Raw genomic sequence first — 233,695 nt, forward strand, 5'->3', positions numbered from 1 at the left:
TCTTCATAGTGGAGTTCCGAGTAAAACAACAATAATGTCTCCAATTTCCCAGGCAGAACTCACAGAACTCATATTATTTAGAGCAGCATGATCAAATAAGGAACCGGTTGCCTTCCCAGGGACATGAATAGAAGTGCATAATCACTTCCACGGATAGAGCAATGCCAAAGCAACTTCTGAAAATGCCTAGTCTTTCTGTGAGAGCAGTGGCATTGACAAACAGTTGCGTTTGCCTCCTTTAACATCCTTACGCACTGTTAGCCACATTATAAAATCACGGCTATTTGCATAATAGATACATGCTTACTGTAAGTGCGATGTTATTCATGTGTCGTGTCTACTGTATGTCAGGATCAGGTTTTACAGGCTTGTGTGTTATGGTTCGGTGCTATCATAACACTAATGATGTACTGCTCTATTAACAAATTAAAGTGTGGGCACTTTCCTTGCATCCCTTCAAGGACTGTTTTCCTACTTTTCATCATATTTAATTAAAAAGTGTTGCAGAAATCGCCAGAGTGCCGCGGTTGGGACGAGGTTAAGTGTTGAGGGCAATTCTTACACTTATACTTGCATGGCAATCATAAACACTTCAAGCCAATGCAAAGGGAAACGTATGTAAACTGTATGAGATAATCAATGTCTGTCAAAAAGACGCATGGTTTAAGCCCTTTGAAGATATACTGCACATTGCAATCGTCAATCGATGTATCAAGATGATTTCCCATGTGCTGGATATAAAGCCTTTTGACTTTTTGAACAGATGTGATCCTTGCTAGTCAATACCGATACTGTATTAACCACCTTATGCAAAAAGCGTGACTTACATTCAGTCTTGCATAGTACTTTGCTAGCAACACTGCTACACAACAATCTAGAGCTTGGAGTTATAAGGTTCTTTCTGGGAGGAGTGCAGCTGTGAGATACTGAGCATCAAAGATTTGACTGCTGGCAAAACTGTTTCGCACTTTCTATCTTTCTAAATATTTAACTCCAAAAGGTTCTTAAAACAAAACACCACACAAGCATAAAGTAACATTCAAAGATCATGATTATGTGTATAACTCAATTTTCATTTAAAAAACAAAAATCAGATAAAACCTCATAATTCCAAGTTCACAATATAATAAAAGAAAGATATAGAAGATAGAAGATGTTCGCTCAAATAGATCACAGTTTTTGTATCAAATTCAATATTGAGAAAAGACATTATTCTTGTCCAGTGACAGTATTTTTTGTCTTTTAAAACAGCAGCAACATAAACAACAGCAACGGTAACACTGTACTTGCATTCACTTTCACATTGAGGGAGAAAGTCTGTGTCTGACCCCAGTGGGACAACAAAGTTTCTTAAAAGAATCTCTGTATCATCTCAGATTTGAAGGGGGAGATGATCTGTCACTCATATATATGGATCTCTCATTCACTTGGCATTTAGCAATAAATCAAAGATTTAGCGCCTCCATTTTGCCAAAAGTATATTGCTGACATACCCATCAACTGTGAGGCAGGGCTTTGAGTCATCCTTATTTTTTGGCACACAGAAGACTGTACACTTTATCACTTGTCAAAGAATTTGGTGAATGAAAACTTTCTCAATGTTTGTAAACCATGCCACTCTTATCAAATGGCTCTGAAACACCAAAATGTGATTTTGCTTCATTGTTTTATTCAACTGAAAAATCCATTTAAAATGTTTTTGGAGACTCTGCGTTATCTCACGTGCAGCTGAAATATATTTTTCTTTCTATTTATTAAAATTGTTTAATTACAGCTCATAATTACGTTGATAAATGAGGTGAAATATATGGTGTGCTGAGACACTGTGCTCCTCCACAGTTAGAAGGGCGTCTTTAAACACCAGACTGTGCTCTCAAACTAAAACCAATAGACCCAAGTGGTGCAAGGACAGAGGATCAAGATGTGACTTATGAAAGTGAAATTTACTTTCATGATATTTTACTTTTTTTTTTTCTTCACAGCCTAAAGGTCCATGCTCAAAGATATTAGGTCAAGGTCTGTCTCATATGCTGTTAAAAAGCCTAAGATGTAACTATGCGCCAGACCCAGCTGCGCCTTGGTAGTAATCAGGGAAATCTTAAAGTCAGTTATAAAATAGTCAACCAATGTAAAGATGCTTTATTGGGGTGGCATGATCTCATCTTTTAACAGCTGCATTTCTTTTAACCCTTGCGGCTGCATTTCATCAGGCTGAACAGCTAAAAGCACTGATGACCTAGAACAAGACTGAAATACTTGAATATGACATTGGTATCAAAGATGAGTCCATTTCTGGCAACTGGCTTTATATTAGGAAGTGAGTGTGGATCATTGTGAATCAAAGTGATGGAGCTAAGAGGGCAAAATACGCATCCAGTACCTGTCTATCAGTAAGGCATGATTTGTAGGTGGCTAACCTATTTGGATCACTGGTAAATCTAACTGGGTGTTGCCTGGTTAGTTGACACAGACATTTTCTTTATGAATACTCCTGCCAAGAATGGAGCATAAAGACGATGAGCCCTAAAACCAGTCCTGGCTGCTGCAGCAGTGAGGATGATGTCTTTAGTTAATCATTGTAAAACAACTTTAAATACATAGTTCATTAAGCAGTCACACACACACACAGTCTTCAGTATTTTAGCAAGGCTTATAAAGCTTCAATATAGGGTTTAAAGTTAATGGCATTTTGATGGTGTCTTACTTCTATAATTTGACATATTTCCAGGTGAAACAGGATGTTGTTGCAGGACATAATTTGGGGACGGACCTTTCAAAAGTGGGGTGTTGGACCATAACACACATGCAAAGAATAAGGCAGTGAGGCCCATTGCGAACTCGGTGTAGCTGGTGAAGCAATCCACTGTGAAATGCTTTGCCTATAATCTTGAGCTGTCACAAATTCCTGATTCCACAAAATGAAATGAATACAGACCCCAGAGGCAAGCATGGTGTCTTAGGAAAAGGATGGAAGATCAGAGACATTCTTTGTTTGTTTGGACTTGACTAAAAGAGCGCAGACATTCTCACGTACCTATTTAGTCTTAGGAAAAGGAAACAGGGTTTTTTGGGGAATGAGCACCCAAAACTGCAAGGCCGTACCACGTCACCACTCGTGTCACTTGTGAAGTTGCAGGTTTTATATGATGGGAGGGGCAGAGGCTGAGAGAGAGATTGTTCAAAACTCTGTGATGGTATTATTGGTTGGAATTTTTATGTACACCTACTGATTTGACATTAAATAACCACTAAAGATGCTATTTTCCAGGAGGTAAAAGTAACAGGATTTTCATATAAAAACCCTAATAACTGTAATTTTTTTTTTCATTTTCTGTATTGTTAATAGGTGTATGTTATAATACAGATAATTAGTTAACATGGTGGATAAACGTATTTTTCATTTGATTGCGACTTTAAAAGAGCAAACTTTAATGCCACCAATGGCCATAATCTCAAACAGCCACGAAAAATCCATCAAGCATCAACACGATATTGTATAATCCTTCTGAGCTGCTTTCTATCAGCATATTTCATTACTTTCCCTCCCAGGTGCTTTTGATGTTCAACGCACCAGTCTGCTGTCTATTCAAAGGCATTCTCTTTTCAGAATTCTCTTTTGAGAGAAATGAGGCTGAAAGCTCCCAAACCGGACCAAATCTCAACAGCCGCAAAAAAAAGTTTTTCGTTCACCATATGGCTTAGTAATTATTAATACATTCATTACATGTGTAATAAACTAGGTGGAAATTAAATTGGATGGTTCTTAAGAAGGTAAATAAGTGAGTAGAAAGCAAATCCTGGGAAAGCCCATTTCTGTGTTTGTAGTGGAGAGGCTTGTTGGACAGGACACAGCCTCATAGGTGATGGGACCAGAGCATCCCAGATAATTTCTTGCCCAACAATCATCCCGCCGCAGCTTTACCAGGCACCAGGCAGCTAGAATCTATCATTGAGGAAAATATGTGTAGGGCCTGTCATGCATGTGTGACCTAAACTATGCTTCAGAACCAGTCCGGTGCATATACCGCTCTGCTTTACATTCCACTCACACTGCTATTTGCCTCTTCCATGGCTGGGTTTATAACTGAATTTTAAATCAAGGTATTTCTTCCCCAGCAGTGTTCCTGTTTTTTTTTTTTCAGAGACAATGCTCCTACACTGCATGAATCCTCAGGGCCTTTATTCATTTCCTTTGAATGTGGTTCCAACCACCAGGCCTTAGACTCCCACAAACCCCCTTCTCTGGCTATGTAAATATTCCATGAGCAGCTGCCCCCACACTGTGGATTGACAAGTATTCCAACTTACTTGAAAACTTCGTCTTTAATAGAGGTTTCCATGAAAGAGAGGCTTAAACCTACAGTAACTGTGTTTTCCTCTAGAAATTGACACCGTTTTTTTCTTTTTCAACAATGTCACTCAATCTTTGTAGTAATACTTGTTCAGTTAATGCGAGGCAACATGACTCACCTTGTTATAGGCCTATGTGAAAACACTGAGTAAATTAAGAAAAGAAATCACTATAATTTCCCAAGTTTTTCCGCTATAGAGAGCAAAATACGGGTGAATGATAGTACATCTGTGTAAAAAGGCACAGAAATCATGCTGACAAAGGGGTCTGAAAATTGCCCTGCAGCACTCAGGATAAAGAACTGTGTCCTTGTTAATCAAGAAGATCATAGGTCACCTTGGCAATTATCAATTCTGAATGCACACAATAACAAACTATCTTTCCGACAAATCACCTGCCACATTTTCATTTTCCTGTCTATAATTTATTTTCCCCTGCAATGAAGAAGTGAGTGGGTGGGATTGGAAAACCTGACAATCTTGAAGATGCCTGGAAAAGAACTGCTAAGCAATTAATAATAGAGAAGAGGATGAGTTAAGCCCATCATATTATCATTGGCATTAGCATACTGGTAACTCCATTGTCTTTTGTATGGCTACGGTCTCACTAATCAATCATGACTCACTAATCAATCTCTGTCACTCTCACATTTAACCGCTGACATTTGGTTTGCTCCTGTGAAAATGCAAACTTAAGATCTCAAGCATTTTGCAGCCTGATGCAAAGAAGGCATGAATTTGATGATCTGACAGTGTTTATACAAACCTTTCTGCACATTTATCTTTTCAATGATTTTATGTAGAAATCCCATTCTGGTGAATCTCTTACAGTTTGTACATCACAAACAGAGTCATCCAACTACATCCTGCCTTCTGAGACAGGTTCTACAATAATACACCCCCCTAAGCTGTATTGCACGCCATGCAGAATGTCACACAATGAGACTTCTACAATTTTTTAATTCTCATAAGAACCATTTCCTGATTTATACCGTATAGCCTGTATTTTCTTTGTACTGTCCTATGTGAAGCATAGTTCTTCTTCTGAAAAGACTCATACACTATTTGCTCTATCTATCATAGCTTTTGTAGCTCTGTGGACTGCTCTAACTCTGAGATACAGCTAATTAAAATTTCTATGATAAAATAATTAGCCTCCGCTGCAGACAATGGAGAATGAAATTCTTTCGTAATCACTCAAATGAACTGATAAGAAACTTTTCAAGCATCTCACAATTTGCTGTCTGTGGGAAAACCAGAACTCAGTTATTAATTTTCATTGTCAGATATGCTGTTTTCAAAGCAATGGCCAAGAATAGGTTCCTTCCCTGGAATCGCACGCACGCCATATAGAGTGGGTAGGGGAGCGGGGCAAGGTATGGGGTTGCACTGATATTTTATGAATGCATGTCATTGTGTTCAACAGACCTTTAAAAAAAGACTGCATTACCGTCTATCAGTTATATAAAGACATAATGCCAAGACTTCACCTTTGCAAAACACTTTAGGAATAAAACAAGCTGGTGAGATGGTGCACTCTCTTGCAATTACAATTATACAGCACATGTCTGTAAAACGGTTAAAATTGTGAAAAACAAAAATAAGAAATTCATGGACATGGACATGGACAGTGAAGAAGTAGAGGAAGCTGGTTGAATTAACATATGTTCTTTATTTCTTTAGCAATTTCTCCAGCATTTCCTTCTTCTTGCAGATGTGTTTTGGAGAAATTAATCCCAGTGTGTACTCTCTCAGTGGTCAGTATTGGATAAACACTGCTGCTCAGCACACATAAGATGAGTGTCCAATCAGTAAATTGACCAGTGATCTGTCTGCACTCACAGCAGGTTTGGAGACAACTGCTTCTCTTTGGCAGTTTGCATTCCCCGAACACAGCAGATGAAAAGAACAGCCTCGAAATGTTTAATAACCACATTCATGCAAGAAGTCATAAGTGAAAAGCAAACATCTTTCAAATGAATCCCTTAGTGTCTTTTGGATGTGATATGAAATATGTATCCAGTAGGTTTTACTCTGGAAAATAAGCATGCCTCAATCAATACTCAGTATTTCAGTTACATTTTGATTGGGGGCACACACTTTGATTTATTAATCTGTGTAAAATGCTTTTTTTTTTCCCATACTGTGACCTTGAGTATATGGTTGGTGATTTGAATTCAGCAGTAGCTCTAGTGAATAATAATGATTAATGCTCAGAGATTATGCTCTTTTCATGCTGAGTGAAACACATGAGACCATACTAAAATGTAGACAGACCATGCATAGGCTGTAATTGATTCTGATGCTTTTATGTCAAGTAGTACACAAACATTAAACAACATAATGTTATAATGAGGTGAGGTGAGGTGAATGAGCAAATTAGAGACAATCTGTTTCCTTCACAACACTAATTGTGATCACAATAGTGGTGTACACAATTGGACTAAATTGTACATACCGGTATGTTGATTCTTCAAACTGCTGATTAATGTGTGTAATAATTCCTACAGAGTTTTAAAGATGGGGAAGGATTTTAACAAGTGTGTGGGTGCATCATACAGTATACCTCCTAACACAGCATCAGCCTAAAACAGCTACAGAAATACAGCCACACCATGCGGCTCCTAAATCAGCTCATCCTTTCCTCTTCTGCTCAGATACAAACGTCTCAGTCAGAGCCGTTTCTTGCTATACGCGGACTACGCAGCTGCGTAGGGCCCTCGCGACCGCTAGGGCCCCGTTGCGCCACCGTATTTTTGTCCTCCTCGAATATAAATGGCCACTTTTGGTAACCAACCGTCCTCATGTGTTGTTCAAAAACACATACATTAAAAGCACATGATGGCGAAAATAAAATGTATTTATTGTATGCTAGATAGATCAAAAAACAGCTATTCTTTCGAGAGCTCTTTGCCTTACAAGCAAACCAATTTCAAAGTCAATATCAGATTCTCACGTATTGACGTAAATTACTACGTTGTTGATGGCCTACGGACAGGCGTCCAAAAGGACGTATCCTTCGGGAAATGAAAAAAGAAAACGGAAGAAAGCAGAGGAAAAACAACGCTTGCAGAGCAGAGGTAAGACATATTAATTAAACGTATAACCTGTTTTTATGGGCAATGTCTTTCTACCAGTCAGCGATCGGTGTAAAGTTACCTGAACCACTGGATAGCTAATGTTAGCTATGTAGGTTTACTACCTATAATACGAGCCAGCTATCTAGACCTAGCTAGCTTGCTAACCCTAGTAACACGCATTTTGTTTTCAGAGCTGGCTAGGCTAGCTAACGTGATCTATGGTATCATGGTATTATTGAACCGCATCTGGCCACATACTAGCTTTATGGTCAGAATTATCGGCACGGCTACCGCCTCTGCGCACCGTGAGGGGAGAACGGTAGGCGAAGGTCCGTTCAAACATCTGGCAATTTGTTTCTGCATTACTTATCGGCAAAAAACACACATGAAAATATGACGTGAGACTTTTTTATTAACTGATAGGGTGTTCTGGTAAATTCGGCATGTATATAATCATCCAAACAGCTCGCATTTAATAAGTGTTTCCCACAGGTTGACAAGTTAACGTTATGGCGGTGGTTGTTAATGGGAGGGGGGATTAAGGACCCTCATGCGGGATTATCATTACAAACACACGTTTCACAGTCTACTCAAGATCCCAAGGTTTCCAAATATACCAAATATGTCATGCCGAATTACAGGGAAATACGTATAAAATGATGCACAAGACATCTGGATCTTTCCATTTGATGTAATGACGCAGCCATAAAAAAAATTGCGTTTTATATTTCACTCACTTCAATGATGCGTTGGAACGAGCAGATACAGAATATGTAGGCCTGTATAACATTGTCCTACAGTATGGAAAAGGTATTTTTAAAGCTACTTAAGGGGAAATTTTTAAACTACAGTAACTATGGCAGGCCGTTGTAACATTTAATCCTTAAAATGCACTAGTCACTAAAATTAGGCACTAGTGCTTATTTTCTAATGACTAGTCACTATTCTTCCAGTTACTAGTCACTAATGTAATTTTACCAACGAACAGGTTTTGGATTTCAGCAGTATTACAATATGAGTAATAATTATGATAAAATATGTTAATTCACCTAGAAACTTTATGTGTCTGCAGGAGCACTTCTGAAATACTTTGGAGGACCAGCCTCAGCACAGCCAGACCTCTCTGCTTGTCAGGGGACTCCAGGTCCATCATCATCTTCCTCAGCAGACCCAACAAACATCAGATGCAAGTAGCTCTTGTCTGATTTGTGAAATTATTTTGCATAATATAGGCTATATATTATTGGATTGTTATTTGTCATTTGCACTTTTATCCTGATGCTAGTGTCATTTTATAGTACTTAATTTTATGTGTATTCTTGTTATAAGTTTATAATTTATTCAAAGCATTCTGTTTTTGAAAAAAATCATTTTATTTGTTCAGTATTTACAATTTGCATGTTTGTTTTGATTTTGATGTCTTAACAATGCAACTAAGTTCCTGAAATTAAAAGAAGTTTTTTATGTGAAAAATACAGCATTCGGTCTGATTTATATGCATATGGAATTTGTGTCGATGCAGATTTGATGTGTATTCATGAGTGCTTGAAATAGCGGGGGGGGGGGGGGGGGGGGGGGGGGGGGGGGGGGCAAACAAGATTTTGCATAGGCCCCCCAACAAGCTAGAAACGGCTCTGGTCTCAATGTTCGGATTCATTTTTACAATAAGGGATCTGTATCATAATCGCCATCCTACTGCATCGCACAATTAGTGCTTTGGAGTCAACCTTGTCTGAGGAGCAATTACCTGGATCAACCTGTCCACTGTAATGAGGCTGGCTGAAAACTGCCTGCACCATTGGTTTCCTGCAGCTCAGCTGTCCCTTGTGATATCCATCTCCTGGGTCTGGTCTAGCCTGTCAATCTGGGGCTGGAGGGAGACACTGCCTCTGCTGATCACATCTGCACACAGAGGTGCTTTCAACAGCATGAATGGTCATGGTAAACTGTGCCTCTGTCATCACAACCAGACAGCCCATTTAAATCCACCACACAACATCTCCAGGGACTTCCTATACCATCAATTTACGTTTCATTACAACTAGTTCAACACGCACATACATTAGAGTGAATGGGTGCATTTTGCCAGAATTATTGTTCAGAAATTCATTTGATTTCTGTGTATTAAACTGTCTATTCAAATGTGTGATTTGAATTGTAATAATGAAACCCTCAACATTTTCTCATTTTTGTGTTCTAACCTCACCCTATTCAAATTATGTTGTTTGTGCAATAGCTTAGTTTATTAAATCTGTAATAATATCTGGCACAATTCACTCACCTCACAATATTGAGTGGGACCTGCCAGGCCCTGTCCATCCCAGGAGAAGGACACAACAGAGACAGCTGAGCTGAGAAAATACAAAAGTATTTTCCTTTAAACTGAAAATCCACTCTGAAACATGGTTTATATGTGTTACCTCTATAAAGTTGGACAGTTAAGTCTAGGTTAGTGTCTATGAACACATTTCTTCCAAATAGATGAAAGAGAGCCAAGACTTCAATTTGTTATCAAAGTAAAACTGTCCAGAGCTGCCCCATTAACGCTGAATATAGGAAACAGTATCCATGGTGATTCTCTGCAGACAGGGACACATTCTGTAGTTCAGCATTACTATGAAATTAGGCTCATTTATGTGTAAAAGCTCCGGCAAGCATTCTCTGGGTCCAAAAAGTCAACCTCGCATTTATTGTTAATGGAGCAGCTCGCGTCTCCTGATGGTATCACATGTTAAGTGTTAAATGTTATTTGGTTCTGAGCTTTGCAATTCAGTTCTTCATGTTCACAAATACGTTCACAAGTTAATGTTCTCAAATATATATTGAAAAGTCCAAGATCACAGGAATAAGGTAAGAATTTGGGGTTGGATTTTACCTTTACAAATGATGAGCTGGCAACCGCCATCCATTTATCAACTGATAAGGCATTCGGAATACAAGGATTGAATCGGAGATGAAAACTGTTGTTATAAGCCCAAAAATAAATCAGCGGCACAATAATTCAAAATTGCACTCCAAAATGGGAAAAGTGATTTGATGGATTAGAGGGAGAGTAAAAGCTGCAGGCGTGAACCCAGCCGACAAATCCCACCAAACACTCTCCTCTCACACGGCAATTCAGCTGATGAGCCCTGAAAAACAATCAGGGTACCTCCCTGTGCGAGGGTAGGCCACCTGTGGTATCCTACAGATGTGCATTGGAGGGGAGCTGCCCCATCCCCCCCAGTGAATAGTGGGATATATTAATGGGGTAATCTCTGGTGTACATCTCCGAGGGAGCTGGTGAGGAACACCACTAAGAAGTCCTATGCTTTCCTCCTGGGGCCTGTGCAGGTGTGCTAATACAGTACCTGAGCTGTCTGAAGCACTTATACTGCACAGCGATGACTAGTGAGATGAATTAGAAGGGTCCCTCCTCCCTCTTTAATGACAAGCCCTCCTCTCCATTTCTCAGCCCTCCAATCACGCTGACAACGTCGCAAGGGCCTTACTCCAGCCAGGTCCGCAGCGTGAGGATGACCCATCCGCCTGCTCTGCGTTACACGCGCCAATCTGCTGGGATGATGAATGATAACCAGGAGCTCGGCGCCGCTCGCCCCGTCAGAGGAGATTTTGAAACGGGAAGGTTGATGAGGTTGCCACACCGTAGCGTGGTGTGGACTCACAGCGGGCACAGAGCGGAGGATCCAGTGCCACCAATTAATGTTTGTCTTAGTTCACCTTGGATAACCAGAGCACACTACGCCACGCTGGCAAGCTCTGCCCCAACAAATAACAGCCGAGCAAATATGCGCATACTCCTGGGAGCACAAGAAAAGCTGCGAGGTATTAGGTGAATAAGAAACAACCAACAACAACAATTAGTCTGGTGTCCCGCTGGGAATCATCACCTGGGAACAAAAAACACATTGAACACACTACAGAAACATATTTTTCTCTTCATAAAGAATGGTTTATGTGTAGAGGAACTTAAGGATTTCTGCACGGTATAATGGATGAACGTTAAATTAATCAAATATTAATCAAGATGAGACAATTTAATATACCTTTTCCACTTAAAATATTGAAAAAAAGAAACATATGAAAGGACCCTAATGAGAGGAAATAATTAGAGCAAGATTATGTCCTGAAATCTCACAGAGGCACTGTGTTTTTTTCTTCTTGCTTCCTCTCAGGCTGCCCTGCTTTCTTCCTGCCCTCTGTCATGTCCTGCATCACTACAGCAGAGTTCAGCAAGGGAAATAGTTGCCATCTGGAAATCACATTTAACAGCAGAGGGTGCCAAAGCTTTTCTGTTTCAGATTTTCCAGGCACAATGCATCTCCCTGCATTTAAACCTTCCCATTTTGGGACACAATTTTGTTTCTATTTGCACATTTTAAAGACATATTTGCTCAATCAAATAATGTGAACTAACTGGATAAGATAGCTCAGTTATTTCAGATAATACGAACCCTATTGGGTTTTTCTGAACACATCATTGTCAAATGAACCATCGACACAACACTGCACAATCCCTGTGAGCTGCTCTCTATCAGCATATTTCATTAGTTTCCCTCCCAGGTGATTTGATGCACAACTTACCATTCTACTGACTACTGGAAGGGATTTTTCCTTTTTCTGAGGCTGAGATCTCCCAACCTGGACCAAATTAAATAGATCATTGGGATTATTGCCACTGGCACCAGTCTCATTTAATCTATTTCTCTTTCTTTTTTGTTTTGTTTTTGCTATCGTTGTGTCATCACAACTAATTTCACAGCAACATTTTAATGAGAAAAGCTGAGGACTACACATAGCACCTTTAATGCAGCTATGTTCACAAAGCATATATTTCTGATAATTAGAGCTCACTTAGAAAGCAACACTCTGTTAACACAAGCGTGTCAAGTACTGTAATGATTACGGACTATCCCATTAAGCAAACTTTTCTTCTTCAAATTGAGCCATTGTAAAAACCACTCCTCCATTACATTGTAGTGTATAGTGCATCAAATTACGATATGCCTGCCATGCATCTGACCCAGGAGTGAATCCTTCTCCAGATCCTTCTCTTTTATGGAATAAATGGCTGATCTCTTAGAGAGAGAGAGAGAGAGAGACAATATATTCTGAAGGAAAAAATATAAGAAAATATGTTTTGAGGGTGTCCATGTGAATGTTTGACCTCTTCAATACACACTATTGATGAGACCATGCAGAGATACAAAAGATCTGCATATTGCTTCTCTAAGACGGTTGCATAAGTTGTTTGTGGGCCATTACGTCTCAAATAAGTGAATAAGGCTGTTGTTTGCTGTTGTCACATTATATAGCAGGTTCATGACACACACGGCCATGTTTACTCATATGAAAATTACAGCATGCTGATTGTTTGTTTTGAGGTCATCACAATGCCACAATGCTCCTGCGGCTGTTCACATTTTATTTGTTTTCATGAGGCTGCTATTCAGGTGAGTAACATTACCTCCTGATTGTGCATTCTATCATTTTGCCCTCCGCCTGCTGAGCTGACTGTAAGTTAATTCTGTCAGTTGGAATGAGCATCCTCGTGACATTTAAACCACAGGGAGGCCCTGATATGTTGGCAGGAAGAAGAGAGAGCATGCAGCATGAAAGTATAGAGTAAGATATATAGCGGCATAATCTGGAGATTGTCTTAGAAACCCTTAGCTGCAAGTGCCAGGAGGAGCTCGCAAAGCAGAAGGCTGGCCGGCACTGCGAGTGGCAGATGTCTGATATGTTTGGCATGGATTAGCTAAAAGATTATTTCTGCACCTTCTCCGTCAGTGGAGCTCTTAACTCCTCAGACGATTCACCAGTCTCCAAATGATGCGCACTCTGTGAGGCGTCCAGCGAATAGAAATGGAGGTTGTCCAACCTATGTATCTAATCTTAAAAGCAGAATCATCTGATTACATTTCAAGGTCAAAGAGGGAGAATGAAACTTCTTTTAATCTTGAAATGTGGGTAAACTCTGCTTTTAACAATTAAACGAGTCAAAGAATTTGCTAATCCTAAACAGTCACTGTCAGTTAATGAAAGAATTATCATTTTATGATACGCATGTCTTAATGTGAAAAAGCCTCTACATGTTATCATAGACCCATGGCATCCATCTTTATCTGGTCTTCCTACATGTCAATAATATCGACGAGTGCCGGATTATTAATTTGATCAGTAAAATGGCCCTGTGGTAGGATATAAAGCCATAAATATAAGCATTTGACCAATTTATTTTTTCACAGCAAAGTCAAAAGTGGACTGATAAATCCCTTTCCACTAATGCAGAGTAAAAAGCTCTATCCACCTCACATAATGTTCCATCCAGCATCGCCCACAGTGATGGCCAGTCAAATTGGATTAAGCTGAGGTGGCTTGGGGCTTCTCTGCAGCTGCTGCTGTTTGATATGGGGTTTAGGTGTGCTGCAAGTGTTAACTTGGCTAGACTTAAAAGACTTGCAGAGACACATTAATATTTTATATGAAACTACAGACTATGATGCCAATGAGTCATTGGCCTTACAAAAAAGAGAACATCATAATGCATGGTGATCATGTAGGCCTACATCTTCAGTCTCTCCACTCAATAAAGGATGAAATTAGAATTTCAACTCAATTTGTTTTTCTGACTCTGAAATCAGTAGAGTTGTCAACACTCATGCTTTCTCTTTAAGGGTAAAACCAAACAAAACAAACAAAACACAACCAAATATAATGCATTTTTCCCCCCAAAACACTTAAATGTTGCTACCTAAAATTGATCAGTCAATATTCCAAAAATGGAGATGATTCTATTCTTAAAAATGTTATTAAGTTATATTATGTTATAAGAAAACATATTGAGATAATTCATAGCTGTACTAGGAACCCATAATGTGCTTTATTTTCATACCAGAAATCATTTTGTAAGATTAGGTGTTGTTTTTGTTTTTTATAAATGGTAGATATCTCAGTTTGGAATGAAACTCTTCAATTGCTTGCCCATGAATCTCATTAAGTATTGTTGTCTTTTTTCATTGACCAAAACGTTTTTATCTTGCCATTACTATATGAAAACTGTTGTTGACAAATGTTTTTCATCATTATTTTCATTGCCAATTGCAGCTGCCCTTTTTTCAGGGGTTGCCAAAGTGGCCCAGGTCCGTGGCTTTATCGGTCTCTAGTTCACACTATATTAAATCTAGAGCTGCAGCCAGACACCACATGAAAGTAGAGATTCCAATGCCATGCTAGCCCATCATAATAGCATGGCTTTGGTAGCAACTGAATGAGGTAAAAAAAAAAAAAAATGGGATAAAAATATCGTTGAGTGGAACATAATTTTTGTTTTGTGAATTAATAAAGGTAAGTTCCCCTCAATATATAAATCATCCTTATTTGAAACATGAGTTTCATTGTTGAAATATGGATTGAACATGGACCAAATTGTATAAAGTGTGAAACTATAAAAAATATGTGAAAGATATGTGAAAATACTGTATGTAGGGAGCACTTTGGTGTTTTAGTGCATAACTGCAAACAAAACATAAAGTCTGTGTAATACATGATCCAAAATATTAAATAATTGTTAATCAGTGATGCAGTTTAGCTCGCATAACTATCTAGAACTTTGTTTTCACTTCATTAGAGAAGTGTACTTCAATCTCTGATGAAAATCCCATATAATTACATTCATCTTCAAAAATTCTAGGTTCCACAAACTTTTGCATGTTTGTTTAGTATTATAACCAATGACTAATAAATATTATTCTATTATGTACACACTATTACAAGAAGCTAAGAAAATGAACATATTATAAATATCTCTGAATGACAATCTGAGGTGTAAAAATCTCTCTAATCCTTTCAATTAATTGCGGAATGAATCTCAAAATGTTTGCATAATAACATAACTATATTCAGTAGGACTCTACTCACTTTGAATGAATATTTGGTGTGAGAAAATGCTTTAATTACCTCAATGAATTGCTGAATAAACCTATAATAATAGTTTGACCATGGCTGTGTTCATTATGACTACTTTTGTGTGTTAAATAAAGGTGGAACAGTTGTCCCCTTCTTGTGTTAAAAAGTTAGAGTGTATTTTTCATCACGCCTTTTGAGTAGCAGAACATTTCCCAGGAGAGGATTGTGAGGACATTCTTCCATTTCTACCTATTTTTCTAAAAAAAGGCTGTTGGCTGTCTTTGATATAGTAGCCTGAAAATAAATAAATACAGTATAGGTGAGCACAAGTTTTTTCAGGCCTGTGAAACCATGCGATATGTCTTTTCATGCTCTCTGTGTTGAACATTTGAATTGTCAAGGCCTTTAAAGTAGATGTCCTGTAGGGTTACAAAACAAAACAATAAATACAATTGTCCGAGCCGCACAGTTCTCACTGTAACTGCCACAATATCCTTAATCCACCCAAGTCAGATTGGAAGGGCAATGGTAGCTTTGGGAATTCAGATTTCAATCTACTGTAGGTGCATTTACACCACTGTAACTGGATTGGGATTTTCATAACCTGCAAAAATGGCCTCCTTCTCTATGAACTATGATGTCATTGGAAAGTTGTAAGCAAAGAAAAGGCTACAAAAGTTAAAAAATATAAAAAAAATGTTCTAACAAGTAAAAGTGACAGGAGGATTCTTTTAATTTTTTTTTACCATTATTTGGCCTTGTATTTGAAAAAGGAATTGTTTCCTTAATTCAAACTAACTGGCACATGTACATATGAATAGAGAGGGCAGCTATTGCTAATATGTGACCTTTGATACAAATCTAGTAGCACACCTTCTAAAAATGAAAAACGCATTAAATTGTGCCTCTCTTGTGCTACATTCATTATGTGTTATGAATCGTGCCATATGAGCCTTTTATGAATGTACCATACAAACTTGTTTTCAAAGGGGCATTATGTTACATTATGTTATCATTATTATTACATTATAAAATAAGATTTTTAATGATTGTTGTGACCTTTCTCTGTATCTTTTGAGGGACCTTTGGGTTTCTGAAATCGTAATGAAATGCTCGGGCTAATCGATGGTAATACAGGGATTCTTGCCCTGGCAGGGAACAAGAGATTGAAAGAGAATGAGGAAGGGACCTAAAAACAGGCATATGTAAAGAGAAAATGAGAGTTGACATTGCCATGGGAACAGCTGCATCTTGTGCATCCAGAGAGTGAGCCCTGAACCAACTCTGCATGTAAAGGAGCGTTAGGGATCAGCATATCAAATAGCAAATCATTATCATTACACAATTGCAGCCTCTCATATCTTTGTTGTCTCTGTTTTCAACTGTCTATTGCTCTAAAGCAACCGATAACCTTTAAATACAATTTAAAATCATAGTTCATCATAAGCAGCAAGGTCAACAACTTTAATTTAAAGTTAATAAAGAATAATTTGAGTGCTTAGTATTGGCAATATTCAGTAATAACAAATAAGAACTGACATGTTTGCTAGGTTATAGTAGCTTGCATGTCTATAACAAGAGCAGTAATGCATGATTGGAGTGAGTGAAGCTCTTTTGACTTTAAAAACTTCACCTGTTAACACCAAAGTGCTGTGGTAGCACAGCGTTGTTGGAACTAAGGGAACCACTGAACGAAATATTTTATTAATGCGTTAACTTTGGAAAATCACTGAGCTACTTCCTGGTATGTGAATGTACTGCGCACCAACATAGAGCTGGCTCGTGCTTGTGTGACTTCTTCTGTGCTGCCTGGTGTATGAGCGCACGCTGGATTTCCTTTATGCAGAGCTCTGGGGTTCTGTGCGGCCTAAAGACTGCATACTGTAATTCCCCTAAACACTATGCATTGCAAAAAGCACACAAACAAACAAACAAACAAACACACAGAGTCTGGCTCTTATTGAGGTGCTTCTCCAGAGCTCTTAAAAAGAGCAAGATGTCTGTGCACCAAGTTCTTCTATAGTTTACATTCTTGAGTTACAAAGAGCTAGTGGTTGAACCTGGACTGCATGCACAAGTCCACTGAAGACAATGAAAAGAGTGAGTGCTGCATTTAACAAAAAGCATACAGTGTGTGAGTGACAGCTTTTGCATAAAAAACATATTGCACAAAAGAACACAAAATAATTTTGGAAAAAATTTATTTTTAAGTAATTTTTAATAACAAAATGCGCAAAAACTCAAAGGGGCGAGTACTTTTTGAGTGTTGCACTTGTATCAAAACACTTCAATTTATATCAATCTTTCAATCATACAGTTATCTTGTCATTCCATGCTGCTGCTTTAGAGAAAAAAATGCATATTGCAATATCTTTTCAGGCATTCATATGCATGAAACTTTATTGGAGACTGAGCATCACAGAAAATCCCTGTATGTCACTGATAAGACCCTGCTGTGATATGGATCAGAAGGGCATTTGAGTCTGTTGGATCAATAACTTCGGATGTTCTGCCTGCACAGAGCCACCAATCTTTAGGACTGGGGGTTATTATGCCACCATTGACAAATTAGGTCTGTGGGGCCTAATGACCAAACGATAAGAGGATAAAAGAAGACAGACACTTTAATCTAGAATTATACTAGAACCTATAAGTCACTGTAAAAAAAAAAAAAAAAAACCTCAAGCTTAAAGGAAAAATCCACCCTAAAACACTATGACACTGTTAAAAAAGAGCCATTGTCAAAGTACTTTGCATTTCTGGGCCCATTTTGTTGTTTAGTGGTGTATTTTAAATATTCCCATGGATAACAGACCAAGTGACACCTTGACATTACACTGAGATATTTCCAGTGCATCTACAATAGAATTTAATAGCAAAAAAAATGTCAGCTTATCTAAAACATCAACGGTAAACATCAGCTTTTGGTGTCAGTCCCCCAGAATCAAAGAGCAAGAGCTTCTTTCTAGACTCATCATTTTGCACTGACATTCAACAATCATACAGGGAGAAATCCATCATGAAGAGGCAGAGATACCAATATCTCCACCAACAGCAGCCTCAATAGACCATAATGCAGTGCAGCCACAAGACATGTTGGCCCGTATTTACAAAATTCAGCGGTAGCAGCGCTGGTCAGGTTATTGTCAGCGGCGGCCTAGGTGAAAGCCAATGAAAATCAATATGTAAATGACGTGTGGCATATCAAACACCCCCCTGATTATCCAGACCCATGTGCAAGCACAAATGATCCCAAACTAGATATGAAAGGCAAAGCCGTTCTCTGTATATTAAGAGAAGAGTTTGTGTCACACAATACAAAATTGTTTGGAAAATTTGTTTCCAACAACACTGAAACACAATGACAAAACATAGTGGTAAAACTGAGGTGGTAAACCCGTTTATGAATAGGGAAAATATCTGCCGCCACGGTCTTACCCACTACCGCGTTGTTAAGCCTGCCGCTGAGTTTTACGAATAACCCCCGTTGTGTTTTGAGTAAAGGGTACGACTCTCCCTTTTTCACAATTGGAAAAACTCTTGCTCTTACTATTGCTATTGCTGTCGCCCTCTCCACCCATGCTCCACCCACAGCTGAGTTCATGACCCTTCTCTGGGGATTGTCAAGAGGCATTCTGGGAAATGTAGGAAATCAATAACTAGAGTAAATTAAAACACTTTATCACAAAATAACTCCTAGAATGCATTGAACAAAAGGAGATCACTGATTTATAACAGTGTGAAAGTGTCCATGGGTAACATTTATAGCCCCTGTGTGTAGGATTTGAAAAATGTTGATTTTGGCGACTCCTAGTGGTAGTGCCAAAAAAAGACACTGTCGCAAACGTCTTTGCAATCTCTTAGCGGCGTTTGTGCTACCCCGCTTCATACAGCCACAATATATAATATGTATAAAGTAGTTTGCTATTGTGAGGATTTGAGTTAACAGATGTTTGGGTTGCTGTCGTTGTGAACAGCCTATCCAACATTTACTATTCTGATGCTACGAGCTGCAGCTAATGGAAAATGCTACCGCTAACAAACTAGACTTAACACAAACCAAGTATCGTAATCGGAGTATGAAGTTGTATTAAATGTGGCGATTCCGGCCGATCAAGCTGGCAGAAGGCAGGACACATGAACCGGACACAGGACGTCGGAACCAGACGGCAAATGCGGACTAAACGACGCGATTACAACGCACACACTGGACATGAGGAACACCATGGTCTGCTGACAAATGTAAATTAAGTGGCTATGATAGTTTCTTTCCCTTCTGTAGCTCCACTCTCTTTCGGCAGCCGGCTATGTACCGACAAGTGAAGCTAATTTGCTAGGCTAGGTTACATAGTAGCTTAGTAGCTGTACAGGTAGCTGACTACACAAATAAACTAACGTTATGCCATTACACACAACCGCAGATATAAACTAACGTTACATGGGTCCTAAAAAAAAAAATTTCGGTAACACAAATTGAGACCCTTGTTGGTATGTCACTTACATGTGTAGGAGAAAGAAAGCCAGCTCTGTGTCGGTTTAAACCCCTTCAGCTCCCGTCTAGCTCTCCGGGCGAGTGAACGCCCAGCCGCGGTTAACTCTGGTCGGTCTGACGCCGTGCTTTGTCACGCTCCTTCGTAGCTCTTTTTGCCTCTTATAGAGCTAGTGCTGGCCGCCGATGGGTCCGTCGGGTTCCCGGGGTTTGGTGACCGGAGTCTCCGGTCTGCCGTGTTGGGGCGGGAACTTCAAGCCGATCGATCCGCGGGGCTACCGGGAGCTCCCGGTCTCGCGCTGGCCCCCCTCTCCCTGTTAGCTGTTTTAGCCTCTTGTGTTATAAGCTTCTTGCTTTGTTTTGTTGCAGAGGGTCCAGCAGTTACAGTCCTGTCTTCCATGTTACCACTACCTGCCATATTGAGTAGCTTCACACTGTTCAATCTAAACTTCGTGCCAGTTCGTATAGAACCTCCTTGGTTCGTACCCCCGGACACAGATAATGAACAGACTGAAAGCAACACATAGACTAAACCAATTTTCGCCGCGATGGTCTCATTTTTCTATTGACAAACTATTATGGTACCAAAATTAATTGGAGGATGATATATTCAGATACAAATTCTACACGTAGGTTAGGTTAGGCTATTGTTTGTCTTGCTAAAATCTGCTCTTGCCTACCTTGTGTTTTTCGCTATGCTTGTCCTATATAATTTTGTTCACCATTGATTGTGTTTAGTTAGATCTAGCTAGACACTTTCTCTGTAAAGTCCTCTGAGACATGCTTGTGATAAAGGGCTATATAAATAAACAAACTTGAACTTGAACGTGGGGGCTTTAATCTGTGCAATCAGTTTATTCACTGTGCCACATTAAAGGTAATTTCTGGTATGTGTTTTTTTTAACCTTTTTAGTTGGTTTCCTCCCTATGGCTTGTGATTGCTTTGCAGGTGATTTGGACACGGTCCCTTAAAGTCCTATCATCACAACACTGTAAGAAGCAATGTGTCAAAAAGGGACAGAAGTGCAGGCAAACTATGTTTCTTCTTTACACTACTTCAAGTGTAATAATTTACAAATATAAATACCAACACAAGTGTTATTATTCCTGCTGTGTGCTTTGATTCAAATTCTCTGTGTCCTGGTATTGGCTGCCAGTTAGCAAAGTTATTACATGAAAGGATCAAAAACCTATTTCTCTACACAACACACTGAGTGCATAATGTATTATTATGGCTTTGAACAGACAAGAATGTCTCTTAACAGGATTTTTCATAGAGTAAAATGAATGGCATGTATTGAGCAACGGAAGGCAGTGTAACTTTGAATTATATATCTCATGAGGCTACATGTGTAAAACACAGGTCCTAGTACAAAAACTCTGAAGTATTCAGTTCATGTTCAAAAGCTGCATGTTGCTGTAATGTGGTAAGAGATATGGCATGAATACAGAAGATTCATGCTAGTGCTCATGTGCATACATACACATACAAACCCCCGTTATAGCAACCATCAACTATCGTGCCACTGTACAACTCCATAAGACTTCTCTTCACCAAGGTTGGTCCATACCAAGATATGCAACTAAGAGCATGGAAAGCCTTTAGGAACGAACAAGGACATGTGGAGTAGGCGGACAGGAGACTAATAAACCCCACATTGTGAGCCAAATATAAGTAATATACTGTATACCATTATAAACAGAGAACATTTATGTGACCAAAATAGAAGACTTTGTATCTCTAGAGAGTCAGCTTTTCAGGGATTAAGAAAAGCCTTGTTTACAGATTGACATCTGTAAGCCCAATCAAGGTCATGGAACTTCTTCCTTCCAATAAGGACAGTGTAAACCTTCTTTTTATGCAACAGCAGCAATTTGCAAGTACCCCCGATAGTTGGGTTTGATAGAGCAATTATTCATATTTAAAAAGGACAGAAACCCACAGTACAGTTAACAATATCATCAGGATTGTATTTTTATCTTTTAATTTGTACTGTATGTAGGGAGATTGATATTATATGTTTATAAAGTAGTATGGTTTCACAGGATTCAACCTTGTAGCACTATTTCCTTGCAGGAATTATATCCTTGTATTGTTTTATGTATTATTTTCCTGCCTCGTCTATCCTTGTGGTTCCCTTTCTTTACTCTTTATGTAATGTGAAACTGTGACTCTGAAATTTGAATAATGAAACCTGATTATATTTTTAATAAAACATTAAAATATCAATCAATCAAGCTCAAAATAATTTTAACAATGATATATGAAAGTCATATACTGTATGTACCAACTTAAATGTTAAGATTTAATTTCTTACACAAATTCTTAGTGTATAATTCAACCAGATTTTCACTAACAGATCTCTAGGGGACATAATGATTATGCTAACCCCTTTTCATAACCTTTAGTTACTCTGGCCATTATTTTGAGCATTTTATGCTTAGGCAGTAAAAGCAGTTATAGTCAACTAAAATGATCAAAAATTAATATATCCAATCAATTTATCAATATCCACAAAGAAAAAAAAAAAATAGATATATCTATCTATAGATAGATATATCTATCTATAGATATATAGATATATGTACGTATATATATCTATATATCTATAGATATATAGATATATATACGTACATATGAGCTACTAAATGGTACTCTAACATTCATAAATTGAATACAGAAGGATCCAAGCTCAGTGCCAAATGCCAAGCCCCAAGAGACATCTTCACTGCATTTTGGGAATTTGTTAAAAGGATGTTTTGACATTTTGAATTTTAGTTGGTTATTTTTCTTCACCGACCTTTGTTAAATTAGAGTGGAAAGTTGGTCCTTCACTTTCCCTAAAACAGTTTGGTAGCATTTTTAGCATTCCTCATTTAAAGTCCTTGCCAAATTTGAATCCACAAAACATTCACATAATTGGAAAATTAACTTTTGAATATCTGTAGCAACAGAGTTGCAAACTTGGAGCACGTTTGTCAGCATGTGTCAACTGCTTACATGCTTGAGTGTATGTGGGCATCTGTATTATGTAGTGTGCTCTATCCATCTTTTTCCTTCATTTGAGACTGCAAACAACTATAAATATGTCCTTTATCACCACCTTTGCACTGAAGGTCAAGCAGGGCTTCATTTCAAACTTTATGTCCATCATAAAGACTAATGCTGCCTAAATCACTGGATGTTTAAAAGAACATCATCTCACAAACTCCAAATTTGTTTGCTGCTCTGCATCGTGCAGAGCCACAAGAAAAATCACAACTCAAGAACAGAAAAAAGCATTGACAGTTGCATATCTTAATAGAAAAAAGCACTTGGCCAGTCAGGAGTGCCTATGAAAACGACTGATCACAAGAACAATGACAAACCATGTTATAATCAGAATATTAATTAGATCAGAGTCCATAAATTACATAAATGAGTATGTTGAGTAATAGCATATAACAGTGGCCATGTTAAAAGGCAGAGCAAATACACATGTGGGAGACCACCCATCTGTAAGCCTCCTCTCAGTAGTAACCTTGCTGCCCACCAGCTACTGTAGATTTAAAATGCAAAACATCTACACAAGAGAACAGAAATGTGTTAAGAAGTTGTCTGGTGCAAGCTGACCTTGAACAGTGAATGCAACATTTCACAAATACAACAGGCTACAAACAGGAGGTTTCTAAAAATGATTCCTTGGTAGAACAAATTCTTAAGCATTTTGTTTTTCTCCAAGCATAATCTTATCTAATTACATAAAATTTGCATCAATCTCTAGAGCATGGAAATAACATTGTGTGGGACTACAGGTCTGTAATAGGTCAGAGGGGTCATCCAAGATGTTTTTTTATATATATATTTTCTACTGAAACAAATTGAAGTGAGGTAATGCCGCAGTTTAACAGAGTTGTTTTTGCGAAGGCTAAAGAAGTTTTTGCCACAAACCACAAGGTGCTTAAGTACCAACTAGCACCCATCTTGCCCGCAGCTATGCCATCGATCACATAAAAGAATTACTCAAACACTTGATCTGATCTGAAGGCAATAGGGTGATTTTCTGCAATAGATACACACAAGGAGGCAAAACAAAAAACTCACCAGCATAGTACACACACTCACCCCCTGCTCAAAGATCCAAACCAAATCTAAACATCAAAAAGTCTTTAAAAGCTTGGCTAGTTCAAAAGAACATTTTGAAAACATACTCCTGCTGTGGCCTTCATCAAGGAGCAGCACACCAAAGTGTATGAAGAACCATGAGCAATAAAGCCTTTTTAGTTGTTGCTTGAAGAGTGCCTTGGAACTTCTGTAACTTTTTTTTTTCTACTATTCATCTTTATTTAGGGAATGTTACGGTGTTTATCTTCCACACATCACAAAGTTCAGAGACAAATCTCTTGCTGTGGACAGAAAGGAATACTCAGCATTTCAGCATTCAGGTAGTATTTCATGGAATACTTCCACAACTGAAATCCAAGGCACTAAATAACAACAGCGATTTGACTCCCAATAAAATGTTTTAATCTTTTCTTTAGTATAGTATGTCCTGGTGATAAGTTTATATTATCACAACACACACATCTGCTGTGATATCTTTTGCTACTGTAACACAAGGCACTGATTCCATTTCCCTCTTAAGTTCTTCCTATTTATTATTCCACTTGCTTATAATATTTCCAGTCAGCCTAGGGTCAAATTTTATTTACCAAATTTGTCCAGTTAAGAGCTGCATCTTGTATCCTAATCCATTGTTTGTTCCAAAGTTTTGTTTCTATGGGAGCTGTAATAGGTTCTTTAACAATGTTCTTCATTTTCATTCTTATTTGTTTTTTCTTGGAAAACATACACATAAAAAATATTTAATTGGGAATGTTCTATGTTAACCCATCGTTCTCCTTATCCTCCTGATTGTTTTATTATATGATGGAAATAGTAACTTTGTGCCGCCAACTATATATTATTATAACTCCATATTTAGTAAATCAAGACTTCTGACCTAGGCAAATGAAGGAGCTGTCTTTTTAGTCTATGGATTTTGTTGACCCAAATAAAATGTGTTATAACTAATTTAACTTTCTTCTAGTAGGTTTTTGGAGGAATAATTGGTATTGATGAAAAAACAAAGGAATTTAGAGACCCACATCATTCTAAAAAAGATTAATTCTTCCAATCATGCTAGGTGGAAGATTTATCCATTTATATCAGATTTCATGTTTTCCAGCAATGGTAAGAAGTTTGCCTTGAATAGCTAATGTTTATTAGAGCTAATATAACATTCTAGGTATTATATTTTTTGGGGTGCTTTTTTTATGGTTTTCTTTTTTGATTTTTGAAATAAATAAGACCTCAGTTTTTTTTGTTAGGTATTATTTATTAGTTTCAATCTTGATTTTATAGCGCGATATATGTGAATAATTATTGACAAAAGAGGGGTAATGGATTTATCTATATTGGTTACATATAACAGTAAATCATCAGCAAATACGTTTAGCTTATATTTTTGCTTTATTACTTGAATGACTTTGCTGGCCTTCTCCTAATTGTCTCTGCTAGTGGTTCAATAGCCAAATCAAAGTAAAGGTGACAGAGGGCAACTCTGTCTTATGCCCCTTTACATTGAAAAAGGAAAAAAATGGAAAATATTATTGGAGTAGACACAAGCTCATTGTTAATAGTTTTGCCCCAAGGACAAAACTATTAATACATCTTTTATTTCTGTAAAGATTGTGAAGCTAGCCTCTGCCAAGCTACCGTAGCTCTGTGTGCTTAGTATGATGTCTTTCTACTTATTGTACAGATAATCATACCGTAGCTTTGCATCTTCATACTGTAATATCAAGGGTTTAGGGCAAAAGGGGTGTAAGTGCCATTTTGGTCAAAAAATTTTATTATCACTGGAAAGCTCTTGTTGAGAATGAGCTCTATCTGATAGTCAAAAGATGTGTAATCCTAACACAGACTTTATGAAGCATAAGTAAAAAAGCATCATAACCATGTGCACCCCTTTCACTCTAAACCCTTGATATAAAATATAAGAGTGTCATAGTTTCTTGGTAATGGCAAATTTATTGCTCTGGTAATCCTTGCCAGGCTGTCATTTCATGTGGAGAAGACCAAGCTAAATCCCCACTGTTGTAAGAATGATATTTTCTTGAGATTTTTTCTAATTATTTCTAATGTATAGCTGTACTAACCAAATATTGAGGATTGAGTAACTGCAGTAGTGTAGCATGAATGACAGAGATTCTGCTTTTCAACAAAAAACAGCCATAAATTAGCTTCTGTGATGCTTCATAGGTTGACATTCAAGAAATGCTGTGCAGTACATTTTGTCTGATGCTTGTCCATAAAATCTATAAAACCACAAGAGTTTTGAGCCAGTCTTGGGCCTATACATTAAGTAATGATGCTCTAAGCTTTTTTACATTTTGTCTGAATTGATTTTCAAAAAAGTAATGGAGATGATGAGTGCGTGTTCAGTAAAAAAAAAAAAATGCTTTTTAATTTTGTAGTTTTCTCCCCATGAAAATTGGTCTGTACACAGATCCGATTGAGCACTTCACACTTGTTGTTCCTATCAATATTTTATTTTCCTTTATTTATCCAGGGACAGTTTGCTGTTTTTTTCCAGCATCACCCTTCTTCATATTCATCCAGCTATATCTATATATTCACATGGGATCTGGCTAGTATAACCATAGTCTGACTGCTGGTCACTGAGCACCTTCGCTGCAGCAGCTGGGGGTTAAGTGCCGTGCTCAAGGCCACCTGGACGACAATTCTATATTCCTAGTTCTCACCAATGTTCCACTTACTGGCTATTAAAATGCTCAAAAAGGTGGTTTTGAAAGGCAAAACCCTCTAACTTAGCCATCTGGCATGCACAACAGCAAAGGAAACTGTGACCCATATGAAAGATTTTGCTGGAGAACTGCTGAGTAGCATCTGCTCGCTGTGAAAATGCCTTGGGTCCTTCACATGACATGACAAATTACATTGGGCAGTTTACATTTAATTATCCACTTCAATGCTCACCTCCATGAGGAATTATGAACTCCATACTCTGGGAAATGGGAAGAAATCTTTTACTTTATCTTAAACCATTAGTTTTACATGCTTTTTTCTATATTGACTATTTCAAAATTGATTGAAAGCAAGTATTATGTGTCATTAATGTCTTGTAACCTATTTTAAACCTATATTGAATTTATTCTGTTGAGCGGGTTGATAAACATTAACACTAATGGATATCACACATAGTGGGCAGTTTGGTACAATGTATGTACACTAGTTTGGTGGTGATAAATTGTCAGCATATTCTGGTGTGGTTAGTTGTTTGCCAGATGGGAGAATGTGTTTCCTTGGAGTCACAGCTGGCAGTGTTTGCGGAGAAGAGCAGACACATGCAACAGTTGTTGGCCACCATGACAGACAGCAAAGTAATGATGTTCCTAGGATAACTGAGGGAGTTGTAACGAGGAATGCATCATTTTTTTTATAGTGTAAATACTTCTTTTCCAGTGTTTCATGAAATGATCCCGACCTCTGAAACACAGATTACGTGTTGTGGACACAAATGATGTGAAGACTGTGTTCCTCCACCACAACTGGATTGGATTATGTGACAACAGCACGAATTGGACACACATTTTCAGCTGTTCATCATGTGAAAAAGTTAGTTAACAGCAAAGTTTAGGCAAGTAAAACAATTTCGTTTAAGGTTAGGGTTAGGTTTAGAAAAACTTAAGGTTAGGAAACTAAAACAATTTAGTTGAGGTTATGGTCAGGTTTTGGTCATGGATAAATGAGAAACTAGCTAAAAATTTTAACTTCACTCACAGTAGAAAACTTATTGGCATGAGTTGGGGAAATTAGTTGGTTTTCAGAGTGAAGGCAAATGTATAAACCCATCCACAACCTTGACTGCCGTGCTTTTACTTTTACTTACTTATTAATTTCAATGTCAAACTGCTGTCTGTGCCTAGCCATATCTCCTTCACAAATCATGTTCATAGATATCGTTGAGGCAGAAAAGGTAGAAAACAGAAAGAATAAGGAGTTGATTCACTTTGATTATTGAGTGGCCCATTTAACATTGGAGACTGGATTTTTTGGTATGCTTTAATTAATATATTTGAATTTTCTGGCCACTAATCCACTTCATAAAAAAGAAAGAAAGAAAGAAAATAAATCTGTGGAAAGACACACCAACAGTAACAGATATATATACAAAAAACATGTTATTACATAGGCTACGTTTCATACACATAATTGCTTTGGAAGTGCAGCCACAGGTAATTTAGCCTACAATGAAAAGGCCAGTAAGGCACTTTCACTGTTAAGGGTTCCAGTAGACAGAGCATCTTAAAGGAAATTATACTAATCTACTGTAGATGGGTCAGATTTGAAGCAGTTATGTTGAATGTAAGTACAATTAACCCCAAAATACACTTGTGTATAAAATCTATTTAATCTATTTCCACCTATTGAAAATAAACTCTTAGCATAAAATATATAGCTCATTATTTTGTTTACTGTATGTCATAATTTTCTGTCTCTCTAAGGGATGTAATGAGACAAAAATTATTCATTAGCATCACATGCATACCGCCATCATTAGGCCTGATCTAAATATAGCAAATTTAGCACAGATCGTTGTACCTTGTATTAATTTCAGTCACAACTGACTTTTCTGAAGATAAAACGGAATTCCAGACCTCCACAAATGTCATGACTTTGGACTACATAGCTGCTGTACATGAAAGGGTTCAGACAGCGTACAGTATAGCTGGCTATTAGACCAAAAGACAGAAGGTGAGTCACAGCAGGCGCTACGACTGTTGCCCAGGATTTAGGTCAGCCGGATAACTCCAGGTGGCAGGGTCCTTCCCCCGAGGACACAGCGTAGCCTGTATCTGGACCAAGGTTAGCAACAATGGCCCTGGGGGCATAAAGGGACATTAATTCTTAATGTAAACTAACTCATCTATAGATGTGGGCAAGAGGTGATGAGTGGTGTACTTGACTCTACAGCCAGTACTGTAAATGTTCTGGTGTAGCTGGTCCTTTGATGTGCCTTGTTTATAATTCACTCCTAGAGTTCCGGCGGTGGTGAGGAGACAAACAAATTTAGCTTTTATCCAACTAAAACTGAACCTTGTTGAACAGCGCAGAGGCTGCAGAGTGCTAAAGCAACAGTATTTACTGGCTCCCAGCCAGGTGTGAGAACCGTAAATAGATAATAATACCTGTTGAAACAGGATATAAAGAATAAAGTCAGAATGGAGGCACTGTTGTGGTTCATAGGCTTTCTGTGTTTTTTTTTTTTACCGGGGAGCATAGCAAATATTCTTTAATACTTAAATAATTCCAATGTGTGTTTGTATTATAAATCATGTTCTTCGTATTCACATTCATAGGTTTAATACACATAAAAGCATGTACGTATAAATAAGGATGCTTTACTGACATACCAATTGAATATGGAGCTTTATTTCTCAGACGAACAAAAGCGCTTTCAGAAAAAAAAGTGATAAACAACATTTAATATACTGTAGCTTCCCATTTACATCCAATTCAAAGTTTTAAGCAACTGCAGTGCCTTTCAGACTGTCATTTTTTCCCCTTTGCATTGCTAATATTTTGAATTCTTGCTGAGGTGTTTCCATGGGCCGTGTTTACCTGCTCAAAGCTAGCAACTTTCCTGTGTTGTATGCCGAGCTAAATGTGAAAGCCCATGCCCACTCACCTGTGATTTGTCAGAAAACAATTTGAATTTCAAGAGAAGCCGTCTCCTCCCCTTTGGCTGAAAGCACACAGCGGTGACAGAGACTGATTACTGTTTCTCTTTGAAGTAAGTTAATAGTGCTAGCTGCATTATGCTAGCAAATTTAAAAGGCATGTACCTAACTCTCTCTCTCTCTCTCTCTCTCTCTCTCTCTCTCTCTCTCTCTCCATACATACAGTATATGTATACCTATACAGTATATAGGATCTCACAGTATGGGATTTTGAAACCTTACTATGCTGATTACATGGGATACAATACATGGGATACTTCCTTCTCTCTGCCTGTCAACACCACAGCAGTTAAGGTAACAAATACCTAACATATATGAACATATATAAATGGTAACAGAAAACATTGAGAGAATCCTTTTTATATAAATGAAATCACTATTATTGCCCCACAATAATATAAATGCACAAAAATGAAGTTCCGACCAAACACCTTCATGCTGTTACATTAGTGAAGAGTATTGTTACTATGAAAGGAATACACCAACTTTCTGCCAAATACTGTAAGCTGTTTGAGCAACCATCATGCAACAAAAAGACTGTAAGAAAGAAATGAATGTGATGTCCAGTGGTTAGTGGTTAGTCTATTGTCCACTAAACAGACACAGTGTGCCTAAGTATTCAGATGCACCGTATAGCAAACTCACCTATTTAAATACTGGACACACAAAGGTGAAACTGCTACCTATCTCCTCAGTACGATCTCATATCAAATCAGTAGTTATAGTAATGAAAAGCGACGCAGCCTCCTTTCATACGATGTTCTACGAATCGAGCGAAACAGGCAGTTGTTTGATGTTGAAATACTGCAGTGGAAAGTAAGGGTGTGGAGGTCAGAGCGGTGGATGGGTTTATACATTTGCCTTCAACTCCGACTATCTGGATTCAATTCATGCAAGTAAGTTTTCTGCTGTGAGCCAAGTTTTCATTTTCAGCAAAAGTTTTCTCATTTAAGCAAATTGTCTTAGTTGCCTTCCCTTAACCACAGTTGTTTTAGCACAGTGATTGGTTTTGGGCTGGCCAATGCGTAGGTATAGTACTAATCTATGATGCATAACTTTTCATAAGATACCACATGAACGGTTGCATGAGAACACATTGATCTCCTAGTCACATAAGTTGGTCAAAGTGATTATTTGCCAAAAATGTGTGTAGGCAGGGGGAAAACGGCCAAAAAAAGCTGTGTATTCCTAAAATTCTAAATGAAAAAAAAAGAAGTAATTTACTTACTACTCTTTTTCAGTTATCCATATCATATTTCCATAGTCATCTTCTGTGGTTCTCCTGTGGAAGTGCTATGACCAAGCTAGTGCTCATGAGATGTTCGGATTCTAGACAGCGTTGTTCATAAACTTAGATAACATTAATGACATTTGACCAGTTAAACTGACCCATATGGAAAATACCAATCTATATTAATGTGTTCTACTCCATTTCCAATATATATTAATGTAGGGTATAATTTTTTTTAGGTATGTGGGTAGACATTCCATCAACATTCTTCTGGCATGAAATGGAGCTCTTGTTAATTATTCATCATCCGTTCAGTAATTGAAATGCAACGAGAAATGCTGACTCAGAAATGTAAAGCCCAAAATTGATAAATAAGGAAAATCTTTTGTTTTTTCCTTCATCTATTTATTCGGTAGGTAAAAACAAAAAAGTAGGTAATTACAAATATGCATAAGAAGTCATTGCAAATTACAAAAACAACCTCTATGCAAGAGTTAGCCTGAATGTTATCTTTTAGGCCTGTTTTTGCTGTACAGTATTCTCATTTCATCACATGGTACATTAGTGACTGTAGGCTCCAGCTATGGCAGAGCAGCACAGTGTAAAGTGTCATGATTATTCAGCTGCTCAGAGTAAACATGTCAGTTCCAGTGTGGGCTGGAGGTATGATAGCTCGTGTCTTGCATGGTGAAGGCATGATCAGTTCATCTTCCCTCAGCCTCCGTCACACTGAATGTGCATTGCAGCAGTGAATTTTGTGGCTTATCTTGCTCTAACATGAAAATGGCCATTGTACTGTATGTTTTACTCCTAGTGGGATTCACCCCATCAACCTGTTATTATTCATAACCATAAATAGTGTATAAGTGAGAAGTTTACCTCAGCCAAACGCTAGAAAAAACAGGAAATTCAAATAACCCCCCTGAAGCCAACCTTTGTCTCTTCAGCTCTGTGCCAAGGATTTCCATTGATCATGCTTTTAAATCTGCCCGTCACAGTCTCAAATCAATTGTGTTTTGTTACACTTAACACAATACTCACTGCTAGGCAGATTGTTTCCAACCCTCTCTCTTAGAGTCTAAATTGGCATGAGTCAGGCTAATCTTTAATGCAATGATTAGGTGAGGCAGTTTTGATTACAATCAGGTATTCACCCAGGCCAAGGAATCAGAAATGTTAAATTGCTGTTACAGAAACTGATATCATTTACTTAATTATTAGACAATAGCTTTTCAGTCTCACGTCCTCCGAGATCATTTTAGCCAACATTGATGACAATTAAATGACAGATAAACTTGTTACTACTAGTTAAACTTGTTATCTTTTGTTTGTGAGATCCTATGTGAGATTGCAGTGGAATAATGTGAAATGAGAGAGAGAGAGAGATCCATGGAGTTCTGGGAAACAGGGCCTCAGATTTTAATTTGCTCTATCTCACTTTACTTTACTTTCTTCTTTAAGTTTTTGTGCCCTCATTCTCTTAGAGAAATCTGCAAGTGATGCTTCATCTGGAATGAACTTAGAATAGAACCTTTATAATATTTGCATTTCAACAAATCCACACTCTTGTGGCACAGTAATGAGTAAAGGAAAGCAAGTGCACAAAATTGTTATTATTATTAATAATACTTTGCTGTTACATCCAGTTTCTGGAAAAAGTAAGATCAACCAATACAACAGAATGTAGGTTAATTATGTATTTAAAATTCATGTATTCATTCATATTGAGAGGAATTTTTAGGATGAATAGTTCGTTTCAGTTCCTTTTTCAATGTCCTGAATGCTTGTTGAGATAGTGTGGTAGGTCGTGTCTAAAAGAGCACTTGAACTTCTTGTTAAGTGTAACCAATACTCGCTGTGCTTCTCAAGCGGTGGCTCAACAGAGACTGGGAGATGTCTAAGTGTAGGATGTGTGCCTCCTGCCATGGATTATACGACAAGCTCATTTCCGCACACACTCCAGCAGCACAGTTTGCCCGGCAGTGAGGAAACTGAGCCAGACTGGGGCTGCACATTACAGCACTCGCTGCATAACTGCAGCCTACAAAGATGGAAATCAATTGGGACTCTGGCCAAACCTTTTCACCTGCCTCCACTCAAACCCAAAACAGATTTCAGTTGGCCAAGGTGCATATTAGATAATAGCAACTCCCATTTTAGATTATTTTGATCACGGACACGTAAGATCTTTACAGTGTCACATTAGTCAAGGCGTTCAGATCAATAATCCGGAAGGGCAAGTAGAACTGCCTCTGGCTTCTTTTTTTTATTTGAATAAAATAAAGAAAGAAATTGCCAAAAATGTGTCATTCTCCACTGAAGCAAAACCCGCTATTCAACCTTTCAAATATCAAGTAAATGACAAATCTGTGCTATTATGTTTTTTTAAATACTTGTTAGTATTTTAGTTCTTTTTGAGTTTCCAATTTTCTTATTTGATCAAAAAATGAATCAGAATCTGTGGGCCAACCGAATACATTTAGAGTTTACATTACAGTCTTTAAAAAAAAGCATGCTTCTTAGCCTAGAGACCCCAAACTTTTTTTTTCATAATTCTAATTTACATTATTTTTGCATTATACACCTCAGCCATTGTCTTCTATCATGTTCATAACCCAGTGGATCTTTACATTACAGGCCTGATTTAAATATTGTTTTCAGCTGTCTTCTGTTTACAGCTCATGTAATATCTCAGATCAGAACAGATTACAGTTCATTCCAAATTTTTAATGACCAAGATATCAAGCTCGAAGCTCGTTAAGTTTTCACCTTGCTAATATTTCTATTTTGTAGAATGATAAGCAATGTAATAATCAGCAACTAATCAACTAGGCTATTGTCAAATATGTTACAACTCAATTTGAAACTATCTTTGAAATGCTTTCCAATCAATGTCACCTCTTAACCTTCAGCAGGAGCACGGAAAGAGCACACACACTGTACAACTACAGTAAGCCCACACACACATTTTGTATTTATGCACTTACTTGAATATTTGTTTGTTTGTTTACATTTAGAGTGTAAACAAACAAATATCATAACATGTGCCAAACAACACCAGCAAGCTGCATGAGCAAAGAGTTGAAATTCCCAAACACTTAACAGGATAACTGCTAAATACCACAAAACTACACTCATGAAAATTACCACAGAATTGAATCAACACCCCTGTGACACAGTCTCAACGAAAACGGTACGTCTTTAACTTCACAAAGCCAGTATTAATGACAAGACTTCCATCTGGAAAGTGCTGGTATCCAAGGCCAATGCACAAAGACACATCACCTGGTGTAAGCAGCACAAAATCCTGCGGGCAATGGAAAAAAATGTTAAGGTCTGATGAGTCCTTTTTCACCATTTTTCCTACATCCAGATGGGTTTATGTTTAGAGAAAGCCAAACAATGCCTTCAACCCACAATGCCTGTTGTCAGCTGTTAAACATGGTGGATCTGTAATGGTATGGGCAGCAATCTTGTGAGAGTTATTAGGTCACATTGCAGTGCAGTGCAGTGTAACAGCTAAAGAATATGAGTCTATTTTACAGGACCAGGAGCACCATGTGGTGCAAACACTGTTCCCTCATGATGATCCCTTATTCCAAGATGATATGCCCCCATACACACTGCTAAACAGATTCAAGAGTGGCTTCATGAACACCAGGATGAAGACAAAAGCCTTTCATGGCCTCCCCAGTCACCAGATCTAAACATCATTAAACCTTTATGGGAAGTTCTGAAGTTCAGAGTGCAGCAGATTTCCACTTCCTTCATCCCTCAGAGAACCAGTGGTTTTCCTTCCTGAAGAAAGGTTCAATATCCACGACACACAGTTCACGACTTGTAGGACTGAAGCTGTTCTAAAGGCAAAGGGTGGCCCTACTCCGTATTAGGTACTTGATATTCAGATATAGTTAGGTTTTTCTGTTAGTTTGTCCACCCTGTGTATCTATCAACACTGTCGTGGGTTGCTCCATCAGTTGAATTTTCTTCCCAGGCCATACAGAACCTGGCAAAGAAATGTCAGATAGAGTGGATTGTGAATTATAACTTAGTTGTGAGGCTATGTGCAATTGAAAGTTTCTGATCTGAATCAGAATCATTGATCAGTGAAAGCATTATATGATACTTTAAATACCAATTAAACATCATATCCCTCCTCCTGGACCATATATCTTTAGTTAAGTACCACAAGTGATGTCATGTTAGAAATCAATACAGAGAAAGAATTTTTCTCAATCCTTTTTATATAAATAGATAACTTTTCAACCGTATTGTTTCAGAGTTCAGTATGCATTAGGATGCTGATAGGGCCCTGCAGTTCCTGCAGAAAAATCAATTTGAGATTTCCAAACTAAATCCTTGTTTTTGTTAAGTCATCCATCAATTAAACTTCAACTTGTTCCTTTTTCCTTGTTCCTTACTTGTATGCGCTGTGGTTTCACCCTAACATAATAAGAAGAGAAGAGCTTAAGTCACAAGAAATGAATGTGATTACCTGTATATTAATAATATATGAAAAATCTTATTAAAATATTTACCACAGTTCCTGGGAGTTAGCAAAACTCCCAGAAAGTGGGGAGAGGACTGAATCTGCTCTACTGCAAACCAAAAACCTCTTTCAATAAGTATAGAGAAAATGCTAGCTTTCGCTTGATCCTCCCATTACACGGCATCCAATAATGACGGTTGGTAACAAGTGAAAAAATGCTGTGGAAAAACAATTCCATCAAAACCTCAGTACAGCTCAATGAAGCCGAATGATCCCTCTCAAGCTCGACTGGATAAAGTCAAACGTCTTGGTCGCAGACATCAATCCTGTTTATCGCTGTTAGGCTGGAGGATGTTTTCCTGCTCTGCTGTTCAACACAGCCCCTCACAGCGCAGGCTTAGAAAAGGACGACGCAAGAGCAGTTATTCTCTAGCTCGGGGCAATACAGCTGTCTACCGCACTCACACACTCATTTATGATTGATGTACACATTCCATCCAAGTTGGCACCGCTTAATGTATAAAATAGTTAAATATCAGCAAAATGATGATTACATATTTGTGTCTTTCAAAATAATAGCAAAACATTTACATAAGCAACAACAGTTAGTATATATGTGAGATGGCAAACATTCATATCTTAGGATGTGTTTGCAGACATTTTTCTTTTATTCAAAAAGAAATTCTCATGCCGGGACACAGTGTAACAGGGGTCCTCACAACGACTGACACAGATGACGATATTGTCCATTTGCTGCTTGGACAACCAAAGAAAATGATGCATGATCCTGCCGGTAAGCTGTTCCGACATGGGTCAGCTGGAACATGGCCGCGTGGCCTAAATAGAACCGCTCTCCAGAGGTGCGGGGTGGATTATTCCAGATGTGTCGGGCGAGAGCTCATTTCACCACAGAGATTCGCCAACGCAGTATCTCATTGGGTAAGCCAATGCAGCAAGCTCCATCAAACTGAATAAGCTAGCATCCTATTCCATGATCTGCACCCAGAGAATAAAGCCTAAGGTTGTACTCCTTGTTGGTAACGGCACTAACAAGCTGTTGGAATGTGGGAGTGGTGTGGGCAGAGGGAGCAGCGCACACTGCACGGCTTGTGAATGTATCGTAAGAACTGTCAGTGTGTTGTGATTAGCGATTTGAGGTTTCGATTGACCAGAATTTTTACATTATGTAGTCGGATCTCACAGTTCAGCTCCAGGCCGTGTAGAGTGAAATACAATCAAGCGAGGGATATAGGCTGGTGAAAACTTTTTAACTCCCCAAAATCAACTGCTTTTCACCAGTGTGCTGCCAGCATGGCTTGAAATTAACTTCTTGGCTCAGTGGGCACTGTAGCTAGTGAATTTGAAGTTAACCATCACTCACATTTTTTCCTACCAAACATTTTTTTATATAGGTAAATAACTGAATATAGCATACTCCTATAACTCCTGAGACTTATTAAGACACCTGAGACCATATTAAATCTGCATAGATAAAATGAATGGATTATAGGTTAATCAATTGAGATGCAAACAAAGAAAATAGACAAATGATTAGGTGTGGCTTCATGACACATTTTTGTACTACCTATATAACACATGTAGGGGACTTTCAAATGTTTATTTGAAGAAAGTGTTTGGCTGAGATACACAGTGTGGCACTGTGTAAAAGACCTGAAAAGAAGGCTTGTAAATTCAGGTGAATTTCACCAGTTCATGGCCCCATCCTCAGAAATGGACAATTCTTGTTTTGGGTGCACATGGATAAACACACATTTCTGACGGCTGGGACTCGCAGATGGAAAACAATTTTTTTGTCACTTTTAAGATCCCACTGCTGGTCAAAAGGAGGGCATTCCAGGATGCACAGTCACACAGATAACTGAATCTTCTGAACAAATGGCAAAGCACCATTTTTTTGTGCCTAAATGCAATTCCAAATACTTTAACTAAAGCCTATAGCAGAGTGGGGCTGTAAGATATTGATCCGAAGCTCTACACTTAAAGTCAACCTAAATCTGCCAGTGTTTATGAAACAAAAGTTTTTGCTACATCTTGCTTGAGTCAGTTTAGGTAATTGTAGGTTGTTTACTCAAAGGAAAAAAAAGTGCTTAAATTCGATTACTCTTATAAAAGCTGTTAGAATAAGCCATTGTTGATCTTCTATATGTTTGCCTTTATACACACCCAACACCAGAGCACACTCTGGCACTGAACTAGATGGCTCAAAAATTTATAGTGCTATCAGAATCGGAGTTATTTATTCAGAGTATTACCCTGCCAGCGCATTCAAAGCACAATATGAGCGCAGGAGAGTGTTTGAATGTTTACAGCAAGAAATCAAGATGAAATCAACACGATACTGAGCCGATCGTCTGCACTTTCTCGCAGCTAGCTGCCACTTCATACATGAAAATAAGTCTTCCTCAGACCATAACTTGCCACAATCTCTGTTTACATCATAGCTATGAAGCTTTTATTAGCTTAAATGTGTACCTGAGGATTTTACTGACACTTTTCCATCATTTCTTTGCCATATCTGTTATCTTAGCTATATTCATAAATCTCAGATACTCTGCTCTCTGCTCCAGTGTTACCACAGCGCTTTCTTCAATGAGGAAATGAACATATTTTCTTTTCAAGGTTCCATTTCCTGCCAAGATTCTGGTGACATAGAGTAAATTACACCAAAACCCTTAAATAGTTGGATAATATTGAAGTTCCAATATCCAATAAGTCTTATCGTATAAACAGCTCCTTATCTGGGGTAGAACAAAGTAGGATGATCAAACCACTGCAGTCTTGAATGACCCTATATTTTATCTGGGCCATGGAATACCCAAAACCAACTTAACATCTAACACGCAATTACCAGTTAACTTAAACTCCGCCCTGAGGTTATAATAGCATTTTCATAAGATGATTACCATGGGTTTTCGGTGTGTTATTTTCCAGCAAAATATTTACAATGACAATGGTGAGGTAGCACAACATGGCTATTAAATAATATTTAGTAGCCATTTTTTTAATATTATATCATTATTAAAGTTAGTTCAATCATAGAAAAACTCCAAACAATAAAACAACATGAAATGAGGTATATGGAACAGGGACAGTAAGACCTGTTAATGTTCATGATGGTTCCTCCCGAAAGAAAGGCCCCGCTGATGTGGATGATTGGTCTTATGACAATGATAGATGGTGTTTCCTGGGGCCTTGCAGGACCCTGCTGTGCTGCCAGTGACACTTGGGAGTCCCACTAAATGCCTATGCCCATGTCACAGACCTACGATGAAAGCCTGAGGGGAATGTAGGCTAGATAATCCAGTGACATACATCCCATCAAAACTTTTACAGCAGTGGGCAGTGAATAGTGACAGCAGCTAGTGAGGGACAGTATGTTTCCAGAGGCCGTGTCCTACAATTTGTTTTCGGCAGAAGAATATCGAAGGACAACATCAGTGCTTTGACATATGGGTCTCATCTTTCTTGCCTTTATAAGAGTTATTACTATAGATCTTCTATTAATGAGATACTTGAGAGCCATTATGTACTCATACCCAATTAGAACTGGCTTTGAGTTTATCTTTCTTATGTCTAACATTGTTTCACGGTATAAACTCAGTTAAATGAATTTGAAAAATCTTAAGCCACTAATACTGCAATAGCAATGTTTTCCTTAAGCTGCTGTTTTTAGGAAGAGTTCCCCTTATTCTAAGTTGATCATGTTCAGTGGGCAAAACAATCATCTTCTTGTCAGTCATCTATATAAAGTCAAGAGTCTAGAATGAATAGTCTAAGACCAACACCCATTTTAATCTGTGAATATCATAATCAAAAACCTAATTGGTACTTATGATACAGATTTGGTACATAATGGATTTTAATCAAAGTGTCCCATCCTTGTCTAAACCTGTAAAGGGCACAATTAAAGAAGAGGATGTGCTGAAGGGGGATGTTCTAAATTCATTTAGGTTTCAAATAGACCTTCAGCAATGGCAGACACAATAGTGTGCTGAGTAATATGAGCCTACAGAAGAAAGATGGATCTCCCAAGAAGTGAAATTTTACAATAATTGGAGTAGATATCTCTGCTCTCCATTTCAACCAGGGGCCACTCTTTGGGTGGCATTTCATTATGCCGACAGGAATTGTCACCATAATGAATTCATCAATGTTGGTAAGATAAATGGCTCAACAAGAAATAGATAGGGCCATCTTCCTGATCTGATGTGGGAAATTGTCTTTTTTATATATCATCTTATTAGAAAAAGGGACAGCTATTTGGACACTAGGACCATATGAACATCTTTTTCAATTTAGCATGTTTGAAATATTAATGGCAACATGATTTGACCTATTCTGGAAGCATATCCCATGCAATGACAGAGTTGGCTCATTTAGCTGGATAAGACCTTTGGCCTTGCTCTGGTTGCCCATATGGCGCATGATGAGCAATAAAAAGAAAAAAGCACATGCATTTTAAAGCCATATTCACACCGATACACACTAGTCGACACTCTTACTAGAAAATATAAAGACTCAAAGAATAGTTAATATTTTAGAAACTGCACTTTTTGTTTTAGTATTCCCACCTGCTATGAATTCACATATTAATCGAATTTGAGTCACTGGATATAATTTCTTTTATCAAGAAGAGGGGTATTATGAGACATATTGTTAGATAACTGTTGTAGGTGTATTGTTATATGAAATCTGACTGAACCTACATGGCAGAGACACAAGACAACATTTGATACATGCCAGGAAAGGAAAGATTTTACAGCCTTTACCAAAGGAAACAACAAACAATTTCATGCTTCCTCTGAATTTCACAGAGAAATATTGCTACAAATGTATTTATATTGTATGTATGTTAACAATTAGAAACAATGAATCGCAGGGTCCCAAGCAGTATTAACAAGAAGTAGTTAATTAAAAAGAGTCAATTAGTATCCCATAGTGTTATACAATATATATTAGCACCAGCATTGTATTGTACCTGCACAAATCCAAGTTCTATCTACAATGGGTGAAGTTTTGGCATATTCAGATTTCAGTTTTCATTAAGTCCCAGTGAGTTAGTGGGTTTACAGCAGCAGGAAGAGGATGCACAGAACAAAATTCTATTTTTGTGTCTGTGCGGGGGGGGGGGGGGGGGGACTTGCATTCAAGTAGAACTATATGAAAGTGAAGGACAGAGTTATGAATTATGTAGGAGTGAAAAAAATCCTGCTGACAACAAAAAACAGACTCCTCAAGCATAGCTACAGTATACTGCAGCAGCATTGCTACACTGGTTTCACACGTTCTTCAGGAGCAAACATCCTCTTTATAAGTATACAAAAGTTCTGTAGAAATTAACCATATATTCACGGCTTATAAAGGTTGCACACTTCCAAACCGTCAATATTCGAAATAGAAATATGTCGATGTAGAGCATCTACATGCAAAACTGTAATCTAGAATGTATTGTATTGTATGGTATTATACTCTCTTTCTCTGTAACCTGTCTTACCATCCAGTCTGTTGTCAAATGTTATAGATCTTGATGACAGAGGTAGGTCCTGTTTAGATAAATTACCTGTTCTTCATGATGGAACGACAGTGTTGTTGCACAAACAAGGCATTGATTGTGAGGGGTTTCTATGTACTGCTGTGTGCTGCAGGTTCTCCTACAAAGGCATGACAACTCTTATTTGGGGCCTGGGCTTGTTTGTTGTCAGCGGCGCACAGAGCTAAACCGGGCTCCCAGTATGCTGCAGTCATTTCAGTAATTACATTGCCATTTCCTGCGCGTATAGCACTCTGGTTAACCTGCACAATACACTGTATGTTTGATCCAATTTAAGTCAATGGCTTGTAATAAGCGCAGTGAGCAAGGTGTAACGTCTAAAGTTATGGTGCTTTCCCACAGACAGCAATTGCTAAGTTAAGTGTTGGAAATGCAGCTCTGAATGAATCATCTACTGTCCTGCTCCATCATAATGCTGTTTGGGTACAAAGATATTTGCTTGTTATCTTTAATTGTTCTCCCCATGGTGTTCAGTGCAGCCAATTATATTGTATGCTGAGAGACATTTGTATTTGCAAAAGGTCACATTGTTCCAATTCTTGCTCATATTTATCAACTAGTCATTACAGTCCTCATGTGAATTAGTCAGAAGGTGAAGCAGTATCTCAAATCACTGAATGTTGGACACAGCAGTTGACGAATCATTTTAAATATTATAGTTGTATTGTATAGTCGTATTGTCATATTAAGAACAAATGGTCTGCTGCAATGGCTGCTTTGGTGTTGTTGTCAGCATAGGCAAGATGCAAAGACTCCCCTCGAAGATCTAATACAAAACAATTTGAAAGAGCATCTGAACTGATATAAAGAGGATGTTGCTTCTATCTGTATACTGTACATCATTACATGCCAAGATATCATAAGTGCATGTTAATAACAGCAGAAATCTATTTTGGCCTAGTTTACCTAACCATATAACACACACTAAGCAGAGGCAAAACTCGCTGATCTTGTCTATTAACATGAAATAATAAAAGCATTTAATTTTTCCTTAAACTTTAATGCTGAAGAGCACTAACAGTATTTCCGAACGCTGTAATTTACATTAGACTATACCACTATGTACTGGAAACTGACAAACAAATATTACAGTCAACAAAGGGAATTTTCCTACAAACCCTCCCAGAGCTACTGTATGTCACATCAGGCCTTCACTTTTAACATGCAGCCTAGTCCTTAGTTTTATGGAAAATTCAGTTATTGTTACATTTTAAAATACTGTCAGTGAAAACTGAGGTTATTTATAGCTTCTGGGGCTATAAGGTTTCTTGAGAGAAATTTCAGCCATGAGGGGCAGATAGGCAACCTGATGTAACTAATCAGTAAACACATCTTGATTTTACAGTTCAAAATTTTTATTAGATAATAAAATGGCTGTGTCTTGCACTCTTCATGCCCCCTGCTCCCTCTAAACAGAAAACATTATTATGTGTTTGCGCAAACCAGACATTTTTTTTTATGTTGTGTGACCTAACTGTGTGGTGTCACTTTGACGCTGTGAACAGCTATATGTGTGCTGAAGGACACCAAGGGTTGAATCTCTTACTGCAGTATGGTGTATACCAACAGTCAGCCCTCCTTTGCGTCCTCCCATTGAGCACTCCTTTGGACACAGGGAGGCCACGAAAGGTGCCGGTGCTGCAGGGGCACCTGGGGGAAGGTCACATGGAGCAAACAAACAAACCTACAAACAAACAAACAAACAAAATGTGTTCTATGTTGCTCTTGGCCAGCTAGTGCCTGAGGCTGCTGCCTATATTGCGTTTGCCATTGGCTGTTACTGGTTCCTATTTATCATCATTGTGAAAAACTTTGACCAAGTAGGCGCATATGTGCATATTGTCCCAAACATAGAAATTGGTTGTTTGTTTGTTTGTTTGTTCCACAGAACACACACAGTGTGGTCTGTGCCAAGAGCTGAATCATTAAACTGTCAAAGATCCTCGTGCTGCAAGTCTCTCTGCAGCAATGCCCCTGAAACAATAGACTTACTGTATTTCTACTTCAGTACATGCATGTCCAGTAAAGTACATATGAACTGTGCATGTGGTTGCTTTTATGTATTTTGTAATTTGTATTTGGAAGTTCTGAAAAACATTGTAATGTAATTTTAATCAAGCTACATCTGAAGACACACCATCCACATTTCATGCACCATTTTTGGAACAGCAACTCATCATTTTAAAACCCCCAGTTCAATTAAATTCTATTCTATTCTATTCTATTCTATTGTCTATAATCTTATGGGGCAATGGATTTAAGGACAAACACAGTGCTTCATATGACAATCAGACAACAGCCATACAACCACAAAGAAAAGAGAATTCGGCATCAGTCAGAAGTCAGAAGTAAATTTTACTCAACCGCCATATGTGACGACGCCAAAAGTTTTCACAGGCAGACTAAACTGTTATACGTTAGATCCAGGATTTTCTTTTGTTGTCCTGTTTACTAGCTGTATAGCCCCAGGCACAAAGGAGGCTCTATGCCTATTTGTTGTCCACTTGGTACGGCAAACACAGCAACCCAAGGGGAGCAGTTCAAACTGGCAGTGTGGGGCATGAGATATTTTCTCCAGAACACAGAGTCTGAGAGCGAGTGAGTGGGAGTGTGCTGTCTGCATATTTCACAAGATGGTGGTTGTGCCTGAGTGCTCATTCAGTCATTAGTATAGAGGGTTAAAAGCTTTCAAAACACACCCTTGTGGTGAATCTATGCAATCCGAGTGCTTTGAAGCAGCTATTAGAACTCTACCCAATAAAACTGGAGACACTTTTCCTTTTAACCGTAAGTATATGGTGCAGCGTGCTGCATTTTGTACAAGAAGCAACATTCATTATAGCTAATGTGAACAAAAGTTGAATTACAATCAATCATTTTAATCATTGCACCAATTTCCTACCCAACACCCTTTATGTGCCACTCTGATTGGCCTTTAGAAGCTTCACAAATATGGGAGGCAGGCTGATGGGTGCTGCCACCTGCATCGCTCTCTTTTACACAGCTGGGTTTCTTGTGACACTCTGTGAGCTATGAGCAATTTCTATGCGCTATTATCATTATTATCTAATGAGGATGACCCTCTTGCCCTGTCTGCTTTGCAAACATCAAAATTCATATTAACATGTAATTCAGCGAATATTTGTCCTCCCCGCAATTTACTCATATTAACCTTTGAACTTGGACCAGAAAACAGGGTCAGCCCTCAACAGCGCTATTATTACTGTGCTACTGCTATTGCTGCTACCACTGCCAGAAATACAACAGCTGAAAATGTGGTGGTTCAAGGAGGCCTTTTTCAAGTTTCATGGACAGTATATCAATTACTTACATGAGTATTGTATATTTCATCTGAAGCTTGGCTCGCCTGACAGAACTTCCCACCCCTTCACTCCCTCTGCCTGGGTCCAGTGAAGGCAGACACTACACCGCTCTAAACTGTGTAGTCTCTGCAGCGTATCACAAACCCAATTCAGGGTGTTGGCATTGTTGCTGCATCCATACTTGGCAAGCCAGCTTCCTGTCTGTTTGAAAGTCTTTATTCAGTCCCCTGTTGGAGAAGTGCCAGTACACTGCCTCCTATTCTTGTACTCCCTCAATTGCTCATGCTCCAAATATACATAAAGTAAAGTAATGGCCAATTGATCTGCAATTCTTTTGAATACATCTGTTCTGCACAGGGATAAATAAGGTGGATGTGCAATTGCTGGCATCACAGCAGCTTTTGAGGCCTTGAAATGTTTTCAAGAACACTGTTCAAATCAAAGGGTGAAAAAAAAAACCCACAATGTCCATTCAGTGTAAGCTGAATCTGCACCTGTGTGTCTTTAATACTTAGCAACTGATTTGACTCTCCACTGAGAGGTAGCATTAGCCGAAAAGCCACACCCACCACACAGAGGAGACGGCGGCAGCTTGATACCAGCAGTAGTGTTTATCCTCCCACTTTCCCTGACCAACAATTTTGACTGTGATTGTTAAACTGTATCACCATTTCATTTGATTGGATGTGATATATAATCCTAACTTGCATTCTTATTATGTCACGATTTGAAAGGCCAAGCAGCGTGCAGACTTTCATGAAAAAAGTGAAGCTAGCCTTGACGTATTTATTCCCTTTAGTTATTTGTTATCATTCTGTGATTTGTTTGTGTTGGAGAGACATCTTGTTTTAGTGTGCTAGAGAGTTAACATTCAGCCTCTGAGTTATAAGGTTGTTAAGAAAAAGCTACCAGTAGCTTGTGGATTGTTGTATAAAATCATTACAGGATTGGTCAGCAATTGACTGGAGATTAAAATGGCTAAACTGGTACATTTTATTTTTCACCTACCCGTCTCCCGCTTTCCAGGGTTTTGGTCAACTATCAGTGATTTGGGAGGGCTTCATCCCCTGCCCTATTTCAGGCTTCATAAAGTAAAAGTAATTGTCATCCATGTAAACTAAATGCAGATATACTGTGTGTAATGCATATATAGACTAAATATGTGCTGCTAGGAAACAGAAACTGTTTTGTTTGTCCACTTGAGAAAGAAGTTCATGAAATGTGTGAGAATATGTGAATAAAATGCCTGAATAAAACTGTGGATGTGGGTTTGGGATTATGTATAACACAGCAAAATGAAGAGATCATGTTTACATTCGTTTAGTACTGTATTTATCATAAGATTCACATTGTCTTGAAGCGAAAGAAAACAATAACTGCTCTGCTTATATTGTGTGATTCAAATTGAAACTGCCCTCAATTGTCATCAGTTCCAATCAGTTCCAATCCAATCCATTTATACTAAATGATGTGGGCTAATAATCATAATCCCTCTGTATCAGTCAAAAGAGGATGTGTAGCAGGTCTGCATCAAATGGAACAAAAGGAGATATTTTTTTGTTTAGCCACTGTCAACATCCCAAAGGAACAACCTCTAAGTTGCAATAGTAATGCAAACTGCATATTTTACACATTGAAAAAATAAAATTTTTATTTTACTGCAGGATGGAAGGCACATTCCGCGATAAACATTTTTTTTTAGTAGTAAATGAAAACACGAACACATCCAGAAACAGCCAATTTGAGGAAGTAACCTTCGGTGCAGGCAGCAAGGAGAAAAAGACGCTGAGAAATATTACGCTTTTTCTCTACAAATAATAAATATCCTCCCTATTTGCATGCAGCGCACACCGTCCCGATGTAACAATGCCAGGTCTTCGTACATCAAAGCAAAAAGTCCTTGGAAAACAATACATGAGGATGGAGTGTCGGCGGGCCTTGTTGGTGAGGCATGTCAGGTTGTTTGCTAAGTATAGCAAGCAAAGAAATGATTATGCAATGAGCAGGCTAAATCTCTTCCTCCAAGCAGAGATGCAGAGAATGTTGCTGTCTGTGCAAACTAAGTCTGATGGGTAAATGGGTCAAAATGATTGCATTCCAAAACATTACAAGAATATTATTTTTTTATATCCCCACAGGTCTGAAATGATTGATTGGGGTAAAATATCGACATTGTAATTCATGAGACTTGACGGACTGTATTAAGTCTCAAGGCCATGTAAACTAGTTTAAACCATGTTATTGGTTTAAGATGGCATGTTGCATGTGGCAATAATGAAATGCATTAAATCACTTCTATTTCCATGTTTCAGTTGCAAGGTTGGTTCATGGCTTTGATGGTACGTGTCTTTGATGAATTATGCTCCCCTAGTGTTTGCACAAAATAGAGCTCAATGTAGAGAAAAATCACATTATAGAGAGCAAGGTAATGAAAGAATCTTTTTCAAATGAACTTACCTTGAATTACAATCAAGTGTACTTAATGGGAAGTAGATTTAATGGGATGCCAATTTTCTGTTTCTGTCTCAGAAACATACTTTCAATATGCATACGTATACATATACCTACCCAATATACTTTCACAAACCATTTTTACAAAAGCTCATTGGGAATTCAAAGACTGAAATACCCCAAGCTCAATGTTATGGAAAAGAGCCACAGCACCCCCTAGCCTAGTGCTGTAAGAAGTAAAGACCATCAGATGACAAGGGAAACTTTGTACAGATTAAGTTATTCAAAGAAATATCCATGCAGCATTATATTGACTAGACCATTAGCTTCAAATAATCAGAGCTTCATACAATATTTTGCAATACCGTGGCACTCAAAATCAACAAACAGTGATTTTACTGTACAGATACAACTTCATCAAAACTACATATTGTATGAAGCACCAAGGGAAATATAACAAATAACCTGCAGCACACAGTATAGAAACAGGATATTACATCTAAGGAACCAGTCTGCTGACTAAGGAAACCTCGAAGGCGGACAGCCTCTCATGCCTCACAAAGGCACAATTGATCCAGCACAAGCACCTGGTTGCTAACCAAAGGCCAGAAATGTACACCTGAGAAAAAAATGCAACTCAGATTTGAAGCCTCTTTGTTAACAGAAGAGTATTCATTCTTAAATTCCTCTTACTCTGATATTTGTATATTCCGTATTCAAAAGCATGCTCTTATATAAACTCAACGAATGATTTTTGTTGGTATCTAGAGTACATGCTCGTTTAACACAGTGCCAGACTGTCAAAGAAATGCATGAGATCGTCTGCTTGCTCAGCGATGCCATTGTGTAATGAAGGCCAACCACTGTGACTCGATTACCACAAGAAGAGGAGCACATACTGTATAACCCTCACAGCACGCAGTCTGTGGAATCAGGTGCAATACAACCACAACAACCACCTTAAATCACAATCATTTAGTGTACTTTGTGACACCTTTGTTCTGTTCTCTTACTCAGTATCATTTTGAACACATTGCAGCTGTATTTTCCTAGCCACAAGTCGTATGAGAATGCAGCACAGGAAATCAAAATAACTGTCACATAGCATCACGGTAAAATTTTAGTGGTCTTGTTACCCATCAAAAAGGAAACCTGCCTATGGAGTCCAAGAGCAATGACCTCTTAGGTGTCATTGGGAACAAAGATATGCCCTGTCCAAGTTGATTCATGTGCTGGCCACTGTGAGTCATGGCTAGTCCCCATCCAATTACTATTCTATAATATATCAAGGGAATCACAGGTACACTGAGCAAAGTCAGAAGTGACTTGAAGACACCTGTGGGTAATGGACAGTAGTGGCAGTTGGTTGAGATCACACCACAGATGTAATGATTCAGTTGAGAAGGCAGAGGGAGGCCAGGTCGACTGATAACTAGGTCACACAGAAGCTGAGCTTGATCCTTCCCCAGCTTCTATGGCTACAACTTGGCTTCAATTAATTTTTTCCTTTCAACAGGAAGGCGGGAAAGGAAATCTTTCAAGTGTGTTCATCAAATCAGGAAAATCGAAAACCAGTCTCTCTGCTAATGGAGCTAAATCAAAAGTGAAGAATATTCATAAGAAAATCTAAATTGATATCCTGGATGTGCAGGTCAGGATTAACATGTCTGTGAAAATTGCATATGTAGGGTTTTATATATATATAATAAATATATCATATTAAAGGTCTACTTCATTATTTTTTATAGAAGTATGGAGGGGTGTTATGGACAACCTCTGATGGATAGTACAGAAAGGTCTGCATGAGGTTGCCAGGTGGCTAGGCTTCAGTTAACAAACTTGAAATGAAGTCTAAGGTTATTTAAGTTCAGGTCTATTTTGACCAGATCTCAGGGTGAGAAGGGACAGATGTAAATGTCATCTAGAGTCTACAGGAAGTAAAGGTCTCATCATCTCTATGAAGCATCGGGATTAATTATCATTTTCTTTTCTCAACTTGATATCAAAGTGGCAGACTCAGAAGTCTCAAGAAATGTTTCCAAAAATCATTATAGTTATGAGTATAACCAAACTTAATTTAGAGCATGTTAAAGTGAATAAATGGTTCAAAACTAAACTTTTAATTGGAGCCAATGTTTAAAATGAGCATAGACTAAATATTTTTTGCTGCAGTATGAATGGCGCGCTCTGCATGAAGCCTGTCACCTCTATGTAATTATCATAAGAACTGCATATGCCAACAGAGACCCACTGTGGTCCTGCATATTCTCTGTTTCTCAGTGGTGGGCTTTAGTGAGCTCCCAGAACTGCCTGCCAGACGCTGCACTGCGATGTAGCCTGGTGAACACAGGAAACTACAAGCTTCTCCTCCTGGTTTCAGATCTCCCGCCCAAAGCCCGTCTCAAGGGACGGCGAACTACGGGCAGGTTGTGCAATTGGTCCATCTGAAACACTCCACGGCTGAATAAATGATGTCTACAGAGCTTCACTCATTACAAAATACTGCTCAGTAAAAATAAATAAATAAACTATATTGACACAGCCAACAGCAACAGAATTGCGTCCCATGGTAGCCGTGTGGAAAAATGTTACGGATGGCTACATATTTTATAATATTTTGGCAGTCAAAACTCCAATCCTACTGGTATGAGCTTGAGTGCACTGCAGAGGAAATGTGGCAAAGTAAGGGCACAAGGCAGATAGCCCCTACAGCCACACAGGATAGAGCAACCAATGAGAATTCAGCCCCGGAGCCGGCTTGGGCTTACGGACTGTTGGCATGCTTCTTATGTTGCAATGAATTCCATTAAAGACGGTATTTTTTGTTGGATGCTGTAGCTGATGCCAGCAAAAAAAAAAAAAAAAAAGGAGTTTTGCAAGAGTGGTGCATTGGGTTGTGAAGCCAGACATGTGTAGGTAGCTAACAAGCTATCATGAGGAATGTTTTTCTTGATTATTGTGTCTCATTAAAACTCAGTGAAAAGGACCAACAGCCTGTAAAAAATTAATTCAAAAGTAAAGTGAGCAGCTATGTCTAATGGTTGTATATATCTAGAGAACAGTTGCTACCCACAGAAGGGAGTGAAGCAATAATGTCTTCTCCCTCCCACATTCGTAATAGGCCAGGCACTGTGCTGCCATTACTGCCTTATCTTGTTACCATGATTTAAAGATTTGTTCTTAGTTTTATTGTTTCTGACTACATGTAGACAATATCACCTCGCTGTATACCCTCTCTTCCTGGCTGGGTCTTACAAGATGAGAGACTGGAAACGAGAGTATCTTCCCTGTGTGTGTCATAAAGCTCAGATCCAAATGTTGCGGTAGATGAAGCCATGGAGAGACTTTCAGTGTGAAGCCAGAAAGCATACCAATATAAACAAGTAGTGACATTTTTTCTTCAGTGCCTTTCCCAGCATGGACAGAGACTTTCATGTCAGTGCAAGGCTCAGCAACCGATATGTCTAGTGCTTCTATGATGATTTATGCTTTACCTACTTTGAAGATTTCACTTAAGATTTCTCTTAATACACTACAAAGTTTGATACTTGTGTAATATGACACCTTTGACTCTGCAGCTTTACTTAAACTATCATGAAATCCATCAGCCAGCCAGCTGAATAAAGTTTTCAAAAACAAGCTTTTGCTGAAGTGTAATATACTATAATATACTATATTATAGTATATTACACATCTTAGTCCATTTATGGTTACATAGGTCACGTATCCTACTGTATATCCACTATCCTACTGTAGACTTCCCTGTAACTAAATTCAGCTAACCCAGTTTAGCTAATAGCTTTAGTCTTGCTTCAGTCTGAAACTAGCTTTAGACTTAAATTTCTGGCCTCAAACACAAATTTGTTTGTAACAGATCAACAGCTCTACAGTGATTTTCTGTAAGGTGAACTAACTGTGAATTTGAGTACATCGACATGTTTGTAACAGCACACTACATGAAAATATTTTCCATATAAAATTTGAATGAATTGAGTAAACCCTGGTGTGTCACGACAAGCTCCTTTGATATGCAATACGATGGCTGCCGTAGAATTTTGATAATGTTGTCATGGAAACTGGCAATTGAACTTGAACACATAGTATGAGCTTTTCCTGGTCAAAATGTACTGGCATGCAATTTTCACTAGCAATTTTTGCTCGCTCTAAGTAGATTGACCTCTGAGCATTGATTTTATTGTTACAATCTCAAGCTATGTGGCAGAGCTGTGGCGTGTTGGAAACCCAGGCCTCCGTGTTTCACACAGAGGCCTGGGTCTTAATGGAGCTTAATGGATTTATCATGCCATATCTGCTTAGAAATTTTCAAAATAATTTGATGAAAACCTTCTTTTCAGCTACGCTACCCTAGTGGTGGATTGTTTGTTTGAAAATGTGCGAGTATCTAGGCTAGAACTCAGACCACACACACACATATCTGCACTCACACACACACACACACACGCTGTGTGCTGTTGTATAAAAGCTATAACATATGCACTCAGGGTTGTGCTATATTGTGGCTGTGTTATTGCTTAAATAAAATGCTTCATCAACTAAATGGAGGAAGTACGACTTGAATGACTGTCCGCTTTTTTAGAGTGACTTCAAACAATACTCTAGTAGTAGACTCGTATTCAGATAAAATAGAATTATATCTCTCATATCAAACGTTATGGGCATTTGAATACTGCAGCCCATTTAGAAAGGGCTCTCTGCCAACTTTGTTTGTTTGTTTGTTTTGTGTTTTTTGTTCTGGTATGACCTTCAAAATTGCCTTTTGGTATAAAGCTCCTGCTGCACCAGACCGGTAAAATAAGTTCAGTCAGTAAAGAACATGGTTTCAAACGTTGTTCAAAAGGGCATAATGATATAATCTAAAAGTGATTTACAATAAGGACGATACAAAAAAGCAAGGACTTAGAGAGGCATTTTACCCAAAAAACAACTGGACACTAATTTGTCCCACATAATTGATTGTCCCAAAGATATTTTAAGATAAGAACAGTCTTCAATTCACACAAAGGACAAATTGTTGTTTTGACAAACATTGTGTGAGACTGTTTACAGTTCTGCATATGTGAGATGATGCACATAATGTGTAGGTTTGCTTTTTGGTGACATACTCCTTTAATCTCATTATAGTATTAATCCAAACATATTTCATGTAAACTCCTTCATATACTGTGATTAAGAAGATATTCACCCACTAACTGTTTTGGTGCTCAACACACATATTTTTCAGGAACCTGAAATCACAGTAATATGTGACACAGCAGGTATTTGATGGCACTGTAAAAACAGAATATCATTGCTTAAGGCAAGGTGACAGGGATAATAATCTGCCATCCTTTATGTTTAATATTTAAATCCCAGAGGTAAAGAGAGGAGGATGGTGGTGTCCTTGTTTCAAGCGCCCTTCCTACTCTATCAACCCAGTCCAGAGCAATCAGTCAATAGCAAAGAGCAATTGGCAATCACACCTCAAGTTTTCCAATACATGACTGATGGCTTTTAAAGCCGTATGGAAATTTTTTTAAAGGCTATGATTACACAGATTACACATTTTGAAGCAATTGAATGAATAGCCAGCAGTTCTGGTCGTACTTGTGTTTCTTAGATACATTATACACCTTTTGTCCTATTTACCAACCCCCATCGATGCTTACGGCTACGTTACCTGACTCCATGACCTCAAAATACATGTATCATCTCTTCATTTTCATTCATTCTCTGCTGTATGCCTGCTTGATAAACAATATATATTAGGATTTTCTTAACAGCTGCATGAACACAATGGGTTTTTTTTCCCTTTGTGTGAAGCAGTCACTCATTCTGTATGTATATTCTTCTTTTCAAACCGATGAGAATGCATGCTTTGAAATTCTGTGGCAGGACATTTGGGGAATTGCAGGATAATATATGCATTTGTATTAAATAGGCACACTCTACATACGGCAGTTTACCCTAGAGCTCTGCAGTATGCAGTTAAGAAGAGTGCAAAAGGTCACATAACTCAGAGGCAGAATAAGTGCTGGTACCTGTAAATGTTGATTAATCTCTAAAACTCTCAACAAATTTATGAAGTATAATATTTTAAGTTTATTACCTTAAAGATTTTGTCCAGCATTTATGTTTCCAGCCAATTTCAGGAAAGATGGCATTTGGCTTCTGAATCAGTAATTAATTTATGTAATGTTTTTCCATGACATTTTCGTAATCTCTGTCTGTATTGATTGAAATAACTTTTCTGGTCTAATTTTCGTCTTTGACATTCTGGGCTGCAAGTTGTTAGAATGTCGATTAGTTGGGTTTGTTTTTACATTCCCAACGCTTGTTAGAGTTGACAGTTCACAGTATTACCCATCATAAATATTATTTGATACATGCTCTTTAACTAAATAATTAGGAATCTCATATTCTAAGGCTTGAAATATGAGATTCCTAATTATTTAGTTGCTTAAAATTGAAGCAATGGACATGACGAGCAGGTCACGATGTGTATATAAATGTGCTAAACTCTCATTGTCAAACTTCAGCATTAACCTACTCCATATAATGTTGTAGACCACATGGCATCACTCAGTACAGTCTGTTTAGTGAACACACACTATGTGCCTCAGCTCATAATTCAGCCGGCGAGATCTTGTGCAACAATCTAATTATATCTATATTCAAGAGGGATCCGAGTATTTCTCAGTGGGCTCCATGCAGCTGACTGTGTGTGCATAACTGTAGGCTTGATTAACAAGTTGTTGAGTCAGCACATAGTAAAGTGCTTCAAGCCCACAGATTTTCTAACCTACAGCAAGGTACTAAAAAGTACCAGAAACTTGATGAATTATCATCGACTTTGTAAGATTTTCTGGTTAAACTTCATGAAAAAAAAAGTATTAAAGTAAAGAAACGTACTTGGTATACCAACAGTTTAAGTCAAAGCAAATACATTTGTTTGTAATCCTTCAATCTTAAACCACTGTCTATTGAGAGGACAAACTTTCTGGGTTATATATGCGAGATGACAAGTAAAACTTTGCTGTCGTTAAAGTATTATCAATCTTATAGTGTCACTAAAATGTCCTTGAGCTTCCTTGAGTTCCCTTGAAAAGTTACAGTCTCTCTCGACACGCTTTGAAATAATGAATCCTGCTTGGATCAAGTAGTATATGAGCTGATCTCTGTTTGAGCTGTTTTGTCATTATATTAAATACTTAATGACAAAACAAAGTCTCATACCGTCACTGAACAATAACATTTCAGTGCAAAGCAGTGAAGAGTTTTGATTATTCTTCTGTTTCCCTTTTATATGTATGGTTTAATGGGAGAAGAGCACCCTGATAATGAGATTTTAAGATAAGGTAATAATACACAGTGGCTGCTGCAGTTAAAAAAAAAGCCTACATTGCGAATTTTTAATTGTTTGAATTGCACTACATTTAATATATATTCATTTTGGGACTATTATTCTAAGGTGACCCAATTTAGAGAGTAAGAGTTAGAAGTGAAACATATGTTTTACATAAAAAACTCAACACAAATACTAACAACAGCAGACTTGGCACAGTAGAGTAAGGTAGGGAAAGATAGGGAATGATGAGAATAGTTTGCAGAGTCATATAGATAAATGCTTGCTTTACTCTGTTATATATTTTCATAAAAACCACTGAAGGTCAATATTTCTATATCTAATGAAGATTTCTAAAGCTACAGGAAATATGGCCAATGCTACAAGCAAAAGGGCAGCTCGTTAATCTAGTCATAGTGGGGGAGCAAACCAAATTCGGGAACTTAAGTGTCTTTCACCGGGATAGGCATAGGCAATAGAATATGTCATATCATAAGGTCAGGCAGGTGCTTCATACTGATGTATTTTGATTAGAGCGGTCGTCTAAAAATTGATCCTAAAATTACTTGAAACTGACTACTGACAAGACTGTTATTTCTAGAGTTTGTACCAGGGGGCAAAATGAGTACAGAGCATTGAGAATTAATCTTTTTCTTCTGAAAAATGATATGTTTTGTGAATCCTACTGTGAACAAAGAATCAAGAAAAGTAAGGTGTAAGACAAGCCAGTGACCTTTCATGACAGCATCTGTCATCTTGCTGTGTTTCTCAACTGGTGGGGCCTAAAAGTGGGTCACAGAACCATGTCAGGGTCTGTGGCCATACAGATCTGTGCTCGACTTCTATTGAGGTGACAGCATGGACACATTTCAACCACGATTTTAGGATCCTTATGAACCTCCAATTTGTCTATTCAATCAATCAGTCAATCAGCCAGTCTTTATAAAGCATATTTCGACCACAAATAAAATGCAATGCATTTCAAATTTAAAATAAAGTTAAATTTTTTTTATAAAATACAGTCAAAATGCAGATAAAATAATAAAATACAGATAAAAATAAATGTGCAAGCAATAAAATTAAATGTGAGAGAGACTTAGAGTAAAGGAAGAAATAAGATCAAATGAAATAAAAGGTCAAATAACAGTTCCTATATGAAAAAGCAAGGCTAAACAGGTACAGTATGTCTTAAGCTTACATTTAAAAATCTCGACTGTTTCAGCCGTCCTCAGTTCCGGAGCCTGGGGGCTGGGGCAAGAGGAACTGAAGCAGCCTCCCTATAAGTCTTTGTCCTGCCTATAGGTAGAGCTAAGAGAGAGGCATCAGAGGATGTGAGGGTCCTGTCAGGATATTTAGTGAGCAGATCCTTAACATAATCAGCGGTGAGTCCATGAATGGATTTAAAAATCAATACAAGAATCTTAAAATCGATTCTAAAATTAACTGGTAACCAGGGACTTTAAGACAGCTCTCTTCCTGGTTAGTTAAGACTCTGGCAGCAGCATTTTGCACAATTTGTAGCTGTCCTATAGTGTTTTTGGGACGTCCAGCGAGAAGGGCATTACAGTAGTCAAGCCTGCTAGTGAAAAAAAACATGCATTAATTTCTTTGTATCGTCATGGATTCGAAAAGGTCTGACCGTGGTAATATTTTTCAGATGATAAAAGGCATCATATAAAGGACATACTTTAATTTGGAACTATTTCTTTTTCAATCAAATTAATGCAAAGCTCTTGTTGTTGACCCTGTCTGCACCTGTGTCTGTATCCACCTTGCTGTTTTTTTACCTAATGTTTAAAGGTAATAATGAAATTCAGGACTAAAATACATGAGTGCAACACCCCTACATATTATACAACTGTGTCCCATTTGTCAGAAATAAGAAAGAAGAGTTTGTCCCACTCCCTCATGTATGATGTCATGCCAAAGCGCAGTGCCAAGGGTATATTTCCTGGTCCAGAATGGCACGGGGTAGTGGAGCCTAACAGTCAAGAAACAGGCTTGTGAATGGAAGGTGACAGTCTGAATCCTTGGACTGGCTGGGAAAGTCTGGGCAGAGGCAGTGGATGACGAACAGACTCTCCCCTCCCTCAGCAGCTACCAGCGAGTTGCCCTGGAGCAAGGCACTTAACCCCTTACAGTACTTACACTGTTGCTCAGCAACCACCAGCACAAGACTGATTGCACTGCAGCTCCCTGGTGTGAATGTGTCTAACTGTACAGTAAGTGGGATGTAGGCCGTTGCTAAACACATCATACAGGAGCTGCCAAAACATTCCCTGGGTTATATGTGATAGAAATACAATACCACTATGGAATCAATATCTCTCACTCTCTCACTCTCTCGGTCTCTCTGTGTGTGTGTGTGTGTGTGTGTGTGTGTGTGTGTGTGTGTGTGTGTAAAAAGAGAAAACAAGAGAAGGAGGGAGTGTTACCAGGGGAAAATCTACAGCAGTTTGGGTCATCAAGTAGGTCTGCAGTATTAAAAAAAAATCCTACTATAATTAAGATTCCTGCTGTGACTTGAAGTCAAATAGCAAGTTTTTGAGTGGCTGCATTTGTGATGGTTGGTGTAATCTTTATCTAATTATCAGCCCAAGTGATTGAGATAACTCATGCATGGCAAGATATTACAGTGATGTGTGTTTATTTACAAGTTGATACTACATGAAAAAACGCCATCCATCCATCCACCCATCCATCCAATAACCAGGTGAAATGGCTCTTGGGTACGTGTGTTTAAATGTGTATCCTAGTCCAGCGTTGCTATGGTCCAATTATAGTTATTACACAGTCTGGTCATTTTTGTTTGTTTTTTTTCCATCCCGCAGGTATGGTATAAAATTATTTCCACTCACTGTGAGAGTTTAAGTTGTTTATATAAGATGATTACGCCGCGTGCCTAATGAATATTTAGTGCAGGCTAATTAAATAATCAATCAGCCGGCTGCGTCCCCGCCCCGCCCCGCTCTGGAGGGCCTTTCCTCTGAAGGTAGGCACGCCTCGAGCCCGCTCGAGCCCCTAAGCGTCTGATCAGATTTCCTTAGCAACATGTTTCCTCCTGTGTGCGACCACACGGCCGTGCTGTCATATTCCCAAAGGAGAAAACACACTTAAGCAAAGGTGTTGAATAAGAAACTCTTTATCTGTATGATGTTACAACTCGCCGACCCGAGACTGAACACCTTTTCAACTTTTGGTGAGCATTCATCCTACCCGCACACGCAATGTAACGTAAACTGTCAGCCAGCCTTGTACCGTTATGTATAACAGCAGCAGATGGCCGTGTGTGTCCTGCTAGTCAGATTACCGCATACAGACTAAATCCTGGGCCTAGCGTTTGCAGAAATGGGGGCAGAGACGCGTCGACTGAGTTAAATGCTAAGCCGTTGTTTAATGCAGACATTGGCGATGGGCCTGCATCAGCTTTGCTTTAACTGTGTGAGAAGCAGTCGACTGGCCAGTCTCTGTCAAATTAACCGCTCACTCTTCCAGGCAGGCTGCAGTAGGACAATGTACATTACTGTGCCCCACTTGCACGAGCCTCAGGCTGTCGTTTGGTGACCATTCATAGAAAACCCCTCAAAATAGTAGGTTAAAAATCCTATAGGCTGAGATGTCCATTATAGAGACCTCACATTTATCCACCCAGACCAGAATAACTACAGTATCTTATCACAGATTTTAGAAGGATACTGTACAAATATGACAGCAGAACCTCAGAGCCTTATAGGAATAGCAGGCCTATAGTGATGCTATAGGAGAAACAAATAGGCTACCATAAAGTAGATAAGGTCACTGTAAACTCACTATTGAATAGGCTACCACAGAAACATTCTCAGAGAGAGAGAGAGACTTATTAGAAACATGAAAAGAGAGAAGGTTACCATTTTTCTTCTACAAGTAGTATAGGAAGGCAGTTGTATTCATGTGATTTGTGGCAGTTGTATTTTGAAAATCAAGATGAAAATTAGGGTGAAATCATCCTAGGTTTCAGGGCTCCCAGACACCTCCCTAACTTGTGGCCCAGGGGTAAAATTGAGATTTGTGAGGTAGAGGAGCCCTGATGTGCAAATGTTGGATTGCCCATGCTTGTGTGTGGGGGAGGCGGTGGTGGCTGGACTGAATTTTATGCTGATGAATAATGCAACAAGCGTTAAATGATCTCTATACCCTTGGAAGCTGTTAAACACTGTCATAGGTTAAGAAAATGCAGAAATTATACAGTAAATCCTATTAACTTAGGTGTGTTCTCATTTTGTAAAGATATCATATTTGTAATATCTCACTGGCACATGAAAGAATAACGAGTGCAGCAGAAGAGGGACTGATATAGTCTCTCTTTTTGAGAGAGTGCGCTAGTGCTTTCTAGGTGTTTGTGTGGAGGGGGGATATGAATGATTGGAGTGAGTGAAACTCTGTTGACTTTAAAAACTCCACCTGTTAACACCAAAGTGCCATGGTAGCACAGTGTTGTTGGAACTAAGAGAATCGCTGAACAAAATATTTAATCCATGCGTTGACTTACTCACGACAGTTAGAAAATCACAGAGCTGCTTCCTGGTATGTGAATGTACTGCGCACCAACATAGAGCTGCACACTGTACTTACCTAAAGAGTGCATACCATAACTCCCCTAAGCGCTGCACATTGCAAAAAGTGTTAAGCATGAACATATGAAGGAACACACAGAGCACGGCTCGTATTGAGCTGCTCCTCCTGAGCACCTAATAAAGGAGAAACACCACAGACTATAGACAGTGGCTGGCGACTGATGATGTATTGCCTCAAACAAAAATGAGCAATTCATGTGGCTGAATCCAGGCTGGAGGAGCTGCGCTCCTGTTGGCTCTGGCCTAATTTAACCTATGGTTATACCTGCTTTGAGGTATTAGGGTCCTGGAAATAGCCCACAGTTAAAATTCATTCCTTGGGGTCGTAGAGAACCCAGAAAGAAATTTAGGTTAAATTTGGGTAGGTGAAAATAGACAAGGTAACAGGTAATGTGTGCTAGTAACCATTGTGTCTACTTGACAAAGATGCAGCCTACCAGAGTTCAAAGGAAAGATATGCTTTATTTTTCATCATTACCAAGTAATTGCATGTTTGGCGTAAGGGTCCTGAAATTGGAGTTAAAATTGGTTTAGCCATTGACCTCTATTACTACACTTAGAGCAGAGAAATTGATGTGGGGGCTGGTTTCAAGGCGTGCGGGACCCGGACGCTCATCAGTGTTATAACTGATTAGTGATGATCCAGATAGCTACCCAGAGAGAACCAAGTGATTGGTCCACCAGTGGCTGTGGGCAGCAGCCTGCTGGTGTTTTGCTAATCAGTTCTCCAGTGGCCCACCAGTGACATCAATGGCTCAGTGGCAGTGCTTTTCAATGGTGTCCTGCTGGTGATACAATGTTGGAAAACAAACAGATTTTGTGGTAACTTTAACTGCAGGACATTTAAAGAAATGTCTCACATGATAAAATAATGATAGAATAATGTTTTGTGTCCATCAAGTTCTGCACAAATTCTAAATTTTGAGATCAAATTTTCTTCATTTGTAATGGTGTGCAGTAATGCCTCTGTACACCACCACATACTTCTTCAACTGTTTTTTAATTTGATTTCTGAAAATACTAAAAATGAAAGCTTGGAGGCCATACTTTATAACCTCCTAACCTTTTTTTCTTGTCGCATTCTAAAGTAATAAACACAGCAAGATTCAACCTTACCATTTAAAAAAAAAAAAAAAAAAACAAAAAAAACAACTGGGCCCAAAGCAATTTGCACCGGGGAAAAAGTAATTCTGTAAGTTTGTTCTGCTATTAAAAAAGGTAAAAAATTAATTAACTATCTATTTGGATTTCGAATGATTGCTCCTCCTCAAGAGAGATTCAATATCTCTGTTCTGTGACCTCCTGTGTAAGGTCAAGTCCCATATCTAAACCCATGGGTCAATGCAGTGATTGATTGTTTTCTGAGCACATGATGAGCATGCTGGATATGGGCCATGATACATGTGGGCAGGGTTAAACTGATGACCAGAATTATAAAGTAGCTGGATTTTTCCAGTCCTGGTCATACAGACTTTCCATACGAGACAGACAGAGCCTAGGAAAATCCAGACTTCCCGGAAAAAATCAGTCATTAATCAGAATTCATACAGTATTTAAATTTCTTTATAATTTGGGGAATTCTCTACATGAATTAGGCATTGAACATGTAGGAGGAGGAAAGGGACAGACCGCGAAATACAGAGAGGCCACTGGATTTTCCAGCAAGATACATTAAATTATAGATATATTTTGCAGGCAGTTTTCCAGCAGTAGCCACCTAATGATACAAGACGCTAAGTTATAAAGGACAAGACACTGCACAGGACAGGCCACAAAATGATCTAACTAATATGCATTTGATGTTAGTTTGAGCACAGGGTGAGGTGTCAAATGTAATTTAACTGTCACTTGATAATTTGACCCTAGAATGAGTTTAAATCATCATTCACATATTCATAATTTATTATGTGGCTTGTTACTGTCCCCAGGCCATTGGACTAACCTTATAGCTGGACCATGGTACTATACAGAGCCAAAACATCAGTCTGTCACTATTTACATGTTAATGGACCTTATAGTATTAGCATGAAAAATCACAAGTCAAATACTAATAATAGCATCACTTATCTAGTTTGAGATTGTGCATCCACACAAACCTTAAAAATGAATAAATCAGTCAGCTTGATTAGTAACTTTATATTGACAGACTAGGTTACAAATAAATTGTGTCAAGGTGGACTGACAGAACTAAATTTCATTTTTACGAAAGCAGTGATTCTCTTCGAAGGATCCAGTCCTGCCCCTCATTATTCTGGCAGCCTGTTCATGTGACAATTCAATCTTTCTTGTAGACAATAGCAAATGTTTGGACAGCTGCTTGTTAGATTATGTTCATGTTCATGTTCATCTGTAGGACTGGAAGACAATACAAAGCAAAAGCTAAATTTTGGTCTAGCATGATGTGCTGAATGTGACCTGCAGGCCCGCCAGTTTGATGTGATAAATTGGTGTGTCCTCCTGGTGTCTCTTTCAGTCATCAGTGTGGCAAGGGGGGATTTGCACGCCTCTATTGATCCATTGCCCTCAACACACACATGCGTGATTGTCACCCCATTATATGAGTTGAACTGAGCTACCACAATGCAGGCAGTTGTGAGAGACCATTAGTTGCCCTACGGTGGATACACTGCCTCCCTCCGAGCCTTGTGTCTGACCCCTTGGCCCTTATTACTTGGACCTACGTGGCCCTCAGTTTAATCCTGATGTTCTGAGTGATCATTACCTTGAAGGCACCTCAGTGTTTCAAGAAAACCTGTTTGGTCTGTTGAGTTAAATGGAGGCCAACAGCATGGGCTATTGTAATGTTGAGACTTAATATTACTGATATAATATTGATGAAATTAATTTGCAGCACTGCACAAATAATAATGGTGAATGTTGTTTAGGGTTATCCTCGATCTCTATCACTTTAGAATGTAGTAGTAAATAGTGATTAGAAATTAGTAATGTAGCAGTAATTATTGAGAAAAAATGTAAGCCCCATCAGAGATGATAAGTAAAGTAATCTACAGTTTTGTTTCTTTTTTAGGACTGAAAAATAAATCAGCCTTCGACCCCCAGGTTAACCAAACAGACAACATCAATGGTTTTTGGACAGGCTATAGACCCATAATACCAGTATTTTATGTGTGTAAAATTATTTGTCTAAAATATTAGTTACTGGGCTTTATCTGCTTGTTGTCATCTTGCTCCATTGCTGTGAGGAAAACAGAAAACACAATGGCATTCCTCCTTCCTGCATTTTTTTGTTTCCTCTGGCATCAATCAAATTTTCTCATGCCGCTTGGTGACGTTGCCACTTGCTGCCAAATGCCTGGTGAAATAAGAGGCTTTCTTTCTATTCAGTCTCTTTGCTCCGCCTGTTGATTACAGATCTGGGTTTGAGAGGGTCCTCTCTCTGTCCCACGTTATGGATGGGGGATGAGGTGTAAACAGATCTATATCATTCCAGTACTCTGGAGCTTGGTGAACTGATGTAGCTACCATAAAACTCACAGTAAAGACCGGGCCTTTATTTACCTCAACAACAGTGAGCACCAGATCTTTATTAGAGACAGCCCATTATTTCTTTTGACAGGTCCACAGTACCAGGTATGCCTAAAAGTGATTTTATCAGTATTCTGTAAAGAAATGTCTTGCTCAAATTTATACAATTGCCATTTTAGGCCGATAGCCCAAAAATATTACAGGTATAGGAAACTAATATCAGGTAATAGGCCTACAACCACTACTAATATCCTATTTATCCTGCATCAGTGCTGCAGTATGTAGGCAATTATTTCTTAAATGCTACACAGTCAAAACTAAATTAGTATACTATAACAGAAAGATCGCTTCTCTCAAAAAAGTAATTCCATGTGCCATCTGGCTGAAAAAACTACCAAAACTGAATTCCTCTAGCAATTTCAGGTTGGAGCAACAGTTCAAGTGCAGCAAGCGTGGAGGTTCAGGGTATCTGTAGGTTTCAGAAATGTAACACTTTTTAAGACCTTTTTATTGCTACCTGTAATTGAATTTAAAGCCAGTTTAAAGTCAAAATCGGAAACAGCCAAAAAAGTCTGTTTCCGATTGAACAGAGCTAATAAAAGAGTTATAAAACTATAAAGAAGCAGAATATGGACACCAGGAAATTAAATGTTAGGGCACATGAAGTCCAACTGTGTTTAGAAAAGCAGATGGGACGCAGATTGCACTATTAACCCTGTTCTGTAAGACTTTTTAATACTTTAAGGTTTCATAGCGCAGCATCCTCCGGGCTCAGACGCCGAGGTCAGGATAACTGTAGAAAAGGTATTGGTTATGTTTTAGGGCCAATTTGAATGTTAATTTTAAAAATGTATTATATGATCGGGTTTAGGTAATTGTCTGTGTGTGTGTGATTGTAGGAAATGATACTGAAGGTTGAATATACGAGTGAAGGTGTAGTAGGCTATTAGGTGCAGTATAGGTCTAAAGGGAAATTTATATTTTTGATACTGAAATTTATTTTTCATATCTGAGTTGGACTGGAACTTAAAGATGATTGTTGAAAGAAAGTTGAATTTAGAGAAAGTGTCAGAATAAACTTTGTGCTTGAGCTGTTCACACTCATCACTTCAGTGTGTGTTTCCTATTCCAGACTGTGTTGCATCTTGCTGCTGGCCCAGGTTCCCATCGGCCTGAGGCCACTGACATCAACAGATAAGAAAATTGGGACATTTCAAATGAATGCCATCTACATGTATATACATATCTGGCAAATTTCAGTATATTTTCAGTATCTTGAAAGTAGGTTGAAACGCACACCAGTGTAAGTAGTCTGTCGACTTCGTCAGGGTATGATCATCATACCCTGAAGTATACTTTGAGTATATTTTCAGTAACATTTCTCCAAATATATTCTGAAATATACAGTATGCAAAATATATTTTTTGCAGCATGGGCTAGCTCTGATGTAATTGAATTGTGTCTGATCCCAGTGAGCATGAGCAAACCTGTGAACTGCATCTTGACTTGATTTCTTATCAGTATGAAAGATGTATTTTTCTCAGACAGGCTGCAGGCAAAACTGACTGGAAACAAATCACTTAAATTCCAAACTACAATGTTGGTATTCCCTGGGGTAATAATTGATGCCCTGTATTTGAAATGCTGAGTAAATATTTTCTCCAGTCAGACTTTTCTGTAACCTGAGAATTCATAAATCATTTCAATTAACTGTGCGAAGGACTGTATATAACAAGTGCTGAGATGAACATCCGTAACACTTCAATGATCTGCATTTTTTTAAGCATCTTGCATTTTTTTTTGTCAAAAATCAGGCAACAACTCTGCTTCATCCTGTGAAATAGAATAGCCGTCTTCATCTCGCGTTAATTAAGTCTTCTGGGTTCCCACCAAGCCCTCATCACAATGCCTGCAATCTCATTCACTTTATCACTCCCCCTTGTGTTGATATCGGTGTTCCATGTTCAGCGCTTTATTACTTTATCGCCATGCAGTTATTCATATCAGTCCTTGTGAGCTGATCAAGGAGTGGAAATTTGCACTTGCAGGGAGTGATTCTCTACTTTGTTGTTTTATCTGGTGTACGGGTAAGAAAAGGGCCTAAGGGAAAAAGACAATGCTGTCTGCTTTAACTCATCTCAATGCCTGACACTGAGGTATCAGGCACCGGCAGGGGATAGAGAATATTTTATCTGACATTGTCACTCTCTGTATAAACCTAAGGGAGGCCGAGGCTGCTGTGACACACTTGGTGGTCAGCAGCACTGCATATGATTATGACAGCTTGAGTAGACTAGCTGGAGACAGCAGCCTCAGCGATACAGCCAGGAGTCCATGTGATACAATGAAACAAAATGCTCTTAGCAACAGTGTTGTCTCTCTCTCCATTTCTGTCTTCCCTCTCTGTCTCCCTTTTATGAACATTTTTAAGCTGTCACATTTATAAAATAGTGTCCAGCAGACACCTAGGGTTGTTATACTTGTAGAAACTGCTATTTGCTGTTTGCAAAGCACTAATTTAGCTTTTCTTTTTCCTCAGGTTGTTATTGACCATGGCATTCATCATTTGGACTTCTTGGACCCAGAAAAGTATCTCATGACTTGGAAGTTCGATATTAACCCTTTACCTCGGCCATTCTTCAGATGACTCAAGCCAGGCTTAAAAGTCCCAGATTGATTTTGGATTAATCAGGAAGGGAGAAGAATCATGGAGAGATTATTATTTCGCTTGATTACTGTTCTTACTGTCTATGTGAGCTACATTGCCCACATAACCCATTGCCAATCAATTTGCAACAGGCAAGCTTCACTTGAATGGCACGTTCAACAACAGACAGTTCAGCTGAAATGGACACTCATGGAAAACATCTGCGTGAACGTTGCCCAGTGTTGGTATTCTCAGGAGGGAGACGGGTCGAGCAGGCAACCTTTCAACTTCCCACAGATATGCCCCCTTCAGTTACAACATGGAGACAAACTGTTGGTATCTGCTGATGAAACACTTCAGTCGTACGGTATCAAACTCGTCAACGTGTCAAAAGAGAGCTTTGAAAGCTGTTCCGCAAACGGACAGTTAAAAGATCAGTTTCTTTTCCCGCACGATATAACCGAGAGGGAGCAAGTTGGACCGAAGTGGCTCGTCCCGGGTCATCATTACTTTATTGCTCTGCATGAGGGAGATACGCAGCTATGTAAGCTCGGTCTGAGGCTCAATGTGTCGGTGAGAACCCAACTTTGCCAGAGTTCTCCACTACTCCGACTTTGTTCGGGGAATGGTATTTGTCAAACAGGCCTCTGGGAAGATGCATACCACTGTCAGTGCCACCACCACTACTCCGGCAGGTTCTGTGAAAAGTTTGATGCTTGTTTGGATAACCCCTGTGAAAACAAAGGTGTTTGTTTGAGCAATGGATCCACAGATCCAAGCCACAGAACATATAAATGTTTGTGTCCTCCACATTTTACAGGTAAGGACAAAAACCCCTCGTTCCAAATGTTGTGCTCTCTGAATAACTGCTATTCTTTGAATTACAGCTATATCATAAGACACATCTACAAATTTTGCTGCACTCCATTGATTTTTTTTGCCTCTGTTGTACCCTGCAATCGCTATAAATCAGACACTATTTGGTTGTTTGGAGTTATGCTTGCAAGAGCGAAATCCTCTGCTTGGAGAGACCCACCATAGTATTTATAGATATTTAAAACATTCATAGTTGTAACTATCTACACATTTACATCTACTGTAATCATCTGTTTTCATCTACTGTCCATTAATAATAATTTATTAAGTAATAATCTGCAACATTTTCATATGAGTAAATGCCTGTTTTGCTACCCTCTATCTCTGGCCACAGGAAGTGATGCGTTTTATGTTTCCAATAATAAATAGAAATGGTAATGCATAATTTGTTGCAGTTAACATGTCTGCATTAAAATAACTTCTAAGAAACATCTCATGCGTGTGCTTAGCACCATGCCCCAAGGATAAACATTTAATTTACTACGCTGACAAATTTTGTCACGGAATTGCATGAGATTGACTCGTCATTCAACTTGTGTATAGGCGGCAAAGAAAAGGCCAAACAAGTTTTTTCCAAACAGATTAAATCGACAGCATAAACAAGCCTTACTATATTTGTTTAACCTTTGGCAAATATCTATGTTATAGCGAGCAAGATATCAAATTCTGAGATTAGATTAGTAAGAATTGAAACAGAGACTAACAAATGACAATAAAATTATATTGTCCCATTGTATTCAATGACAAAGTTGAATTTGTTGAATTTGCCACTGCTAACCAGTATTAAAGTTCCTTAATTATTAGTTTATATTCAATAGATAACTATGAAAAGTAGAAAAGTCCACAGTAAAAATAGTAAAAATGTTTGTAAAGCACAAGAATCGTTAATTATAACTACTGAGGAATCACCATTTTTAATAGGGTACAAAATAAATATCCAAGACTGACTTTTAACAATTACATTAGTTATGTTTAAGATTAGTATGTTAAAACTTTTAATTGCTACTTTTAACTGACTTCCACAAAATTGCTGAAAAACATGGGAATAGCAGCACGTCAAAATAATGTAAGGCTTTCTGATCATATATTTATTGATGATCACATCAAGTTAATGCGTTTCGGCATAAGCCTTCATCAGATCATCGCTCACAAGTGAGGCCTACAGAACTAATATTAAAAGAGCTTGCTATAATGCATTCTAAATTACTTGTTTCTTAATCAATTTACTTCCCGCATGTACTTCTGCCACAGCATATATCTACAATTGATTACAAGTTTTTCTTTTGTTTTTCAGTTTGAAATTAAAAGTAGCAGTACTCTGTGCATTTACCATGGTTTTATGATTCACCATTTGTTTTAGGGGTTAACTGCTCTGATGTCATTGGGAAAGAAAACTGCGATAGAGTTTGTCCGAATGGGACATGTGTTCAAGTGTCGCCTGCCTCCTTCAGATGCGTCTGTGACACAGGATACTCTGGTAAGCAACTCTGTTATTTGGCTGGTTGCACAGTAGGTGTAATAGAGATGGATAGTCCCTATCACTACGAAACCTGCTGTGAGAGCGAAAACCGAATCTTTGAAGCTTCCCATACAGGCTTGACCCCTGATAGTCAAATCACATCACACAGCTACTCACTTTTTCATGAGATACTATATACTATAGGCACTGTAAAATATTATGCAGCATCCCAGCTCCATATGCAGTGTGATGTCAGTTGCCCTGAGGGGGCTGCTATCTTTAAAGGTCAAAGTTGGCAGCTTCAAAAACCATTTATCTTTAAAAGACCACCATTTCTTTATGTGCTTGAAATCTGGTCCCACTCTTTGTTGTTATATTTGTCATTATAATTTGTGGAATGCTCTCTTGGTTTGAAACCTGGTGTTATGTTCAATCACATACAGTCGTAAAAGCCTAGGGAGTGCTGGCTAACTGACCGTGTCTCAGCTGTGTAAAATAAAGGTTTACAGCAAACAATTACACTGTGAACTACAGTATATTTTTTTCTGCCATGCGCATTAAATCAGAAGTTGCTTATTAGGGAACTTTCTCAAAGTTTTTGCCTGCAAGAAAAAAGGAAGTCATTGCTAAAGCACAAGAACATATGGGTATTTCTAATATTTTCACTCTGTCTGAGAAGAAGGAGCAGTTCTAAAAATCCCAGAATAAAGAAATCTGGTCAAAAATCTGTCTGAGAGTGTGGCTGCCATGATTAATTCTGTTAAAAAACCACAATACCGCAAAAATAAACTGTTAGATGTCACATAAATTAATTTTCTTCACATGTTCAGTGTGCAAACTCCTCTCTCCATGAATGATTTCAAAGAGGGAATCAGTCAGCATAACCACAACCGACATTATCAAGCCAGTTATGCGTTTCACAATTTTCCTAGGCAGCCAAACTGTATGTTTCCTTCACTGTGATTGAGATTGGGGCAGAAGGCTCTTGTAAGGGCACCGGAGAGTCCTTGTGAGCTAGTAAGTTTGTTTATGAGACATTACTGCCTCACCCTTTAGTTAGGTAATGAGTCTCATTTCCTCCAGTAACGTACAGTTAGGTTAATGGGTATCACCCACAAATGGGTTACAGGACCTGCGTTCTCTCTCGGTTGCCCTGGATAACACTGTCGGCTGTACAAACAAGCCTGCAATGAACTTTCTTGAGTAAAAACTCCAGGTGGCTTTCCACATTGATTCATTGTTTTGTTTTGAGCACAATTTGTCCTGGCAACATTCTTGAAGTGTCATAGCTTTGCCTGTAGAGTCCAACCCAGGCTTTCAGCTTATTATTTGGGTGATGTACTCTCAAGGTTCCAGCACTCGCTGGCATTCCTTTTGGCTCAGTAAGCCAATTAGAAAAAGGAAAATGTCTGAGATGGTTATTATCATTATTATTACTGATAAAACACAATACACTGCTTGACAAAATGCCGTTTTGGAAAAATGCATGGAATTCTGAACCCAAGCCCTCATAGACCATCTAACCCTCAGCTTGGAAAATGAATATGCTGAGTCTTTTTCTTACCCAGTAAATAACTGGACCACTCACAGGTTGAACAATTGGTAAAATAAAAAAATGGAGCCATTGTAAAACTGTTTGAAATGGCTAATTAATATAATTCATAGCAGAAAAAAGTCTGACAGTTGCATGCGCCCTGTTATACTGTAGCGATTATCTGTTTAGCTTTAATTGTTTCTCCTGATTCAGGTAAGCAGACTCCATCGGATGCTTTCGCATAGTCATGGTGTCCTGCTGTCCCATCAGCTTCTTGGGAGTTCTGTGGAGCTTGTGCTTCCTCTACCTCCCCTCTGCAGTTGCCTCATTAATCAACTGGAAGTTAGTGGCTGCTCCAGCGCTGGCTGCCCTCATAGGCCAAAGTCTATGCGCACAGAATAATGAGCCAAACTCATGGGACGTTTCAAATGAGATTTTCTTTTGATTTGACTCTCCTGCGCAGTACCTCTAGGGTATTTGTTGCAAGGTATTACCGTCTTTATAGGCCCATTTCCATTTGGTGTAAGGTGTTAATTGTTTCTATAATGTAGTTGATAGCAATATCAAATTTTGAAAGCGTAATTTGGACACTATATGTAATCATCACTCCTGTTAAACAACAGAATTAGATACAGACACAATGTTATTTCTTTATTAATTACCACAGTTCATAATCACAGTTTTTGAGATGAATAGATCTGTGATAAACATAAAATTCTTGCACAAATATGAACCCTTTGCACTCTTAACAAAATAAATAGCTATATTACTATATACCCCATTCTAATCCAGACTTTTCACAGATGTAGAGATTCATCAGTCTCTCGTAGAGTACAATCATCATCATTGATTCTGTGCCTATATGAGAAAGACAGAAATGTTTCTACAGATAATTTGTATCGCTGTAACTTTTAGTGGACAAGTTATGAAACCTCAATTTCTAGTGGAAAATGAGGCAAAAGCAAGCCCTGAAGGTGTACACAGTAAGACTGATGCCCACAGAGGAGGCTATGAGGAGCCTCTGGGACATGAGCACTTGTATCAGCAGGGGGATTAAGGAAAATATGCAAAGAAAGAGTCACTGGAAAGATAAATGTGTAGGCACCTTCTGAAGAACACAAAAATGAAAACCCTCACCAGGGAATAACATCAAATTTTATTCACCTTGAACCTGCAGTGAATTCATTCTAATTTTATCCTTTGCATACAATGTCACCATGGCATTACCCTGTCTGGGATAAGTTGGTGGTGGTGCTGCTGGTGGGTGTGGTGGGGAGGGGGGTGGATTGAGTTGGAGAAAACTACTGGCCAAAGAATTATTTTATCTTGAAAGTGCTTATGAAAGAGGCGCAAAAAACTGGATTTTTCAAAGTACAGCAGTCCTGAGTGATCATTTACTTTAGAGTTTAGAGAAAATCCTCTGTGAAGATCAACTATGCCTCTGTGATGGTTTCCCTTAGTTACTGCTATTACTATATTTAATACAGAGTTATTGACATCTTTTTATTTAGTGTACACACAGCTAAATGTGACTCTGTACATGATTAAAATATCATACAGATGGGAGAAGAAAACCCTTATTCATGTATTATCTGTCTGTACAGTTAATATGTTAACAGTTAAATGATTTATCATTTCAGGGATAAGGTACTTATCAAACAGCATACTATATTAATTGACATGATCAACAAATGCTCTTAATTGTTGAGAACTACAGTATGTTTCAAAAGTAAGTGTATAACTGTTAATAATAACTGTAAAAAAAAAACAAAGCTCTGTAACTTTAGTCATTTTTAACTTACTTAGTCATTTTAACGAAGCAATTTAACATACAATTATAGTCCATGAATAATAGGTGTACCTGGAAACAGGACAATATGAAATAATACTGTGAGTAGTATGTAAAAAATGTGTACTTACTTTTGAAACAGCCGGCATGCTGCACACAGATGTTGAAATAGTATATGGTGCGATATCCTTGCTGAAGCCTCATACAGATGCATGTGGAGAGTTAGGACTAAGCAGGAAAAACACAAGCAGTGTACACACTCACTCCCTGCTGGTAGGTTCCAATCAAAACTATGTATTTTAGGTTGTGGGAGAACCAAACCTAACTAAGTGCAGTATTATGTATTCTTGTCAGCCTTTCATAACATTTGCCGTGTTAACCATTGCACATTTGGCCTTCAAAAGTGAAGAGAGTTAAGAATTCCAATGTTTTTTTAATACAAATGGCCAATAAACTAAACTAACTAAGAATTATTAATGTTGAATTAATAATGCTAACAGGCATTAAAAGGGAATGGTAGCAAGGCTGCCTTGACAGTTAGCTGTGCCTTACAAGTAATTGGGTGTCCAGTGTGAATCTATTTAGATGCTACACACTCGTGAATTAAATGTGGATTTTCTTTTTTTAGTACAGTGCCAAGAAGAAAAGTATCTATAATCTCCACAATATTTAGCTGTCTTTTTCATGCCATATATACATACATATAAGTGTATATGTCATATGCATGCCATATACCCCCCATACCAAAATTTCCATATTCTGGATGAAATCTTTGGTCTTAAATGGTTTTCAGCTGGCTTGACTCGTTCAGTGTGACAGCGTCTGAAATGGGCAATTAAGTTCTACTACATACCATCAATCAGACCAAGATAAAATTCTGACTACAATGACAGTATGTACACAGTAATGTAATTCTTGCCTTTCATTTGATTGTGAGAATAATATTTACTTAAGCCTTTTACAGGCATAGCAACAAACAATGTTCCTGTATATAGCCCCATTCTGTGCAATCTTGCGTACGCAGATTATTGATTAAATACATCAATCACCCCTTCCTCTATGGGCTATAAGTCATGTCAGTTATTTCTTTCTTGGCATAAACTGTGGTCATATTGCCCTGATGCTATTTCACACTGCGCACACGCTACTTTTCCACACGTTAGCCACTGCTGCAACATGAAGAAGTGTTTAAGTAAAGACAGTCGGTGTAAACACTAACAGCTTTACACATTGTGTCGGGCAGGTGTCACAAATCATGAAAACCCCAGTCGACAGGCTGTTACAGATTCTAGTTTATACATGTGCAAACAACATTCCAATAATCTGACTAAAATTGCAGTAATGTTTTAAATATGTATTTTCTAGGCCCACCGTGTGAGAAGAGGAAAGCCCCTTGCGATCCAAATCCATGCAGAAACGGTGGCACATGTGAAGAGGGCACCAGTGGATTTGTTTGTCATTGTCCAGAAGGATTCAGGGGCTTCAACTGTGACTCGAGGTTCGATGTCAACTGCATGTCATACGCATGTCAGGAGGAACAGATGTGTTCTGCAGGGGAACATGTGAGCACTTCATTTCATCTTATTTGTTATTTTGCCTCGGAGGGGAACTAAACAAGATGTGGCACGTGAAAATTAACATCTTTAAACAAGATCAAATAGTGTCATTTTGAAGGCTGCAACAGCAATTAATATTTCCTCCTGAAGAAGAGCTGGGGGGAGAGGGGGTGTTTGCTTCCTCCAGCGTTTTGATTGAATGACCCACTGCATATTTAAGTGCCAGTTTGAAATGGCTCTCATAAAAAGCTTTTTCTAATTTGATGCCCGCCGCAATTTTCACCTTTCACTGAAAATGTTATTGTGGTCATACATTTTTTAAAGCCAATAGTGTTTTTAATGTGCTAGAGGATACACAAGAGGAAATAAAATTATGGGCTAATTGTCTTTTCTGACCTTCATTTTCTTCATTACAGCGTTTGCCATGTGGGCTAAGCATTTGCACAATCCACCTAAGAATACCAGTAAATGGAACATATATCAAAATCATCTGCATGACATTGATATTTTTCTTTGAGCTCACTATGAAAATTAAAATTAATTTTACTTTGTATCACAGCAACTCAAGTATTCTCAGCATTTATTATTACCCTCTCACAGTAGACATAAAATTTTATTTTTAGATATATAATTGTCGAGATCAGTAATGAATCCAAGCTATGGCCATTTTCGGTCATTTACATTGCTCTGTGTCACTGTGCTACAGTATGCGGTTCTTTATATCGTGGGCTTTTATTGATTATGTTCGTACAGTTAGCGATCTCATATAGCTTTGTGTAATCTAGCCTTGTTTTCTCAAGCTGACAGCTGACCTGGTTTGTTTTGCCTCTGTGTGCAGGCCTCTGAGTGTGCCTGTGCAGATGGTAATATGGTCCCAGCATGCAGGAGGCAGCAGAGCCTGTGCAGCCCATCACCATGTCTCAACAATGCCAGCTGTGTATCCAAGGGAGATGATTATGCCTGCAGGTGAAACACATATAGGGATCTAATAGAGGCCACTCTCCCGATCCCCTTTCAAAAGATGATTGGGATGTCATGTGAAAATCTCCCCCCTTAAGATTTAATGAAAATGGAACGTTTTTTTTCTCCACTTTTAATGTGATCAGGATTTACATTGTACTTAAAACAATATCACTGGTTGATTTCAGTCAGCAAATAACATTTGGTTGTTTGTTATTCGACCTGCACACACTCATGCCACAATGGAATTCACAGCGCTAAAATAGTATGATCAGCAGTAAAACTGTGGCAAAAATAGCAAACATATTCCAAACTTTTTAGTTTTGCTGGCTAAAATATCTGTCTTACGATAGTTTATTTCCATATGTTTGCCTATATTTTATTTGCAATATCATGGTGTTGTGCAACTGGATATGAGACATGACATTAAATGATAATTTACTGTTTCTCAACATCAAGGATGAGCAGTTTGCTGAAACTGCAGGCAATATCAAAACATGGTGTCATATTTAATGATGCATTTTCAGAAATGTTACCATTGCCACTTACAGTATATACAACAGTTATGCATCACAACATAACCTGTGTCCAAATAATTCAAATGATTTGTTTTAACCAGCTTGGAGTAACAAATCAACTCAACTGCCTTAACTTATCAAAGTCAATGAACAGTTGCTCTTCATCGGTTTGGATGATTGTTCCTGATAACTGGTTCTGTGCATACCTGTCCATTGTTGTTAATGTATGGCACAGGCTCCACTCCAAACCAGCGTCTTGCTACATTTCAGTCTGCCTTTGATGCTCTCCAGATATCTCTCATCGTTCTTAAGCTTGTTTTTAACTCAAAGCACAATATGTTATTCACTAGGTCTGTCACTACAAACACCGCTAATCTTTGTATCCATACTCAAAATAACCAGATTGAACTTGTACAATCGTACAAATACGTTGGAATATTGCTAGATGATAAATTATCAGCCAACACCCATGAGGAACACCTTGCTAAAACACTGAGGATAAAAATGGATTTTGCACTCACCATTGGGATTTATATGAAAAGTTGACTGGTCTACTCTAACAATGCAAACGGAAAGCATTGCATTATGTTTATATATGACTCTACTTTTGAGGCTAACCTCTACCTCATAACTCTACTGTCTTTCTAATCCAGTTATTATGTTTATGTTATATTAGTTTTAAATACTCTACACATAACTTGGTAGGGTTCTGCTACTTTGCTCCTTATGATTGAAATTCCCCAATTTAAAGTATATCTCAATCATATCTCACATTTTCTATCATGTTTGCAATTGCTTTTCATAATGTATGTTCCTATGTTATTTTCTCATTTTTGAATGTTTTTTTTATTATTATTATTTTCAGGTCTCTCTTGAAAAACAGATTTAGATCTCTATGAGACTACCTGATTAAATAAAGGATAAGTGAAAAATAAATGAAAAAAATTGGTGCGTTTTACCATAGTAGACAGTACAATGAGGGGCAGAAGAGTTAAATAATTGCAGGAAAGTATTTAAACGGCAATTTAACCTTCTTTTCTGTGACTGATAACTTGACACTATGTAGGTAATCCAACCTGGTCAAAACAAATGCACACACTGTTTGACCCAGGTCTGTATCACACACAGTTAGTGTAGAATACAAAATTATAACTGTATCTTATAAAAGAAAAAACAAGTATGGCTTATTAGTGCTCAAGGCTCAAGGTGAATTGATTTTGATGACACTAACCCCCTCTCAACAGATGTCTGAGAGGGTTTTCCGGGAAGAATTGTGAAGAAATAATTGACTACTGCAGGCTGCTCAATATCAACTGCCTAAATGAGGGATTGTGCTTGAGTGTAATTGGCGGATATACGGTAAGTAATCCAATATTTCAGGCTTAATGAAATACTCGGAAACAAAAAAAAAAAAAGACTCATGCAGTACCTTACTGGATCGTATGAGCAGAAAGTGACACCAAAGCAGACCGCTGCTAGGTACAGTTTATCAAATCATCTTTTGTTTCAACACTGAGCATGTTTTGAATCTTTGAATCTCTTCACTTTTTGTTGCAATGGTTTCATTTTTATTGTAGTCGACTGATAAAAATGATTGTCACTGGTTAAGATAAAAACATAATAAGATTTGTAACTTGATTATTAGGATTTGATAGCTGCTTTAACCAGTGCACCAACAAGAACAAGATATGTGTATGACATAGTGCATAATAATGATATGTGATGAAACAGCAGCAAGCCTCATCACTTTATTGATTACATATCGTAACTATATTTAAATTTCAGCATATCTATTCTCTCCATGATTTATGCATGTCGTTTTTTGTTGTACCTTTCAATATCCAGCTGTCAAGCACTTTGTCATGTGAGCTCTTTGAATGATGTGTTGATTAGTAAATTGTATTGGCTTGTTTACTGACAAATACTTCACATTGGCAGTAATTGAATGATGATTTTGATTTGTCTTTGAATCCAATATTGAACATATAATAGAGAAAAGATTATTAATGCCAGTAGATATTATGGTAGATACAGAATACTTGTGGTGTTTTTAACATAAATGCTGCGTGGTACAGCATAAAAGCTCTTTAATGTACACATGCGTCAGACAAGTAGTCAGTAATTGGGGGGGGGACAACAAAATAAAAGAATAAAAAAAAACCCATCATTGGTAGAATATGTCTTCAGACAGCAATAATCCAATTCCAGCCCATTAATCATTGTGAGGATGTGGACGCGTTGCTCAGACAGACAGGTTCTGGTCTAATTTGCCTCTCTATTGCTCCATCCCTTCAAACCTCTGTGTTCTTACACAACACCTGAGACTGCTCTCTAATGCCCCATATTCTCCATCAGTCTTGTTCCATTAGACCACTGAGAGTGTGCTTGCTCTAAAATCCACTTTTAGTTGCTTTGTGTGGGTGTGTTTCCAACCAGTGTCAGGCATAATCAAAATATTGTTTCTCACTGCAAATGGACTGCATTTCCTTGTGATTTTTTGATCTGGTTCTCCTCAGGAAATGAGGAACGGTTGGCAGGTTGTTCATTTAATGCCCTCTGTCAGAATAGAACTAGAGTTAAAAAACAGCAGATACTGTAGGTAGATATGATAAATTAAGTTGGTAGTAGCTGGTTATTTAATGTATACTGTACTGCTGATTAGATGAATATGGTACATGTTCCTTGCAGTGTGTCTGTGCCCCTGGATGGATTGGAGAATTCTGTCAATATGTAGGCGATGCCTGCTTGATGCACCCAAACCGCTGTTTGAATGGAGCCACATGCATTACAACAAGTCAGCCATCATCTCCTCCACAGTACGTCTGCATCTGCCCACTCGGCTTCACAGGTGAGACAACTTTTATTTTTTGTACTAAAGTGCACTATGCAATTTAGGTGTGAAGCACAGCATACAACACAGGTAGTGGTGATGGCAGCAATTTTTTGAATCTTTACAAGACTTTCGACAGCTTTCATGTTGAGGGGAAGCCATAATGAATATGGCTGTTCATGGCCATTCCATTTTTGTCACACATATTTGACATTTCTCTCTTATGACAAATTACACATTTATCTATTTTGTCCTCTTTAGGTTTCAAGGCAGATGGCATAAACTGTATTACTAAGTCATGAGAAAAAAGCCACTCTTCTCTGTGGTACATTCAGTCAAAATTGCATAATTTGCATACTGCAAGGATAAGAACTATTCACATTATAAGTCACACAACTACGAGAGATTATATCTGGGTCCAGCCAAACGCCTTTTGAAATATACTGAGTAATTTGCTCACGGGGTCAGCAGGGTGGCAGGGTGGTGACAAGGGAGACTGCTGTTCAACCGGCAGACTTGGGTTCAAGCCCCCGTGTCAGCAAGCTTCGGCTCTGCTGAAGTGAATCCCTACCAGCTCCAGGGCTGCTGCTCTGTAACTGACCCTGACCTCTGACCTCCCTGTGGAGGGGGCAAGCAGAAACAGAATTTCTCTACAGGGGTCAATAACATATCACTTTATTATCATCATTATTATTATTATCACTGTATTTCTGCATGTGCAAGCTCAAGAAAGAGTGAAACTGATGCAGCCTGTTGTCAAAACACGTTTGCTCCAGTGTTCTTCTTGTTGCTGTAAAGATTAAAGGTGTGAACCTACTGGAATGTGCCTGAAGCTTTTCAGTGCGGTAGAAGACTTTTCTCTTTGTATGTTTTTTGATTATTACTGTTTTCATCAGCACCTGAAAAGAACACCGCGTTACTCCGGGCACCAACAACAAAGGACAGGAGAATTGAAAACTGACTTTTTCAGGCCAAAAATGTAGTCCTAACTCAGCCACAGGTTTTAAGCAAAGGACAAGTATCTTGATGAAGTGATTTTTAACCTTCATGCATATTTACCAGCAGCATTGCCTGGCTGACGTTTCATAGGCCTACTGCAGCGTGCATTCGACCCAACTACTGCCAAACCGCTTCCTAATTAGCTGCCAGCTTCGAACATGGGTAAAACTTGTTTAGCTATCAATGACAACTGTTCTAAAAATATGGGAACAAGGGAGAAACACAAAAACAAAACGGGGGTATTACAAAAGGAATTTAAAAAAGAGAAAGAAAAGTGTCTTATACTGGGACAAATTCAGCTGGCTGACACGACATACCACACTTATCAGCTCTCTAATCAAATACAAAGGCACACATTCATTATTAACACTGATAACATATTAAAGAAGGCTGAACAGGTTTCATAGAAGTCAAAGTCAGGAGTATTTTCTATAAGTGGCACCCCTGCACCATTTCTTTCCTGCCTGCCTGGCTAGAGTCTGCAATAGAAGCCAATGAGAAATTCACCAAAACCATTAAATCTATGCTTGGCCAGCCAAGCTGCTTGGTAGGAGCTAACAGGGAGTGTGATATGGTAAATTCTACCACCGCTGTGATTAAGTTACAAGCATGAATCCTAGGCGAGTGCTGTAGCTTATCACAACTGTGCCATTTTTCTCTATAATGTAAGACCATTAGTGCTACATTGCCTTTCAGAACAGTTAATTCTACACAGGCATTATGATGAACCAAGAGGAATTACACATGTCATGTTAGTATCACATCACAGGCACCTCATCACTTTGCAACTTTAATATCACAGGCACCTCATCAATATAATACACTAATCTAATGACTAAATTCACTATTTAGACATTAGTTGACAGAAAAGGCAGCATGACACAAAGACAGATTATTGCTGAAAGTTGTATTGGCTGTATAATAGCTGTGATGGTACCATAGCACAGTCCCTCTCTCCGTTCTATTGCTTAAACAACCAGTGAATGTGAAAGTGTTTTTCCTCAGTGTGGTCAGCTTTCGGCCTAGCGCATTTTCCCCATCTAGTCTTAAGTCCTGACACACTCACCTGTCAGTCAGATAAGCCCTTACATAGCACTACATGAACAAGGATTTTTTTTCCTTCTGTTCAAAGCTGAAATCTGTTGCCACTTCAGTAATGGAAAATTGTCTCTTATACCATGGCAGGTCTTAGTGACTGATAGAATTCATCATTTTCTGGCATCTTGGGATTTTTGCTTTGGAATTTCGAGCCATGCGGCCTAGAAAGGCCAATTTAATTTAAAGCCTTGCCTGGAAACCCCACAGAACTATATCATAGATCATAACTCAGGATGCATTACTCAAGCCATGGCATTCGAGTTTCATTTTGGAAGGCTTTATTTTTCAGGGAACAACAACTGTTGCCATGCATTTCACTGGTCTCATTCATATAGACATTATTTCTCTTAATTGAGAAGGTAAGAACTAGTGCTGAAATGATTAGTCGATCAATCGATAAGTCGATCAACGGAAAATGTACCCAACATCATTTTGATAATAGATTAATTGTTTTAGTCATTTAATAAGTAAAAATACCAAACATTTGCTGGTTACAGCTTCACAACTACTAAATACTCTCCATTTCATATCATTATAAAATGAATACTTTGGGGTTTTTTTGGCTGCTGGTCAGACTAAGTAACCAATTTTAAGGCATCACTTTGGGCTCTGGTAACATCTGGTGACATTTTATAGACGAAATGATTGATAATAATTACAGTAATTGTTAGTTGCAGCCCTAGTAACAACCAAAGACTTGGAGAAAAAAAGTTAATTCTTAAGTCATTTTTTATCATTTGTCATGATAAGGCCTTTGCATTTGAATCTTTATCTGGCTTAGTTCTCTCAGAAAAACAAGTGAAATGCATATGAAGCAAAACAAAGCTTGTTGATTTTAAAGAACCTGTAAAATGAATAATGAATGTGCAGAAGAGCAAGAGCATTTTACCAAAATTCAACACTAACAGAGGCGCCTGTGAAGAACCTTCAGTTGATATTGACCATAATAAGGCCATTCATTACCATTGTTGCAGTATTTGAATATTTCTAGATTCCTGCTTTAAGGAAGTGTGCAATAATAACATTTTGCAATATAAATCACTCATCCATATCATTAAAGATTCTTTTTTTTTTTTTATCCCATGCTAGCAATGCTACATGATGTAAGTTCTTCCTCCATAATTGATTTTTTTCACAGCCATAATTGAGGATAGGCGTTTCTCTGTTTTTAGTAGGACAAATTTGTATAATTTGCTGTAGCACAGCATGGCATATTTTGTATATAATGGCCTGTAGAAACTACTGTGCAGATGATATCAATCATAGTGTTTGTGCTGTAGCGTGAGGTTGCCACTGTCAAGAAGGAACTTTCACTACATGTCGTTGCAGCTCTGTTATTGATGACAGCACATTTTAAATTAATAACCTCCACTGGAATACCCCCACCCCCCACCCCAGTGGAAGAACCAGCAGCTGCTGAGGCAGCTGAGCACCGAACAAGTCCAACAAACAACCTGCGTCACCTACCTCATCTGCTCTCTTCAGCCGGCGCAGTATCACTATTAAGTGTCCATTTTCTTAACAAGAAAGTGAGCCTGTTTAACCGATAATACATTTTTTACATTTGTCATTGCCTTTCCATATGCTCACCATCTCAAACGTCACAGCATTCTATCTTCTTCTACACTAAATAGGAAACCCCACAACAGAAATAGATCGACTCTGGAGCATCTTGGAATGCTTGTAGCCTCAATTTGTGACATTTTCAGGAGAAAAGGGACTCAAAGAGTTGCAGGCAACACTCAACAAATATGGTAAAATAATTAATTTGCCAACGAGCCTCCAATTCATACAGCCACTTTTTACAGTAGGAGGGGGCCTTGCACAGCTGTATTTTAGTAATACAATGGACAATTAAGGACAGGTACCCACTAGTTAGATTATATTTCATATTTTAAACCTCATAATACAAATATCACTAATTGCAACATTTTTCACCCCTGTTCTCAGGAACCCACTGCCAGACTGAAATCAACGAGTGTGACTCCAACCCCTGTCAGCACAATGGCACATGCTCCGACTTGGCTGGATACTACAAATGCCAGTGTCCCACAGGTACGTTGGGCTGTGGCCAAAAACTAGAGTTATGTAATAACATTTAAGTGATAACTTTTAATGCACGGCTAGGTCTGGCACCAATGTTGCAGACCTTTTAACCTTGTGTGCAGTGAGAGTGGCCTAAGATCCTTGGCCAGGGCCCTTCTGACTATTTCACAGTGTAGACTCAATACAAAAGGTGATTAGCTTTTGCCATTGGGGTCCCCAGACTGTGGAACAACCTGCCTGAGGAACTTCGGCCAGAGAAGTCAGTATCATTTAATGCAGTTCATAAAACACATTTCTACATACTTTTATGTACTGTATGTCATGAAATGTATTGAATTTTCTTTGTTTCTATTCATTTTTTTTGTTCTTTAAATAATTGTTTTAATTTTATTTAAATTTACAGTATGTTTTTTCTATTTTGCTTTGTTGTTTATGTATGGCGTAAAACATTTTGTTGATGCACTTTTTCTATAATGTGCATGCTGGATTCCACAGCATTTATCGTATGCTAACCATACTACATCAATGCCAGTCACTCCACTGTTGGCTGCTGAGATTTCAAGCTTTCTAAACAACCAGTCCAGTCTGTATTCTCTGTTTTGGTGGAAGTGCTTCACACCCCCGGGTATTTGAATATATGCCCAAGCTCCGCCCCCTGAACCCCACCCCCCTGCGTTCTGAACTTCTTTCAGTTTCATTTGCGCAACCAAGAAACCTCTGCAAAGGAGACTAAAAAGCCTAGGCTAATTCTTAAGCCAAAAAGGCCAATGACAAAGTCCACTTCAACCCAACACAGAGTGAACATTGCTGCAGCAAAGGTGGAGGTAGCTTAGGACTCTGAAAAACTTCCAAGACCGATGCGGAGTTGCATTGTTGGGCAGGTAAGCAACCTATGATGTAGGTAAAGTTAGCCACACAAGCTCGCTAGCTAACGTTTCGTGTTGATGCAACATAGCAAGCGTTAGCTCGCCACAGCTTCACTGCGCATAAATTAATATCTGCCAAGCAAAATGCTCACAGACAATCTGTTGCTAGTAAGCGGCTAAATGGTTTTAGGTAAAGTTGGTTCGCGTTAGCTACAGCTTGAGCTGCTAGACTTCTATGTTAGCCGATAGCGTATCTTCACTAACTATTGATTCCATCTTTTACTTGACTTGCTGTATAATTGTTCTGTAACTCTGTGGGATGTTCTAAACATTTATAACAGTTTGCAGTAGGATATGTTACCGCTTCACTTGACATTTCTGAACTGTAACGCTACTTGGCCTACTTCGCTAGGTGGTGTCTGTTGTGAAAACACCAGTTCATACTTTATGTCAATTTCAGCCAACGTAGCTCACAGTGATGGGAGGGGTGAGAGCGGTTGGGGCGGAGCTGGGGGCTTTGGCTGAGAGTTGTGGAGAAGGACACGTTTGCTGTTGTTGTAGTTCCTATGGCTGCCGTAAGATGTTACTAACTGATTGTTCCGGCTTCAATATCTTAGAAATGCCTTATAAAGCATTTAATGGTAAATGCTCATAAGCACATCTATAAATTTTATACTTAGACCCTCCAAAACCTGCAATTAGTCAGTTATGATTAACTCAGTAGGTTATTAAAGCATCTCTCTCTCTCTCTCTCTCTCTCTCTCTCTCTCTCTCTCTCTCTCTCTCTCTCTCTCTCTCTCTCTCTCTCTGTGTCTCTCCCTCTCCCTCCATGATTAATTCCATGATTGGTTAATAGCTCCATCATTCACTGTTGCACAGCATCATGGGTGACAGTCTTATTATATGACTTACTGGATAGCAATATCCTAATGTCTACTTGTGGAATCTGCAAACATGGAAAATAGTGTATTATCCTGTCATTTCAAGTGTACAGATGTTGGAGAAATATTTGCCTACTAAATCATTAGAAAATTTGTAATACTGAAAAAGTCTGCTGATCAGCACACTACTGATCAGCATATACTGCACAATGTAGCAGCTCACATTATCCACAGTGCCTCTTCACAACCCTGGCCTGTGATTGACAGCTGAGAAAAATCACCAAGCTCATTGCCAGAGCTCAGTAGTGCAACCAAATTGTGTCAGTGTTACATTATGAAACCTCCATTAATATAATTTTCCAGTAATTGTTTATTTTGCTTCACCGGCTGAGTCCGAATTTACACTCATTGATGCAAACTGATGGACCACTCCCAGGAGCGGCATGCTGTTGGCAGGGCAGAGTTTGCCTCCTTGGCAGCTGCTCTTACTTGCTTTCATTGAAAGTATTACTGCCCATACAAATCAAGACATTGTAGGCAGCTCATCTTGGTGACCAGGGAATGTCAGTTTTTCTCACAAGAACTTGCCTCAGGGAAGCTGTTATTTTTAGCAGATGTTTCTTGCTCTTTGGGGAAATGTAACATTGATGATAATGAAACATTGTGTTCGCATACTCTTTTTCAATACAACATTAAAGGACAATACCAGTGTTAATGACAAATGGGTCAAAGAGCCTCCTCTTTAACCTTATCAGGTGCTGAATGAAGGCACAATGTAGCCACTATCTGAAGTGACACTTGGAGGTTAGCATGGTATTTTCATCATCTGATGATTTGTGTGGGACTTCATATGAACTTCATATGAACTCGAGGACTCGTGGTAATGATAAAGTCAGCACAAAATTTCTACCAAATATGTCAGTATTTTGAAAGGTTCTGAATGGCCTGAGGTATTAGCAATTAGCAATACAATAATGACATATAACCTACATGTCAAAAACACTGGTAATGAAAAAGCTCAGTTTAAAGCCTCTCAATTAAATAAAAGTTTTTAACCTCAATTCTGCCTTGGTTCAAGAGCTATTTATTAAGTATGGAGAAACACTTTACAAAAAAGAGGGCTCCAAGAGGGCTTTTGATAAAGGCTTTCAGGAAACCTTTTTCATTCATTTTTACTCAAATGATTTTGTGAGGAAATTAGTGAATGTATCAGAGTAGTGACAAAAATGATAAAAACTGGAACCCTCAATAATTAGTCGGTCCGTGCAAATGTTCATGGATCTAGAACATTAGGATACATTTTAATGTACATCTTTTTTTCTCTGGGCATAAAGGGTTCTGCATTTTGTAATACACAGGATCTGAAGTAACTCTCCTTTGTGCTATGTGGGTGAGCATCTATGTGGAAACCTGGCTTAAATGTTAGAGGAAACGGGGTGGGCTGAGGGCTGTGTCATTGGTGTTATCAAGTGGGAACCTCCCATCACAGATGTCTAGTTGAATTAGGCCCATGACACCTCCAGAAGGCTCAACAGTAGGTTATCGTGTCCCCCCCCCCACCCCCGACCCCTTATACTCGCTCTCAACACTGATCTGAACTGTACTCTACCCTGTTTCTATACTTAGGCATGTAGGCTACATTTTTCACAGAATAACCTACAATTACTGTATTTCCCTCTCGTTGTTGATATCAGCAATAAGTCTAATGGGACAAATGATGCTGCTTGTTGACACAGCCTGATTAACAGTTCAGAAACCGAACTGTACTAACAATCCTAGGCTAAAGGGACAGCTGGCCCTCCTGGCTTGAAATGACCCTCCCAGTAGTTCTGAAACTGAATTGTATCAGCAAACAGTATGCTTAATCATGCAAGACAATTATACTTAGAGCTGAGAATGATGTATGACTGTTGACTTCTGTTATAGCTATGCCATCATATAACATTTATCTCCTGTCTTAGCCATGAGATAGATTTCCATACTTTGGACACCAGCTGGCGTCTTTTCTTCTCAGCCAGAGCCACTGGCTGCTCTTTTCAGCTGCTTCAGAAGCTGCCTTTGTGGCCTGCCGTAATCCCTGATCATGAATCCCCAACTCCCTGAGTAAACTAGTACTGGATGTGGCCACAAATCCATGGCAACTAACTTCCACAGGGCGTACCCTGGCTTTCCAGCCTGGCTATTAAGCCCCGGCTGCTAGCTCTGTGTACATCTAAGCTTCTTCCTTTCATATGCCTCATCTACTGCATCTTCGCATGGTAATGTGAGTTCTTCAAAGTAAACAAGACCACATTACTAAGTCAGGTCTTAAGCGAGTGCCGACTATCTCTGGTGGAACTGTAAGTTGGTGGTCTATGTCTTCTTGCTTTTTCCAATGCCTGACTGTACTATCTTAGTACCTACTCAATATTTTTTTCCTGACTGGCTCAACTTTATGTATGAAGCCAATTTGATGCATAGGGCTCACTCTCCTAACTAATCAATTTATGTTAGTTTACTGTCAATTAGGTTGCTAGGGACTTCAGCACTAAAACACTTGGGAATATCAAGGTGGAGTCATACATGTAAGACTTCTGAAAAAAGGGCTCTACATCAGAAACGGCTTCTACATTACATCAATAAGTCTTTTCCTACAGGGACAAGCCAGAAAATCTGTTATGTTGCTAAGTGGCACTTTTTTTGTGTAGTAGAGCTGGTCTGGTACAGTTGATCTCATTATGACGTGATTTAGAAATGGAGAAACAACACGGATTGCAGATTACACTCCTCTCTCTGCTGGTCATGTATTGCATCAATTCTATTATCTATATTTCATCTTTTCCTGCAGGTTTTCTGGGAGAGGATTGTGAGGTGGATATAGATGCTTGTGCTCTGCCCAACAACACTTGTCCACCAAAGACCCAGTGTTTGGATCTTCCTGATGGTTTTAAGTATACCTGCCGTGTACCCTGCCCTCAGAACATTCAAGTGGGTACAAACATCTTAATGGACAATATTGACGTCACACATTTTTGTCCTCATCCACTGGTCTCTCTTCTCATGTTAACCATTGCTGTTTACCATTTCAGCTTATTTACAAGTCACTATTTCACTAGAAGATCCGATACAGTTTCAAAGTGCATTAAAATACCGCCCAGTCTTCAGTTTATGTCTCCAGGTATTCCATTATTGCAACCACTTTTTTGTTATTAATTGTGCCTTTCATGAGGACGAGGTGAGGTGACCAGCTGTTAAGGATACCTTGGAATCATTTTCTACTTGGATGCATTTTAATGACAGTGACCCCATATCAGCATTTCGGGGCATTTGCACACGTCAGAATTCATTTTCTGGAAACAATTTCCATGTATTCTGTACAATAGAAACAGCAATATTATCGCAACAACAGGTAACCATAATCAATAAATCTTTTGAGAGAGATTTATGGCGTTTTCACACCTAGTTCCTTTAAAGCAGTTATTTCGAAGCCAGGCGTAGTTTCCCCCTTAGTTTGTCATATAAGAGCACAACAGTCACACTCGGCTGCAGACCAAAACATTCAGACTGATACCTTGTTGGGAGGGTGGTCTCAGTACATTTCCCAAAAGGCCGTAGCGCACTTTGTTTGGAATGAGAACCTGATCTGACCATGATCGGGCCCAACTACAGGAAGCACGATGCATTATGGGTTAAACACGAGAGTCTTAATATCTCAGAAACATATTAAATAGGAAAGTTGAAAATTTTCACAGTTGTTTAACCTGCAGGAGTGTCAGCAGAATCCAGTGTTTGTAAGTGAAAAGGTATCAATTATTTATCCCGAATCTCATCTATAAACAGTGGGATAATCCTTTGTTATACATGAGGACGACAATAAGCACAATTCCCAGAGGAAGATTGACAGCAAATGCGATGATCCATAAACGCAGCTGATGCTGATGCTTTTTTCTGGTTTTCCCTGGAAGGAAGTCCTAGCAAATTCCTGACAAATGAAGGAAATGATGCTCCCAGGTGACTTTTGTAGGTAAATTATGGTTTCCTTGAAATCTTGCTGTCTGAAACATAGTGGAACCAATGCATAAATGCAGCAAAGTAACAGATTCAGACCAAAGCATATGGACTGTAGGTTTGAAAACACCCTTAGTTTTATTCTTTGGGAGCTATACCTATAAAGTATGTAAGGGTGGTGATTGTTAGTCACTGAAGGTGAGAAAAAACTTATGTTTGTGTGCCAACCAGGTACTGTATGTATATAAGCTACACATTCGAATCAGTGAGGCACATTTCTCTTTCTCCCTTTCGAATGTGGTTGGTTGTGTTGAGAAATGCATCTTGCAGATTTATAAGCAGTCATGGGACTTGGAAGAAGACAAAGGTGGAATCGTGTGATTGTTTGTCAGGCTTGTGCTTATGGCATGCACAAAGGGAGCGCATTTCCGGGGTTGAGAAGGCCTCTACCACCTGACACGGATGACTGCTACTGAAGATTTGCAATGTCTGTATTTTTTGTTTACTTGAGTTTCTTTTTGTATGGATGAATCATCCTTCTGCATAAAAAAATAAAATAAACCCGAACAGAGGAGTTTCTACAGATGACAGATGGAGCTGATCACTCACTGTGGAGCAAGGCTTGTGTTGGCCCCTTTACAGAAATGCCATGATGTCTGCATTATACATCTTCCCACCAGCCAGCTCTTCCTCTGTCCCTTTGTTTCTCACTACTATATATACACATGTACCAGCTAGCACTCATTTCTTTTGTTAGAGAGAGCTTTTGTGAGGTTTAGCCCTCGACGGCCATTGATCTTTTCTTGCAGCACATGACATAGGTATTACATGGAATACTGAATGAAATCTAGCATAGAGCATGAATCAGTATTCATGAGTGTGCCATGTGGCTGTAATGAAGCTCGTTTTCAGACAGCCAGGGGCAAGAAATGATTAGGAGTTGCATTGTAAAGTGACGGTTATATTGTTGTCCAGATTGGGCTCAGTGCAGCCTGAGATATTACCATAAAAGGTGAAGTGATTTCATTTTTGCACACAAAGCAGTTTCATATTTCATGGCATATGTATGTGATGACTCTATTTTCTATCAACAGCCATGTGCCAATGGAGGACGTTGTCTGCTGAATAGTGCCAGGAGCTACAGCTGTGTCTGCACACCTGGTTGGTCTGGTCGGAACTGCCAGATAAATGTCAATGATTGTGTTCAACACTGGTGTCAGAATGGAGCCACTTGTGTGGATGAGATTGATGGATACAGGTGAGTTTTGAAATTTTGATTGTCTTCAGGCTTTTCAGGCACCAGAATGTCAATTATTGTGAAAGCCGTTGACATTTACTATTCTCTTTCCTTGAGGGATGTTAAGAATTACTGTACATACACAGTATCAAGAAATTCTCTTTAATGTGTTGCTAGCTGCCTTTGTCCCAGAGGATACACAGGAGTCTACTGTGAAGTGGACATTGATTACTGTGCTGGGCATCACTGCTCTGAACATGGTGTTTGCCTGGACCAGCAATATAACTTCACGTGCCGCTGCATGCTTGGATTTGAGGGGTCGCTCTGTGAACTGGAAACAGATGAGTGCAACAGCTTCCCCTGCGCAAGTGGTGCCACCTGTGTGGACCTAATCAGCGATTATCAGTGCCACTGTCCCCCTGGGTTTGAGGGTATGATACTAAATTTCTGATTTGAACGTGAGCTTATTTCCTGCTCTCAACATGGCCAGATATATCAGACATGATGCAGCATTCAAACAGAAAAATCACCAAAGCTTGCTTAAGATCATTGAACATACAGTATCTCTTCATGTTGAATTGTGATGCAACGTTAAGAAAAAAGTGATTTCTGAGAATTATGTTGCATAAAAAATCCAAGTCCAGACACTTGTGTGGATTTGAATAATAAAAAGCCTTTATTAGACAGGCTAAAAGATTAAAAACACCACCTACAGCAATCAGCAATCTGGCTTTATCAGAATGCATTTTAGAGGTTTGAGCAGATGTGCAGGCTAAGATATTTTTTGCCCTGGTCCCACTGATTTACTGTTGCCAGATATCGGATGGAAATTATTACAATGAGTATTGATTTAAGTTCATAGGTACAATATATCCCTAGTGTGAGTAAAAAAACATGAAACATTTCTTGTGTGTTGGTTGGGTAGGTGATTTCTGTGTTTGCACATCATTATGCATTTGAATTGGCGTTAGTGTCTTTAAAAGATTTCCATGTTTCATGTCATAATGAACAACATTGTAGGAATGTAATTCAGTCAAATTACTGAACAACTATTTAGAACTTGTTTTTTTTTTACCACACAAAATAAAAGCTCCACACACTCATCAATACTGATACAAAAGTCAGTTCAGCTTTCATAACATTTATGTAACACCTAGGCCGTGTTTGACAAAAGTTTTTAAGGCAAGTCTGTCAAAATAGAAGTTCCCCATGTCAGCTGAATATAATTGAGATTAAAACATGCAGATTCAATACTGTAAAAAAGTCAATACTGTGGTGTCCCCTGAAATTACTAATTATGCCTGCAAAGATCAGAAATATGCAAATATAGATAAATCTGTTAACTGGTTAGCTATTGGAAATTTAAAGTAGTTTGGCTATTTCATTGACTTTAGGAATAAAGTGGATAGCTAGCATTACCAAAGGGCATTGCATAATTAAATGTAGTCATGGGAGATCTTAATGGCTAAGTTAATCGCCGTAGTGCAATGATGTGTAGCCAGCTAAATTATTTAAGATTGGCTAGTATGAGGAGCTGGGCTCAGAAACATATGATCTATGTGAGTTATTTGACGCCATTTCGTGTCACCATGGTGACCACTAGTCTACTTGGGGTCCATTAAGCTGTTAGTCAGCGGTATCTTAATCTAGCCATTGATGTGAGTAGCCTACATGATTAACAAGGTGCTAGCCAGTGTAGAGGGCAGAAGTGCAATCACCTTTTAGTCTTGAGTTTAGACTAGAGGACTGTTCGAAGGGCCTTGCCTAAGGATCTCAGGCTGCACTCTGGCTCAGACAACCAAGAGGTCTGAAATATAGCCAGGGACAAAACATTTCAGTAAAATATTAATTCAATTTTATATCTAACTGGTATCCTGTGGAGAGATGCTAAAATTGGGATGCACCATTTACAATCCAAGCTGCAGCATTTTGAACACACAATCATGTATGCAGAAATTCAGGAGATGCTACAGATAGGTATTTTGGCACAGAGCCAAATGAATCGGCGATAATCAGCTGCTTTATGAAATAAATGTCTGTCTGCAATAAGCCAGGTGCTCTTCATTGTTGAGCCAATAAACTCCAGGGCCATTAATAGAAATTCTGTTGCAAATGTTATGAATGTTTATATGGTTTGAATTAATATTCATGCATTAGAGCTTAACAACATTTAAATGAAGTAATATCTAGATTGCCACAGTGACAGCTGAGTTTGTAAGTTGTTATAGTTGCTGGAGACAAATTTCCACAGCTATACCCCCAGTGACATTAGACAGAGCTTGAATATCTTCATGCCACTCTCTTCATCCTACAGGAAGGACCTGCTCACAGGATGTAAATGATTGCTGGTCACAGCCTTGTCTAAATGGAGGCTCATGTATGGATCTGATTAATGACTACATTTGTCATTGTCCTTTTGGTAAGTAGCAACTACTTGTGTATTATTATGCTGATCATGTTTAAAATATACCTTGCCATGAATAGCCTATTGTGTGTGCCTTGGGAATGTGAGTATAAAGTTTATTTCTCGTACATTTGCTCAGTTTGTTCACTTTGATCTCTGTTTGTGGGTGGCAATAGCCTTAAAGTGATATTTCATTTTTGTATAACATTTGTTATTTTTGTCTCACATATCACCTCATATCATGAGGGTTCATAAAATTACACCGTTATGTGACACCCTAAGCCAAGGTCAGGGCCAGTGTCCTATAAATTCAGTTTTGATGCTGATGGTCATTTTTCATGTTTTGTACAAAATGCAATCACAAAGATATGAATCAGCTAGTCTTATTGCACTTTGAACACTGTTGTGTTAACATGCTGAAATAAGCATCCAAAAAAGGCTCAACAATACAATGACAAAGAACAGACAAATAAAGGAAACTATCATAGAGTTAGCTCTTGTACTTACCAGTTCAATGCGGAGTCGGCTCGGGTAGTAAATATTCCAACCATGTTGTGCCATGTTAAGATTTGAAACAAACATACTTCATGATAAAAATGAAAGGGTTCATAACTGTATGTTTATAGAAGTTTAAAAACCATATTGGTAGACCATTAAAGAAAACAAAGGACTGTTCACCTCAAATGTCTAAGAATGCTAAGAATTTTAAGCTAAGCATTTCAATAAAAAATTTTAACTTTTTGTATAATAATGCAATTCTGGTCTCACCTTAGTTCCCCCACTTAAATCAGTTATCAGTTACATAAATCAGATATCTGTTATGGCTCTGATTAGCCATAACAAAGGTTTGTTGAGTTTATATATGATTTTGGGCTGTTTAGATGCATCTGCTTTAGGCTTTGGAAGCCTGTACAATAGCAGTGCTAAGTGATTCAAACAAGATTTGTTTCATAATCTTCTCATATTTGGCAAAGGTGTTATTTTCCCCTGTGACCCATTTACACTCCGCTGTGCTTTGCACTGTGCACACCACTGTGTACTACACCAAACAGTGATAAGCCTACATCGACTCATCCATATATGCTACAGTATTTAATTGGGTGAAGCTATCATTTCAATTTTCACAAATCGACAGCGCTACAGGATAGTGACTGCAGGGGATCAAGTCATATCCATTTCTTTGTTGGCTGGGCCGAACCCACAACTGGCAACTAGCCCGAGCAGTGGGTTCGTCCTCTGTTAAAGGACTACACCGACTTTTTGGCAGTTTGGCCCATTGGTCATCTCACCCAATATGTGACAAAAGGATTAGCATCATAATCATCTCTGTGCGTCCTAGATAGTTATGTCCGGTGCACATGCAAGGACGCACTTAAGCATACAGTATGTTAAATAATCATAGGCAACTATCATTATCCTATAAGTGAGAAAATGAGAACTTGCAGCAGCTCCAAGGATTGTTAGTTAATTTTAATGGCATGCATCTAAGCCTGCCAGGCTTGTTAGGAGATTGATAAAATAGACATAAAATCTGCCATAAAATACACTCTTGGAACTACTTTCAATGGCAAAAGATCTCTCTTCCACGCGACTTCAAATGTAACTTGTTTTGTTTACATAGGAAGTGAGCGAGACTGCTAAAGTTTTTTGTGCTGTTGATTTGTGGACTTCACTAATGATGAAAATTTAGGTTTTGTTTTCAGAAGTTAAGAATCTACAGGCCATACAATAAAAGCCAATACCAACCTTGGATCACTAAAAAGTCTATGTTCATACTTTGGATAACGCTAATCGCCTACGATTACTTAACATACTGTATGCTAAAGTGTCAGCATGCACACCAGACAGAACTATGTACTGGAGACACAGATGATTTTGGTGCCACTTGTCAATCATCACATATTGGTTAAGGTGATCCCTAGGCCAAAGTCCCAAGAACATCAGTGTAGTCCTTTAAGCAAGCGACCTGTTAAGCAAGTTTGTATATGTGAGACATTTTGAAATGCACATGTCCAGCCCATGATCCATTCATCACAGGCGTGAGGTCTTACACTTTTGAGTATGCTGCTGATGTTGCTACCAGCACTCCTGCTGGTAATAGTATACTTAATCACTACTTGAGTGTGCAAACCATAATGGCTCAGCCACCACTTAGCAAACCTATTGTTTATTGTGTCTGTGGTCTCATCATATTTTGGTAGTGGCATTCCACCTCCACATCCGATATCAAACAGCCACAATCCCCAAAACAGGATTTACAGGACAAACATTTAAAAAAGTCCACAAAACATAGGTGTTAATAGGGCACAGAGTACACTTGAGGCACTATTTTTTTGTAAACATGTTCCCAAAAGGCATAGGTGCTGCATATAGGTTAACTCAGATATTATATGCCTACTGTACATTTGCATTCGTTTGAAAATGCACCTGTAAAGTGTTTTAACAAGTTGTTTGAATTAGATATACAGAAACAATACCCACCCTCCATTTTTTATCTTTGTGCAGTATGTTCTAGTTTCACTGTCCCCCAGTCCCTTAGCTAAATATGTGTCTATTTCACTGTGCGATAAATCAACAAAAATGCTGTGGGAGTCATTAAAACATTCACGGCCACAAAACATGTAATGCACCTGTTACGTCACTCTCATATTATGGAGAGAGCAAATGCATCAGTGTAAATTTTTTGCTCATAATACTTCTCTGCCATTTGCTTGAATTTGATTTGGGCGAAAACAGAACACCAATGTGTCATTAAAGCCTCCATTATTGTTTTGGTTTCAGTGACAGATTTATAGACAGGTGTGTTTGACTTTTCAGAAATTGAATTAGATAAGTGGTCTGTCATGTATGCTTGGTTCTCCCTGCCAGATCACATGAAAAAAAATATGACACTATCACAATTTTGCACTGTTTTCAATCCCATTCCCTATTTTCAGACCCACTTAAGCCCCCTGCTCCCTTTAGGCAGTTATATGTCTATGTTGTCCATTTCCATCTATACTGTAAAGCTATACTTTGCACTTTATACTGTAAAAAACATACATAATATTCTAAATATTGAAACATGAATTTTCATTATTAGTAGTAGTATTAATAGTAGTATTTTTATTGTATTATTTTGTAATTATTATTATTTGGTTGGGATTTAGGTGGGACAATTGTAACAGAAATAGACTGCACAAGGTCAATCCTGGTTTCTAACCATACATCACAATCTCATTTAATTTATTATATTGACTTAACTGAATTTGGTGATTTCTCGCCAAGAACATGATTTTCAGTTCAGTGATGCATCAAGAGCAGTGCAGAGGAGAGCTAATTAAATATGCTGATGAAGAGCAGTTCACAGAGCCAAGTAACATAGTTATGGCCCATGGTTATTATCATCAAGCATTCAATAAAGATATAGACAATGTTGTGCATGGGCTGCCTTTAACATATATAAGAAAACATTTGCTTACAATATAGTGTATCATTTTACCATGCATTTTACGATTAACTGATAACCACAATGTGTTTCACTTGCTTTACTTGCCTTTCACTCTGCCTTAGAGTTCAACTAAGCTACTAGTAGCTGTCAGATAGAATAGGAAGTCCCATTTGGAGATGGTGACGCTGTAAATGTGACATTCCTTCATGCAACATTAACCTCAGAGTGAATTGCATGCACAATTGGTTATTAAACACTTCTGAAACACTTTGTTGGAGGCAATAGCTGTCCATTAACTAGTCAAGGCAATACATAATATGATGGGAAAAGGGTAGTTGGAAGGTCATCAGACATGTAGATGAATCTGGTAATGTAAAGTACACTGCTCTGAATACAGGTTACAAAGTAAAGAAAATGGAGATTACTTACAGTTAAAGGAACTACATAATGGTAATGGAAATGAATGGTTTCCTATCTGTATATTCAGGTCTTGATAAAACAGATCTCCACTTTGAAATATTTCACTACTTTGCCTGTGAATGAGACCCACTTTACAGACACTGACCGCACGCAGGATGATTTTATGGAGCTATGGGCACATTGTTCTGGTTTAGAGGTTTCTGGTTTAAAGAGTTTTCTGGTTAACACTACTATGAAATTCAGTTCATTGTGGTGTAAAAGCTCAAATATTCTAGGACTCCGCAAAGTCACTCTCCCACTTTTTGTGAATGTACTGAAGCAGCTCTGTAACTTCAGCTCTGTATCTTTAAGATTTCACATATTGGAGTCTTTGTTATTTCGTTTCTAGCTTTTGGGGATGGGAAGTGTTTACCAAAACTGGTTGAACAGTCCAATCATAGAAGAAACATATTAGTTCTGTTTTAGGATTTTCACTTAAAGTCATCTTCATTTGTACATAAACACATAATGAGTACAGCATCTATCTGCGCATTATTTAAAACCATAGTTATTGACATGGGTATCTATCAATGACATGCAGACATGTATCTGGTTCAGCAGACAAGTGTGATGTACATCAGCTTGGTAGGATCGGTCTTTGTCAATGATTCACTCAATTAGCATACTGCATAGCAGGTTGACTGCCAGAGGAAGAATCAATGCCCCCATAAATCTGCTGAATAAAAGGTGTCTTTACCTAATAAAACATAAAACAGCCATAAATGTGTTTTGCATCCTGAAATATGTGTTTTACTCTCATTTTGTGAATTCAATCTTTATGGCTTAATACCCGAGGTTTTGGAGAATTTTCCTAGTGCATTCACCCATATCATTTGAGAGCACTGTGCCATGTCCTTTATTCAGTTTGTAATGCTAACTGCCCTTTTTTGCATTTTTTTACAGTGCATACGTTTAGGAACTGCCTGGTTGACCATATTTTTGTTTCAGGATTCAAGGGAAAAGACTGCTCTGTGGATATTGACCTTTGCTCATTTGGATTGTGCAGTGAACATACATTTATATGCACCGAGACCAAGGATGGACAGAATGTCACTTGCACATGTGAGAAAGGTGAGCCAGACCTTTACCTGGGGATACACATATAAAAACGGACACACGGTGAGACTGAGATTCACACACTGTGTGCATTCTCTCATGCATACGCCAAGTCCACTGTACTGCAGGAGTATGGTGCTGTTCAGTGAAAACTCGTTTTAACAGTACTGCAGCTTCAGGGAGTGTTCAGCTGTCTATACTTGGACAGCTGAATGCTTTCTATGGAATCTAGGAAACAGGAACCTTTCTAAAGTGTCAATTGCTGCCTGACGATATCCTCTCTTTAGGTCTGGGTATCATTAAAAAAATGTCAGTACCAATATTGGTACTTAATTGGTACATTATTATCTTTTTAATGCTTTGTGTGCATGAACTCTTTGCATCTACAGTGACCTGTCTGACAAATCAGACTGCTCTTAAGGTGACTCACGCAGATGAGACCAAATTTATGTCAGTCAAAATTAGATAAGTGCTAGTTTTCCTCCATTATGGTGGCAGCGTCATCACAGCATTAGCTGCCAGTGGTGAAAGGGATAACACTGGAGAGAGGCGAAGAGGCTAGATGGGTACAAGAGGCTGGAGTATCCAGGCTCTCAGTGCCACCATACTTTCTCAGGTCATGGCTGTATGTAAATAGCACTATACACGAGTACTGATGTGATCTATGAGGCAAATAAAGCAATTTATTCCTGGATGCAATTAACTAAGGGACTTGAAATAAAGACATTTTTCCTGCCAAACCAATCATTATTCTATCAGCAGTCCAAACTACTACACACCAGCTCTGGCATCTTTTTTCATTTGAATGGCTATTACATAGTAGTTCATGTAACCCAATCAATAACCGTAACTTCATTACTCCTGTTGCACTTATGCTTGACATATGTCAAAGTGAAGGATTGTGAGCGATTTCTTATGTAAATGAAAGCAACCTGCAGTGAGCTGCTTTCTGCAGATCACTTCTCAAGGGCAAACCGTGAGATGCAGTCCTGTCTAGATGTTTCAGGTTGGCAGTCTTGGCATCGTTATCATTGGCAATGTTATCTATTGCCGTAGTACCTTGCCTGCCAAGTTAACCTAATGGGAAGATGTGTAATATGTTGGAAACATGGATGTCAAACATGTATCATACATGTATCTCATACTCTCCTAAGTATCTTCACTATGGATCCTACACTCAATGACCTTTGTGACTTAGTACTTACTAAATAATACCATTAAACTGAGAATATTTGGTGGATTTGACATTTCATGGAAGAAGGAGAGTGGTTCAACACAATTATGAATTGTGGAAAAAGTCAGGAAATTCTGGCTCATTATGAAAGTTGTTGGGAAATTGTCTCTAAAGATTTTTAAATCATTTAACTTTCTCTCTTGAAGAACAGATTTTGCAGGAGAATAATTGTTTGTTGTAACAGCTTTTTGCAACCCAAAAGATGTTTTTGACAGCAGCATCTTTTTGTTTTTCATTAGTTCTTCTTTCAGAGGAACAACTGTCTTTGCAGTGCAACACTTATTTTTGCCATAAAATTACTTGTGGTTCAAAAGCTTTTTTTGCATCAAAACCTGTTTTTGCCATGAGACAGTTGTTATTGTCATCCAACAGGTTTTTGCAGCGTGGCAGTTGGTTTGTTTTTTTGCACCAATACAGCTTTTGTGACAGCTCTTTTTGTATTCATGTTTCCTTTTTGGTAATTGTGATTAGCATCTAGGACCACTGTGCTTTGTTCAGTCCTTGGCTGACTATATGAAACACTCACACGTGTGCACACACAACAAATGAGATTACTCTAAGATTCTAACTAGAAATGTTAGGTTATATCCACATGTAGTGTGTATAGTAAGAAAATAATGTACCTTAGATTTGCTTTTTCTCCTTTCCTTTTACTTTATGGCCTGTGTGTGTGTGTGTGTGTGTGTGTGTGTGTGTGAGAGAGAGAGAGAGAGAGAGAGAGAGAGAGAGAGTGAGAGAGAGCTTGTGCATGTATTTGTTTCATGTGGTTCCTTTTGTGTGTATAGATTGGCTTTGATCTTAAAAATCACTGGATTTGGCTTGTTTAATGTGATAAATCAGCGGGGCAATGACTGGCGCTTATTAAACATGATTAAATGATCCAGTGGGCTGCGTCTGCATGTGCACAGCAAGCTCTTTGAATCAATACTAGCTTTGAAAAGCAGCTTTTGTTTGTCAAAACAAAGTCATACTGATCCTAATTGGCTGAGGAATGAAACCAACCAAAAGGATTCCAATAACGATGCTTTTTTTTTTTTTTTTTTTGTCTTTACGAGCGCTGCAGGCTTTGGAGGGCCATTTTGTGATGTAAATCTCAATGAGTGTGAATCCAAGCCATGCCAGAATGGTGGTGTTTGTGTGGATGGTATTGACCTGTATCAGTGCTTCTGCTCAGAGGGTAAGTTCCAATGCCTTCAGATCCCCCAACAGCCTTGATGATACTGGTCATTATGGACCCCATTCAGACTTTGGGTATGTCCGTTTTTAAGTGTGCGCCCCACTTTGCCGATCACAGCTCTGGAGTTATGCACAGGGATATGCAGCCTCCTGCAGGGTGTGCATTTGATTGGGATGGGACGATATGCTTTTCTCACGATACGATTCGATACGCGATATGGGGTTCACAATTCAATACAGTCACAGTCAAGTGACTGTATTGAATGACAAAGTATGACTGTGCAGAATTATGTTTATTTCTGAGCCACAAATCTTGCTAGCAATGGCATTGGCTTGCCAGAATGTAAACAACAATGTAAAAAAATCATTACAAAGTACAAATAATATAATTTGGACGGACAGCTTGTGAAATTGTGATGGGCAAGCCGTCTCATTTGTGATTACTACAGCAGAATAAAATGTAGCTAATATTGAGATTCTTTTTTCTCCCCCATGATACGTACACTAGTAAATTACAACGCATGAATTCAATTAAAAATAAACATTAAAGATGCATTCAGTGATATATTGCAGTATCACGGCCTAAATCATTTTAGATTGTGTTAAGTATATTTTATGTTTTTCCCAATTAATGTCCCATGGGCAAATTTCCAATTCAATCACCACCATCCTAAACCAAAGTGAACTAAACACGTACAAAATGTAAGGGCAAGTCCATGGCCCAATTTTCCATCATACTGATGGGAAGGACAAACAATCCAAGGTTTTTAAATAAACCAATGCACAAGCGATGGCACATCCAAAACCCTCATTGCACACATCGAATAGTGTGATTCTGAATAGGAATAGCTTGATTTAAGTGTCTTAACTGTACGTGGTCTTACTCGGGCCCCATGATCTTAACTGCTAAAATTAGGGATTGTTCTCCCACAAATCCAAATATTTCAGTTAAGTAATTTGTTTGACAAAATTACTGTGTTTTTGAGATATGGGTCAGGCCTAGATAGGACTTAATACTTCAGACTATCATCATTATTTGACATCCTTTTCATGCTATCGAGATGAGAGCATTTTTTATGAGTTGTTGTTGCCGCAGGCATGTAGCATATCTGAAAATGTACCTTAAATGCTTTGATATCTAATGAAAAGCAACATACAGTATTTGACAAAAATGCTATGCCAACTGATGTCAGGTTCATCAGAAGCTGTATTATAGCTGTTGTTTGGAGCGAATATATTTTAAAACATGTTTTTTTATTCTTTTATTTTTCAATGTTGTTGCAGTCCATAAAAAAATGCTCCATCATACTGCATACAATTATTCCACTACTTCAGTTTTATGTCTGTGTGTCATGAAATGTTTAAATGCTGATGATGCTGTTTGCTACTCATCTATGATGATTTTCAGTTACATCTTTCCTTAATTTCCCTGGGTTGTTGTCCAATACCCTTCATGTTTACAAATATTTACTATATATTACTCTGATCGCACAAAATCATCCCCACACTTAAATGCCTAATTCGTGTCAGAAATTGGTCAGAGTCACTTGTATCATTAGAGTAAGAGGGAATAAATCTCTGCTATTTTCCCAATAATTTCTTGGTTCAGTTGACATCCTACCTGTGAGACATACCTCTGATTAAACCTTGATTGCGGGTGAAGACTGTTATGCATTATTAATGAAGTCAGGATAATTGTCAAATTTTATGACATGGGGAGAGGTGGAAATTGGTTCCATGGTCAGTTTGAGAAATGATGAGAATTTGACCTGCACCGATGGTGCTGATAGCCAAGCATTAGTCATGGGGCTCCTGTAGCCGCAGCGTGTGACAGTGCTAATGATAGTCATTTTGTGGCGTGACCATGCGGTGGAATACATTTATGGGAGAATAAAATGTCAGAAATTGGAATACCGCACTCTCTTTTACTTCATGACATTAACCTTTTATTTTTTTTAAACATCAAATGTGCTGATATAACTTAGAATTAATGGCCTGAAAATAATCAGTAATCAGGTACACTCTTAAACAAATATAGAATTTTATTTCCTCAAATGCAGATTGTGGAGCAGTGCACTGTCAATAGTATGCACTTGTTTATTTGTGTTGCCCTTGCAATAAAAATTCATATAAAGTTTCACAACAGCAATAAATTGCTTTTGAGTGTAATTTGATACTAAGCAGTGTTGTGTCTGTGTCCTCTCAAATCTAATGTTTACTGTTTAGACATTCACATGCCATCTCTGATGAGATTTATTCTCTTCATATAGGGTTTGGGGGGGTGAACTGTGAAATCCACTATGATGAATGTGTCCATGGATACTGCACCAATAATTCCACATGTATTGACCTGGTGCCAGGCTATGAATGCATCTGTCCTTTGGGCTTTTCTGGTAAGTTATTCATATTGTCATTTTCATAGTTTACATGTCTTGAATGGATATAATGTACCATGATCACTCTTGAACAATGATCACCATCAAAATGGGCCCATCCTCTAATTTAAGGACTTGAGCACAAAGGTCAGAAATTCTGGAAATGGATACTGGACTAAATAATACTGGAATATTAAAGATGTCTTGGTTTCTCCTCTTATGGACAGTGTCTCTAATCAGATGCTAATATTAGTAATTATTTTTAAATAACACATCTATACTTTTTTAATTGTTTATACCTCTGGTTTTGGCTAATACAGGGCTGCGTTTACCAAAAGAATCGTAAGCCCAAGATGTACATACTTAAGATACATATTGTAACAAGTATCATAAGGTTACCGAGCGATTGTTAATGGGAAACGCAGGAACATATAATACAAATTTGGGTCAATATGCAATGCTGTACATTACTGCTGTACGTTTTACAGTAACACTAGGATTTTCATATTGTCTTAGATTTTGTACTTTGTGTGGTATGAATGGAAGTCTAAATGAATGCTTACTCTGCAAACTTTGAAAGCATCTTACTGTTCAGTATATATGAGTTAACCTTGACAAAAGTCTGTTGTCACTCACATTCCCATGCTGAGCAATAGCAACAACGATAGCTATATTCTATATTCAAGCAAAATTGAATATAGCTTTCTTTGCACTTAACATGTAATACTGCAGACGGGCTGAAGACTTAGAACAAGGTTAGTGATGACTAAATAAATTGTGTGTGCTTTTGGCCGTGGGAAGAAACTGTGCAATAGACACAGTGGAAGCACAGAGATATGGGACCCCCATCGCGTTACTTCAGTCATCTGGCTCCCGAGACGGCAATTATACTGTAGTATCACCTCTATCAGCACCATTACTGCACATACACATTCCTCACATCGCACTAGTGCATCATGTTAATGTTCATTACTCTCTGTAGTCAAACGCATTTGTATGACTGCGTATTACACTGAGATGTGTCATTATGTTGGTGATGTGGTCTTCATTCTTAGTTTGTGTTCATCTTTATAGTGCTCATTTAACCATTCATATTTACTTGCCTTTCAGATAAGAATTGCTCAACATCTGTCACTGCATGTGCATCAGATGTTAAACTGTGCAAAAATGGAGGGACCTGTTACCACAACTTAACTGGGGAAGTTCACTGCATTTGCCCTGCAGGTATTTTCCATTCTATTGAAGCAAACAGAGAGAGACATCTTTTGTTGATCAAATGCATTTAGAAATCAGTAATTTTGTTCTAAGTTGTTTTCATTTGGTACATGAATCAAGCTTTGTAGTTCTATGTAATCATTAACAATTCCATCACATTCTTCCCTGTGATGTATTGATACTCAGAAGAAATGCAGAGATGAAATAGTGTGTTCCAGTATTTTATAAAAAATAATACTAAGCTTTTTTATCATTATACCCACAGTGAGTCATGTGCTCTTATGCCGTTTATTCTACGTTAATCCCTCTTGTAAATTCAGCTGTTAAAGCATATGAAAACATATTAGTGTTATTGATTACTGTGGTATCACCAAAACAGCTTTTACCTCAATTTGAATAACATTAGAGAGCACATCTACAAATCCACGAATTAGTGTATAATTACAATTTGTAAAAACAAACAAAAAAAACACACACCCCTCAGTTTCTCTCTAGGTTGTATACTGTTGCTCAAATCCCCCATGGTTTTAGTGCTTTAGGCTCTGGCTGGATAAAATATGTAAATCATCAGAAGGGAAAACATTGGCAATGACAGCATTTCGAGAAATGACAATCCATGCTGTCTGCCAGAAGTGGGAAGGCAGAAGGATACAGATACTGTACACAACACACAGCACATCAATCAGTTCTTTGATCCCACCTCTTACAGGATACTATGGCAATGACTGCTCCTCACCGGTGAACGAATGTGTGTCAAATCCTTGCGACCCTGAGGGGACCCTCCTCTGTGAAGAGCTGGCAAATACTTATAAATGTGTGTGTCAACATGGGTACACGGGGCAGCACTGCAAAACTCCTATAAGCCACTGTGTTGACGGCCTGTGTCATCATGGTTCAAAGTGTGTGGATCTATCCAGAGGGTTCAAGTGCGATTGTTTGCCAGGTAGGTTCACCCATAGAGATCTCCATGGGTTCACCATCCAGCAGAGACTTGTTTTAAGTGGGAGCAATGCCTCAAATGAATGAATCATGTACATATAGTAGACACCCTCCTGGTTTGATGTTTTCACTTGCTCAACTTCCTTCTCAGTGGGCACCTAATCTCTTTGGCCTTAAGCAACGACACGTAACAACCTTATGAAATGTAAGTCAGAGCTCAGTTCATCAGGTTGTGAACTGAATTCAAACCATGTGACTTTGCTCGCTGAGGATCCAGGGTGCTCCTGCTGCTCTACAACATTGTGTTCCATTAAAGGAATAGTTCACCACAAAATGAAAATTCTGGCATTATCTACTCATCCCCCATGTCAGTTGAAACTCATTTGAATTTTTAACTACGACCAAATACGCAAGTTTGCTACAGCAGTTCCATCTCAGCCTTCTCCCAAACAATTGAAGTGAACAGGGTCTGCCCATAATTTCCAAACAACTTGTGCAACATTTTTCAAGTGTTTGGTAGCCGCACAATAGCCTTTATGCACATAAAACTGAAAAAAAAAAGTCATAATTTGAACAATAGTTCATTTGAATAGAATTGCAGAATAAAGAACATTTCATACACAGCTAGGCACTGTAAACATCAGTTGTAATTTTGTAAGGGCCCAGATAATGTTATTTATTTATTTTTTTACAAACAACTTATTAACCATGTAACCACTGTAAACATCACCTCATGATGCTTAATTATATTATAATGTATGAATACTTACATTTATTTAAAAGTGTTTAAGCTGAATAATAACAAAAGACTAACAAATTGTTAACTTGAATTTCTTCAATTAATTATTTAACTATTAAGTAATGATGTATATTAAATAATGATTAATTCATCATATATTTGTGATCGTTATTAGAATGTGTTACCAAAAGTTGTACAGGTTTACCTTTATATTTTTGCCAACTGAAATTGGAAATTGAAAAACTGCAACTTCTCCTTTCTCTACAGGTTTAACAGGTCAGTTTTGCGAGGTAAACATAGATGACTGTGAAGAAAAACCATGTGGAGTCCTGAGTATTTGTAGAGACGCCCTCAGTGGCTACAACTGCTTCTGTGCACCTGGATTTATAGGTAGGTTATTGAATGAAATGCTAAAGGCAAATCTTCTGCTAATTTCGCCGCTAACTTTTCGGAACCTAAAGGAAAAAAAGTGTACTTCATATATCAATTGAGCACATGATAGAATTTTAACTTCAATGTTTGCATAACCCATGTCTCTAACAATATCAGTCTTTATCAATTTTAACTTCATGCAAATAAGATCAAATGGTAGGATCAAAGCTAGAAGCCCTGGGTTGGAAAGTTAGACATTGTAAGTTATTCTGTATAAATATACCAATCTAAGCATTAAAGGCAACGGGCACCATGTTTACTTCATATTAAGCAAAGCTAATTATTCTACATCAGACCTTGTGTTAAATTATTTATCTTTATGTTTTTGACATCATTTGTGATATTCAAATTATTTCATTAGGTGTAGAAACTCATTTCTATCTGGTCTGACAAATGTTTCTGACACTGATTTTTATAAGCAGTTTCAGTGCCATATAAATAAGAAACATAAAGATATGTAATGCTTGTAAACACAAAAACACAACACAAAACAAAAAAAACCCATTTGTTTTTTGTGTTTAGGAACGTTTTAAGAATCAAACAAGATCGATATATCATCTCAATACCTGAATGTGCAGTAGTTTCCATGATAATTGAGATTCTATACATACATGGTCATAACGTGTTTGACATCATCCAATGCTTTTTGCAATACCCAGGAAAACGTTTTTTCTCCTACCCATGTCTTAAAGTTATTGTCTGTGAATTAAGGTGGTTTGTTATTCACAGAACTAACGTGTCCACATCTTGCAGATGGTTAATAAAGTCAACCTCTCACACCTTTTTAGGCAATAACTGTGAGATTGAAGTCAATGAATGTCTGAGCCAGCCTTGCCAAAATGGAGGCTTCTGCACTGATGAGCTCAACTCATTCAGCTGCCAGTGCCCTCTTGGGATCACAGGTACACACATTTTACATGTTTCTAACAATGACTGTGTTTATTTGCACATCAATACTCAAAATTTAGTGTGACTGTGGCTGTGTGACTGTGATTAGTTACACGCTCTGTTCACCCCAGGGTGCTATAAGTGACAGATCTTGTCACGCAAAAATCTGATTTTGTTCACATTGCTATTGGATATTCAAAATCATACGGATGTGGTCAGGTCCACCGTGTAATCAGAATTCTACATAGTCTCGATGCAATCCACCCACATTGAGCATACAAGCAATGTAAAGAAATGTAGAATGGGAAAATTAATGCAGCTATGGATCTAGATAAATACAGCTGCAGGGAATGCATAGCAAACATTTTCATGCAAAGTATGGACATACAGCAATGTGATCTCATAAAGGCAAGACTCAAAATTCATCCAAATGACCAGTGTAACTGTAGCCTTGTAAATGCCTTAACCCTCAGTCGAGCAACATTTGCATTTATGAATGACCAACAGGGGTCAGACAAGACCACGAAAGTCCACAAGTGTGACAGAAACCCCAATATTTTCAAAAATAGATCCACTCTACTATATTGGTATGCTCCAGTAGGTTAGCTTTCTTTCAGTATCATAGTAGCCTGCTAGCCAAAATGTTTCGTTAGCATTGCCCAAACTTAACAAATTCTGCATCTGTTACGCAAAAAACTGCTTTACTAGCTCAATTTAGTTGTAACTGAAATATTTATCAGCAAAAATATTTTTGGACTGCATAGATTAGCCACCGCAGTGATTTGAGCACTGGGCGATCGAGCATCAGTTAATAGAGGTGAAAGACCACCATTTTGTTAACATTGGGCAAACTTAAAGGAATAGTTTACCCAAAAATGACTCAAAACTCAAAACACCAGTGAAGTTTGTATGTCAGCATAACACAGTGAGTTAGCAAGTGCTGCTTCTTGCCAGCCTTTTCAAAACAACAGAAGTGTCCGGGGCAAAAAATTACGAGAAAATTACTCCAAACACCTCATGCAGCATAATCCAAGTGTTCTGAAGCCATACAATTGCACCGATTGCTTATTTGCCATCATATATTCAAACTATTCAAACAAGATCTAATTTAACATTTATGAATGCACTTTTAATTAGGTTTAATGATATTCCTGCTGAGTGTTTACATGTTTTATCATGGTATCTCCCTGTACTCTACAGGGATTTGCTGCACACAATCTAAACCAAGTTGTGCTCAGCGCATACTGGCTTTTGACAGGCACTTTTTCCTACAGTCTTCTGGGCCATGTGTTGATCACCTTGTAACTGCATGCCAGTCAAATGTATTCCATAAAATAAACATCAAGTGGCATGACAAACAGTAGGCTGCATCCTGAATGCTATATTCACTATCACTATCCCTCATGCTGAAACTGTATAAAAACATTGTAATTATAACACAGTGGACCCTGGAAAGACCACGTTTCTAACTTTAATGCCCATATTTATAACTTAAACCTTTAAAATATAGTCATTGATATATTCGTTAAGCACATACATGTATATTAGATTAGATTATTTTAATTTTGAACATGACTGGCCATGACCAATTTTCAAGCAAATCAGAAGAGCATTTGTAGAGCTCTTTGTCCACAGCTGAACTGTGTGCCCCTTAAAAAATCACACATACACACAAGCTCTCTGCCCCCCTTAGTTGGTGTGTATCACTTGATATCTTGTCTCTACAGTTGTTTTTGATTGGTGTCATATATGACCGCCTAAAATTATGTCATCACCTAAAGTTCAAATTAAGGCAGAAACCACAAAATATGTTATGTATTTATTGGGGACCATGTGTATGCATTTTGAAAGGATCGAATAAATTACCTTAAAGTGATAATAACTTGTCTTGCCTGTGGTCTGAGCTGACCTCTGTTGGTCGCTTGAGGGTTAATATGATATTAGTACTACGTTACGGTCATAATCGGAGTACTCGCACTGCTCAAACCAAATGCAGTGCTGCAAAAGTATTGGAGGGTTTTTTAGAGTAAGCCTGTCAGTCCAAGTTTTCATGATTTGTGGCAACAAACATCATTTCTGATTACATCCCATCTAGCCTTCATGCTTCTCAACAATGGAAACCTTGGGGGAAAGTTACATGGGAGCAACAGAAATCCCGTAGGGGCAATACTGCAGTTTATGAGAAGAGGGAAATGACTGACACTGCTCGTAGTGTGTGGCAATTGATGTGCTCAATTAATCATTAGAATATGTGAGATTAAACATAAATGGGGGAAAAGAAATGGAGTTGTTTTTTTGTTGGTGCATCTAAATAGTAAAGAGTAAACTAGACAATTACAAAGGCCAAAAATACAGATTGCGTAGAGGAAGGGCACCTCTGGTATACTCAAAATGTTCTTAGATTAGGTGATGCAGTTGTTTTGATTGCATACATGTTTTTTGTCCCCAGTCCCTAGCTTCTATGGAATATATACTGTATGTTTGTATACATACTTGTGAATATGCAATTCTCCGCCATGTTAAGTTTTCTGACTTCACCTCAAGCATATTCAGCAATAGTGATTTTTTTTTTGCATATTTTTCAGCTTTTTTCAATCACTTGCTAAATTCTAAGGATAATTGCATGTTGAAATCTTTTCTGCTGCTCATCCTTTAAAGGTCCTATATCGTGTAAAACAGGATTTCCCTTACCTCTTTGTTATAAAGGAGTTGGATGCGCTATCTAAACATCGTGAAAGTATCAAAACGCACAGTAGCCAACTAAATCCACACAATCCATATTAGGAAAGCGAGCCTCTAAACGAGCCGTTTGGACTTCCGTAACTTTGTGGCGTCACAAAGGTTCGCTCATTATCATTTTTGTAAGAAATAATAGGCTAACAAAGTGTTTTTTTCAAAGCGGTTGAGCGGTTGTCATTGTTTATTTACCGGAGAGTTTTCCCTACCTGTAGCTGCCGGGCTGTGGTGTCTCGCGTTTAACTCTTGAAACGGTTAGCCAATCAGAACAGATGGTCATTAATATTAATGAGCCTTAAAGACACAGCAACAGCAACTTGGTAAGGCTCACAGAGATGCTGGAAAATGAACGTGTAAAAATGGATTAAGAGTGTTTTTGGTACATGACACCACACAAACAGCTTTTAATGGACCTCAATACATAAAATAAAACACTGCAAAGTGGAGAATATGGGACCTTTAATAAAATATTCTGATAATAAATTAGTACAGATAGCCAGATTGTGTACATACCAGTTCTAAGTTGTCTCTTGTTGGACATTTCTGGTTTCGGGTGCCATAGAATGAGAGTTAAAATGATGAAAACCGATAGAGAGAGAGATTGAGAGGGAGAGGCAGAGAGAGAGAGATGAAAATACATAATGATATGCACACAGAGAGCCTGCGAACATGACATAAACATCTCTGAAACTGCTCCACTTACAGCAGGAATTAGAATAATCCTTGAATGTCCCCAGAATGATCCAGAAAAATCTAAACATTTTTTTGTCACCCTATCAGTATTTACAAAATGTGTAAGCCTAAAGTCTCCTCAGAATATTAACAGTTAAGTTCAGGAGAGGCTAACCTACAGCTTTGCCCTAAGCAAGCAGGCAAAGGAAAATATGATTATTAGTACACATCCTGGCCACCTTGGAGGAGGTTAGGTCATAAAACAAACTATATCCCTCGTAGTGTTACATGAGCAGCACAAGCTATATACAGTAATGATATGGAATTTTGTTGGAATTCAAAGATGGGCCTTTTCTCACTTGTGCATTTTGCTTTGTGGTATTTCACAAAATGTAATAACAGCCTCTTCCATAACTAATAGAAACTGCAGATGTGAGAAATGGTGATAGTGGAAAAAGTATTATCTTGTGACTGAGTTTATATACAGATAACTACACAACTCCTATTTTCAGAGAAAACAAGTTAGGAGGGAAAAAAATAATAAATTCCTTGCGTGAATAAAGGTTTCATTCTGTGCACAGTAACATACTGCACCGCATGAATGATGCAGTGCCTGGTGGGGGTTAGTTACTAACAATTCTTACCTCACGTTATTTGGGAGACTTGGTGCTAGAAAATATAATGGAAAGCGTTTATAGGGCTTTATGAGAAACTTGTTTCTCGTGATGAATTGTTTATATAAGCAATAAGGTAGGAGACAGGAGTGGGGATGCCTGCATGACTGTGACGTGTCTCAGTGTTTGATGCACAGTTCTGCCAAACACAACAGCAGCGTGGCATCAGCTGCAGCACCATTTGTAATAGCATTTGGTTACAAAAACTGTAAAACCTGAAAAAGCTGAGCTCTCGTGTTTTTTCCTGGTGCAGGGCAGTAGAATTCAAGTCGAGTTTGTGTGTATAGTCCTTCATCACAATGATGTCTCAAAGACTTTACAGACAATGAGCCTACCTAGGTCTAACTAATCAACAATCAATCACAGAACAAAATGATGCAATACATTATACAACAAAATAAAACAAAGGAAGGTGGGGCAGCAGTTGAAACTATTTTTCAATACCAGTTCATGCATAACAGTGTGCTTATAATTGGATACATGTCATCATCACTGATTGTTCCACTGCATATTTCTTTACAGGCAACTACTGTGAAATCAACATAGATGAGTGCATATCATCCCCCTGCCTCCACAATGCCACATGTGTTGACCTTGCACATGGGTATGAATGTGTCTGTATGCCTGGCTTTGCAGGTTAGTCGGTACATTGAATATCCATTATGTATTCAGGTGAACATAGTTTTGTAATCAACATGTGTTATAAAACTGGATTGAAATTAAATCCTATAGCAAATGGTGAGTATAGCACACCAAGTGCCATGATATCGTACATGCATATCTTAGCATGTACCAATGTACATAGCTTACTTTGCACATTTGCACATCTTGATGATAGCTTACAATGCATAGTTGAAATTCTGGACTTATTCAATACATGTTTTGTTAAATCTGTATACCTGACCATGTGAACAGCTAGCAGTGTACACTTGTGCATCCGCTCTGCAAATCTAATAATGTAAAGAGCCAACGATGCTCATTTTGCGAACCTTGCACATGTGCTGTCAAAACGTAGATCTGTAAATCCAAGATCTTTTAACTTAATCTGGCAATGAAAATGCTGTATCTATATTTATTTATTTGTTGTATGAATCTCAATATGTTCTTTTATCATAATTACTTGTTTTATTATCTTCCACTACGCTTATCTATAGCACATCATATTCTGTGGTTCTGAAATGACCCATTTTCCCCATGGGGATTATTAAATTTTTATCTAATCTAATTTAATTTAATGTATCACCATTATTACAGTTTAACACTATGATGCCTTTTTTACCTGGGACAAAATGCAATGTGAAATCCTACTTCTCTTTGTTTACTGAACTTACATCAATTTAGCAGCCTAAACATGTAAAAAATGCATAAAATGTATACATATGCAAAACTTTTGAAGTAGTTCATCTAGAATTTGATCCATGTTTGCTCAATAGTAAGTCACAAAGGCTACAAGCAGGCCAAGGTGAAAATACATTTGAAACTGGTTACTCAAGGTATTTAAAACACGCACAGGATCCAATGTAAAATATAATAGGGTCGTCAGCCATTACAATTGACTAGTTGTTCTTGAAAAATTTTTTGTTGATCCAAAATGTCTCATCAAATTATAGAATACAATTAAGTAACTACACAATATTCAAGCAAGTGTACTCCTGTGGCTTAATGTCAGATGATAGAAGCAACAATGCAGACTGGAAAATCACGTTGCACTGACTGCCTTCGTCACTACCTACGCAGCCTGCCAAGTTGCATTTGCTGTGTGTGGCACTGACTTGGGAGAAAGGCACACAGATAGACTGACAGACAGATAGACTGGCTTACATTTGAAAAATGTTTGCTTTATTCGCTTTGTATTTGTAATCTGTGAGAGTTATCGTCTTTCTATAAGGAGCGAATCAGCACTAAATCACGTTTTTTTTGAGCTGTAAACAGATATATGGCTTTTTATATAGTAGTAGTACTAGTAGTATAGTAAACATACATGGTGACATGGTGCATTTGTGACATTAGTGGAACAGTACACCAGATTTTTAAATGAAAATTTCAAAATAAAAGTCATTTTGGCAACCACCATTTTTATCTGAAGAACGGGCCTTAGTTAGACATGAATTTGTGTGTTATGAAGCTGTTTTTCAGACATTGTTTGCTCTTTGTTATATGCACCACCCCCTTTTTTACCCAACTTTACATGTGCTTGTAATCCCTTCCTTTCGATATCTGTTTTTGATTGCTGATAATTCCCATAGAGCACAGCTAGCTATGCAAATTGGCTGAAATGCTGACTCGAAATACCTGAAAGGATGTTCTTTACTGTGAGGGTGTTCTGTGCTGTGTCTTGTACCTTGCTGCATCACCATAAAGACACCCTCTTGGGTATTATGGCTATACTCAACACGATGCACTATCATCAGCATTATTGTCACCAATATATTTGGTGTTAAGATCAACATCATCCAAAACAAATCATCACAGGTTAAAGTGGTAGCATCATTTGCAAGAAAGGATAAATCAAGTGCTGTTAATATTTGTTCAAATATATGCAAGTCATGTTTTACACATGTAGATAGACAGCCCCCCTGCACCAAAGAGATTGTGACTGTGTGATGTTAACAAGCCTATAGTATGGACACCAGTACATGTTGTCCTCTATGCGGTTCATTAGGACTGAGTAAGCCAGCTCCCTCTTTGGCTCAAATTACACAGTGATGTGTTTTATGATTTGAACATTGATTAGTTATTAACTGCCAAACATTTGTGTTAGTGACCCTTCTATATTATTTATTTATTTATCAATCTATGTTCTTTTCTGTCAAAGGTACCAAGTGTGAGCTTGACATTGATGAGTGTGCTTCATCTCCCTGCAAGAATGGAGCCACTTGCATTGACCAGCCGGGTAATTACTTCTGCCAATGTGTGGCTCCATTTAAAGGTAATGAGCACTGAGGGAATAGGGACAAAAAGCAAAGTTAATTAACTTCACATACTATTACTTTCACCTGTCTGAACTCGCTTCACATGTCTCAACAAAATGAGCACATCTTCATGTGCTACCTGTATTTAAAGAAAGAAAACATGACTAATTAGCAAGATGGTAGTTATGGTAGGTGGTTTGCCCACATAGGTGACAAGTTCCATCTATTTAGTCAGAAGACAGTAGTTCAGTCACAGTAGGGCATTATCATTGCATATACCATTGCATTTGGTTGTTTTAGAGTTTCAACTGATTGTGTGTGTGTGTGTGTGTGTGTGCGCGCCAAAGTGAGAGCGAAATGGGCCAGCTTTGCCGTTACAGATTAGTATATTATAATCAATATAGCTACAAAAAAAAGAGTTGTGTGTGACATGCATACAGTGCAGCTTGTGAAAGATTTGGTTGCTTTAATAATATAATATAATATAATATATATTTTGTAACACTTTATAATGGCCATCACTAGTAATGATAATCATAATAATCATCATTTTTATATTTATTAATTATCATTTGATGGTTGTCTTACAACTAATTGATCATTAGTTAATTTACTACATTGTTTATATATAATAATGGTAAATTATATTGTGTGCATTATTTAATCATTAGTTGATAACATTTTAATAAATCAATGAAACATATTATATCATAACTGTTAAGAAATTTAATTTATGATTTTAGTTAACAATATGATAGTAATTGGTTATTATCCAAGTTAAACATTTTTATACCTAATTACAATGCCTTCACAAAGTGTTCAACATCCTTGAACTTTTTCCACATTTTATGGTGTTACAGTCTCAATTGAAAATTTATTGAATTAGGGGTTTTTTGTCGCTGATCTACACACAATAATCCAAAAAGTGGACGAGTGTATTTACAAATTTTAGCAAAATAATTAAAAATGAGAATCTTTTTATTAAATAAGTATTAGTTGTCAATTGTTTTAGTCAAACTAAAACACGTTACGTTTGCAGTGTATCCACATGCTTTGAATGTCCTTGAGATGTCTGTACAACTTGATCTGGAGTCCACCTGTGGCAAAATCAATTGATTGGACATGATTTAGAACAAAACACATATGTCAATATCACGGTTCACTGCATGTCAGACCAGAAACTCCACCATGAAGTCCAAGATGCTGTCTGTAGAGAAAAAATCTGAAGTGTTGGGATTTCACAAGAGCACAGTTTGGTCCATTATTAATATATGGGAAAAATATGGATCTAGCCAAACAAACTGAGACACTGGGCAAGAAGGACCTTGGTCAGGGAGGAAACCAAAAACCCAAGGACCACTCCGACAGAACTACAGAGTTCCTTTGCTGCGATCTTCCTGGAAGGACAACAGTCAGTGCAGAACTTCACAAATCTGGGCTGTCTGGCAGAGTGGCCAGAAGGAAGACACTCCTGAAAAAAGCACATGACAGCATGCCTGGAATTTGCTAAAAGACATGTCAAACACACTGAAAGCGTAAAGCAAAAATATTCTGTGCTCTGATGAAACGAAAATTGTCTTTGGCTCTAATTCAAACTCATCACCCATGTAACACCATCCCTACTGTAAAGCATGGTGGTGGCAGCATCATGCTGTGGGGGGGCTTTTCAGACAGGACTTAAGGATATAGGGAACAATGAAAGGAGCCAAATACAGGCAAACTTTTGAAGAGAACCTGCTTCAGAGTGCGAAAGACCTTAGATTGGGGTGAAAATTAATGTTTTAATAGGAAAATGATCTAGGCCTACAGCTAAAGCAACTCTGGAATGGCTTCAGAACAAGAATGTGAAAGTCCTTGAGTGGCCCATCCAAAGCCCAGACTTTACTCCCACTGGAAAGTACATTTCTATTTTCGGTTAAATTCGGGTGATGTGATGCATTAAGATGGCAATATTATTAGGTGCTACTATAACACACAAACAAAAAAACAATAAAACATGCGCATATCATATTGAGCTTTTCCGATAGAGAGAAGCCCGCATTAATTTAGCTATGATTCCCTTTCACCTGTTGCCAATGCAATCACATTTTAGACATTAAAGGAATAGTTCGGTGTTCTGGCTTTTTAGCTATTTTTCTACTTACCCAGAGTCAGACAAGCTCGTGGATGCCATTGTCTATGTCTCTGTGTGCAGTTTGATGGAACGGTTAGCTTATATTAATTTCTAGAAGTTTACAGGATCAAGTAGCAGTAGGGAGTAGTAGTAGTAGTAGGGATAATTTGGTGTACATTTACATTTTTTGTCCAGTGACCAGTTGATTCAGCCATTCTTTACATCTGCTTTGCTGTCTTACATGTTGTGTGTTCCACCCAACCGTGTGTGTGTGTCCCACCATGATCTATGGTGTGTGTTCCACCATAGATCATATACTGTATTACCACCAGTGACACAGGCAGTTAAATATAATTATAATATATAATATTTTCAGTTACCTTAATCAATATCTTACTCAATACTATGTTAAAGGACAATTCCAGTGTGATTTGAGTTTTTGCTCAAGTTTTTCCAGCCCTTTAATGTTAATTGTGACAGTTGCATATACATATATGTGCCACGATTAAAGATATTTATAAATTGGTTCTGCCATACTTCTTGGGCTCATTCACTCCTGTTCAGTTCCAAACAGAAAATAAAGCTTGATTTTACCCAATTACAGCTTTAAATTGCCGCCCTCTTCTTTACTGAGATTATCTCATAATAAATCAAAACTATACAAACAGAACAAACAACCAAACTTCTGTTTATGCTAAGCTAACATAAAATGTGGGTAATGTGTCAGCCTGAACCCTCCCTGTTTCAGGCAGCAAGCAAGAGACAAAGCAACAGCTCATGCTGCTGCTGGACAAACTGGCTGGCATATGCACGTTTCAATTTGCTTAATTTTTGTTACCTCTGCCAATGGAGTTGGAAGGGGTTATGTTTTCGCCCCATTCCGTCTGTAGTCTGTTTGTCTGTCTGTCTGTTTGTTTGTTTGTTTGTCTGTCTGTTAGTAGGATATCTCAAAAAGTTGTCAATGGATTTGCACAAAACCTTGTGGAAAGGTTGGTCATGGGGCAAGGAAGAACTGATCAATTTGTCATACCAATTGGCCGAAGGGGGGCGTGGTGCGTGGCTTCTCACAAAAAGCATATCATGTAAGAACGGTTTCACATACCACATCAAACTTTGTGTGCCTATCAGCAGACATAAGAGGAGGCAAACCCTCCATTATTGGTCAATCAAACAACATGGAGGCACTGGAGAGCTCATTTCCAGTTTAGACATAAACCGCCCTGCTAATCTTTCCAAAACTTGGTCCAGTGGTGGAAGGGCAGCTCTAATGACCACTGAACAGACACAGAGCTGATTGGCCATGTGGTGTTGTGATAATGCTTTAAAGTGGCAAGAATTTGAAGCGGCTGATCTCATGTCCCATTTCAGGTCCAGTCGTGAAAATGTGTGCATCTCTTAATGTGAAACATGTTGGTAATGCGGCATGGGAGAAATGATTAACTTTTGATGAAAATCCGACATGTGAAACTGGCATATCTTGACAATTGCATAGTGTTGGCGGAGGTATGCGCTCTGCTGAGTGCCATCTAGTTAACTTTGTTGTCAGACTCTCCCAACTTCTTGTCAAACTCTCCCAATTTGTCAAACTCTCCCAACTGACCTATTGGGCTAGTAACCAGCTGTGGCTACTGCCAGCCAAAAATGTGGATAATGTGTCAAATATGCTTGTTTATAGAGTTTGATTGCAGAACTCTTGAACCTAATAACAGCAATATTCTACTGTATACTCTAATGTAAATTTCCTTTGCTCATCATTTTTACAATTTCTTTGAGGTTTTCCTATCCTTAATGTTGTTTCCCCCTACTTTTTTGTTGTTGAGTCTGTTTTGCAGAAATTATCAGAGGTAGGAAACATCCCTTGTTTTGTGTCTAGTTTTGCATGTTTTTCAGCATTGCGTTTTCTTTATTCAGTCGTTTGATATGCATTGCCTGGCCTGATTGCTGTTCTGTAGGCTACCATCCTTGTTAAGATACTTTCTATAAATGCATTGTCTTTCTCTCTTTGTTGATATTTTATACCTTTCTTATTTGTGCTTTAGAAAAGTTATTTTATTTCAACAGATGACTGTTTGATGCATGACCAGAATATTATAATGTGGGCACTTTTAAATGTGTCTCTATACTAAAAGTTTGCTAGCATGAGTGGTGATTTTCGGTCAGTGCATTAATATTTATTAACTGCTATATGGCCACAGGTGTGCTTTTATCAAGTATTTTAAAACGGCATCAAACATGACAATCAGAACTGATGACTGGGACTATTCATTTGATAATTATTGTTTTGTCGCAAGCACAAAACATTTTTTTTAATATGTACAGTATTCTGTCACTGAAACGAATGGAATACAAATCTCTAAGGATCAAACCCATTAACTCTAATACAGTCCCAAAATGCATCTAAAACGCCCTCCAGAGAATTTAATTTATGTGTGCATGTAGGGCCTATATTCCATCGTTGTAAATTCTCTGGTGGCTTGTGTTTACCGTAGTGGTCACTAACCTTCTGTTTAGAGAGGAAACTATTGCATGTTGCATGCTATTCATAGACGGGAATAGCAAATCTTACACTGTAGCAGGATCTATATTTTGCCTATGCCCTAATTCTAACTCCAGAAACAAATTTCAAGAAGTGTTCAGCACCAGAGTGACATTTTTATCACAGCAGAAAAATTATATCATGTTGATAAAAAATATATTATAAGCCACACAGAAGTATTTAACTGTCACAGAAAAAAATAAGTCATGAATAGTATTTTAGATGCACTTCGGAGGCTTTGGGAGCTACCAGGTAAGTTGGCTACCAATAGCCATTAAAGAGGAAAAAAGCTCACTTGTGCCAGTATGACCTTTTAATTACACTACAAAATGTAAAAATGTATCGAAAAGATTGAGTTTAGTTGTTATAAACCTAATAATGCTTATTTTAAAAACTGAATTAGCTAGTGGATCTCTCAGAGGCATCCATCCATCCAGGTTGGACTGTTAAATAATTTGACCACATAGCAAATAGATGTTTAAAATTAAGACAAAAAGTTTATTAAAAACCATGAACTATATCAACTTCAAACTCTATATTTTCAGATCATTTTTTCAGGCTAATATGTAAAAGGTTTCCAATGCTTGTGTGTTAAACTAGCTTAAGTGATCTAAGTGAGCTAGCTTAAGTGAGTGATATCTATGCATCTGTCTGTCTGTCTGTCTGTCTGTCTGTCTGTCTGTCTGTTCAAATATGGTTGAAATGGCATGCAATCTATAATAAGGATTGGTTGAAGGAAACACACAATATGGGTTTAGTCTTTAATATCCCCAGTACTACAATCACATTGTATGTCTGTTGCCTGCTGGATGGTCCTGCTATGCATGTTTTTCTCCCTCTCTCCAGGTCGTAATTGTGAATTCTTACCCTGCGAGGCCAATAATCCCTGCGAGAATGGAGCAGAGTGTATGGAGGAGCTGGATCAGGACCATTTCCCTTTGGGTTTCCGCTGTCACTGTCACCGGGGCTTCACTGGCCCCCGCTGTGAAATCAATGTGGATGAGTGCAGCTCCAGCCCCTGTCTTCACGGCTTTTGCTATGATGGTGAGAAGCTGCCCATCTCACAAACACAACTTAATAAAACCGGAAAGAGAAACCAGCAGTCACAACAGAGCAAACCTCCATACGCACACCGAATATGTCACATTTTGTTTTGCTCGCTTGCCGTCTGACAGGCAGTTTTCAATTGGGTCACCATTGCAGCTAATAAGAGTGTTATGAGAGTGGAGTTATTCCATCTGATGTGAGGATCTAGGACATTACCTGCTGCAGTAGGCTTGATTAGTTCCTTAACCTAACTGCAAGAGGAAATCAATTAAGCATCAATGTTGTGTTGTAATTTAAATAATGGATGATAAATGATAAAGTTAATACAATCAAAGCCTCAGACAGAATGTTGTTTTTCTTCCTTTGGCTATCCAATAAGATTGTACCCCCATATTTTCCATCTCTAACATAAATGATTAAAACACTCATAGATCATAATGATAGCTTCAAAGTTAAGGATCGCTGATGACCAATTGGTGGATGATTATGATATATTTCCACAAAGGGAGGATTTTTTTTAATCTTTTTTTCCCATTTATTTCCTTAGTTTATATGAGGGACAAAATGCACAGAAATTGCAGTGAGATATTGTTTTGTTATACAATTCAGGAAATTACTGTACACCAATGTAACATCCATCTTGCTAAGTCAAATTCATTTTCCCTCAGTAGCAAAATATTTACACTGTAGTATTACCTTCCAGAATTCCTGACTTTTCTGATATATTGCCATTCTTGTTTAACATGGCTTACAGTAGAGCAAAAAAGAACAAAAAAAGTTTCAAAGGGTGGCAGTGGATAACTATCCAAGGGTAGCTGCTCTGTATTCTGTATGACTGCTATTACAGTAGACCTTGGCCAGCTGTCTTGAATAATCTTGAGTGCAGCCAGCCCACCTCAGGTTGCCGAAGCAGGCCTCTAGGACCTATTGGCCAGTGCTCAGCAGCAGCAGCCAGCAGCCACCAGGGAGAGCACTGCATAGCCACAGTGGCTAGGATGAGTAATGCTGCTGCCACCCAGGACCTAAAGCATTTAATGAGAGTAATAGCAGCTACACGCACCAAGACAGAGTGACAGCATAGATTACGTGGTAAATCTTTGGGATAATGAAGAATCCTGGGACCCTGACTGGGGATGTAATAAATTCACTCCTGTAAGAACTGCAATTACCTCTGTCACTGGCTGGCTGTACACCACTGTTGTGTTGGAGAAACAGGAAGATGCATCCCTGTTTAACATCATTAATGATTAAAGAGAGATAGGAATGGATTATTAGACGTGGGAAATTCTAACTTCTGATGGAAGAAATTGGCACATTTGTAACATCTGAATAAAAAATGGCTCTGAAATGGGCTCTCCCCATCTGTTGCACCTCCTTTTCCCCTTATTCCCTGTGTTGCCCTAGAACTTGAGAGAGTGGAAACAAATGACAAGGCTTTCAGCCTTTCATTGAGAAAGAGCGGGATAAGTGCAGACAGGGAAAGAGGAAAGCAGCAGGCAAAAACAGGATTGAGAGGTTCAGGCAGACAGGTTTATTTAAACATGGTTAGAGTCTTAAATTCCCTCTGATCGATGGAGAAGAGGTGACCTATCACATAGATTTTACAACAACAGGTTTGACTTATACAGTGCATGAGGCATTTTAATGGTTATATCCATAAAAAAATAATGGAATCTCATTGGAACATTGTGCTGTATGCCCATGATCACCACTTACCTGTGTAGAGATGTAGTGCATTACTAGTGAGAATTAATTTATGATGCAAGGCGTTGTAACTAACCTACTGTTCTTGTTTCAGTTGTGGATGGGTTCTACTGCCTTTGCAACCCTGGTTATGCTGGGCTGAGATGTGAACAAGACATTGATGACTGTGTGAACAATTTGTGCAGTAACAACTCAATATGCAAGGACCTCCATTTGGTAAGTAGACAGTGTTTTATCTTGCAATCCAAGCAGGTGACACAACTGTTACTGAAATGGACAACCCCACCCTAAACATTTGGTTTAAACAAAAACGTGATTAGAATTATTTACTTGTTGAAAATAAATAATCACCTGTCAAAAATCTGCAGTTAGAAAAAAATGTTCTCTGGAATATTCCACAGCCTTTAAAACAAGGTAAAATACAAATTTTCATGAAATACTGACAGAACTGAATGAAAGCAATTTTGTTATATGTTTGTAAATACAAATTGCAACTGTGCAATAAAATAAATAAAATAATACTAAAAATAGGTAAAAAAAAGTCACCATATAACAACTCCACCACTACATTACCATGTGTGTAGCATAGAGTCACAAATATGGAAATATTATTTCTTAAACCTCTTAAGGTTAAAATTGCTAATACCATCCCCTGGCAGTATATAACCTATTTCTCAAAGGTTAATATTCAGAACAATTGTCATAGTTACCATATATCAAGTATTGCAAATTACATTATACCACTGCTGCCCAACCCTCAGTCAAATGTGTTTTACTGCATCTCCAATAATAAACACTTTCAAACTGCATGCACCACGGGAACTTTAACCAATAAAAAGAAAAACATGGACATAAAACACTGAAAATTTCCTTAATTTTGATTTGGTGGCTCTATGAGTAAAAAAAGTGAAAAGCCCTTAACTGTAAATAATGTAAGTATTCAACCCCACTTTTTCACATTTTGTTGTATTACAGTCTGAATTCAAAATGGATTACTGATCTACTCAACTTTTTTAATGAATTCAAGCTGAAAAGAAAAGCAAAGAAAAGACAAGAAAACCTCTTTGCAGTGACACACCAGTTTGAGTAAAGATGCATCAAAATGCATCAAAATTTCAATGATTGCCCTTGAGATGTCCCTACAAATACGCTGGAATCCATCTGTGGCCAATTTAATTGATTGGACATGATTTAGTACGAAAGACAGATGTCTATACACGATCCCGTGGATGACAGTGTATGCCAGAGCAGAAACTCTACCATGAATTCTAAGGATTTGTCCGTAGATTTCAGAGACAGAATTATGAGGAGGCATCGATCTGGGGAAGTGTACAGAACAATTTCTGAAGAATTGGGAGATCCACTCTGACAAATCTACAGAGTTCCTTTGCTGAAAAAAGAGATCTTCCCAGAAGGACAACAGTGAGTGCAACACTTCACAAATCTGGGCTGTGTGGCAGAGTGACCAGAAGGAAGCCACTCCTGAAAAAAATGCATATGACATCATACCTGTAGTTTGCTAAAAGGCACATGAAAGACTTAAAGCATGAGGCAAAATGTTCTGTGTTCTGATGAAACCAAAATTGAACTCTTCAGCAGTATGCAAAGTGCTTTGTCTGGCAGAAACCAGGCACAGCTCATCGCCCATCTAACACTATCCCTACTGTGAAGCATGGCGGTGGGAGCATAATGCTGTGGGGGGGGGGGGGGGGGGGGGCTTTGCAGCAGCAGGGACAGGATAGAGGGAACAATGAATGGAGCCAAATGCAGGCATATTCTTCTGGAGAATCTGCTTCAGAGTGCCAAAGACCTTAGATTGGGGTGACAATTTATTTTCCAACAGGACAGTGACCCCAGGCATACAGCCAAATCAACAGTGGAATGGCTTCCAAACAAGAATGTGAAAATCCTTGAGCCCAGCCAAAGCCCAGACTTGAATCCCATTGAAAATCTGTGGAATGGCTTGAAGATATAGTAGCTGTTCACAGACACTCCCCATCCAACTTGACTGAGTTTCAGTAAATATGAAAGGAGGAATGGGAGGAATTTCCAAAATCCAGGTGTGCTAAACTGATAGAGATGTATCCGGGAAGACTCAAAGTTGTAATGATTGCCAAAAGCACTTCTACAAAGTATTGACTCAGGAGGTTGAATATTTTATTTTCAGTAAACATGCAAACATTTCTAAAATCACTTTCTCATTATTGGGTATTTTGTGTAGACTGTCGATAAAGCTCAATTTAATCAATTTATGAATTCAGGCTGCAACACCACAAGATGCAGGAAAAGTCAAGGGGGTTAACATTTTTCTGAAGCTGTTTATGATATGGATTGATTTATGCATTGTTTCATGTGTCTGTATAGTAACTGAAAAAGATATCAGTTTGCTGGCTCATACAAAAAGCATTTGGTTTGCGACTTGGCTATATGCGTGTGTTTTACAAACAAGTCATTGCTGGTAACTCCTGTGGAGTTAATGTGTTTTAAATAAACTGTACCCACTTCGGTATTTGTGTTTTGGTTGACTCAGTTTTTGATTGTTGATTTTAATCCAATTAACTCATTTAACATAACTTAAACCTTGAGATTTGTTCACCAGTCAGTGTGCCTTTTCTGCATTTTTTTCGTTCTCCCAATTCTCTCTCCTTGATTTCATTGGAGCTCACAGAGGCAGGACTGATTGACACACTATAGGAGAGAGTGAAAATGACAGACATTTTAAAGACAGTTTTCAGAATACCATAACGGTGTAGGCTTTGTTTTTCAAATGGGTTTAATGGACTTCCATAAATTATGCTGGTTCAAGATAGCGGCGTGGCGAGGCAAACGCACTTAACAGACGCAGTGTCCTGAGCAGCTAGATGAGAGTATTCTTGGTACGTATTTTAAGCCAATAACATTGATCTGTGGCAGCTGCAAAAAGGGGCTCAGGAGCTGCATGCTGCTCACAAAGTGTGCAATGAGTACCAGGGGCTTTTTCCAACAGCTGCTTATTTGCGAACAGATTGCAGTGGTTAAATAGATTTGTGTCACAGATAAAAGTCTTTGTTTCTTCTTCTGAAAAAGTTAGAAATCATTTTTGGTCTGCGGTCTAGTAGTTTTGGTCTATACCTAATATTACGCATTAAAATGAAAAATAAACAGACCACGAGCTGCATTAAGACAGCCAGAGATAGTCATATTAATACCTTAAGTTAGGTGATACTGCCTTCAAAGTAAAGGTGTAACATTTGTCATTTTTGGAAAAAAATGCAAACACATACAGTTAATGGGGTAACTATTTAGTATTAGCCCGCTAACTATTTGCTATTAGCCCACTAGTTTTCCTCCCTAGAACTATCTAGTATTGGTTTGCAAGATTGTAAAAAAACGCAAGTACTTGCTGCTGACGAATTCTGACATTACACATTAACACTTTTTTACCAAGGAAGGCTATAAAATTTCATTGCAATACAAAAACTGAGTTATATTTACATTGCGACAGCCATCTTTGTTTTTGTAGCTTTGACTGATTGATAGGAAGTCCAGTCAATAACAAGAGTTTCAGTGCAAAAGGCAGCATGCTATTGGCTTATATTTCAAGGGCAGTTGATTGCATGAGAGCAAATAGCCCCGCCCCCAAGTCCCACTAGTTTACAGGACATCAAGTACAAGCTGACAAAACCTGAAGTTACAAACTGATCCCCCAAGAGTATACTGACAGAAATCCCAGGACTTGTAGCTCTGAAAATGAAGCGCTGGGACTTTGTGGGGCGTGCCGTAGCTTTATGTGTAAAGGTTTTGTCATTTCATTATGTGTAACCATTTATTAGACTAATACAAATATTAAGTAACAAGCTTTAAAACGTTTTTCACAAGTATCCAAACTCTAATTACAAAGTTTTCTGTGTGCAAAACTTTCTTATGACCGCTGAACCTCAAAAATAATACAAATTCATTCCTGCAAAGATTCAAAACTGAGATTCAACCTTTCAAAACTAGCTTCAAGCTTTCAAAACTAAGTTTTAACTTTTCAAAACTAAGCTTCAAGCTTTCAAAACTAAGTTTTAACTTTTCAAAACTAAGCTTCAAGCTTTCAACATGTGGCAGTCTGTCTCCACGGAAATTGGGCAACCATGGTCTGTATGGTGTGGGACAAGTTAATTTGAGGCACAGATAATTAAAGTGAGAGTGCAGATTGCTAAACTATGCACTCAGATTTCAAAACCAAGATTTTTAATTGACTTATTTTGCCAGGCTATTGCCATTAATTCTATTAATTCATTGCACTCTGAGTCAAAGGCTTATCTAGTCTAAACATCTAAAATATGTAACCAAGGTAACCACTAGACATTTTTTGACTGGGCTAGTTTTAATGTGACCCATAATGAGTGTGGGATAGTCTACTAGACACATCAGGGCAGATGCAAATCATTACTCTATCTTCCAGTGGAGAACTGTAGTCTTTCATGTCAAACTTTCTTCAACTGCTAAATTTCCTACAGATATGCAAATTTGTTGTGCTGATTTGGAGCGTGGTTGGGTGGACAGCTTGACATTTAAAAATGTAGACTTCAAATTTTCTTTCTTCACCAGTCACTTGTTAAACGTTTCTATACTGCTACTTAAAAAAAAATAATAATAAATTTAAAAAAAAATAGCAGTACTGCAAGAGGCAAGCTAACTTGTTCTTTTTTGGCTAGCAGGACAGTGGTTTCAATAAAGAACCCTAACAGTGCTAGCAAGCCATTTTTAGAATACCTGAAGGACAAATGCTGATTTTTTCGCTCAGTAATATGAAGCAACCAACAGAGAAAAATAAAACAAGCTGTCAAAATTGCCCTAGCACAGAAGCCCGGTTGAAACATGTACAATCTAATTTTCTGGGATAAACCATACGATTCCAAAACCAAAGGCAAAAGGACACTACATAAGAATCGTCGGAGGTGGGATATGAGGGATATAATGAAATTTCAACCAATATTTTCCTAGTCACACTGTTCTCTGTTTAGCTGTTAGTTTTTTTTCCTCAACTCATTATTCAAATAGAGACAGTTTTTGGAAACCCCTTCGCACAGTCTTGTTTACAGTGCAGTTATTCCTCTCTCTGAACACTGTGTCCCACAGAGCTTTAGCTTATTTTGGAGAATTGCGGTCCCTGAAGGTGACTTAGCAGCAAAAATGAGATTATGTTCTATTGCCAGGGGTAAGGAATTGGAGTCTCCTGGAGGTATCTAATTTATCATGAGATGACGGCATTTTCCCCCACCACCATAGGGCCTGCAGTGTACAAATTATATCAGACAAAGTTTAACGGCTCCCCTCCAGTGTATGAAATACAGATTAGCATGCATTCAACCAGCAGTGCCCAGGACCTTTAGACAGAATGTTGGCAATGAGGAATCCTGAATACCCCTTGACCATATGACTACCTTCATTTTGTATGCAAAGAGGAATTTAAATTAAACCAGTGCCTCGGAAAGTAATAGACAACAAACCATTCATCTCCTACGCTGTGATTAATTATCATAATGCAGATTTTAATGATGAACTAGAGGACAAGTAGTCCACATTCTGTACAGAGAAAGAAAGGGGAAAAAAGAACGAACTTGGGGAGGGAAACTCTTCATAGATGTAGCAAGGGTTTGAGCATGGAAATTGTAGTTGTGGTGTGTATCTCTTTCTACTGAGTATTATAATTTGTATAAAAACAGCATAGATATTTGTTCTACAGAGAAATCCGGACAAATATCAGTTAAAAATATTTTAAATATTTCTTTGTATATGAAACTGAAAATGCCTTGCATAATTTCCACACAAAATATGCAGTGGTAATATTGTATGGTTGATAAAGGCTTGTATCACATATCTTGAATGCCATGGAAAAACAGGCTTGCATATTATACAGAGGGTGGGTGGTAGGAGGAATACATCTGCATAGCAGTAATGTGAAAATTTAAGACAAGCATGACTCTTCCACAGTTTAAACAGATTTTCACAGGAAAAATCTTCCTGTGAGTGGGAGGTTGTAATCTAGAACATTTTTTTAAGAAAACTGAGATGAATTTAATTAAGTATATTAACCATTGCACCACTTATTTTCTGAATTGTGAGAATAAGAAATGGGTAAACAAATGGGTGGCAGAATGGCCTTTAGGTTAGAGAAGCTGGCTGGAGGGCAAAAGGTTGCGGGTTAAATTTTCCGCATCAAAAGCATCTCCTTGGTGAGGATCATTATTGTAAATACTTCACCATTACCTACCTATTACAAATGTAAACATTATACTAGGGCAAGTGAAGATAAAAGGTGTTTTAGAGTGTGTCACTGTATTTCAATGTATATTTTATGGCGTTTCCCTTCCTGTATTGCAGAGTTATGAGTGTGTGTGCCACTCTGGCTGGGAGGGGGAGTTCTGCCAACAAGAAATTGATGAATGTTTATCACTGCCCTGCAAAAACAACGCCACCTGCACAGACCTTCTCAACAGCTACAAGTAGGTGTACGAGCAGGCTTGAGGGCACCGTCCTCACAAGGTGCATCAGTCACTTAATAAATGCAAAAAAGCCTTTCAGAGATAGCAATATGTCCTTCCACTGGCAGCAGAGATAATGAATTGCAGATGGCAGGTAAAACAAATGAGTCAATCAATGGCTCACAGCATGAAAAGGTTTCAGGGGATCTGTGACTCATTGGAGGAAAAAGCTGGTGTATCTGCTTCAGCTAATGCCCCTCTCACTGGGGAGACGTAAAACAGCTTCAGGTGGAAAAGTTGGGGGATGGAAAGGAATGCAAGGTGGAGTGGTTGGTAGTGCTTGGGTACTCACTGCCACCAAGTGGAATATTTAGCTTCCTTGAGAGCAGATACGTCAGACACGCTCTCTTGCTCTCTCTTTCTCTCTCTCCCTCTCTCTAACATGCATACATTTCCATTTAATCCCCACTCAGAGCTCTAACCTCATGTGTCCTACATTCAGCTGTCCAGAATTAAAAGCTGCTCTGACCAATAGTGCAATTAACCTGTAAATCCCCTGCACTGTTTCTGTCTCACACAAAGATCCAGGAGGGAATGGACCAGTCGTGCATGTGCCATGTACAGTACAGACTTTCCACATTTGGCAGTATAACATTTGGAGTCAGGAGCCCTGTGCATATGTATGCAGAAAAATGTATCTTCCATATTTGGCCACTGGATCCTTTGAATTTAGAAATGACTGATTTAAACTCTCATAGTTAAATAATATATGCCATTTTGTGGATGCTGTTATCCGAAGCACCCTACAGTACCATGAGGACATCCATTTTTAGCATGGCTGCCCCCAGGGGGAATCAAAGCCTTTAACCTTCAAGGTGTTAGATGACATGCCCAATCACTGACTTACATAACCACTAATGGGATACAGTTTGGTATTTGTGGCATTATTTTTTTAATAAATTCCAGTAAATGATTCAGTAAGTTGTGAATATGCCTATTGATTGATTTATTTATGACTAATTTTGATATATGGCAAAATAACCTCCTCTGTGCCATATCTCCTCTCTGGTGTTTCCAAGGTGTTTGTGCTCACCAGGCTGGACAGGTGTGGACTGTGCAGACAATGTGAATGAGTGTGATTCCAGGCCCTGTCTAAATGGAGCTCAGTGTCAGGAGTCAGATGTACCTGGAGAGTTCTCCTGCACCTGTCCCCCCTTCTTCAGCGGCCCCTTGTGCAACCAGCCTTATGACCCCTGCGACCCTCTCCACAATCCCTGCCTGCACAACTCCACCTGCCTGACACGCTCCAATGGAACAGCCTCCTGCAGATGCCCAGCTGGTGAGCGAACACACCCGCCACAGCCTCATATGAATACAGTGTTTTTGCTTTAGCCCACTTTTCAGCATGTAAGTGCACTATGTTGCACAATAGGTTATGTAGGCAGTCTGTATAGATGCATTTAAGTAATTCAAAAATCATGAGTTCAATGTGTAGATTGTAGATCAGCAACATTCACTGCAAAATACACTCTATGCCTTCACCCTCTACTTTGTAGCTGAAATGTTTTGAATTGCATATATCAATATTTTATTTTCAAACAAACTTGCACTGTTAATATAGTTCTGTTCATGACACCCAATCGGATAATTTGTGTTTGCTTCCTCCCTAAGAATGTAGAGGTTTTCCAAAAAGCTGCTATATAGATAGAGACAATGAATGGGTATAATTATTATTATTTTTTTATGTAGAACCGCGCATCTGAGACCTCTGAAAAAAAAAGGTTCTTCATTGCAACTGTAATCGATATACGGTCGGTTTGACTACTGTTGACAAAATGTACTTATTGTAAGTTGCTTTGGAGAAAAGCGGCTGCTAAATGACATAATGTAATAATGTAATGTAGAGATGATTTAAGGTGATAAGATGCACTTTTTGTGTCTGACCATGATTGTTGGGTATGAAGGTGTAACACCTCCATTTTGTGCTGCTGTTTGGAGTTGAAAATATGTAGTCCATGTAGTTAGAATCTGGACGTGAGCTGGTCATGGGTTACAGAGGGTGCTAAACATAATGATCGAATCTGGCGTAGCAGAGAGTTGGTGTGGTCTGTCATACATTTGCTGCATTATTTCACACCTTCTGTCCTCATTTTTGCCAAGAATTGTCAATGGCCCAGAAAGGTAAAGGTGACCTTTGGTCTTTTACTCCTCCTGAGAACTGGCCTAGCCTCCACCCCATCCCCCACCCCCACATATTATTTAAAGCCTTAGTTATTTTGACTACATCTTATTAGCCTAAATTGTACTTAGCAGCACTTAATACATTTGGCATATCATTGTTACCAATTCCTGATTAAATAATTTTCCTCTTTTGCATAATGCTGTTACACATTTCACCCCTCCTTCACTCATTTACTGTCAAAACAAGTCATCTGGGTAATCTCCCTTTATCAGCTACCCTAACCCTAACCCTAACCCACCGCTACAGATAAACCCTCTTGCTTTTTAACCATGCCCCTTACCACTTACCATGCTGTGGTCACAACAAATACAGCGCAAATGAGACCGATCTGCACATCGATGGAGGTCACTGCTCCAGATTTGTCTGAATTTTAAATTTGATTGTAAAAGTCAAAATTCATTGTGTTACAGAGGGCACTCAAGGACTGAGAGAGCCTCGCACTATTAGGACTAGCGCTTTCTACTCATGCTAACAAAATATTTAATCTGAATACACTCTTTGCATTTTAATAAAAATTGATGACATATAAGCAAGTTTAGTTGAATAAATATGGTGTACTTACATACATTTGCACAATACTGGAATGATAATACTGGAAATTAAAGAAATGCTTCCGCTCTACCTCTAATTTATGCTAGCTAAAGCTAGCAGGGTCCACAAACAAACCATTCAATAAATGACTGCTAATTGACATAGATAATACTATATTACTATGGTTTACAACTTGTTAAAATTGTTTAACTAACTGTGCGACAAACCAACGTCTTGGGCTGGTCGCCAGCTATAGTTGCTGCCACCTGCTGGCCCAGTGATACTCATTTCTCTCTACCATTTGACGATTTTCATTTTTTATCCACAACTATTATTCTGTGTTCATGTTCTGGTGGGAAAGTCCGACACCCAGGACTTCCAAGTTGGCTGCTAAACAGCATTGCATTCACATGCTATTTTGTCAGAAAATCAAACCTGCAAGACAAACATAAACCATTACAGAGGCTGTAGCTTTATTATTATTAATATTATTGATACTTCAGAAAATGCCAGTACATTTTTAATAAGCAGTTGTTTACAATATTTATAATAATTTATATAACAAATGAAAAGCAGAATTTGATTCGGCAGACTTTGGGTTAAACAGGAAATGGACCTTGGCCAAATAAGCAACTTATTACCTTTTACTAATTTATGGGTCCTGTATTGCCCAGCAGTAGGGCGCATCGATGCTGGCGTCAGGAGTTTAATTCCCACTGTGGCTCCCAATACTAAAAATATGTCTAACTTGATCCATAAAGGATTCTTCATACACAAAAAAATAAAAAGTGAGCTGAACCGTAACACCTAACTGAGAACATTTTTAGACATTTCTTTAGTGTGCAGGCTGTTTTTCATATACCGTGGCATGTTTGAAAGGATAAGATTTTCTTTTTAGTTTTGTAAACAGCAAGCCATAACACAAGCAGATATAGTTTTATATGCATGGGATAATGCAAGCCTTGGCCTGTGCAACCATTTTCCCTCCGGACTTTATTATGGTTATCTTAAGGTCAGCAGTACTTAAGATGAATTTGGTGTATTTTCCTCTAATATATTTTGTGCTTGTGATACTATTTGTCTCATGATACAGCAGTGTGGTGTCCTTTTTTTTGTTATTCTTGGAGAGATAATTGCATTCCACACACTATGTAGATGAAGGCTAATAGTCAACAGAGGGGTTTTGAAAGAAGAGCACTTATAAATTAAACTTAAAAGTGCTTAGACTCCTACCTTTTGACAACCTACATTGCTCTCTCGCTCTTTCACACACACACACACACACACCGTAGACACTCATACCCACTCAGACACACATTCACACATATGCATGTGCACACACAAAATCACACTTAGCTGTCAATTCAATTCAATTGAGTTCAATTCAAGAGCTCTGTCAGAATATTAGTTTTACAAAAAAGCAATATGCTACAGTCAGGGTGTAATGGAAATGGCCATTTACATTGTCCAAATGGCCATTAAGGAAGTTTATCAGTAAGCTCCCTGATAGCTTAGCAAGTGTGAATGATCTAGGGTTTTTAAGTTTCAACCATATGACTGTGTGGGTTAAGATGCTATGGGGTTGTACTGTACCTAATGGTTCTATCAGTATGGAGATGAAAAGATGTTGCCTGATATAAATAGAGTGGCTGGGTTAGCTTCAGAAGGCTTCCTTGGAGAGGAATGGGAAATTAGGTGCTGGCTGCATACATTACACCAAGAGCTTTGCGTGGGCTTGGTCGTTTTTGCTTCACACAAGCATTGTGACTCACTACTCTCCATTATTATTCACCATAAATCCATCCTACATAGCTGGAACTCAACAAACATGGAGCTATTATACAACCCATGGCTTGATCCCAGTACAACAATTTTTGCAGACATGTTATTTACAATTCAATGTAGGTTATTTTTCAAGGAAATTGTGTAGCCCTTACATTATTCCCAGGCCTAATTAAATTAGAATTTGTCTGCCTCTGTCTGCCAGATCCCCAAGATTTACTGCCGTAGGCAGATTTCACCCCTCCCATTCAAACTTGCCACCACACAATAAACATTATCAAGGTTAACTGTTTGTAAAATCAACATCAATTAGTTATGTCATCTATGGTGTTAACATGTGCTTATTTGTTATTTTGCACGGTATGTTGGTAGAGGTGTGTGACACAAGCATGAAGTGGAACCCTGTATCAGAGGGCTGAAGGCAGACTGAGGGGGTTGTGTGACATGAGATGGCACATATCTCAGACAAAGGACATGGTTCCTCTGGTACAAAATACTTGGGCTAAATCCCCATAACAGTACTACACAAATAAGCTTTTGTGAACAATAAAATGTCAAAAATCTCACCTAACAACACATTTGTCTTTAGATACTGTATGTTAAGACATGAAATTAAGATTCTTAAGGCATTTGAGATATAAACAGTTTTAAAGACATCTTAAAAAGTTGTACTAATGGCATATCTTTCAATGCATGTTGCATCTTGTATGTCCAAGTCCTGAATACAACCAATAAAACTGTCCATGCTACAAAATAATGGCATCATTCATATGATATATAAAATTTAAACTACTATCATATAACAGTGTACATTATTATAAAATGCTGGAGTCTGTGTTGTCTCACAGTCATAAAAAGATTTTATATATAAGGCATTTATATATTGCTATATACACATCACTATATTGCAGCGGTCCATGCAAACTAATAGACAGAGATCCCAGAAGTTTGTCCAGTGCATAACATTGTTGAAACTCATTTGCATGCAACAAGAATTATGGGTGATTAATATTGCAGCTAAAATATTAAGATTTATATTTTCTAGTTAAAGTTAAGTTTTCATAATAATACAACAATTACTTTGTTTTATTAATTATATACTGCTCAATAAAGTACAAAGTTGATTTATACAAAATGACCAAACTTACCAAACCATGATGAAGATTCATAGAACCCAGGTATGAAGGAGTGTCTCAGAAAGTGTCTCACTTCCAGTTGCCTAAAATGAATTAGTCAAATATGTTATTTGCATTAGACACTCTTCGACAGGCTTTGATCCTCTTTTCTGGACATGTGCTTAGATTCTGCTTGCATGCTACTTTTTGGCTAGATGTTGTATGCTTGCTACTGATAGCTAGTGTTGGTCATGACACCCAGGAGACAAGGGTGATACTTTGATAATGCAACTTTTCGTGGCCAGTCTCAAGGCACACCTTCCAGTGGCAATTGACATTAAACATGAACACATTAACAGCTGTCGTAAGGATTAAATTAGTTTTCAAACATGTGCCACACAGCTGTTATGAAGCTGTGGTTCAGATGTGAATGTGTTACAAAGCTGAGTGTGAGCTCTTATATTTTCCGAGACACTTTCTTAGAGCACATCAATCTGAAAAATCAGTAGGCATGGCAACTTTGGTGTTTGGGGACTAAAAAGGGTGTGCCCACTGGCAGTTGTGCTAAAAGGGGTTTGTAAAAGACAGACACCATGGATATGTACTAGTTTTGTCTATAAAGGGATAAAGTGAAAAACAAAATAAAACCAGAGTCAGCTGAAAGAACTGTCTCAAAAGAAACTGAAGGAAAGAAGAGTCGTCCTCTCTTGATTGTGGAAGAGCTCCAATGTGAAGTTTTTGTTCTTACTAGCAGCAACTCTTCACTGAGGCACTGGCCAGGAGGCCTAAGTCATCTCGCCTGGCCAGCACAGATGTTCCACTTTCCACTTAATGAGGGAGACCCAGCAGGGAGTGCTAAACCTGATAGAAGAGCAACCTGAAAATGGAGAGCTAGGGTAGAGGTTAGGGTGAGGGTTGCTGGCCGACAACCACAACAAATGGAACCAACACGCATAACAGCACTCGCCAAAGATTATGGCACAAGGGAAGGTTGCATCAGATTCTGAGTCATGTAAACAATCCATAGACTTGGGTGTCCTGCCTGCTCAGTTGGCTAACAAATAACCGCAGTGTCCTGAGTTCAAATCTGGCCAGGGACCTTTGTCACACGTCATCCCCCTCTCTCTCCCAGTCTTTCCTGTCTTTCTCTACATTGAACTGTCTAACAAAGTCAAGAAATGCCAAAAAGGAAAAAAGAAAAAAAGAGGTTTCATCCATTTAATTCAAGCTTTCAGCATTAAATTTGAACTTAGAGCATGTTAAAAGGTAACCACTTTCTATCATCTGACAGCTGTTTTTCCAAAAATAAAAAGTGAAAACTAAATTAGCGCTAGTTACATTCTTTTTGACAACATAATATAAAGTGTTTTCTATGGCTGTCATGGATAAAGACTTTAATCTTATTTTATAGTGAGGTTACAAAAGGTTTGGAGTCAAAATATGTTATCATTAGTTTAGTCTTGCTAATCTTGCTATTTTCGACCAGCGCCTATTAAAGAAATAAAAAAACAAAGTCAGCATCATCAGATCGGCGAAGTACAAGTAGTCAATCCCAGATTTTCTCTATATAACACATACATATACTGTACATACAATCGTAACACATATACAGTATATGATGAATTATCAAGTACATGAGATTTATGTAACTCCTCTTTATTTTGATCATGAAATGCCAATAAAATGGCATAACCCAGCTAGTTAAATATCAATTGTAGCACGATGGAGTGCTATCTCACTGATTGTATATATTGCCCAAGTAGTTAATCAGCACCGTCCGCAGGCCAGTAGGAGTTACCACCACAGGTTCAAGCACACAAGTTAAAAGTAATCAACAAGGCCATCAGCTGTCCTGTAAAGCTAACTGCCACATTCAGTTCAGACATGCACAGAAGACATCTTAAAGCATAACATCTAACACTGATTTTAGAATTGTTAGCTCTCTAATAATGTTAAGTTGAAGAGTACTGTAGCAATGAGAAATTGGTGCCGTCAAATTACCCAGTAGAGCAGAAGGCATCAGTGGTACTTGGGAATGAATGAAAAGGGACCCTTGATTGAAAATACAAAATTTTCATTCAAGGGTCCTTCGGAATGGCAGCTGGTTTTATGAATAAACTTGTTGCATTTTTGTATTTGCACAATGGAAAGAACATAGTGTCAATGCAGCACATCTCCATGTTTCTAAACAACATGGTAATTATAGTTACCAAAGTTACCACCTGTTCATGAAGGTTTAGGTGATATGTTGGCACGTTTCACTATTAAAAGGGAGCTATTTGAGAGGGGCACAATCGATTTTTCCTGCAATATATTGTACTATGGAATAGAGAAATGTGATTTTTGCAATATAGTGAATTAATTCAGAAGCATTGTGTGGTCCCTGTACATGCAAAAACCATTTGGTCTCATGGCTGAGAATATCCCCAGAGGTGTTCCTGGCCAGATGGAGAACAAGCCCCTTTATTTGCATGGCATGCTACACTAGCCTTCACCTTCCACAAGATTGAGATTGTGTCCTACCAAAACAGTTGGTTAATGATTTCCTGTGTAGCTGTGCCAGCAAGGGAATTGACAAATATATAACATGATTTTGAAAAAGATTTGTTGTCACTTAAACAGATAGTGTGGTAGCATTTTCAATAAGACCACATTTCCTCGTGTATTACATTCAGTTTAGGTGATAATTCTCTCTTCTAGATGAGGCAGAGAAAGCTAGATTGTTCTTGGCAGGATGTAGGTTTATCTCAATTCAATTTATAAACCAAAATATCCTGACAGGATGTATGTGAGTATCAGTTAGCCTGTTTTGAATATAGTGGCATAGAACAAAATCTAATCTTAATTTTGGGACTAAACTACTACATAGCATGAGTCAACTGATCTTATAATGAATATTTTTGTATACATATTTTACAGTAAATTTTATAGTAAATTAACAAGATTTCCCATTTTTGCATTCCCATCGCACAATTTCATGTCATGCAAGCCGCACTTACTGTCTTGTCCATTAGTTCATGAAATGTGCTGTATTTTGGCTCATCAGTTTAGCTTATTCTATCTAAACTAACATACTAGAACATAAACCTCCACAATTACCATTTCTCCCCAAAATACAATTACTTAATTGAGATCAAAGATATCTTGAGGAGTTTTCTGTTACTGGATAATGGGTCTTAACACTGAGGCTCCTTGGCTTTACTATATGTTAAGCACAATTCATAGTATGTGACTCACAACTCCATTCCAGAACTAGTCAGTGATATTTTGAAATTGCCTGAATATAGAGGTGAGAAAATATTAAAAAAATAGCAGGTGTTCAGTCTCAGTGTGACAGCATGCCCCCCCAGTGAGCAAAGGTCTCTGCACGCAAGTGATATTCCACTGCTGAGGGGAAGAGGTGATCCTTTTCTTCTATTTTAGCTGTGCGACCACTGTGTCTGAACAACAGCTGCAGCAGGAAAAAACACAAAGCAACCAAAGGCACATAGTGGTGACAGAGGTTTTACCGTAATAAAAATTAGTAGCTGCTTTGTACATTGTCTGGCTCTAAACTCCTTATGTTTAGCCCATGAATGCTTGACTGCCGGTCAAAATAGCCAAATGGAGTCTAAGCTACAGTGGAGTATAGCACAACCTGGCAGACACCCTGGTTATCTGTCTCACCATTGCACCGAACTATAAATGTGTGGGGGTTGGCCACAGTGGGGTGACAGAATATATGCACTTGCACGCTAACACTCTGTAACCTTCGCATAGCCAAGATTTCAGAGTTTTACTGATAATAAAAAATAATATGCTTTTGTTTTTTTTTCCTTGATGAGATTCTCACTTTACTAGCTAAAGTTCACAGCATAGTTAACACTTTTTCTTTCTGGAGTGTGCAACACCTTTTCTTTTTTCTCCGAGGCACAATGTGGAGACTTGTTCTTAGTATTTAATCAAAGACAGCTAAGGTGTTTTTCAATATTTTAGGTATTTTAGTATTATAGTGATTGATCACTGGCAGAGTTCAAATTAGGGCATTGGGAGGGGACCTCCATTCCATCCTGACTTATAATATATATATATACTGTATATATATAATTACTAATACAGAATTAAAAACCCTACTTTCAGTGAACCTCTTCAAAAAGATTGCTTATTTGCATTAAGAAGCTTCTGCAGTGTTTATGGGAAAGCCTGTCTTTGATATCTGCTACTTTTAGTTAATACCATTCCATAGTGTATTGTACAGACAGTTGTTTGGTCAGCTGGTGTGAACTTGGTGCCCAAATCAGAGCACTTCTACAGTCAGACTTCACACTCTACATCCAAAACCAATTCATCAGTGGCTATGTTTACATGCACACAGATTTCCTTCTTTACTTAATTCTTGCTATACTATTACTATTGCGATCTTCATTTCTTTCCACTGTAAAAGTATAGCCTGCTATTGCTCAGACAAAAAGGAGGGGATAGCTGGCAACTGAACCTTTTCATACTTTTTTGTCGGTGTATAAGAATATTCTGTTAACTTGTTTATGCATGGCAAAATGGTTAATCAGTTGCAGGGTATCAAAGGTGCATGTAAGCAGTTTAACGGGAGCCAGGTTACTCCGTGCACATAGTGGACGACCATTGTTAAGTATGCACACTGTGCTGTTTGTAAATGAGCTACCGAAACAAGATACTGACGCTGGATAATGTCACGGCCTGCTAAAGCCAGAGAGTGGCTGTGGTTTAGCAGTAAAAATTACAGCATACTTAGGCACTTACACACCACAGTGAAAAAGAGGTTACAGGCTTCATTCATGCATAATGTATCAAACAGTTTAAATTAAAACAGGTCTGGGTCTATAACATCTGATAGTAAACAAATTTTAAGTGTGGTGGTGGTGGGTGGGAGGGGGGATTACCTGAACAAATGTGTCAAAGATGTGTCACAGATATGTCAATTTGATTCAAAAAACATGTACTGTATTACTATTACTGTTGGGATTATCATTTCTTTCCTCTGTATTACAAGTAAGCTACTGCTCAGTCAAAGAGGGTAGCTGGCGGCTGCTCCTTTTCATACTGTTTTGCTGACGGACTGTTTTATCTGTGGGCGGGACACCGCAGGTAAACAGGAATATTCTGTTAATTGGTTTATTCATGGAAACAGGGAGACTCAGTCACAGGTCATGAAAAGGTTCATGTAAACAGCTTAACCGGAATATGACCTTAACCACAGCAATGGTCAATACTCGGGTTACTCCCACCCACAGATAGAACAACAGATTTTCAAACTTTGAAAGGCCATAACTGCTACGCCACTGGTCGGATTTTGGCGAAACTTGGAGGGGTAGTGCATCTTGGCACTGTGTTCTGGTGTTTAAAAATGTACAGTGATTGGCCAGATAGGGGGACTATAATTAAAGGTCTAAATTTCAAACTTGGAAAGACCCTAACTCTGACACTATAGGTCCGATTGACACAACACTTGCTGCACACATCCAGCTATCCTTACAAATTTCAGTGATTGGCGTGATAAGGGCGCTATAATTAAAGGTCCAAATTTTAACTCAAATGTGATATCTCAGACACCACTGGTCTGATTTTGGGACGGCACAAAAATGAATCCACAGACCATAAGACCGTACTCTATACTATACAAGCAACTGGGTAACAATTTTAAATCAGCCTCCTTTCTGCTACAGCTGTATCAAGTGACAGCTTCTTTGATAAGAAGACAATAGTCAGAATTGTACCAGTCAAAAGCCAAATTCACACCCTTAAAATGAAGACATCACTCATATTTTGATTGAAACGTCCATCAAAGTTAGTTCACTATTCTCTGGGGATTACCAACACTTTCTTCTCCTTGGAGACATTCAGTGGCAGCAGTAGTGATCACATAGCTCCAGCCAGATGATGGAATGAGTACGTGAGCACGCGCCTTGGGTATCCCTCTCTGTACTCTGTCAAAGAGAAGCCTCCAGTCACTGCTTAGTGGCAGAAGATGCATTACATTGCGTTGACATTCGAAATTGTCCCCGAGGTGCTCCACCATTGCTTTGACTGACAGCCCAGCCTGGGAAACCTATGCTGTCCCATAATTCACCAGATGTTCTGTGCTCTCTGTGGTCTCATGGATTCCCTCTCATTCTCACGTCCCAAGATGCACAGAGCTGTGTCAGTGTCACAGTCTAACCTTTTTTTTTATTAACATCACCCTCAGTTGTGTTGGGAATTTGCCTTTCTTTAGTTTTGAATGTATGATCACATATACGTTACAGTTTGAAGATGCAGTTTGGGAGTTTCTAGCAAAGCACCATCCAATTGTTTTGCCATTTTATATTCGACATGGCTGTTAGCTACCTGCAGTACTGATCATCATCTGGCAAAATAATTTTGCTAAACACAAGTAATGGAATGCAATTGCTACGTCTGTCTGGGGAGAGAAATTTATGAGCACCAAGTTGCATTATTTTTTGCCATCCATCCTTGACACCAGATTTTGAAAGCACTCTAATGGCAAAATCAGCCTTGTATATTGATCGCTCTTGATTCATGGGAACATTTAATAGATACAGGAGAACCTCATTGTTCAAACCTCAGACTGGCTTACTGACCGGTCCAAATGGGCATAATGACAAATGTAATATATGGTAATGAAAATATACTATTCTATTAATTTTGAGTACTTATTGTAATTTCATTGTTGATATGCATTCAGAACCATTTGCGAATATTAGACTATACAGTGCTTTTTAGAATACTTGTGAATGCATATTTCATTTCCGCAGATTTAATGGCCTCCAAGGGGTTCACATTAACAAGATTCAACTGTATTTCAGCACTTGTCTCACAAAACTCATTTTAAACTACCATATAATTTTTTGTATAAGTACTTCTTGACAATTAATAATTACACAGGTCTAAACCCATTATATTTCAAATATACTCTAACACGAACCAGCAGTAAAATGGTGAGATAGGGACACCATAACATAGTCTTGTGAAGTAATTGGTTGAGCACAGAGAGTTTGAAGGGAGTTTGATAATAGCATTACAAATGTTACCTATTATTGTTCAAACCACTGCAGTTGCAATAGCATAGTCATGGTCATGGTGGTTCTTTGTTTTGTTTTTGTTTTTGGGGTTTTTTCTTATCTAATAAGAGTAAGCTATATAGTTGGGTCGTGCAACAGAGAACCATGTTATGGACCAGACCAAGGCTTTTCATGGCAGCCGAAGCACCAGAAGGAATACTTCCGACAGGCAGAACATTACAAGCTCCCAGGCTGCCTTCAGAAGTATAACAAAACATCCATGCTGATCTGCTTAGCCATCCTGCCCCTCAACCCCCTAATGAACAAGGGCAAAAGAGCTCTTGGGCTTAGCCTCTCCCTCTTACCCTAACTTAACAAGATGTCCCCCTACTCGCTTTCTCTCTCTCTCTTTCTCTCCCTCTCTCTCCCTCTCCCTCTGTCTCACACACACGCACCCACACACACACACACACACCTCCCAAACCCCAAACCACCAACCCTCAGACCAATCTGTCTGTGGCACTAAAGTATTATTAGACTTACACACTCTCAAAGGGGAAACAGTGAGTGCTGAGAGCTGGAAGATGAGATATGCTACAGGGGCTACTAGTTCCATTAAAATGGCATTCACTAGGGCCTTTGTTATCATCGGCCCTGACGTTTTCAGGATGTAGTGGGGCTTGCTGATCCATGACCATCTCATCTATCTTTCAGGATTTGAGGGAACCTGGTGTGAAATTGACACCAATGAGTGTAGCTCAAGTCCATGCCAAAACCATGGCCACTGTCTGGACCAGGTCAACAGTTACAGGTAAAGACTGTTATCCATAACCAGCTTTTCATTCATAGGAGGCAGAGAAATGTCAGGCTTTCCGGCTGTGGATTCTGAGCATTAGTAAATCCAGAGTATCTCACCAGTAGCCTCAGTGCCTGCACAGGTCTTCAATCCTAACAATTTTGCTAATAGATTACCATGAGGTAATAGATTTGTTCTGAGCTCATGCCCTTTCTTCAAAAAGACAGGAGAGCCATCAGTTGTGGATTTAATAATGCACCATTTGGGGTGGAATTGAGGTCAAATTGATAACAATCTCCAATTTAAAAAAAGAAAAAGCTGTCACATTTTAGCTTTAGGTTTAGTTAAACAGTCAATATCCAGGCCTATACTGTATGTGCAATCAATCTAAATGTGATGTGTAATTAATATCATTACATTCCTATTGATCTTTTTTTGCTCTGCACGTGTGCCAGTAGGAAACAAATAGATTTTGCATGTGAGACAAAATATCAATATTAATGATTTTTCTTTTTCAGCTGTGATTGTAAGAAGGGATTCTCTGGCCTTCGCTGTGAGGAAGATATCAATGAGTGCGCCTCAAGCCCTTGCCACAATGCTGGCACTTGTCAAGACCTTGTGAACATGTGAGTATGAATATAACATTTTGTGGCTTTGACCTTGCACTTTACCTTTCATTTATTGGATGCTTTCAAAAAATGAATACATCAGTGAGGGCCAGGCAAACATCATTTCAGAGGTGTTTGTTTTGACAGCGGAACGAACAAAAACATTTTCAAAAGAAACCGCATGAGGTTGTGGTGTTCTTTTCCAAAGTGTTACAGTTTATGTAACAAGCCTCTCTTCATCCTTGACACATATAAGCTGCTATTCTAAAGACAGAGAGCAAATTCAGCAGGAACACATCATGTATCTAGATTGGGCTTACTCCACTGGTGCTTCTCTCTACTGTGCTTAATGGGAGCCCTGGGGCTTCTCGGCTTAGTCGGACAGATGGGTAGAGAAGTCCCAGGGCCAATTTAAGTCCTAAATGGTTTGTCTCCAGTTTGTCTCCCGTCATGATTTTGCTCCCATGTGACCCGGCCCTGCTCTGAGCACTCCCCTGATTGCACAGTCCAGGGAGTTCACATCAGGTGTGTTTTAACCTCCCTCCCCACCGCAAGCACCGTACACACCCCTGCCTCCATCTCCCTGACCGAACAAGCTGAACAAGTCCATCTGTACTGTGGTGATGAACCAGACTCTACAGTATACTCACAGAGCCCTCGATAGGTTATATTTACCCATCCTGTTACTTCAGTCAGTGCGAGCTCCACTGTGTGTTCAGTGAGGGTCACAAAGTGTCTTTTCATCTGCTGTATGTACTATAGGGCTTTCACATTACAGAAGGGATCTGAAATAATTCACTTTTTTGACTGTGAAAACGAACAAATCGTTTTAGACAAGCCTGACCTGAATGGGTGTTCAACTCTCGACGAGAAGCTTGCTAGCAGACAAATGTTAGTGGGCAAAATAAAGAACAATCAATCCCATAAGTTACAATGATATGAGCAGGACATTCTGATGTTGTTGCCATAAATCTTCAATTCAGTTTATTATATTATGTGCACAAGTTCAGTAAGTTCAGTTTCTCTTGCATTATGATTCTTGAGTGTACGCAGTTGCCGACGTGTTAACTGTGGTGTGAAAGCATGAGAGGGCAAGTTCTCTGGATGCAAATCTAAACTGATGCCAGCCATCTGTAACACAGTGGACAAGTGTGAATTAGTCATGGAGAGCTCTCTTTTGTACATATATTTTTTCTATAAGTTTGAAAAATAAACATCTTTCATAACACATCCTACCTCAAAATACTTTATTTCACTTTGGTGTTTCCAAGTATTACCAATTAATACAAACATTTTCAAATATATTCAACCCAGAAGTTAACTTCACAGAAGTATATTAAAAAGAAAATCCTTAAAAAATCCAACATGTAGCAGCTTTATGTTTAAGGTTACGCTTGGCACCAGTGGAAGAAGCTAAAAAAAAAAATGCCCATTTTAGTACCTCAATATTAAAAACGACACCATTTTTATAGTGTTTAAGATTATAACAGTATTTTCTCAGACCAGTCTACTCTGTACAGTCTCCTCAATAAGGCACTGCTGATTTTAGCACATGACTGAAATTTGACACGATGTAACTTGTTTTAGTCATGAAAAATAACTTATCACAAACTTAGTTTAGTTTTTATTGGAGGAGTATCTAATTACTTGAAGTGTTAGTAGCACACTTACAAACACGGTAACTGGCTCCTCAGAGGTGTGTGGTCAGGGGATATAAGAACCACCAACAGCTGGAGAGGGGGATCTGAATTGAGTAAACTACATTATTGGACCCATGAGGCCCTTCCCTTCACTAATAAGTCATCAAACAGAATTCAAATTAAGTCACTTGAAGGGACACAGCGAGAAAGTAATTGCTGCCGTTTGCCAACACAATGCAGTAAAATTTAAAAAGTCACTTTTATCTCTCCCATACTGTTAGCTCTTGAATCAAGAGCTGCTTGTCAATTTAAGAATTAAAAAATGTCTCCAAACCTGCACTTTTAGTTTTTGCTGGTGGAGCTACTCTTTTGTTTAGATTTGGAATACATATTGAACCTAAGATGTAGTGTAATTCTCCAAATGATCATGATTACCCAGTAATTCAGATACACGTTGTCATCTGCAAGAGTATGCCTGTTTTTATTAAGAAAAAATGATTCTGGTTAAAGATAAACAAGTAAAAATAACAATATGCTCTAATTACTGTTTAGTATTTATTTCTTAATGATGGAGTGTGATCTTGTCTTCCGCAGGTTCCACTGCATTTGCCCTCCTGGTTATTTCGGAACGCTGTGTGACCTGGATGTGAATGAGTGTGAAGTTTCACCTTGCCTACATGAGGGCATCTGTATCAACAAGCCTGGGGGCTTCGAGTGTGTCTGTCGCCCTGGATACTCAGGTAGATCTTTTGCCCCTTGGTGACACGAAGATCAATATGAGAGTCCAAAGCTTATCATGACGGCTGTGGCCTCGTGCTATTGAGGCGACTCTGACACAGATCTGGCTTAGAGTAGAAACTGCTTTACAATGGTTCCTTTTAATTAGCCTGCCTCTGCAAGACCCAGTCTGCCTGTTGTTCAGTAAAGCTAACAAGAGATAAATCCACGTCACCTGCTTTATCTGATGAAAACTTCTCAATGTCTCTTAGTTGCCTTTATTTCATCAGGCTCTTTAGTCTCAGCACACTATTGTTGTTTTACTTCAATCCATTTGTCTTATTTTCCACCCAGACGGATATCGAGCTTTTTTATTGTGTGTGTGCGTGCGCGTGTGTGTGTGTGTTCACACTATCTAAAGCCGATTCCTGTCAGGTACTGGGAAGATTAATTTCATTTGTCTTCCACACTGTATCATCAATTTATCCTTCCCCAGTTGAAAAAAGGGGGGGAAATCTCTGAGGTATTGCTACTCTGGAGAGCAGAACCTGACACGCATGGCCCAATTCCCACAGAAGCAGCTTTTATTATTAGGCCTACGCACAGCATAGTACAAGTCATTACTTTTTCTGTTGCTCTAAGCTCATCTGAGGAAACAGGGTTCCCCAAGAGAGCAAGGCCAGAGGATATATTTTGGATTGGCTCAAACCAACTAGAACTCATACAAAATATTTGCTCTAGTAACACATGTAACAGCATTGCAACTTTTCAAGAAGGAAACAAAAATGGGTGCATATATTCTGTCTTGTAGTGCTGTCTTAGGGTGATTCATCACACACTGCGAGTGTTTCTGCAGATTGATAGGAATTGATTGATGTTATTCTATTTTGCTGTTATGATGTGTCATCTGTTCTATCACTGAAATACTGTAACGCGTTGTGTCACTTTGATGGTATTATCAAATATATATGCGTATTACTTGCCTCTTCCATCAGGGAAGCCAGGTTTTTTTGAATATGGGATGCCAAAATTCATTTCTACCCTAAATGTTGAAGCTGCTTACTAATAAATTAGTCCTGTGCTATATCTGCTTGCTTTCACTGATGTGATTAAGCTATAATGACAACCCATTCCCACCACCGTCCCACCCCATATTCAAGTTTCTTAGGAGTTGTAGTTCAGTTAGAGTGACTGTATGCGCGTCATATACTCTGAGATTTACTACTTCAGTAAACCTTCTTCTGATTTCAGTGCGTCTTGACACAGCAGGTGTAATATCAGTTGAGATGGTGTCTTTTCAGAGTGCCTAAAGGCCCCGACTATTACCCTTTCCTTACTGAATGGATTGAAATTTTTCAAGAGCTTTTAGATTTAACATTTCCCGGCTTTGAGATGTAATTGAGGAAAGAAGCTGGAATATTGTTTAATTCACCTCTCTGTGACAGCTTTCATCATTATTCTCACTGTTATCAAAGTCTGTGTGACCCGCTTAGAGGGTTGACATTAAGATTAAACAAGCAAGGTGTTTCTTTTTGATTTTAGCCTTGCAGTGTTCTTCACTTCTTAGCATATCAGGTGTCAAGATCCCTCACTTGCTCAATAGAAGTCTTTAGTTATGAATATAATCTAATCACATATACTTATGCTTTGGATTTTATAAATGGAATTTTGTTCTACACGTGTCATATTGGTATAGTCAGACTATTAAAACATTATACACTCCCTTTCGCCAAAAGGATCCCTTATACTGTATGTTAGTCTTTGGTAGGTTGCTTGATCTCAGCTGTAGTTCCTGGGTCAGAACATTATTTAGGACATTTTGTTTAGGAGGCTCTGCCATCTCAATAATGTACTATTTAACTGTATATAGCAGCTATGTTCTATACTGTGCCCAGAAGTCATTACTATGACATGATTAATGGATATTCTTGTTTATATAAATCATGGTTTAACCACACTATCCGTCACCTTCTGCTTTCCCTTCTTCACCCATCATTTAGGAGCATGTTCCCTTGAGTGATAGTACAGTGCAATCAGCACATTGTTACAGATTCTGTAGTCAGCACATTGCTGGATGATGATCCGTTTTCTCCTTGGAATGGTGTTTGCTGGTAGGGCTTTGGTAAATTAAATGTCGTACTTGTTAAACAAAATTATATTATTAGTCATTATTACTATCTCTGCCTCTGGACTTCTGCACTGATCATTACAACAGTGGAGGCTGAAAGGATCTATTGCTCTAAAGCTATAATGTACATTTGTTCTGATGTGAATGGAAGAACATTTACTGTGTGTGCAAACATTTGCCATTGACTTTATTAACTGTAATGATCTAAGATCAAGACAGTTCTCTCTTCTCTATATAGTGGAGTGATGTTTTATGAAAGCATCAGTCTGTTTTAAGGGTTTGTCAAAATTGAGCAGTATTTCTCTTGATTTCAAGTTCTCCTTTTTTCACTACCATGCCATATGATATTTAAGAAGCTAGATGCTTTGTAGTCCATCCTCTATACCTCATACTCCAGTGTAGCACCTCTATATGTTTCACCACTGAGGGAGGTTCAGCTCACAATAGCTCAGTATGTAGTGGGGGTTTCTCTACTTCAGACCCACCTAGATTGGTGACCAACCTATAGGATGTGTTGTTTGATATGTAATTCCAAGTCTCATTACAGTACCATCCAGTTTTAATGGTTTTGTTTCAGTGTGAAACGTCACTCCACGATCCATTTTATGACCTCTGACCTAAATGAAAGCATTTATCAAGATATATGAATTAAGAGCATTGGTCTATGAATTATGCAAAATAGAAGTGTCATGAAATATATGACCTAAAAGTGAACAACACAGATTTCCCTCCTAAAGTGAATACTATTGTTTTCAACTGATTGCTTCTATTCATGCATGGCACCTACATATTGCCTTATACATAGTCCATTTTCCATTGCAAGGCTGTGTTGTTATCTTTTGGGTCAAGGACTGTTTTTAACCCTTGCAATCATGAGCTCTGAATTTTCCAGTTGTTCCCCTCAATGAGAATTGTAGATGCTCTAAGCTTTCTACACTATAATTTGGTTGTCACTGCCACCTATCTCTTTACAATCAAGGTCATGCTGCTATTACACAAGCTTTTGATCTTCAACTTAAATAAATTTACTACACATTGTATTGAAGGCATTCAGTTAAACTTCTGAATGGGATTTGTCTTTGAATGCTGCCTTATACTTTTCCCATCGGCATATTGAAAACAAGACAGTTTGACTTGAGGAAGAAATCATTTTACATTCTGTAATAAGAGAACATGATTGGTTTTGTGGCATACACTAAAGGCAGTTTATTTATTCTCTTCATGATAAAAGAGGGAAAGCAATAAATAAATTCTTGCTCCCCATGTCACCAAGTTTGTTTATATCTGTCTGAGCCCGGAGATGAAAAGCTAACCAAATGACTAAAGATGGGTCATTCGTCATTTTTCATCTTGATTCCTGGAAGTCTCAGATAGTGTTTCGGGGTAGTGAATAAACTTCATATCATCTTTAAGTTTTTGGTAAAACACCACATAACAAAAATGTGTAGAATTAGGCACTATCCATTTACTTCCAACTTCTGGATAATATTAGTTACTTCTTATCTAGTATTTTAGTTATCTAGTATTTCCCTCAGAGCTTCAACTCTCCCTTCCCACTCAATTCTTTTCTGTTGTGTTGTTGTTATTTCTATAGCCTGATATTCAGACTGAATGGCCATTTCGTTACCACTCCATTACTCAGCCTGAGATTGCCTCCTTGTTAGCTGTTTTCTGTGTGTGGGTGAGGGTGTTGATTTTCCCCGAACCAATCACTAGTGGCTGACGTATCCGGCCGCTCTGACGTTATTTTCAGTGTCACTGAAGCTGGGTGTATTCACTAACTTCATCAAGAATGTTGGTCGTTTTTGACAAAAATATCTTCTTTGTAAAGACAGTATGTTGGTTAAGAGGGTGATTTCAACAAATATTATTCTGCCCAAACGCCAGTGAAAAACCGCTGCACGAACTGTTCCCTACTTTAGTCCCGCCCGATGATGTTAGTTGTCTTGAAGATAATTCAGTTGTTCCCTTTCAGTCTTTTTAGTCAGTTGAGTGCAGCACAATTTGCATGGAGGTTTGTGCCTTCACAGAAGACTGTACATTCACAGCCATCAGGAGATATTTATGTGACATACTGCAGGTGATGTCATCTTCTATAGAGTACAACAGGTGCCTGCCACCAAAGATCAGCCAATAGCAGATGGCAATTTCAGTAGCATGTTTTTTAGCATTAGATGTCAGGCTTAGATGTTCTTTAACCTAATGTTGAAAGTTTTAAAAGACAATTCAGGTTATCTTCTTCTCTATAGTCAATATTTAGGTAAATTGCTAAATATTTTCACTTCTAGTCAGTGATCTATTATCAATGCAGGCTGTAGTATTTATTGTCACTGGAATTATGACTCATTAAAGAGATAGTTTGGTTTTGGGGGGATTTAGCTATTTTCCCTACTTACCCATAGTCAGACATTTTTATACTCTGCATGCAGTTTGAAGGAATGAGGACGGTTAGCACAGCTCAATTGCTGGAAGTCTACGGTATCCTGTAGCAGCAGTAGAGACATGTGTTACTGCAAAGTTGCTTTCACTCAATTTTCCAGGTGGTTTGCATAGTTTACATCGAGTTGCATAGATGTTTTAAGGTTAGGAAAATAAAGATGAATCCAGGCTTGATGCTGGAATAGAACCCAGTTCTTCAAATCTTAAATCAGCTGTCCATACACCTGACTCCCCCAGCCATCCACTCCAGTGTAATGTAACCTGTTTTCTATCCATGTGCCTCTGAAAACACAAAAGGTTGAGTGTCGAAGTACTAAAAAGACACTCAACACTTTTGGCAGTTTCCAGTTGTCAAATGTATGATGCCTTCCTAAAATATGTATTCATTCCTAGGGACATGGTGTGAACTTAACATTGATGAGTGTGGTTCAAACCCATGCCAAAATAGTGGGAGGTGTATTGATGCTCCTGGTCGATACCACTGCTTGTGTCCCAATGGCTTCATGGGGTTCAACTGTGAGATCAACGTTGATGAATGCATGTCAGCGCCATGTCTTCATGGGAGGTGAAGAATTTTTCATTATCATTACAAACAGAACTGCTGCAAATTGTGCAGAAATGGCATGGAATTATTTTGAATTACACTCCTTACCAGCACAGTGAATGGAGACATATGTTACATGTTTTAAGAAGCTAATGTGATGCATTTGCTGGTTGTCTCAGTGGTCTCTAAATTACACTCATTAAATTCCTTTGAAGGGGAAACAGATATTCATTCAAAAGACATTATCCATCGAAGGGTACAGCATAGACAATAGTCGGGCATAAGGCTTTTAGTTCATTTTATAATTTATAGTTGATAATAATGATAATTATATCATCAGTTTGTTTAAGTTTGATAAATCAACTCTGACACCATCTGTTTTGGCCTTTTCAGCTGCAGGGATGGAATACATGCATACTCCTGTCATTGTGAATGGGGATGGACCGGCAGCAGATGTGAAACAAACATTAATGTGAGTTGAGCTCGATAAATTTGAATAGCCAATAAAGTCTTGCTCGGCGTTGTCAGTTGAATTTTGTAATCTTTGTGTGGCCTTTGGTATCGCTAACTATATTGATTTTTCAATTGAACTACCAGGATCATGTAAGCATTGTACAAATACCTGATTAAAAAGAAATTGCTTAGCCTAATGCCTAATTGATTTAAAACCCAGCACAGCATCTACTGGACTCTAGAGATAACACATTGAGTTGCTTACAAGGTCTCTTGGAGCATTCTGTTGAATGAGTAATCTGATCGTCTACTTTTTAACTAGTAACAATTCATTCTAATCCAGAGTGTATACACTGTGTTTTCTATTAAACCACACACTGTGGATTTCAGATGTTAAAGTCGTGCATTTATTTTCCATTTTTGCTGTCAAAGCTTAGCTAGGGCCTTGTTCATAATTCACTGTTTTTGGTACAGTACCTGACTACTGTATATGTTTGATGTCTTTTCATTTACAGGAGTGTGCTTCCAGTCCCTGTTTGCATGGAGGATCATGTGTGGATCTCACTGATAAATATGCATGCTTTTGTCAGGATGGGTACACAGGGAAAAACTGTGAGACTGACATAGATATCTGCAAATCTTCAAATGTCTCCTTGTGTTTCAATGGAGCTACTTGCCTTGATCGTGAAGGATCAAATTTCACATGCAGGTCAGTTGGTTCACTATTAGAATAATTGATATAGACTAAAGTAGGCAATTTGTATCTGTCCACTTTTGAAAGTCTGATGTGTTCATATTATGGCACAGAAATACTGTTTCTGGATGGTATGATGGTAAAATTAGCTGAACAGGGCAACATGTCCTGCCGAGTGCTGCCTGGATGGATAGTTTAAACTTGTTCATATGCACAGGGTGTTTCCAACTATCATGGCCCACCCAACACCAAACATAGTCAGGCAGTTTGATTTCCCAATCCCCTAGTTGTGGCAAAGGATGACAAAAAATGTAATTATTTTAACATTTGACGTTACACCTTTAACTGTTGTTAGTAATGATAGCGTTGTCAAAATTTCACTGAAAACAAATCACAGTCTGTTTGCTGTTTATTACCCACATGTGCTACAAGGAAAATGCTGTATCTCCTTACTCGAATAGCAAGGCTCCAGGTTGCTTGCAAGTGAACCATTACTTTTTAATTGCTGACATGCTCTCCCTTGAGTGATGAAGTGTGTCTGAATACAAGGTGTCTGTAGTAAGAGTGTGCAGATTTGACACAGCAGGTCCCTGGATGTCTCACAGTTAATTACATCATCTAACCTTTTGCACTTGTGCTACTATTGTATGGTCAGTGTCATGATTTAATGTGTCCTAGAATACCGCAGTTCCAAATGGATTACTGCTGCCTACTGTGTTATGTATTGATCTGGTGGAATGCCTGGTGTCTTACCACAGTGTTTGTTTCTGGTGTTCTCTTCATTGTAGGTGCATGTGTGTATATGTTACAGTAAATGTGGGAAAATAGTAAATTATACATTTAACGGTAAATGTATACATTTACAAGTTCTGTTGTATACATTTACAGGTAAATGTACACATCTCCCAAGGTAAATCTAGCAAGTGTGTACATTTCCCAGTTAATGTGAGTAGAAAATTCTTGTCACAGTAGCATGAGGTTCTCTCAGAGTCCTTGAGTGCCCTACTTACTGCATATCTGTAACACAATGATTGCACATTGTGCTACTGTCCAACACTACAGAGGGCCTTTTGATGAATTGAATCAGAATAGGATACCGACTTGGTAGTAGTGCCTTATTAACAGGTTTATTGGCCTCATGGTGTTAAGTTACACTATAGTCTTCACATTTAAAGACTTAATTTGAGAGGCAAGTGTGCTTTGTGCATCCACATATTTTTACAAATGGATGGAAGGGATTTGTGTAGGCTAGTGCATTGACTGTTGCACTAAAATATAAAATCAATCAGGCATCAGTTTCTTGGCCAAACTATGTCCTTAATCTGTGGGTCAATGGGGAGGGCATGCATGAAAACTTACCAAATGCTGGATCTGCCTTTGCAGATTCTCTGATGTTGTAGTGTTACATGAATGAATCCCCTGCGCCTCACAGATCTCAATTTACTACAGAAGCCAATCCCAAGAGGTATTTTGGCTACGTGGTACGTCATACCCACAACAAAACAGGTGACAGGACTTTCAGAGAGCCTCACAGTTTTAAGCAATTATATGTTTTTTTAGCTGTCCACCAGGTTTCATGGGGGACTTCTGTGAAGTGGATGTTAACGAATGTTGCTCAGCCCCCTGCCACCACGGTGCCATTTGCCAAGATCTTATTAATAGCTACGTCTGCCACTGTAGACCAGGTGAGTCACCGAGACAACCTGTGAGTTTCCCAGTTTTCTCTGAAAGGACACAGTCGAGGCAGCTCCTTCCCTTTATAGGAACTGTTACAGGACCTAGAATCACACATTTGCTGCTCAAGGTACAGCTCATGACCATTAAGACAGAGTAGATAGCAAGACATTACTTGGTACTACACTTCAAGTGAAAGAGAAAGCTACATCCTCTTATAGTGTCCCAGTACCATGCAGTTCACCATATATACAGCATCTTAATACTTACAGTACGCCTTTAGTGGATTGAAAGAGGCCACATGAGGTGTCACAAGGTTACCATAATGTCTACATAGCTGCTGTGCCTCAAAGCCACTCAAAAGTTATCCTTTTTTCTCCAGGGAGAAATTTGCAGTCATACAGTACTAAAAAAGGTAGTGATAAAAAGACGATACCGCCTCGCCTCATTAAAATGTATGTGGCATCTTACTCTTTAGTGAAAGCCTTTTCTTGTCTGTGTATGTGTGTGAACCCAAAAAGAAGCAAATCAATGTAGGAGAATCTGATTGATATTCACTTCAGAGGGTGGAAGTGGGAGAGCCTGGGCTCACCACGGCACTCTGTGGGCTTTTGTTCCTGGCAGGTTGGACAGGCCTTCACTGTGAGGATGACATTAATGAGTGCCTTCCACAGCCCTGCAACCAGGGGATATGCATCCAGAATGATCCGGGCTATGGCTACACCTGTTTCTGTCGTCCTGGATTTGTGGTGAGGCTCACCACCTTGTTCTCCGTCTTTTTTTTTTTTTTTTTTGTCACCTTGACTCTTGCTCCCTCAACTCTCATGCCCTCTCTTTTGCAGTAATTAAGTGAATTGACAAAATTGAATGATTTCCTTTGTCTCTTAGCACTTAATTATCCTTTATATATTGTCTTTGTCCTGAGAAGGAAACACCGATTCTTCAGAATGCCTTCCACATACTCTAGATATCAGGACATCATGAGACACTTGTGATAATTGTTACCACTGCTACATCATATAAATCTGATTTACACATTTAATAAGGTAGCTTGGGAGGAATATGATTTATTTGAATCTTAATGTTCTCACTAATCCATGGTTAGTTGCACATGAATAATGCAAATGGGGAAACTGCCTCTTAAAGATTGAATTTTCAGTAAGCATATTCTATTGATCTTGCATCGTTTGAAAAAGATGGTTTTAAAGTCAAAGTGAGCTTCATTTGCTATGGTGGGAAATGTACTTAATGCAAACACATACCATTTAACAGTTCATCCAATTGTTACTTGACAAATCTAAAGGCTATTTATTTCACATACACAGGGGAAGAACTGTGAGTACAATTATGACGATTGCCTGTTGAATCCATGTCCAGAAGCATATTCCTGTATAGATGGCATCAACAAGGTCAGCTGCCTTGCTCCTGTTAAGAACGTTTCCCCGGTGACTGTAGTCCTGAACATCACTCGGGGCTCCACACTCACAACTCCGATGCCAGCATTCAGTCCAGCAACAATGGCTGAGCAACCTTCAGGTACGGATCTTACTGTACATGCATGCTCATTTTATTCACAACCCAAGCAGGTACATGTACACTACCAGGCAAAAGTTTGGACACATTATTTTTTCTTTATTTTTACTATTTTTCACATTTTAGAATAATAGTAAAGACATCAAAACTATGAAATAACACAAATGGAATTATGCAGTGACCAAAAAAGTGTTAAAAATCAAAACTATCTTATATTTGAGATTCTTTAAAGTTGCCGCCCTTTGCTTTTTGGAAAGGCAAAGGCTTTGGAAAGAAATTCATACATAGGCGTCAACTTCACTGTTTATATTTGTCTGAAAAACAAATTTGAAGCATTTAAGCGTAAGTGTTTAGATCAAAATAGCTTTAAGATAATGAAAAACAGGTGTATCCAAACTTTTGACTGGTAGTGTACATTCTAATATCCTAATGCTTTCTTTTAAGCTGGTGTAAATGCATTTTAGCTTAGTTCCTAATTCCATTTGTAAAAGCAATATGCACAACTTGAAAATGCATTGTCCAAAGGCTGCATACTTTAAAGAAAATTGCACCTTTCCAGTGGCCTTTATTAGTGCTTTTAGTCTTTTAGCTTTAATTGTGTGCATTCAGGACGGTTCTACCCCTTTTTTATGTTAACTCTCTTGCATGACTAAGGATTTCAAATGTGATGAATCAGATCAATATGATCATGGATTATATTTAAAGAAGGCACAAACACTGGTAAGAGAATCAGCTCGAAGGAAAGTCCTTTGCTACCAAGAGTGAAGCCTGTAACCTTAATTACAGGTCAGCGCCTGTAACACATGACAAGTGTCTCAGCTTAAATTAAACTTTCTCAATCACGTCATAGCTTCCTTTACTATTACTTCCAGCAACATTATGTGTGCAAGGGAGTGACACTAAATTATTTCAGCTGATAAGCCATTCTACCAATCAATTTCTACTGAAGGCAGTCCAGGGATTTTGTACTTATTACTAACCTATCCTTCCCTTGTCCTTCCTATAAAACATTTTCACTGCACAAGGTTTCTATCGAGACAGGAACCTCCAAGTGAGTTGGTCCTCCAAATTTGATTTCAGAGCTTTTGGAAAAGACAAGAATCTATTGGATTTTTGCAGTGAAAAAACAGTTCCTGTTAAAAACTAGGTTGGTGCTGGCCACTAAAATGCATTTTCTATTTGAGAACAGTGATTTGAAAGTGTCAGAGGTTCAATCATTATTTGGGGTTATATCCTTTAACACTCAAATGTTAGACACAGAACACTATATGTTATACATTATTGATATTGGATTCAGTCATCTATGTGAGAGGAGGAATTCGGAGCACCGGGCAGATTGTTACTCCTTGACAGATGAGGTCTGTCTACCTTTGAAACTGCTCACAGAGCTGTAAAACAGACCTATTGAACACAGACGAGCTTGAAACAATTCAGTGTGACACTCTGAAAATCACTGTGGGCGCAGCACATAATGGAGTCCCATCCCCTGCACCTGATCCAGCCCTGATTCACTACATATTGCTTTGGTTTAGAAAGGGTTAAACACACACCAAAACATGCTTAAAGAAATACAAACCTAGCATCTATACACCAAAAAATCTCTTTACTATTTTACATACCAGTGTATAATCAAAGTAAATAAGTTTGAAAGTAAGAGGATCCAGAAACTCATGAGTTTATCTAACTAGGTCACCATCTAAAAGCATGCAGTGCCCTTGGTGCTGCTTGAAATAGACTCAGACAGTGCTCCTTTAAACCTAAGACTGCTCCACAACCTTTGAAATATACCAAGTCAATGGGAATTTAAACATAGAGGGAGTGGTTAATATGGTAGACTGATTATACTGGATAGCTCTTGTACCATTCCTTGTGTATCACAGTGTTTTGATAAACAAGTAAACAACATTTTTAGTTCTTGGTCAAAATCTTGGATGTTCGATCTTGATTTTTGATGTACGACTGAATGACTGACAAGGAAATTTAAGGCACTCATAGTAACAACAAGCAGAAGGCTAATTCCACGGTTTTTATTTTTATTTATTTTTTATCATGGTACATGCAATGCTGAGCTCCACCGTATTTTTAGCTCTATAGTATGCGAGCTGATGGGAATCTAGAGAGGCCACTGCTTGTGGAGGGAGGCTTACTGCAGCTAAGCCATGATTTGGTGGACTTTCCTTGCAGTGATCGCCAAAGCAGAGGTGAAGCTGTTATCATTTGCTTCCAAGTGTAACAGAAATGAAATGACTTAAGCTGTGCTCCTCAAAATCAACCTGATGAGTAAGATGAAGTTAGCCATATGGTCACTTAACCACACTTGTCTTGGTGCTTCCCTCTGTCAGACAGTCACCCGGCTCGTAGGATATTACAATATGTTCATCCTGTATGCATTTGTTCTCTGTACCACCAGTGTATGTGCACATGCTTTTCTTTACAACCATTTACGTAGTTTGTTTATATTTGAGTTGGCAGTACCTAATTAGTATGCCTTTAACCATTTTGATAAACTCAGTGGTACAACTTTGCTAGTGAGTCATAATGTCATGCACATGATGTGTACAATTATGAATATTCATGAGCTGAGGCTTGGCAAGATGAAAAAGCAGAGTCTCAATTTGTCATCACAGCAGCGGTTTATGGCCTGTGCGCTCCTGTACAGTAACTGTCAGTGCGGCACGTTGGATCATCCATGGTGCATTGGGAGTAATGTTCATCAATTATTTTTAAAGCCAGACAACAAAGATAAAATTAGGCACTGGAATTGCAAAAAAGGCCAATAGTATATTTAGGATTCCAGTCTTCTGTATCACAGCAATCTAATAATGCGCTGATAACATAGAGAACAGTGGATTTCTATAGCTTTGTATTCACTATAGAGACCTATATATACTAAAACAAATGTAACATTTCATTTTACTGTAATTCGGCTATTTATATAATTCACTATTTGATTGTCCAAACAATACCTGTAAATCTTCATTTAAATTTTGATATTTTTTTACATAGCTTGAATATAGTATAGTTTTCGACCCATTCCGTTGGTAAAGGACGACCTTTTGCCTTCCCTAAGGGCTCTGAAATTGTAAAGGGCCCAAGAATGGTCTTCAGCTATATTTTATCTCTGTCCTGTGACAAGTTCAATCAGTCAGTCTATTACCCTGCCCAATAAATCAGGGACAAAACAGGACTTAGATCTTGGCTTTTTTTATAAATGGGACATTAAGTCCATATCAATTAAATTTCACCGCCCAAAGCCTATAGCCATATTAATTGATCCTAAGTTCACATTTCCCCAATCATATTTTTCCAGTGGAATATCTTGTGCTTTAACCTCTGTCTGACATTCGCATACAGTTGCTCTGCACTGCAACATTGCGGTCCTTTATAAGTTCCATGCAATATGAATAACATCAATTTTCTGCCTCTTTTATGGACATGTATTAAGCCTGGCCCTAGATTAAGCCTGATCTGAGAGATTTATCTCAAGGAATATTCCCACTGAGAGGATTTTTTTTTTGTGTCTGAAATCAGCCATTGAAATTTTTTCAACGAGACTAGGCAAGGGTTTTAATAGAGTACAATGGTCACAAACTCCTTTATCAGCAATATGTTAACCCACTAAATCTCATCATTTTCTGTCCTTATTATGAGTACAGTACAGAAAATACTGGTATTGTGCATAACAGTATATTGACAATGAATGATGGAAAAATTACACTGTGGTTTAGGCTGTAAATTTACAATTTAGATCTAGCCCATCCATTTATTTTAGTTACTAGTTACTCGAGAAGTGCGGATGAAAAATCAAGTCTGAGAATGTAAGGTAGTGGTAAAAACAGGAGACCTTTGAAGGAGAGACTGGAGCTAACTGCTAATGAGGCATGTTACTGCCTCCTGGCAGCAGCCTCAGACTGCATCAAAGACTACATCAGACTAAACAAGGCTTTAAAATTAATGAATAGCTTTGTCTCTGAGGGGTAATTTTCCATCATCAGCATTGGCAAACCCCATTGTCAGGACTGAAGCAGGAGACAGCAGAGCATTGTTGGTGTGTGCATTTATCCTCATTAATTCACAGATCACAGTAGGTCTGTTCCTGATAATTCTCCCTTTTTTGTTCGCCACTTTTCCGCAGGGTATTGGTCATATTGCTCTCCAGAGAAAATAGGGTATTTAGGTTAGCCTGTTTGCCAAATGCCCCGGAGGCCTTCTGTCAGATCAAAGAGGGTCTGGTCTATTAGGACTTGACGTGTAACAAATATTGATAAAGGTCTCAGTTGCAGTTGCTCGATTAATCATGGCAACAACTTTAAAGGAGCTTGCTGATTTCTCTAGTGTAATGATTTTCCAGATAAGAACAGATAGAGCATGAGGCAGGTGCATCAAGGAATGCTTTTCATTTTAACAGACTCCCTGGGTTGACTTTTCTGCAACAAATTGCAGTATTTCCTTCAAATGAGAAATATATTGAGCATGAGCACCTCTAATGCTTGCCTCCAATTGCACTTGGAGTCAGTCTTTTAAGTTTGTGTGCGTCACTACCCCCAATAAGCTTTCAGGCAGTGGAACTTTCACTGAAATATCCCATAATTGCCTATTCTCATGGATGATATAAACCAAGTTATCCCACTATAAAATGAGGCATGTAATAAACTTGTATGATTACATTCATTTCAGCCAAGACTCCTCTCTCTTCTAATATTGTGTCATTTACATGCTTCACAGCTTTCTTGCAAAGCAGGAGTATTTACCATACGCCTTTACAGTGAGCAAATGGAAAAAGTGTGATACTAGCAATAGTCCCTAAACCTTGTCCTCTCCTTTTAAAATGAAAAGATTAGGTACTGTCCGCTACTGCATCTCACCATACCATATACTGTACAGTATATCAGTATATATATTTTTAAACTGTATTGCATTCAGGTTTACTGTTGATGGTTACGGTTTACATTACATTTACATTTTAAATTCCACCAAATCACCAAAATTACAAAAAGCCATAAATCAGGAGTGCAAAGGTCGCCTTATTAGTGCACTTATAACATTCCTGCGACCATAGAATGATCATGTGAGAAAAAAAGTGCTTTGAAAAGAAATAAAATAAGAGCTGAGAGAGATTAAGAGATTTTTTAGAGCAATTAGAGTGAATAGAGAGGGGATATCATTCAGAGGGGAGAGGGTGACGTGAGGTGCTTCTTGATTAAATTTTCTTGGTTCAGTAAGTCCATGAAGAATCAAATGTGGTTGTAGTATTGTACATTTACATGTTGTATGAGGTTGCCACGGCGAAGGAGCAGCAGGGTGGCATAATGAGGGGAGACGGTCCTTCATCCGGAAAGCCCAGGTTAAAGCCTCCGCTACAGGAGGTATCTGCCCTGCTGAAGTGTCCTTGAGCCAGGCACTAACTGAATCCCTACTAATTCCAGGGGAGCTGAGCTGTAGTTCACCCTGCACACTAATCTTCCTGTGGAGTGAAAAGTTGAATTTTGGTCTCAGGGATCAATAGAGTATCTCAACGGACTTTAGAGTTGAGCCACATAAACTGCAGTGTGTCTTGCTTTTGTTTACCCTTTTTTCCCCATATCAGCTCTCTTATTTTTTTTTATCTCCTAGATTCCAGCTACACTCAGTACTTTGGGAATTCATACCTGGAGTTTGAGGGTATTGACCTTGGAGCTCTCAACAACATTACAGTGAGATTTCAAACTCAAGTGGCCCAAGGAACTATCCTTTATGTAGACCAAGGACCCATAAACAGTGATTTTTTTTTCATGAAACTTTTTGTCTTGAATGGAATCTTACAGGTAAGACCTGAAGTTAAGAAAGTGGTTATTATGTGTTTACACAGGAAATGTAGCTAATTTAAGGGCCTTTCATACAGTGGATAGAGCAATAGAAAAATATACCCAGAATTCTGTAGTGCAATGTAGTGGGGAAAAAAATAAAAAACCTTTCTTTTAACAATGTTTTTCTTTCAAATATGTTTCAGTATGCCTTTTGCTGTAACCAAGAGGAAGAGATCACAAGGATTAATACATTAATTAATGTTGATGATGGCAGAGTGTACATCATTAATATTAGGTAGGTTGGTTTTATTTATTTTTGCTATCAGTCCGTGTTGCGGTCAGTTAATTTTCAGTTTGGTTATCAAAATGAAACTACTGCTGCAATGTTGGAACAAATCTTGTTATATCACAAGCAAATAAATTACACTTTCAATTATCTTTTTTTGAATTGCGTGAACTGAAAAAGACCCTGATAGATACTTTGGTAGTCTGTTTCAAGAAATAATTAGATCTTAGTAATATTCAAATTGTGTACATGCTGTCAATACCTGTGCTGCTCTTACTTGATCAGTAGTTATCCATTCACTTAAGTGTGTCTGTCAGAGGACTTTTTAAAGGGTTGGCATAACTAATATAGGGAGGCACATATAATTGGCAGAAATCATCAAGTGAAGGGTGAATCACCACAGGAAGATTTTAGATTTTATCGCAAATGGGCAAATAAACTTACAATTTGAAGATCTAAAACAAACTTTAGACTATGCCTTTTAAAATGTACCAGTGATCTCTGTTCTATCGGCTGTTCTAAAGTCTTCATTTGCTGGTTTTCCTTACAAAAAGATTAACAATCAAGTGCAGAGCGCAAAATCAATGATTAAATGATTAAAAGTGAGGCTGTGCCCTCTTTAGTTTATATTGTTTCTAAGCCCATGTGTACTTTTGTCGTGAGTCCTCTCCATTGTATTCTGACATGAGAAAGATTGCGGTTTAGTTTCAAGACGCAAAGTTTGTTATGCATAAGCTAGAAGCTGAAACAAGGCTGCTAATATTCAACTCATATAAAATCTGTTTAATTTACATATAGGGAGACTGCATAGAGACTTAGCTTTTAGCATTGCATTAGGAGGCCATTTTACCTTCTCCAACAGAGGTCATGTTGGTGCAGTGAGAATATCTTCTGAAACATTGTTCTCTTTATATGTTGGAGACTAATCTAAAGGACTAAGATAGTCAGTTGTAGAGAGGAATTCAAGTTTTCTGAAGATTCAATATTATGAGAGCTGAACATTGTGATTATGAACATTACTGTGCAACGCCAAAGGTGAGAAAATTACTTCCTTTTGAAACAAAACTCTTGACTGAGGTGATTTCCTCATGTTTTTTTTGCAAAATGAACAAATGCTGGTACAGCCCTGCCCTAAATATGCAGGGGCATCTAGCAAGGCCAATCAGGTTTAAGGGAGGGCAAGGCTCCGCCCCTGTTTTTCTTTAAGAAAAATGCAACAGCAGTACAAATCAATCATTATGTTCTATATCAGCCCCAAGAGACATGGCGAGAGAGAGAGAGCTGTCATAACTAGAGGGTTGGGAGTATAGAAAAATGATTCTTGGTGTCACAAAGCAAATTCTTCGTAATTGTCTGATGGCCGAGTCCGTCCATCTTTGTCTGATTTGACCCAGAGCTACAACACCATGGCCATCCTCAACGTCACTGCCTAACTCATTATAGACTTTTAATATATCTTCCCGTCAAAGACGCTTTTCAATATGTTAAATAGAAATCCACTGGGGCCGACTTCTCAAGGACAGTGAGCACAGTGCCCTCTGGCTGCTGGCCAGGCCGCTCTGGCAGACTGCTTCTAAATTAACCGCTTCTCCACACTGGCTCTGGAGGAAGGACTTATGGAGCTTGGAGTTGGTGCCCCAAGTGTTTAGCCAGCATATGCAACAGCCTGCAAAGTACAGGCTTAACAAATCAGACTAGATTGCTTCCTGAACCTCCTAACTTCCACTCGGGGAACAAGGGGTATCAGGAGACACTGGAGAGGAGACTGTGCATCTGTGGCCTGAGTACCCTCAAGCTGCAGATAGTTAGTCCAGAATCTGCACTTAGGTAATTATCTGCTCTCCCCCGTTGTTTCAAAGAGGAGAATTAGTTTTTGAAATCTATGAATGGCTGTGGGGTAGTTCCAAAATAGTTCTTCAAAGGTGCATAAGATACCTAGTGAAAAAAAAAACAACAAAAAAAACAACAGTGGAACCTTTTTGATCCGAGCCCCTCAGAAAAATACATAGTTGAAATTGTGCTTCATTGCATGTATCAAATGAAATGAAAACAGTTTTTTGTATCTCAGTATTCTCTATTTCCCTCTACCTTTTAGACAACTTCACCTAGCCAAGGTTTTATGGTATATAGCAGAACACACATGAGATTTTTAAATTATATGTTAAAACGGATATAAGATTAATAATTTTGGATTATTAGTTATCTCTAATGTTTAGAGTTGTAAAATATTTTCAGCTGTTGAAAACTAACTTCTCGCATATCAAAAGCTATTTATTTTCCACTTTTCGCTAATTAACATATCTAGTTTCATCATAATTCTTAAAATTATCTTTACCATCTTCACAAAACCTTGGATAATGTTAAACAAGTCATTATATGTCAATAGGTACTTGATATGTGAATTGCTATTTCTTGAAGTTGAAAATGAGATTTAATTTCAGGCCCAATCTGCGATCGCTGTACAGCCCCCCAATTGTCGCTCCAGCTGTCTCTGTTTTTATTTTGTATACATTGGGGTGCGTCTTTCACAGTAGCCGAGGGGAGGGGCGAGGAGCGAGTGCTGGTGAGGAGCCTTGGAAACAGCTCATGTAGCTACTAGTGGAAAGTATGGCATCTTGCACACTTTCAATTTATATTCGCCAGTGGACGCATAATGTAATGGCACACAGATGTAACTAGCTTGTAATAAGAGAACATTACAGCCTTGATAGCAAGCTAGCTAGTATATGTCTATGGCAGAGAAAAATCACTCTAGTAAAAAATCCTAAATTGTTCCAAAATTGTTGATGCCATGGGAACCCCCTCTAAGATTAAAAATGAGTTGTGGTATCAGTTGGTTATACCTGTCCTGACATCCTGTCCCCAAGAGTAGGGGGGGACCTCAGAGCAAACAGCCAAACAAAACAATTGTGTTGTTGTAATTCCTTGCTCGGCCACAAGAGACTTGCTCTCAACATTGATCGCAGATTGTGGCTTTAAACCATCTTGATTGTTTCCAAGGCCACAAAACACCTCCCTAACATGTGGGTGCATGGTCTTGTTATACCAGTTTGAAATGTGTGGATCTTTGAAGCATTCTGGAGTCACATTTTTTTGTCTGTTACATTGTTACAGGTTACAAAAATGAGAGAGAACAGAGAGAGACAACACGTTCACTTAAGTGAAAATAGGAATAGGAGAATAGGTGCCTCCTCAGCCCCCATGCCTCATACTTGTTCTGGTCACCCTGTAGCAACCACGATATCCAACAACTACCCCTATATGCTATGTTAGAGTGATGCATAGAGACAGTAACATCAGAGGGCATGACAGCTTTAAAACAGTTGATTTAGGATAGAAAATATGAGTATTTGTGTTGTAGATTTGACAAGTGTTCTTCTCTCATAGGCAACACCTTACCCCTTGTGAAGCGGAGGTAACTGTTCCTGGCTATGATAAAATCAAAAGTACAACAAGTAATTACTGGTCAGGACTCATGATACAAAGAACAAACCATGTCTTCATAGGTGGTCTGCCACTACGATATCTGCCCAGTCAGGTGAGATTGTATAACAAGCCACTGTGGTTTCTCTAGATTATCATTCTACTGGTATCGCAGGATGGTGAAAGTATGTAACGTGTATAATATTTCCAAGATTATATTGTATTAAAAAATGATAAAATATGGTATAAAACCATGATAAACAATTTTTCAGAGATGGGTCTTGGGTCCTATCTCAAAGTAAGGGTCTAAAAAATGAATTGTTTTTCCCCATAGAGAGCTAAGCCTTTCCACAACTATACTGGCTGTATTGAAATAATTGAAATTAATAAACTGAGGAGCTTCTACACATCCAATGCCATCACCAGCAGCAACGTAGACCAGTGCAGGTAAAGTTTTTTGATTCTAAGAGTCATTTGCTTCGTAATATGTTCCACTTTTGAACCCATTTTCACCCCTTTTCACTTTTTGTACAGTATTATTTCCCCTTTTAAGTATTATTTCATCCTTGTCACATGCACAGAAATGCCCAAAGGCCATTTTTTGGCACCATTTAGGGTGACAAAAGTAGTCAAATCTTGTCTGTCATGGTGACCACAAAAGATTGAGACTACTGATTATGATGCCCATCCACAATAACAATTCAATTTTCTCCCTGGGATTGCATTGTAAGAAACTGAGAAACTGTACTACTACCTTGCATCTAATTAGTAAATTAGTTACAGGAAAGTTTCACATTTTTTTGTCCTTGCTTTCACCAGTTCATATCTTGAGATTTTTCTGTCTAGGGGAATGTACAGTATGTTAAACCATGAATTTCTGTTTTGTGTATTTGGAGGTTGTACTGTATAGTGCAGACATTTTCAGCATGAATGTGTTTTTACGTAAATGTTTATGTTTTGGGAGGGTTAAATAATGTATGCTAATTGAACATTGTTATTCTGTCCATTAAAACAATATATTGACCTCTTGAAAATCAAATCTTGTGACCGTTTCTTACAGATATACTTTGCATGCATATGCCATGGAGGCCTCCACAACAAGTTCCTTGAATTTGACAACTCAATCGGCCACCATGGAGAGAGTGAACACATCAGTAGTAGCTCCCACACAAGCACCACAACATACTCTGCACGCACCACAAGTCTGCCATGATGGTCTTTGCCACAATGGTGGAACATGTCATCAGCTGCAGTTGCCCAGCGGAGCTCAGCTCTCCTGTGATTGCCCACTTCACTTTACTGGAACTTTCTGTGAGAAAGGTAGGTTTGGAAATGTGTGTTTTTAGCTGACAGTGTATCCCAGTTTTCTGTTTTTTTCATCAGTGAAGAGCTTTCAGGAGTAAATTATTTTTCTTTAAAAACTACTGTACTGTGACCTCCACAGTGGTATCATCAAGAGCCAGCCAACAAATTATGGTGGTTAATATATGCTGAGCCTCTCTGGGTAATAGGTTTCACTATGAGGGAGAATGGAGTCAGCTGCATTAGGAATTTTGAGTGATGTAAATTATTCAGGATATGATTAATGAAATGAAAGATCCATATAAGCAGCTTGAACCATCACTATGTATCCATGTTCACCTTCACCACTCATTGTGAATGAGAATGTGACCTTGCCGCACTTGCTCAACATTCAGCTGAAGCGCTCACCCCTGTCCCCACCAAAAATATTTATTTTGTACCAGCCAATCAGAAACTAATGCTAAGGAGACATAAACACTAGACATACATACTAAAGAGTTTTTTCCTCCCAGATTTCTACTCAAGTCTGAGACGTGCAGTGTACCTTTTGAGTACTGACAACTTCACATTGCAAGTGGCCGTGCATTTTTATCAGCCATACTACAAAGTACTCTATTAAGTGTACTGAGAATGGTCTACCCTTTGACTGTGCTAATAGTCTTTTTTTTTATTATTATTATTGTTTTTCCCTCCATTGCTGGTTCCTAATGTCAACAAGTCTTAAACAAATATAAAAAATGTACTTGGTCTGAATTTCATGTAATATGTACCTTTCTTCCCTAACTTACTATACATGCTCTGACTGTTTTAGCCAGTTTCTGTCAGTGACAGCAGCGATAAGACTGGGTAGTAGTGTGAATTATGCTTTGCTTACATGTGTGCTTGATAAGGCAAGCTGACGTGCTTACAGCTGAGGGACAAGTCAGATGTTGATAACCATGTTCACTCACCTGCTCTCTAGCTGTATGATTGATTTTCCAACATGGATTAAATAGGTAGCTAGATAGCTAATTAGATTGCTATATTAGCTGTGATATGTATGCTTGTTTTATCTGTTCCTTGCCCTGTAGGAGGATACGGGCATAGTTATCTATCACTGAAATACAAGTGATCAAATTACATCAGTGCTAAGATGAAAATCATATTACCAGTGAAAATAATAAATCACACCATCGCTTATTTGCTTCAAGTAAAAAACAATTTATGAGAGCTACCTTTCCAAGCATCAACAATGATGCCTCTTTTTCCCAGTTGCATTATGCTTCCTTATATTTTTATATGTAAAACACACTTCTGGTCTTGTATAGCTCAATGGGTAGAGCATAGCGCTAACACTGCCAGTGTTAGGGGTTCATTTCCTATTGGGGTCACTCGTGCTTAAAATGTATTCACTCAGGAATTGTGTAAGGGGCTTTGGATAATAGCAGCCACCAAATGGCATGTGTACTTTGTGTGCATGGAGAACATTTCACGTCAATGGTCATACAGAAATTCATATCAGTGTTGCAGAGGGTTTCAAGTATGGAAGACGGATTGATCTTCTCTTGTGCAGCCTGTGCACATGATTTAAATAATTTTGTATTTACATGACAATCTGACAGAATGCAGCTCTAAAATAGTGTTAACTGCAGTTAACAAGGCTCTGGCTTGAACAGGGTTTGTGCACCCGACAGCCTTATTTGACACCTCTACAATGTGTTCCGAAATTGCTAATTTGCAGATGATTAAACAATCTACTGAAATGTTATTTGTCTCTCCAGGCACTGTTACAAAGCAACAAGGACCCCTATTTTCAGGGCTTCACTCTCTCATTTGTTTTCCCATGAGAGGCATTATAAGATCACCCACATGCAATGTCAAGGCAAGGAAATGCTGCCCCCACCCCCCCTCTTCTTACAGGCATGACAAAAATGTTCCGATATTGCTAATCCAAGAATGAAGATGCAAATTTTCAAACACCCAGTAGAGAACAAGGCATATGAGATTTTTTTTTACCAAGCCACTGTAGCTTTCAGGTGTCAGAGGAAGATGTTTATTGTACGTTAAAACATCAGCACATATGAGCACAGCACCACAATCATTGCGTGGACATATTTGAATATCCATGAGGCAATTCTCAAGCTGTCTGTCTAGCTTAAGGGTTACTGATTGGAAATTAACCCAGATTGCTCACAGAGGCATTATAGCCTGAATTCATGTGATGCACAAAAGGCATGCATAATAATATTATGGTTGGTATGGTTTATTATGGTTGATTTGGTAATTGCTTCAGGGTGTCTAGACATAAACACCCATAACTAGACATTCAAACATTTTAAATTTGTATTTTTTACATAATCAATTGGAGAAAAAATCATGGAATTTACCCTCTCCCTTCTTCCTTCCATGACCATAAAATTAGTTCCTGTTTATCCCTTAACTCATCACACTCATAAACTTTCCTTTAAATACCAGCACTGGCATTTTACAGTCCATTCTGCTGAGTTAGAGGAATTTGTACTCTTCAAAAGCAGTTCAGTCTCTCAGGTTTAACAGAGTGCAATCTCATATGAGCACTCATCCAGTGATGTGCTTTGCAACAGTAGTTCTGATAGCCTGCAGACGGAGACCAGGGGCTGTTTACATGCTGACAAAGTCTCTGAATGTGTTTTGCTACGGCATCTTTGCAGGGTGACAACAGTGTCCTTCTCACTTCTTCTTGAATTAAGTGATAGCCACAGGAGAAGAATAATAATAAAACAAGTCACCTCTGCTCTCTGTTAATTATGGATATGTCATACTACCCAGTGACTAATGATGTGTGCTTGTTTGTGCCCTACATGAAATGCTGAGCCTCAAATATGTCATGCAACATGTATATAATGGAAATATATGTCCCTCCATGTGTCTCTGCTGCCTCATATTGTTCAAACAGGTCTAATATGTTACTGACAATGCAATGCAAGTCCTAATTTGTAATGGTAAACTGTTTGACTTGTATCTCATACATAATCAAGTACATGTAAACTGTAAATGTAGGTTGTATCAGCTTACTGTCTTTACAGCAGTCTCCCAGGCTATACAGAAATTAGCATTTTAAATAACAATAGCGGTATTTTAAATAACATTGTAATAAAAGTGCATTTTATTCATTACCTAGTCAGAGCTAGATAAAGACTACTGTAGGGAATGGGGCTGTTAACATTTCAAGGCCCTTTAAAGCATCACACACCCCTATATAGCTAAAATTATAGGCTACATGCTGTTTAATAATCGATTATTGGGACACATACACATTTCAAGAGGTACAGTAGGCCTACACACCTCAACTGAAGTAGAGTAATTTAACTGTCCACAATATGATTGAAACTTCAAAGATATTGTATTTTCCTAGCACATACACACTGTCAATCCAATGCAACTGACTACTTTTCAGTCAGATTTAGTAGACAATCTGTATCTGGCCTGCTTGTAAACCTAGTCAATAAGAAACTCAACATCAGTGAGCCATGAGCCATGGCCTCTTAAAATGTTTGGACCCTGGGGCTACAGCTCTGGTAGGTTGTGCCTTAATCCAGGCCAGTGCCTATAGTGGTCGAATAAGTGTTTGATATCAAGTAGCCAACCATGCGGTTTTGTCAAGATAAAGCCAGTTCATCTGCATGTTCGAGTCCTAAGCTATGATAAATTGTCTTTTCAGGGAAGACACAGTAGGTCATAGACCTTGCCAAAGACATTCTGTCAAGTATGTAAGCATTCAGTTGAAAGCTAAGTGATCACAAAAATTAGTTATGGAGTAAATGGCTGTGAGGTAAGGAAGTAGGCATGAGAGAAGAAGCCAGCGAGGCAGGAAATTATTCAGACTTGGTCTGTATTGATCATGACCTTTTTCTACGGCTCATTACCTTATGTCCTTACTTCTCATATATTTGAAGCTGTGATGTAAGATGTTGGCTCGAGTGGAATAATAAAATGGAAGTTGGGAGCACAGTTTTGTCCCAATTACATCATTTCAACAACTGTTGTTAAACACAACATTAATCCAAATCAAATCTCGCGCTCCATTTTATCTCCTTTATTATCCCCCATGCCATACTGTATTTGTGTAACCTGTTTTCAAAACATAGGTAACTCAGATTATCTGCATCACGATTCCTTCCACAACTCAAACACTTTGCCTGTTCCTTCTCCAATTTACAATCTTCCACATCTCCATCCCATCTTCCAACGTCTTCCAAACCTTGCATATCACACTCTACACCAAGGCCGGCGGTTGCTATGGGCAGGGGTGGGCTCAGCCCACCCAAACGTGCGTCTTGCCCACCCAATCAAAAGTTAAGAAAAACATTTTATTTTGTTCAGCCAATAGAAAAATAGCACAGAAAATACCAGTACCGTTTCTAACTTCTGATTGGGTTACTATATAACTATATATACATATATATATATATATAGTTACATTGAAGTTTGAGTATAGGCTTGAGTTAGTTGAGTTAGTTGATTTAGTTGTTTTCTTTGTCACTTTTCAGTTTGAGTTTGAATAAGACTACCTTCTATTTTTGTAAATATTGGCTATGGTGAGAAGTCTCACTGGATTAGGTTTTCATTTTATTTGAGAACTAAGCTCATCCAATGAAAAGAAATGTTATAGAGTTGATTATGTTAAAATCTGGATGAAGGAATTTTTTTATTTTAGGGTAAATCAATCTGCCTTCCACTGACTCAAATCATAGGGTAGCAGCAAACATAGAAATGCTGCTTCACTACCTCCCAATTTCCCTGCTTCAAATTGTTCTTTATAAATTACAATAGAATAAAATAGAATAGAATACTACTTTATTAATCCCCATGGGGAAATTAATCTGCATTTAACCCATCCAAACACCCCATACACAAACACACAGCCATAAGCTGGAGAGGCCTGAGGGCACGATGGCAGGAGCTTGCATCTGATCTTGACTCTGACAACCCTCCGGTTGCCAGCTGTCATTTTGCCAGATTTTTGTGCCATCTGGCCAGGGATTTGAGCCGGCAACCTTCGGACTACTAGTCTGCTTCTCTAACCTCTGGGCTACTTACCGCCCGAGTTGCCCACCTATTATTTCTACCAGCCCACCCTAATATAGCAGGCTAAAACCGGCCCTGCTCTACACATCAGCTTAGAATGCTAATAGCCCTCACACCTGTAGCACCCAAGTGGAGCACACTCATAAGGTCTCACTCAAGAGCGGATATAGTCAAGATAAACCCTGTCTTGTAGTTTTCCTTCAAAACGTAGAACACTCACACACTTTCATGCTTTTCTCCAACCGTGTCTATTTCTTTGTTTCACACACACCTGCAAATAATAACCCTACTACTAATAACCAATATTGGACGAGCATTAGGATGTAGAAAGCACAGCACAAAGACAATTCAGGGTTCAGTGTTAAGAGGTTTTAATACTGGTTGGAGCCACTACGGAAATAATTCTACTTGGCCCTAATATGCTTTCACTGGCACAGCAGGCAAAATTGAAAATAACATATTTTTCCTAAATTTAATTAATTTATTACTATAAAATTTTCATAATATACAACATAATGACTGAAAAATATACAAAAAATAGTAAATAATTCATTAACTGTGAGTACATTTGAAATGTATGATTTTTATCAACTCTTTAAAATTCCAAAGTATAAATTGGCCCCTGGTGCTTTTAATAGAGGAGCCCTCATAACCAACTGATAGAAGCTTTTCTGTAAATGTAGTCAGCTGTAACATGGAAAAAATGGAATGAAATTTTTTTTAGGCTGGTGAGTCTCTATTTATGCATCTTACATTAATGGGACCCAATAAGGGGTTGTCAGCCTCCTACTTTGCCAACGTACAGTACATGCTAGGTTTTTCTGGCTCTTTTTGTGGGCATCTAGTGTGTGTTTGCAGTAATTGTTGGTGCCTTTAAAAATGAGCCAGCTCAATCTGCCGTACGCAGAAATTGCCGGCAAACGAAAAAGGATTGATTCATCATGTTCAGCCCAAGGAAACTGTTCCTTCCACAACAACAAACAAACAAACAAAATGTCAAAAAAAATGTCCACTCCACATAACTAACTGTGACGTGGCGTCCAATCTGATTGGTCAGAAAAAGAACAACAGAGAGAAGAGTGGGCCAATGGCAGAGTAGAGAGGTGAAGATAACAGGTTTATAACCACTTGAGAAATAGTGCGATTGGAAACTCCTTTTTTTGGGCACTGGCCCAGTGACTGATCAATCAACTGGCCCAAATCAATGTGTCCCTGGTCCCGGGTCATCGAGCAGTCCTTATTGTTGAACCTGGCAGTTCAACTTCCTTTTATTTGCATTAGTTAAGGTCTTATTCGGGTTAAGCTGTTGACATGCACCTTTAATACCCTGCATTTAAGTATTCCTGTTGCCATGATTAAACCAGTTAACAAAATATTCCTGTCCGCTGGTAGTATCACGCTCACAGATGGAACGGTCCACCTGTGCTGAAGTATGGAAAGGTGCAGCCGCCAGCAACCCCCTACCTCTTTGACTGAGCAATAGTAGATACTTATAATACATGGGAAAGAACTGATGATCCTATTAGTAATCTTTGCATTGTTTTTCTTGACATTGAAATGTACCCAGAACGCTGTACGAGTTGAGTTTGCATGTATGGTGAAAACCAAAAGTGAATGGAATAAGATCACAGTATGAGTTTACCCAGATTATTCTAACCCAGTTATGCCGTTTACGTGTCGACCCAAAGCTACATAACTTGAGTTAAGAACAGTAATATCCCTACATGTAAATGTAGCCACTGACTGAACATCTCATCTCTTCAAATTTCTCAATATTCTTCTTCTTGCTCCTTGTCGATTCTAAATCCTCTTCATCATTCACAGTGTTCTGCTTTCAAAATATCTTTGATCCTACATCTTCTACATAAAAGTGAACACACTTATAAGAGGATTTCCATATTAAATATACCTCTTATACTAAATATAGTCTTGGGAACCCTCCACATAAGCACAAATACATTCTCATAAATTATTTGAATTCTGAACTTAATATAAACTGCTGTGTCCCTCAAAAGCTAGAATTCCCTGAGCTGAGGCCGGTGTGGCCCACTCTGAATCATCTGACATGCACCTCAACAGCATGCTATCCACCAGGTGTACAGTGTCCTTTGTGTAAAAGCCAACAGATCATTACTGGCTGGTGGAGTTGATGACCTGAGCGGGTGCCTCCTCCACCTCTCCTTAAAGTCATTCCCCTTTGTCATCCAGTGGGAAATAACACAGCAGCACATACAGTAGCCCTGACAGGGCCTTGCTGACTCGGCTCACAGGCAAACTAACAGCGTTGGGAAGGCAAAGAAGAATGAGGATCCACTATTAGACCAATTCTTGCTGTCCTGTTTACTACTAACACTACAGCACTTAAGGGCAATGCTTTTTCTACATATAAAGTCTCACCTTGTTTATTAGTCATAGATATAAGTGTAATTGTAAATATTAAAAATGCAAGTATATTCTTCTCTATTGAATATTATAGTTGTGCTCTATAATTTGACGTACCTGAGCCTTCTGAATGCCTCTGATGAATATGTTTTATTTTTTTCTAGATACCACAATATATATCCCATCATTCAATGGTACATCTTATTTGGAGCTGCAGCCCCTTACATCTTTTCTCCAATCTCATGGTGCCAGCAGTGATCTACCTGCTGCTGTCAAAGACAACTCTGTTACTCTCTATCTGACAGTGAAAACAAGATCTACCCAGGGTACCATCCTCTACAGTGAGTATAGTCTCTCTTTTTTTTAATCACAAATGCTTAGTATTTGAAGGCAGTCCAGATGTTGCCTATGTAAAGTACAGATGAAGCTTGAATAAAAAAATCATGTGCATCATGTTCAGTATCTTTTCATTTGACAAATCTTTTTATTTTCTTTAAGTGGAGTTTCATTCCGAAATTAGATAGCCACTTGAAAATTGGTTAGCAGGTGCACCTCCTTGTATAACCCTTTTCTGGTTGGTCGCTCTGCCAAAAAACTACAAACCAACTCCAAGCGACCCCATGAAAAAAACATGGGATTAGTGGCACTCCAAAAAATTATTCAAAAAAATTACTTATTCGAAAAAATGACATGGAGACGCTTGAAAAGAAGATAGCCACTATTTAAAACAAATAAATAAATAACCTACAGCATGACTGAACTAGCTTGTCTGATTTAACATTGGATGCCAACGGACCAAGAAACTGCTGGATTTCCCTAGCAATATTTTCAGGGCCAATAACAAGGAGTTCAGTGGTGTCAGAGTTCAGTTGGATCCTTAGGTCCAATCCTTAATAGCCACAAGGCAGTCATTTAAAACAGCTAATCTGCTGAAATCAATAGGTTTAACAGAAAGATAAAGTTGTGTGTCATCAGCATTTCAATGAAAGGAGATGTTAAATTGATATATTATGTGACCCAAGGGTAGCATATAGCCTGAAGTGAGAACAATATAGGTCCAAGAATGGACCCCTGAGGCACCGCACATGTAATTGAGGAAAACGAGTAAACATTTTCGCCAGTAGACACTGAACATTTTCTGTTAGACAAATAAAAAGAAAACCAGTCAAGTGCAGTTCCAGATATGCCAGCCCATTGCCTAAGCCTGTTTATCAAAATGCCATGAGCAATTATCTCAAATGCCGAACTAACATCCAGCAGCACCAAAATGGAGCATTACCCAGAATGCTATTGCTCAGAAAGCTTTAACTGGTATAAGAGTAACTGGTACTGATGGTATTGATCAACTACCCTATCGAACCCCTCAGATATATTATAGTCATTTTGTGCTATGGGACAGTAAAAATATTACTTATTGCATCTTAAATATTAGAAAATGAATTTGTATATTTATGTTTTGCTGTATATGTCATTGAACACATCTGCCGTCAGTATATCATTGAGTGTTTTCTGTTAGGAATTAAATTATTTGGATACATTGTACCAACTAGTTTGATTTTTCAGCAGGAAGCAGAACTATAAGATTGCACTGTTGACCTGTTCAAGCACTCTGAATTCTCTGCAGGCCGTTCTTCTCCAGAAAATCATTAGGATCCTTAATAATGCAGAAATAACACCTCAGCGCTTTGTTTATCATAGCCCCAGTCACTGATTAGATTGAAGATTGAGACTTTGAAAATGCGTGGTATGCTATTCCAGGGTGCTAGCAAGCAGGCTACTTAGCAATTATTATGCTGCCATAGAAAGCGAGGCTAAAGCTGGGACAGTGACGATGAACTAGGTCCAAGTCGATCTGAATTCTGCGCTGCAACACTCCAGATGCTTGGGAGTGATTCTGAAACCATAGAAAGCAATGGAAAATTGTAGGCTACCGCTTTTGCTTGGGTTTGTCATTGTGATCACCATCTTTAAAGTTTAGAACTGCCACATGATAGATTTTAGAATAGAAAAGCAAAATAATTGCACAGGAGACCTTTAACTACAGTAGCTACCCCTAGGTAAATGAATGCTTGCTTTGGAATGTTTTTGAATAACACCATTGTGTTTGATCTGAAAGAATACAACTGTAGGGCACTAAGGTGTATATTTTTCAGTCATGTTTTTGTTCCCAGAAGCTATCCACTACTTTCAAAGTGGATACCTTGACTAGTGGCACAATTCATGCGCTTTATATGAAAGACTTAACATTTACATACTTTGCATTAAAACAAGTTGCACTCAAGCAATGCAAGTTTTTTCCTCAGTATTCTAATTACAAATTTTCACTTCTCTCTCCCTTTGTGTGAACACCGTGTCAGACAACAAGTCAGGATTTCAGAGCAGTGATAATACAGACTTGGATATTATAGGTTTATTTCTGTATTATATATAATAATTTTGTTCATTATAGTATCATCATGCAAAGATTTCTAGATTCATTTAGAATGAAAAACTAACCACCAATCGATTTTTTGTGCAGAATTGTCAGAATTCTGCATCTTTTAAAGGGCAAAAAATGTACATCACCTGGGACAGATATAGAACATATTCCTCTCAGTAGAGTGAGCTAGAGGAACAGCACATTGGAAAAATGCCTGAAGAGAGTTATCAGATGTGATGTGAAAACTGAATTATATTGTGCTAGATGTCAAGCTAGCAAAGTCATTTCACCTCCACCCTGTCATATTAGTTGCTTTGTGTGTCGCTACTGCCACCTGTTATCTGGCCGTGTTTATCTCAAGTCACTAGTTGTCAAAGTCTTCATAGATTTACTCTATAGATTAGTCTATGAAAAAGAATGATTTCTGTGACACGATGCCATTTTATCATTTCCCATCCCCCCTTCTGCTTTGTCCCATTTATCCATTCCCAACCAGCTCTCACCATCCTCTATTAGTGACAACGCCTGGATGCAGACACTGCATTGACTGTAAAGTAAATGAGAAGTAGTCTTCATTTTAAGTAGATTAGTTTCATTAAATCAATATCTAGCCTATTCTGTGTTCTTAATCGTATTGATAATGTTTTTACTGCTGCAGCATGTGGAAGCCGGAATGCAGACTGAGCTTTGCCATGAAGAGATGAATGTTCAGAAAGCATATATAGAGGACACAAGGCCTTTTATCTAGTGATGCTTCCCTGGCTTACAGAGCACCATCTTTTTCACATCAGAGGATAGGAACTGAAAAGAAAACTCCAGAGATCAAACAGACAAAGTTAATCAGAAGAGAACCAAAAGACATGCATTGAGATGCGGAGATTCTCTTCGCCAGACCTGCTCCTCATTCTCCACTCCCCTTTATGCACCCCTCCCTGAACACACCGTGAGTCTCCCTCTGGACTTCACTTGTCAGCTTGAGAAGAGAAAGAGAAAGAGGAGGGGGGGGGGGGGAGAGAGAGAGGTAGATAGATAAAGAGAGAGAGAGAGAGAGAGAGAGAGAGAGAGAGGAAAAACAGGTGACAGGCACTGACAAAAGGACGAACGCTCTGTTAGGCTCAGTGCAGGGTAACAGGGCCATGGGGACAGCAAGGAACAATATCCTTACCAAAGAAAAATAGAAAAATAAAAGATGGGCCAACATAGGCATCTATAGTAAGAGATACGTTATTGGTCACAAATGAGTTATAGCACTAACTGGAAACGACTGCTTTGAAAAGAAATTAAGAATCAGTGATGTGGAAGCAAGTTGAGTCTATGATGGTTATCGTTACCTTTGCTGTTAGTTGCGAAAATTGCCAGCACTCCACATTCATTTATTGTTGAGACCCTCCACTGAATATAAATTAATTTTGGCAATAATCTAGATTTACTTGTCATTTATCCACACATAATACAAACATGCTTTCAAACTTACAGGTCAGGTTATTTGTTTATTATGTGCTCTTAATTATTTCCAATTTCTGAATACAGAACATTCAGAAGATATTTAGAAAACAATGAAAAGTACAATAAAATACCAGATATAGACTTCATATCAGTATGTTAAAGAAATATGTGCAATTTAGTTTTAATATTATACTAAATTTGCGAAATTTAGTATTAAAACGATAGCACCAGTATAATGTTTTTTTTTACTAATGGCCAACATCAGCTCACAGTAGTAGAAAAAGCGTCTCTGAGTCATACATTTCAGTCTCTCCCATCGTACAATGTGACTTCATTCTCTGCCACTGTATTCCAGCGTCACAAACAACTTGCAGAGACAAGCTGCTCGCTTGAGAGTCATAATCCATCTTTACTGAAAGGAAGCAGAGAATGAGTGCATTAAACATTACTTGTTTGCTTGTGTTACCTTAAGTTTCATAAGTTTTGGTTTCTCTCAGCCACAAGAAAGACATTTGTGTGCTGCTGAAAATAGTCTAGTAGTATAGTCTGCAGTATAAAGCAATGTTTGATACATATGTTCATCAGATTTGTAAGATCTGTCTCTCTGAAAACACTCTCTCAAAAAGTGACTCAAAAAAGACTAACTGCAGACGTAACTACAGGACAATCCCAGTCAAAAAGAGACTCATGTGTGAAGCAGGGGAATCAGGGTCGAGATTTAAAGCTTTGTTTCTTTGAATTGGCAGGAATCACTTGATACCCTCATTTCATGCTGCAAACCAATGATTTGCTTGCAAGGGCATGAGAATGAAATAATTTTCTCTGGTATTACTCGTCAGTTCAAGTAACTGCAGTGTGGTTTTCACAGGTTTAGGAAGGTATGGTGTAGTAGGATTGTGTAATATATATTCACTACTTTTAACATTGACAAAATTTTAAAGAAATGTAACAGTCCTTGCCTGAGGTTGAGAAATGATGGTGCTTTCAAACTAATGAAAAGTACTTACCTTGATAGATTCATGTATAACAGTGAGCCAAAAAAAGAAAATAGGAGTGGTAATTCATTTTTTGGTCATTTTAATTTCTAACCTTCTGAAAATTACTGAACTATCATCACAACTCGGAACAAAATTTGCATAAATGGCAAATTTAAGTGGCCACTGCAAGTGTCATCCTATTTGTGCTGGTGGAGAAAAAAACCCCACTACACACACAATGCTCTGAGTCCGGCCGTAGCCCTGTAGTACACCTGGCAATATAACATCAAATCAGTTTGCAGACAAGTGGTTTAATATTCAGTTCCAGCCACATGTCTAAACAACAGTCACATTTCAACATTAGCTGGTAGAAATTCCTCATTTCTCTTTTGTTTCTCTTTGAACATTTCACACCTTCCACAGCTGGAGCTTCAGTGTTAGTGAGCTTCTTGTCATCAATGAAATAAAGTCAGTAAACTTTTACAGAAGGAAAACTGTCCCAAAACATTGCATATGCATTCACTAAACTATTAATCCACACGGATTATACTCTGAAGTATTTTAGAGCAGTTGTTCTCAACCTTTTGGGGGCCAAGGCAAACCAAGAGTACAACCAGAATTTAATTTATAGTCATGGTACTTTATTATACAGAATGTCATTACAATGATGTTGATAGTGGAGAGATTTGGACAATGGCATCAGAGCAAGAGCCTCTATCTCTCACCATTGGTATTGTTAGTGTTAGTGTTTCTCAAAATTACAACCACATTTCTCATCAACCCCACTACTTCCTGGTGCATAGAGGATGCACCAGGAAGCAGAGGATACAGAAGATGTTGCTGCTTGTCCCCTCCTCCCCCTCCGTGGCATGGCTCCACCTGCATTTGTTTTCTCTTTTGCTTTACTGAAAAGGATAAACATTTTGGAAGTGATTTTTCCATAGGCCTCTCACTTGTTCCACCATCTGCCATTGCGAGAAGATGTTGCTCTGTTTGCGCTGGAAGAACCACGTCCCTCTGCCTGCTTTGTGCTGTAAAGCATTTTCCTTTTGTGCCATAAAGCAATTCTGTAGATTTCCCACAAAATCTGACCCAGGGGCACACAATGTAAAATGCAGTGTAGAGGCTGACAATCTTCTTGGCGATGGTCTCATTTGTTTACAGTAATTAAAGTAAATATATAAAAAATGTGGTAATGATTTATGGATGTTAAAATGCTACACATAGCACCTTTACACATGGACAGCTGCTAATATAAACCTACTTGTACTTAACTATTCTGTACCAAGTAAATACCTACTACTTAGGGTGACTGTAAAAAGAGGGGTTACCTAATTTTGTAATAGTTCTATTCTGGAAAGAAACTTTTTTAATGAAGTTATTTTGCCAGTTGAAACTTCACAGCTTTACATCATAATGAAGTTGCTATAAGTGACTATATGGAAAGCACATTGAAAATGTCTTTGACACACCTCAGGCTTTCAGTGCTTCTACTCTGATACAGTCATCATTTCTCTAGGTGATGGTACACTGTACTAACAAAGACAGGGAAAACTTCTGAACTCTGGACAATGCTATCAGCATAAAATGTACATGGTGGAGCTTTGCTTCTACAATGTGGGATTTTGTGCCTTTGTGTCTCACGCAGTTGAGGGGAATTTCTAGATTGAATTCATTAAAATGGCTTTTGAAGTAACTTTTATGCATTTTAGTCTCTATAACTCTTAACACAGACAAAATGTTGTGAAATGAGCACAAACTCTGAAACACATGTAGTGGACACAAGTTATGTAAAGATAATGTGACTCCAACACAAATAGGATTATGTGACAATACCATTAATTACATTATGTTTTACATTAATTAATATATAATGACATTATTTTATCACAAATTGAACATGGCATTTTCACATGTTCATCACCTGAAAAGGTGCATGTGTATTGCAAGATGTTCTGCTTCCCAAGGTAGCTTACTTAATGTATTTGATTTGGCAGTGCAGAAAATGAGACTCTTTACTAATCATTACCTTACCTTTTCAGCCCAGGAACAGAATTTTGGGGATCAGTTCCTTCATGTGTTCCTTCAAGATGGAAGCCCTGTTGCTAAACTTGGTTGTACTGGCAGTCATGTTTTGAGTGCAGCTGCAAGCCAGAACATCAACAATAACAGATGGATGCCAATCAGAATCCGGTAAGATATGCATCTGTTACTTTCCCCTCTTTTCCCCAAGGCTCTGTTGCATGGATCACTATCACTATCTTGGAAACGACACACTCTTTCAAATCAGTATTGCACATCACACTTCATTTGTCACCTGTGATTAAAGTAGTAACAACAGAAAAAACTGTTGTATACAAAAGATGCAGTTGTTGCATTATTCCAAACATCAAAAAGCAATCATGTTAAACAGGACAGAACATCATTTCAGGAGAATGCATATTGGAAAATGACATGGTATTTTAATTTGAAAAATATTTTATTGCCAAAACAGTTAAAGAACCACAGCAATATTTGTACAATAATTGTAAGCACACACACACACACACACACACACACACACACATATACATATTCAGGGTGCCAAAAGTATTTGGACAAATAAATATTATATTCCATAAAGTTGGCATTTTAAGTATGTAGTCAAAGATTCTTAATGTGCAATGACCTCTATGATCCCATAAGTTATTAACTTCGCCATACGATTGATAGCTTAATTTCAGATCTCCTCCAACCGGTGCTAAACCCCCTTTAGGTATTTTAGGATTCAGCTGTAGTTCTACATTACTCAGAGCAAATATTGCGCACATGGCTGGCTAAATAACTACAAACGAAATAAAACATCTAAGGGCGTTTTCACACCTGATAGTCCACTTCCTTGGTTCGCACCTGATGCGAGAATGATACGTTTCGTTTATCAGCTGGTTCGGTTCGCTTTCACAAAGCCAAAAATCAAACGGTCCAGATAGGGTTGCCAACCCTCCCGGATTGGCCAGGAGACTCCGGTAATTAGCTTCAGTTTCCCAGGATGGAAAAAATAAATTCCCAGAGATTTTTTGACGGCTGAAATTTTAAGAATGTGTGTGTGAGTTGGGCTTAGAAAGACCCCTAATCTTGAAACTACAAACCTTACACCTTCTGAATGACCCAGGTCTTCCCTATCTGGGTGTACTGCAAAGCCTGATGAGGTTGTGATTATCCTAGAGATCACACTAGGTCATTTTAGACAGTGAGCTAAAAGTGGTGTCGCCACATCCAAAGGGCTGGTAAGAGCAAGCACAGCATCACACATGAAGGCAAACGGGCTCAAAGCAAGTGTCTCAGATCTGCAAACGTTCCCATCTTATACAGTAATCATTATGATCATGTATAAGATGCACAGCATGTAGTATGATACATTTTTTTTGTTTGTGTTTATTTTGTGTCAGATTTTTTACTTGCAAACTTCAAAATAAAACATAGTATGAAAGTGAGAGTATGAAAATGAATTATCTGTCAAAATTACTATACAGTTGAATGTTTAAAGTTGAATGCAAACTTACTCACCTACACATACTAAAAAATACATTAAAAAAAAATAAAATACATATAAAAAAAAAAATGGTAGGCTACTTTCACACTCTTAACTCTGAGACCTTTTTAACATTTAATAGATTCTCATCGCAGCATTAACCAACAGTGTTAATTTGCACATAGCACAGCATTGGACTCTTAACAATAACAACAGTCCTAGCCTCCCAGTATCCCAAAGTTGTTCCCTTTTCAACTGAAATAACTCAGTCGGTAAGTGCTTGTACATTGGGGCCCAGAAACGTAGATTCCAGTATCAGCAAATAGAACTCAGTTGAACAGTCAGAGTCAATTGGTAGCGCTAGCCTAGATACCTGACAATGTAACAATCCAGTGCAATTACTTCTGCCAACTTGGCAACTTTGTTGCCTAGATTTAGTGAGTTTTCAGACCCCCTGGCGACATTATTTCTCAAAAGCAACAAACGACAAATCTAGCTACTTTTTTGGGCCACCAGGAAACATGTTAATGTGTTGACTCCTAAGCATTTGGCAACAAATTGGTACGGCTGATGCCGATGCACGTGAGTGTGTGCTACTTTCTTGTCTCATCCAAAGAAGTCTGATCACAGCGCTTCCCATACACAGCAGATCCTCTGTCTCTGTAGTGTACATACAGACTCACAGCTCAGGCACTGGGACCTGGGTTGAGCCGACGGGAGAAAAGAGAGAGGGCCCATTGCCAAGCTGTCCCTCTCTTTCCTCTCGATCGGTTCAGCAAATCTATTCATATGCAAATTAGTGCATGACATCATGTAGTGATGTTTTGAGCAGCCAATAGCTACTTTCTCCAAGGAAAGTAAAGTTGGAAAGTCGGAGTTGGCATCAGTGAACGCAGCTGCTTTAACCTGCTGTTCTCAGCATCCAGGACAGGAACTTTTTAAAGAACTAACTTAAATAATCCAAGATCCGATGACCAAACAAAAAAAATCCAAAATGCCCAATGGTCACGCTAACTCACTGAAAACTCCAGTTTCAGGTTTCTTTTCTCTCTCACTACTCACGACCCGGTCATTACACCCCTCCCTTTTTTTCCGCTCCCACCAATCTCACTGTCACTCAGAACATCTCAGGCACTGTTTGGCCAACACACAGAACAGCAGTAGAAAAATACATAAGCCTTTTTTCCATAGGGCTGCAGTTATGCTATTTTGGCTGGGTCGATCTTCCTCGCTTATAGAAAGAGCTGGATGCCATGGCACAACACCTCTGTTCCAGATACCTTATACTGAACAAGATTGTACTTTACTTTCTTGACGTTTGCCCACGCTGGGCTTTTGTGCTGCTTTGAAAATGACATAATTGCTGCCAAAGGTAGTTACTGGAGGATGAGTACAAAACAACATGTTAGAAAGTATGGAGGGTTTTTCAAATGACATCAAAAGCCCTCTAGTTGTTGGTCTACAGCCATCGCTCTTACTCAACTGTTTGAGCTCCACATGGTTCATGCTGTTCAAATGATTTTAACGATGTATCTCAATATTTAAAAAAAAAAAAAAAAAAATGTTAATGACCAAATTCCAAAAGTCAACATTAATCCCCGCACAGGAATATTTGGCTGTCGTCACCCATCCCTAATTGCCATTCTTTTGGAGCCATTGAGCTGCCCTGTTCAGCAGTCTTGCACTACTCCACCTCGCTAATCATCACCGACGAGGGGATGGAAGTCATTGTGAATATTAAATCAAGAGTTTAGCTGCCTCTGCTGATAGTAAACATAATTGAATGAATCACATTTTTCCTTTTGTAGAGCAGCTTTCGTAGAGTGACAAGATTGCACTGAAACAATTAGAGCAATCCAAATAGGCTGCTATACAAACTATAGATGCTTTAGACAGACACTTTTTTCAAGTGTTTGCCTGTATTTTACTCACACTTCATAATCTGACTAAATTGTCAGTCTCTGCAGAAACAGCAGGTTAGGTGCTATGTAGATGAAATATGGATGTAATAGCTTTTATTTGCTCAGGGATACCATCAATAGTTAAGCACCAGCCGATTTTACAAGATCCTCTGAAATTAACTAGCTCATTCTTCCAGGCCTCTTGAAAGATGCAGTGGCTCAGACTCCTATAACACTGACATGCTCTCTTCCTTTATCTCTCCTTCCTATAAGTTAAAACAAATTAACCCTGCATTGTTCAGCAGATATCAATAATTGCGGGGTCAAAACAACTATATGGATTTCATTCAGGAATTGAAAACTACCATCTCAGTTTTTAGACTTTAAGGCTATCCAGAGACATTTTACCAAAATGTAAATGTTATGGAAGAGGTTCAACCTCATTTTAATTACAACAATCACAGTGTAGGACAAGTAACCAACTTCCATTATCACTGTGTGTGTGTGTGTGTGTGTGTGTGTGTGTGTGTGTGTGTGTGTGTGTGTGTGTGTGTGTGTGTGTGTGTGTGTGTGGGGGTGGGTGGGTGGGTGGGTGTGTGGGTGGGTGTGGGTGTGGGTGGGTGCATGTAGACCTAGATTGAGATCAAGTATTTTATTCCAGCACCCTGACAAGATCAACACTATATTCTATGTTGTAGAAGTTTGAAAAGTCTTGCTGCATCTTTGAACTATTTGAACTTATGCCTTAATGTGACAAGAAGGAATCACTGAAACATTGTATCAGAAACCACTGGCTACTCAACTCTCACAGAACAGACAAAATAGCCTTGAGTCCAAATAGAAGCTGCAATGCCCAGCTGTGAGCCGTAAGATTTCTACTCTTAGAAGGAGGGCAAAACTCCATTGAGGACTATAGCATGATTGATGTCTTATATCTGCCAGAAATAAGGTGCTCTGTGTAGTAACAGGCCGCATCCTACTGGGCCCCTGGAGGGCCAAGTGGTGGAAAAAAAATCGATGCATGTAAATGCTTCTAAGTTCAGTGTGGGATACTTCCTGTTTGTGTGTCATATCACACCCATCCTTCCTGTCTCTCTGTCAACTATAAAATAAAAAAGCTAAATTGCAAAGAGAAAAACTATTACACTGATTGGCCCAAATGGGACGCTAGATTGTTTATTTGTTCGTTCTTGTATCATGTGATATCTCAGATACTGCTGATTGAATTTTAACAAAACTGTAAGAAATGATGCATCTCACTACCACTTTCCAGAATTTTCAATATTATACTCATGGCCTGATTACAGGTCAAAACAAGATGACATGTTTGTTTGGACTGTATCATTTGTGGGGGCTGACATGTTTGCTGTTGCCTTGTGTTTTTTTAATGTTGTATGCTTTACTGTGGGGTTGTTGCACTGACTCTGGGCCATACTGGTAGGATTAACCTTATAGAGCTGTAAGACTCCAGATGCTCCTCTGGTCAATTGTGGAGCTGTGTACATTGTTGGATGAATCCCTCTGTGTTTAGCATTCGCTGTTGGATTCATTTTCATTCACACACAGTCAAAGATCAACGAGAGTGGCACGCAGCATTCTGCAGCATCACATTCCATTCCTTGTTACAGGTGAACTCCGAGTCCCTGGCAGATATGATTATTCAAATTTATGCCATTTTTTTCTGAGGTGCTTTTTTCTCTCCATTCAAAGGAAAGGGAGTAGAGTCTAAGTCTCAAGTGCTTGTTCTGACTTACTGGGAATATTCTTTGTTATGACAGACTGAGAATTTTGTCTCAACTCATGGTTTATGATGTTCATGTTAATGTTGTTTTTATAGGCTGTCAGATCATTTCTGTTTAAAGTGTAATAAATATTCAGTTTCAAAAAGAATAGTGCATGAATACTTGGCCATCAATGACACATCTGCAATTCCCTAGATTTTTCAGAACTTTGGAAATGTCAATGTAATGCTTGGTCACGGAAATGTAAGAACCAAAAATACCTTGCCAGTATGTTTAATTTGTGATGGGATAGAGCATCTCTGCATGTCTTGTAGTAAAGAATTATCAATGTTATGCTATAGATTCAAAGATGGTTGACACATCTGTTCGGCAATTAATACAATAGGTAAGAGTGGAGAGATTCTTATTCAGTCTTGGGCTGCTTAAAGGGATAGTTAATGTTTTCAGGAAGCAACTGGTTCATGATGAATTGGAAGTGCTTTCAGTCCATCCAGAAAGCACTTGCACCTGGGTTTTGGTTTGTAATATAATGTAATATAATAAATAGTTAGCATTCGTTAGAACCACTTGCTGATGCTGAAGCGGTTTAATTGTTCCTTATAAATAAGGCAGTCAAGTGGATTTGGTTATAAGAAAAAACCTTTATTAAGTTGATAGCTTAACCTGATGAAGGCCTCTGTGGCCGCAATTTAAATGCTATTTTAATGTTTTAGCCCAACTTAATAAAGGTCTTTTTTTAATAAGCAAATCCACTTGAGTGCCTTGGACCTTCTTTTTTACCATTGAAGACTCTGATCCATGTCACCAAAGAGCACCAGTGGAAGGTACTAGAGACACCCAAGCAGCGCTCCTTTTCTTCTTTTGTTCACTATGGTTTTCAGATATGGTTTTTAAGCCCCACTGAGTTCTTCCAACACTGTCAACAAATAATTAGAGAACTAATTTCTTCTTCTAGGATATCAAACACTCTCAGTTCATGGTAACTCACCTAGGCTTCTTAAAGGCTGAACCATTGGTGGGCAGCACATCTGAAATATTGAAAATACCCATTGTTAGCACCTTCCCACTGGGCTTCCAAGCTTTATCACAGGAAAATTAAGGGGGGAGTGACACACCTTTATTTTGGGGAAACTCCATGCCACATGTGCAGCTGCGTGAGAAATGCTTAATAACAAAGATCTGAGGTCTAAATATTAATCAATGCAGTTTTGTTATGAAATACATCCTATGTGCTCTTCACTCAGTGCCAAATCAGGGGCAATTTGTGCTTATAAATCTTATGGTATTCAGTGTTGTATTGACAACTACTTCCATAAAAGATTCATAGAATTTGCAACCAGCAACCATGTCTGCTCTCTTGGAATTTCCCCACCTCCCATATTGAGAAGCCCTACAACACCAAGAGGCTTGTTGTTTTGCTGCCTCATTGTATTTCTGGAGAGATAATGATAGAACACAGGCTACCCAAATTAATTGAGGGTTGCCAGTCACAGCACAAATTATGCAGCAAATGCTGCAGTGCTGCGTGTGAGAAAGTCACTGCACCAGAACCAGAGCAGGCATTAGAGTCATTGTAGGCATAGATTATGTTCTGATAGAGCACAGCACCACTTAAGGAAAAACCTACAAACAGATCCCTGCTGACATCATGTAGGTACTGTGGTGTGATATGGCAGGCTATAATATGAAATGATGATAAAACAGATGGGGGTTTATTTTGTGGCCTTACTGTTATGGCTGGTGTATAATGCTCCACCATGCTGTGCTGAAAGGAATATCACAGTAACAGGTTGTACCCGTCTCCCTTATGTATGTAATATGCGTGACCCATTTACACTATATCTGCTCATGTGTATGAAACACTATCAGTGTGCATCGTCACTAGTTGCAGACTTATAGATATATAGAGACTCTTACATTATGAATTCACCACCAACATCTTCCACATTATTATTTTCTTTTTTGTAAGGTTCTGAAATCTGATTAGATTAAGAAGCCATTTTTTTCCCATCGTGTCTGTCAGCCATTGAAAATTGTTGCAAGGACACCAAAGCAGTACATGATGTTTTACTGCCATCTGTTGCCAATACTTTCAGATGTTTTATGCAGTAGTAATATTTTAATGATGATTCACCCTCATTAGTAATTTTCTACAGGGGACTATAAAAGAGGCATTATCAAATAAGACGGTAAAGACACCTACCGTCAGGTTTTACAAATACCTTTGTGTAAAGGTGCGGTGCTGAAAATATTTGCATGGTCCCCTAACATTGCAGATAATATTTCACTGGTGAACCTCAGGAAAGTTGCAGTGTTGCACTTGCACTGAATTAGTCACACACCAGACAATCTAAATGAGCATGTTAGAGATGACAAATCGCTTGTGATTAGAGCATTAGCCAGATGAAGAAATGCATAAATGATGATTGAGAAAAGTAAAAATGATCACAGCCATATTGTGGTTTTGTGTATTTGGAGAAAATGAAATATTCATACAGTTTTTGTTTGTTTACCTCAAGTTGAGAAATTGCTATTGTCGGTCCTATGAGACCCAACACAGAATGGTGTGCAGGGAGCTCAATAAGCAATTACATAATACTTCATCTCTGCATTTTGACAAACCTCTGCCGCCTCTGATTCACTCATACACTGGTTTGTGTAGTGGAATCCGTTGTGATTGTGTGTGCGTGTGTGTGTGTGTGTGTGTGTGTGTGTGTGTGTGTGGGGGGGGTCATGATGATGTGGGGGGTCGTGATGTGTTCCTCGCTATCTAGCTACTAGACCAAGTAAAGTAGTCATAGTCATTTTTATAAATAGTCATCTTTGCCTCAGAGCAAGACCAATGTAAATTAGCCTGGTGGAGCATTCATAGGCCTGTGCTCACGAGACCTCATCAAGAAGCATCATACTGTTTGCTTAGTGAGCATGCTCTCTACGTCTCATAGGGACCTCCTTTGCAGTATTACCAGGCCAAATAAAAAGCTACTGTAATAAGCACCAAGATACGCCCTAAATGCCCTGGGCAAGAGGGAGTTTTGTAACATTATGATGCTTTATACCTTGCAAAACAATCTGAGTTTACTGCATAAAGACATGCCTTGCAGTGTTGGATCATTTCAGTCTGTTCATTAGGGTCTTGTTTTATTTCTTGCGACTTAAAAATAAACAGCGGTGCAATATTCATGAAGTCATTTTATGAAATCACTTCCTGACCACATATTGCTGTGCTAATGTTTGAGAATGGCCTCAGAATCAAACCCAGCACCCTGAGGATGGTGTTTAATTTCTCAAATGGGTGTCCTCTCCGGACATCAGGTTGCTTTTCACGTTTGCCGTCTGAAAGGTGCCTTAATTTCTCAATCTGTGTACAAAATAGCAGTCATAACTTCCAAACCTGAGGTTGTATGTGTGTGATTGCCTCAGGGAGGTGTCCTGGAAGGCCCTTTCAAATTAGCAGGAGGGTGATTGCACTGATTGCTTACATCTGGTCATTAAAGTAGACATTTGAGGGTTTTTACCTCTTCATCAATGGCGCAATCACAAAGAATGAATGAATGAATTTCAAACTACACACAATCCGATTTGCAGCGGTGTGATTACTATAGTGAGACATACAGGGGCCAAATAGAGGGCACAGAAATAATTGCCACTTTGTGCCACACTTTTAGAGACAATAATGATTGATAAACTAGTGAACAAAATTGTGGAACAATAGTGCAGCATGTGAATTACCCCTCGCAGAAGTGGCTTTATGTGTGGCATGGATTGTAGAACCTTTTGCATAATGTATGGCTCAGGAAAGAGGCCGGTATATTGCAGGTATATAGCCAATGATGAATTGGAGAGAGGGAATCACTTGACTTTGCCAAAGCTGAATATGGCACAAGTAGACCAGCTACTTAACATTATGGCTGTAACATTAATGACTAATACAATTGTATATTTCCCTAGAGAGACAGAGGGGGTCAAATGATAAAATTGTCTTCCTTCTCATTAGGTTTATAATGTATCTCTGCTTTGGTGCCCTCATTTTTATCATTAATTAATCCTGAATGACATAATGAGCACTTACAATCACAGTAATGTATTTGTAGACAGATTTATTGCTTTACTATTGATCATTGTTATTCACTGATTATTATTGTTATTATAGTTATTGTTGTTGTTATTATTATGTATGTTTTATTTGAAACAGAAATGCGTATCATGCACATATTGTGTGAACAGGCCTTGATCACGGAGCAGATTCTGCAGGCTCGGTAACTGGTTTCTCCTCACTGTATTGCAGCCATCATTCTCTGTAGATTTCATATCTGCTGAGGAACACAACAACTTATATCACTACAGCATTGAGCAGAAACCTATTTCTAGACCGATTATTTAAATCCAGCTGTGGAAGCTACTCTCTATTTTTGTTGTCTCTCCTGGGTTTTGAGCTGCAGCTTGGGATACAAATGCACCATTGCTTCCAACCCAATCTGCCAGTGTATTCTGTTTCTCATGTAATAGGAACTTCAGTGTGATCGAGTTACACAGAAACCATATATACAAACCATACATAGTGAGATAGTAATATAGAGTCTCAATGGTCGCATTAGCAGCTCCAGTACTATGACCTTGCTCTCTCTTTCTTGAATAATTTTCATGCATAAATGGATTTATTTTGAATACCACATATTCTTGAGAGCCCACTTTCTAACTACCCCTCACCTCTTCTCTCTCAACAGATACCGTCTACCTGTTGGAAGGCATGGAGGGTCGTGTATGATTGAAATAGCTGTAGATAATGGCACAGCTCAACATGTGGAGGAGTACGTGTCTCATCCTGTGTCAGAGGTAACCTGAGTTATCTAGAATCAAGTCAACCCCTCGTAGAAGATTTGCATTTGTATATGTAATAATGCCTGTAGTATGTGTTTCAAATATTGAAATGCTAATCGCAACAGTCATATAATTTATGTAGCACATTCGTAACAGGCTTATATGATTCAAGACGCATTCACGAATAAACAAACATTTGTAGGAAATGCATTAGATATTCATGTCTAATGCGTTTACACCCAGCTATCATGTGCTTTATTCAGTGATAACATTTAATTTTTTTAAATTCTGCAGACCATAACTTTTCTAGGATCTGTTGCATCTGAGGTTACACCTCATTGTGTAGTGTAAAATTTAATTAAGATGTTATTTTGTGTCAATGGTATTTTGACTGGGAAATTTGTAAGTGCAAAAAAATCTGGTAAACTTTTCAATAATCTGGTTGCATTAAAGGCTCATTCTTGAACAGCATGAAGAAAACTAGCAAACTCGCTAGCATAGTGAGTTCCTAGCTACCGCCTGTGGATATGTAGGTAAATCATTGGTTCTACAAGTTGATGATTTACTTATTGTATTTAACAATTTATTATTTTGTAGAACTTCCTGATTTGTCTGATTGTTAGAAGTTTCATGACAGCTAGCAGATAGGCTAATGGAGAGATTATTTTATGTTAGCTAAGCCAGCTAAGCACTCTATTCAGCTAACAGCACTCAGCCATAATGATGGAAATCTTGTGTTACAACCCAGACTTTATGAATGAAGAATGAGAATTCTTACATGTGCTTAACGCTGTGTATGGCAACACTGCTAAATATTTTTAGAATCAAGCAAACCTTTAAAAAACAGGTTTTTTAATTTTAATCAGAAGTGGAGGTCAGTCACACAAAAGGCTGTATAACTTACAGCCAGTTCAGCTTGTCAGCATCATTCTGGGAATTCATTCAGCCCAGGTACAAGCGTCAGCAAGGCCAAATTGGACCTCGTTTTTCATTAGTAAAATCATGTTTTAGCACAACCCATTGATTTTATTTCATTTCAAATTCAAGTTCTTGCTTTAATGTATATAACCTTCCTTGCTGGTCATATGGATGAAACCGCTGAGTCCAACTATTCTGAATCAACAAGGAGAACAGTGGTGGCAGCGCTCGTAAAGAGCACAATGTGTAATAATTGCACAACAATGCAAGTAAAAGCCTATTTCCGGTATATACACTAAATAAAATTAGGTCAAAGGCCAACTGTTGTATGAGTAAATCCTTCATCTGATTTGTGCGTAAAACTCATTTTAGACAGGCATGAAGCACTGACACTAAAATCAAAACACCATTCACTCACTATCTCTAAGTGCTGGTATTACATGAGCACTGTATGAAAGCTGGCATAAGGTGTGAGTCACCAGCAATGAAAGTGCAACAGAACCGTTACAAAGCTAGTGTGCTGGTGTAATGAATGTGTTATTAACTGGGTTTTAGAAAGGCATCATGTCGGCCATCTCAGATTAGAAAGTCATAAATCAAATTGGGGGAGGGGGAGGTACGTCGAGCCTGTGGGAAGGTTGAACCCCTCCCTGCGTCTTTGAAACTGAAAACATAATTATTAATTTAATAACAAATATAGGTGTAGTTAATCAAATTAATGGGCCAGTGTTAAAAAAAAAACAGCCTGTGATTAACAAGTGAAAACTAGCTTAGTGCTAGTCACATGCTTGCCAGCTGTGATCGTCTTGGCAAATAATGTAACAAGTGTTTTCTATAACAGTCATGGGTTCAGACAACAGCTCTCATCTTTTAGCAACATCACTTATTGAGGCGACCAAGGGCTTGGAGTAGAATAGATTTGTTTACAGGCTTGGGTCACATCATGACTACTGAGTCAAGATGAGTAGGTTGGGAATAGAGCACATAATGATAATACCATTCATTATATTGCAAAGTTGCCTAATTATTATTGAAAAGTTGAAAAGTAATTATTATTGTAAAATAAGTATAAAACAGTGTGTGGGTGTGTGGTAAAAAAGTATGCATGAGTAGGTCAATCTTCACTATAAAATATTTTAATTACTGATTGTACAGATTAGATGAGAAGATTTTTTGAGGTTGTAGTAGTTGGAGTGGTTTGTGATTGTTTTGAATAGCACAGTGTCACATGGCTGTTTTATTTAGAATTCTCTCTCTGACGAGTTATTTCCTGTATTGTAATTATGGAGGTAGTCCATTAAGCTTTTGTGAGATGGGGCCATCCTCCTCTGGGATTTTTTTTTTTTTTTTTTTTAACAAAAAAACAATGAGATGTCACCATAAAACCAGTGTTATCAAGTCAGAAAATTGCTTCTAGGAAATATGACTCATACTCAGAATACATTTAAGATTAAGTCAATTTTACTATGTGAAAAATAAAACACAATTGACAAATTGTTCTTCCTGAAAGAGGGATTGGTAATACAAATCTATTTCCATACCCCTAGCCAAGCGATTTTCTCTTGTTACACTTAATGTTATTTGTGATCTTGGCTTTTCAGATAAGCATAGTTTACCTAATAAAGTACCTAATAAAAATCATACAGTCACTTAGCCACTTCAGCAGATCGAGAGGGATCTATATATAGGTGCTTAGCATAAAAACTGTGATAAAAGTGGTCCAGTAGTTGGGTCCAAAAAAAGGTTTTTGCAATGTAGTTCTGCAATGAAAATTGAGATTCCCATTTTCCCCACAGTTTTAGTCTGTCTAATCTCATAATATTCAGTCCAAACCCAATGGTAGTCTGACTAAAGGCTGACGCAGCTTTGTGAAAAACATTATCTTGAGGTGCAATGAGCCATATTGCGTGCATTTTCACAGAAACTGGAAAAGGTCTTTGTTTCTATTGAGTGGAATGTTGAACTTTCCCAAGGTTATGGTGGCAAGGATGGCAAGGTGGTATTTGTTATAGAATTTGAGTGAAGGATAAATTGCAAAAAGTTGGGGACAGACATTGATATAAACTATAGAGTCAAGCTATTCATGCATTAAACTGAAAATCATTTTGGCTTGAGGGAGTTTTATTTTGAAATCCGCTGTCATGTTACGTAATGTGGCAGGAGTGTGTAATCGAGCTGTTATAAATGTTGATTGCTCATTCGTAAATGAATCATGAAGCATGTCATGAGTCTGCTATGAAAGTGCTATTTTAACCATCTCCAAAAAAAAAGTGGAAATCAATATTCATATGAACAAAAATGACCTGAGGTCACTGCTCTATTGGCAATATATGTAATTCAGCGTTAATATGAAATGGACTTGTGGTAGGGTTTTTGAAACAGTAATGCAGTCCTATTTTGGTAGCAGATATAATTATGCCTTGCTTGTTAAATTGACCGTTATGGTAGGATAAGCTGTCGGTTCACAGAATTGGTCTACATTAATTCTACCTAATTACCTTGCACATCAAAGAAAGCTATCAGGATTTTTTTAAACATTCTACCTCCCTCTCATTCTATCAGGATGTGTGCTATCATAACATGCCAGTATCATAGAAATGTAGTAAAGTTGAAAAGTAAACTCAAATCGCTTGTCTAGATTATGCTAATATAAACTTGCATAAAGACTGAAGACTATAGCAGCACACTGTATTATGTTTTCACTTTGACACTGAGAAATCGTTTTTTGCAGCTGAGCTAGTATCTGCAAGGGACATTATGTATATTGTAAGATTTAGTGTGATTTAGTAAATGATAACGCTGATCGCAGGGTTTCCACCATATTTTGTAGGGAACCTTTGGACCCATATTTCTTGGGGATGTTTCATCCCATTGGGAGATACATGACGGCGCAAAGGGAGTGAAGAGATTCATTGGATGCATCAGAGAACTTCAGGTCAACTCAAAGGAGGTTTACCTGGTGGGTGAGGCAGTGAGAGGGAGGAACATCAAGAACTGTGACCCACCTGTCTGCCAGCACCTTCCCTGCCGCAACGGAGGAACCTGTGTCAGGTACTAGGTCACCTTTTGCTCTAATTTAATTCTTAAACTACTGTAAACTTGTAAGCCATTAAGAAAAATGTACAGGGCTGCATAAAGAATACATTTTCTCAGATGCATTGCATGCATGACAACGCAGTGATAGTTTGCTTATGCTGTGTGTGTTAATCAGCCAGGGGATTGTCCATCTTTCAAATTCAATAGAATAATCCCAAATTTTAGAAAAGTTCTGTAGGGCTTAATTAACAGTATATCTGATCTTTTCCAAATTGACATTCAGCATGATATCTGTAATTAGTTTTGTGTATGTGGATTGAGCAGCTTTTTTCCAGCTGAATAATATCAACCACGTTGCCAACAGAGAAGAAAAAGACAGAGCTTTGCGTTGACGGGTGGTTGTGGATAAATTCTGAGGCGACCCCAAAGATGGCCTGATGTCCCCAAAGAGGGACTGATGGCTCCATTGAAAATCTTGCAAAATGCCTCAAAGAATGAAGCCCAAAATCATTCCAGTTTGCTGCACCCCCCAGAACATGTGATGTGAGGTCAGCAGCACAATTTTGCATTCATCACACAAGGGGTCTGCGTAGGTATTTCCTCATGTAGTGTAATCGATGCTTTGATGAGTGTGTACGCTCTCGGGCCTCATCCTAAGTGATATCCGAGTTTGTCTTCCCAATCCTGTTTTGTAATGGCTAAAGAAGGTGTATTAATAGGATTAGTAATTATTTTGATTTTACTCTTCTAAATCAATATCTCATTAAACCCTGTGTTGTTTTTAAATCTAATGACATTTCCGTGAGGAAGGAGCCTTAGTCGGGAGGCGGCAATTTGGCCACATGCCATGATTGTGTCCTTCCATCCTGGTTTTTGACACCACTTTGTCACTCTGTTGTCTCTCTACAGTCTGTTGTAGGAAGGTTACATGAGAGGGAGTTCTGGTTGCCTCTGCCAATAAAGATTTGGCTGAAATATGGTGGACAGATAGCCCTTGGCCCAAGGATTAGTTGATTAGATTTTGGTGATGATCTGGGATTTCCGCCATCAGAAGATTATGTTTTTGTAGCCATAACTATTATGCTGCGTTCATGTGCTAGTGGGAAATTCCGAACAAAGGATATAAATGCACACATTGGAATACTGTCCCAGTGAATAGTGAATTTTATTTAGACTTTACACCAACGGTTCGACCCCAGGGGGCGTTCCTCAGGATAATGTCACAAAAGTACAATTACTCCTATATATTTTTTCTTATCTTGTGATCTCAATACAATCATGTTCGTCAGGTGCGTTGTGCCTATAGAGAGAAAAGTGGGAAAGGGCGACATCCAGAACATACAAATCAGCTGCTAAACAGCATTGCATTCACATGCTATTTTCTCAGAAAATCAAATCTATAAGATAAACAAACCTGGCCGCAGCTTCTTAAGTTGAAGCATTGTTCAGCATTGGCGAGGGTTTGCGCTCTACTGAGTGCCGTCTAGTGTAGTCTGTATTTATTTCAGCACCAATTATATGTACAACACAACACAAATGACAGTCAATAAACAATAACAGCCTGTTCAGGCCAACAGTTAACTCTGCTTTAATGTGGTGACGCCAGCTCTCACTCAGTCCATTGACTCCTCTGCTAATGTCTAGTGAAACACAAACATAGAGGTTGGTTAGTTGTTTACCATCTGAACCACTTGTGTTTGACCATACTGTAATTTCTAATACAGATAAAGGATGGCAAGTAATACAAAGTTGCAACTGTTTTATTTTTGTATTTATTTATTGTTTTACACAGTTTGGAAATATTTCAGTACATCTACAGAAAAAAACAATTGAAGCACCTTGTTAAAATTTTTAACAGTTAATACTCTGGTACATTATTCCTTGTACAGTGTCAATAGAAGCATACTTATGCTAATATTACTGAGTTATCGGGTCACTTTTTCCACAAGAGGAACTAAATGTTTGATCATTTTTGATTGAATAATGAAATAATTATCAAGTACCATTTGACTCAGAATAACGCAACAGATTGACAGAGGATTCACGTGCTCTTACATACCCTTTCCACTGCAGGTGTGAATGACTTGTAATCGTTCATTACCTTGACTGTACACAGAATAACTGAATGAAGCATTGATCAATCAAACTTGTACACAGTCTATTGAGGGTAAAGAAGCACAAGATAAATTCTTGACAAACGTAGCTGTAAAGGAGTAGTTGTGTCGAGTTCCTACCCACCTCTTTCCAAACATCTCTGCTTGCCCAATAAAGTAAATCCCTGCTGGGTGCTGGGCCGAAAATGTGACGATCCATTCTTCCTTCATCTTTGGCCTGTACAGCTCATCATACTGTTATCACACCCCACTTACCAGCAATTTTGCCTGTCTTTTTAAGCATGTGTTAACTTAGTATATGATGCTCTTTTCACCTTAAGTAATCCAGTAAATAGCTGCTCTAAATGTCTTCTTCATTGCGTTATGACAGTATCAATTAACAGTTGCATTTATAACACAGGAAATGAATCAGGGCTCCATGAATATTGGAATGTGAATTGCTCTGAGAATACAAATTAAGGGCTGGTGGCATTGTGGTCACATTGGCTTGTCATGTGCAGCAGAGTGGGCTTTGCAATTATCTGTGTGATGAATATGCGTTAATGCAGTAGCCTCTTGAACCACACAGCAGATTTAGGGTCAGCAGGAGTTCACAGAGCACTGTTCATTCAGTTAGTTGCCCTGGATTGCACTGCCAGCATATAATAGGATGAATAAGGAATTTGATCTTGGGTTCAGTTGTGGTGATTTCATTGCTGCCCCTCTTCATGTGATATCCTTTTTACTCAGGCATTTAGAAATAATGATATTACATTGCAAAGGCTACTGGCATGGGGTTTGTTGTTGATACATTTACATATTGGGCATCTAGCTGCATATAATGCATCAACTTACATGAATGTGACATAGTCAGGTAAATCAGCGCCTAAGGACTTTTTATACAGAACCTCTGAGACAGCTCTGTGACGTCTGTGTCGCTTGTGACGTCTGATGTTGAACAAGGTCTATAAATTGTATTTAAACTAAGAAAACGTAGCATACTTGAACTTGACCGCTACGAGAATGGCTGCATACACAAGTTTGGAGGAGATTGAGGAGGAGGAGGAGCTTCTGCTGATGTTGCCGAACATATAAAATCATATGACGAATTATAAAGGTGCCGGTAGTGGTGAACCTCCTCTGCTAGCCTCTCTTCAGACTGCTCCGTTCTTGTTTGTTGTGATTGTAATCCTTGTAATGTTTTGAAATTATATTGGTCAAATTTCATTCAAATAGATACTGTATATTTGCCCAAAATATCAGCTGACGGCAGATTTAATACAGAAATATCAGATATTGACCATAAGCCCACCTTGATTACTTACCCCACTTGACTACTTTAAAACACATATATTAAATGGATCTCAAGTAGGGCTGAAACGATTCCTCGAGAAACTCGAGTAACTCGATTACTAAAAATCATCTTCGAAGCTTCGTTTAATCCATATAACTATATACACACTCAGTGTTTCGCACGGATGATTATTACTGTTGCACAACGCGCTGGAGAAAGAGAGAGAAAATAGCGAGGGGCGAAGAGAAGAGACAGGCCAGAGAAAACGACAGAAAGTGTCCAAAGTTTCGGATCCAGTGTTGCCAACTTGGCGACTTTGTCGCTAGACTTAGCGACTTTTCAGACCCCTCTGGCGACTTTATTTCTCAAAAGCGACTAGCGACAAATCTGCCGACTTTTTCTGACCATGGGAAGCAATGTTAATGTGTTGAATCCCAAAGCATTTGGCAATAAATTGGTTCGGCTGATGCCGGTTTTCTCTACTTGCTTGTCTAATCCAGAGAGGTCTGACGGTCACAGCGCTTCCCACACACAGCGTAGCTCCCTCCCTCCGCTGAGAGCAGGGACTGTAGGATAGGGTCCACTTGTAATTGCTACCGGCGTACGCCGAAACTGGCCGGGTGGGCGGAGTCAGCACTTAATATTAAAACGGGATGAGATGAAGGCTAGTAAAGAATGCACGTTAATTATGGCTATATGTAATGGCTAGTTAAGAACGTAAATCAATATGGTGGCTAGTTATGATGTCCCTAAGTTAGCTAAGTTTTGCTCAAGAAAATAACCACAGAAAATAAAATGCTGCAGTCAATTTGTGAAAGCCTGAGCTTCATTCATGTTATTATTATGATAGTCACACACACACACACACACACACACACACACACACACACACCTACTCCCCTCACAGTGATGCATAAAATACCCCAGAAAGCAAAATATCAGGTGGTGTAAGTAGCAATTGGAGCCTAAAATGCACCAGTCCAATACAGCAGGTATATTCAGTTTAGTTTGATTGCAGTGAGTAGGGTCAGCAGGTGTAGGGCAACCCTTCAACATAGTAAATAAATGTACATTAGCCAGTCTTATGAACTTGTATGATATTTAGGCCTAGTAATAAATATCAATAATAATAATTATTTCACCTCGTTTTCAGTAAATCACAGTGTCGTATGGACAGCTTCGTGCGGACAGCTTTTCTCTTTTGTATATTTACTATTGCTCTTTAATAAAGCAAAAGTATTTCTTATCCGATTACTCGATTAATCGATGGAATAATCGGTAGAATACTCGATTACTAAAATAATCGATAGCTGCAGCCCTAATCTCAAGCATCACAAGAACTCCAGCAGGAATCTCAAGCAGAATTCTCGCTATTGCTTTTCACAAAGAAAGTACCAATTGTGTCTTGATTCCCTCTATACTTGCTTTCAAGGTCCAAGAAACAATTATTTTCATTCACAATGAGAAACAAACATAACTCTCATCCCATGTACAGTTGCAATCCCTGAAGAATACTTCTTGAGGAAACTTGCTCATTACAGTGTTTATTGCAATGTGTCTTTGAATTTTGGAGGACAAATGGACTCAAAAGAACTGTGCAATCAAGTTTATTGTACAAATGTTATTTTTATACGGATGAGCATTTCCTGTTGTTTAAAATGAGTTGCTATGGAACCTTGACTCACTTAGAAATAATTAATAATAATTACAAAACTAATTTGGGGACAAGTCTCAGATGACTCAATGTGAAAACCATACAATAACAAGAAGTGTTTCTGCAGCACTTTCTTTCTTTTTCTTTTATCCAAACTTTTAAAACAAAGACCTCTAACTCCAAAAGAAAGAAAAGGAGAACCAATCAATGAATTTTGGTACTCAAATAAGTAATTCTTATGTCGTAGGACAGTTCAATTTGTGCTGGTGGACATTCAACTCTGCACCCTCTATGCAGTAATGAGTAAGAGTGGAAATACTGGTAATTGAGAGTATCCAGGGTCGTTTTCTCGATATGTGGGTACATTTTGTGAGTCAGCTACTAAGTCAACTAATCAGCACTACTATAATATAAAGCTTATCTGGATTTCTAAGATCTCATACAAACATTGTATGAGTGCATCTCCAGTTCATTCTAAGTGGAGCAGCTCCAGCCTGTGCATCTTGACGGCATCACAGGTTAGTCTTGGTTTTCTGGGTGCTAGCTTAGTGAGATAGTTCATTTTCAAACGGTGATTGGAGTTATTTGTAAATGGGAGACTCTTTTGTAGACTTATAGACTTGTATTACACACAAATGAACTTTATTCTATAGTAGTGCTAACAAGTCTAAACCAGAAAACGTGGCCATGTTCCAATAAAATCACTCTGGGTACCGTCACAATGTCCCAGAATTTCTCAACAGACCTTTTTACTAGCTTTTGAAGAGACTTATATGTCACTAAATCTAGATTAATCAATAACTGTTTTTGTCATTACTGATGACCGGGAACTTTTTGGCTCTGTAGCCAGTGTGGCTAGTGGATTTCAGCCACTCAGAATTTTTACTAGCCAAAATATTTTCTTCTTAAACTATAATCAACGCATTGCAGACAATATAATATAATATATCTATAATGATAATGTTGATTATAGAGTATGACAATGCATTTTATTTGTATCATTGTTACTTGTATTACTCCAGTCAGTAATTTTATATTGCCCAAGCGTGTGATTAATACAGTACAATATAATACAAGACAGGGAAAAAAAAGAGTGGAACTGAGAATAGATTTGGGAAGGATAGCAGAATAGAAATGAACACAGATTTTGGATATTCCCCTCCGCATGTGGTGCGGTGTGTATCATAGACTGTGGAAAATAAAATGTGTATGTGTGTGTGTGAGAAGCCATATTGTGGAGATGGCTTTTGGAAGCGTCGTGATCTTAAATAACCTCCAGTTTGAGGTTTCTCTTCCCAGCAGCAAAATAACGTCTTCGACTTCTCCACAGCGTAAATCCAGCAGTCCTGACAAAACATTATGTTGTTTTCTTCAGCAGACACAAGCCACCACAAGCTCACCATTCCTCACTTAATAGTCAGGTTTTTTTTCCTCAGACCCTCTTTCTCTTTCGCCCCCTCCTCACATCAATGATAGTTTGATTCTTGAACACTACTGTTTCAGTTTTGCTTTCCTGCGGTGCTTATTTTGTGTGTGTGTGTGTTTCTTTTTGCAAACGCTAACTATCATGTTTCCATCTAGCTACACCTTCATTTCATTTGGCCCGATGAGAACTCGTTGTTTACAAGTCGTGCGCTGGCGAGAGAGAAGGCCAGCGATAGTGCCACCTCACAGCACGCATCATGCACAGCTGCAGTATTGGACAAGCTGTGTGCTCGTACAGAAAATAGATCAGAAAACGTCACCCGCCAAAGTGGCTGGTAGAATCGACAGTTAACCCGCCACAGACGGTTTTTACCCGAGTCTGAAGCTGTGAAAGTCGAGGCTGATACATTGTATCGTCTCCCGCTGTTGACCGTCGTCTGAAGCTGATTCATCAATGTTAAATCACTGGAAGTCAACTTCATTTAATATGACACATGGAAGTATTGCATTTCAGTTTAATCAACGACAATGTTCAATATGAATCATGAGGAAGTCCTAAAATGACTCGGTGGTTATGTAGCCGAGTTGAAAATATATCTACAATACACAGTTAAGGAAGTTTAAGGTAAGCTAGTTGAGTTTAGTTTTTTTCTTTATAGCAATCATTTTAATTGGGGTTTAGCAATGCAAAAAAAAAAAAATGACCTGAATAAATCTACCGATGTATTTGAAAAGTGTTACACTTGAGGTTAAACACATGAATACAAAAAAAAATAAAATAAAAAGTGTAATAGAGAAGCACAGCCTTTTCCAGAGTGCGGTGTGTTCTAGGTTGGGCTCTGTAGAAATAGTGTCTGATCCCTTGAGAGAAGTTCCCTCATGCTTTTCTTTATGTCTTCTTTCTGTAGGGATTTTATTTCAAGTATCATCTAAAGTATACTTTATGGTGGTATGTTTTCAAAGTAGTTTGGCTCCATGACAGAGACTTAGCAGACATCACGCTTCTTTACAACCAAAGAAATGTTTGTAAGGGTGAATGGATGAGGTCAGAGAAATGTAGAACAACCATCTGCTCAAACAGGAGTCTGCATACTTCAGGTGAATCCCATGTCTAAATTTCCACTTCCTTCCCTTGCTGATGGTAAAATTCAGATGACAAATAATTGAGTGAAGAACTAGTCATCTCTCACACGTTGTCTCCTGCCACCCACCAAATATCTTAGTGTCTGTGGTACAGTGGTGTCCTTGGCAATTTACAACAATGGAAACCAAATGGTGTTTCAGGACCAAAGTAGTTCTTCTCCATAAATAATATCTGCTACACCCAGTTGTCCTTTTTATTTTAACACACGATGAAGTGAGCTAAATGCTTTCATTCCCAGAAGTGAAGACTGCCATCGCAGCAAAGCCTCATCAGTGACTTAGAAAAGCATTTGCATACCAACGTCCACTTGAAAAGGAGAGGTGTTATGTAAATAACTTACAAGGGATACGATTTAAGAAAATTATGTGGCCACACAGCCTATTGTTTTAGCTGACAGAGAGATCATAAGCTAACTGGTCAATTATTAATCATTTTATCTGGTACTCATTAGATTAAAAATGTAGTCTTCCTTAATAATTTAACCTGTGTGTGCTTTAGCTGTGCTGTCTTTGAATGGCATGCGATGGCGAGTACTCACTTTATGCATTTGTATGATTAACATATTCAAATCGCTCTACTACAAACATTACCACAATTTTGTAATCAAAGTGATTGCCTCTGGCAAATCAAAATAACCTTGTGTCACCCCACACATCAAGTTTTTGATTAAACCAATTAAAAACTCAAGTGTTTTTCAACCCTGCTCCTTCGCCTCCTCCATCCACACTTTGGCAAATATCCTTTTGGAACCAGAAATATCTGCTGCTGCTTTTTCAGTGTTAATACACAAATCATTTGACAAAAGAACTGTTTGTTTTCTCATAAATTACATGGAATCTACTAATTTAACTCTAAAGTTAAATTAAAGGCATGACCAGTTGTAACAACTGGAGGTTAAAATTGTTTTGTAAGAAGACAAAGATATTTATACCTCTTGCAAAGACAAAGATATGTCACAAAACCCCAAACCCAAGTGATCTTATTAGAGAGTGATTTTGACTCCCACCATACTGTTCATTGTAAGTCACTTTTATGACACTTTGATCTGAAAGTGCATTCCTTCATTGACCCAATGAAGGAATTGAATTGTTAAATGTTTCAAGATCAATGTTATCTCATTATTATTGAGTGATTCCTCTGTATTATCCCTACAGAATCCTACAGTCAGCCAATTTAAGCACTGCATGGCTTAGTGTGTTGCAGCTTTGCTGACCAGAACTACAGAAATTTTCTATAATGGCAAATCATACAACTTGTACACAGACCTCCAAGATTACTACAGTGTAAATGTTTTCTGCAAGCCTTTAAATTTAGTGAAATATGAAATGTGTGCTAGTTACAAGATTGCCATGTGGCACGTGGGAGTGATGCAATATTGTTTTTCATTAGCTGCGCTGATGTTACATTTACATTTATGTACATTTATATACACATTTTTATTGTAGTTAAATCAAAACAAAGGCATGACAGCTTTAATTCAAGCAAAAGGAAACCTTAATTTGATGATGTCTTTCAAATGAGTAGGCCAACAGTATTAAATTACAGAGATGAAATAGAGGTAAAACCAAAAAAATATATATATATAGATTGCCAAAAGCCAACAATATCTGTACATTGTAGCAGATAGTATAGCTTACTTGTCATTCTCTCTCTCTGATCACCCCATAACATGTTCTTGTCTTTGGTATGTTCCAGTGAAATTACATGAACTGGATACAAACATGATATTTATCCTCTGCATGCAAGCCAGCCATGGTTGCCTATCATGAATAATTGAAAGATTTCTTCTTCAAGCTTGATGTTATGTCTTGGTGTTTCTGCTTCTAAAGGAAAGGTTTTAGAAAACTTTCAAATGTCGCACATGCGCAGTTCAACACGGACGCCTAGAAAGCAGAGATAAAAAGGCGACTCCTGGGTCAAACCGCTTTATTTCTAGAAGCTTGCCCCCCTAGTGGCAAGCTTAAAAATAGCCACTGATAGCATGAGATGCATGACATGGGTCATAGAGCTGCGAAATAAGAACCATGCACATAGTTACTCCCATACATTTTGTTGCACTCATCAGGATTTGTTTAAAATTATCTTTAAAAAATGCCAATTTGACAATTTATTATACAATAAGAGTTTTAGAATTTTTAAGTCAGTTTCACGGCCTCAGTCTCGGTTGTCATGCCTCAACTGTATGACGGATGTTTGGTAAGCTCTGCCTCCTGACAACAGTGAAACTTCATCTATCTTTTTGTTTACTTGTGTTCTTTTACAGACCATTAGCAAAAGTCTGAGTGATCAGAAGGAATGCTGTTCCCTTTAATTTCTTTTGCAGAAAACAAGTTTAGTCACTGTGAATGCACTCATGTCTCAGAAAGATGCCCAGTGATGATTTGATCCTTCAAGTGCGAAACCACTCTAAGGCAGAATCTTCACATCTTTCCTAAGAACTTGAGCATTTCAGTCAATATTTGTGAGCATGAACAACTGTTTTCCCAAGGCTAGAAATCTGTAATATCCTATCTGTAATCTGCACAGTCATCATCATTTCTGTTTACATTTTTGGCATTCAGGAGATGCTCTCATCCAGAGAATCTCACAATTAGTGCAACTAGCTCACCAGTTTTTTAAGGCAAGCAGTAATTGGAAGTGCAAAGGACAAATCAATGGCGCCCAGACATTTGAATGTAAAGTGGAATGGAAAGTAGAAAATATGAACATTGGATTGTAGCTCTTGTTCATGTTCTCAAATTAAGATTGAACCCCCTTAGGTCAGGAATAACATGTAAATTATATTTTAGGGTGGAGTGTGCAACATCAAATTAAGAAGCAAGACAATTTCCATCCGTGACTTTGTCTTTCAAAAACAACAGTCATGATTTGCCAGCAATAGCAGCATTGAGTAGCTGTGTATCATTTGCCCTTAGGATGTCTTGAAATTGACATTAGCAGCCTGTTAATATTCATACACTGGAGGTTTTTACTACATTACTGCAGCATCTTTTTGTACTTCAATACAGTCATATCCAACAATTCTCAACTCCGGTGACAGAATGTAAATATTTCATTTCAAGAAGCCAGTTTCTCAAGGAGCAAAATACATCCCGCAGTGCTGCTGCTCAAAGCACATTATTAATTTATAGATTTGAAACCCCACCAATGCTTCCTGTATCTGATATTATACCTTTCAAAGTTGCGCGCATCTTAGAGCATTTTATAAAGTCCCCGTCTGGATATTACTTTGCATGCTGGCCCACCCTCTACTCCTTGCCTAGAGATGAAGCACACGCATATGAATCGAGGAAGGAAGAGATAGGAAATCTCTTGTACAATTTCTGGCTATACGTTTTCTGAAACGCTCCTAATCATCGGTTTCCTGCAGTTATTATTCAGGGTGCGTGTGTTTACCTTTACCAGATGAAAATAGTCAAATAAATACTGCATCTGTAGTGGCTACTTCGATGAATAAATCCATAGCATGATTCTCGCACATTTCCACCACCAGCCATCTGTCCATTTAACACACAAGCGTGTTCCTGCAAATCTCAAATATGTCAAATGTATTCCATCAGGCTGCACACAGTTACTCTTAACATTTTTGCAAATCTCTTCTGATTCAGCTGTGCTGAGCAAGTTTTCATCCATTATGGTGTTGGTTGTTCTATCATCGCTCCTCTCCCTGTGTGTTCTGACCTCTGTGCAACTATGTAAAACATGTATTAATGGTGCTATCAGGGTCCGTTTTCACCTCTGGCCTAATGATCTGTCCCTCTGTGTCTCTGTGTTTAGTGATGCAGAGGACTGGTTCTGCGAGTGTCCCCCGCTCTACACTGGCCGGCTGTGCCAGTTCACTGCCTGTGAACGCAACCCCTGTGGTCATGGAGCCACATGCATCCCCAAGTCCCCAATGGAGGCTGTATGTCTCTGCCCCCACGGACGACAAGGCCTACTGTGTGACGAAGGCAAGTGCTGCAAAGACCAATTCCACACAGATCAATGCAGTGCAGATAAGTTTAGTAAGAGGATGTTCGGTTGACAGTTAGCGAATGAGAGCATTGAACGGTCGGTAGAATGAGAGTCCTGTTGTTAAGTAAAGGGGTTAATGGAACTAAGATTATGCTGAAAAAGCAGGAATGTCCTCCTCCACCTATGGAGTCAGTATTACTGAGATAATCAGTTCAGAGCTGACGGCTGCTTTGCTGAATATTCCAAAAGACTTTTCTTCACTTCATAAGAGCTTATTTCCCAGCAACTGTAATAAGGTTTTTATTTCAATACTGTGGCTCAAAATAGCCTGCCTTCTTCTTAATTGAAAAACAGCCAAAGATGTTTTTTTTGGATAACAAATTTCAATAGTCACAGCCTAAGCCAAAACAATGAAACCATGCATGTAAAAACTCTTTGAATAACATGATCTCCTCTGTTCTCTGAAGTCAAATGAACCTGTAAGACAAATCACTTTTCTGTTGCTTGGTATCCATGTTGTAAATTGCAAGATATTGTGAGTTGGAAACTTAACCTATCTTTAGTGGCTTCAATTCCAAATAGTAATACCATAAGAACATAATAGGCTTCGCAGCTTATGGTTCTCAGAAACAAAAGGTCTTATTTGACTAAATTAGGCTGTAGGAGCAGTGGGGTACTTGGCATATGAGTCGCTCAGCCATGCCACGTAGCCCCTGACACACTCTGAGCATCCTGATGCCAAATAGAGTACTCTAATCTCCCAGTGTCACACTAAGTATGGGTGACATTTAAATTTTAATCCTGATAACATCAGATAAGATCAGAGTCAAAACTGATCACTCCTAAGGTCTCCTTACCTCTCAGCGCGTTCTTATACTTGAAACGTGTAGCACTTTTCCTCATGTGGCTTTAGATATATATTTTATTTATTTATTTTCAGAAATACTATGTGAGTGATAGTATGGGAGTTTTCTTTTTTTCTCTGTCTGAAAAACTGCTAAAATTGCGTGTCCAACAGCAAACATGGCACAGCGGGAAATGGTTTAGGGTTTTTATAAATGTACTATTTTCAGTTCTTGGTCCCCCTGTGCACTCTGGGAGTAGATAAGGCTGGCCCACGAACAAGCAGGAAATGGAGGGAAGGAGAGAGTAGGAAGTGCTATAGATGCTAGTGTGCCTCAAGAGCCAAAATCATGAAACATTAATGGATATTTAAGATGGCTTCACTCAGAATTATTAATGGCCTACCTTTGTACACAAGTTGCCCGTATTTCCTGTTAAAGATTAATATTTAGAATTAATAGAGCAAGAAACATTGCAAAACAATACACAAAATGCAAGAATTATGACTTCTTTTTATGAATGTTTCTCAAATTCAGACACAGATTAAATTCTATTAAATGCTAAGTTTATCCACAGTCTCTCCCCATATGATGCAGAGTATTCAGGCCAGGATGCATGCAATGGCAGGTCTGAATGCACGGAAATGAGATTCTGCTCACATTGCTCTTGGATATTCAAACCCAGATACAGTATGGATGTGGTCAGGCTCACATTGTGATGGGAACTCTTTGTAGCCTGGATACTAGCCTACATAGTACAGTGCACACTACAGCACACATACAAGCAGTGAAAAGAGATGGAGAGGGAGAGCAGGAAAGAAAAATAATACAGGGAAAAATAATGCGGACAGATTTAAATAAATCCAGCCACGAGAGACACATAACGGCTATTTTCAGCAATACCCAACAAAGCGGAAATGCCATTTAATATAAAGTATTTTTTAATTTGACTGTTATGGTCCATATATGCATGCCATGTATTTCACTGAGGGAGTTGGAGTCCATAAGCTTCTTTGTTAAAAGATTGGTTCTATAGCTACTATTTACCTCTACCAGGCCAATGTAGTGTTTCACAATACTCTACTTCGATATGACTGAAGAGACAGCAAAAAAAAACAAGACTAGCAACACATAACTGTATGCTGTGTACTGCTTTCTGTTGAAATTGTGTCTTTATACACCACATACAATGTCCATGTCACTCGGAGGGCCTGAAAGTAATCGGGTGTCTATTTAATGGTCTACTAAGTCATTGGTTGTACATCTTCAGTTGATACCAACAAAAAGAAACATGCTCCACGCCTAAGGCAGTCTGGTGAGAGGAGTCCATCTACTGGGTGCTTAAAATAAAGAAATAAAGCACAAACCTAAACACTTACACTTCCATTATCTCACCTGTCAAGAAGTGGTTGTTCACACAGCAATAAGTACAATATTGTCAGCTCCTACATTACATCAATTATGGACCTTTGTGATTTGTTTCAAATGTATCCTCTTTAGCACACACAGAGGTAACTGCTACATGGCCAGTAAAATCACCCTATTATATAAAACAGTTACTGCCCAAGAAAGCAGTCAGTACTACATCACACTTGTAATACTTAAGTGTATTTTTGTATGCATGTCTATCTGAAATTTGCCTAAATGATAGATAGATAAATAGATACTCGGTTTATTTGCCCTGGTAGATTCAAGGGTATTCTGTTCATGAACTGAACAACTTACCCTAAACAAGCTCAAAAGAAAGTTAATTCTGTATTAGCACTGATACCTTTGTAGCTGGTCTAAACAGGTGGGCAGAGCTTAGCTGTCGTCAGAGGGCAAAAAGATCATCATCAAGAGCTGACCAATTCAAACGCACAACAGCTTAAAATAAACTGTAGCTGAAACACTGTGGCCATTCAGTAAAAAAATTGGCTAATACAGCTCTACCAGACAAGATAATAACAGCAAAATTCCCAGCTTTATTAATAATTCAGAAGCCAAACAGAGCTCAGGGCAGTCAGGGGGGAGTTCTGAACCCCACTTAGCCATTGCCCGGGGCTAGGTAAGAATATATGCAAGGTATTCGCAGTGAAGTGGAGCAGTTTTGTGTTTGAAATTTCATTGCTGTGTAAAAACATGCCAGCGTGTAATTTTGAATGAGCTGGGGGAATTTACATTGAGTCCCCAGTGTAAAATCAAGTAGATGGGTATGCTAAGATGGAATACAAGAGAGGGCATTATTGAATCAGCGATGCATTCTGAATAAATAAGCATGTGATTGTAATTGATAATCACTGGGATTATTGTCCCACCCAAGTGAACATTATGTACGAAGCAATGCTCGCTTGCCGAAATCCTTCCTAAACAGCTACTAATGAAAATAAAATGGGAATGAGGAGGTGATGGTGTTCGAAAACAGGCCATCATCTCATGGCATTCAGAAAATAAAATATTTCACCCACCCCTATCATTTAAAGTGTGACAAGAGCGCCATCTTTTGGTAGCCTGTGTGGTGTTGGGAGATGATGCGTCAGACTAGATGCAGACTAGATGCAACCCTGCATACTGGTGTGTTTTCCATGCATGCAATTCACACAAGATTTCCACACACACAAAGGGCCCTAAATCAGTTAATAAGGTAACATTTAACAGCATACACATGATCTTTAAATGTTAATGCCAGTGTTGCATGTCACAGTAAAGTTCCAAATCTGTTTGTCTTTGCAGCCATCAATATAACGCGTGCCAGATTCAGTGGAAGTGATGAGTTTGGTTACACCTCCTTTGTGGCTTACTCCTCCATTCCAAGCCTCAGTTTCTTCTATGAGTTCCTGCTGAAGTTCACACTAGCCAACAATGCATCTGCCTTGAAAGACAACCTCATCCTGTTCTCTGGACATAAAGGACAAGGTGAGGTTCATCTCCACACCTGCAAAGCAGTGTAAAATGTTTCCACAGATTAAGTAAAAAAAAACACACAGAATAACTCGGGGATGTGTCCTGAGTACGCAGTTCAACTGTCAAACGTCATTACTGATTCTAAAAGTAGTTCTATTGCCATTTTGAGAGATTCAGCCCGTTGTGTATGATAATGTGCCATCTAATAGATTTTCACTCTCCTCTCAGATCCTCTAATCAAGAGGATTCCTCTGGGTTTTGCCTTGGCACATTTTGAGACATCAGTGATGAGTCTCTCTGCAATCCAGCAATTAGCTGATTTCCGGCTAAACTATTATTGTTCATGACTTTCAAGAGGAGGACGTTGGCATAGCTGGCAGAAAATGCTAGCAACTCATAACTATTAAAGTAAATTGCATTAAACAGTCTTTGAGATATACTGTAGGCACACTGTGATGCTGTCAGCAGCCATCTAGGTACATCAGGCTTTCCTTTCTCCGAGGTCAGCTTTGGTGGCGGGTAAGTGCTGTGTCATTGTCGCCAGCATATTTAATCAAAAGATAGAGAGTAAAAACACAAGTGTTGTGGATCTACTGCACTTCGCTTGTTTTCTCTTGAGATAACAATTCGAGGAAGAGGGGAAAAACGAGAGCGATATGAATAATGAAGCACTTGTCAGGGGAATGAGCGGCACTGTAGGAGATGGTTCAAATTCAAAAGCACAAAGTAAAAATGGATGAAATATGAACAATTCACATGATAATTGGTCTAATGAAGTGTCATCCTCAGACATGCCATTAAAAATATTCATAAGCTTGTATTTCTTTGAAGCATGTAGTTCAGTCCTTGATGAAGATCAATGTACCAAAAATTAAACAATGTACCAAAAATTAAACAAGTACAGATGCTAAATATATAATAATAATTATAAAAAAAACAATTGCTAATATAAAATTGACCCTTAAGCAACACTAGTGTATCCTATTTATGTATTTTGCATATTTTGTTATTGATATGTTTATTAAGGGTGTTTTTTTTTTTTTTTTTTTTAGAATCCTTAACAAGAGATTTTATTTGTTTATGAGTCTACTGTGCTCATGGCAATTTTTTTCATATATTTTCTAGGTGATGACGGAGATGACTTCCTTGTTCTGGGGATACGGAATGGCAGAGTTGTCCATAAATTCAACCTTGGATCAGGTGTAGGAACCATAGTCAGTGAGCGACTGAACCAGCAGATCAACATTCATACTGTTATCTTTGGCAGATCCAAAAAAACAGGATGGCTAAAGGTGATTTCATCATTACAGAAGTGTGACTTTTGGATAAATATTTTCACTATACATACAGTATATACATAATATTATATATTATACACTTAAACATATTCTGAGCTTACACTGTGTATATATATACACACACACCCACACTCAGTATTCACTTGGTGTCAACAGTGCAGGCTGCTGCTGCCGGTGGTGTAATGGTGTGGGGAATGTTTTCTTGGAACACATTAGGCCCCTTAGTACCAATTGAGCATCTCAACCCAATAGAGCACTTTTAGGATGAGGTAGACCAGGAGGTTCGCATCAAGAATGTGTCACTGAAAAGCCTGCGGGAACTTTGTGATGCTATAAAGTCAGCAAGGACCAGGACCCCTGTGGAAAATTCCAGCACCCTGTTGAATCGATGCCTGGAAGAAATCAGGCTGTTAAGGGGGTCCTACCTGGAACTAGCTAGGTGTACCTAATAAAGTGGAAACTGACTTCATAACTCAGTGATCAATCCAACTTCATGCATATTGTCATCTTCAGTAGATTCTTCAAATAAATTGTGTTCCCACTCTGACAGCAATCAGATGAAAGAGTATTGCACGAGTATTGACATTTTACTGTGTCTCTTTCAGGTTGATGGACAACGTAATAGGACAGGATCCTCTCCCGGACCCCTGCTGGGCCTCAATGTTTTCAACCAGCTCTATGTAGGAGGATATAATGAGTATACCCCTGAACTACTGCCACTTGGCTCCAGGTTCCGTAATGGCTTTCAGGGTAAGACCGCTGCAGATTTATTACAAACCCACCACCGCCGCGACAGTGTGAACACTGTCCACTTTAGCTGCGCTCTCTCACCGGCGCTCGGAGTTTCTCCCAGGATCTCTGTCCCCCTGCAGACAGAGGGGAGGTGTGTAATCACAGGAGGTTACAGGGCTGGATATGAGGCCAGAACAGAGCTTTGAGGTTGATTGTATCTGCACCCTTAATCACTTCACACCCATAAAGTTATGCACTGTGTGCAAATCCATTCCAGTGCTCATAAGTCATTGGACAAGGGTACCGTACAAATTATCTTTGTCATCATCAACATCATTTCTATTTGCTCCCAAGTGACCTCAGTGTAGGCTTGTATTCTGTGGAGCATTCATAGCGCGTGCTAATGTGCAGAGCAGCGGAGTAATATTGCCATAACAGTAATGATGACAACAGCTATGAATATCATCATAACACTATTCCGCAGTCCCTCCAGTATAGCTATGATATTAGCTATTATAAAATATCACGGCACGTCCAGTAGAGGTGAACAAGATTTTTTCATATTTAAAGGACTGGAGCAATTTTGTGTGTTTGCTTGTTTATCAACATATAATTCATCTTTCACCTCTCTGAATCCCAAATTAAATCAGCTGTGGTGAGGCAGTGGTTTGTCCGTGCTGCGTGAGACTGCCGTATTGGTAAGCACCACCTGAGCCAGGCGTCACTGGTGGAAAGCGTAACCTTTCTGCTGGGGATGTAATGAGAACTCATGAGCGTCTAATCAGATCTGTGTGACCTTCCTGGAGCCCTAATCATGATGGCTGGCAGTGAACACACTGATAATGCACTTCACTCCCAGTTATCAACACATCCACACTCCCCTGTGGAAAGGTGGCAGAGGAGGTGCTGCTGTGGCGGTGGGAAGAAAATCTGTGTTACTCAATTTAAGCTGGTGATCAAATAACAAGAAGAAATGGGGACATTTGTGTTTTGATGAACTTGTCCATTAAAATCCTCATACATTCTGAAGCCAAACTGCTGCCTAGAAGATCTTATGGGTCGTTTGGTGGCTTTATGTTATAAACAAACTAATGATTTCCACGTTTTGAACCCCAGTCACTCTTTGATGCTGAAAGTTTTCCATTAGCACTCCATAGAGAATACTGCCTAAAACAATTGCATTGTTTTTGTTTTGGATGACTTTTACATTCAGCATTTGCGCTTTTTTGAATGGTGTAATTGTTAAACTGCAGACAGATACAGTTTCTTCTAGTTCTTAAGTTTCTCGGTTCTTTTACCACATTCAATATGTGCAGTTAAAACAAAAATAACCAACGCTTATCATCTTCCCTATGCATCTGCCTCACTTGTCGACGGTCTATATTTGCAGTACCGCAACCATCACTTGAGTCTGCCAAGTGCAGAGAGTAGACAGCATCATGCCATGAATATTCATGAATGAGCATGACATTTCCCCTGCATCCTGTTTATGCCAATGACTAATGCAGTAGAGAGAAGGGAGTCTGCGTGTGTAGATGACTACAAGGCTTCTGCTCAGGCCTTATATTTATAGTAGGGCCTGCGCTCTGCAGGTACGGGCCAAAACAAATATTTTCTCCATAAAATTGAATTATGAGGACAGACAGCAAATATGATGAGGAAATCGCACTGTATGACAGACAAAAAACTTATAGTGGATGTGAAATGATTTATTCCATCAAACAAATTCAGGAATTTTCATCTAATGAAAGTTAGGAGAGCATTTGTTCAGTGTTCTAACATTAACACACATACATACACACACACATAACACATTATCTAGTACCTGTTTTTTTTAGGACACACAACACAAAAATAAACAAACACGCTTGAAAGAAATCTTCACATCAAACACTAAATATATTGTTGACGTCTTGTTTTCATTTTCACTGGCCTTATTATATCATGAAGCATAATAGGATTTTAATCATTTACATTTCAGCATGTGCAGCTGTTACCTTTGATATTCATAAAGGGAAGATGAAGACTGTTGTGTTTACTCTGACAATCCAATCTCAATGACATGAAAGAGATCCCTCTAACATACAGCCTGGCTGCCGGTGTGTTTGTTCTTTCAAAGGCTGCATATTTGATATGCAGTTTCGGACAAGAAGAGACAGAAAGTTCCAAGCGCTGGGACAGCCGGCGGGACACCCGGCCTTCGGGCGCAGCGTGGGTCAGTGTGGAGTCACCCCGTGTCACCATGTTCAGTGCAAGAACGGAGGGACATGCGTGGACTCCGGCTCATCTGTGTAGTATGTGTTATGACACTGATTATTTGTGTTTTTGGTTTATTTTCTGGGTGTTACAAGTCTACTAATGAATAAGACATGTACACTACCAGTCAAAAGTTTGGACACATGCATTTTTCTTTATTTTTACAGTTTTTTTACTATTTGTAAAGACATCAAAACTATGAAATAACACAAATGGAATTATGCAGTGACCAAAAAAGTGTTAAGCAAATCAAAACCATCTTATATTGTAGATTCTTTAAAGTAGCCGCCCTTTGCCTTGATGGAAAGGCAAAGACTTTGGAAAGAAATTCATACATAGGTATCAACTTCACTATTTATATTTGTCTAAAAAACAAATGTCAAGCATTTCAGCATAAGCCTTTAGATCAAAATGGCTTTAAGATAATGAAAAACATAGTGCATTCAATCAGGTGTGTCCCAACGTTTGACTGGTAGTGTATGTGGTGCCTATTTTTGACTTTGTCTCTCCCACTCACACCCAACAATTGTGTATCCTATGATGTGTCGAGTATTTATTGAGTATTTACATTAATAATCCACAGAAAATCAGTTATATGCGGAGTATGGTGAAGGAAAATGACAATGTTGACAAGCTTTTGCACCGAGTCTGAGTGTGTCTCTCTGCTCTGCAGTTGTCAGTGTCCGTCTGGGTGGAAGGGAGCGCTGTGTTCTGAGACTGTGTCGGTGTGTGATGTCGAACACACCCCCCCTCCGCTGTGCGCCCACGGCTCCACCTGCATCCCTCTCCCAAACGGATATACCTGTCAGTGTCCCCTGGGCACCGGAGGACTCTACTGCCACCAAGGTCAGATTCCTGAATCAAATTGTATCCTTGTGAATGAAAAGGTGTTTTTTTTTCCAATTTAGTAAGAGAAAACTCTTTCACTATTCAACTATTTCATCATGGTTATATTTCCGTCCTTTTCAGCCGTGGTAATCAGTGATCCGTTCTTCAGTGGGAACCAGTCCTCTTGGATGTCTTTCCCACCTATGAGCATTAGACACAGGACTGTTCTGCAGCTGCAGTTCCAGCCTTTATCACCTGATGGCATCCTCGTCTACACCGCACAGCATCTCAGTGCTAGAGCTGGTAAGGACGTCCAATTCCTTATGTAAGGCCAGCTTCATTTTAATATCTCTGCAGAATGTCAATGTACAAATAATAATAATAAATTTAACTTATAAAGCGCTTTTCAAAACAGAGTTACAAAGTGCTTTACAGAACAATGATAAAACGGACACAATGATTAAAAAGGAAATTATAAAAGCGTACAAGCCAAATGATAAAACAGAGAAGAGTAATAGAAAGCAGTTGTAGGAAAGTGTTGTAGGAGCCAGGAATACCTCTTTTCTAAAGACTCATTTCTAAAATAAGCTTTAATTTATTCATTTTTTTTAATGCACGGGCACTCCAGTGACAGACATCCCCAAAATCATTCCCACCTAAAATTAAGAAAAAACTTTACTTCACTTAATTGTTGTGTTTTATTTTCTACCCACAGGAGACTTCTTCTGCCTCTCCTTGACATCGGGGTTGGTCCAGCTGCGCTACAACCTCGGGGATGTCACCCACGTCCTGCAGTCTGTTGGCAGAGTGGACTGGAGCGGCAGGACCTGGCACACGGTGACAGCGGGCAGAAACGGTCACCAAGGCTTCCTGAGTCTGGACGAGAAGGAAGTGAGACAGAACGTGACGGAGGGGATGACCACCCTCGATGTTGGGACAGAGGTCTTTGTTGGGGGCGTGTCCACCCTCAGCTCCGTCTCCACAGATGCGACCGAAAACGAGCCGGTGGGCTTCACTGGTGGGATGAGAGAGCTGATTCTCAATGGGCAAGAGTTTGAGCTGACAGAGAAGGGGGCTCTTAGTGGAGCCAACGTAGGGGATTGGGACGGGACGGCCTGCGGGTACAAGGTCTGCCAAAATGGGGGTCACTGCAGGGCAATAGGCACCGACTCCTTCGTATGCGTATGCCCCCCGTCGTGGACTGGCCCTGTGTGTAACCAATCTGTGAACTGTGTAAACAACCTTTGCAAACACGGTTCCTCATGTGTTCCTGCTAGTAGTGTGACCTCATACCACTGCATATGCCCTTTAGGATGGGTGGGAAGGCACTGCGACAAAGAAATATCAATGGATACTCTGAAGTTTGTGGGAAACTCATATGTGAGACACTGGGACCCGAGATTCAGCACAAGAAATTTAAGGTACACACAGGTTTCTTTCAACTTTCACTCTAGCACAAACGACAGCTTGATAATGTGGATGGGAAAGGCAGAACATGAAGATGATGACTACCTCGCAGCTGGACTCCAGAACGGCCACCTTAAAATTGCAGTCAATCTCGGAGAAAGACTTTCCCTTCCTGTAACATTCAGAAATCTCACACTATGTTGCAACACATGGCATCATGTTTCCATCTCTTTGAACAGCACAATTATTGAGGTTTTCTTGAACAATAAGAGAATCCTTTTTGAAGATGTGGACCCATTTGAGCGTTATGTAGCCTTGAATTATGCAGGACAGTTTTACTTTGGAGGATTTGAATTACACAGAAATGTATCTACTGTGACATCTGGGTTGTTTTCTAAGGGTTTTGAAGGGAATCTCAAAAATATTCACTTGTATCAAGACCCGAAGCAGCTACTGTTTCTCCAAAATAGTGAAGGTTTTAATGTTTACGAGGGGAATCAATAGTAGTAGAGAATGTAACTGTATATGATCTGATAGTTAAAAATGTCCCTTGTGACAATCAAAAACTTGATTTTGGTTCTGTTTTGATAATGGACTCTGTGTGTATTTTTGATAATATGTAAATGTCCTACTACAGACTAGTCTAGGATGTTTTGTGTAGTATTTATAAAGTAATTATATTCTTAACTGTTTATGTTTGAGACCTCTTAATACTTTTCCAAAGGAACATCAGAAGTCATTATAATCAACAATAAAAAAAGATTAGCTTTATTACGAACTGTACATAAACACACAGTGCAAAGGCACACTTGATTTCTAATGTACATGACAAGCCAAAATGTACAGACAGTTCAATAGAAAGTAAGTTTATAAAATATTTTGAACAATTTAAAAAAATAATGAAATTGGGAAAAAAAAACGGAAGAGAAGCTGCTGTTTAGATTTCTTTCCTCGGTTAACTGTTTTCAGCCGTGTTACATTCATGCCAAATGATTGAGCTCAACTAAAAAAAAAAAAACTTTCACCTTCTAGTCCACATTTGTGCTGTATGTTGTTATGAAATTGAAAACATTAACTGCTTGAGAAACACAGCATTTGTGGTCAGTGCAGCCGCTCAATATGCAACACACAAAGATTTATATACAATAGAGTAAAAGGTTAAAAACTTTGAAATTGAAAATCTTGTTCCAACATTGAATTCTTACTGGTTTGAAAAGAGCAGATATAAGGATGTCTTGGTAATCCCACTGATTTCTCAGTTTGGCTGTACTGTAAATAACAAAAATGAACATTTAGGAAGGAAATGGCACAATAACAGCTGCAGACTGGTTCATTAAAAAAAATCATGAGTAACTGTCTTTTGAACTTCTCCTTCCGTTCTCATAATCAGAGTCTCGTCTATGTCTGTGTCTGTCCTTGTGACGGCTGCTGTGGTCGTCGCTGTGGTGCCTCTCTTTCCTCCTCTCACCGTGGCGGTCCTCTGAGTGTCCATGGTGCCTACTCCTTTCTCTGTACTTGTCCTCGTGGCCGCGTTCGTGCTTTTTCCCCCGCTCCCGGTCGTGGTGTCTGCTCTTTTTCCCGTGATGCGAGTCGCTGTGCCCTCTGTAGTGGTCTCTGTCGTCCGTGTGTCGCGGCCTCTCCCAGGGGTCGCTGTATCGATCCTCCGGACGCTTGTAGTCTTTGGCCAGGGACGGAGGTCGGCCGGATGGTTCAGAGCAACTGTCGGGGTACTGTGACTCGAGTCCAGGAGGCACGTGCGAGGCCACGGCGCTGTCCTGAGCCCACGGTGTAGCGTGATTCTGATCCTGGGTGTGCGGGGTCGAAAAAGTGTTAGCAGGGGGGGCAGAAGGGTAATCGTAGCTACCAGGTACCTGAGGCTGTTGCTGCTGCAGTGGGAAAGGTGCGGCGCCGCTGTATGTTGGGACAGCTGGTGCCATTACCGAGTCATGTTGGAACTCAGAGGCTTCGGTGAGAGCGGGCGCATAAGACGCTGCTTGTGGTACTTGAACTGAAGGAAGGTATACAGTCGGAGATACCATAGGACCAGTCTGGGACATGGCAGGATCTTCTCTTTCACTATGGGATGACCTAAGGTTACTTTGGATTTCTTCCCCGGGTCTGTGCTCTGCCTGAGAGAGATGTGAATATCCGTGGTGAGATGGTGGAATAGGGTCGTTTCTTGTGCTGCTCAACACGGGAACAGGTTGCGGATTCAAAGGAGCCGGGTGGCTGGCTTCACCCTTATCTGCCACTTCTGTATTCTTATCTTCACTCGCACTGGAATATGCAGAACACTTTTTCAATATCCCACTTAAAGGGGGTTTTGAGCTGTTTGTATGATCTGAAGCAGCCTGGGATTTTGAGTGCAACAAGGAATTCCCTTCAGGCTTTCCTTTTTCAGTTTCAGACAAAAGGCCAACGTCTCCTTTGTTTGCCGAGACAGCGCTGCTAGCTTCGTTCCCACTTTTAGCTGTTGACAAGCTTGCCAAGAACGCTTCAGTTGATACATCTGGAGGCTTATCTTTCAGAGAGACTGACGCACAATGGGTCACCGCTGCAACTTCCTTTCCTGACAAGTTGTTAGCAACGGATGTATCAGTCGGGCTGGATAGCTCTGGTTCAGCTTTAACAGGTTTAGGTTCCTTCTTCTTGATAACAAAGCGGTCTCGCGGCGTGGCAGCTGTGGGACTTTTGGTGGAGTTTCCTGGGGTTGCCTGATCTTCTTTTGGAGCCGGCTGGGTCTTCTGGGGGTCATCGGCTGCAGGTGCAGGCTTACCTCCAAAATCCGGCAGGGGTGGTAACTCTCCACCCCAGCCGACTAGCACGCCTGGAAGAAAGCGCAGTGGTTTTTTGGATTCCTGGTTATTGCCCTCTTCTGATGCAGATGCTTCTTCAAAGGATTCCGTAATTGGCTCATCAACATCTTCGGTAGTGCTGAGTGGTTTGTCCGTCTCTTTTGTATGAGGAGCAGTCAGGGAGGAGAGGTAAAACTTATCATCCTCTGTGACGCGGGCATCACTTGTGGAAACAGTGAGGGGCTTGCTCTCAGGAATAATCCTCGCAGTTTCGTTCACGTCCACGGGAAGAAAATCTCGTTTAGGTCTCTGGCGGATGATCAGTCCAAGAAGAAGGTTGGAACGGTTGTTTTCCAAGCCTGTCAAATCACAAGGTCAAGTTAAGAGTCTGAAACACCAGAAATGTATGTATGCACTTAACCAAGAGCAAATACATCTTTAGTGTTCATCTTACCTGGACCATCAAAAGGAACGAGCTGGTGTGGAACTTTCTCAGTGGCACCCAGGGGGATGAGATACATGTCTTTCACTTGTTTCAGGTTGTTGGAAACCACCCCGAAACGCTTACGACTGCTGAAGTAGGCATGCAGCAGGGTGTAGGAGATCTCATCTTCCTCCGTCTCAGGGGAGAAACGAATCAGGCACACCTCCTGTAAGAAAACATCAAAAAGGACGTGTCAATAAAATCGACAATCTACGTACAAGCTAAAGGAGAAATTCAGCCACAATTTACATATTGCCGTTGTCAGGTAGATTTAGGATTATTTAAGACATGTTGAAACAAATTGACAACACTTAAGACCATTTTCAGCATCATTCAACTTAAGATCTTGTAAAACTTTTTAGGGACCCACAGACACCCTTTTGTGAAAGTATGCAGTGATATTGATACATTTTCTCACTGAGATCCATTAGACTATTGGAATAATGGTACTTACAGTACCACTAACACAACTGCAGCCACTACACTACTATAAAATAAAGCTCATTTAGATGCAAGAGTAAACATTCTAATGTTGAACATGGCAGCTTTAAATTCATTATGGAGTAATGGATTAATGGAGTAGCTCCAAGAAGCGTCTTGATGACATTACAAATTAGAATCTAAATTGTCTGGATTCAAGCTTCAATTGTTCTTGGTCATAAAGACTGATTTAACCACATGCAATCAAATAAGTGACATGTGAAGTTGGATATTCCATTTAAGAACAAAAGCTAGCAATATGGTAACTCACTTTTGTCCCAGTTGCACGGATCTTCTCCAAGTAATCCCACACTATCTGTGGACTAATCCTACCGCCAACCTGGATGCTGTCTGGAAGATCCTGTGATAAAAAACAAACCATGAGTACTGAATGTGTAAGACTTTGCATGTAACAGCTTTTAAAACTCTAAATATATTCACATATGAGCACTTTACCTCAGTCAAGTTGTCCAAAATGCCCGAGACGGGAAATGCTTTTGTCACGAGCTTTGCTACAGCAGGCATATTAATGAATCCTCTCCACAGTGACTGAAGGTTGGAAAGGAAAGCAGCCTCTTCCTCTCTTCCACTCGTATACTCCGACCTGAGAAAAGTTCATGTTGTAGACACAATGAAGCAAGGAGACAAAAATAATCCACACACAAGAGTCGCATACAGCGTCACAAATTACTGCCTGCGTACGTACCTTCCTTCAGAGCTTGAGGATTTAGCGTTACGGAAGCTCTCTTCTAAAACAGTGAGGTGCAGGTCGTCGTCCTTTACAGGTGGGGTTGTGCTCTTAGTCTCTTCCATTTTGGTGGTTGACTGCCTCCTTACTACAGTAGTGGCAACTTTCACCACTTTGGTTGGTGCTTCTTCCACAGGGGGAGCCATACGACCTTAGAAAAATTTTAAAATAATAATGCTACATGTCAATAACTGATAGTGAAAAATTATATGCAGAAAGATGTGCCACCAAAGACAGAGCTTAATGATTAAGATGAAGGATTTTTGTCCATTTTAAGGTTTACCTGTGCAGATCTTGCAGTGTAGGTCAAATAAGTGAGACTTGTGCTGGCTGGTAGTATCTTTATCGGTCTTGGCGCTCTCTGATTTCTTCTCCAGGGGCAGAAGTTCTGCTGAGTCTTCTGTCACTTTGGGAGCAGGCTCAAGCTGAAAAAAAAAAAATTATAAAAATTTTCAAGGATACATCAAATTAAAGTGTAAACATGATACAGAGCAACATTTGAACTGTCTCTTACCTCCTCCTCGATGGTCTCAGTTGCTTTCACTGGTTCTTGGCTCTCGATTTCAATTTCTCCTTTATGGGTGATCTTAGTGATGGGTCGCCTCTCTACCTCTCTCTGCTCTTTTTCAATCATTTCAATTGTCTGTAAAATTGGGAATTTATTGCATTTTTGACAATTACTGAAAGGTTTCCATTTCAAATTACTATAAATCCACCCTCAATTTTTGCAGCACCTAAAATGGGTAACAGCTTCAATAATAGTAAATACTGTGCTTTACTTTCAAAGCAGTAATCATTTTGAGCTATCGGGTGTCAAATTTTGCTCATTTTGAAATAAAATTGAGAAACGCAAGACTTGAGCATTACTTACATGTCGATTCTCCCTTTGTCGCCAAGCAGCCAATTCCTTAGAGGCCAGTTCCTCAGGACTCATTCGAATTAAATTACTAGGAGAAATTTCCCCTTTGAGAACTCTCTTAAATAGGACCTAAAATATTTAAATAGAAAAGCACAGAATGAAGTTTAACTTTGTTCTTTTATGCAAAAAATCCATCCACCAGTATAAGATCCAACAGTATGAGAGACATTCCATGTGAATCGCATCTGATTTCAAATGCAAACATTGAACAATGTACTTACATTATTTTTAGTATCTTTGAGGTTGAACATTAAGCTTCTGTATTTGTTCTTGTATTTGTTGTCAGTGTCTTTATATAAGTGAAAAAGCTCTCTCTCCGTCTTCTTGGCAACGTCAGAGGCTTTCTCCTGTGTGACCTTCAAGTCAGATTCCTTCAACCTAAATGTGAAAAGTGAGACATGTTTGGCATGCTGTGGAATTATTTTTGGAGTTTGCTGAATAATACCAATAGCTCTGAATGCAATATAAATGTCAGGATATAACAGAACTCATTTAATCAATTTCACTCATGCGGAGTGCTTACCGTTGCAGAAGGATTTCCTTCAACGAATCCCGCACACTCCTCCTGATTTCGTCCACAGACACAGGTTTCTTTAAAGCTGAAGATGAACTCTTACTTTTTGTCTCCTGTTTCAGCTGAACTCCTGTGAGGACAGAATGACAGTATCTACTGAGCAGGTGGGGGAAACCGTGACCCAAAGGATTACAAAATACAAGACAAAATGACAACATTTTGCGATTGAAAAAATTGACCATCTGCATCGTGGAGAAGAAAAATGTTTGCAATTTCAGCTGTAGAGACCGAACCATTCAGAATGGTCTTTTCTCTTTTGCACTGTTTGAACAGTAGAGGGCGCAAGGCTAGCAAGTTTTAGCTTCATCACACTTTCATTGAGCCCGGCTGAAAACACTACTGTGTAAACATAGTAGGTGGACTCAGGCCAAACTGAAAATGAGGGCGCTTCAAGTTTTAAGTCTGCTTTGTGGCAGCATTTTGGGTTTCCACTAAGGAAGAAAAGGGCAACACGACAACTGATACGACTTCGCTGAAAATATCATGATATTGAGCCGTGAACCCAGTATCATATATCGAACCGAACCCACAAAATACCTGTTTTTTGTGCTGCATCTTTGGCCTCCGTCGACTGCCTTCTATCAGAGTCCTATTTTAGGAATGAAGCAAAGAATATATTAACCACATTATCAATATAGCAGTCTCGTATCATCAAAATGAAGAAAACACGTCAAAATTTATGACTTGCCAACAAGTAAAACAATGTATCCAAGTTGAGTTATTATTTAGAAAACATGATGTGAGTTTCAAGTGAGAAAAGGTACTAAATTCTTGTGAGTACACCGTAGTAACCATACACCCTTGTGCAGGCCTTCTGTACAGGCAATGAAGTAAAAGCAAAAAGGACAACAAACCCTTATGTAGTGGTAACACTGGCTATGATTAATATCAGAGGATGAATTAGCTGGAGGACAAATGACAAAGCAACCTGTGTACATGAGAGATTTACATTTCTTAAATGCATTAACAAGCCTCTTCTCTATAATCTTCAAGGCCATGAGCATGGTGATATCACTTACCTTTCTCGCTGGCCTGACCCCCCCTGACGTGAGAGGCTGCGAGGGTCCCTGCCTCGGCTTGGGAGGCAGCTTATTATCCTGTACCTCATGCTTGGCTTGCCCTTCTGGCTTGGCTGCACTCTGCCCATCAGGCTCCACCTTTGTGCTTTCCTCGGCACAGCACTTCAAGCAAACGTACATCTGGTCCTCCTCCTCCATTTCACGCACTTTTGTCAGGTCCAGACCAACACAGTCCCCGTGAAACCAGTCGTCACAGCGACCACAGCCAACCATGAACCTAGACAAAGCCATGTTATCATTAAAGGTGTGATTGCAAAGTGGCACTCTTGAGTGCCAGCGTGCACCGTCGCATCAAACCAGACAGGTCGTAAACAGAGATATATTAAAATTCATGCTTGCTTATATATTCAAACACCTGCTCAGAGGATTCAGAGTTCACTACCCAGCAGAGCATTTGAATTTATGGCAGTGAAATGGTCTCAAGCTAACTGGATAAACATTCCAGCAAGCTAGCTGCAACTCCACGATAATGGAGTCCTCCTTAGATCAGTCCTCCATGCAGCCTTTATAATTGTGTAAACATAATGGCTCATTGACTGAAATGTGCAGCTGACAGTGATTTAACACATTTCATTTCTGTGCTCTGAGTCGGAGTGAATGTCCAACTATCCGTACTTAAATCTTAAGTTTTAGAGATCTGTCAAGTTAAATGTAAGACAATTATAAAGTCAGGATTGCAACTGTACTACTTCATAGTGAACGATCTGCCTCGATTAGAATGTTTATATTTTCCTCCTTTCCATTTATGCAAAGTGTGACTCACGTGTTGTTGTGGTGTTTCTTGCATAGACCACAGTTATTGCTTCCATCCCAAACAGTCTCACTGTTGGCAGGTTGCTCTTCGGCAGCTTCCTTTTTCACAACAGGGGCGTTATCTGGGATGAACAGCTGTGGCTCATCCACAGAGATGCTTCTTGCATTTTTACTTTTCTGTTTTTGAAGGATCTTTTCTGGCTTTTTCACTTTAGGCTTCTCCTGCCCTCCTTCCTCAAGCGTCTTTGAAGAATGGCCTGGAGGACCAGGAGTCAGGTGAGCACCCTCAGGTTTGGGACTAATGTGTGAATGAGTAGGTTTGGTTGGTCCCTGCTGCTCTCCAAGGCGGTTGTCAGATAACAGGGTCTTCTTCACTACAGAGCTGGATGCACCTGGCAATTTTGGCTTCACTGAAATAGGTCCTGTGTCCTGGGTCCTTTGCACTTTAGTGGCGTGCTCAGTTTGGGCATTTTCTCCATGCCTTTTCAAAGACGTAATGCCTTTCTTTTCTTTTAGAGATTTCATATTGTGCATGTCTCCTCTTTGGATGAGTTTTGAAGGCATGTTTTGGGATACTTTAGGATCCCTAATCGCGCTGCTCGGTTTACATGAAACCAAGTCCTTATTCTTGACAGAAGTCAGTCCTTGTTTAGACTTGAGCAGTTTTTTGGCCAGAATTTCTTGCTTTTCCTTACTATCCGTCTTATTACTTGAAGTAGTTTTGTTGTTCTGAATGTTTTGTGGCTGTTTGATGACATCTTTTCCTTTACTGACAGGCTTGTGCTTTCCAGAAACACTCTGATTGTCAAGTTTGGTCTCTGCCAAAGAGGCGCTCCCCACGAGTGTCCCGTTGGCAGCCTGCACATCATTTGGATTCACATACGGGCCCAGCCCAAGGGGTGCATCTTCAGCACAGCGCTTCTCAGTTACACCCAAGTCTCTCACGTTCTCTGGCACGGGATTCTGTGCACCGCCCGCGTCATCCTGCAACATGGCACATTCACTGTCCCCGCCATATGAAACACCATCTTCAAAGCATACCGACTGGCCTGTATCTGTGTTTTCTGTGTAAGAGGGCCCTGGAAGCAGCTCAATCCTGAATCCTCCAACTGTGACCGTCAACCGCCTCAATACAACAACAGGATTTAGCCATAATCCAACATCAAGATCACGAATATTAATACGCCCTCCCAGGGATAATTCTTTCTTCAGCTGGGAGCCTCCAACTCCTTTCTCAATCAGAAATGACTTCAGTTGTCTATTGGCTGGTTTCCTTCCTGGTCTTCCTCTGGGCTTTGTGTTGGTGGATACGTTAGCAGGTCCTTGTCCACCACTTTGTTCTGTTTTATCAAGAAGAAGAAACGTGAAAAAAAACATCACCCCGCCTCCAAACTAGAGATGTCATATGGTGGAAGTGACAATCTGAATGATAACCTGCTTACCATATTCTAAACTGCGTGGTTTTCTCTTCGGTCTGCCGACAGGTCGCTTTACTTGTGCAGTCTCTGCACCCGTCGCCTCACCAGCAGCACCACCGGCTCCAGTGGATGTTGAACCGACATCGAGACCTGCAACAACAAAAACAAATAACTGTAGTTTATTTTCATGTTTAATTATATAAGGGGCAAATCATCTACCAATCATCTAAAACGGTATCAGTCAAGGTATGTGGCGTCACAAAGCTGATCAACTACTGTCCTACCTCTTTTGTCAGTATTCCAAAAAATAAAATAAAAAACTAGTGTTGTGATTTTAATCTCTAACACTCTCAAATAACACATACACTGTTTGAATGTTGTGACAGTTAACAGACTAACTAGTTGAAGGAAAATAAAATACACCTGCATTTTCATTTGTATTCAAATAACAAGTGAAGTAGCTACCCAGCAAAATGAACACCTGCCCATTTTAAATGAATGCCCCAAGATGATTTGGACTTGCACCAACTCAATGGTTATTTGGAATGAAGATGAAGATTTAGGTAACTTGAGCTGGTCCATTTATGTATTCTCATCGCATTCAGGTGTTAGTTTTACCTGTAGTATTGGCCATTTACATCACTGACAGGGAATAGCTTCTGAACACCCAAATGTTAAGAATCAGGTATAACAGGAACAAAATCTCTCAAAGAAATTGGGGATTCCCTATGATTGGCCAAGGGTCCTAATGTCTTCCCATATAGGGTTGTGCACTGTGCTAATATGATGCATGATAAAAGTTTAAGTATACTTAAAATGTCGGTATGATATGCATACTTCAGCATCCGAGTGAGATACATAAGGCAAAATGGAAGATTCAATGCAAAAATAGCATTAAAAGCTGCCTACAATGCTTCGCAATTTGATGGTAAAATTAACTAGTCATTTATAACAACATGACACTTTGGACCTGTTCGGACATTCAGGCTTCTGTATGGATCAAAGATGGCATGTTGGATTGTCAGAATCTGAATACTGTGTGCCGTGGTTAGCAAACATTAGATAATGTTGAATTTAGAAGGATAATGCTTTGTGAGTGTAGTTTTCGGACATAGCCTCTCTCTTTGCACATACCTGTCGAACCAGCAATCTGAAAATTGGAGTCGTCATTGTCCAAGAGATTGAACTGAGAGCTTGCAGATCCAAACATGGGATCTTTGTCACTGAGCATGTTCTTCAGCGAATCTTCCAGCTGGAGGCCTGATCCAAACTCATTACTGGCTTCACATTCCAAATTCTGACCTATTAATAGGGAGTCATCCAACTGGTCACTGGGAATTAAGTGATTAAAAGTGTCCACAATATCCATGAATGCTGCTGCCTTCTTCTCTGCCTGCAGCAAAACAAGAGTGGAAACGTTACTATAAAAAAAAAACTAAAAAAACATAAGGCTCCAAACAACCCATTTTGATCAAGTACAATTCAACCACATGCATTTTCAGTAAATCAAGTGTTGACTAACGTTAGCTTTTTCTTACTCTGAAGAACTTACGCTTCTAGATAACTCCATCATGCCCCACTGTTAAATAAGGTGATAACTTGAGTGACAGTTGTGTCTCATCCCGACAGCACAGCATCCATCTGACTTGTGAGCGACCGCTGCTAAGATAATGACGTTAATACTTGGGTTAGCTTAAGCTCTTGTCCAAGCAAGCTAGCTTAGGCTCTGAAAAGTGAGGATCTGAGCAGATATTCACTTGTAACTTATTTATGGCCAAAGTGCCGTTTGCGAACACTTCTCGATTTAGCTATAAACAAAATTTAAATAATAAATACAGCTTAGGTTAAGTGTTGATGTGTGTGACATATCTTTTTGCTTACATTAGCTAAAGTCAGTTAGCCTAACGTGATAGATAGCAAAAGTTCGTTTCTGGCATACATGGTCGCGTTAGCTGGCTTACTATTCATTCTACTCGTTAGCATCATGGTTTTTGCAATTTCGGTCATCACTATCAACATAGCAGAAAATCATGAACAACAAATTAGCTTGCTGTACGTACATGACAGTGTCACTGAAGTGTTTTTATGACCAACTTGGAGAAGCTTCCGAGAGGTCAGCTAACGGTGTTGAATGGGTCAGTAGTTGGGCAACCAAGCCCACCAGCTGGAGCGGGCCAGAGTTGAATAAACACAACTACAGACACACAAATACACCTAAATCTGTTAGTTAGCAGACCAATACAGTTCTCTTGACAGGTTGTCTTAACACTACCGTATGTAATGCCCCTATGGAATAGTACCCATCTGTGACCAGGTTCCGCTGGTGAGGAGTTTGCTGGTTAGCCTGCTACTTGAAGGCTAACAACAATTAGCGATTAAGGAACGCGATCAGTGGATGGAAGTTACCATTGAAGGTAACCCTATGCGTAACTTCATACGTTAACGTAACTGCTATACAACAGTCCTTGTATCAATAAACGCGTTTGCCAGTTAAAGTAAAATATTCTGCACCAGATAAGTACATACAATGCTAGATAGATCGATGCCAACCATGCCAAATCTGGGAGACAAGCTAGCTAGACAGCGTTAGCATAGGCCTACCAAGTTTGTTTGTAGCCTAACTAACGTTAGCAGCTAGCTAACGTTAGCTGAGCACGCCCCCTTGCATCATTTTTAACGTTCCCAGTTCTGATATTGTGAAATATGTGCTTTAATAAATATATGACTCTTACCTATCTTTTTTTGCAATGTTTCATTGAACGTGTGTGAGACTACATAGCACAACTGTCCCCAGGTCCCAGTAACTTCCTCTAACTCAGCCGTCATTCGTCCTGCTGCTGCAAAGCCCTTGACGACCAGCGATAGCTGTCACGTGGGTCATGTTTACAGGTAGTGGCTACAGTGACAGAGTACAGTATCTAAAATGTATGTTTTTCATTCTTTCGGCTTTAGAAAACTACAGAGTTCAGGGGTGGGTATCCTAGATTAAAAATGTATTTCGTTATAACGCAATCAAGATATTCAACTTGGCAAAAACAGTATACCTTTTCTCCATGAGCATGGTGCAGCTTGTGTAAAATTAATTTAGGCCTTTTTTTGTAGAAAGCTTATAGGATAATTTCGATCAAAATTGTCAACAGACGGAGACTGGCAGAAGTTGCTGTCAGCCATGATGGCCAAGGCAGCTACATCACAGCTCGGCCAATTCGTGTTACATGTAGAATTACGATTTCCCTAACTTAATAGTGCTTTCTGGTGGGAAAGTGGTCCAATAAACTCACAGCACTTGAATGCGCAATTAGGCCCGTTTTATCCTTTTTTATTAACCTAATTTATTATTGACCTGTAATTTTGTTTCTTCAATGTACATTTTTTCACAAAGATGTTATAAATAGCTTATTTAATGTGTCTTTAAGAAAAAATCTTGTTTTTCCCTTTATTGGGGCTGTAAGAAATTGTCAAATCCCCAACTCCAACACCAAATCCCTCAGTATCTAACTCCATCAGTGCACCATGGATGTGCTAAATGCACCTGCTACCAAATGAGAGGACTGACATAAAGGGAAAATCCACCCTAAAATGCACCTCATTTCTGGGTCCATTCTGTTGCTTGGTGGTGTATTTTTGTGATTCCTGGAGGTAACTGATCATATGATGAGACACCATGTCAAGATCCAGCACAGCTATAATTGGGTTTAATAGGAGAAAAAAATTCAACTGTGTAAGACATCAGCAGTACATTTTGGTGTCATCCCCTCTTAATCAAACAGCAAGAGCTTCTTTATAGACTCACCATTTCGCACCGATATTCAGTACAGGGAGAAATCCATCGTAGAAGAGGAGGAGATATCAATAGCCTACCAGACAGTTCTGTGCCCACTTCATGAAAGCTTTTACACTTGCTGTTTTAAACACCCGGTGTCTGGTAGGTTTTTCCCAGGAAAAATCCTCTGGCTTTCTATTATGAACATTCTATATTTACTGACAAGTGTTTATGTACTTGATTTTTTATGCAGTGTTAATGAAAAAGAGCTATTGTGCAAGGAAAGCAAAAGTACTTCGATCTGTGCGGTCCTCTTAGATACCGATATTTTATTTAAAGGTTAGGAGCTTGTCTAAGACAATGCCATCTGATCAAATAAACCAAAAAAAAAAAGAAATAATGGGAGCAACACTCAGTAGGACAGTGGTTCTCAATCCTGGTCCTCAGGACCCAGAGTACTGCTGATTTTCTATCCTACCAGCTAGTTAATTGCATTTTCCTGGCATCCCAGGTGTAAATCAGTCCCTGATTTTATGGCATGAATGAAAACCAGCAGAGCTCTGGATCCTGAGAGCCACTGCTGTAGGAAGTGATTCATTATGCTACTGAACTGGCAATTTACTTTAATAGCACAAATTGGTGGGAATAAATTACCACACAGATCAAATAAAACATAATTATATAGATATACAGTATGAAACAGCAACAGCTTTACATATACAATTCAGAGGCTGAAATAGACTAATCTGATGTATAGACTAGTTGCTCCAGTGACAGAGATCTTGAGACTTGTTTGTCTGAATACACATTTGACATTTGACATTACATTAGCACTACCAGTTACAATCCACAAAATGTACCCGTGCTCTTGGAAAATAATTGTGGATACTGTAATAGTCTCCTTTTCCATCTTTTGCAATTCATTTTATTTGACATTTTTTATGGTTTTGACATCACAGATTAAGAAGCAGGAAAACTCTTCGTTTGTTTTCGGCTACAGAAGACAGTAGCAAATGTCTACTAATACAGTCAGAGTGCTCCAAAGTGGATACGTGATATTCCCCTTTAAAATGGTTTAAAATTAGAATAAAAAAGAAAAAAAGTCTGGTAAAAATGTTATTGGGATAACTGCTCTTTAAATTTTTCATTTGGGTCTAATCCATACCACAAAACTTCATGTTCCACTGCTGCCCAAGCCATTCGCTCTGTGGTGAATTTGGCTGCCCACTCCCCTGATGGAGAAACTGCAATGGCACCTCCTGCACCATGGACACGATCCCCCATGTAGCGCAGAGACAAGTCCACAGCATCTGCTACCTCTTTACCTGAGGGGAAAACAAGTCGTACAGAAAACAATTACCTAACAAAATGCATTTAGGGATGTCTGGTCACTTTGTACCACAACACAAAAAACACAATATACTGTATACGTTTATCCACAGGCATACTTCAAAACTGTTCCACTAAAGGCCAAACTGTATAACTGCACAAGTTATTTAAATCAAAGTAACAGTAGACTGATATGAGCTGTATTTGTGATATAAACAAAACCCACTCATACAGAGTAAACTTTGCCCTGTACCGTCTTTCATTACCAGAGGACGGTCTATCAAATAGTAGTTCTGCTGATCCATCCACAATAACTCATTATTAGACAACTGCAGCCATAGTCTGTTCAATCATACCTGCTATTGCTTAACAATTAAAATGTTTGGCAACCACTCTGTCAGATATTAACAGTACTTGCATTAATTGAACATTGCCAGACAAAAGATCTCTGTGATAAGCCACTGTTGTTATTAACGTCTAAGAAATACACACAGTGTGTGTTTTCAGTGTCTTGACAATGTTCCCAAAACCAGAATCAAATGGTCCCACATTAAGACCAAATAATGTTGTGACACGGCTGCAACAATGTGGGCCGTTTTAGAGAGTTTGAAAAACAACCAAACATAGGAAGTCATATTTACAGAAGCAATTTAGTAAGTGTGATACTTAACCTTGCTCAACGTGTGAAAGAACGAGTCTGGCCAAGGTGACTTTAAGGATGGACTCTCCATGGCCGGTACAAGACACTGCACCACTAAGGTTGTCTGCATATCCTCCAGAGCCTTGTTTACAAGAGAGACACAATGAAAGAGCAGCTTAAATCAACTGGTTTTCTAATAGAGCCATTCAGTTAAAGCTGCACTAGGTAATTTCACACATTGACAAAAATAATAACATGACGTTAGTAAACTGCACACAGCATGTTCATGTTTACCAAGCCAGCCGATCTGTGAGGATCTAACGTTGGCAAGCCCAGCTTTCTGGATGGAGAGCTCACTCGCTGCCGTTTAAGAGACAGTTCTGTATTTCACTTTTCAGGACTTGATTCATCAATTACTGGGCGCTGAGAAGATTTCCTGCCAGTGTCCATACCCAGGACGCTCTTCTCTATTGCAGCCCCACTTTGTGATTTTGTATTTTTGCATGAAAATCTTGCAAAGAGCAGCTTTAAATTCCACTGTCACAAAAAATAGTTGGTATAATCATATAAGCCCCTTTCCCTGAAGGAAGGGAGAGGCATATCAAATAGGAGAGGGTTTTGTGTCTTTGACAGATGAACTGTTAAATTCTCTATAATCACATATGTTGGGCCAATATGTGATTTGTGAGGCTTTGCCCACTGTTTCCTGGGTAGCATCAGCTTGTTGCTAGCTATCATGTTGGTCACATGGAACTAAATGGCGTGTTAGCATAGCATTCATGGTGCTAGTCCCTCATGCTCTATTCCTTCAGTCCACAAACTGAGCCAAAGGAATTTTCAGTATCACTTTACGGATATGTTTCGGTTCGCCGGCCAAGTCTCCTAACAGGAGTGGACTGTTCTGGATGGTTTGGGGGTAATAAACCCTGGAGACCGTGTCCACTGTTGGGCAAGCACAGCAGCAGAACATTACTCTGAGAAGGTTCGCAGCTTGGTGGCATAGCATAAAAATGAAAGTTGAGCTCTCACTGACAGAAGTATCCAAGACTTCATTGACCTGGGCCGGTTGAAACCTGTTGTCAAGGATATCAAACCTCAACCCTGGAAATGGAACGATTCTAACCTTCATGTATGGGGTATGCCTGATTTCTCCACCAAATCGGAATGGGACTCATCTGTCACGGTGAAGCAAAGCAATGAGCTACACTTTACATGACAAAGGGTTTATCCAGAGGGCCTGTATTCTGAAAAGAGGAATAGTTCATCCATCTGGTTCCCCTAGGAGGCACTAACTGCTAGTGCTTCGCCATGCTCAAACATCTGAGGCTGTTGCTTGCAAAGCAATAATCCAGATAGTTCCCAAGCTGTCTTTCTCATGTAGAGGCAGCGGAAACAAAAAGGGTTAGCCACAGCTTGCTGGATGTGTGCTAAGCCAAGACAGAGAGCACAGACATCATGTGTCCATCTTGGAGAAACCATAATTCTGCCTGGGAACCCATACAGTCAGGGCTGGCACTGCTATTAAAACCAGTCATCTTGTGAGGAACAATGCTGACTGGAGCCGAAAAGGAAACTGTCACTGATACCATAAATCATTATGATTGACCTTTTCGATCTCATTTTCAAAGACATGAGAGAATAATTTGAAACTTTGTAGTTGATGCTACTTCCTCAGTTTTATGAGTTGATACCTAGTTGAGAGATAGTTTTACCGACAGTCTAACAAATATCTATAAATAAATATATATAAAGTAGGAAAAAGGAAATTAATAGTCATACCAATGATCGGAGAATCGCCTACTCTGCCAACCATTTTGTTTCTTATCCCTCCAGTTGATGTTGCACATGCAACATTACCAGAACAGTCCACAGCAACCGCCCCAACAGTATCATGGCCCCTAGAATGAGAAAAGGTCAAATTATCAACAAAACCAGACACATTTCAACTTGTAAAAGAAAATAAAGCAATGTACAGCTACTTATCCGTTATATTTGGTATGCACACACGGGTTAACTAGCCCTCTCTACTGCAAAGCTGCAGAATATGGCTTGTCACTTTGTCTAGGCAATGTGTCTTTGCATATCAGCTTTAAACAAAGGAACAGAATAACAATGCTGAGAGCTCTGTATTGAGAGCGAGGAGCTTCTACATTGCAGGACATCATCAGTGAAAAGCAGGGTCAGACAGGGATGAAAGCTGTACTGTACAACTGTCACTTATCACCACCAGTGGATTAATTTTATCGCCACTGTAGCTGGCAAGACCCTTCAGTTCCCATTAGCCTACATAATGGCATCACAGAGCAGCTCCCAGCTCTCCTTTTATATGTTTGCATGTTATTATGTATGCTTTTTATCTGCTGGCTGCAAGACTGGCTGCCCCTCGGGGATAATAAAGATTTCTCCATTCTACAGATCAATAACTGGAGTTCATTTATTGAAAACATTTTTCTAAGTTGGGCCAAAATACAGTGGCTGGTTCAGAAAGAGTAGTCCATTAACTGGCAGTAGTCACATTTGATGAAAGTTGATATAATGGCCATTCTGATCTGATCTGATGAAGTTTGTTTAGTCTGAAGAGGACTATGTGAAAACAGCCATATGTTTAATGTCTCTCACAGTTTGCTTCTCTTGCTGTGTCAACATTTTTTTGCTAACTTTTTTTCAATATGCATTAAATTTCTCTGCACTGATTGCCAAACAGGCTCCAGCATGTACACTAATATGATTTCAGAGTAGTTTCACATTAGTCTATTCAGGCTGAAATGATGTTGCCAAAAGATTTATCAGGAAACTTAATCCCAGGCAAGAAGGGGTCACAGGAAAGTCAAACACAATAATGTAGATGCTGTACAAACCACTGAGAATTGAAAAGCTCCATTACTCCGGTGACATACTTCTTGTGCTTCTCCCATTCTTTTCTCTCATACTCAGTCACCAGTGTATCAGTGGGGACTGTAACCATGCCAATCCTCTCTGCAAACAAGTTTGCACCTCTGCCTGTCAACATGATGTGGTCAGTCTGAGTTTGTCCCACGGCAGCAAATGTAAGGAAAAGATCAAATAGGAAAAAAGAAAACATTCTGAAAACATTTAAGCATTTCTATGGGCAAAAAATATGTTGGATAATACTCTGATTAATGGGCAATACCATACCATGAGTTTATGAATTTAAATGAAATATCATTGATGAAGTTTGAGTCCCATTTGAGCGTGAATCCACATATGCAAATGTGAACTGAGTGAAGGAGTTCAACAGCCCAGGAAATAAAAGATTAAGAGAGCTAACTCTGCTTCTCAAAATGTGTGTAATGCTATTTAGTAAAGCGTGGTACACATGATATTTTAACAGGTCTACAGCGTGTTGTACATTTTATAATAACATATCTCAAACACTCGCTAATACATTTATCTTTAGCAATCAAATATTTTTAGATACATCAGTGACAGCAGCCCTGTGTTCAAGAGTAACTGTTTCAGCATACGGCTGAGTGACAGGAGGATTCACACTGCTCATGGTCTTGTTTTACTGTCGGTTTTCCATGTCAACTGGTAAAAGCTGATGGTCCAACATATTTTGCTTCTTTTAAAGCAGATTTGTTTATTCTCTCTCCTAAAACTCACTGTGCTTATTGTGTTAAATTAACTAAAAGTGGGATAGTTGAAAACAGAGAAGATTAAATGAGCGGTACAATTCATTCCTCCATTGGCCTCCACCATAAAACTCTGCCGTGCCAATGTATTTACATTGGTTTCACTATGTTCCATATTTCAATAACCAAAATGACAGTGTCGGGGTGGATTTGTGCTGAATGTATTAGATACTTGTTAAAAGCCTCAGCAGTAGGTTTGAAGTAGGTAAGGTAACGGCTCTGAATACTGTTGCTGTATTACTCCAAATCTGATACATGGCTAACTGCCAGAGCTGACTTTCAAAAGTCAGCCAGCAGAGGGAGCGCTTAATAATCTGAAGGGACAATACATATAATATGTCTCTCAATATCAGTCAACTAATTGGTAACTACATTGAGACAGTTGATTCTACTGATTCTGGGCCTTTTTTCACAGTGGCTACTTAAGACAAAAAGCACCTTTTCCATCACTGCCCGGGCAAGTGACACAGGGTTGGCAATGTTCTTGACTGAAGACACAGCTCCACTGGCGAGTGTCCCTCCGTCCATGATTATGGCATCCAGCTCCACCTCTCCATCAGAGTTTAGCACTGCTCCATGACCTGCAATTAGATATCACATTTATCAACTGTAATGCATTGTAAGAACAACGACCAGCACTATAGTGTGAGCTGCATTCTGCCGGTTTAAACAACAGCGCTGGCAAATGCTTGATTCTGATCTTGTCAGAGATGGTCTTTAAATGCACAGCCAGAAGTACAGACAAAGTGTAACTACCATTGTAACCTAGAAGGCACTTGGTCGACCACAAACCTCCAACAACGCTAAACAATTCTACAACTTGCACAGCTACAGCCTCTGTAACGGTTTATGTTTTTTTATCGTTTGTCTTCTGGATTTGATCTTCTGGGAAAATAGCACATGATTGCAATGCTGTTTAGAAGCTGACTTGGAAGTCCCGGATGTCAGACTTTCCCACCAGCACATGAATGCAGCATAATTGTTATGGCTAAACAAACACAATTGTCTAATCAACTGATGCTTGGGCCAATAGGGCTGTCTGTCCACCAATGTTCAGCCAAATCCGTTCATTAGTTTTTGAGATATCTTGGTAACAAACAGACAGAAGGGTGAAAACATAACCTCCTTCCAGCTTTGATGGTGGAAGTAATTAGTGTACTGTTGATCAATTTCCAGACCTTCATTTTTGCTGCCTGCCACATCCTCATCAGTCCACAGGGTGGTGACAAAGCAGCAACAGACAGAGCACAATAAGAATGATACCGATACACCCTGGGTGTACAAGTTCTCTGTACCTGATAGAAATTTTGCTTGCCATATAAGCATCCCATCCAGGGTTATGATCCCATTGATCCTATTATCTGTCTGGCAAAAGATGGCATCGCCTACAGTTTGTCTGGGAAAATAATTTAGATGTTGCTTAGGGCAGCGGTTGTCAACCTTTTTGGCTCGTGACCCCTTAAAACAAAGTGATGCCTACTCACGACCCCCGTCACAGGCTGCATATAGAGTGGTTCAACCACAGCATGATTTTCCCATTTCACATTATTTCATTTGATTTATCAGAGCAGGCCTAGAGGCTTAAAACTATTCAGTATTTCAGAAGACAAAAAAGCAAAAAATTTGAGAAAAATCTGAAAAAAGACATGATAATAAATTTGTCCTATCCCATAATTCATCTTGCGACCCCCTGAGAATCACTGGCTTAGGGGGTATATACCATATAATACAGTGCACCTGGTCCTGCCACTTCTTGCTCCATCACTTACCCTGCTGCCTAGCAACAGATAGCCGGACATTTAGGGATACCTCTGCACTGCCTCCCTGAGCCACAGACACCAGTGTTTTTTGATGATAACCATTTCACCAAAACTGGACTCAGCACCTCGACCCCTCCAGTCTCCTCAGTCTGCCCCTTATTGTTATGATGTTATATTATGTCATGTCATGTCATGTCATGTCATGATGATTTTTTCCTTCCTTTTAATGTAAAGTACTTAATTTCTTGTAGTTACATTTCCAAAGGTGCAACAGAAATACAGTTTAATAGCAGGTTATTAACCTTTGTGTTGTCCTCAGGTCAAAAACGTTTCTGAGTTTAACAAACTTCCTAAATTAATTTTTTTCTGCATGAAATTTGATGACTTCTCCTGGAGTGATCTTACAATTAGAAAAAGTGAAACATTTACCTTCATTATATTTTTATAAAAGCTGTAAACCATCAGGGTACAAAGATTGTCTTCGGGTCATTAAAGTTATTAAATCAATTACAGACTAATTAAAATTTTATAAAAAATGTATAAATGATTTGTAGTAACTATGAAGCACTCTTTTTCTTGCAAGAATAGAGTCAGGTGTGGGGTCATAATGTTATAAAGGTGCTTCAGTACTAGTCCACTTATGATGTATCATACGTATATTTGTCACGTATATTTTACAGTAAAACCGGAGAGCAGTGTACAGTGGTATACGCTGAATAAATACAGAATACCTGGACTGTGAGGTAAGAAAACACAGTTATTCCCCAAGTTGTTGATATGTGACAGGTTGTTTCATGCAAAATAGATTTTTGGTTAAAAATGATTAAAAATTAAATGAAGAGGCTTTATACTAGGAGGGACAGTGAGAGCGGGTCATTTTTGACATGAGGACAAGGGGAGCATACATATGAAGACATCACAAGGGTTAAGTGTATTGTTTAACCTTCAATGCGTTGCTGAAATAGCATCCAAAGGGCCTCTAAATAACGGGGAGAATAATTCTGCACTGTTTATGCCGATACCTGCATCAAACACAGCGTTATCCTCCATCGCCCTCACAGCCGCCTCAACAGCATCCAGCGCACTTCCTCCTCTCTTCAGCACCGAAAAGCCCTCGCACGCTGCAGCCTTCACTCCATCAACAGAGGCCTTGGATATTTCATCTGGGATGGCCCATGCCCCGCCATGCACAACTATTACTGCTTTCATCTTCACACCCCTGCAGAAAAACACACACAAGGAGGTTAAGGAGTCTCTTACAAGTCATGGCAGAGAAAAGAAAAGGGGCTTTACTGTCTGCACACAGTTCAGTAACCCTTAGTTTTAGTTTACCATGCCCTAAAACGTTGTGTGCCCATTAGTTCACATGTTTGTGTAATGGTGTGTGTATGAGGGCAAAACCTGTCCATGCTCTAGACAGGAATAATGATCATCAAAATCTCATTTCAGTCCAAATTTTTACTGGTAATTCAAAATAGCTACTTCTTTATATGTGGGATAGTAAGTATGCTTTTAAGATGTACTGAGGGAACCTGATATAAGCTCTGTTTGCAAAAAGGCAACGTTAAACCACTTTTCTCTGGGAGATATTATCCAAAACCCATTAGCTGTGATGTGAAAATAAAACAGTGGGTGTATACTTTTGCAAATGATGTCTCTATACTTTCAAGTCATTTTCAAGAGTTTTCCTTTCTTATTGATAGAGTAGAACAAATTGTGTAAACTGCAGACCAAAAAGTCCCATGTAATTGCATTTTCAAATTATTCTGTAGCAGAACAAAATGCCCAAACTTTTAAATAGAGGTGTGACATTAAGGGCACGAGGTTTAGGATCCATGAGCTACAGAAAGAAATTGTTTTGCTCAGCGACTGTGTATTAAAAATAATCCTCCATCAGCGGAGGACAACATCACTGATGGTGTCCTCTGGAGCTTTACGTATTGCCACTGCATAAAACTGTAGGCTTCACAGCTCACTGGCGTCTGC

The 233,695-nt window shown here is 38.8% G+C and overlaps 3 protein-coding genes across 3 annotated transcripts; 1 reads left to right on the forward strand and 2 right to left on the reverse strand.

The window, feature by feature from the left end:
* Nucleotides 1-10,945: 10,945 nt before the first annotated feature.
* On the forward strand, nucleotides 10,946-211,818 carry eys (EGF-like photoreceptor maintenance factor). Its single transcript, XM_071912776.2, has 52 exons — nucleotides 10,946-11,255; nucleotides 11,606-11,708; nucleotides 64,878-65,587; nucleotides 67,004-67,120; nucleotides 71,791-71,987; nucleotides 72,820-72,947; nucleotides 74,704-74,818; nucleotides 76,148-76,307; nucleotides 80,337-80,441; nucleotides 85,007-85,146; nucleotides 87,261-87,424; nucleotides 87,581-87,834; nucleotides 89,718-89,822; nucleotides 94,645-94,767; nucleotides 97,050-97,163; nucleotides 99,433-99,555; nucleotides 100,648-100,761; nucleotides 101,462-101,695; nucleotides 102,698-102,820; nucleotides 103,651-103,764; nucleotides 108,355-108,468; nucleotides 110,648-110,761; nucleotides 116,240-116,437; nucleotides 118,239-118,360; nucleotides 124,496-124,617; nucleotides 125,676-125,935; nucleotides 137,997-138,093; nucleotides 138,597-138,704; nucleotides 140,921-141,066; nucleotides 146,004-146,175; nucleotides 146,548-146,626; nucleotides 147,123-147,316; nucleotides 148,862-148,986; nucleotides 149,600-149,724; nucleotides 150,301-150,511; nucleotides 156,122-156,312; nucleotides 156,498-156,589; nucleotides 159,968-160,118; nucleotides 160,338-160,450; nucleotides 161,064-161,323; nucleotides 168,898-169,074; nucleotides 175,618-175,768; nucleotides 185,457-185,565; nucleotides 189,299-189,519; nucleotides 200,892-201,064; nucleotides 204,623-204,805; nucleotides 205,919-206,085; nucleotides 206,697-206,841; nucleotides 208,943-209,117; nucleotides 209,753-209,925; nucleotides 210,049-210,210; nucleotides 210,623-211,818. The coding sequence occupies exons 1-52, from the start codon at nucleotides 10,946-10,948 to the stop codon at nucleotides 211,816-211,818; spliced, it is 9,579 nt and encodes a 3,192-aa protein (XP_071768877.2).
* A 264-nt stretch (nucleotides 211,819-212,082) lies between these two features.
* phf3 (PHD finger protein 3) lies at nucleotides 212,083-221,953 on the reverse strand. Its single transcript, XM_071913152.2, has 15 exons — nucleotides 221,699-221,953; nucleotides 220,589-220,714; nucleotides 219,157-220,486; nucleotides 218,334-218,610; nucleotides 217,852-217,903; nucleotides 217,264-217,384; nucleotides 216,962-217,118; nucleotides 216,693-216,809; nucleotides 216,336-216,464; nucleotides 216,105-216,246; nucleotides 215,780-215,972; nucleotides 215,530-215,677; nucleotides 215,345-215,434; nucleotides 214,564-214,759; nucleotides 212,083-214,468 (listed from the first exon to the last, which is right to left on the reverse strand). Exons 1-15 carry the CDS (start codon nucleotides 221,931-221,933, stop codon nucleotides 212,658-212,660), a joined length of 5,124 nt encoding a protein of 1,707 aa, XP_071769253.2. The 5' UTR covers nucleotides 221,934-221,953; the 3' UTR covers nucleotides 212,083-212,657.
* Nucleotides 221,954-225,443: 3,490 nt separating this feature from the next.
* On the reverse strand, nucleotides 225,444-232,918 carry LOC139923001 (isoaspartyl peptidase/L-asparaginase). Its single transcript, XM_071913675.2, has 6 exons — nucleotides 232,732-232,918; nucleotides 230,388-230,530; nucleotides 229,155-229,318; nucleotides 228,076-228,194; nucleotides 226,328-226,438; nucleotides 225,444-225,652 (listed from the first exon to the last, which is right to left on the reverse strand). The coding sequence occupies exons 1-6, from the start codon at nucleotides 232,916-232,918 to the stop codon at nucleotides 225,444-225,446; spliced, it is 933 nt and encodes a 310-aa protein (XP_071769776.1).
* Nucleotides 232,919-233,695: the final 777 nt, after the last annotated feature.

This window comes from Centroberyx gerrardi, chromosome 15 (assembly GCF_048128805.1).
Source record: "Centroberyx gerrardi isolate f3 chromosome 15, fCenGer3.hap1.cur.20231027, whole genome shotgun sequence".
In the NCBI taxonomy this organism is placed as follows: Eukaryota; Metazoa; Chordata; class Actinopteri; order Beryciformes; family Berycidae; genus Centroberyx; species Centroberyx gerrardi.

Coding starts and splice junctions, on each gene's coding strand:
- eys (XM_071912776.2), top strand. CDS start 10,946: ATGACCCATCCGCCTGCTCTGCGTTACACGCGCCAATCTGCTGGGATG. Junction 11,709..64,877: donor ATCACATTTAACAGCAGAGG/GTGCCAAAGCTT, acceptor TGTCTATGTGAG/CTACATTGCCCACATAACCC. Junction 124,618..125,675: donor GACCTTCTCAACAGCTACAA/GTAGGTGTACGA, acceptor GGTGTTTCCAAG/GTGTTTGTGCTCACCAGGCT.
- phf3 (XM_071913152.2), bottom strand. CDS start 221,933: ATGGATATTGTGGACACTTTTAATCACTTAATTCCCAGTGACCAGTTG. Junction 217,904..218,333: donor GGGTCAGGCCAGCGAGAAAG/GTAAGTGATATC, acceptor TTCCTAAAATAG/GACTCTGATAGAAGGCAGTC. Junction 215,973..216,104: donor ACACTGCAAGATCTGCACAG/GTAAACCTTAAA, acceptor AATTTTTCTAAG/GTCGTATGGCTCCCCCTGTG.
- LOC139923001 (XM_071913675.2), bottom strand. CDS start 232,918: ATGAAAGCAGTAATAGTTGTGCATGGCGGGGCATGGGCCATCCCAGAT. Junction 230,531..232,731: donor TAACGCTGTGTTTGATGCAG/GTATCGGCATAA, acceptor ATCTAATTGCAG/GTCATGGAGCAGTGCTAAAC. Junction 225,653..226,327: donor TCTTTCACACGTTGAGCAAG/GTTAAGTATCAC, acceptor TTTTCCCCTCAG/GTAAAGAGGTAGCAGATGCT.